General features: G+C 44.5%; 2 protein-coding genes and 1 long non-coding RNA gene across 9 annotated transcripts; 2 read left to right on the top strand and 1 right to left on the bottom strand.

Moving 5' to 3' along the window:
* Window positions 1-45,854: 45,854 nt before the first annotated feature.
* LOC138789471 (uncharacterized) lies at window positions 45,855-104,013 on the bottom strand. The gene is made up of 3 exons (XR_011362724.1): window positions 103,966-104,013; window positions 78,950-78,975; window positions 45,855-46,086 (listed from the first exon to the last, which is right to left on the bottom strand). It is a non-coding gene; the product is annotated as an uncharacterized lncRNA (long non-coding RNA).
* Window positions 104,014-107,897: 3,884 nt separating this feature from the next.
* On the top strand, window positions 107,898-243,413 carry ANO1 (anoctamin 1). Of its 7 annotated transcripts, none has more exons than XM_069965205.1 (27): window positions 107,898-108,000; window positions 167,033-167,199; window positions 184,729-185,061; window positions 198,056-198,154; window positions 202,094-202,245; window positions 202,819-202,873; window positions 203,611-203,662; window positions 206,186-206,241; window positions 207,947-207,985; window positions 210,288-210,352; window positions 210,462-210,596; window positions 213,191-213,351; window positions 219,632-219,714; window positions 221,936-221,947; window positions 222,374-222,445; window positions 225,542-225,619; window positions 231,577-231,651; window positions 231,970-232,171; window positions 232,461-232,572; window positions 233,152-233,209; window positions 233,454-233,554; window positions 233,645-233,790; window positions 234,807-234,959; window positions 237,772-237,824; window positions 240,500-240,684; window positions 240,792-240,897; window positions 242,563-243,413. In XM_069965205.1, the coding sequence occupies exons 1-27, from the start codon at window positions 107,937-107,939 to the stop codon at window positions 242,815-242,817; spliced, it is 3,069 nt and encodes a 1,022-aa protein (XP_069821306.1). In that variant the 5' UTR covers window positions 107,898-107,936; the 3' UTR covers window positions 242,818-243,413. The 7 variants fall into 7 exon arrangements, with proteins under 7 accessions (XP_069821306.1, XP_069821307.1, XP_069821308.1 ...); XM_069965209.1 differs by lacking the exon at window positions 107,898-108,000 and adding an exon at window positions 134,998-135,037; XM_069965206.1 differs by lacking the exon at window positions 221,936-221,947.
* A 13,951-nt stretch (window positions 243,414-257,364) lies between these two features.
* On the top strand, window positions 257,365-262,022 carry FADD (Fas associated via death domain). Its single transcript, XM_069968132.1, has 2 exons — window positions 257,365-257,917; window positions 261,235-262,022. Exons 1-2 carry the CDS (start codon window positions 257,614-257,616, stop codon window positions 261,516-261,518), a joined length of 588 nt encoding a protein of 195 aa, XP_069824233.1. The 5' UTR covers window positions 257,365-257,613; the 3' UTR covers window positions 261,519-262,022.
* The last annotated feature ends 26,336 nt before the right edge of the window (window positions 262,023-288,358 follow it).

Raw genomic sequence — 288,358 nt, 5'->3', positions numbered from 1 at the left:
GCCATCCAGTTCCGCACCCTGGCAGCCGAATTGGACTGGAACGAGGCCGCCCTATTGGCCACCTTCAAGAAGGGCCTGTCTAGTCGTGTGAGAGACGTGCTCGCTGCCCGAGACCTGCCTACCTCCCTGAACGAACTCATTCTACTGGCCACCCGAGTTGATACTCGTTTTTCGGAGAGGGAGGAGGAGGTTCGGCATGAACATGTACTAACCCGTTCCCGTCGCCATCCCCAGCTGGCGCCGGTTTTCCAGAATCCTGACCTTTCGATGTCCCAACCCTCTCCTGAGATTCCTATGCAGGTGGAACGGGCTCACCTGACGCCTGATGAAAGAATCCGGCGCCTGGAGCAGAATCTCTGTCTCTATTGCGGTGGTTCCGATCACTTCCGGCTGGGATGTCCCCTACGTCCCCAAACATCCGGAAAATGCTCGCACCTAGGTCCGGTGGGACAGGTGTCCCTAGGTGTGAATGCCACCATTCCAAGTCTGTCTATGCCAGTTTCCATCCGGACTCTCTCAGGACGAAATCATCAGACTACTGCCTTCCTCGATTCTGGGTCAGCAGGCAGTTTTGTTGCGGCAACATTGGTCCAAAGATGGCGGCTACCCGTGACCCGACTAGCCAGGCCTCTGTCTATCTCCTCGGTCACAGGCGAAATTCTTACCGACCGTGTGTACTACCAGACCGCACCTTTAGTCCTCCAGGTGGGTCCTTTACATCAAGAAGAGATATCCTTCTACGTCCTGCCCCATTCTTCCCCCGCGGTCCTCCTGGGACTCCCGTGGCTGCAAGAACATGCCCCTCAACTGGACTGGAGAACCGGGGAGATTCTCAGTTGGGGTCAGGACTGTTCCAACCAGTGTCTCAGGTCACCTCAGACCAAGTGTACTATGTCGTTTCCTGTCCCAGCCAAGCCTCTACCCGACCTACCGGCAGAAGACCAAGACTCGGCGGATGCCTTCTCTGCCGAGGTGTACCCTCTCCCCGTACCCAAGACTAAGGTCGTGTCCTCTCACCACCGGGAGAACTTACAGAAGGTCCTCGTCCACAGACCCACAGTCCCTTGCCATGTTTTACCGCCTGATCGCCTAGCACCAGTCGTCACCTCCTCGCCTCAGAGAGTACCCCCCGGAAAGACTCATGTTCACCCTGCGCTTCGAAGAGGTATTTTGAAGTGGGGTCATTCCTCGTTGGAGGCCGGGCACCCTGGAGTCCGTAAGACCGGCCAACGGATCTCTCGCCACTACTGGTGGCCTAGTCTGTTTCCTGATGTCAAAGACTTTGTGGCTTCCTGTGCCATCTGCAGGCAAGAAAGAGGGGGAGGCCAAAGGGGGGGGGTACTGTCACGGCCGCGGCGGCGTCCCGCGTTCCGGGCCGCCGCCGCGACCGCTTCCTGCCCCATGCAGCAGCCGGTGTCCATAGTCGGGGACCCGGCGCTGCTATCACCTCGGCCCCGGGGGGCGCCTCACCTCTCCACGCTCCTGTCTCCCGCTGGGCCGGCCGGCGCGCGCGTCCCCGCCTCCTAGGGCGCGCGCGCGCCGGCTGTCTCAGATTTAAAGGGGCAGTGCGCTCCTAATTGGTAGTTGCACCTAATCACTCCCCTATAAATCCCAGCATGCCCTGTCCCCTGTGTTGGAGCCTCTACATGCTTCCCATAGCGTTTGGCCCAGCTCCCTGTTGTTCCTGTGTCCTGTCCGTTACCTGGTCCCTAGTCCCTGTTCCTGAGTCCTGTCCGTTACCTGGTCCCTAGTCCCTGTTCCTGGTTCCTGTTCCCCTGTCACTCCACCTGTTCCTGTGTCCAGCTTGTCACGTGCTCTCTCATCTGCAGACTATTGCCTGTGCCATCTCCAGCCACGCCTCGCCTGCCGACACCAGCAACCAAGCCAGGGGTAGCGACCTGGGGGTCGCCTGCCGCAGCAAGTCCATCCCGCCTTGCGGCGGGCTCTGGTGAAAACCAGCGGCCCCTTAGACTCCGCTCCCTGGTGAGGTTTGTGCCATCGCTGGTGCCGGACCAGTGGATCCACTACTCCGGGCGTTACACTGGGCTGTGTGTGTGGAGAGCAGGGATAGGCAAAAGAAGAAAGAGCATCTCCTATAGGTCAGCACTGAACACATGGTACAACAATACCATTAACCCATCACTAACTTCAGCTATGCAGCCAAGAACAGAGGTGTAAAAAAAACACTGACATCTAGTGGTGAAACTATAGAATACTACCTTCATCACCACGTAACCTGGAGTGAGAAGTTTGCAACAAGTGCCTAAGGCACTTGATAGTGGGACACCACAATTGCTCTTTTTGATTTCCCTGCTCAGCAAGTGAGCAGCTTTGTTAGCTTACAGGGGAACTCCAGCTATTTTTGTAATCAACTGGTACCAGAGGGTTATATAGATTTGTAAATTACTAATTTAAAAATCTCAAGTCTCCAGTACTTAGCAGCTGCTGTATGTCCTGCAGGAAGTGGTGTAGTTTTACCAGTCTGACACAGTGCTCTCTGCTGCCACCTCTGTCCATGTCAGGAACTGTCCAGAGCAGGAGAGGTTTTCTATGGGGATTTGATACTGCTCTGGACAGTTCCTATATGTTCGAAATGGACAGAGGTGGCAGCAGAGAGCACTGTTTCATTTAACCAAAAGTAATGGATCATTGATGACTAAGGCTTCATTCATATAAGTTTAGTATGGCATGTGTCTTCTCCACTTCAACTAGCCTTGGTTGGTAGATCTCTCGCTGTTTGGGTATAGGGACAGATGTCTCAATCAAGGCAAGTGGAAGTTACAGATTTGTAATTTATTTCTATTTAAAAATCTCCAGTCTTCTCATACTTATCAGTTGCTGTATGTCCTGCAGGAAGTGTTGTATTCTTTTTAGTCTGACACAGTGCTCTCTGCTGCCACCTCTGTCCATGTCAGGTACTGCCCAGAGCAGTAGCAAATCCCCACAGAAAACCTATCCTGCTCTGGACAGTTCCTGACATGGACAGAGGTGGCAGCAGAGAGCACTGTGTCAGACTGGAAAGAATACACCACTTCCTTTAGGACATACAGCAGCTGATAAGTACTGGAAGATTTGCGCTTTTTAAATAGAAGTAATTTACAAATCAATATAACTTTCTGATACCAGTTGATTTGGAGTACCCCTTTAAGATGCAGGGCTATTCCCCATTAAGACAAATGGCAGCATGGTAGATGCCCAATGTGGTCTATCAGGCACCACTGGTATCAGTCATATGACAAGTTTTTTTTTTTTGAGTTTTAGTCCTATCCCACAAGGCGTTTTTCCCGCTTAGGAGTTAAGGTATCAGTAAAGTTTTGCTTTGGCTGGGAACAGTTCTTGGAGGAATGTCTGCCATAGAGATGAATGTTATTTTTCTTCCACCTGTCACAGAAGCAAGTGCCGCCACCCTTGTAGCTATGGTTCACATGCAGTGTGTGTATACAGGAAACAGCAGTTGTCACATGCATCAATGACCCTCATGACAGCTGCATTTTTGGACTCCTTCAAAGCAATTTACCTTTCTTGTATCTTGGAGACGTTTTAGTTCTGTCTGTCTGGTTGAATCGATGTCTGGGTTATAAAACAGATCTTTAAATAATCTATTGAGGAATTTATAGTTAATAAAGGGGGGGTTCCCTGTATAAAAGCCTTTATCTGCTAGCCAGAGCAGAGAGCAGCTACCCAGCACTTGTCTCATACTGGAGGACCCATTATCTGTAATACTTCATTTGTCCTGTGGGGGTGCTGCAGGGGAACTGAATGCTTATTTTACAGATTCTGATTGATTGATTGATTGATTGATTGAGAAGCATGGTTTAACATATATCATACTCATAGTTAATTAAAAAGAATGGGGAAAAAAGCATACCGATTAAAGGATTCCAGAGGTAATTTTTTCTTAAGGGGGAACTCCAGTGATTTTTTTTTCCCTTTTAAATCAATTGGTGTCACAAAGTTATATAGATTTGTAATTTACTTCTATTTAGAAATCTCCAGTTCTCCAGTTCTTATCAGCTGCTGTATGTGGTGTATCCTTTCCAGTCTGACACAGTGCTGACATGGACAGAGGTGGCAGCAGAGAGCACTGTGTCAGACTAGTAAGAATACACCCCCTTCCCGCAGGAATACAGCAGCTAATAAGTACTGGAAGATTTGAGATTTGAAAATAGAAGTAAATTACAAATCTATATAAGTTTCTGAAACAAGTTGATTTGAATAAAATAAATAAATTATTTTGTCGGAGTACCCCTTTAAAAAACTAAACAATACTTAGAGTCCCATCCAGAGTCCCCACAGGTGCCATACCAGTGCCCCGATCTCTGCTTGCTGCCATGGTGTCCTATCTCAGTCAGTGGTTGGCTAAGCAGGAAGTTCTTAAAAAAAAATTTAACCCCCCCCCATTTAACCTACAGCAGGCCACTTGTGGTGGGACTGGCTAATGGGTTTAGGGGTGTCCCTACTCTTCCCTCATGGCAGATAGATGAAGAGAAGGTTCAGGCAGTGGGATTTTAACATGGCTGAATCTTTTGTTCTCAGGGGAGACAAGCCGCTGCCAGAGGGGGCTGGGAGGCCATTACTAGCATTGATGACCAATAAAAAGCGTAAATGATGTAACTGATAGCGAGAAGGAGAAGAGCCTACCATTGATGTGTGTGTGTCTTGAGACCTTGGATGGAGGTCACCATGACGGGAAGTCAAGGTGAAGTTATGTGACCTTCGGGCCAGAAGATACGTGTGGTTGAGACCAAGAACAGAAGTGCCATCTGCATAACGTGGTTCGCCATCTATTACATTGGGAGCTTGTCTGAAGACTATCATTAAGTCCTCTTGAATTCCATAGTTTACTAGGCGAGAGGAATGTAAAGTGTCAAGCAGTGGGAGCTAAACCGATATGTAATCTAGCTCATCAATAACAAGATATAACACCATGAGGAACCTCGGCTATAAGTCCAGAACATGACAGATATCAATGATGCCCAAAGCAGCTTCGATGCCAGTCATTTAACCAGTCAAGGGGGTCCAATTCTATAACAATGAAAACAGGAACAGCGCCGCACTTGTGGTTGTGTCTGGAATTGCAGCTAAGCTCCACTGATGTGAATGGGGCTGAGATGCAATTCTAGACACTGCCTATGGAAAAGGGTGGCACATTTTCTAGAAAATTTTTATGGAAAACGTTAAGTAAGGTTTGGCCTATGCATCTATCTAGGTATCTCAAGATGGATACTCTATGGCAGAGGTCCTGAACTGGCGGACTGCGGTTCAAGTCCGGCCCCTGCTGCAGCTCAGCATACCTATACACTGAGCTGCGCTGCTTCCCTCTGCACAGTAACTATGAGTGCTCATAACGAGCGCTCATAGTTACCGTGCAGGTTCAGCACTGACAGAGAGGAAGCTATCGGCTCCCTCCCTGTCAGTCACTCTTGTGGCCGCAGCGGTCACAAGAGGCCACTCTGTCCTGTCTCTGCTTTCGGCACTCGAGTGCGGTCACTGAAGCGCCAACACCAGGACAAGGGGAGAGCGGCCTCTTGTGACTGCTGCAGAGCGGCCACAAGAGGGGAGCACAGGGGGGCTATATAACTGGTGGAGCACACAGCAGGGGTGCTATATACTACTGGGGGAGCGCACAGGGGGACTATATACTACTAGGGGAGCAACAGGGGGGCTATATACTACTGGGGAGCACAAAGAGTGGGTCTTTATACTACTGGGGGAGCACACAGGGGGCTATATACTACTGAGGAGTGCACAGGGGGGCTTTATACTACGGGGGAGCGCACAGGAGTCTATATACTACTGGGGGAGTGCACAGGGGGATATATACTACTGAGGGAGCACACAGGGGTCTATAAACTACCGGGGGAGCACACAGGGGGGCTATATACTACTGGGGGAGCACACAGGGGGGCTATATACTACTGGGGAGGTGCACAGGGGGGCTATATACTACTGGGGGAGCGCACAGGGGGACTATATACTACTAGGAGAGCAACAGGGGGGCTATATACTACTGGGGGAGCGCACAGGGGGCTAATACTACTGGGGGAGCGCACAGGGGGGCTATATACTACTGGGGGAGTGCACAGGGGTCTATATATTACTGGGGGAGCAACAGGGGGGGCTATATGCTACTCGGGGAGCGCAACACGTTTACTAATGATGTTCAGCTCGGACCTTCACCTGACAAAAGACCCCGGTAAGTGGACCTGCACTAAAAGTTGTTGAGTACTCCCGCTCTATGGTCTTGTACATCATTATCCATCCCAGTCATATAGTATAATGGGTTCAGCCCCATGAGACCGGCCAGCCTCATTCACTCTCATCTACCTTCAATGAGGACACATTCTCCACTAGGAATAGTCAGCATCTGGCTTCAGAAGCAGCAGGATTCCAGGCATACATGGCGATGGCAAAGGGCATAAACAGCATCACAATACAACAACACCTATTTTCAGTACATTGTTAGGAATCCTGGGAACTACAGGGCCCGAGTCTGATGCCATCGACCTCCATGATGACTAGATCCAGCAGCTGTGAGTGACAGATCACCACACACTATTATTACAATCACTTCCTATTTTGTCATATATAACTTTGTGTAAACAGGAATAAATACGGCACTTAAAGGGAATGTGTCACTATAAAAATGCTCTCCAATCTATCAGCGTCAGGTTATAGAGCAGGAGGAGCTTAGCAGGTTGATATATAGTTTTGTAGGAAAAGATTAATTAGAAATAGTAATTTATTGATTGAAATCCCTACTCAGGAGTTCAGTGGTCGGAGTCACTCATTAGCATGAATACAGAAAGCTGTTAGGACCGCCCACTGGACTCCTATAAATAGTTTTTACAAAATTTTATATTAGTAGCCTTTTAGTTTGTGATCATTGGGTTTCTCCAGTGACACCCCCCCCCCCCTAATCTGATCAATAGAATGAAATAAAAAGTGATGATTACTGGCCTCCTCAGTGCAGTACCCTCCCCAATGATGGCCATGCTCATGTGCCCTGAGAACTATGAGGAAACAAGCCACTATCCCTTGTCCAGAATTTTAGAGGTAGTTTCAGATAATGACTTGAAGCTTTGCCCCGGGTGAAGGAAATCCTAATTACAACTTCCTACTGGAGTTTATTTACTCACAGATAACCTGCACATCCAGTTCTATAGCCCCAGGGTGGCCACTGCTATGGTGCTTCTACAGATCCTCATCATAATACACACCTCAGCTGCTGCAGAACCTCATCATAATGTACACCTCAGCTTCTGCAGAACCTCATCATATACCTCAGCTGCTACAGAACATCATCATAATACACCTCAGCTGCTGCAGAACATCATAATACACCTCAGCTGCTGCAGAACATCATAATACACCTCAGCGGCTGCAGAACCTCATCATACACACCTCAGCTGCTGCAGACCCTCATCATAATGTACACCTCAGCTTCTGCAGAACCTCATCATATACCTCAGCTGCTACAGAACATCATCATAATACACCTCAGCTGCTGCAGAACATCATAATACACCTCAGCTGCTGCAGAACATCATAATACACCTCAGCGGCTGCAGAACCTCATCATACATACCTCAGCTGCTGCAGACCCTCATCATAATGCACACCTCAACCGCTGCAGAACATCATAATACACCTCAGCGGCTGCAGACCCTCATCATAATGCACACCTCAACCGCTGCAGAACATCATAATACACCTCAGCGGCTGCAGAACCTCATCATACACACCTCAGCTGCTGCAGACCCTCATCATAATGTACACCTCAGCTTCTGCAGAACCTCATCATATACCTCAGCTGCTACAGAACATCATCATAATACACCTCAGCTGCTGCAGAACATCATAATACACCTCAGCTGCTGCAGAACATCATAATACACCTCAGCGGCTGCAGAACCTCATCATACACACCTCAGCTGCTGCAGACCCTCATCATAATGCACACCTCAACCGCTGCAGAACATCATCATAATACACACCTCAACTGCTTCAGAACATCATAATACACCTCAGCTGCTGTAGAACCTCATACTACACCTCAGCTGCTGCAGAACATCATAATACACCTCAGCTGCTGCTGCAGAACATTATTATACACACCTCAGCTGCTGCAGAACCTCATCATAATACCTAATCTGCTGCAGAACCTCTTTATAATACACACCTCAGCTGCTGCAGAACATCATAATACACACCACAGCTGCAGAACCTCATGGTATACACCTCAGCTGCTGCACACCTTCATAATACACTCCTTAGCTGCTGCAGAACCTCCTAATACACACCTCAGCTGCTGCAGACCTTTACAAAAAGGTGAAATTGTGTATAAAACAGAAAGTTTTCCTTTATACTTTCCAAAGAGGTTCTGCAGAAGCTGAGGTGGGTATTATAAAGAGTCATTTAGCCTGCGCCAGTTATAGATGAGGCAGCCCTCTATGTCTATGGCACCCCAGCAGTAGTCGGCAGCCATTGCATTCTCCATGTAATCTAATAGACATTAGGAAGCAGCGTTTCCATTGGGAGTGGGCCCTTTTACATAGTGGGACACAAATCAGGTTCCACATATGGTATGTGCACCCCTGTCTCTCTCCACCACCACAGTCCTGCCAATAACCACCTCATCCCTATGTACAGTATATATACTATTTCCTCTATCTGCCCCCTAGTATGGTTCAGCCGGGCCCCAATCTCAATGGGTCTGGTATTATTGGCATCTCCAGGGCAGGTAGTCTTATGACCCAGCATGGGGGGGGGCACCGCCGGACCCTGTAATGTGATATAACTCTGACTGGACGCCAGGAGCTGCGCTCACAGCTGCTGCTTGGCAAATCACTAACTTCTAGGAAAACTTTTACAGGTCCTAGAACGAGAAAGAGAATGTGTTCAGGCTCCGAGGGGTCTCCAGCAAGACTTTACAGACCGGGAGACCCCTGTATGATGGTCCTGGGGGGGGGGGGGGGGGGCATAGGGATACAGAACATAGGCTTGGATACTGATTGCTGTGTGACCCTAGAAGCGGCTGGATACAGTGCAGTCCTCCATAGGGAAATACTACTTCTGTATATTAAAGGGGTTATCCAGCACTACAAAAACATGGCCACTTTTCCCCCTACTGTTGTCTCCAGTTCAGGTGTGGTTTGCAGTTAAGCTCCATTTACTTCAATGGAACTGAGTTTCAAAACCCCACCCAAACTGGAGACAACAGTAGGGGGAAAGTGGCCATGTTTTGTAGCGCTGGATAACCCCTTTAAAGGGTTGTATGAGACTAGAAAAACATGTCTACTTTCTTCCAGAAACAGCACCACTGTTAGCAATGGGTTGTGTCTTGTATTGCAGTCCGCCTCGTTCATGTTTAGACTATGTACTCACCTGTTTTTTTGGTCTGTATTTTTAATCTTAAAAAAAAGAGTCTATTTTTGCCCAGCTGTGGATAAAACTACAACTCCCAACATGCCATGGTCACTATGGTACTTAAAGGGGTACTCCGGCAAGAAAACTCAAATCAACTGGTGTCAGAAAGTGATACAGATTTGTAAGTTACTTGAAAAAGTCTTATCAGCTGCTGTATGTCCTGCAGGAAGTGGTGTATTCTTTCGAGCCTGACACAGTGCTCACTGCTGCCACCTCTGTCCATGTCAGGAACTGTCCAGAGCAGGAGCAAATCCTCTCCTGCTCTGGACAGTTCCTTACATTGACAGAGTTGGCAGCAGAGAGCACTGTGTCCGACTGGAGAGAATACACCACTTCTTGCAGAGCATACAGCAGCTGATAAGTACTGGGAGGCTTGAGATTTCCAAATAGTAGAAAGTAGAATAGTAGAGATCATTTACAAATCCCTTTAAGTGATATATACTCTATTAGGCTATGTTCACACTACGTAAAAAACTGCGCAAACAATGTTATTTGTAAAATACGACCATGTTTTTTACGTAGTGTGAACCCAGCCTTACAGTGTTTCTCTGTGACTCTCTGGTAGTCACAAAACGACAACTTTCATCATGCCCTGAGTGCTAGAGTCATTTGTTCACCAACCTCTAGCTCTCCAGCTGTGGCAAAACTACAACCCTCATCAGGCTTTGGCTGATACAGTACTCTAATGTAGTGATCCCCAATCTAATGCTGCAAAACTACAACTCCCATCATGGACTGATCACTACAGCACTAGAGTAATTTATACTTTAGTACAGTGTTCCCTACCCTGTGCCCCCCCCAGCTGTGGTAGAACTACAACTCCCATCATGCCCTGACAGCATGTCCTTTTGACTCTCTGCCAATGTCTTCTTTGGTATTAGGAGAGATAATACCAATAATCTAGCTGTATAGATCTTTAGTTACCGCCTTAAAGGCACAGTTCGTGTTTTTTTTTCCTGACTTCCCGAACTGCGCCGTCCTGGCTCTGCATAAACAGTGACAGTGATGAAGAGATATACCTGCCACATCAGTCTGATAGTTTGTACACATTGCAGAGTGATGGGAGCGGCCACAGTCAGAGATCGCACGTGATTGATCACCTATCTGCCCCATACTGATGTGGCATTGTGCGCTCCCTGACATGTCCACCGCCACCGCTGCCTCCTCTTGTCTCCCTGATCATCAATACATATTGAAGAAATATCTCCCTCTAAGGCCCCATTCACATAGACTAAGCCGGCCAGGGGCTTTGTTATGTGCAGGGATTAAGCCAGTAGAGCCATCAATCTGAATAATGTCAAGGAAGACAGATGAGGAGGGTCTCAGGACATCGGGAGGGGAAGATGCGAATTGTAAATGTCTTAACTCTTCCAGTGCCATAGGACCAGAGTTGATCTGATGTGCACGGTGGATCAGGTGCAATACAATACAATTCCTTTAATAGGTGGTGGATAGAGATGAGCGAATCGTGAGCATATTTGGGTTTGTCTGATCCCGAAATCTCGGCATTTGATAACCGGTGCCTGGCAAACATGGATACAGCCATAGGCCCTTTAGCTTTGGCTGTCCAGGCATGATGGGAATTTTCTGAAGTTTTTTTGAAGTCTCAGGGTGGGTTCACATTGAAGAAGTTCCGGTGGATTCCGCCGCTCATTCCTGCTCGTGTCCGCGCGCATCTTCGTCTGTGCCATAGACTCAATTCTATGGGCAGGCGAATTCCGCCATCCGCTAAAAGAATTGACATGTGTATTTTTTTGGCAGGCGGCAGAATCCACCTGTGCATAGAATTGAGTCTATGGCACAGGCGGAGATGCGCGCGGAATCCACCTGACTTTCTGCGCACTGATTACTCAATGTGAACCCACCCTTATTAGAAAAAAGGCTAATAATTCCTATTCAGTATAAATTTAAGGCTATAATCTCATGGCTGTAAAGTTATGGTCAGTTTTTCGGCCATTTGCTGTTCAAAAACATCTGTGAGGTGATATAGTCACCAATAAGGTTTAATCAGGGGCAGATTAACTTTACTATGGGCCCCGGGCTGGTCACCAAGCTTGGGCCCCTCCCCCTAACCCACTGTTACTATGGCGGCACTAACTTAAGTCTTTTTCCTCCATAATGCAACCTGTAAAGGACCTGTGGTGACATCATTGTCACATGATAAGGTCCTTCAATATATTCTGTAATGTTACTGCATTGTCTCCTGAATGCAGTTTTGCCCTAATTTGCGCAAAATTGTGGTAAAAAGCAGCGATTTTTATGCAAATCATGACTGAACATAAGTCTGTTTGGGGGGCCATGGGCCCCTCAGGAGCTCAGGGCCCTGGGCTACCGCCCGAAACGGACCTATTATAATCCACTACTGAAGGTTATAATACTTAAGCAATACTGTCACAACGTTTTGATTGTTTGGGGTCTCAGACCCCCACTGATCAAGAACGGGGAGAAGCGGACTGTAGCACCCTTCACTCCCCGGCTCACAATGATGTCTTCCTTCATGGCTTCATAAGACTATTAGGAAGCTGGACTGAGCGGGTAGGTGAAGTGCGCTACCACATGTTTTTCCCCATCTCGTCCTCCTGATTGGTGAAGGTCTCAGAGACCCCAACCAATCACTTTACAATATATCCCACTTGACCGATTAGAGTTGAGGACAGAGACGAATGATGTGAACACCATCAAAATGGCGGATTGTATTAGCCTTCACTAGAATGTCATCCTTGGCACTATTCCCAGTCCTCCCTGGAAAGTGTCCGACCCTTATCTCTACAGTCAGCTATCCCTAACACTAGGCCCAGAGATAACCTGTCGCCTTTGAATGGTTCTTGTGATGCAGTCCTATCAATAATGTAGGTTGTCATTCAGTGCCGTCCTTATCTCTTCACTCAGCGTAAGGACGGGTAAAGAACACCAAGTGCCGGAGCCATTAGCCTTGTGTTTCCCCATAAACATACGCAGGGGTCATGTTTTCACCATTGTATTAGTTATTGATCATCACTCGTGGGACTGAAGTGAACTATCAAGCCGTCCTCTCAAACCGTGGGAGAAAAGTAGTGAAGGGTTTGTCAAGAGTTTTGTGTCATGGCAGATTTTCACAGGGACCAGTCATACAACGAGCGCTATACACCAATTATTGGCGGCCTCCCGACTTAACGTGTATATACACTTAATACTATAGTTGGGGAAACCTGGTCAAATCCGCCACATAAGGGAACACATGAAAGTTCGGCTGAGTATACATTTATGATTCATGTGTATGGGAAGGATGGGAGCAATATAATTCGGCTGAACAGTTATTAAAGGTGTTTAGACGCCTTTAACCATGACAAACTGGCGGAGAGAAGGGTTAGAGAAGGGCCGATCAATATTGTAAACAAGCACCGATCTGCTAGATCTGAACTCTGGTACATGGCCCGATAATCGTTTAGCAAGGGCTGCATGGACATTGTTAGCCATGTCCGTGCTGCCCTTGCCCAAACAGTTATTACTTCACATGTCCACATTCTCACTCTTCTCCTGTAATCACCGGGCACTGCAGCATCAGAGCGGCCTGTCTAAGCTGACAGGCCGCTTAGCCAATCATTGGCTGAGCGACCTGTCAGCTCAGACAGGCCGCTCTGAAGCTGCAGCGCACAGTGCCGGGACGATCACAGAGCACAGAAGACCAGGAAAATAGACAGGTCAAGTATTAACTTTTTGGGCAATCGCCAGCCATCGGCCACGCATCGCTATTATACGTAGCGATGCATGGTTGGCAGGTGATGATTTTAGGTCAGGGCCGTTTCATCGGCTGATCATTGTCTTTATTTCAAGGAGAGATAATCGGCAAAATTGGGCCAATTCGGCTGATTACGCTCTGTGTAATAGGGCCTTTAGACATGTCGAATATCTGATCCTTTTCTTCTAAGAAGGTCCCAGTATCAATGGGCAGATTGGTTGTGAACATCGCTTAGACACAATAAATAGGAATCAATGTCTATTGCTCCTAAGTATGAAGAACGTCTTGTAGTACAAAGTGACATGATTGATCACCATTACACTTCAATGGCCGTTTGATGTCACCATCTTCACAACTTCTCCCTTTAAGAAGCTACGTGATAAGCGTCTACATCAAATGAGTTGGGACATCTTACTAAAAGCCTCTAATGTAGTGAGGGATGAGGGCTCGGGGAGACCAAGCATGAAAGATCAGGTTTCTGTAAGTAGGACCAGTTATAGCCACCCAGGACATCCATGGGCTCCTTCTCTCGGGTGACATTCTTTCAAAAAATAAAAAATATTCTTTACCCAAGTAAATAGGGAACTTATAGATGGGACTAGGATCCAGATGGGTCTAATAGAAAAAAATCTGAAATATTTCGAGATTGGCCAGACTCATAGTTTTTCACCTTGTGATTGACATTCAGAACTAGGAATTATACTGTGATAAACAGGTGTATACAGTGTTAGGATCAGTAATGTAATGTATGTACACAGTGACCCCACCAGCAGAATAGTGAGTGCAGCTCTGGAGTATAATGCAGGGTGTAACTCAGGATCAGTACAGGATAAGTAATGTAATGTATGTACACAGTGACCCCACCAGCAGAATAGTGAGTGCAGCTCTGGAGTATAATACAGGATGTAACTCAGGATCAGTACAGGATCACTAATGTAATGTATGTACATAGTGACCCCACCAGCAGAATAGTGAGTGCAGCTCTGGAGTATAATGCAGGGTGTAACTCAGGTTCAGTACAGGATAAGTAATGTAATGTATGTACACAGTGACCCCACCAGCAGAATAGTGAGTGCAGCTCTGGAGTATAACAGAGGATAAGTGCTGAATACGTAATGTAAAGTATGTACTAAGCACCTTTAACTACATTGCAGCTATCTATGAATAAGTGTCCCTGTAATATCCAGGGCTCCTGACATCCAGTCCAGTAGTAACAGTGTCGAAAAAGAATCCATGACCACTCCGCTCCCAGTATCTGTAATTTTATATCATGGGAGGCGTCGCTGGGCTGATCATTAACCAGTTACAAAATGGCTTAATATTTCAACAGTGTAAATTCTTCTTACAAGCCGCCAGATGGGGGAAGGGGGACGGCAAATAATCAGATTGAGTTGCAGCCTTAAATAAATTGGGAAGAGGGACAGGACGCATGTATGTGATGTGCTAATGGACATGCCGCCCCTTCTGTTCTACATAATAAGTTGCTACATAATGATTTTCCTCAGCTGCTGCCCGGCTATAAGGAGACAGGTGTTTGGCTAGTCCCTCTGAAGTGTTGGCCGCAGTCATTCTCGGCAACCAAACCTGACATCCGATGCCGGGAGCAGTTATGTGGCGGCGCAGGCATGTAAGCTATCCCCCTGGAGTTGTGTCTTTATTAATTTAGTTAGTCAGCAGCTATTGTTTGGTAAGAGTCGTAGCTTAGGGTACAAACACACACACCGTATCGCTGCGTATTTTCTGCTGCGATACGCAGCAGATTAGATCTAAATAACTGAACACAGCATCAAATCTGCTGCGTATACGGTGTGTGTGTGTTTGTACCCTAAAGGCTGAACTTCTGTGCTACAGAATAATCCTATACCACCTATATGAATGGCTGTCCTTGGATACAGTCTAAAAATCCTATTGGTGAATGGACAGAGAACGACAGATCCCAGCAGGGACCCGTACCTGTAAAGGGGTCATCCAGGATGAGAAAAATAACGCCACCGCTGTCCTTAGTTTGTGTTTGCTATTGCAGCTCAGTTCCATTGAAGTAAATGAAGGTGAGTTGTAATACCGCACACATGAGGATTTAATGGGATTATCCCAAGATCCTAAGGGCCCTATTCCACCGTTAAATCATTCGAATCTAAACGATAATCGTTCGGTTGATATACAGTTAACGATTAACGACCGAACGAGAAATCGTTGATCGCTTTATAAGACCTGGACCTATTTTTATCGTTGCTCGTCGCAAAACGTTTGCATTGAATAAGACGTCGTTCGCAGTAGATACGAACGCAATAGCAAAAAAATAGCGAAGAAAAAACTATCGCAATTACGATCATAAGTAACGATTATCGTTCCATGGAAATGAGTGAACGTTTTCAGATCTTTCGTAATAGCGGTCGTTTGAGATCGTTAATCGTTAACGATTATGCGAACGATAATCGTCCGGTGGAATAGGGCCCTAAGTTATATACTGTACTATCCACATGATGGAGGATAACTGTCTCATTAAAGGGGTCTGGCCAAAAGGACCCCCTCGGAGGTCATATGTGTAAGGGCTCAGGAATAGAGAATAAATTAAAGAGGAACTATCAGCAGATTCGGGACATCCCCCGTTGCTGTGTACCTGATGTTTGCAGCATCTGTCTTCTTTGTGCCGCCAGTCCCCCTGTTTTTGAGCAATTTGGTTGAGATCAAACATGCTAATCAGCTCCTTAGGAGAACTGGGGGGGTTCCTTGGCCCCGCAGTGCACCCCCTCAGCCCACCCACAACCTCTTTCAGCTTATTTTACATATTCATCAGGGGCGCCTGGGGAAGTCCCGCTGGGCAGGTTCCAGATTGGGTGAGCTGGGGTAGAACGGCCGTGATGTCCCCCATGGCAGCTGTTTAAACTTGGCGCCAGCTGCTATGCACAGTAGGTGTCGCAAAAAGATGCGGGGGGCGGGTTTACGGGGGGGGGGGGGTACTCTGTGGGGCAGAGGAATGCCCCCAGTGCTCCTAAGAAGCTGGTTATCACAATGCTCAAAAACAGCGGGATTAACAGCAAAAAGACAGGTGCTGCAAATATCAGGTACACAGCAGCAGGGGGATATCAGCAGGTTCGTTTGCACAAACTGATAGTTTCCCTTTAAGCAATCTGTGTTCTCCTATGGCATCTAGGGGTACCGCCCAAGACAAGCCAACTTCCATATCCGTGACGGACTTGCCTCTTGGTGACAGCCTGCTCAGCCAACCACTGGCCATGGAGGGACAGCACCATGGGCAGTGATTAGCTGAGCGAGCTGTCACTGGCAAGATGAGGCCGTCTCGGAAGTGGAGGTCGGATCGATCAGCCAAGGATCTAAAGATGACGGAAGAAAACACAGGGAGAGCGTCAAAAATAAGAATACGCTGTTTCTTATGGTATCCCCATGGCCAGCAACATAGAAAGTTATTTTGAGTGGAATACCTCTTTAGGCAATGTTCACACAGTGTAATGAGTTCGGAAACCTATGGCTATAGTGGTCATCGATCACAACAGCCATAAGTTTCCGAATTCATTTATTTCTATTAATTTCAATAGAACAACGGCCGTTGTTGTGCACACAGTGCATCATAGACTTGTTCATTATTTTACACAGCTGCAGTAAACATTGACCGTATAAAATAATGAATGTCTATTTTTTACGCCTGCAGTTTGTGAACAACGGCCTTAGAAAATAGACTGTGTGTGGCCGTCCTGACGGTTGTAATGTGAAGGAAAGTCAATGGTTAATTATTTTTCATTCACACCCATATGACCAGCAGACCTCTATGGCTGTATAATAATGTTCCTATGGCTGATAAAGCATTAACGGCCGGAGGAACACATAATACAGAAGCCGTTGTTTGACACTCAAACAACGGCCTAAGCTTTCTGAGGCCCGATGAACAGTCATAAATATGTATAATGCACGAACAGCCCATCAGTCACACGCAATCAAGCAATTTAAGACGACAAAATTCTATAAAGCCGGCCCGCAAATACTGTCCATATGTACCATCATGTGCATTAGCCCATAGACTTTAATGGGTCTGACACTGTTCACAATTGCAGACAGTATGCAGCCCATATTCTACAGTAGTGTGCAAGGGGCCTTATAGTTAGTGTCTCGTTGTTGCCCATGGCAACCAATCACAGCTCAGCTTTCATTTTACCAGAGTAATGTGAGAAATGAAAGCTGAGCTGTGACTGGTTGCTATGGGCTTACTTGCTCTCTGTTTACAAGAGCTTACGCTTAAATATATACTCGATATATAGGTGATATGGGGGAGATTTATCAAACATGGTGTAAAGTGAAACTGGCTGTTGCCCCTAGCAACCAATCAGATTCCACCTTTCATTTTGCAAAGAGTCTGTGAGGAATGAAAGGTGGAATCTGATTGGTTGCTAGGGGCAACTGAGCCAGGTTCACTTCACACCATGTTTAATAAATCTCCCCCTATGTGTATTAATATAGTGACTATGGGTACAGCTTTGTACAGTGAATTATTAGGCTGGGTTCACACTGCGTTTTTGCAATCCATTTTTTGAAGAAAAAAAACACAAAAAAAAAAACGGATGAAAAACGGATGCATTTGTGTGCATCCATTTTGATCCGTTTTCCCATTGACTTCCATTATAAAAAAAATGGATCAAAACGGATCCATTTTTTTTTTGACGGACACAAAAACGTTGCTGACACTATCTTTTTTGTCCGTTAAAAAAAAAAGGGATCCGTTAAACGTATGCTAAAAACGCAGTGTGAACCCAGCCTTACAAACATATGTTTTATTTCTTCCCGCTGCTCATATATCGCCAACATATTCTGGTACGGCATCTCATGCTCAGCCAAATTGTGCTCTGCTCCACATCTTCATGCAATATGATGCTGCTTAACCCGACCTGTCACTTTCTAGCTGTTGCAAAATGACAACTCTCATCATGCCCGGACAATTAATGGCCATTCTGGAAGCGTTACTGTGGCTTTGAACAAATAAAATGTCAAAATTTCATAGGTCACACAGACATATTAAAAGTTTTGATCAGGGGGTTTCTTTGCTGTGACCACCATCGACTGTTAGGTATAGCTGGGAGAAGGGCCTGGCTGTACGCTTCACTGTATCTTAAATAGCATTTTCACTTTAAGGGTGGGTTCACATTGAGGAATGTGAACCCACCCTAATGGTGCTGCAATGAAAATCATAATCTGTGGACAGGTGTGGTGCTGTTTTGGAAGAAAGCAGCCACATTATTCTAATCTTGTACAACCCCTTTAAGGCCAATAACAGATATGGCTATCCCATTCCCCCTACTCACATAATAACCTATCTGTAAGTATCCACAAGGCTAAACACTATGAGGACAGTGTGAGCACCCCCTAGAGCTGCTGCTGTCAAACTACAAGCTCTTCAGCTTTCGTTGCATGATGGGAGTTGTAGCTGGTTTCAAAAAGTTATATAGATTTGTAATTTACTTCTTTTGAAAAATCTGAAGTTTTCCCATACATACCAGCTGCTGTATGTCCTGCAGGAAGTGTTGTTTTATTTTAAGTTTGACACAGTGCTCTCTGCTGCCGCCCCTGTTCGAGACAGGAGCCATCCAGAGCAAGAAAGTTTTTCTATGGGGCTTTGATACTGCTGTGGACAGTTCCTGACATGGACAGAGGTGGCAGCAGAGAGCACTGTGTCAGTCTGAAAAGAAAACACCACTTCCCGCAGGACATACAGCAGCTGATAAGTATGGGAAGACATGAGATTTTTAAATGGAAGTAAATTACAAATCTATATAACGTTCTGAAACCAGTTGATTTGAAAGAAAAATATTTTTACTGGAGTACCCCTTTAAGCCTAATTTTTGCTGGATCCAGATGAAAACCTTTTAAAAAAAAATCAGGTGTGTGTGTGTGTGTGAAAGTAAAGTAAACTTATAAAAATGTGCAACTTTTAGCCGGTCTGCGCTAGGTGCCCCATAGTGTATTTATACTTTCAGGGCATGATGGGAGTTGTAGTTTTGCAACAGATTGGAAGCCCCAGGTTGGGGAACACTACTCTAGCAACTTGCTGTGTACGTTGCCAGGGCATGGTGGGGCTAACTGTAGTTTTGCATCAGCTAAGGGGTCACAGGTTGGGACCACTACCCTAGGTACTCCCTGGAGTATACATACCAGAGCTTGACATACATGTAGCATATATATACACATGTGTGTCTCATGGGGGTCACTGGCTACTCTGATGCCTTGGGTGGTAGTGGTTATGGTATGTATGAGGGTGGTGGTATGTATATAGTGGTAGTGGTCGGGGGCTAGTATTAGGGTCTTCTCTTGTAGGGTGTATCCAACATCAGGGGTCCCATTTTGACTTTTGCATTAGGGACCATTATCTTCTATAAATGATGGAAGTTGCTGGAGCTCATGTCGCCGGTGCCCTGTGGGTGGGCTTGTGTATGAAGTCATCTATTTTTGGGATCCCTGTATCATCGCAGCCACCACTTTACCATCTAAATTTAGCCCCATTGTGTTTTTTAGCTCCTTTGTTGTTCTCAGCATTCGATGTTTTGCCAGAATTTGCTATTAATCAGCCTGGCATCATTTATAGATCTGGTGTCACGTAGACATGATTAAAGGGCCTTGTCCTCCCACGTAAGTACATGGCGCGGCTCTCTGCGAGATTGGCCAAAGGCAATGAGTAGGAGGGAGCGCAAACGCTTTATAGAGAACATGTGTGAGCCAGGAGCGAACTGTGTGCAACCACAGAGACTGGTCAGTCATCTTACATGAGGGGGTCCTAATATACTCTATTATTATGGATGGTCACAGCTTTGATGGTAGCTGACATGTTCTGTAAATTATCAGTAGTTAGTTGAGGAAGTTGATGGGAGTTTATTTCCTCAAGATGGCAGCAAGATGATGTCAGGGGCCATGGGTGATTGATGTGTCGTGTCTCCAGGCCTTGTGGGTCATCTGTCCCTTCTCATAGCACTGGGTACACAATGTAGGAGAATTTACTCTACAGTGCCACCTACTGGAGATAACTTCTCTTCAAATAAGGGTCCTATTAGACCAAAGCCCCTTTTACACGTAATAATTATCGTTTAAAGATTCACTATAACGATCGATTGCTAGTAATAACTAGTGATTCTGTAGTAAATGATTCTGAGGCTATTACATTCCCAGATTACTGTTATGAACGATTGTTTTTACGTCGTTTAGCGGTCGCTAAATTTTCCTCAGGACAACTCACACAACATGTTTTATTGGAGAACGACTTATTACACGAACGATAATTTTTCAACATGTTGAAAAACCGAACTGAACCATTTTTAGTTCATCGTTTGATCGTTGGGTGTTATTACACGGACAGATTATCGCCCTTATTCGATCGTTATATGGAATTTTTAAACGATAATCGCTCCGTGTAATGGGGCCTTAAGCCATTTCTAACAATTAACAATAAACGATCACACACAAGATTGTATATTGTTAACGTGAAATCGTTCACCATATTACACAGAACGGTAGTTGGTAGTTACGATCGTTACTATGATCGTTACTCCATCTGATCCCAGCAAAGGAAGGAACTATTTGGAATTACACTGAACAAATGCGGAATTACAGCGAACAATTATTGAACGATTAACTATGATTTTAGGGAGGTATTACATGAGACGATCGAAAAAACGTTTGATCGTTTGATAGAATCTGGACCTATTTTCATTATTGATCGTTCACAAATCGTCCGAGCATCGTTTGGTGTAATAACAAATTGTTCGCTCGTCAGTCGGGAACAGACGAGCTCAAGAACAATCGTAAGTAATAATCATCGCCCTGTGTAAAAGGCTGAACGATTAAGATCGTTCGTCATAGCGGTCCTCTGAGACCGTTTATCGTTAATTGCCGAAAAATCGACTACTGTAATGCCACCCGTAGGGTCAGATCTAAATGAACGATAAACGACACACAAACGATTTTTCGATCGTTGCCTGAAATTACATAGGACGATTATCGTTTCAATTCGAACGATATAACAATTTTCTGCATGATAATTGTCCTAAGTAATAGGGCCCTATGTTTTCCACCCTTAAAGCGACTCTGTACCCACAATCTGACCCCCCCAAACCACTTGTACCTTCAGATAGCTGCTTTTAATCCAAGATCTGTCCTGGGGTCCGTTTGGCAGGTGATGCAGTTATTGTCCTAAAAAACAACTTTTAAACTTGCAGCCCTGTGCCCTATGGGCATGGCTTAGAATATCTGTGCCCTAACTTTGCACCACCCCTCCGTCCCTCCTCCCCACCCTCTTCATCATTAGGAATGCCACTGGAACATTTTCTCCATACTGAACATTTGCACAGGTGTCTTAACGATCCAGCCCATGTGTCGAGCTAACACAGCTGACGAATAGTAGGCAATCTGCCTGGAGCATTCCTAATGATGAGGAGGGACAGAGAGATTGTGGCAGCCTAATGCATACACAATCTAGGCCACGCCCATAGGGCACAGGGCTGCCAGTTTAAAAGTTGTTTTTTAGCACAAAAACTGCATCACCTGCCGAACGGACCCCAGGACAGATCTTGGATTAAAAGCAGCTATCTTAAGGTACAAGTGGTTTGGGGGGGACAGATTGTGGGTACAGAGTCGCTTTTAAGGACATTGAGACATGACAAGGGATTACCCTTCAATCCCTTTCATTTTTGCGTTTTTGTTTCCCTATTATTGTCTTACAGCTTCCATTTTACCATAATATTTTTTTTTTACTCAATTCAGGTAAAAAAAATAATAACAAAGCAATAAAAAAAGCAACTTTTTGTTTATATGCAGTGCACTTTATTTTGTAAGCCAGTACGATTACAATAGCGACCAACTTATTAGTTTTCTTTTAAACATTTTAAACTTTTTAACTTTTTCTTTAAAAAAATTATTAAAAGGGTACTCTGTAATGCTGCGTTTACACGAAACGATAATTGGCCCGATCGTACGATTAACGATGTCGGAGTAACGATTTTTTTTCATAACGGTCAGCATTTAGACGGTACGATATATCGTACGGAAATTACATCTTCATGTACTAGTATGTTAATGAGGTAGCTGACTGGGCAGCACGGTGGCTCAGTGGTTAGCACTTTAGCCTTGCAGCGCTGGGGTCCTGGTTTTAAATCCCACCAAGGGCAACATCTGCAAAGAGTTTGTATGTTCTCTCTGTGTTTGTGTGGGTTTCCTCCCACACCCAAAAACATACAGATAGGTGAATTTAGATTGTGAGCCCTATTGGGGACAGGGAGCAATAATTGGCAAAAACTATGTAAAGTGCTGCGGAATCTGTGTGCGCTATACAAATAAAAGCATTATTAGCTGCATCCACACATTCATCATGAGGGGATGTGACTGTAATAGACAGAAATATTGACATTTAGAGGATACCCACAGGATATAACCTAAATGTCTGATACATGTTAGACCCCCACCTACCTTTACATCTTGGACCCCCAGTTCCTTATGGCCCACAGCGGTCAGGAAGACGAAAACATCTGAGCTGCCTTTTTTACACATTTTGCATAACTCCCATTGACTTTAATGGGAATTGCGTACAACAACAGAGCACCACAAGACACAATGTTTCCACTAAACCATGGGTCTCCAAACTGCGGCCCTCCAGCTGTTGCAAAACTACAACTCCCATCATGCCTGGACAGCTAAATGTTTGGATTTGGCTGTCCAGGCATGATGGGAAATGTAGTTTTGCAACAGCTGGAGGGCCGCAGTTTGGAGACCCATGCACTAAACCTTTCAGTGGAAGAATAGGGAATCACACATTGGCACCAAAACTGTCTTTGAAAGGCCCCTTTTCTGAACTTCAGTACCACAATGGTATACATGTGGTGGTGTACATGTCCATGACCACTAGGGGTGCTATTGCTTTGGACACAGCTCAGGACCACAATCGTCAACAGTCCTTATTTTGACAGGACAGTCTCTTGCACTGGACTGCAAAACGGTCTGAATTAATGGAAACTCTCAAACATTAACATTTTGGAGGTTCTTCTGGTTGGCTATGGGGTTTCAGCTCATTTATCCCCATTCAAACCTTCACTGATTTGTGTCAGTTTTTATTTAATTTGATGCATTGATGCAATAAATAAGCAAAGATTGTCTACATCCCCCTCCTGATATGTTACAGCTAAAGTCTGTGATCTTCCACAACCACTGACCAGACTGAAGTCAATCCCCTCCGGCACTTTTCAGGGATTGTTTGGGTGTTATACGTTCTTCTCCTTAATGCGTCGCGTCTCTTGATCTTCTGGTTTTTTGCAACTTTGTAATTTTTTACAATTATCATTAGAGGGGGATTTACTAGTGTCCAATTTTATACAAAACCAAGCTTTTTACATACCATGTTATTTTACTCATTATATCCCATCAGAAAGGCAATCTTCGTGGACTTCTGTATAGCTAAATGGGTGTAATACCATTGCAATAACCGTTATATAGATGAGTATGGAGACCTCCTGACTCCAGGATTGGACTTAATGAATTTCAATGGGTCGATCCTTTTGTTATCACGGTGATGAGTCTGGCAGTGGCTTACCCACCGCTTCAATTCATTGGCCAAGCCAAGCGCTCGTGTGTGTGAAGAGATCAGGAGAGACAGCTGAGCATTTGTTGACTATCTTTATAATATGGGAGTCAGAAATTGTGAGGGGGTTCATGTTTCACCCTAACCATGTTGTACTTAAAACATAGTGTAAAGGCTGGAAAACTCCCATGTTGCATGGTAGGACTGGCCCATCTACATTGTGCATAATTTGTTTTTTAGAACAACCCATAGAAGACCACTTTTTAATGAAATTGGTGGTCTTTTTCTGAAAGACATTTTAAGGGACTTCCTCATGGCATCTCCCGAGGTGATATAAGAATCGGGTAGTTGGAGTTCATCAGCTTGATAGTTGTGTTCTTGGGAAGGAACAAGAAGCGTCTAACTGGCTTAAAGTCCGAATAAGAGGGCCTGACCAGTACTGTAAGCGAGTGCCAATCTGCTAGGTCGGCACTCGTTTAAGGCCTTATTCTACCAACAGATCTGACGAGAGATTATCTGCCAAAGATTTGAAGCCAAACCCAGGAGTGGATTTAAAAAGAGGAGAAATCCAGTCTTTCCTTTATGACCTGTTCTCTCATTATAGTCTGTTCCTGGGTTTGGCTTCAAATCTTTGACAGATAATCTGTCGTCAGATCTGTTGGTGGAATAGGGTTACAGAGTCTATAAGATGGCTCGATAATCATGCGGCCAGGGCTACCCTTTCATTTAATCGGTTGCACATCTCCTATTACACAGAGAGATATGTGGTCATTGGTGGATTCTTTTTTGACATGTTGGAAGACTGCGATCAGCTGACAAGCCACCATTTGCTCGCCTTGCTCATTGCTGGCTCTTTGAAGCAGAGAGATATCTGCTTGACTTGGCAGATAATCTCTCCGTGTAATACAGCCTTAACTCTTATTGGCAACAGATGCATGCTCCACCAATCTGGGCTAGCTGTCAGCCAAGCAGTCATCTAAAGTTTATGGCCAGCTTAAAGGGAACCTGCAAAGTAGAACTCTTGCCTGTTCTACAAATTGGCATGGAGAGACACATTTCATGTTGGGTGGTATAGAGTGAGTGGCAACCGTTAATCATTAGGATGAGTGCATTTGATTATCGGTGGTTGAAGAAGTTGGATGTATCCCTATGGAGTCCAGGGAAAACATGGATACAGCTTATAGCTCTATTCGACACCCATTGAGTTCATGGAAAAGAACGTTTCTTTATTAATAGGACTGAAGCAAGAAACCCGCTAGGCGTTGCGCGTAGTACGTTGTACTGTCCAAGGATAGAGTGCATGTCTTCGTGCCAATCGGAAGAACAGAAACAGTTCATGGATTTCTTCCGATTCTGGTTTATATTTCCATGCTTATAACCATAGGTACATGAGGTTCTGGTACCCACTTTTCCTCAAGCCTCATACCCGTATTCACAACTAAGACAATCATGAAGAACAGAGGAGTCAGGCATTGAGCGTTGAGAGCCATGCTTAGGTCCTCTCCACCCAATAAGGACTAGAATATGGTCACCTCTCCATAGTACCCATGGCAATGACAGAGGCTGCCTATATGCCATTCACAGTCTTGGTTTTACACTTCAGTGCCCCCTTGTTGTAACAGATGATAAGTACACTTATCTCCTAACACATACATGGTGGATGGGCCTTCATTACTCAATCAGGTCACTGGGCCAACACATCGTAAGGCTTCTGTGCCACATAGGATGAAAGGACATTTAACAAGCCCTCCCCATGGTCCATAGTCTGGAATCTGCAGATAACCATCCATATATCGCCTCACCTTTGTCTAGGTGTGAGACCTAATGCCACCTCGCACCTCGGTGATGGTCCACCTTACAATGAGTTTTTATGGGCCAAATTTCATGAACATTTATCCAAGGTATTAAAGAGGAGCAATGAAGTGTTCACAAGTAAGCTGCTATCTTTGAAGCCATTCTGTGTTCCCAAAGGTGTCAGGGGTAATGGAGTGATGAGAATTTTTTCTTCACAACCAAGTGCAGATACCTGTCCAGCAATGGATGATCCATCTCATTTAATGGCCCAGCTATAATGGATGTGGCTTAGGGTATAATGGGACTTGCTGGTTCCTTAACTAATTCGTTCTCATTGACATTCAGTAAACATGAGAAGTGTCAGGCCGGGGTCCCAAGGGGCTATTAGGTGGCCGTAAATACAGAGTCTTTGATCATGCCAAATAGCTTGACAGTGCAATGCCATGAAGCTTTCACGAGGACAAAGAAGAGGCGAAGCAGTGGAGGAACATCACCTCTTCGTCTCTATGTCCATGGGAAAACACTTACCTGTTACTTATCCCAAACCCATTCATGGGCAAAGACCATAACCGTCTCTATCACGCCCCTATCTCTGATCCTGCAAACCGTACAAATGTTTACATCAACTACAAAGAAACTTTGTACTTGTGCAAAATTAAAACCTCTGAGAGCTTGAGAATTCCTTATTCTTGGACTTTTCTTTTTTTTTTTTTTACAGATCTTTGTAGCCGACTCGTTCTCAAAGAGACCACAAAATAAACATGAAACGCTCAAAAAGAAAGACCAAAGAGTGACGTTCCCGAAGGATCTAAGCCACCAGTGCATGTCTGTACACCCGGCCCCGCTCAGCTATCGAGCTGGTATTATAGCATCGAGTGGAAATTATTAGACCTGGTAATAAAGGGTTAAGGTTTGGTAAGCAACAAAAAGCCATTATCCCCTCAAAGTAATTTTAGAAGAACTTTTTATTACGCAACAGCTTGTACTATGAAGACTCCTCCTGTTTACATGTGGTTTGCAGTTAAGCTCCACTCACTTCAATGGAACTGAGTTACAGAACTCTCCCAAACTAGAGACAAGAGTGGTGTTGTCTCTGGAAGAAAGTGGCCATTTTTTTGTAGAGCTGGATAATCCCTTTAAGGACCATTTCTTCGGCTGCCCTACTATTGGCCAGAGCAGAAAGGATCTTGAGTAGCCGTGAGCGAATTGGCCAAATGTTTTTGTTCTGCAACGTTTATCCGAACCTTAATGCTCGACATTTGACTCCTGGTGTCTGGAGAAGTTGGTTGCACTCCCTGGAATACAGCCTATGGGTGGGTTCACACTCTGGAATCTGTGCTGAGAAGTTCCAGAGGATTCCATGGCTCGTACCTGCCCACCCTAGGAATTCGCTCCTAGGGTGGGCGAATTCTGCCATCTGCCAAGTCAATTCTTTCGGTGGATGGCAGAATAGGCCTGGCCCTAGAATGGTGTCTATGGCATGGGTGGAGATGCGTGCCGCCGCGAGCGGGTATGAGCAACAAAATCCGCCAGAGCTTCTCCGCGCACATTCCGTACTGTGAACCCACCCTATGGCTGCATCCAAACACTCCAGATGTCAGGAGTCAAATGCCGAGTATTCGGGTTTGGACGAACGTTGCAGAACCCGAACTTTCGGCCACTTTAACACTAATCTTGAGGCTTTTAGATGTCATTATGGTAAATGGGGAATTGAGGTTACTTAATCCCTGCAGAGACTACATGACTTGGATGACTTAGTATGATCTATTTTGCACAGTCACCCATAGATTTCAATAGGCACTGTGTAAGGCTGGGGCTGCACAGTGATTTTGGCCGTGAATGGCTGACCATGGAATAGGTGGCTGGACAGAGGCGGCCAGAACAAAAACTACTCTTTACAGTGGACATTTGCTTTGGCCTATAGACACGATCCTCCATTCTATGATGTATATAAGACCTATAAGGTTATATGAATAGGTTGTCTTATTCCCAACCTATGTGAGTGCAGCAAGGTACGGAATCATTCCGATGGCATCAATTTATATAACGAATAAAAACCAATGGAATTTATTTGTGATATATGATGGCAGGTGGATAGGACAGGGCCTCTATACCTCTGTGGTGCCCTCTAGTGGACAATACTAACATTACAAAGACCTCAGACTGCACTGGTAATTAGATTTCTATGTTCCTGCATAAGGTTTGGGCTACATAGTGAGTGACCAATACACAAACAGTCTTTTAAATGGGAACTCTGGCTGGTGTTATAAATTATACAGATTTGTAATTTAGTTCTATTAAAAATATCCAGTCTTCCACTACTTACTACTGCTTTATGCCCTGCAGGAAGTGGTGTATTCTTTTCAGTCTGACACAGTGCTCTCTGCTGCCACCTCTGTCCATGTCAGGAACTGTCCAGAGCAGGAGCAAATCCCCATAGAAAACTTCTCCTTCTCTCCAGACTGGAAGGAATACACCACTTCCTGCAGGACATACGACAGCTGATAAGTACTGGAAGACTTCAGATTTTTTAATAGAAGTAAATTACAAATCTCTGGTACTTTCTAGCACCAGTTGATTTAAAAGAAGGAGATTGTGATGCATGTTATAGTTCTGCAACAGCTGAAGAGCCGAGCTTTGGAAAACACTTCTTTAAAGGGGTACTCCAGCGAAAATCTTTTTTCTTTCAAATCAACTGGTTTCAGAAAGTTATATAAATTTGTAATTTACTTCAATTTTAAAATCTCAAGTCTACTTATCAGCTGCTGTATGTCCTGCAGGAAGTGGTGTATCCTTTCCAGTCTAATACAGTGCTCTCGGCTGCCACCTCTGTCCATGTCAGGAACTGGCCAGAGCAGCAGCAAATCCCCATAGAAAACCTCTCCTTCTCTGGACAGTTCCTGACATGGACAGAGGTGGCAGCAGAGAGCACCGTGTCAGACTGGAAAGAATACATCACTTCCTGCAGGACATAAAGCAGCTGATACGGAGTAGAAGAATTGAAATTTTTAAATAGAAGTAAATTAGGAATCTATATAACTTTCTAAAACCAGTTGATTTGAAAGAAAAAGCATTTCGCTGGACAACCCCTTTAATTCACCATCCAATAATTCAGAATATCTGATAATCCGGTACATGACTACAATGTAAATATGAGAATCTGTCATGTTTGATCATCTGGCACCTACCAGGTCCTACTGATGCTGTAAAATTAAGGTTTACACATCCGGATTGGGAAGGTACCTGCAGACCCTGGTGAAGTCTCCGTACTAAAAACCTGATATGTGAAAAGTGACAACTACTGCTGACTTACTGCTGGGAAATGTAGTGAGAAATCCCCCTCTCCTGCTGCCATATAAGACGCCTCCATTACGGCCGTGCCATAAACAGCTGCCTGATAATTGCAGATAATTTGCACTTACTATTTCTAGGGCATTTTACAGACCGGTATACAGAGGGTGAAAACAGCGGGTAAAGATCACACTCTGGAACAGATACTGAACTGCACGGCTTTGGATGCAGATGTATGTGATGTATAGAGACTATATAGTAGGATATCTAAGGGGGTAATCCAGCATTAGAAATAATATAGATACTTTCTTGCAAAAACAGCACCACCCCTGTCCTCAGGTTATGTGTGGTATTACAATTCAGCTTCATGCACTTCAATGGAGGACAAGAATGACGCTGTTTCTGGAAGAAAGCAGCAACTCTTTTAAATGGGTTATCCAGTGCTACAAAAACATGTCCACTTTCTTCTAGAGACAGCACCGCTCTTGTCTCCAGTTCAGGTGCGGTTTGCAATTAAGCTCGATTCACGTCAATGGAACTCAGTAGCAAAACCCTCATCCAAACTGGAGACAAGGGTGGTGGTGTCTCGAAAATGGCCATGTTTTTGTAGCGCTGGATAACCCCTTTAAGTGTAGCTGACATGCCCCCAGCACTGTGAATCTTTTGCCCCAGATTCTGCCAGCAATCACCACATCCACTTGTATCCATCTTATTGGCTTGGTGCCCAGTATCTAATCCCATGGTTGACAGCTATCTAAGGGCCCTGTTACATTGAAAGATTGTATCATTTGTACAGCCATAGAAACTGACAGCACATATACACATATATCCGTACTGTCAGTATCCAGATCACACAGCAGCAGGGGCGGACACAGACTTCATAGGGCCCCTGTGCAAAAATTCCCCTCCCCCCCCCTTCAGGCACCCCTACCAAATGTTCTACAAAAAACGGCAAATAGTGACTCACAGGTGACGTCTTCTTTGATCTGAGGGGTCACTTTCCTTTTTCTCTCTATCTTCTATGACCTCCCATACAGTAATAACATCCCCTTCTATGACCCCCCATATAGTAATAATGCCGCCAGCTGTGCCCTCTATAGTAGTAATGCCCTCTGTTGTTACCCCCTATAGTAACAATGCCCCCTGCTGTATACAGCCCTTACGGTGAAAGGAGGAGAAAGCATCATCATACTACTCCCCCCTTCATCCTCCTGCCCCTCCATCATCATTCTACTACCCACCTCTTCCTCCTGCCCCTCCATCATCATACTACTCCCCCCTTCATCCTCCTGCCCCTCCATCATCATACTACTTCCCACTTCACCATCCTCCTGCCCCTCCATCATCATACTACTTCCCACTGCACCATCCTCCTGCCCCTCCATCATCATACTACTTCCCACTTCACCATCCTCCTGCCCTTCCATCATCATACTACTACCCCTCTCATCCTCCTGCTCTTCCATCATCATACTACTACCCCCTTCATCCTCCTGCCCCTCCATCATCATACTACTACCCCTCTCATCCTCCTTCCCCCTCTATCATCATACTACTAGCCCCTTTATGCTCCCACCCCTCCATCATCATACTACTACCTTCTTCATCATCCTCCTGCCCTTCCATCATCATACTACTACCCCCTTTGCAGTGTCCCAGAACAGGCTGTCTGTTTCTCACTTTAAGTTACTTTTATTACTATAGCCATGCCTGTCCTGGAAACTATATGCACTGCAACTGTTTACTGTGTCGTCCCTATTACTCTCAGGTTCATGTGTATATCTTGTGTGCATAACTATGTGCAGTGGTATGCAATGGCTGGTGATCACGTGACCGTGCCCCGTAACCATGGTTCCTCCAATGGCCGTCTAGCTTTGGCCAGGGGTACCATGTGACCTCCCCTTCTTGCGCAGTTCCGGCCCCTGCTCCCAAGCAAGGAGGTCGTGTGTGTGTGTCCCTCTTCACGTTCAGAAGAGTGGACTTGGTGCTCTGCTGTAGCAGTTCCTGGCTGTCCACCTGCTCAAGTGCCTGGAGTATCCTCTCATCTGGGTGTCGTTCCTGCTCTCTATCTCCTCATCAACTCAAGATATTCACCGCAAGTATTATAATCCACCCAGCCTCACTATTCCTCTATCACTACTACTCCCATCATCCGGCAAGTTTCACCTCAGCCTATGCAGCACCACCTTTGCTCTGTCTATATAAGTCTGCTATATACCCGGTTGCATCCGGAAGAGACTGTTGCTACCAGTTACCTCAGTTACAATAAACCTGTAACCACCGCTGTTACTGAACCCTGGCATTGGTGTCCCTTATCTGGTGCCCCGACTAGGTACAGCGAAGAATCGCAGGCCCAGTATCCTGCATAGTACCGCAGACCGGTCCCCAGCTGTGCCACCCTCGTGCCAGTACCGTGACAACTCTATACCCTGCAGCTGCCCCGGTTCCTGCCTGCTAATAACACCTGCACTGCGGAGTGGCCCCCACTGGTCAGGGCATCGCACCTTCATCATCCTCCTGCCCTTCCATCATCATACTACTACTCCTCTCATCCTCCTTCCCCCTCCATCATCATACTACTAGCCCCTTTATGCTCCCACCCCTCCATCATCATATACTACCCCCTTCATCATCCTCCTGCCCTTCCATCATCATACTACTAGCCCCTTCATCATCCTCCTGCCCCTCCATCATCATAGTACTACCCCTCTTATTCTCCTGCCCCTCCATCATCATACTACTCCCCCGTTCATCCTCCTGCCCCTCCATCATCATACTACTACCCCTCTTATTCTCCTGTCCCTCCATCATCATACTACTCCTCCGTTCATCCTCCTGCCCCTCCATCATCATACCACTACCTCCTTCATCTGTATTTAAAACAAAAAAAAGCCATACTCACCTCACCAGTATTGTTCCTCTTGTCGCGCAGGGACTCCTCTCCCTGCTCGGCATGAGTGACATCACTGGCAGGGGCGGGGCTTCCCGTGGCGGGGGGCGGAGCTTCCCGGGATATGGTTTTGCCCTTCTATCCACTGTCCTGACTGTCCCAGGCCCTCTGCTACTGAGAGCCCCCACCTGCTCCCCTCCTCATCATCGGACGCCTCACACTGTAATGGGCTGCTCCTCTCCCCTGAACTGTACGGCATCCGTGGGGTGCACAGGCCCCTCCCCCAGACAAAGTCACAGCACCGTACACGCTGTCTGTTTTGCGGCATTGTGACCTGGCCTGGGGAGGGGCCTGTCACCCTGCAAATGGCGTACAGTACAGGGGAGAGGAGCAGTCCATTACAGTGTGAGTGGAGATGCTGAAAGGGGGACAACTGAGCGGGCGGCGGGCCCCTGTCCCCCTCTGTGCCCCTGTGCAGCCGAACCAGCTGCACAAGGGGTAAGTCCGCCAGTGCACAGCAGTGCATACTTACCACTGCTGCTGTCATCCGGCATCCTGTTCTTGGGCTCTTCTGTCCAGCCACTGTGTTCAGACCCTGCATCCTCCTGCTTTCAATCATTCTGGAGAAGGTGGTGGTCTGAGGACACAGTGGGTGGAAGAGAGAGAGACAGTGAACAGGATGCCGGATCACAGCAGCAGTGCACTAGGTAAGTATTTACTGCTGTGTGATCTGGAAACTATAGCACAGATATATGTATAATATCCATGACATCACCCACTCCATCATTTATTGCACTAATAGTAACCCTATAACACCTCACACAGGAGGCAGCACGTCCACTGCTGATAGCGGTTTATTACTATTGCTGATAATTATCTGTATGTATTGTTCTATGCTTGTCCTATATTTCACGTTTTATCAGCATTTCCGCAACTAGTTTCCTGTCTGGAGGACTGAGATGCCCTTTTTGATGGAAATAGTACAAATTACTAATCTGTGCAAATAAATAAAAATTCCTTTCAACTGGGGAACCTGTATACACTATAAAAGGGTACTCCCATCCAAGATATTTGCAGCATATCTATAGGATATGACATATATATCTGACATATGCATGCCCACCTCTAGGACCTATACCTATCTATACCTTATAAGATTGAGGGTCCCCTATAACCCTCAGGTCTGGTTGAGGTTGCTGACAAATGCAGTTTGTGTATCTCCCATTGATGTTAATTAGAGTTGGTGCCATGTGGTGTAGGCCCAAGAGGTGGGTTCTGCATTTATGGCATATCCTGTAGACATACAATAAATGGCCAAAATGTGAATACCATATTAAAACATAGGTCATTCCTACCCCAAAGGTGCCACCTACCTGGTCCTGGGACTGGTCTGGGATTCACAAAACACAATTCCTTCCATTGAGGGTAGGGTGAGCACCTCAACTACAAAGTATCCTCTATCATCAGGACCGAAACTATACAAGATCCCATCACCATTACACACACCAAGTAGTCCAACCATGGTTCCAGTTCCTGAGAAAGTTACCATTTTCTAAATATGCAAATGAGATAGCTTGGTGCACTGGAGGCAGGCCCAGCACCCACAGTTCCCTATCTGATATTCCTACCCCTGGGTGACGTGTGTCTTCTAAATCAAGTCCTGCCCTGGTCTGGCTCTGGCTAAGTGCATCACCCAGGGGATATCAGTGCACTGGGACTGGGCCCACCTCCAGTGCACCAAATAACCTAATTTGCATATTTAGAAAAGGGCAAATATCTCGGTAACCTGACGGCTGAATGTAAGCCAAGCCAGACACAGTATCCAGAAGAAGTTTACCCACCTGTAGGGATATTGCCCCCTATCAGTACAAAGAAGGGTGCTGTCTGTGTGGTGTCCCACCACTGGTGTTTTTCTCTTCTTTTGGGCACCTGTCAAAAAGCTTTTCTCTCAGGTTAGGTGGTGGAAGAGTTATATTAAGTTTCCCCACTAGGTGCCAGTGTTTTGTATCTTTATATGTATTTATATGTATTGCACAGCTGAAGAAGGTCATGGGTTAATGTTTATGTGTGTACCATGTGCTCTGTGCTGATCACTAGGAGGGGTCCTTTTCTTCTTTACCTATCTTTTTTTTTCTTTCTCATGCGCACACTCGTTCTCACCACTCACAGGCAGGCACACAAAAGGCCCATGTAGGAAGAGTTTCACTGGTGGAGGAAGGGCAGTCAGTCACATGGGGAGAGGAAGTGCAGAAGTTGTCACATGGGGACAGGAAGTGTAGCCACACCTTTGGTAGTCTTACTTTAGATTCTGTAGAGGATGGACCCGAACAAGAACGCTCCCTACAGCGGTCAAGCTGGGCCCTGGCCTATGCCAGGTCCCCTGTTACAGGACTCACACAACTAGTCCAGTGTAGTGTAGAGGTGTGGTAGTGGACGCACGCACATGGGACCAGAGAGCACTTCTTTCTTGAAAGCAGCACTTCTACACACTATGCAGTGCTGAACGCTCACTTAGAGAGGACAAGTCAGGGATCATCCCAGCCCACGCCGAGAACAAGTCTAAAAGTGCAGGACTGTATCCTGAAGAAATAGGAACTGATCTGGATAGAGCAAAGTTGCTAGAAACCTACGTACTCTATCTCGCAGCGCAGGTGTAACCAAAAAATTCTGACCACTCTGCTCATCCCAGGTAAAAAGGTCTCTAGGACGGGTCGCCCAACACTGGCAGGCAATAGGTGGTGCAAAGACCAAAAGAGTCACAACACGGGCACAAGTATTCTCTCTACTTTCAAATATTCTACTCATTCTACTTCTTAAGTTCCGTCAGAGCACAGTACTACTTTGGGTTGGGACTCTCTTGACATTCTCCTCTCTACTTCTCTGAACCTCTTCTACCTCTCAGCACGCAATGCAGTCAGCACGACTATACTCCTCTCAGCTCTCAGCACCGATCCGGTCACTAAGGACTAAAGTACCTTATCAAGCTGAACTCATTGTGTATCCCTGTTCCTTGGGTCATCTCCGCTTTCTGTAGGGGGCGGTACCAATAGTCCAGGTGGGTCACAACTCTACTCTGGACCACCGTCATAAGTACCCAAGGGACCCCCAAACAGCGTGGCAGGTTACTGACCGCAGGGGAAAGGGTATAGCCAGCCGCACTAAAATAAAAAAAGGTGTGCCCACCTGTGTGCTCAACCGGCACTGGCGTCACAACAGCATAACACCTGACTGGGCTATATCTTGACCACCCACTACTCTAGTGGAGTCACACAGCACCATCTGGCAAGCGACCGGTCGCGCCTCCCATCGGGCCAACACTACATATACACACCACCACAAACCTTGGGTTATTTTTCCCCTTCTGTGGGTGGTGGTACCGACAGTCCGGGTGGGTTAGTTGCCACTCAGGACGTCCATGACAAGAGCCCAAGGTTACCGACCATCAACATCACACCTGTGTGCTGGACTAGCACTGGCGTCACAACAACTAACACCGACGGGTGAGCTGACCGACAACAGTACCTAACCTAAACCCATAGCACATCTGGCTGTAGAGAGGCCTTCCATCAATAACCCTAAGACAACTGTCTAAAGATGGGTAAAACCTCTAGGTGACCATGTGACAAAGAGAGAATGAATATGATAGAGATGTATAGCTTAGTGAGCCCGTGCTATAACAGGATGTGTTACCCGGGGGTGGCTCGGATGTGCCATGATGACACATTGCCAGTAGTAGGAACATTCTGTCCTGTTCAAGAATTTACAATCCAAATACTAAAGACATTAAAATAATTGTCCCCATCCCGATGATCATCTTAGTCATGTAGCCTTTGATCTGATTATAAGGAAATAAAGTTGCTCAATAATTGAAATGATCTTAGTGATGTTATGATAAAATTTCCATGAAGGATCTGGAGACGTGATGTACTATCTCATATATGATATATGGGCTACTGGTGCTGGTCTAAGTACAGATGACTAAGTATGGACCTAGCCCATCAGGACTCTATTAGTGATCAAGTAAGTGATCCTACTGCTTTAGTTTAAGGGAACCCCCCCAAGATAATCCTGATAGTCCTGAATGGGGTGTGCCTAAACCGGCCTCCATGTGACCCGTTTCCTTGGATTATCCTAAGACTGTTGGCTTGTATTGAAAAAGTCCATGAAAAAAAGGATAACAAAGATGCCCTCCATACCCAGCTGCACCCTCTGTAATGGGATATCCCAGCTGCCATGGGCCATTGATCATATTGGTCTATGGGCCACTAGTGCCACCTTTTTATTCTCTGTTGCCATGGTAACTCTAGCCCAATGATAAAATGATCTGACACCCTGCGCTGTGATGGTTGCCATGATGACATGCTAAAGTGGGGACAGTCAGCTATTCCCTTAAAAATCAGTAGCATAGCTATAGGGGGTCCAAGGGGTGCATCTGCAACCGAGTCTATAAATCGGGAGGGCTCAGAAACCCCCCTGCCTATGCCTGACCTGCTAAAAATGTATCTGTAATGCTCAGAAGTATCAGGAGGTCTGTGCAGCAGCACTGACAGGAGTTATAAAACAAGAGGTTGCACTGACAGGAGCAGAGAAGAACTGCTTGGTAACCCCTTCCTCTCTATTTAGTATCTGTCTATGCTGTCCACCAACAAGGGATAACAATGAATCATTTTACCTCTTTAATATATAGACTGGTTATACTAGTTAGGACCTGTTCACTGCAGAGAATAGACGAAAATTCCAAGCAGAATCCCTGCGGTGGACTCCACTCGGAATTCCGCCTGCCTCACTGTTAAAGGGGTTATCCAGCGCTACAAAAACATGGCCACTTTCTCCTCTCTCTTGTCTCCAGATTGGGTGGGCTTTCAAACTCAGTTCCATTGAAGTAAATGGAGCTTAACTGCAAACCACACCTGAACTGGAGACAAGAGTCGGGAAAAGTGGCCATGTTTTTGTAGCGCTGGATAACCCCTTTAAGTATAGAGCACTTCTGCTCTCCGCTACCAACTCTTTCAGTGGAGAGCTACGGAGAGTGGAAGCACCCTAAACTTAACATTGAGGCAGTGACGCGTGCAGAATTCCGATCAGAGTCTGTGGCGGGGATTCTGCTTGGAATTTCCACCTGTTTTCCAAAGTGTGACCAGGCTCTTATAGCTATGACCAGGGCATCCCAGCTCATGGACCTTGAGCTCCAGGCCTGGACAGGTACAGAAGTCTACAGATGCCTGCAGTTATCTCTTTACAGATTCTGCCCGAGCCTCCCCTTTTGCTGCAGCTTATTTCCCCAGGAACAAAATAATATGTGAGTGTATTTACTAGAGACAGCATATCTATAAGACCATAGATAGAGGGAAGGCCTAAGCCAAGCATTTTGATCAGTGCTCGTTAGGAGCGGATTAAATGTACCCTTGGTCCCGGGCTGTCCACCCATCCTGCCGCCAAAGTGCACAGATGCACCGACACGGGACCCTAAGGTGACAAACTCGCTTGTGTCCCCTTATAGTCAACGCCCCCCGTGTAGGTTCCCCTATATTAGATTGCCCCCTGTGTAGCCCCCCTTTAGAGGATGGCCTCCATATGTAGTCCCCCCTTTAGTAGGTGTCCCCCTGTGTATTCCCCCTTTAGCACATGGCCCCCAGGGTAGTCCCCCTTTAGTAGATGGCCTTCAGTGTAGTCCTCCTTTAGTAGATGGCCCCCAGTGTAGTCCTCCCTTAGTAGATGGCCACCAGTGTAGTCCCCCCTTTAGTAGATGGCCCACTGTGTAGTCCCCCGTTAGAAGATGGCCCCTCTGTGTACTCCCCCTTTCATAGATGGTCCCCAGTGTAGTGCCCCTTAAGTACATGGCCCCCAGTGTAGTCCCCCCTTTAGTAGATGTCCCCCTTTAGTAGATGGCCACCAGTGTAGTCCTCCTTTAGTGGACATCCCTCAGTGTAGTCCACCTTTAGTAGATGGATACCAGTGTAGTCCCTCCTTTAGTAGATGGCCACCAGTGTAGCCCCCCTTTAGTAGATGGCCACCAGAGTAGTCCCCCTTTAGTATATGGCCCCCAGTGTAGTCTAGTCCCCCTTTAGTAGATGGCCCCCAGTGTAGTCCCCCTTTAGTAAATGGCCACCAGTCCATCAGTGTTCAACGGAAGGTTTTGCAGCTGCACATCCCTGGGGGGTCCACCGGAGCTTCAGAGGAGTGATGTGCAGCCTTAGGACAAGATCATAAACCATACCTGTTGATAATAGAGCAACTGCGAGGAATGTGACCTCCTTGTAGCCGCCCTAATCTCTTTCCTATATATTAGAAAATCACTAATATAAAGGCACAACCATTGCAGTCTATGGGCCTCAGGCGGCCGTTTTTCCCCCCAATGGTTCCCGTTCATTGACTCCTTTCTTCTCCTGGGTACACCGGGGAGGTCTGAACCCCCCATGAATGCCGCAATGAAGTTATTTTCTTAGATTTAGTTACTTTTATCATTGCGAGAGCGGCGTCTGCTTCCAACCTCTCATAACAACTCCTTTAAAGCTTCTGATGTGAAGAATTTCAAACAGGCCCCGCTCTCGCATAGATGACCTCCCTGAAGATTTTTTTTTGGAGAATTTTAAGAAAGCCCTTGGCGGGATATGCATTGTGATAGAGAGCCATGTTGATCCTAGAGAATGCTACATTTGTGTCATACCTTTTGTGGGACTATAATACATGCTCTGCAAAGCCTGAATACCCAAACATCAGACTAACAAGGTTTCTGCACAGTGTCTGATTCATCTGGACTTTGTTGGATATTTTCCCACCAGCACCGAATACCAGCGGCAAAGACTGAGAGTGGAGAAACGCCAATGCCCATTACTCACGGCCCGGCACCGAAGTGCGTGGAGAAAGTCAGCCGAATCCTGACAAAGGGGATGCAATTATATTCACTTCCTTGATGGATTTGTACACGACACAGCGCCTCCTGTGGTTGTGGTAGGAACTGCAGTGATTTCCAGTGGAGGTGTTCAATCAGTATTTATAAGCTACAGGACAAAGTTTTATTATTATAGTCCTTGCATTGATCATTACTGTATGCCATCAGTGCGATTCAGGCTGTTTAATAGAACCTTAAAGGGGAACTCCGGCAGAGTGTTTTTTTTTTTGTTGTTTTTTTCAAATCACTGATGTCAAAAAGTTATACAGATTTGTCATTTACTTCCATTTAAAAATCTCCAGTCTTCCAGTACTTATCAGCTGTTTTATGTCCTGCAGGAAGTGGTGTATTCCTTCCAGTCTGACACAGTGCTCTCTGCTGCCACCCCTGTCCGTGTCAGGAACTTTCCAGATCAGTAGCAAATCCCCATAGAAAATGTTTCCTGCTTTGGACAGTTCCTGACACGGACAGAGGTGGCAGCAGAGAGCAGGGTAAAATACACCACTTCCTGCAGGACATACACTAGCTCATAAGTACTGGAAGACTTGAGATTTTTAAATAGAAGTAAATTACAAATCTATATGACTTTCTGACACCAAGTGATTTCAAAGAAAATATTCTTAATTGAAGTTCCCCTTTAAAGGGGGGGGGGATTTGCTGTGCATTTTCCACATGAAGCAGTAGTAGCAAAGTAACTGTATTGCTTGCTTTATTGGTTGTCACCCAGCTTTCCAAGTAACGGATGAACTCGACAATGAAGAGGTGTAAAATTCATTGTCTATGGCTGATAGGCACAAGAGGAAGGCAGTCACTGACTGAGCTGATTCGTATCTACTGAGTTATGGATTTGAGGTTTGGTCCCGCGCCATGTGCCTGGAGCCAAAGCGGCTGCATACAAACTCCCCATGGGTCCCGTAGATATGCTATGGTGCCTCCTCAAAGCAACGAACGTGCATGTTAGACTGGGTTTACATTACATTCAGGCAGACATAGCTCCAGAGATATATATATATATATATATATATATATATATATATATATATATATATATATATATATATATCTGTACTTCCTTGAATCTCACTTTCATTGACAAACACTTGTGAGGTATACTGTGTATGTTGTTTGCGTAAATGTGAGTAGTTTACTATACTATTACAATATCAGACGTGTGGCCGCTAATTCAGTTGGAAGAACTCTGCACACAGCACCATCTAGTGGCGCAATGTGTAATTGTAGGATGCTGATGGATGATTCATACACATATGATATAAATATACAGTGGTGCCTTGGATTACGAGTATAATTTGTTCTGGGACCGCACTTGTAATCCAAATCCACTCTTAAATCTGAGCAAATTGTCCCGTAAGAAATCACTGATATGCAGACAATTGGTTCCACCCCCCCCCCCCCCCAAAAAAATTATTTTTTTATTCTGAATAACATGTAAAACAAATGAAACAAAGATTTAAAAAGCTAGATATGTGATATTATAAGTTACTGTAGAGTAAAGCCAAGTAGCACATGTAGTATAATGTATAGTAACTGCATAAAGCTGAAAAAACAGCAGCAGTTTGTAGATACAGGATGGAGCTGCAGATCCCCATAATGCAGTAGCGTAGTACAACAGGCTAGAATAGAGAAGCAGGGCTGCTGTCAGAGCTCTGTGTGGTCACATGACAGCAATGGGAAAGGGTGTGTGTTCAGCATGGATGAGTGTAAGTTATTATAGCATTATAGCAGCAGTGTGTATAGCTGAGTGTGAGTGCAGGCACATTATAGCAGCAGTGTGTATAGCTGAGTGTGAGTGGAGGTACATAATAGCAGGAATAGAGAGGATGGGAAACACATGGGCTGACAGAGACTGCAGGAAGGAATAAGCAGGGCATATCTGGGCACAGTATAGCAACATTCTCTGTCCTGGATAGAGAGGGGTTACAGCTATGGAGAGATTACCTCCACAGTCCTGTCCCCTAATGTAAGCCCCAGCCCAAGTGGATCTGCTATGATTTGGAAGGTGAGGGAGACTTCCTGGGTCAGAGTACAGGGCTGTAGACCACCTATGCAGACCATGCCCCTCCTCCACTCCCCCTCCTACCCAGTACAGGGGGCTCTTAAACCAAAGCAATGCTCTTAAACCAAGTTACAATTTAAAAAAAACTGTGAGCTCTTCTTACAAAACGCTCTTAAATCCAGTTACTCTTAAACCAAGGTACCACTGTATATATTTTTTGTTTGTTTTAGTTTTTTTTTGTCCTTTTCTATTGTTATTTATGTCAAGGCTATATAATCCCCATAATTCCCACATGATATATATAATATAATGTGTATTTCAGGGGTAGCACAGGCACAATAGTATTGGGATTGCTGAGGATGATGGGAAGGACCATGGATAGTTTTGGGCCAAAACATGTACCAGTATAACTACCCGGTCCTAAGAAGTCCGGTTCACATTTTGACAACAGATTCCCTTACTTTAGGGCAACCCTTCCAAAGGCTGATATATGTCATATAAATAGTCGTTTTCCCCTTAAAGACCAGTGAATGGGGCTGAGCTGCAATACCGCAAACAGCCTGTGGACAATGGTGGAGCTATGTGTACAAGAAAGCAGCCACGTCTTTCTAAACTCTTAAACAGAGATAGCAACCTGAAGAGATACACTACCGTTCAAAAGTTTGGGGTCACCCAAACAATTTAGTGTTTTCCATGAAAAGTCACACTTCTTCACCACCATACGTCGTGAAATGAATAGAAAATAGAGACAAGACAAGGTTAGAAATAATGATTTGTATGTGAAATAACATTGTTCTTACATCACACTTTGCTTTGCTCCCAGAATCCTCCTTTTGCAGCAATTCCAGCATTGCACACCTTTGGCATTCTAGCTATTAATCTGTTGGGGTAAGCTGGAGAAATTGCACCCCACGCTTCTAGAAGCAGCTCCCACAAGTTGGATTGGTTGGATGGGCACTTCTGGTGTACCATACGGTCCAGCTGCTCCCACTACAGCTCAATGGGGTGGTGATCTGGTGACTGCGCTGGCCACTCCATTACCTATGATAGAATACCAGCTGCTGCTTCTGCTGTAAATAGTTCTTGCACAATTTGGAGGTGTTTAGGGTCATTGTCCTGTTGTAGGATGAAATTGGCTCCAACCAAGCGCTGTCCACTGGGTATGGCATGGCGGTGCAGAGTGATGGCCTTCCTTATTCAGAATCCCTTATACCCTGTACAAATCTCCCACCTTACCAGCACCAAAGCAACCCCAGACCATCACATTACCTCCACCATGCTTAACAGATGGCGTCAGGCATTCTTCCAGCATCTTTTCATTTCTTCTGCGTCTCACAAACGTTCTTCTTTGTGATCCAAACACCTCAAACTTGGATTCATCCGTCCACAACACTTTTTTCCAGTCTTCCTCTGACCAATGTCTGTGTTCTTTTGCCCATCTTAATCTTTTTCTTTTATTGGCCAGTCTCAGATATGGCTTTTTTTTTGTCACTCTGCCCTGAAGCCCAAAATCCTGCAGCCGCCTCTTCACTGTAGATGGTGACACTGGTGTTGCGGGTACTATTTAATGAAGATGCCAGTTGGGGACCTGTGAGGCGTCTGTTTCTCAAACTAGAGACTCCAATGTGCTTATCTTCTTGCTTAGTTGTACAACGCGGCCTCCCACTTCTTTTTCTACTCTGGTTAGAGCCTGTTTGTGCTGTCCTCTGAAGGGAGTAGTACACACCGTTGTAGGAAATCTTCAATTTCTTAGCAATTTCTCGCATGGAATAGCCTTCATTTCTAAGAACAAGAATAGACTGCCGAGTTTCAGATAAAAGTTCTATTTTTCTGGCCATTTTGAGCGTTTAATTGACCCCACAAATGTGATGCTCCACAAACACAATCTGCTCAAAGGAAGGTCAGTTTTGTAGCTTCTGTAACAAGCTAGACTGTTCTCAGATGTGTGAACCTGATTGCACAAGGGTTTTCTAATCATCAATTAGCCTTCTGAGCCAATGAGCAAACACATTGTACCATTAGAAGACTGGAGTGATAGTTGCTGGAAATGGGCCTCTATACACCTATGTAGATATTGCACCAAAAACCAGACATTTGCAGCTAGAATAGTCATTTACCACATTAGCAATGTATAGAGTGTATTTCTTTAAAGTTAGGACTAGTTTAAAGTTATTTTCATTGAAAAGTACAATGTTTTTCCTTCATAGATAAGGACATTTCAATGTGACCCCAAACTTTTGAACGGTAGTGTACTTAAGAATGGGGTCGCTTACAAATTGGAGAGATCTTTAGAAAACAGTGTGGCTAAACATATACAGATCAATGGCCGGTCCCCGACTAAGTATAATCAGACCTCCTATATCAGATCAAAAATGTATATGAATATCAGACCCCAGGGAGGCTTCCTAAATATACAGTATAGCAACCAAAGGGGTGGACTTACCAAACTGTGTTATACATGCTTGTCTTTTAATGGAACCTGTCGCTTAAAGGGGTACTGTCTTTCAAATGAGCTGGTGTCAGAAAGTTTATATATATATATATATATATATATATATATATATATATATATATTTAAAAATATCCAGTCTTCCAGAACTTATCAGCTGCTGTATGTCCTGCAGGAGGTGGTGTATTCTTTTCAGTCTGACACAGTGCTCTCTGCTTCCACCGCTGTCCATGTCAGGAACTGTCCAGAGCAGTAGAAATCCCTGTAGAAAACCTCTACTCCTCTTGGCAGTTCCTGACATGGACAGAGGTGGCAGCAGAGAGCATTATGTCAGACTGGAAAAAAATACACCACTTCCTGCAGGACATGCAGCAGCTGATAAGTACTGAAAGACTGGAGATTTTATTTTATGACAAATCTATATAACTTTCTGACACCAGTTGATTTAAGAGAAAACTTTTTTTTTGCTGGAGTATACCTCTATCTTAATATGAGATACCAGACCCTTATATCAATATCAGACTTGCTCTGTTACACTGTGCTGCGGCTGCAACGCTACTGACGCAGGCAGCTTCCTTAAGTATAATGTGTATTCTAATGGTAACGTATATTATATAGATATCAGAGGAGGCTCAGTATCACTAGTGATATGTAACTGTGCCATGACCAGGGCTTGTGCTACCCTGCAGTTCCCAACACAACCACTGGTGGCAGCAGAGAGGCAGGTTATAAATAGGGTGTCTCCTGGTAAACCCTTTAGAGGTGACATATCTGCATACAGCCCCTTGAAGCCAATAGTCTTGGAGACAGAGACCTCTAACACTGATATCAGCACTGCTGCGCCGGCCCGCTATGTCCTTCTGTTGTCGGGATTGATTACCAAGGTCTATTGCCAGAGCTGTTAATTGATGACGGTTCACATGACTCCTGTGCCGGATGTTCAGGAAGGCTCCGACCTGTGAATTATAGATGGGAAGATGCCGCGTATCCCTGGAAACCTTGTTTTTTATTATAACCCTGTATTAATAATTAATGGCTGTATCTAGGATGATGGGGGTGGGGAAGGGCTATGGCTGCCAGATCAATCAGATACTCCCTATGAGTTAGAATACCACTGTAGCTTTCCTTGCTGTCCTATATAAAGCCACAGATTGGAGTATAAGATATATGGTGCTGAATTAGAATGGCAAATTAAAAGAATGTTGAATTTTCCCTTTGTTCTCGGAAGATAAGCTGCTGCCGGAGATGTCTGGCAGCGGCATACCTAATTCTGCAGACGTGAGTGCTCTGCTGGGAGAGACGAGCTACTGTTTACTGCTTACCATATAGCATATACCATATACCATATAGCAGCACCTGCCTACAAGTAGTATATCTGATCAATAAAGAGTAAGGTTCCCCATAAGGATTCCTCCAGGGTAGAGAGTAGCTATAAAGATCATCTATTGGCCTTGAGAACCCAACATTTCTATGGGTTTCCACAAGGGTAGCACATGATTTTGATAGAAAAAATGTAATACTTAGTTTCACCAGTTGAGGTGCTGCAGGGAAACTGAACCCTTCCTGCTAAATTCCCTCACAGATTACAGGTGTAGGACCCCTTTAAGTGGATAGATTTTGCTAGGAAACTTGAAAACATGCGTCCAGGAAGCGAGATATGCTGCAGCTCCGGGGAATTGATCAGTTATCAGCTTTTAGTGTAGCAATAATAATAATCTTATTATAGTGGTGATAATGGTGATGCCTGGTTGTTGTGGTTTATGAGCACGTCTGCTGGGTCGCATCCAGATGATGTTTTTATACTTTGGTCCTAAGAGGATCGGTGCGGCGTTGGTGACTGTATTCACACACACCAATTTATGGGGGAAACAAGCACAATTTCATAGAATGGGGTTATTGCACTATGTATATGATTGTATGCAAGCCCCATTCAAATGAATGGGATGGTAAATATAGCCAGGTTGGTATGCATCGAAACTCTTCATAGTCACCAGAGTGACCAGAGCTCTTTGCCAGTAGTACTCACACCTGGACTTCCTTTCCCTTACTTCTCTGGCCAATCACATCACATGCTCCTCCCTGCTATGCCATGACTACAGTTACCGTCATGTCTGGACAGCAAAATCTTTGACGGGAACTGTTTTGCAACAGCTGGAGGACCAAAAGTTTGACACCTCTGGCCTAGATCATCTTCAACATACATAGACTAGGCTTTCTCAGGCTCCCTCCCTGTTCTTTTCTGCACATAGGTCATGTGTTCTGTCCTGATCTAGCCGTTACTAGAGACAGATTTCCTCTAACAATAGGCAGTGGGCAGCAGATAGCAAGAAAGGGAGAGACCTAGTGGCCAAGATGTTAGAGCTGTTTTTCTAAAGAGTTGAGTTAGACATCATTCATGCTAATAAATGGGAATAAGTTGTTTAAAGTGATGGTGACCATTCTCGAAGAAATCGGCCATGTTTTCTTAACAAACGTTGGCTTTCTGTTTGCCTTTGATGTCATATGGTGGCCTGTCCTTGTGCCATAATTCATTGCTGTACATCAGAGCTATATTCTTAAATCTGTGGCAAAACTACAACTCCCAGCATGCCGCAACAATGACAGGTCGAGGAACCTTCTCTTCATTTCTATGTAAGCTAGTCATACAGTTCATTGTTATCAGACATACTTGTGTATGTGGGTGTAAGGAAAATGATTCTGGAAAGAAATTGGGCTGCCATAATAACGCAGATAACAGACTTTTATTTCTCCAAATGGGATCAGGTTGTTCATGGGAAGGAACGTGTTATCTGACGATGTCATTCACCCTCCAGTGACGGGCTGTAAACCGGGCCCGGCCATAAATGTCAGGCGCATACAGGTGCCGCCAGGGCTCCGCGGTCACATGGACCCTAATGTTTGCTTTATTTATTTACTACGACTCCCTCGGCTTTGGCCATGGATTCTTCCATCAGGGAGACTTTATATTTCCAGCACAGGTTACTGTCGGGCAGAACTCGATGACGAACTCAGGTAACCCGATGACGAATTCATTTCACCTGCGGACTGAAGGAAGCCAAGGAGAATAAAGCATGGATTTACTGCTTACTAGGAATGTGAGTGCAGTCACTCCATGGTATAGCCGTATAATGCAGCTGCCATGGGGTTGTTAGGTGGTAACAGCAGTTGGTGTTTCGAATGGGCACTTGCCGTGGTGGCCAAGAGTGGTGATGCCCACCCTTGGGTATCCTAGCACTGGGCTATTTTATGCATATGGGCATATCGGAAGCGGAATCCGTTTTTCTTTGAGCTTGGAATTCCTCCTGTAAATATGAGCAGAGCAATGTTCCGTTATGTTCAATGGGATTTCCGATCTTTTGTTCACACTGCAGAATTTTCAAGCAGAATTTTATACCGCAAATCCACTTTCCGCCCAAAGAATTGATAAATCAATTCTTTGGGCGGATTCTGCTAAAAGAATTCTATAGAAGTCAAAGGGGCTTGAATTCCGTTTACATTCTGCTTGCATTCCGCTCGAAATCTGCTCCTATTCTGCCTGAGCTGAATAGGCAAGGAATTTCAAGCAGAAAACTTTAATTCCTCGCTTATTCCTCAGTGTGAACATACCCTACAGGTATGTTCACACTACGGAATCCAGGCAGATTACCCACCGCGGATACTGCAGCTCGCCCCTGCTCACAGCCGCGCGCATCTCCATTCTATGGTTGGGCGAATTCCGACGTCTGTCCAAAGAATGTACCTGTTTGTTCTTTGGATGGATGGCGGAAACAATAACACCACTGTATAAAGAGCAAATATTATCACCATACATATTACCGCTATATTGTTACTGACCAAATCCTGTATACTGAGACCGATACTACCAATAATAACAGTATACAAAGGGAACATATTACCTCAACAACATAAAAACTATTAACTCCATGCTGTTACTCACCAACTTCAGTTTACTTAAACAGTACCAGCTTAAAAGGGACAAATACAGACTAATACCATCAATGCTGCTGAATAAAATCCACTGTACAAAGAGCAATATCACATCATACAGTGACCATGTAAAGGTAGATCCTGGTTCTACACAGGTTCTGCAGACCATATAAGTGATTACAGTGCAGGTACATCCAGTGACTCACAGGGGTCCTCTTCTCTGAGTGAATCACACTCTCTGATTCGCTCATGCTTCCTTTTCTTCTCCATCTGCCTGGGCCATCATGAGGACTTCGCCCTGGCATGACTTGTCGCCACAGGATCTGCCAGACAAACGTTTTAGGATGCTCACTCTCGCATTACCCTCATCTCTATACAACTTCCTCATAAGTATTGGCCGTCTATTAAATCCGCTTTATGTACCATACACTATTAGGCCCCTTTGTGCATCTCCAATATAGAATTAGGCCCCTCTGTGCAGCCCCTATACAGTAGATAGCCCCTTATCTGCAGCCCCCACACAACAGATGTATGGTGGACTTCTTTTACGTTTACCCTCGGCCATGTAGGTGGTAATTTGTGATGCCATCACTGTAGTAGTGCACAGGTGTGATGGTGATAACTGCTTTGTATGGTTTGTTGTCCCCAAATGGTCGGTAACCTCCGGACTTGTTGCGGGTCCCTTGGGCACTTGTCACAGCAACCAGGAGTGGTAGTAGACCCAACGGGATGTCGGTACCGCCACCCACAAAGAAGGGGAAAGATAACCCAAGGTGGAGAGTGGTGCGTTTGGGGTTGCAGGTGCAGTAATACAAGACAGAGTCCAGTGCGTTTCATCCAAAAATAGAACAGTTTACTGGATAACGTTGCAAATAGACAGTACACCCTATGCAGATCTTGATGCAAACTTGGGTGCTGACAATGAAGTAGACTTAGTGCTTTTAGGACTAGGTGCTTGAAGAGAGTAAGAGATTTGCTAGAGGTAATAGTGCTTTGTAGAGGTAGAAATAAGAGGAGAGGGGTTACCAGAGGAGCCCTTGCCTAATGTAGATTCTGCACTCTGCCGGAACTGTAGTGTAGATATGAGTAGATAAGTGATACTCGTACTCACGTTTAGACAATGTCTGATCGCCTTCTACCCCCTGGTGTCATAGAACCCGTCCTTGGTGGGTAGCAAAAGCACCATTTGTCAGTTAACTGGTTGTAGCAGGTGCCCAAGTCTTCCCAGTCGACCTGCGCTGCGCAGTAGGATACATAGGATACGTAGACCTGGTAGCTTTGTCCTACTTGTTTTAGGTGTCTGCCCTCCATTTTTAGAGAGGTTCTTGGCGTGGGCAAGATTTTTCCTAAGTGGCTACTCTCCCCTATTTGGACTTAGAACTTCATATTAGGAATAGTGGTTGTGTGGTGGACTGCAGGTGTTTGCTTTTGTCAGCTCAGCTGGTGATGTTAGTGTCGTCCAGCACACAGGTGTGATGTTGGTACCTGCTTGTTGTATGGATGGCTGTGTTCCCCAAATGGTCAGTAACCCGCCTTGTTGTTGTGGGTCCCTTGGGCTCTTGTCAAGGCAGTCCTAAGTGGCAACTGACCCACCCGGACTGTCGGTACTACCATCCACAGAGAGGGGAAAAATAACCCAAGGTGTGCGGTTGTGTGTATAGGTGCCAGTGCGGATAGAAGATGACAGAGTCCCGGTAATCTAAAAATATAACAGTTTTACTGTCAGGCTTTTCAATATAACAGTACATGTTTCTTAAGTGGATCAATCTTTACACACTGAAGTGCTTGACCTTTGTGCTGAAGGAGATAAATGAGAGCAGTAAGAAAAAGAGGTAGTTGTAGCGGTGCTTGTAGAGTAGAGTGGAGTAGAGAAGAGAAAAGAAGAGGAGTTGGCCAGAGGAGCCCTAACCCAGTGTAGCAATGTACTCTGCTGGAAGCTGAAGATATCTTTGTAGTGAAGTGTTACTTGTACTTGTGTATAGACTTTGGTCTGGCCACCTTCTGCCCCCTGGTATCGTCAAACCCATCCCAGTAGGGTAATACAAGCCCCAGCCATGGGTTTCTAGGTGTAGCTAGGTGTCCGAGGTGTCCCAGTTACCTGCACTGCGCGTGCAGTGTCCCAGAACAGAGTATTTTTCTGTGACTTTATGTCTGCACCTTTATTGTGGTCAGTTCTTTTCTGGAAATATGGGCCCACTGCAAACTGTGTATATTATGTCACCCCTCTCAGTATTCAGGTCTGCTATTTCATTTATTTCTCATGCATATTCAGTTATCAGTGCCTAATGGTGTGATGATGCAATGGCTTGGTGAGTCACGTGACTGTTCTCCGGCTGCCATAGTAACCTCAATAGCCATCGAACTTTGGCTGGGGAATGCTATGTCACTTCCTGTCTACCTCAGTCCTTTCCTCCACCTTCAAGAGGGAAGGCTGTGTGTGTCTTCTCTCCACCTTCAGGGGAGAAGGGTGTGTGTTGCTGCTGCTCCTGTGTCACAAGGCCGCAACCCTGCGGTAGCTTCTCCTGTACTGACCAGAAGTGCTCCGGTCCAGTCGGGACCTGTTTCTCCTTCTCAAGATTCTCAAGATTCTTCAAGATTCTCATCTCTAACAAAGATCTGGGTGTTGCTTTTCAGTCACTATTCCCATCATCATCTATTATCATAAACAGCAAGTATTCATTTCAACTCCATTCCGCCCAGTATCATATCTCCGGCACTACTACTCCCATCATTCAGTCTCCTTACTACAAGTAACGCTATCATCACAGCCTATTGCAGCATCACCCATTACTCCGTTATACTCAAGTTATATCCAAGTCTGCCTTATTCCTGGTTGCATCCAGAGAGACTGTTGTTATTGATTACCACGTTGCAATAAACGCACAACTACCGTTGTTTCTGAACCCTGGCATTGGTCTAGTTATTGGTGCCTTGACTAGGGACAACGAAGAATTGCCTGGGCCCCGCATGGTCAGGTTCCCGTGGGTCAGTCAGCTCCCCTCGTGCCTATACCGTGACATAACATCTGGCAACTGGCTGCCCGGGTCCTACCCAGTACTACCACCTACTACTTCCCTCATCGGGTTAGCCCCAACGCAATAGGATACGTAAGCCTTCTGTACTGGCTGTTTTATCCTATCAATGCTAGTTCCTTCTGTGGTCAGGATACTGCCCTGCTCCTTGTAGATGTGTTCATGGCGTAGATCAGGGTGTTCCTTGGTGGCCTCTCCCTTTAGTGGGCTTAGCACTGCATAATAAGTATAGTAGTCGTACTAAAAGAACTATTGGTTTTTATCTGCATCTGTACACTAAGGGAACCAGACTTAGCTCCGGCTAACTTACTCCTCCTACAGGGGGGTGAGTGTGTGTAGAGAGCAGGGATAGGTAGAGAGAGAGAAAGCACCTCCTATTGGTCAGCACAAAACACATGGTACAACAACATTAACCATAGCTTTCCTCAGCTGTGCATATAAGAAAATACACTTAAAAGAAACACTGTCACCTAGTGGTGAAATTTTAGAATACCTCATCACCACTTAACCTGAAGTGAGACCTGTGTGACAGGTGCTTAGGACATTAACAGTGGGATACCACAGTTGCTTGTATAGAGAAATCTCTGAGTAGCATCTGTCTTTGGTCCCTATCAGGGGTCCTGGCCAAAGCCAGGCCCTGCTTAACTTCTGCAGGAACTTGGTTCTGTTGTGCCCTCTCTCACTAAAACCAAACTCATTTCCTTCACCAGTTTACCTCCTCTACAGGGGCTATCCTCAGGGGCGTAGCTAATGTCTCCTGGGCCCTGGTGCGAGAGGCCAACTTGGGCCCCCCCCCCCCCCCTCCTTTCACGACCAAGTGATGCTACTGTTGTGTGTGTGTATATTATATATATATATATATATATATATATATATATATATACACACACAGTGGTGCCTTGGATTATGAGCATAATTCGTTCCAGGACCGTGCTTGTAATCCAAATCCACTCTTAAACCAAAGCAAATTTTCCTATAAGAAATCATGTAAATGCAGACAATTGGTTCCGCACCCCAAATATATTTATTATTCTGTACTGTACAGTAATGGAGAGGATGTGAAACACAAGGGCGGAGAGACTGCAGGGAGCATGAAGGAATGAGCAGGGCAGATGTGGGCACATACATGCAGCACTCTCTGTCCGGGGAGAGAGGGGTTACAGCTATGGAGAGATTACCTCCACAGTCCTGTCCCCTGATGTAAGCCCCAGCCTGAAGGGGATCTGCTATGATTTGGAAGGTGTTTAGAGTACAGTGCTGTAGACCCCGCTATGCAGGCCATGCCCCTTCTCCACTCGCTCTCCCACCCAATACAGGAAGTTCTTAAACCAAAGCAATGTTCTTAAACCAAGTCACAATTTTGAAAAACTGTGAGCTCTTAAACCAAAACGCTCTTAAACGAAGTTACTCTTAAACCAAGGTACCACTGTATGTATATATATATATATATATATATATATATATATATATATACACACACACACACACACACCAAGACAGATATTACCTATTACCGCCATACTGTTACCGACCAAATCCTGTATACTGAGACCAATATTACCAGTATATAGGGAGGAAACATTACCGCCACACCACAACCACTACCATCACCACCATATTGTTACTGACCAAATCCAGTATACTAAATCACCTCATCCAGTCATATAGAGGTGGCCCCAGCTCTACACAGGCTCTATACACCATATACATTACAGTGCAGTTATATCAGGTGACTCACAGGAGACGTCTTTTCTGATCGGAGTTCTTTCCTTTTCATCATCTTCTCCATCTGTCCTGGGCCGTTATGAGAACTTCTCCGAGCCACGAATCCACAGAATCTGCCAGACAGACATATTAGGCTCCACACTCTGGCACCATCCTCATCTCTCTACACACTGCACATCTGTACTGTCCCCTTTACACCCTCATTTAGTGGGTAGCCCTGACTCTGTGACCTCCTAATAATATATGCCCCCCTCTGTGTATTCCCTCTCCCCCTATGTTGCCCCCCCAAATAGATGGCCCCCTCCCTTATAGATGGCCCCCTCTACCCCCTCCCTTATAGATGGCCCCCTCTACCCCCTCCCTTATAGATGGCCCCCTATACCCCCTCCCTTATAGATGGCCCCCTCTCTCCTCACCCTCCCTTATGGATGGTCCCCTCTCCCCCCACCCTCCCTTATAGATGGTCCCCTCTCCCCCCACCCTCCCTTATAGATGGTCCCCTTCCCCCCCCCCCACCCTCATAGATGGCCCCCTCCTTCCCCCCACCCTCATAGATGGCCCCCTCCTTCCCCCCACCCTCATAGATGGCCCCCTCCTTCCCCCCACCCTCATAGATGGCCCCCTCCTTCCCCCCCACCCTCATAGATGGCCCCCTCTTTCCCCCCACCCTCATAAATGGCCCCCTCTTCCCCCCCACCCTCAGATGCCCCCCTCCTTCCCCCCCACCCTCATAGATGCCCCCCTCCTTCCCCCCACCCTCATAGATGCCCCCCTCCTTCCCCCCCACCCTCATAGATGCCCCCCTCCTTCCCCCCCACCCTCATAGATGCCCCCCTCCTTCCCCCCCACCCTCATAGATGCCCCCCTCCTTCCCCCCCACCCTCATAGATGGCCCCCTCCTTTCCCCCCACCCTCATAGATGGCCCCCTCTTTCCCCCCACCCTCATAGATGGCCCCCTCCTTTCCCCCCACCCTCATAGATGCCCCCCTCCTTCCCCCCCACCCTCATAGATGCCCCCCTCCTTCCCCCCCACCCTCATAGATGGCCCCCTCCTTTCCCCCCACCCTCATAGATGGCCCCCTCTTTCCCCCCACCCTCATAGATGGCCCCCTCTTTCCCCCCACCCTCATAGATGCCCCCCTCCTTCCCCCCCCACCCTCATAGATGCCCCCCTCCTTCCCCCCCACCCTCATAGATGCCCCCCTCCTTCCCCCCCACCCTCATAGATGGCCACCTCCTTTCCCCCCACCCTCATAGATGGCCCCCTCTTTCCCCCCACCCTCATAGATGGCCCCCTCTTTCCCCCCACCCTCATAGATGGCCCCCTCTTTCCCCCCACCCTCATAGATGGCCCCCTCTTTCCCCCCACCCTCATAGATGGCCCCCTCTTTCCCCCCACCCTCATAGATGGCCCCCTCTTTCCCCCCACCCTCATAGATGGCCCCCTCTTTCCCCCCACCCTCATAGATGGCCCCCTCTTTCCCCCCACCCTCATAGATGGCCCCCTCTTTCCCCCCACCCTCATAGATGGCCCCCTCTTTCCCCCCACCCTCATAGATGGCCCCCTCTTTCCCCCCACCCTCATAGATGGCCCCCTCTTTCCCCCCACCCTCATAGATGGCCCCCTCTTTCCCCCCACCCTCATAGATGCCCCCCTCCTTTCCCCCCACCCTGCAGGCTGATAAAAAACAAAACTTAACTCACCTGACATCGCGCTCCCACGTTGATCCTCACTCCTCCTGGTCTGTCCCCGGCTGCTGCGCGGCTGCCGGGGGTGTCGCGTCTTATCCCCGGCAGCGCGCGCATCCCAGAACTCCCTGCGCGCCGGAAACCGGAAGTCAGGGCCCAAGGCGCGCAGGGAGTTCTGGGATGCGCGCGCTGCCGGGGGTAAGACGCGACACCCCCGGCAGCCGCGCAGCAGCCGGGGGAAGACGGAGCCCGACTCTTGTGACCGCAAGCAAAACAATGCTTGCGGTCACAAGAGTGATTGATCGGGGGGCCCCGCGGGCCCCCCTTGTGGCGGGCCCGGTCGCGGCGGCGACCCCCGCGACCACGGTGGCTACGCCACTGGCTATCCTAAACCCTCCTGTGAGTGGTGGGGAGGAGTGTGGATAAGAGAGAGGGAGAAGAAGATAGGATAGATAGAAGAAGCACACGTGAGTGGTCAGCATAGAAACACATGACACAATATAGTTAACCCATTTTGCTCCTTCAGCTGTGTATAGGAAATACATATAAATAGTAGTGACACCTAGTGGGGAAAATAAAGCACCACATCTACCACTTTTACCTAAGTGCACGACTGGAGTGCATAAACAACAACAGCCACATGCTGCTCCCATTGAGTAGATGGCCCCCATATGCAGGCCCTTTATACAGTTGATACCCTCCTCTGTGGTACTCCCATATAGTAGATGGCCTCCATACAGTAGACCCCCCCATGCTGCTCCAATACAGTAGATATCACAGTTATCCCTTAGATACACCCCTGCACATGCTCAGCAGAATTCCCTTAGATACACCCCTGCACATGCTCAGCAGCATCCCCTTAGATACACCCCTGCACATGCTTAGCAGCATCCCCTTAGATACACCCCTGCACATGCTCAGCAGCATCCCCTTAGATACACCCCTGCACATGCTCAGCAGCATCCCCTTAGATACACCCCTGCACATGCTCAGCAGCATCCCCTTAGATACACCCCTGCACATGCTCAGCAGCATCCCCTTAGATACACCCCTGCACATGCTCAGCAGCATCCCCTTAGATACACCCCTGCACATGCTCAGCAGCATCCCCTTAGATACACCCCTGCATATGCTCAGCAGCATCCCCTTAGACACACCCCTGCACAGCCATTACTCACCATGGCCACACAATGGCTTTAGCTTGTTGATACATATAATACACATACATACCTCCCAACTTTTGCAAAGAGCAAAGAGGGACATGTGCGCCGCAGTCCCCATAGCCACGCCCCGATAGTGACCCTCCATAGCCACGCCCCTATAGTGACCCTCCATAGCCACGCCCCTATAGCAACCCTCCATAGCCACTCCCCTACAGTCACCACATGCTGCTGACTGAATAGTGCCCTATACAGTATCCAATACCCCCAAGAATGCCCTATATAGTATCCAATCCCCCATATAGCGCCCCACATAGTATCCAATCCCCCCATTATAGTGCCCCACATAGTATCCAATCCCCCATATAGTGCCCTATACAGTATCCAATCCCCCCAAGAATGCCCTATATAGTATCCAATCCCCCATATAGCGCCCCACATAGTATCCAATCCCCCCATTATAGTGCCCCACATAGTATCCAATCCCCCATATAGTGCCCCACATAGTATCCAATCCCCCACATAGTGCCCCACATAGTATCCAATACCCCATATAGTGCCCCACATAGTAGCCAATGCCCCCATATAGTGCCCCACATAGTAGCCAATGCCCCCATATAGTGCCCCACATAGTAGCCAATCCCCCCATATAGTGCCCCACATAGTAGCCATTCCCCATATAGTGCCCCACATAGTAGCCAATCCCCCCATATAGTGCCCCACATAGTAGCCAATCCCCCCATATAGTGCCCCACATAGTAGCCAATCCCCATATAGTGCCCCACATAGTAGCCAATCCCCATATAGTGCCCCACATAGTAGCCAATCCCCCCATATAGTGCCCCACATAGTAGCCAATCCCCCCATATAGTGCCCCACATAGTAGCCAATCCCCCATATAGTGCCCCACATAGTAGCCAATCCTCCCCTTTGTGTGGCCCGACCAGAAAAACAATAAACCAGTAACTCACCTATCCGCCAGTCCCAGCAGCTCCTCTCCCGGCAGAGCGCGCACTCCCGTCATCCTCCGGGGCGGGCAGCGGGGTATACAGACACTGACTGCCGGAAGTAATTCATGATAGAGGCTGCAGGTCACTTCCGGCACAGTCAGTGTCTGTATACCACATATAATGCGGGACACTGGGTGCCGTTCCGGGACCGCGGGACAGCACCCCGAAAACGGGACTGTCCCGCGGAATCCGGGACAGTTGGGAGGTATGCACATATTACAATACCATTCTTACCCTGCTTCATACAGACTCTTCATAGAGTTTCATGTGGGTTCGGGAGCATATGATGGATGACAGGTGCAATCCCCAGCACAGATAAATATTAATGGATCACCTAAAGTTTCCAGTTACCCTCTGAGCTGGGACATTGCAGGAGGGCGCACCGGGACATCTGGCAGGAGGCAGAGAATATCTGACCTCAGGCTCGGGGTGTGCGGCTGCACTGCCTGTTAAAGAGACATTTAGAGGAGATCCTCGCCCTCGTTGCTTGCATATCTCCAGGCTCTCTGGTAATGCAGATTATGTTGCTGCTAATATCACATTACAATGCTGTTGACTCCTCAAATGAAAAGTTATTGTTGAGTAGAAACACTTTCCCTCTCTGTCTGTGTCCATACTGCCTGGTTATCCTATATATAATACTGGTGACTTCCTATGGGGCCCCTCACCTATCATGTGCCACATATTATACTGGTGTCTTCCTATGGGGCCCCTCACCTATCATGTGCCACATATAATACTGGTGTCTTCCTATGGGGCCCCTCACCTATCATGTGCCACATATAATACTGGTGCCTTCCTATGGGGCCTCAAGGCACACAAACTAAGAGCAAGAGTGGTGCTGTTTCTAGAATAAAGTAGCTATGTTTTTTTTTAATCCCAGGTAACCCTTTAATTAAAAATCGCAAGTCAGTACTCAAGTCGGTACTTATCAGGTTGTGTATTCTTTTCAGTCTGACACAGTGCTCTCTGCTGCCACCTCTGTCTATGTCAGGAACTGTCCAGACCAGGAGAGGTTTTCTATGGGGATTTGCTGCTGCTCTGGACAGTTCCTGACATGGACAGAGGTGGCAGCAGAGAGCACTGTGTCAGACTGGAAAGAATACACCACTTCCTGCAGTACATACAGCAGCTGATGAGTACTGGAAGACTTGAGATTTTTAACTAGAAGTAAATTACAAATCGATATATATCTCTGACACCAGTTGATTTGAGATAAAGAAAATCCCTGGCATACCCCTTTAATTATCAGTGATGATGATGATTAACAACTACATGCCAGCCAGAAAGCCTCCACTCTCACCTGGGTCCCTGTACTGTTCTGAAAAGTTCTGGAAAAAAAAGTTATTGCATGTCCAAGTCAAGAGCTGGATCTTTCCAATTTTTCTTTAAAAGAAAACAAAAGTAAAATTAATCCATTATATATATATACATATATATATATATATATATATATTGGGTTTATCCTTATAAAGGTGAGGGAGTCCTGTCCCTGTCACTCCCATACCACCAGTCCTCCCAGTGCTCTGTCCCAGCGGGTGCACAGAGTTCAGGAAACACAGAAATCCCGGCAATCCAGGTAAATAAAGAACCAATTAGTGTTTGAGTAAAGTCTAAAGAATGTTATGGGTCAGTGACACGGTGTTGCACAAGGTAAAAGTGAGGTCCCCGCTGCAGGATGATTCAGGAGAAGAACATTTAAAGTAGTAGGAAACCCACCCTTCTCTGTATGCAATCGTGTTGCCATCACATACTGATCCTATTAAATTCCTCTAAATCCAGTGTTACTCATTGCTGTCTAAATACATAGCCTACTTCCTACTGATTCACTCACAAGTCTAACTATAATTAATGCCGTCATATAATGAACATACATATGGTTCTGTTCACCTCTGCATTGGGGGTTTATTTGAAAGCTTATTGACAGAATCTCTTACATTTAGGCTATGTTCACACTGCGTATGATTCCTGCCGTAGTGCGAACAGCGAATATACGCACGTAGTTTTGAGGTTGATGCGTTCGCTTGAAAGTATACAATATACGCCCGCACAATGCACACCACGTTTGAGCTTATGGCCGGATCGTATGCGGCGCCGTGAAAAATGAACAAGACCATTGTTTGAGGACGGAGCTGTTGAAACTCACGGCCGTGGATTTCCATGCGGTCCCGTACGGAGTACTTATTTCAGCCAAATTGAACTTGATTTTTTGATCCAAAAGGTTCTGTGTGGTTTACGGGGCTGGGCGAAGATTTCCAAGTAAATGACCTGCCTCAGATCGCTTCGAAACAAGCTAGGGAAGCATAACTGTACTACGAGCGTATGTTCGCGGTTCGTACGCATCCGGCCGCATGTTGATTTTTCCCACACCCATAGTTTCAGCCGCACATGTACAGAGCGGGGGCGGACATGTAAAAAGTCTTTTTTTAAGACCAACAGTGACACTTTAATAGAAAAATAGCAGAGCCTGCGGTACTATTTATTTTACTAAAATAATGGACACCATGACGGAATCCACCAGTCTTCGTTATAAGTCATTAGAGTCCCTCGTGTGATGTCCAACATGTGATGGATCCATTTACAGCTTGACATGACGGACCCAAAAAACTGAATTTATGATGGAAACACAGCCTTACTGTAATACACAAAATTAATGCCACCATTTAGTGCATATTAACAACACTAATATACTCTACACATAACTATCGCAACCATGTCATGCACATAAATAATGGCACCATCTAATGCACAGAAAAAGGACTCTTGTACTGTACACATGCATTATGCTACCATGTAGTACACATAAATAACACTGCCATGCTGTACACACAACTACTGCAACAACACAATGCACATAGGGTACACACTGTCATACTGTAATGCCACCATATAGTGCCTATTAATAACTGCCACACTGACTGTTCACATAACTACTGTAACCATATAGTGCGCATAACCCATGGTACACCATACTAATGCCACATGAATAAAACTGCCATACTGTACACATATCTACAGCATCCATATAGTGCACATAAATACCACTCCCTTACTGTACACATAACTAATGCTACAATGCAGTATATATAAATAATATTCCCATACTGAACACATAATTACTTCAACTATAAAGTGCACATACTGTAAGTAATCCTGACATACTGTACACATAACTAATGCCACCAGTAAATAACAGTGACAAACTGTACATATGAGAACTGCAGCTAAAGAGTACAGATACATAACATCAACATAATGTTAACTTAACTAATGGCCCTATATAGGATCCATAAACAACACTACCATAATGTGCACATAAATAATGACACCATATAGCACCCATAAATAATATTGCCATGCTGTGCACATAACTATTGCAACTATATAGTGCCCTAACTATCACTGTCATGCCTTATGCATAACTACTTCAACCATACAGTGCACTGCCATATTGTACGCATAACACATACCACCATATATTGTCCATAAATAACACTGCAGTACTGTAAACATAACACCATATAGTGCCCTTAAAACACTTCAGTACTGTAAAAAAACTAATGCCACCATATATTGCCCAAAAATAACATTGCCATACTGTACACATAACTAATGCCAATATAGAGTGCCATAAATAACACCACAGTACTTTATACATAACTAACACCTTTATATAGTGCCACTGCAGTACTATAAACGTAACCATGCAACTATATAGTGCCATAACTAATGATGCAATACCATACATATAACTAAAGCCACCATATAGCACCCATAAATAATATTGCCATGCTGTGCACATAACTATTGCAACTATATAGTGCCCTAACTATCACTGTCATGCCTTATGCATAACTACTTCAACCATACAGTGCACTGCCATATTGTACGCATAACACATACCTCCATATATTGTCCATAAATAACACTGCAGTACTGTAAACATAACACCATATAGTGCCCTTAAAAACACTTCAGTACTGTTAAAAAATCTAATGCCACCATATATTGCCCACAAATAACATTGCCATACTGTACACATAACTAATGCAACTATATATTGCTGTAACTAACACTCCAGTACTATACACATAACTAATGCCACCATATCGTGCCATAAATAACACCACAGTACTTTATACATAACTAACACCATTATATAGTGCCACTGCAGTACTATACACGTAACCATGCAACCATATAGTGCCATAACTAATGATGCAATACCATACATATAACTAAAGCCACCATATAGTGCCCATAAATAACATTGCCATGCTATACAAAGAACTAATGCTACCATATAGTGTCATTAATAACATTGCCATGCTATACAAATAACTAATGCCACATATAGTGCCCAAAAATAACATTGCCATACTATACAAATAACTAATGCCAGCATATAGTGCCATAAATAACATTGCCATACTATACACATAATTAATACTGTCATATAGTGCCCATAAATAACACTGCAGTACCATACAGATAGCTAATACCGCCATAATGCCCATAAATAACACTGCAGTACCATACACATAACAAATGCTACCATATAGTGCCCATAAATAACATTGCCATACTATACACATAATTAATACCACCATATAGTGCCCATAAATAAGACTGCAGTACTATACACATAACGAATGCTACCATATAGTGCCCATAAATAACACTGCAGTACCATACAGATAACTAATACCGCCATAATGCCCATAAATAACACTGCAGTACCATACAGATAACTAATGCTACCATATAGTGCCCATAAATATCATTGCCATATTATACACATAATTAATACCGCCATATTGTGCCCATAAATAACACTGCAGTACCATACAGATAACTAATGCTACCATATAGTGCCCATAAATAACATTGCCATATTATACACATAATTAATACCGCCATATTGTGCCCATAAATAACACTGCAGTACCATACAGATAACTAATACGCCACAATGCCCATAAATAACACTGCAGTACTATACAGATAACTAATGCTACCATATAGTGCCCATAAATATCATTGCCATATTATACACATAATTAATACCGCCATATTGTGCCCATAAATAACACTGCAGTACCATACAGATAACTAATGCTACCATATAGTGCCCATAAATAACATTGCCATATTATACACATAATTAATACCGCCATATTGTCCCCATAAATAACACTGCAGTACCATACAGATAACTAATACCACCATAATGCCCATAAATAACACTGCAGTACCATACAGATAACTAATGCTACCATATAGTGCCCATAAATAACATTGCCATACTATACACATAATTAATACCGCCATATTGTGCCCATTAATAACACTCCAGTACTATACACATAACTAATGTCTCCATAGAGTGCCATAAATAACACTGCAGTACCATACAGATAACTAATGCTACCATATAGTGCCCATAAATAACATTGCCATACTATACACATAAATAATACTGCCATATAGTGCCCATAAATGACACTCCAGTACTATACACATAACTAATGCCACCATATAGTGCCCATAAATGACACTCCAGTACTATACACATAACTAATGCCACCATATAGCGCTACTGTAGAAATACATCTGCAGTACAGTACACTACATAACTACCATGTTAGAACACCCTAAACAGGTACAGAACGGGAACAGTGAATGGTACAATGAGAGCGTGAGCTCATCCGTGAGTCATGGCCGCCCCCTGCTGGTCACTGATCCCTTCTCCTCCAGTCGCCTGGCACGGCGCAGATTGCTTGTTGTAATTTCACAGCCAATGGCCGACATGTTAGAGGACCCGGATTCCTTTATTATGAAAGATAAGGAGAAGTGTGAGGAGACTATCAGCGCTCACCTGCTCGTGGCCTTTCACTACCAGTTACAGTCTTATGCCTTTATGGCTCTTATCATGTTGGTGCTGGATAAGAGCAGTGAGTAACAGGAGGCAGTGTCAGGAGCCGCAGTCCTCCTCGCACAATCATCAGCTCCTGATTGTTCGCCAACAACTTCAATAGTAGTTTTATGAGGCCCCATAAAATGGCATGGAGTGCCAGGACGGTGCAGAGCCACCACCGGGCAGATACCAGCCAGCACAGTGATGACTATACGGCTCTGCCGAGCCACATAAACATGTCGCCTGCCAAGGGAAGACTTATCAGTGTGATAGTGAAATCAGAGCTGATATTAAGACAGTAGCTGAACATGCAATGCACCCGGCGGCGACATCCTCCCGTCATAGGATGACCTTGTGAGAAATGCTATGAGCCCACCGCCGTTCACCTCTGCTACATCTGCACGTAATACCAGCTCTTCTTATGATGCAAATACCGCTATATCCACCTGGATGTACTTATTCTTGCTTTCTAGTAACCCGCAATTTTTTATAAGCATTGAAGAGGTTGAAAAAACAGCGCCACACATGTCCTCAGTTTATGTGTGGTATTACAACTCGGTTCCATTGAAGTTGTAATACAATTCACAACCTTACGCCCAGTATTTCTGCTAAAGGGGTTATCCAGGATTATAAAAACATAGCTGAATTTTTCCCAAAACAGTGCCACCTCCATCCTCAGGTTGTGTGTTGTATTACAACTCAGCTCCATTCACTTCAATGAAACACAGCTGCAATGTAGTGACGCGGTACATACAGCTTTCTCTATTGCACCTGAGTAAGGTAACTCCCTCGGGTTCACACAACTGATATGAAGTATCCACTGCAGTTTGTTTTTTCCCCACTAGGTGTCACTAAAGTGTCTATTGTTTCTTATGCAGGGCTGAAGGAGACCAAGGGTTAACTGTTTATATTTCACATGCTATGTCTTGTCCATTCACAGGTGCAGATGCTTTCCCTCCAGTTTCTATCCTATCCTCTGTTCTTTCTCTATACACACAGCCCCACCAATCACAGGCAGGTAAAGTCAGACCCCTGTGGGAAGGAGTTAATTTCTGGTGAAAGGAGTGTAGGGAGTTGTTGGTTCACTCTAGACCTCGGCAGTCATAGGAATTGACCCCAATGGAACAAAGTTACGGAAAGTCTAGGTATTCCACTGCGCAGTGCAGAACGACTGGGAGGTCTCAGGAGTCTGCTTAACCCAGATAACTAGGTCTGGGGCTCGTATTACCCACTTAGGACGGGTAGCTTGCAACTGTAGGGCAGAAGGCGGTCAGACACAAGTCTAAACGGGAGTACAAGCCATAGAAGGTGTATGGAAAAAAGGATTCAAAAACTGAAGGTGTTTCTGCTGACCTTGTGTTTACCACAATAAGCCCTCCTGCCGAGACCCCCAGTCATCACATGTGATCTGTGGGAACTCATTAAGCATAAATTTTCCATGCAGCACTACCATAAGGGAGATTAAAGGGGGACTCCAGAAAGTCATTTTCTTTCAAATCAACTGGTTTCAGAAAGTTATATAGATTTGTAATTTACTTCTATTTACAAAATTTCCAATCTTCCAGTACTTATCAGCTGCTGTATGTCCTGCAGGAAGTGGAGTATTCTCTCCAGTCTGACACAGCGCTCTTTGCTGCCACCTCTGTCCATGCCAGGAACTGTACAGAGCAAAAGAGGTTTTCTATGGAGATTTGCTACTGCTCTGGACATTTCCTGACATGGACAGAGGTGGCAACAGAGATCAGTGATTCAGACTGGAAATAATACACCACTTCCTGCAGGACATACAGCAGCTGATAAGTATTGGAAAACATGAGATTTTTAAATAAAGGAACATTACAAATCTGTATAACATTAAGCATTACACAGCTCCCACTCACATCCATATTCACATTCTGTATAATGCAGGACAGGATGGGTCCTCCAAAGAGGAAGACGCTCTTTGTAACTATTCTGGATCTTTAATAAGTGTGTACAGAAATGGGTTTTCCAGACTGTAAACATAGTACAAAGTAACTAACTCCACGCATTACATAAACTACCCGACCTTTACCTCCATTCGATGAACTCAGGGGACAGTAACCGATGATATAAAGTCCTTTATAAACTATTATTAATCAATTACCTAATATGAACTGGTATCTACTGGGGGAAGGAGATTCACGAAGGACTGCAGGCTTAAAGCATACCTGCAAATGAATACTAACTCTACAACAAAGTTTGCATACTCAATAATCAATAGTACAAGTGAATATACAAAACTTTATAATATATCTTATAAGAGAAAAATGCCTCTTTTTACATTTATCAGTTACACCCTTTTTTTTCTTCAAATCAACTGGTGCTAGAAAATGCCAGAAATTTGTAAATTGCTTCTACTAAAAAATCTCCAGTTTTCCAGTACTTATCAGCTGCTGGATGTCCTGCAGGAAGTGGTGTATTCTCTTCTGTCTGACACAGTGCTCTCTGCTGCCACCTCTGTCCAGAGCAGAAAAGAAAAAGAAAATCACCAGAGTATCCCTTTAAGAATTTTAAGGATTTTCTTGTTTACTGGGATCAGGTTGGATTGAAGGTAATATAGCGCCATTAAACATCCCCAGACATTTTGTCCTTTGGAGATCCTGATAGCAGCGTGAGATAAGTAAGGGTTGCGGTGGTACCAGGCCGCTGCTATCCACCTACAATCTACCCTTTGATACATACATAGAATATAAACCGAGATCAGGATATCAGATAAAACGTTTTGTCTCACCTGTCTGTGACCTGCTTACCTGCTGTAAAACATCTGACCTGCTGTCATCTGTGATCTTCATGTCAGATATCAGAAACCATGGACCATCTGAGTGACCCTGACCGCTATGACAATCCCACATATTATACAGCAGGGGGCGCCTTATTCATAGTAAAGTGACCAGAGCTGTCGACAGTGCCACATATAGTGTACTGTTATATAATGTAGACCAAAACATACTAAACGGGTACCCAAATCTGAGAGTATTATCACATGCATTGGCCATATAAAATGTCTATATAGCTGCTTATCCAGTGGGGGGCGCTGATATGGTGGCCCTTTTAAGATGACACATCGGAGGTCCAAACATGAAAGAGTCCGGGACATCAAAGGCGCTGATCGGCAATAGCAGCTCACCGCATCAATGATGATCGGAGATGTAGTTCAGAAGACATACTTTTATTTGGGATGACGGGTTTCGAGGCCAAACCTCTTCATCAGACCCATCATACGAACCTGTTCATCATGTATCTGATGAAGAGGTTTGCCTTCATCTCAAATATGATGAGGGTACTGTTGGAGGTTAGCTCTATTATGAGGGTACTGTTGGAGGCTAGCTCTATTATGAGGGTGCTGTTGGAGGCTAGCTCTATTATGAGGGTACTTTTGGAGGCTAGCTCTATTATGAGGGTGCTGTTGGAGGCTAGCTCTATTATGAGGGTACTGTTGGAGGCTAGCTCTATTATGAGGGTGCTGTTGGAGGCTAGCTCTATTATGAGGGTGCTGTTGGAGGCTAGCTCTATTATGAGGGTGCTGTTGGAGGCTAGCTCTATTATGAGGGTACTTTTGGAGGCTAGCTCTATTATGAGGGTGCTGTTGGAGGCTAGCTCTATTATGAGGATACTGTTGGAGGCTAGCTCTATCATGAGGGTGCTGTTGGAGGCTAGCTCTATTATGAGGATACTGTTGGAGGCTAGCTCTATTATGAGGGTACTTTTGGAGACTATGGGGGAGATTTATCAAACATGGTGTAAAGTGAAACTGGCTCAGTTGCCCCTAGAAGAGTCTGTGAGGAATGAAAGGTGGAATCTGATTGGTTGCTAGGGGCAACTGAGCCAGTTTCACTTTACACCATGTTTGATAAATCTAACCCTGGGTCTCTTATGAGGGTACTGTTGGAGGCTAGTTGTATTATGAGGGTACTGTTGGAGGCTAGCTCTATTATGAGGGTACTGTTGGAGGCTAGTTGTATTATGAGGGCACTGTTGGAGGCTAGTTGTATTAAGAGGGTGCTGTTGGAGGCTAGTTGTATTATGAGGGTACTGTTGGAGGCTTGGTCTCTTATGAGGGCATTGTTGGAGGCTAGTTGTATTAAGAGGGTACTGTTGGAGGCTAGCTCGATTATGAGGGTACTGTTGGAGGCTAGTTGTATTATGAGGGTACTGTTGGAAGTTAGCTCTATTATGAGGGTACTGTTGGAGGCTTGGTCTCTTATGAGGGTACTATTGGAGGCTACCTCTATAATGAGGGCACTGTTAGAGAGTATCTTATATGACTTTCTTATATGTGGATACTATTACAGGCTACATTGTGAGAGTCTCTGTTAGGGTACTGAGGCAAAAGCGCTATGGCGCCTAAAACTTGCCATGGTGTGCATGCCATATTAGTTGGAGTTCTGCATTTCCTGTCCGCTGTACTTTTTTTTTATAGCTTATATAACTTAGTGAGTGTAAAAGGTGCGATTGATGGACTTTATTTAGTCAGTAAATTGTATGTTCACAGCTACTGAAATACACAAAAGTACTAATACTGACCGCACTAAGTAAATAATAGGAAGTACTCCTGTATTGATCTGTATTGTACCCTGCATTGACCTTACAGAAATACTCAGCATCAGGATATAGACTGTGAGCAAGACCTTCTAAATGACTCAGTTCCTGCTGCTCAGGGACAATTAGATTAAAAAAATGCTTAATTTTTAAAAATTAATTCAAGTTTATATGCGGCCACCTGATGAAGGGTCCTTTTTGGTCCTGAAACGCTTTGCAAAAGTTTACTTTATGTGTGATCAGCACTGGATTCAGGGTCCAGAATTTCATGTGGTGTGTGTCTGTACTATATACAGGTATGTATGCAGGTACAGTAACTATATACAGGTAGACACCAGCTCTCTGCAGACCATATAAATGATTACAGTGCAGTTACATCCAGTGACTTACAGTTGCTGTCTTCTCTGATCGGAGACATTTTCTTCCTTTCTTTTATCCTCCAGCCCAGACCGCCATTATATCTAACACACTTTTCCACTCATCCTTGGCTTTCCCTCCTCCTATAGTGCCTCAAATATTATTAGTGCCCCTCTTGCTAGATAGATGCTCACAATAGTCAGTTATCCTCAATAGGTAGATAGTTGCCCCCACTGCACATAACATAGAAAACCCCAAGGATGTTGATCACTGCCCCCCCCCCCCCACACACACACACTACAGATTGGTAGCCCCTAGGAGGTAGTTACCCCCCAGTAGGTAGATACGTCCCGCTTGGCAGTAAAAGTTGCCCATCAGTAGGTAGATAGATGCTCCTCAGTATGTATATAGCTGCCCCCCAGAAGAGATAGGCGCTCCCTAGGAGGTAGATAGTTGCCCACCAATTAAGATAGGTGGTCACTAATATAAGTAGGTGCCCCACCACCACCACCACCTCCCTCCCTCAGCATTGCCACTAATTGTCCACAAAACATAGTCTTTGTTAAGGTAAGACCAAGTGTGAACAGGGCCCTCAACCACCAAGTGATTTTTTTTATTTTTTATTTTATACCTACAGAGTACCATCAACATTGCCATAGAGCACCCCAATAACACCGCCAGTCAATAAACTGGGGGAAGTAGCTGCATCCTGTACAGCTGTGAATCCAGAATTTCCAACACCAAGTGTCGGTTTAGGGGTACAGTAAGGGTCACCACAGTCTAAAAGGGAATGCTATTTAGAAATTACATCCATAGAACATCTCAGACGTCAATCGTTCTACTGTCGAAATCGTGTAAAGCTAAGCTGCAATATGTGGTTATAGAGCTTTACTGCCATCTGCTGGTGACTGTTAGGTATTGCCACATTAGGGAAACCTCAATGTACAATATAGAGTAGCGAGAGATCGATCTAATCATCTGTGTAGGTAAATCTTTTTGAAAATATTATTGTTCTCTGTACTTTCTCTGGCCAATTCAAGGACACAACTTACTTCTCTCTGCTATGCCATGACAAAGTGCTTAAGAAAGAGCACAGGGGAGAACAGGCTGGCACTCTGCTGGGGGATGATTTACACAGTACATTACTACAGAGGGCATGAAGAGAAGGGGGTTATTGATACACCGATTTTACAAGGTGCTATGATGCCAGAAAGGAAAAGAATAACAACATAACAGCAAGAAAGGGGTTACACTAAACACTGAACCGGCAGGAGGATTACAGCATGGCAGATGTTACATCACAAAAGAAGCCCTGGTCTGGCGAGTTGCTGATAATGATGACAAGCTACACAAGGGACAGCTACCCAGAATTGAATGGGAGGTCAGAGATAAAAAGGAAGCCTTGATTTACCTATTAGATACATTATAGACCCTCTGGAGCAGGCAGACAGACTCTGCACAAAGCACTAGCTAAGCCTGTTTTCTGTCTTGGTCTCTCTACTGTTAGAGACAGAATTCCCCTAACAACAAGCAGTGGACAGTAGACGGCAGAGAAGTAAAACACCAATTGGATAAGACTTTAGGGCTAAACAGTGAACACATAACACTGTGTTCACTGCTGGAGAAATATGGTTCACAATTGTATCAGTGGGGGTCCAGGTGCTGAGACTTCCGGCTAATCGCTAGATTGAAGGGACAGATGCACTCCGGTATCAAGCGACTTTGATACCGGCTCTTTAACAGTGACATCCACAGCGGCCTCAGTTACCATGTAAATCTTGTGAAAATCTGTATTTATGTCAGTACGGCACAATTGTAAAGACCTGCCATATTCTATTGTCCAATAGTGGACATGTGACTGCGTGTCCAGCAGGGGGCACAGTATATGGAGAAATTACATTGTAATTTTGGCACGGGTTGCAGTCATTCATAGAAGCTTGTGCACTCCCCGGGTGGCAGGAAGAGGCTCCATGGCACCTATCCATCCCGCGCCAGCTCCCCTAGCCCAAGGACCCCCCACAACCGTCAATCCCACCGGCCGCCCTCCCCTAGCCCCCGCACACCCTCCATCCCGCAGGCCGCCCTCCCCGCTCTCTCTCCCGCTGCAGTCAAAGACTGTGCGGCTCTAGAGAGACAGTGGGAACCATGGTATAGCAGCACTCTCCCTGCTGCTTACAGGACAGTGGTCCCCGTTGTCTCTCTCCAGACACAGAGTCACTGACTGCAGCAGGAGAGAGAGAGGGGAGGGCAGCCGTCGGGATGGACAGATGCGGGGGGGCGCTAGGGGAGGGCGGCCGGCGGGGTGGACGGGTGTGGGGGGGTCCTTGGGGGTCTAGGGGAGCTGGCGCGGGATGTATTGGTGCCGGGGAGCTTCTTCCTGCCACCCAGGGAATGCACAAGCTGCTATGGATGACTGCAACCCGTGCTGAAATTACAATGTAATTTCTCCATATACTGCTGGACGCTTCATAGGAATTACACCCAGCCCTGCTCTGATTCGTGATGTCGGTTTTTTAGAGAAATTTAAATCTGCCTGATCTACTAAATTGAGGTAAATAGCAGTATAAGCGCATTTCCCATAATAAGTGTATATTAGGAATTTGTCTAACTTTCCTTATGTACTAATAACTTATTAAAAAATACATTTTGGCCTGAGTTGTCCTTTAAGTAAAGGACCTGCGAGTTTTTATTGGCTGCTACATTTCAGCTATTTGCATATGTGCTGTGATTGGCTGGTTAGGGTTGTGCTGGCTATCCGGATCAGTCCTTCTGTTATAGGATACCGTCCTGCACCTTTAGACTTGTTCACGGCGTGAGCTGGGATGATCCCTGACTTGTCCTTTCTGAGGATGTTTAACACTGCATAGTGTGTAGAAGAGTTGATTTCAAGAAACAAGTGTCTGTGCTTCCCATGTGTGTCTGTTCTGCTTAACAGCTAGACTAAGACTCCTCCGGACTGGTTCTTCTGTCCCTGACAGGGGACCTGGCATAAGCCAGGCCACCAACTTGACTACAGCAGGGACTGTCTTGTCCTGCTTACTCTCTGCACAGGAATCTGACTAGGACTGAGCTACTTCCCCTTCCTCCCACCAGTGTACTTTCCTGGGGTTGGTGGGGAGGTGTGTGTGTGTGCAAGAATAAGAGGATAGGGATAGGTTAAGAGAAAGAACAGCTCTTATTGGTGCACGGATCCATGTGGTACAAGAAAAAAAACAGTAACCCATTAGTAACTGCAGCTGTGCAATACTCAGACATATACAATACTGACATCTAGTGGTGGACAATAAAACAACGTCTAAACATTCCAGCATCACACAAGCTGACGAAAGAACTTTTTGGACAGGTGCATAAAACACAAAAAAAGAAAAAGAACCTTAGTGGTAGGACACCACACATCCAGTTTGTAATATGCTTCTATTTTTGTTTTTCTACTGTTCCTCAGCTTGCCACGTTAATGAAGAAATCTTCTTCTATCCAGGTCCTTTCCGACACACTCTTCTTCTTTTCCGCTATCCGTCAGAGACAGGGTCACGTGCTCCTTGGGCTTTACTGGCTAACCAATGAAGCTAAGTCACAGTGGTCACGTGGGCTGCTGGCTGTAGTGGATGCAAGGAGATTACTACTGTCGGGGGGGGGCAAAAGTGGGTGACGTGGGTGACACTGCTGGCTGTAGTGGGTGACTGCAGGGAGATGGCTGTGGAGGATGAAGGAGGATTAGTAGTGTCGGGGAGGGGGGAGCGTGGTACAATACAAAACTCTGTGGACTGTAAAGCTGCCCGTGCACATAGTGTGTTACACAGCCGAGTACCATGCTGTAATACTGCATGCAGATGTACAGGGATTTGCTTTTGCTATAAGAACTCTCATTGAGTTGTTTCCAGAAAAGCCAGTAGGTGGCACTTTAACATCACAAGCGAATGATTATAACTCCATTATTATATGTTATACTATATATAGCAAATAGTAGCTCGCATAGATGTGTGTCTATGAGAATTCCCCATATATGCTGTATATTTAGTGGACAAAAGCATTGGGTGTCTCATATATAATCCCGTTCTTACCAGTGCAGTCGCCAAACATATGTATAGAGCTCCCTGATACCAGTGCGGTACTGTAACAGGACATCACTGCTGCTATCCGTCAGGTCCTGAAAGGTCTTCCCTCCTAGATCTTCCCCATCTTCTGGGAGCGGTATCACTGAGAAGCGGAAGCATTGGGAAGCAGAGAGCAGAAAAGTTATCACCACTCTGCTGACTCCATAACTGCAGAGACCAAGCACCAGCAAACAAAGACTGTGCCTGCCAGGAGCTTCATGGGTTTCTATGGCTGAGCAGCTGCATGCAAGACCTTACATCACCTAACACAATGCCGATCGTGGACTCTGGAGTAGAGGAGATGCACCATGACTGTGTGGATGTGGGAGTGTGGTCACCGCACAGAGCGCTGGAGATGGAGATTGTGACCCTGTCAATTCCAAAAGACACCTCTAAAAGAAGAGGCTGCTATATCTGCAAAGGGTGAACAATTCCATATTAATGTCTATGGGTTTAGAATGGGACGTCCTAAAAAGATAGAGAGATAGATAGATAGATAGATAGATAGATAGATAGGAGATAGATAGATAGATAGATAGATAGATAGATAGATAGTAGCGAATGTAGCAGCACTGCAGTAAGATTCTCGCGATGCCAGCTGTTTAACCCGGTCGATATGTCTATATGTCAGATAGTCCACGGCACTCCAATAATTATCAAGTGAATAGTGGTATTTATTATATCATAGTGCAATGCCACTATTCACTTGATAACTATTGGAGTGACGTGGACTATCTGAAAGATAGATAGATAGATAGATAGATAGATAGATAGATAGATAGAACATAAAAAGGATATAGATACGTGGTGTCCCACCACTGGTGCTGTCTAGGGGACCTGAGCAAGTCACTCTCTCAGGTTCACAAGTGGGAGATGTAGTACTGTGTTTTCCCCACTAGGTTCCACTGTTTGCTCTCACCTGATGCACAGCTGAAGTCACCAAAGGTTAATTGTTTATCTCATGTGTTGTCTTGCTGATAAATCAAAGGTGCTTATTTTCTCCTATCCTATCTCTTCTCTCTCCCACACACACACACACACACACACACACACACACACACACACACACACAGCCCCACCACTCACAGGAGGGTTTAGTATTAGGCCCCTGTAGGAGGAGTTAGATCCTGATGGGAGGAAGAGGGAATTAATAGTTGGAGGTCCAAGTGGACGGGTGTGTGAGAGACTACCTCTTTACAAAGTTTCCCTTCTAGACACTAAAGCAACTATGCAGTGTAAAGTTCATGTTAAGGTAGAGAAGCCACTTAGAAATAATCCTTGCCCACGCCAGGAACGTCTCTAAAAAGTGCAAGGCAGTATCCTGAAGCAATAGGAACCTACCCCAGTAAGACAAAGCTACCGTACAAGGTCTACGTATCCTACTGTGCAGTGCAAGATGACTGGGAAACCTGGGAAGTCTGCTACACACAAATAACCAATGACTAGGGCTCGTATTACCCACTTAGGACGTTTATCTCGCAACTAGGAGGCATAAGGCAGTTCAGAGCCACTACTGGCATCCGTGAGTTCGAGTATCTTCTTACCTCTCTACCTATACACCTGTTCCGGCACAGCGCACTTACTAAATTGGACAGGGCTCCTCTGGCAACTCCTCTCTTCTCCTTCTATCTCCACAAAACACCTTCTACTTCCACAAGCACTGGTTACTTCTATGTCAGCACCAATGTTTCAGTATGAAGATTTGCAAGTCTCAAGTCTTACTTCAGTAAAGTGTTATATTTTTGACTAAACACATGAGACTCTGGTCAAATCTGTCAGCACCTGCACCCACACACACTACTGTATACTTGGGTTATTTCCCCTTTCTGTGAGTGGCAATACCACCAACTTGTTGGTCTGCTACCACTACAGGCTACGGTGACAAGTGCCCAAGTGACCCTAAACACTCCCGGCTGTTACTGACCATTTGGAATAACAAACTGGCCAAATCACGCTGCCGCATCACAACACTGCTACAGCGCATCACAGATAGATAGATAGATAGATAGATTAGATAGATAGATACACAGCACTGTACTGTCAACTAAACTTTGACTATATATACAGATCCTAAAGCAGACCTCAGACACTCTAAGGGCTCATTCAAACTGAGCAAAATAATTTCAAGCGGAGCCTTGCTGGGGATGCTGTTTGACATTCCACCTGTCCCATTGCTTCAATGGGATTTCTCGTGCGCCTTTGCTCTAAGAATTGACTTATCAATTCTTTGAGTGGAGAGGGGAGGAGTGCGTGTAACCCATCAAATCAATGGGACAAGCAAAATTTCAAGCGGCGTCCACGGCACGGGCTCCGCTTTAAATTCCACCTCTTTTGCTCCGTGTGAACAGGCCCTAAGAGGGCATTTGCACGTTCCCTAATTTCCGGTCCATGCAGGGACGATGTGCTAACGGAATTCAGAACTCCTTGAGTCATCATTCATTATGATGCTGGTTTCTCCAAAACTGTTTAAATCTTGACGCTACTGTACTGACACTACATATCAGTACAGTTTTGGAGCTCCCGGCATCATAATGAATGATGGTACCGGGAGTTCTCTACTCCGTTCCGTAGCACATTATCCTTATTAACTGACCGTGAAACTGTAGTGAGCAGACAGATGCCCCTCTCTCAGTCTCATGCACCACTGCAATCACAGTCCTGTCACTGGTCCCTGGCACCAGGACATTTTCTATGGTAGCACCTGAGACTGAGGACGACTGTGGGAACGGGAAAGATGGACACCTGGTAGACCTTCCTAACTGTCTGAGGTCAATACAGGTGACTTTAAATAGTCGAAAATTAGGAAATTTCCCCAAATGGCCCACTAAAAACAAGCTCTATTTGGCCCCAGATGGCACCCAGTGACTAACAGGACTCAGAGGACCATGGTACAGAATCTGCATCAGGACCCAGGAGCTTCACGTTACATAAGTCCCTTCGTTTCCTGAGGAGCGTACGTCTCGCTATTTGGCAGCCATACATGAGAAAGCTGTTCAGTGAGGATATGACAGAGATTGTGCAGGCAAACAATATGATTGAACTGGATCGGAAAAGACGTCTCAGGTATAATCCAGACCCGAATAATTCCTTTATTTATCATTTCCTAAATGAAGCTCATGAAACGTTCCTCCTCGGAGTGGACAAGGGCTCATTTCCCTCCGCTCGCATAAACATCACTGGTTCCAGACCCTCCTGTGTCATGAAAAATGACTTCCCATGTGTCAACAAAAAGGAAGTTGTTCTTCATAACTCGTCTAAATCTGTAACGAATGACACATCCTGTAAATGCCGCGGCCGCGCTGCTCTTCCCAGCCCTTAATTCATACGTTCTCATCGGGTCCTGTGGGACAAGGTTTTCTTCTTGCATCGAGGCTTTCTCAGAACACACAAGGTTACGTATCGGATCGGGGATGAGACATCCTGCCCTAATATAAGCAATATACAGATACATCTGCCAGCTTCGGAACCGCTCACTTGAATGGAAGATAGAACAGATCTCAATGTAACCCTACCCAATGTTCTAAAAGTCATGACCTACAAAATAATAGTCTAGGAAAGGACTTACCAACCACCAACACAATTGGAAGAAGTAGTGTAACAAGAATACATTACCAAGCAGGGAATTACATTACAACCTCAGGGTCTCAGATGCCCCCACTATCTCCACAGCTGCCCAGTTTTGAGATGTTCTTGGATCATCATAGTTACCATTCGGTGTGGTTGTGTTGGGTCAAGAAAAGTTGACCAAGCTTCAGTGCAGCCTACCACCACCATGTCCCATTTCAGCCTGTGGGGCACTGGATGGGATGCCAACAGCAATGCATTATGGTCTTGCAATGGCATTTCCATCCAAGGTGACACGAAACGCCGGAGATGTCCTAACAAGTCTTAAATGGTCACTGTCGTATTAAACATCGATACTCATCTATAGTAGTAGTGAACTCTGCACATCATCTCCCAGCACAGTTCTAAGCACTATGGCATGGCATAGCAGAAATGAGTATGCGCTGTGCTGTGATTAGCCAGAGAAGTAAGGAAAAGAAAGCCCTGTGCATGTCCTACTGATGAACAACCCAGCTGTGGGCTCTTAAAGTGCAGAAATCAATAGTCCAGGCGAGTTTAAGAAACTTTGTAATTGGGTTTATTAGCCAAAAAATGTATTTTTATCATAAAAAAGCAGTTTGAAGTTCTCCCCCCTGTCTTCATTGTTCTCCTATAGAGAGAGCTAAATAAAACACCTAAACATGACAACAAAGAGTTAATCTACAAATACCTCACCCTTATCTCCTCTGACAGTCAGCACTGACCTCTCTGAGCTCTGATTACAGCTGTCACCCAGCTCTGTGCCTGTAATCCTCTGTTATCTGCTTTCTCCTGTTGGCTAACTCCCTCCTTCCTCCTCCCCCCTCCCCTCTCCCTAGAACAGACTGAGTACGTCTGATGCAACAAGTCACAATTTCCTGATCTTTTGCAGTAAATGGAAAAGAGGAGGGAGGGGGGGACCTGGGAAAATGCTATTTAAATGCAGATAATGGCATATATGGCTAATAAACCTAATTACAAAGTTTCTTAAAATCGCCTGTACTATTGATTTCTGCAAAAAAAAACAAAAAAAAAACCCCGACAGTGACTCTTTAAGGGCTCAACAGTTGGGGTGGTGTCAGTCAACACACAAGTCAACAGTAGATAAAGATTAACTATTTCAGACTTGTCTCATTCATATACCATCACCCTTAATCACACACATACGGAGAATATGTCCCAACAAGAGAATTCAAGACCCAAGACGATTGGTACAAATGGTCAAGCTTTAGGAAAATACTTGTCTGCCCCTTGGGTTTGGCCCCCTAATCTTACAATGTGCCAGACAATTTCGTGTGGTTCCTTCTTTTTTTTGTCAGAAATCCAGTGTTCAGATGTTACCTTGTGCACATAAATTTTCAAATAAAAAAATCCTGGCTGGCCTTCTATGAACTCTGACCTCAACCTCGTTGAACATCTTTAGGATAGAACTTTGTGAGCAAATTCTAAAATAAACATAAACAATATAACGTTCCCCTTCAGTTTCCTATACGTTGCTTTATTGCTTGTTTTTTGCCGTGCTTGCCTTTAGCCGGCTCCCTAGCTGTCCATATTCTCATAGCTGTGTACAGCTGACCCCGACGCTCGCGGAGCCCACTGAATTGTTCCCAGGACTCAGCAAAATAAAGACAGCCATAAAAACAAACAAGCATCTGTGTCTTGTGTTACAGATACCCTCCAATGAGTCACCTTATCGGGAGCCCGGCTCCTTCTTCTCAGTGGGCTGAGTTGTGCATGAAGGCAATCCATCAAAAACAGGAGCCAAAGTAGTAAGTCTGACCTTTATACAGATTTTATTGTGCTAAATTTACTTAGTTCCCAGCACTAATAATATATATGAATGAAAAAACAAACAAGAACATCTGTCTCCCATCTTTCCGATCTGCTCTGGGGGAGTTACGTCCCAATCTACTGAATTTCCAAACAGAATAAATTCCCAAACGCAAGTTAAAGAGGACGGTAAAGAGTCGAATCCTCCTGAATATCTTGGGTCCTCCTGATGGTAATGATACAAAGTCACCAAGTGCAATTCTTATAAGATTCCTTCTTTTCTACCCTACGCGGGGAAAGGTCACAACAATCCCATCACTCCGAAAGCCCCTTCTAATTTCCTTCAAAATACCGGAACACTGGACTCCAAAGACATAGGAGACCTTACAAAAACATTGGGATGGATGGATCGGAACTTTTTTACGGGAAGTGACTGTGCGTAGAAGAGACTTTGTAAATCCATTGGTCATCATGACCAAAGATGTCCATACACATTTTGTGAATGTCATCAGATGTTGGCATGGCTGGCAGACTGTCTAATGTGTATAGTGGTGTCCAGATGGCAGATGTTGGAGAAAATAAGGTTATATTGGACTTGCATTTCCCGATCCTTTGTTACCATGGAAGAATATGTAACAGACAGTGTGGACCCGCTGTACTACTCAACCGGTTTGGCTATGGGCCACACTAGAGAGTGGAGTCTAAGTGCTGTCTGGGTCTTCACCCTTTATCCCGCTCCAGGATGCGGAAGCTTGTGGCCAGAGGGCACCAGGTTCCTCTACAAGTGTGATCCTGAAGTGAGCAGCAACTGGTTACTAAGACTTGGCACAAGGCAACGGGGAACAGGGCAAGTAATTGTAGTCAGTAGGAGAGTCAGGGCAGTACGGGGGACAAGAGGGGTATCGTAGTCAGACAGGCGGCTTCAGGGGTAGGTCAGACCATCTGAGTCAGCAACGGGCTAGGAACACTGTAGAGACAAGGGTCAGGCAACCTGAACTAGAGACAATGATAAGAATTAAGCAGAATAGCAGAAACCTTTGCTTGGAATTCAAGATTCCAATAACACTCAGGCAGGGGAAGGGCTGTTGGAGCTGGTTTAAATAAGTACAGGTGGCTCTGGATTGACAGACGGCAGTAGCAGGTGGAGACAAGCTGCCTCTATAAATCCAGACATGTTGGCTGCCTTTGCACCCTAGTGGCCAGAGGTGTCACTGCAGCAGAAGGAGGAAGGAGATGTCCGAAGACACGAGCAGCCCCTCGCTGAGCATGGAGCTAATCAGAGTAGAGAATAGGACATCACCGCTGCCTCAGTCTAATCAGGAAGCATTACAGAAAAGCTACTGACAGAGGCTTATACCCTTCCTTATGCACACTGGGCCAACCCAATACATGTGTAGCATGGGGTCAGTAGACATGGCCATTGGAAGAACAAGTGGCCGACAGATATCTAACGTAGATGACCTCTTTAAAGTAGACCATACACTTGAGAGATGCAGCTATATTTAGTAGGATCTGCTGGTATATGTCGTACTCATACACTTTTAGTTATTGGTGGTTGAAGACCTGATCTCAGCAGGACCGGACAGTCATCTAATGTGAATGGTTGTCTCCAACTCTTCCATGACAGCAGGAAAAGAATTGTTTAACATGTCTAGATCAAGACCTTCCCTGGAGTAGTTTAGTTCCACACCAACCGGACTCACAACTAGAGTGTCAAGTGGTTTCTTAGAAGAAAATGTGTAGGGTAGAATAGGGGCACCGGACCACCAGCGATATCATTCCCATTCCACGGAATCCAATGCCACACTAGCAAATCTTATTCTATAGCGTATCTACTTATCTTCCTCAAGGCAAGGGACCAGGCAAAGTTGGGGGAACACCATCACCACAATTGTTATCTATGAGTAAAAGTTGCTTGTTCAGATAGTGCCTGGATATGGTGCCCAGGATCTACCCCATCAGGTGGGACAGAGGTTGGAGGACCCCCATCCTCGAAAAATATATCATATAACATCATATATCTATTACCTCCTGTAACTCTGATTCCTGACTACGGTGGTGTAATTTGGGCACTGATATATTGGAGTGAGTCCAAGGTATACAGAGCTACATCCAAAACCTATGTTCTGCTCACTAAACCCGAACCGCACTGAACGCAGGATAATCTTTGGTATTTGTGATTGGGGTGGGTTGATAGGGACATGAGATAAGTGCTGTGGGTGATTTGTAGGAAGTCGCCTTAGTGAGTAAACCTGCATATAAAGAGGGTATATAGACGACATAATTCTATAGCAGACGTTCCAACTAAAGCCTGTGCAGATGAAATAAAATTAATCCCTTTTGCAAATATCAAGCCTGAACAAGGACATTGTGATTGACTTATCTGTATGGCTCTCCCGCTGGATATTGAGTTGCAAGTACTGTAAGGAGGCTGGCATTCAAAGAGCGGTGACATTGACCCGATTGCCTACTGAAAATACCATGATATGGACATCTTTGCACTGATTTTTTTTTTCTTTCCTTTTTTCCTGAACACAAAATGAAGAACTGTTCAAATAAGTCTTAATTAAAAATTTTCTACCATTTAGCTGCTACTCGGAGGAAAATAAGATATCACATAGGCTGGAGAGAGAGAGGAGAACAGATACAAGACAGTCTGAATGGGAGAATTATATAGGCTGTATAGAAGGAAGACGGAAACGAAACGAAATACAGAAAACTACAAAGGCTATATAAGCAAAAGTAAGCAACATTTTTAATAGAGACCTATGAAGAAAATACTTTTGCTTTATGTGGCTTTTCATATGTGTCCATAGCCTTTAAAAGGTGTTGTCTGGCATTTGATTGATGTTTTAAAAATAAAGCTATCCGATCCCTACCCTATGCGCCTGATCCCTACTGTTCACTACTTCCTCATCTCTGTCTCAAAATATGGAAGCACCTGCTCAGCCAATCATTGTCTAAAGTAGGTCACCACAGTATGTTACCTTTATTCTGAGCGTCCAGGATTAGAAAAACACAGCTGCTTCCTTCCAAACACAGCACCACCCCTTTGCTCAGGTTGTCTGTGGTATTACAACTCACCTTCATTCACAGCTTTTTCTGTAGCCCTGTGAAAACAGTCGAAAAACAAGTCAAAACAAACAAACAAAAAAATTGCTTAAAATTTTAACCTTTTTATGCCGCAAAATGATGCGTGAACACGGCCATAAAGTGCATACCTTTGGATACATGAGTTTGCGGCCATGTTAGTGACAGTATTGGTCATCTACTGAGCTTTCCCTAAACCCTTCTCTGAAATTCTTTCAGTTCTTCCCACAGAAAAGATTTAAGTCCAGTTTTTGGTTAATCCCAATTAAACACTCTTGCGGCTATAACTAGAACATTGTCATGGTCCGGAAATAACTTGGTCAAACTCCAGCTCCATTTTTGCTTTGTTTGTGAGATATTGTTAACATGGATCTTTGTAATTTACTTCTATTTAAAAAATCTCAACTCTTCCCATACTTATCAGCTGCTGTATGTCCTGCAGGAAGTGATGTATTCTTTACAGTCTGACACAGTGCTCTTTGCTGCCACCTCTCTCCATATCAGGAATTGTCCAGAGCAGGAGAGGTTTTCTATGGGGATTTGCTGCTGCTCTGGACAGTTCCTGACATGGGCAGAGGTGGCAGCAGAGAGCACTGTGTCAGACTGAAAAAAAAATACACCACTTCCGGCAGGACATATAGCAGCTGAAAAGTACTGGAAGACTGGAGATTTTTAAATAGAAGTAAATTACAAATCTATATAGCTTTCTGATGCCAGTTGATAATAAAAAAAAGTCTTTCTCTAGAGTACCCCTTTAAGCCATTGTGTCGTCATGTATCAGCTGTGACTCTGACATCGATATACTTAGAGGAGGACGTCATCCGCTACAAAAGACTCCGGCTAAAATAGTCTGCTCCACGTCCAGATGAGAAATGGCAGCTAAAACAAATAATCTGGGCTGGATTTTACACGACAGCGTTTCCCTTTGATTTTTTTTAGCTCTTCATGGTAGGAAGATTACACAGACACATATTGTAACATCACGTCCATTAACTATTGGAGGCCGTCAGTGCTTCCTTTGTTCTCCGTCACACAAACATTATGTTCTGTGACACGGTTCCATTAGGACTCCATCCAAGCTGAGGTTATGAACTGTACCTTAAACAAAACTTCCCAGCTATTTGGCTGTACAAATCTGTAGCACCCCAGCCGGCTGCCAGGCGCAGGGCCGTTATGTAATCCGCACAGTCCCAGCGAGAACGGCAGGAGGTTGGAATCTGCTGATAGATTCCCGGTGGGAAGGGGCATTGGATTTCACCATAAAAGGCAATTGTAACATTTTAGGTAGGAAAGTGTTTATAATGGTGGCGTGATTTACGAAGTCTCAGGACACGGATCGGGATTGTACATTCACCCCAGGATCCGGGGGACGGAGGCTTTAATCGTCTTTAAACAAATGGAATGAAGTGATATTATAGCAGATTAGTGGACACATTGTTTACTCCACAGCAGGTCCGGATGGTTAATATCCTACCGTGGAGGCGATGACACTTTCATAGCGCAGTACAAGTCGAGATCCAGACCGGGAGACACAAAGCCATCTGTCTGTAAATTTAGAGGGTATCTTCATTTGTAAGCATCATAACTACGTAAAAGGATGAGACATTGTACATACATTACATTACTGATCTTGAGATACATCCTGTATTATACTCCAGAGCGGCACTCACTATTCTGCTGGTGGGGTCACTGTGTACATACATTACTGATCCTGAGTTACATCCTGTATTATACTCCAGAGCTGCACTCACTATTCTGCTGGTGAGGTCACTGTGTACATACATTACATTACTGACCCTACACTGATCCGGAGTTACATCCTGTATTATGCTCCAGAGCTGCACTCACTATTCTGCTGGTGGGGTCACTGTGTACATACATTACATTACTGATCCTGTACTGATCCTGAGTTACATCCTGTATTATACTGCAGAGCTGCACTCACTATTCTGCTGGTGAGGTCACTGTGTACATACATTACAGTACTGATCCTACACTGATCCGGAGTTACATCCTGTATACTGCAGAGCTGCACTTACTATTCTCTCCAATTCCTTCACCACCCCATCTGTCTGTGTACTATAATATGTACTGTTGTTTCAATAATTTTTGCACAGATCAACAGTACAAACAAGAAGACATTTTAATATATCTTATCCGACAAAAATGCTTCTTCTGTTATCAAGCATCTTCCCAACCTTGAACTGCTAAATTATTGTTTACTTAAAAAAAATATAAAAATAAAAACAACTTAGCAACAACTTTTCTTTACAGGTTATTACTTGTGGCTAACCCCAGGATCAGATTACAAGCAATGGAGGGAGGAGGCAGCTGGGAGGTTGAGTGCCTGGGAATACATACAAACTGCAGAGAGACAGAGAAAGATAGCCAAAAGCAGAAAACTGCTAAACAATGGTATATACAAGATAAATAATGGCCAGATATAGTGCTGCTCCTCATGTACACATAGGACAGCTAGTCCTAAAATGTCACATGAAATGACAGGTACACGTTAAAGAGCGTCTGTCAGTAGGTTCAGGCCGTCCTATCTCAGGGTAGCATAAACTAGTGACAGAGAAGCTGAACAGAATGATGTATCACTTACATTGTTCTGTGCAGCTGATCCAGAGATATCCTCCTGAATAACATGGACAATAAGTAGTCCTCTCCATTATGTGCATGAGCCCAGCAGTCCTGGATATTCATGAGGAGCAGAAAACTCCACCCACCAGCTGCTGATTGGCAGTTATCTATCCATGCTGTGTATAGTTAGCAACTGTCATCAGCAGCTGGGGGAGGGGTGTGGCAAGAATCCTATTCTCCTGCATATTAGGAGAACGGCTAAACAGAATGATGACAGTAATACACCGATCTGTTCAGCATTTCTGTCACTACTTTATGCTGCCCTTATTTAAGGCGGCATAAACCTAATGACAGATCCCCCTTAACCGCACTGTCCGGTCACTAGCTTGTTCATAGATGTGGTATTCACACTCATTGGTGAACAGTTTGCAGCAATTCCACACAACGTTCCTTTCTGGCATGTTTCCGTCCCCTATGTAGACAAAGGAATAAGGCGAAGTCCTCGCAGAATATTACGGTACAGTATAATCCTCAGTGCGCCGTCTGTAAATCCTTCTCATTCAAGGATATTGCGGTTTAATCTTATCACTGAGCTGATTGAAGTTACAATTTTGCTTCATGTTTTTCCAATGATACCATCTACACTGCGGCCTATTGGGGTCACAGACATATTCCCTGGATTTCCTAACCTAACGGGTGACAGCGATAGCCGAGGAACCCATCAAACAGCTCCCAATATCTCTGCTTCCTAGACTCCTTTGTGAGTATTATCATGATCAAACATTATCCACAGATTAGGGAATAACCATGGTGGATAAAGCAGCAGCATGCATGTGCAGCCAGCCTACTTCATTCTCTATGGGGCGTCCAACCACGGCCAAGTTTAGTTCTAGACAATGTTTGGAAGTGCCATAGAGAATAAATGGAGCACTAGCCAGGCAAGGGGTAGAGAAGTTGCTTGATAACAGGGGAAGGAAACATTTTGTCTGATAAGATATATTACACAGTTTATTCTCGATTGTACTATTGATCTGTGCACAGTGTGTTGAAAGAACATTGCATATTTAAGAAATAGCTGGTGTGGTGAAGAAACTGGAGGGAATATTAAGTGCAGGATTACAGGACTATAATACAGGATTTAACTCAGTACAAGATAAGTAATGTAATGTATATACATGGTGACTCTGTCAGCGGAATAGTGAGTGCAGCTCTGGAGTATAATACAGGATGTAACTCAGGATCAGTACAGGATAAGTAATATATGTACGCAGTGACCCCACCAGCAGAATAGTGAGTGCAGCTCTGGGGTATAATACAGGATGTAACTCAGGATCAGTACAGGATAAGTAATGTAATGTATGTACAGTGACCCCACCAGCAGAATAGTGAGTGCAGCTCTGGGTTATAATACGGGATGTGACTCAGGATCAGTACAGGATCAGTAATGTAATGTATGTACACAGTGACCCCACCAGCAGAATAGTGAGTACAGCTCTGGGGTATAATACAGGATGTAACTCAGGATCAGTACAGGATAAGTAATATAATGTATGTACACAGTGACCCCACAGTAATCCACACTGAAATTCTAGTCACGTTGAAGTTCTAGTTTTCACACTGTCTTCTAGAGCAGTCACTAGAGCCAGCTTTGCCATATAGATTAAGGCAGAATCAGCAGAGACACCTCATTATAATGACAGCTCCTATACTGTGGAGAGCTAGACAAGGCAGGATAGTGACACTATCTGTGCACCACACACACACATAAGGCTCTGTACGCAACTCATCTGCCAATCCCTGTTCTCTTAGGCTAGGTTCACACTACGTAAGTTTCCGGCCGTAGCGCGCTCCGTGAATAAGCGGCCAGAGATTTACGTAGTTTGCACACAATGGAAAGTATACGATCTACGGCTGCACAGTTCACACAATACGTACGAACTTATGCCCGGATCATATGCGGCGATGTAAAAAATGAACCAGACCATTGTTTCGGGAGGGAAATGCTGTAACTTACGCCCGTAGCGTAACATGCGGTCCCGTACGTAGTGGTGATTTCTTCTTTTTTCCACTTTGATTTGCCAATCCAAAAGGTTCTGTAGGGTGTCCGGGGCTAGGCGAAGATATCCCAGTAAAATACCGCTGTCAGATCGCTACGTACGCCGCTCGGGAAGTGTACGTAGCTTACGGGTGTAAGTTCGCGGACCGTACGTATCCGGCCGCAACTTGCGTAAATCCCGGCCGGAGTTTTACACGTATATGTCCGGCCCCAAAAAATATGCGGCCGGACATATACGTAGTGTGAACATAGCCTCAGGGAGCGGGTTATAAATCCAATAAATCAAACAAATTAAATCCATAAGACGTTCCCTATAAGACATTGGCTATGAATGATACAGTGATGTGTGCAATGACCCTATACAGTAATGGTATGCACGCGGCTTACTTCCCCGACTGCAGTCAGTACATAGCTCTACTTATCAACCGAGATAAAACTACTGAAAATAGACGGCAGAAAATGTGCGGAATTGTTAGTTTCTTTCTGTAGAATATTTTAACGTGAAAACCGTCTGGATAAAAAGAGCAATACATTATTCTATCAGTCTCCTCAATATACAGACAAGAGTCTCAGTACTCCCCTCAGGACATAGCTGATACCCCAGCAAGTAATGGGTAAGGGGGGCCTATCTTTCAGGCTATATCTGGGGAATGGCTGCCATCTAGAACACCCCCATATTGGATAAAGGCCAACGTTTTCAAATGGGAAGGTGGTCAGTATTGTCACAGAGATAGTTTCCTGCATTCAGATTTGCAATATCTTGTAGGGTTCAAAATTGGTAAGTTTCCTGTAATGCACAGCTATTTGACATGTTAAATGTGTTGTCCATGGTGCTGAACACAAAGGTGAAGATGCTGGATCCAATTGTTATTACACAAATAAATAGATAGATAGATAGATAGATAGATAGATAGATAGATAGATAGAGGATAGATAGATAGATAGATAGATAGATAGATAGATAGATAGATAGAAGATAGATAGATAGATAGATAGATAGATAGGAGATAGATAGATAGATAGATAGATAGATAGATAGATAGGAGATAGATAGATAGATAGATAGATAGATAGATAGATAGGAGATAGATAGATAGATAGATAGATAGATAGATAGATAGATAGACAGATAGATAGATAGAAGATAGATAGATAGATAGATAGATAGAAGATAGATAGATAGATAGATAGATAGGAGATAGATAGATAGATAGATAGATAATAGATAGAGAGATAGATAGATAGATAGATAGATAGATAGATAGATAGATAGATAGATAGGAGATAGATAGGAGATAGATAGATAGATAGATAGATAGATAGGAGATAGATAGATAGATAGAAGATAGATAGATAGATAGATAGATAGATAGATAGGAGATAGATAGATAGATAGATAGATAGATAGATAATAGATAGATAGATAGAAGATAGATAGATAGATAGATAGATAGATAGGAGATAGATAGGAGATAGATAGATAGGAGATAGATAGATAGATAGAAGATAGATAGATAGATAGATAGATAGATAGATAGATAGATAGAAGATAGATAGATAGATAGATAGATAGATAGATAGGTAGATAGATAGATAATAGATAGATAGATAGATAGATAGGAGATAGATAGGAGATAGATAGATAGATAGGAGATAGATAGATAGATAGATAGATAGATAGATAGATAGGAGATAGATAGATAGATAGATAGATAGATAGATAGGAGATAGATAGATAGATAGATAGATAGATAGATAGATAGATAGAAAGATAGATAGGAGATAGATAGATAGATAGATAGATAGATAGATAGATAGATAGATAGATATTGTTAGGAGATAGAGCAGATATTGTTCTACTCTGCTGTTTTTCTCGATTTTTCATTATGTGGTCTCTCATATTTCAGTATATTTTTATTTGTGTAGTTGCGTCATTGTGAACATATCTGAGCAGCGGGGGGGCTATATCTAGATAAAACTGCCAAGTAATCAACAGAGAGAGAAAAGCACTACATACTAATGCATAAATATGGGATAGCGATAGATAGATAGATAGATAGATAGATAGATAGGAGATAGATAGATAGATAGATAGGAGATAGATAGATAGATAGATAGATAGATAGATAGATAGATAGGAGATAGATAGATAGATAGATAGATAGGAGATAGATAGATAGATAGATAGATAGATAGGAGATAGATAGATAGAAGATAGATAGATAGATAGATAGATAGATAGATAGATAGATAGATAGATAGGGAAACACCAAGATCAGGTATCCATACATATACAGCTGTTTCAGGGTTTTGCCCCTCATCAGTGTGGAGCAGGATTCTGGCTAGGTGGGAGCAATGCCTAGTTGAGCCATAAGAGAAACAGATCGCTGAACTCAGGAATATCTACTAGGCATTGCTCCCAGCTAGCCAGAATCCTGCTCCACACTGATTAGGGGCAACACCCCGAAACAGCTGTATGTGGATGGATACCTGACCTTGGTGTTTCCCTTGTCATTACACTGACTTATAGGGCCACTTAATATGGTGGATTTGGTGGTTTCCTAACAGTAGCCGCCCCTTGGATGGGTCCTTCCCAGAGGGATATCTGGCTAGTCCTGTGTTTTGAGACTCTTCAATGAGGCTCCACAGGCTCTTCTTTTCCATATTCATGTTTCCCAGGGGGCAATGCACCTAAGATTTCACTGCATTGAGCGCTATCACTAGCAGCCGGCAGTGTTATCATTTGGATGGTCTCTCTGAGATCAGTGATCTATTTCTCTTATTAAGTCTCTTCTGAAGAAAGTCAGTCTCAGTCTCTGTCAAACTACCCAGAACAGTAAACTACCTCAGCCTTTATAGTTCTGTGTCACAGGAAGAGAGGTGAGTAGAGAAGGTGCGGAGTGTAAAGTGTCTTGCACCTGTGATTGGCAAAACACACACATAGCTAAACCTTACACACTGCAGCTGTGCACAGAGGAGAGTGAGACACCTAGTGGCTGCAGCGGAAAATGACAGCTCCCAGCTCTTGGTGTGACACCTGACAGAGTTACTGTCTGACGGGCGGTAAACAAGTTAGTGACCCCTGTACAGGGACACTACATCTCGCCAGCACTTGTCGTTTATTGCAGTTTATAGCTGCTGCTGTTCCCGCTCTAAATGGTCCCATTGGATTCTTGTTCTTTTTAAAGACTTTATGATGGTTTTATATAGAAGCGGCAGTGCTGAACTTTTCCCCTGGTCTCCCTGCCTGTGTGCGACTACTTATAGTACCTCGTACAGTGAGACATCTTTATTCAGTAGCTAAATATCTGCCGTTCATTCCATTTTATATGGCAGCATATCTCCTGGCGTGCAGTCATACACTCATGGACCAAGACAAATATAGTCAAGGGGTATTCCTGCCCCTAAAACTTTAAGAGACACAAAAGAGACATGTCAAAAGTTTTGATTGAACCGCAGATTCCCTAACCTAATATGTATGTAAAACTTCTTACTTTTACCCTGCTTAGGCATTGTGTCCGCTATAATAAAGTAGTAAATTCATAGAAAATAAATAATTTACAAGGGTTCTTCTGCCAAAGGTTCATTTTTTTTTACTCCTGCCTAAGGAGTCTATTAGATTCTGTATATATAAAGATCAAGTGGGCAAAAACAGTAAAAAGCCTTGAGACATCAATGACCACCAGCTATGGCTGCAGGAATAGTCAGATTAACCCGCCAGATCAGGCCTCTACTGATGTAATAACAGTATATGACATATATACCATAGGCATAGCTTGTGGCTCCTGGGTCCTAGCAACCCCCTAGTCTAGGAAACCCCAATTGTCACATGCTATTGCAATGACCTTTCTTTGTTAGTAATAGTAAAACGCCATTACATCTCTGTCCTGCCTCTATAGAGCAATGGTGGCTGCACTCCTCGCACACCTTATAGCTACAACACTAACACTTTAAAGGGGTACTCCAGCGTGGGGGCACTTTTGGTGCCCGGTTCCCGGCCGCTTCCGGGTGTCTGACGCGGGCTCGAGACGTAACGTCTCAGGTCCGCTCAGCCATGCAGTGAATGAGTCTGGATCCCGGAGGCGGCCGGGAACCGGGCACCGGAGCGCCGCGATGCGGGACCCGCCACTGGAACCGGGGAGGTGAGTGGACGTCTTTTCCCTGCACAAAAGTGCCCCCACGCTGGAGTACCCCTTTAAGGGATGAAACCACACAACAGTTTGGGAGGACCGCCCCTGAGGATCATGTGTAGCACAGACTTTGTGCAGTGCTTCTGAGCCTTAAAGGGGACAGGGACCAAAATATATAAAATTATTTCAAATGCTGCGGGATCAGTTGGCGCCACCTTTAATTTTAATTTTTTTTGTTAATGAGGCACTGTGCTGACTATGGCGCCATTCTTTGTGGCAATGTAGCTTGTCCTCCCACCAGTGCCCCAGGATGCATGCTGGCTGGACACCATAAGATGGTGTCCTATGGAGGAGCATGTGAGGTATAGGTCACTTTGTCTGCCTCCTCCATGTTGTTATACTGTGTTCATGCAAGGAGCACAGCTGTAGTTAACGAGGCAGAGTGACGTATACCTTACATGCTCCTCCATATTACACCATCTTGTGCAGGGGGAAGCTATCCAGCTACCTCATGGCTCAGGGGACCATGGGGGGTGGGTGCCAGAACTACATTGGTACAGAACAAGACCCAAGTCAGCACTACCACTTTAAGGGGACATCTCTAACCTGAGAAAGGACCACTGTAGCCTTACACCCTACAAACACCCTCAACCACCGTAGTATAACACATATTGGCTGCCATATAGCAAATACGATAGAACCAGGAGTTTGTTCTCTTTTCCTGTGGGCTCATACAGCTGTATGAGTCAAACTATAGACTAACATGTACATCTGTGACTATACATATAGTACATGATGTGTTTATTTACACGTACGCTCATGTGGGACATGTATAAATCCCATCTCTAGACCCTAGTTTCACACATCATTGATTCTTAAAGACAAAGGAGGCTAAAGTGTCGGTCAATAAACTTATAAAGTTCAAAGGAAAGACAATAACACGGCTTCCTCTCTTTTGATCCCAAAGCAATTAAAAGAGTTCCCAAACTTTTCTGCCAGATTAAACTAATTTTCGACATACCAGAAGGACTGGGAGATTGTCAAAGGGAAAAGGGAATACTTAGCAATACTTCATGTATCAGTTCAGGAGTTTTTCTGTAATGGGCTTCTGTGGCAGCAGGAATCCCACTAATCTCTGTGCGGTGCAGAGCTGACAATGCCCTGGTGCCTATGGGGGTCCACTTACACTTTCATGATATAGGTCTTTGACTAGGTAACAGACAGGCTTGGCTGAGGCAGGTTTCCCACCATTTTTTGTCTGTCGTATCCTATTGGTAGTACAGTTCCCTGTGGTAAGGTGCACAAACGTCTGTACTGCAGTTCCAAGCTACAGGGCGCAGTTTAGAAACACGTGATGTGAAAGGTCTGGTTGGAAGCTGTCGGCTTATTCCAGGGCTGTGAGGTCCTTGTACAACTTCTCCCCACAAAATAAACTTGTCTCCTTGCTCTTCTCCTTTCAATTAACTTCCACTCTACACACTAACTTTCTTCTGAGCTAGCATTACAGTCTGCCTTAATTCCAGGCGGTTTCTACAGTTTTAAAGAAGAATAACTCTTGCCTGGATACAGATTAAAGGAAAAGTGTGAAAGGTCTGGCTAGAAGCTGTTGGCTTATTTCAGGGCTGTGAAGTCCTTGTACAACTTCTCCCCACAAGATAAACTTGTCTTCTTCCACTTCTCCCTTCAATCAACTTCCACTCTACACACTAACTTTCCTCTGTGCTAGCATTACACTTTGCCTTCATTCCAGGCAGTTCCTACAGTTTTAACAAAGAGTAACCCTTGCCTGGTTACAGATTAAAGGAAAAGGTCAGGTTAGAAGCTGCTGGGGTATTCCAGGGCTGTGAGGTCATAGTACAATTTCCCCAGAGTAATCTCTTGCCCCTCTTCCTTCTGCCATCAACTTCAAGGGACTTTTCACACTCACTCCGATTTCTTTCTGTGCTAGCTTTAAAGGGAACCTATCACCTCCCTGAGGTGTTCTTTAACTGTATTTCCTAGAACCTGGTAACTAGACATGAGGGTGGAGCCACAGTGGCACATAGTCATGCTGCCTCTGCCCTTTCCCCCAGCTTCTGACACTTGATTGGCAGTCAGAGTGCTGGAAACATAAAGCAAAGCCTAATGCATAATGCAAGAGTGGCTGGGAAGAGGGCGGAGGCAGGCTGACTACATGCCGCTGCCCCCTTATGCCTACTTACCGGTGCTAGGATGGACAATTAAAGGAGAAGTCCGACATTTTTTTTATTTTTTATTTTAACAGCCGGCAGCCGGTTGAGGACCACTGGCTTCAAGAGGGAGACATGGAAGGAGTTCAAGATTCGCATAGTAGGGGGTAGACGGAGTTTGTAGGTGACTGGGTTAATGCGTTTTAGCACTGAGAAAGGGCCAAGAAATCGAGGACCCAACTTGTAGCTGGGAATCTTGAGACGGACATACTTGGCCGAGAGCCAGACTTTGTCACCTGGGAGAAAATTTGTGGCAGGTCTCCTCTTCTTATCAGCATGGTTCTTCATGCGTTCAGAGGCTTTGAGTAAGGACTGTCGAGTCTGTTCCCAGATCGACTGAAGGTCAGAGATCAATTCCTCCACGGCAGGAACCTCAGATGATGGAGAGAGAGGCAGAGGAGGACGAGGGTGATGCCCGTAGACCACATAGAAAGGAGACTTGCCTGTGGAACTCGAGTCCAGATGGTTATAAGAAAACTCTGCCCATGGAAGTAGATCGGACCAGTTGTCTCGGCGGCTGGAAACAAAATGACGTAGGTAGTTACCCAAGATCTGATTGACTCTCTCCACTTGTCCGTTGGTCTGGGGATGATAGGCAGATGAGAAGTCCAGCTTCACTTGGAGCTGCGAGCAGAGGGCACGCCAAAACTTGGAGACAAATTGAGAGCCTCGGTCAGACACAATGTGAAGAGGAAGTCCATGCAGGCGGAAGATATGTCGGAAGAACAACTGAGCCAGACGAGGAGCAGAGGGTAGTCCAGGAAGGGCCACGAAGTGAGCCATTTTAGAGAAGCGGTCAGTCACCACCCAAATGACTGTATTGCCCGCGGATGGAGGTAGGTCCGTGATGAAATCCATCCCTATGTGGTGCCAGGGACGGTCCGGGACTGGCAAGGGCAAAAGTAGGCCGGCAGGTCTTTGACGGGGTGACTTATTCCTGGCACAGACTGCGCAGGAAGCCACAAAGTCCTTGACATCCTGAAGGAGATTGGGCCACCAGTAGTGACGGGAGATCAATAGCCCGGTCTTTTGAGCTCCTGGATGCCCGGCCACCAAAGAGGAATGACCCCACTTCAAAATGCGTTTTCGAAGTGCAGGGCGCACATAAGTCTTACCGGGAGGCAGTCTCTGCAGAGTAGAAGTGGCAACTGGTACTAGGCGATCGGGAGGTATTATGTGACGAGGGGATTCCTCTTGCCCCATGACATCGGATGCTCGGGATAATGCATCGGCCTTTATATTCTTCTCGGCTGGACGGAAATGAATGGTAAAGTTGAACCGAGAGAAGAAGAGGGACCACCTGGCCTGCCGGGGATTGAGGCGTTGAGCCGATTGGAGGTAGAGGAGGTTCTTGTGGTCCGTGTAGATGTTAACGGGATGTCTAGCCCCCTCTAGGAGATGACGCCACTCCTCCAGTGCCAACTTAATAGCCTGGAGTTCACGGTCTCCAATCGTATAGTTCCTCTCGGCAGGGGAGAAAGTCTTAGAAAAGAACCCGCAGGTTCTGGTCTTGCCTGATGTGTCCCTTTGCGAGAGGATGGCTCCTGCGCCCACAGAAGATGCATCGACTTAAAGAGAAAACGGCTTGGAGACATCTGGACGGACTAGAGCAGGAGCAGAGGCAAAGGCAGACTTTAGGCTATTGAAGGCTTGTTCGGCCTCTGGAGGCCAACGTCTGGGATCCGCCTTCTTCTTGGTGAGAGCCACTATGGGTGCGACCAGGGTAGAGAAGTGAGGGATGAACTGCCGATAGTAGTTGGCAAATCCAAGGAAACGTTGGATAGCTCTAAGTCCCACAGGACGTGGCCACTGGAGAACAGCTGAGAGCTTGGCTGGATCCATCTGTAGGCCCTGGTCGGAGACAATGTATCCAAGAAACGGCAGGCTGCGCTGATGGAAAACGCACTTCTCCAGCTTGGAATACAAATGGTTGGCCCGTAGTCTTCGTAAAACCTGCCGTACATGGGACACGTGGGTCTGCTGGTCGTGGGAGAAGACCAGGATGTCGTCAAGATAGACAATGACGCAGACATAGAGGAGATCGCGGAATATATCATTTACGAATGCCTGGAAGACCGCTGGGGCGTTGCATAGGCTGAATGGCATGACCAGATATTCGTAGTGTCCATCTCTGGTGTTGAAAGCGGTCTTCCATTCATCTCCTTCACGAATACGGATCAAGTTATACGCTCCCCTGAGATCCAGCTTGGAGAAGATCCTAGCTCCACGGAGACGGTCAAATAGTTCGGGGATTAGCGGAAGAGGATAGCGGTTCTTAACAGTCACCTTATTCAAGCCCCGGTAGTCTATGCATGGGCGGAGGGAACCGTCCTTCTTCTGCACAAAGAAAAATCCAGCGCCAGCAGGAGACGTGGATTTACGGATGAAGCCCTTCTGTAAGTTCTCCCGGATGTAGGAGGACATGGCTTCAGTTTCGGGCACAGAGAGAGGGTATACTCGACCACGTGGAGGAGAAGTTCCTGGAAGAAGGTCTATAGGGCAATCATAGGGCCGATGAGGTGGTAGAGAGTCCGCCTCCTTGGCCGAGAAGACATCAACGAAGTCTTGGTATTCCTCCGGTAGTCCGGATAGAGGCTTGGCGCAAGCAGGTGACCTCGTAGAGCTCTTGGGTTGAGGAGACCTCAGACACCGATTTGGACAGTCCTGACCCCAGCTGAGAACCTCCCCAGTTCTCCAGTCCAGCTTAGGGGTATGTAATTGCAGCCAAGGAAGACCCAGCAGGATGTTGGAAGAGGAATGGCGCAAGACGTAGAAGGAGATCCTCTCCTGATGTAAGGCGCCCACCTGGAGGACTAGGGGTGCAGTCTGGCAGTGCACAGCTTCGGTAAGAATCTCGCCCGTGACCAAAGAGATAGACCGGGGTTGGGCTAGCTGGATCACGGGTAGCCGCCATCTTTGGACCAATGAAGCAGAAATGAAACTGCCAGCAGCGCCAGAGTCGATGAGGGCAGTAGTCTGGAGAACTTGCCCTGAGGGTGTCTGGATGGAGACTGGCATAGTCAACCTTGGAGAGGTGTCATTCACACCTAGGGAGGCCTCTCCCACCGGACCTAGGTGCGAGCGTTTCCTGGACGCTGAGGACGTTGGGGACATCTCTGCCGATAGTGATCAGCGCCACCGCAATAGAGGCAGAGATTCAGCTCCAGTCGACGGGCCCTCTCATCAGTCGTCAGGCGAGCTCGTTCCACCTGCATAGGAACTTCTGGAGACGACTGGGGCATAGGAGCAACGGGATTCTGGAACACCGGTGCCAGCCGGGGATGGCGACGGGGCAGACTCAGACGCCGTTCTTGCCGGACCTCCTCCTCTCTCTCGGAAAACCTGGTGTAGACTCTGGTAGCCAGTAGAATGAGTTCGTTCAAGGAGGTAGGAAGGTCTCAGGCAGCGAGCACATCTTTCACCCGACTGGACAGGCCCTTTTTAAAGGTGGCAATTAGGGCGGCCTCATTCCAGTCTAGTTCTGCGGCCAGGGTGCGGAACTGGATGGCGTAATCACCAACGGAGGTTGTTCCTTGAGATAGATTGAGGAGAGCAGTCTCAGCCGAAGACGCACGGGCAGGTTCCTCAAAGACAGAGCGGAACTCAGCCTGGAAGATTCGGAGATTAGCAGCATCAGGGTCATCACGGTCCCACAGCGGTGTGGCCCTAACAGCAACAACTACTTACCTCTCCCCGTGCTGGTGAAACGCTGTGTCAGAAGGTCCAAAACACCCACTGGAAGGCATTTTCCCCGGAATTAAGGGGAAAAAGGCCTGACCCAACTGATGGATACCCCATCAGCCAATCAGTGACAGCAGCGGCGTCCCGTCCCAGTCACTGACTAGCTGAGGTGGGCATGTGGAAGATGTGGAAAATGGGTGCCCCTGGAGTGTGACGCACAGGAGAGAAGACCGGTAGCGGGGAGAGGTAAGGTATCAGGTGTTCAGGCAATGGCTGCATGGACATAGCTTAAGATGCCCATGCAGCCCTTACTGCCCGATTAATGGGCCGTCTAATAGGTCCAGTAAACGAGCGCCAATCTAGCATATCGGCACGCATTAACTAAAATGATCGGGCCATAGTTGGCCCATGTTATAGGCCCCTTAGTTCCAGAAGGTTCCAACAGTTTTATATTAGGTTGACCCACTTACGGCCATAGCCTTGCCTGGATACAGATTAAAGTAAACGTGTAAAAAATCATGGAGTAAGTGACATTACTGTTTTTTGCTTATGTTTTGAAGTAGTACTTGTATTCTATACCACTCCTTCTTTTTCCACTTTCCATAAAGGTCAGGTTGGCATTCACCGATGCAAAATACTATGTAAAATTTTTCAAACTGATGTTTCAAATTACACTCTTGCCATTGGCTCCAATGCAAAATACTCGTCTCCAGCTATCAGGTGTAATGTAAAAACACTAGTGTCCATTTTTATGGTGAGACTTGGCTACATGTGCATATACTTGTGGTCGCCCAGCTAAAGGCTGTTGAATGGTCATAAAGTTCTCATAGTCAAAGCCAGGATTTGGCAACCCAATGTAGAAAAAGCAAGACGATAAGAAGATGAGGCCACTAATAGCTTCCCATAAGGGATGAGTCCACTCTAAGCAGAACTAACACAGACCCCATATAGAGGACTCCATCTGGTTGTTTGCTTATGTGACACTTGTGTTCCACCCAATCTGAGTTGTGCAAATGATGTTAGCAGATATTCTCTTTTTTTTACATGTACGAAGCTTCTCCTTTTTTCACAATTTCCATGAAAGTCTTCTTGAAATTCACCAATGCAAAATACTATGTAAAATTCTAGAAGGTGACATCGCAGCAGACAGGTGTGAGAAATGCTGACATGCTAGGAGCCTAACGTCAACCCTCACATAGCAGATACTAACTACATGTATTATGCAAGAGAACCGATCTGATGGGGGTATAACAGTAACTTTATGGGGGGAGGTGCTGGATGGGAGGGGAGTATGCACAGTGTTGCTAATGGGTCCGTCCATTAAGCTGGATCATAAAGTTGCACTTAACCTTTGATGGGGGTCTAGGGAGTAATCTCTATGGAGAGACTACCAACCCTCTAACCATTGTCAACACATGGGTCTTCTACCTTTTGGAGGGGATTCAGGTATGGCTAATAATCCTTCCACGTTTCAAGAAGCTACCTCCAATAGGTGCCAAACAGCTGTCTACAGTGGGGTCCCTCTTCCTTTTGGAGGAGATTCTAGTTTGGCTAAAAATCACCAGTCATGTTTCAAGGCATGGGGTTGAGCACTGGGTAAAGCCCCATGAACACATTAAGGAAATCTATATTTCTTATTACCCATAGGGTTCTAGTGGACACAGACACTCTTCAGGATTTTTTCTAAAGGGTGCCCATGCCAGAAAATAGGCAAGTCCTATAATTGTCCGGAATTCTATTACAGATGCCCCATAGAACCCTATGGGGACATCTGGAATTCCAGACAGCTTCAGATGTGCATCCGGAAACTGTCTGGAATTCCGGATGTACTCCTAGCTAAACCAGGCCAGAATAAGCACCAGGGCAAGTGGCACCAAGTACTGACGCTGGCCCTTTAACTGCCCTAATCAGGAGCATATACAGTTAAATGTGATGCTGTGTTTGACAGGGCTAGGAGCCATTGGCTCCCGATCCTGTCACCTATTTTACTGGCAGGAGACAGCATTATGCCTCTGGCCCAAAAGGCTGCTTTGTCCCCCTCGGCATTGTGGTGCAGGAGTGATGTCACTTGTGTTCTCGCAGAGCCAGAAGAGAGAAGGAGAAGCTGGAGGGGAGCCATGCAGCAGGTGAGTATGGCATTTTTTTTCCTGTTGTGTTTTTCAGCACTTCGGTTTTCTGAAGCCTCCTGAAAGTCTTCCTCATAAGTATTTCCTGATTGTAAAACGGCCACTGACATGTGCAGGAGGCCTAAGGTGGCGAAAATAGTGTTCCTTGTATTCAATGGTTAGGACCTACTAAAAGGGTTCAGGGTCATGGGCTCCCAATGCTCATTGATGTGTGTCTGACCTATGAAGGCCTTCCTTGCAACTTATGGAACCCATATCTAATACCTTCCCAGCAACCCCTCCCCCCGTCCCCGCAACCGGCATCACTTTTGCAGCTAGAATAGACCAGAATCCAAGCACCCTAAATGTCAGCCACAGAGGATGTTGGGGATTAATCAGGTGAATTACTGAGATTCCGATCACTAGGTGCAGTCACATGTCTATAGAAAAGCCACCGCCACAAATGTTTATTCTGGAATCAGTCCCTATACAGCCAGATGAATGAGCAAATATTCATAGAAGTCATCTGTCGTCTCCTCTATATCTACAAGGCCTCAGGCTGAGGATATATATAGGACACAGAGCTAACATGTGGCTAGTAATATCCATACCCTAGCTGCTGCAGAACCTCCTTTTGAGGAGTAAAGAATAAATTCATGTCCATCATATTGTTCTGCAGAGATTGAGGTGTGTCATTTTATTACATTTTCTGGGCAGAATGATACATGTTATATACAGTAAATAGAGCTGATTAAAGGGGTTATCCAGCGCTACAAAAACATGGCCACTTACCCCCTACTGTTGTCTCCAGTTTGGGTGGGGTTTTGAAACTCAGTTCCATTGAAGTAAATGGAGCTTAATTGCAAACCGCACCTGACCTGGAGACAACAGTAGGGGGAAAAGTGGCCATGTTTTTGTAGCGCTGGATAACCCCTTTAAGGATCTTTGGTGACCCAGGTGGTATGAGCAAGGGCTGGAGTTGCAATACCGCTGCTGCACTTGTTAGTGGGCTCGGAGTGGTATAAGCCCAGTGGCGGTCTTTGGCACCAAGCACCCCAAGCGATCGCTTGGGGCCCCCAACATCCAGGGGGGCCCGCACGCCCCGCTTTTGTGCTCAAGACCGCTGGACAGGGCTGCTGCCATCTGAACTGTAACTATGAGCACTCATAATGAGCGCTCATAGTTACATGCAGGAGCACTGACAGGGCGGGAGACATTGGCCCACTTCCTGTCAGTCAATCTTGTGGCCGCAGGAAGGGTTTTCCCTGCGGTCACAAGTGGCAGCTTTGTCCTTGTGGTGCCGGCGCTCCAGTGACATCACTGGAGCATCGGCGCCAAGACAAGGAGAGTGCGGTCTCTTGTGATCGCAGGGAAAACCCTTCCTGCGGCCACAAGAGTGAAGAGAAGAGGAGACGCCCGGACCCAGGTGAGTATAAGTGTTTGTTTTATTGTGTTATATACTATATGGGAGGGGGAGCACACAGGGGTCTGTTTAACTGGGGGAGCGCACATCGGGGGTCTATATAAATGGGGGGAGCACACAGGGGGGCTATATAACAGGAGGAGCACACAGGGGGGCTATAGACTACTGGGGCTTCACAGAGGGGTCTATATACTACTGGGGCAGCACACAGGGGGTCTATATACTACTTGGGGCAGCAGAATGGGGTCTATATACAACTTGGAGAGCACACAGGAGGTCTATATCCAAGTGGGGGAGCACACAGGGGGGCTATATACTAGTGGGGGAGCACACAGGGGCCTATATACTAGTGGGGGAGCACACAGGGGGTCTATATACAACTGTGGCAGCACACAGGAGGTCTATATCCTTCTGGGGGAGCACACGGGGGGCTATATATAACTGGGAGAACACACAGGGGTCTATATACTACTGGGGGAAGCAAACAAGGGGTATATACTACTGGGGGCAGGACACAAGGGGTATATACTACTGGGGGCAACACACAACGGTCTATTGTTTTGGAACGCGTGTCGAGGGGGGGGGCTCAGACATAGTTTCGCTTGGGGCCCCAGAAATGCCAAGACCGCCCCTGTATAAGCCCTCCCTGGATCCCAACACATGCCTGTTAATAGGTAGTCCTTGTTGTGCCAATGCCCAATGCTAGAAGAGTGCCAGGTCAAGTAGTACAGGCCTTGAGGTTGTACAACCAGGTGAAGATAATCCATCGAGATTACCCAAGTAGATTGAGCAGAAGCAGCGGGATACATCGACAGAATAAGCAACTTCTCCAAGCGCTGTAGGATAATTCTTGGTGAAAGTTGAAGGGACTTTTGTAGACTTAAAGGGAACCTGTCACCCCCGGTGCTGGGGTGACAGGCTCCCGACCCCCCGCTAGAGAACCTTATATGTACCTGATCACGCCGGGCCCCGCTTCCTGAGACGGTCGGGTGACGGAGATTTCAGCACCAGAAGCGGGACCCGGCGCGATCAGGTACGTATAAGATGCTCTAGCGGGGGTGTCGGGAGCCTGTCACCCCCCGTGCCGTCCTCTTTAAGACTTGAAAACAATCCTCCTGGATGTAGACAGATTAAGTCTGCTCTTTAGGCTTAGCAGGCCATAGGTTAGGTTAGATACTTGTAGAAGAAAAGAGCATGCAGTCTTTTAGGCACACAGGTTCCTGGCCACAGGGCCCAGCCCTAGGAAGAAACACTTCTCTGGAACTGCAGTAGTCAGTGTCTACACATGAAAACACTAGTCTAGACTCCCACATGGCTGACTCCACCTGCTACTTATCGGCTAAGGCTGAGCTAGTTTACTATTGTTGGAGAACAGTCTGAGGTACTTTGGTACCTGATAGGTTGGAACCTTCTGGAAAGAGCCTCTAATAGGCTGAGGGACTAGGAGGTAGCTGGCAATCATTCTCTTGCACATATGTGGTATGGAGGCGATACGGCCGGTCACTTGCCAGATGGTGAAGTGTGACACCAGTTCTATGGTGGTTGGCCGAGATATAGCCGGGCCCAGTGATGGTAAATTGTTGTGAAGCCAGTGCTGGTTGGGCACACAGGTATGGTGGCAAACCTGCTTTTATTTTAAAGGGCCGGCTATACCTTGTTCCCCTGTGGACAGTGTCCTGCAGGGTTGTTGAGGGGTCCCTTGGGTACTTATTATTGTGGTCATAAATAAAATCTGGTTTACTATGAAGATACTTGAATGCAGCAGATCATACAGCTTTGCATTGATATAATACTTTACACTTGCTAAGACACTTGATACTTTAGGATCCAGATCTGTAGTGAGAGTATAGAGAGTGGTACATTAGTGCTGTCTTAGCTGCGTGCTGAGAAGTATGAAAGAGGATCATAAGAGAAGAGGGGAGGATGTCGTGAGAGTCCCAGCTCAAGTAGTACTGTGTTCTGCCGGAACTTCAGAGGTAGAAATAGAAGAATACTTAAGAAGAGAGAGAATATGTGTGCCTGTGTTTTGACTCTTTGGTCTTTACACGACCTATTGCCCTACCAGTGTCGGGGGACCCGTCCTAGTGGCTGACACAAGCCCCAGACTTTGTTACCTGGGATGAGCGGAATGCTGAGGGTTCCCTGCTTCCCTGCTGTGAGATCATAGGCTTCTAGCAGCTTTATCAGGATCAGTTCCTGACTTGTCCTCTCTAGTGGAAGCTTAACACTGCATAGTGTAGTATATGCAGGGCCGTATTTACCACTAGGCACCCGTGGTCCGGTGCCTTGGGCAGCACCTTGCAGGGGGGCAGCACAAGGAAGCAGGGGGACAGAAAAAACATTTATTTTGTTTTTATTTTTTTAGTTTCCCTCCTCCCGTTGAAACTTGCCAGTAAATCTGGTGTCTTTTCCAGGGGGTGGGGGGATATGGTGGTATTGGTCAGGTCCGGTGCCAATAGGTGCGTGAAGATGGGGCGTCTTCAGGTTTAGTGCCTAGGGCAGCAGCAGCTGTTAATACAGCCCTGAGTATATAGTAACTTTCGAGAAAACTGTGTATAGGTAAATGGGTTCTGCATCTAGACCACAACTTAGACTGGGGACCTGCCAGGGCCAGGGCCCAACTGGACCGCTGTAGAGAGCGTTCTGGCTTGTGTCCTTCCTTTACAGAGTATAGCAGCAAAAGACACTACACTTCCTCTACCCATGTGACTTCCTTCCTACAGCCCTTGTAAGGTGTGCTGTGAGTGGGTGAGGAGAGTGTATGTGAGGAGTAAAGAGAGAGATGATAGGATTGGCGTACAGATCCATGTGACATACAAATAAACAATAACCCCTTAAGTACTACAGCTGTGCAATAACTGAACGTGAACACTTGCAATAACGACACCTTGTGGCGAAACTCTGGTATTACTACATCACCACTTACACTCAAAAAGTACAGGCTTTTACAAAGGGTGTAACCAATAGCAACACCCGTGGTGGGACACCACGCATACTGTGTAACAAAATATACATGACAAATCCTGAGGCCTTCCGTCTGCTGGCTGTTATAGGAGAAGAATAACTCAAAAAATCTTGTGGTCAAAAACTTATACTACACTTTACATAGAATAACCCAGAAATGGTGCTCCAGAACTACAAATTCTTGAAGAATGTAGAAGATCTGTCACTTGGCTTATATTCTATCTCACTGTTCTCTGTTACTTAAGAGGTCACTGGGCTCAAGTTCATGCACCTGCTGGAGCGACTATGCCTGGCCATGGCAGGGCTTTAGGCCAGGTCTAGGTCATCACGGCTCCCAGGTCACAGGGTGACCACAACCTTGACCAGCATGTATGGCACAGTTTAGCCTCATACACTATAATGACAGTGTCTCTTTAAATCAGGGATGGGGAACCTTTGGCTCTCCAGCTGTTGCAAACCTACAACTCCCATCATGCCTGGACAGCCAACGTTGTCCAGGTATGATGGTGATTGTAGTTTTGCAACAGCTAGAGAGCCAAAAGCTCCCCATCCCTGCTTTAAATAGAAGGTATCCCTAATTGTTTTCCAGGAATATCGCCATATATTTAGTTGTGGTCATGTCTGGTATTGCAGCTTACTCCCTATGGGACTATGGGACTGAGCTCCCATACCCGGCATAGCTGCAATGGTAGTATTGATGAATAGGCTATGATCAGTGGTGGTCCAACGTCCACATGACCTCTTCAGTTCTCCAAGCACAGCGCCATACATACAAGTGTGGCTGTCCCTGGTATTGCAACTTATGTAATTCAAGTCAATGTGGTTAAGTAAGGCAAAGCTATGTGCAGATATGGGCATGTTAGTGCAAGTTTGCCTGTAAACAGATATGCTTTTCTGTGTATTATACGTGCGTATATGCAGGCGTATATATATATATTTGACAAATGTATGTGTATCAGATAGAATGATAAACATCCTGAAGTGACCTTTAAATCTTAGATCTGTGCCTGGCTCGGCCCCCTCAGCTGCTCCTGTCCCTCACAGTTCACCACGCTCAACAAGGTCATGATTTGGGGAAACGCTTAGGGAAGCAGGCCAGCAGGATTTATTGTGCTTACCCTATGGACATGGCAGCATCAGGGACTGTATTCAATGGTATACACACAGGCGCCTGCCGCGCTAGGTTTATAAGAGACAGGCTGCCTTCTCTGCAGACAACAGAGTCGGGGATTCTGTCTGACGGACGTATGAGAAACACTAAGGCCTGAAAAGTAAAAGAACTATTATACATATACAAATACATCTGATACAATGATGTATTTACTCATGTTATGACGTACAAGTATTCCAGACCGGGACCTTGTTGTCACGCTCCATGTACACAGCTTTTATTCTTCCATATATCCACCTGCTTTGCACAATAGACAATATTCTCCGGTGTGTGCGTAAGATCACAGTGCATATATATATATATATATATATATATATATATATATATATATATATATGAGATAGAGAGACTTCATAATAAATAATGCCGCCACACTGTACAATGTTCCCGATAAGAGAGGAAAGCTGGTGAAAGTGAGTGCCGGTAAAGATCTAACATTACAGGGTGAAACGACTATATAAAATGTGCAATGTACATATATATATATCTTAGGTAGACAGATTTCATAATAAATAATGCCGCCACACTGTACAATGTTCCGGATAACAGAGGAAAGCTGGTAAAAGTGGGCGCCCTTAAAGAGCCAACATTACAGGGTGAAACTACTATATAAAATGTGCATATATATATATATATATATATATATATATATATATATATATATATCAGATGAACAAAGTGTTGGTGACTTCATTATAAAAAATGCGGCCACACAGTACATTACTCCAGATAAGAGAGGAAAGCTGGTGGAAGTAAGCGCCCTTAAAGATCCAACATTACAGGATGAAACTACTATATAAAATGTGCAATGTACATATATATATCTTAGGTAGACAGATTTCATAATAAATAATGCCGCCACACTGTATAATGTTTCGGATAACAGAGAAAAGCTGGTAAAAAATGAATGCCCTTTAAAAAGCCAACATTACAGGATAAAACTACTATATAGAATGTGCAATATATATATATATATATATAGAGAGAGAGAGAGAGAGAGAGAGAGAGAGAGAGAGAGAGAGAGAGAGAGAGAGAGAGAGACAACGTGTTAGTGATTTCATAAAAAATAATGCCGCCACACTGTACAATGTTCCAGATAACAGAGGACAGCTGGTAAAAGTGAGGGCCCTTAAAGAGCCCCGCTCTGAACACACGTACAGGTACGCCCAGGGTCGCCTAGGGGTTAAAGGGGTACTTCAACAAAAAAAAAAATTCTTTCAAATCAACCGATGTCAGAAAGTGCCTTCTATTTAAAAATCTCCATTCTCCCAGTACTTATTATCTGCTGTATGTCCTGCAGGAAGAGGTGTATTCATTCTAGTCTGACACAGTGCTCTCTGCTGCCACCTCTGTCCATGTCAGAAACTGTCCAGAGCAGTAGCAAATCCCCGTATTAAACCTCTCCTGCTCTCCAGACTCGAAAGAATACACCACTTCCTGCAGGACATACAGCCAGGGCTGTATTAACAGCTGCTGCTGCCCCAGGCACTAAACCTGAAGACGCCCCATCGTCATGCACCTATTGGCGATACCAGACCTGACCAATACGACCATACCCCCCACCCCCCTGGAAAAGACACCAGATTTACTGGCAAGTCTGAACGGGAGGAGGAAGACTAAAAAAATAAAAACTAAAAAAATAGTTTTTTCTGTCCCCCTGCTCCCGGGTGCTGCCCCCCTGCAAGGTGCTGCCCTAGGCACCGGACCACGGGTGCCTAGTGGTAAATACGGCCCTGCATACAGCAGCTGATAAGTACTGGAAGACTGGAGATTTTAAATAGAAGTAACTTACAAATCTATATAACTTTCTGGCACCAGTTGATCTGAAAGAACATTTTAACCCCTTTAATACAGACGTTCCATTACAGAACCTTGGCTTTGCCCCCCACCACTAGAATTAAAGGTGGAGGAGAGTGTAAATCTGCTTCGGCAGGAAGGCGATTCCTACTTTTCCAGAAAAATGTCAGCCGAATTAAAAAAAGTACGTTTTTCACTGTGGTAAAAAAAAGCTAGAGTAACGCCATGAATAAATTACCTCTATTGTGTAAATTGGGGCGTATTTAGTGTCAGGGCCCAGAGACGTGTCCGCTCACATGCAGCATGTCCATGGATGAGCACTCTGTACATAGATCCCTACGTATGTATTATTCATCCCTGTAATGATGTATATAAGCAAACACCAACACACCGTAGAACAAGGTGATGGCCATAACACGTGTTCAATAGTAGAAACTCCTACACTATTATTTATTATATCAACTGGGCCAGTGAGCTCACAATCTAATGGGCTAATATCTATTAAAAACATGTGCCTGCTCGGCCGGGCTCAGCATACATACAAGGTGTTTAATAGTTATTCTATGTTATTATACATAACTATTCAGTATTATAAAGAAAAGTTTGTACCCAACGTCCTAATGCGTAGGACCGCCCACCTGACCACTAAGCCCAGAATGAGTAGAAATTTACATAAATAAATGGATTGCACTGTACGCACTAATAGTCTTTTAGGTTCCTTGACTAAAAGCTATTGGGACCCCTAGTGGTCATTTGTAATCGATGGCGGAGCTCATTAGTAAGCATTCAATTTTCCTTCAGCACCTCCACAGGTAGTATGAGGTACTACACTTTTTCTATTAAAATCAATGGGCAGCCTGTGTAATACATACACAAAGTGAGTCCTCCTGTCATGGTCCAGGCTCTCGGTCATCCGTGTATAGGCCCAGCTACTTATAGAAGGCCAGTTGCCATGGAAACGTCCTAAGCATCTTTGAATTCTGTCATTCTTAATAGGGCTCGTGCACGGAACTCGCTTACAACGCTTAGGACATTTTCACGTCAACCCAAACTTTTGTCGACAGCCATACACGGACGTTCAGAAGCCTGAACCATGACAGGAACACTTTATAGCTGCTGATAGATGAGGGTAACTCAGTAATAAGACCCCAGACACTGTGGCTCACGTTGATCTTGGTATGACTAAAAGACACAGAGTAGTCACCTGGATGGGGGTTTGGGGGATCACTAAACTGCATATGTGAAGAAACAGGAATTACCTCTATATCCTCAGTATACTGGTAGGCCGGCCGGCAGCCATCTTGTCTGCTCTCTGACACAGGAACATCCTGGCCAGCCCGGGGGCATGTACAACATGATGATGTGACTACAGGACAAATCTCTATCTCCTCAGGAGAATCCATCAGCTAGCTGCTTACCAAACAGAAGGACCGGATTATTACTCCCTAGAGAACATGGAGGCCGCCAGTTGTTTATGGACGTTCCTGTATCTTCCCCGTATTCTTGGTCCTGATGCTGATGTGGTGTCTGCAGATAGTAAAATTTAATGAAAAATCTTTATAGCTACAGAAATAGAGATGGAAATGATCATGTGTTCAGGGGTCTGCTGATACATAGGACATTTCCCTCCGGTCCCTGCGGCCATTGAGGAATCAATAAAATATGACACACAAGCTCAATATAGAGAAGGAACCTATGTCCATTAAAGTATATGGTGGCCCCTTTAGATGCCCCCCCCCCCCAACAGCAGGTATTAGGTATCAGAAGGATTGGGCACGTTGGATCTCATCTCATCCTATCCTTGTTCTCAGGGAGATAAGCCGTCTCCAACAGTATCTATCCTCTCCCCATTGAGTATAGGTGTATGGACACTTGCATGGACTCCTTATCTATATAGTCCCTATAGTGCCTCCTAAAAGTTGTAATTCCGCTAGTACCCCTGCTTGCTGCCCCCGCCTCTCTGGTACCTCTATAATTCCCATGAGTATTTGTAATTTGCACAAATTCTGTCTTCTTTTCCAGACTTTGTGACTTCACTCCACTTTCACTAGCCCTCTGCCACTTTTGACATGTCCTACAGACCCCCACCAATGCTTAGGTAGAGACAAGATCCCAAGTAGGACATAAGTTCTATAGACTTACAATGGAGACCATCTCTTGCAGAGAGTCAGAAAATACAGCATTTAGCCACACACTCCTCCCAGACCCCAACTGATCAAAATTTTTGCCCTATTAATACCCAAGCCCTGGTTTGCCAGCCTCCCCTAAAGCTGGGTGCCCAGTAAGTCTTTGTGGATTTAAGCAAATTGTGCAATCTCTTCACTTAGTCATTATATCACCATAGCCCTGTATTGGGATACTCCCGAATATCCATCTCCAAAGGCCCATGCCCATTTACCGCCCTCTGCACAGGGTAAAGTAAGCACTGATTTACTAGATTGGCGCTCACTTACTGAGCCTCTTACACGGCTCCATATTCGCTCACACCTTGGCTGATTGTTATCTTGATTACACAGAACAATATCTGTCCAATTCGGCCTGATTCGGCAGAAAATTGCTCCGTTGTCCCACTAGATGGTCCCACTTGGGACTGGCACCAATGTGCGAGCATTCTTGGTACAGAAACAATTGTTGGTTGCACACATATCTCCCTGTGTGACGAATGATGGACAAGTCGAAAGTTTTGATCAGTTGGGGTCACACTGCTGGGACCCCCATTGATGAGAAGAATGAGTACGCTTCACTTCCCCAGTGTCAATCCTATCTATCCACCAGCCCCGTTGGCTTGTAATGGGTCTGCCTAGGCGGAGATCACTGGGCACCAGGGAGTATAAAATCTGCTTCTCCCCACTTGTTCCTCAGATTTCTCAAAAAGTTTTCTTTAATGACCTGTCGTTTCAAAAAACATTGACATGTCAAAAGTTTTGATTGGTGCGGCTCTGAGTGTTCAGACCAGTAGTGATTGGGAGAACGAGTGGGGAGAGAACACGCTGCAGCACGTCCACTCTCCGCTCTGTGTAAGAAAAAAAGAGTCGGGCTCCATAGACTCATCTAAGTCAGACTCATTTTTTCTAACACAGAGCGAGGAGAGTAGGCGCTGCAGCTGCAGTCCTCTCCCCACTCGTTCTACCAATTGGTACTGGTGTGAACACGCAGACCTGGACCAATCAAAACTTTTAATTATGCCCCCTAGTTGTGAGATACCCATCCTAGGGGGCTAGTACAAGCCCCAGTTGTCAGTTATCTGGGTGTAGCAGGCTTCCGAGACTTCCCAGTCATCCTGCGCTGCGCAGTAACATACATAGACCTTTTCTGTGGTAGCTTTGTCCTACTGGAGTCAGTTCCTCTTGTTTCAGGAGGTGGCCTCTCTCCCCTAAGGAAAACTTAGCACTGCATACTGGTTTTAGTGTCTAGTAGGAAGACTTTGTAAGCAGCTAGTTCCACACACATCTGTCCGCTTGGACCTCCAACTACTAACTCCCTTCACTTCCTCCACCAAGACTAACTCCTCCTACAGGAGCCAAACTGAACCCTCCTGTGAGTGGTGGGGCTGAGTGTGTGTGTGTGTGTGTGTGTGTGTGTGTGTGTGTGTGTGTGTGTGTGTGTGTGAAAAAGAAGAGATAGGATAGGACAAGAGAGAAACAAGCACCGCTGTCTGGTCAGAAAAATAATACATGACATAACATGATTAACCCTTGTGACTTTAGCTGTGCAACAGGTGTAACTTAACAGTGGTGACACCTAGTGGGGAAATAATAAACAATACTACATCTCCCACTTGTGAACCTGAAAGAGTGACTTACTCAGGGGCTCTAGACAGTACCAGTGGTGGGACACCACACATGTCACTATGACGTCTCTGTGACATGTCAAAAGATTTCTGAAATAACAGGTACACTTTAAGTATATGGTAGCCTTTTGATGTCACCACTGAAAGATCAGGCATGTGAGATTTCAATTGTTCTATCCTTTTGTTCTCTGTTCTCCGGGAGATAAGCCATCACCCAAGATTTCTATCTGCGTCATCTTCCAATTGAGGAGTATAGGTGTATGGTGTATGTGCACGCTACAGTAGGTTGCTTTGGACGCCTAGATACACTGTACCAAATGACCAACTCATCTCTGCTTAACCTGAATTACCACGCAACTGTAATTCTTGAAACAAAATAAAAAGATATACGAGACCCCCTCTAAATGCGAAGAAGTTTCTACAGAGAAGTATAGGACGAGACGCTTGTAATAGGCGATAGAGATAAATGTTTAGAAGAGATCCTCTCGCTGGGGTCCTGTCTAAATATTTATCAGACTAGTGGCAGTAAAGGCAGCGTATCTCATTGCCACTGACACATCGCGGCTCCCTCTCCCCCCCCTCCCAACCATAAGGATTCTGCTGAGTACTTTGAAAAGTGCATAGAGTAGAGGAGGCAGTCAGAGAAGCCTGGCAAGGAAGGGTATGGGGGGCAAGCTGTGGTGGGTGCAATAGGATGCAATAGACTATCTGAGGACTTGTAAAGTCAGGGATTGATCTGGGTCCATTGCTTTCTATTTATTAGACTAAACAAGGTGTCACCCCTGGTGTTGTGGGACTGAATTGTATAAGAGGACACTTGCTGAGCACTGCCCTACCATCGCTTAGTTACATGAGTCTCTGTCTGTCCAAGGACGCTGCTCCACCAAGCCTCATCGCCTGCTCCTTGTGATTTGTAGTAGGTGCACAAGAGGGTGGGGACTCCACTCGAAATGAAGACACGTGAATTGTGACAAATGTTTACTTTCCCCTAAAAGCCCTAAAAAAGGAAACTCGCTGATCTCTAGCTGTGACTCAATCCGACCAAGTCTCAGGATGGATGACAAGGAGCCTGCTGGCCAGAAGGACCCTCCTACCATGGACGTGTGGTCAGCTACAGGTCAGTGCATAGGACGTTCAGGGTCAGGGCTTAGATTCCCAGAAAAAGTTGGGTCCTCCCATCTCTCCCTCCTTTTGAACTCATTATATGACTACAATATATCTTTTTCTTTTTTATTAGTTTGAGGGCTCAAAAAATTGTTCATGTGATTTGTACATTTATCACCCTAATGTATACAATTACTTTGAGAGATATTGTGTAGTGCGCAAGGAAGGTGCTTACGTCCTAAGGGGCTGGTCAAGTAATAATAACAATAAAAATACATATAATAATAATTTTAATAAAAATAAACAAACATACAAATTAACAGATATCGACAACATAATATCAATAATAATAATAATAATAATAATAATAATAATAATAATAATAATAATAATAATAATAATATAGTAATAATAACAAATATACAAATTAACAGACAACAACAATATTATAATAATAATAATAATAATAATAATAATAATAATAATGGTAATAATAATAATAATAATAATAATGTTCCCACACAGTAAAATAATAACAAAATACGGTCATAATTTTTAGGTCAAATTATGTCGGTATTCTGCCATTATTTTATTGTTTGTGAACATAACCTAATAATAATATAATGTATAATAATAATAAAAATACATATAATAATAATTTTAATAATAATAAACAAATTTACAAATTAATAGATATCGACAACATAATATCAATAATAAAAATAATAATAATAATAATAATATAGTAATAATAACAAATATACAAATTAACAGACAACAACAATATAATAATAATAATAATAATAATAATAATAATAATAATAATAATAATAATAATAATGTTCCCACACAGTAAAATAATAACAAAATACGGTCATAATTTTTAGGTCAAATTATGTCGGTATTCTGCCATTATTTTATTGTTTGTGAACATAATCTAATAATAATATAATGTATAATAATAATATTAATGATAATAATAATATATTAAAAAATAATACAATACAATCCCGAACGTCTCAGTTTGAATCCCACCGCCTGGAGAAGGTGGAGGCAGCCTGAGGACTGACTGGAAAAATCCATGAGTACTGCCATGTATACAGCCATAGGTATTCATACAAACCCGAACTTTCGTCAAGTTTGCTCATCTCTACTTTTAGCTCATTTTATGGAGAAAAATTAATCTAACGAGGAAAAAAAGTACCCAAAATTTGTCAAAAAATATTTTTGTGAAGTTTTGTATAAATGTGTTCCAGTCCTAAGGGGAAAAATCAGGATGCTAAAAAAACAACAACATACCAAGCAGAAATTGTCCACTCAACCAGTCATTGGCGGGTTATCACTGTGGTCAGAGTATGGCTGAGCAGGCAGTTCCAGTGGGGTTGACTTGTACAGTGAGCAGTAGGGATTGGGAGCGCTGAAATTGCAATGGCAGGGAATCAGGGCAGGTGAGTATGCTTCCTATATTAGTGCCCTGACTCACGATAAAAAATTTTCTGAGGCAGGAATACTCCTTTAGGGTGCCTTCACACCTACCGTATCACAGTAGAAAATCCGCTGCGGATCCGCAGCGGATTTGACTGTGCGTATTTAATGCTGTGTTCATTCATTTAGTTAAATCCGCTGCAGATCTGCTGCGGATCCGCAGCGGATTTTCTACTGCGATACGGTAGGTGTGAAGGCACCCTTAAGGGAGAACTCTGGTGAAAAAAAAAACAGTGTGGGCAGGGGGTGTAGTAACATAATAGAAATAGAAATAAAGAAGTTAAAGAAGATATACTTACCCATCCCCAGTGCTGCATCACTGCTCATGGACCTTCATCTCTCTCCTGAAGCTCCCGTTTCTGCAACAACACAACGTGGCTAAGGAATGCCCGCACCGCTACAGTCACTGACTGGCTGAGCAGGCACTTCCAGGGCGTTACAATACAGGAACCTGGGAGTAACTGGAGACCCAGTCATTATAATTTCTTTATCATATTCCCGCACTGAATTTTTCATTTTTTCATCTAATAAGTCTTTGGAGTTGTGTAGAATTTATTATGCTACATGTGTTATTTGCTTCATGGCAGGGGCGTAGCTAGGGGTTCTGCCTAGGGGGGGCGAGTGAGTCTCAGTGGGCCCCCAACTGATTATGTTACCCATAGGGAACCTTAGTAGATGACAATGCTTTCTAAATAATAAAGGGTATTTTCTACCACATTATTCATAGTGAACAGGGACTGGGAACAGTGAAAAAGACTTTCTACATTTCACACATATATAATCATGTAAAAATAAACGGGTTATCCAGCATTGCAAAAACATAGCTGCCTTTTTCCAGAAACAGCGCCACTCTTCTCCAAAGCTTGGATGTGGTAGTGCAGCTCAGTTCCACTAAAAGAGAATGGAACCAAGTTGCAATACCACAAACAACATAGAGGAAGCTATGGCGCTGTTTCTGTTTTCTAATTAGCCATCCATCCATTCTTCTATGTCTTTATCTCATATCTAACTGTCTAATATCTATCGAGCAGCATGAGGACTACACCATAGCTGAGGGTCAATGACCAAATTAGCACCGATAATCATGGTGTACAGGGTATATAAAAGCAGCCAATTTATGCCTCCATGTAGTATTAAGACTCAATTTTAGCCCTCACATAGTTCGTAGGGTCCTTCTATGCTCTCATATAGTAAAAAGGCCACCATCTATACCCTATCATAATATATTATTTGTATCCTCCATGCAGGCATTAGTGATGAGCGAATAGTGAGATATTCGAATATTCGATATTCGTACGAATATCCCGCGAATATTCAAATATTCGATTGAATATTCTATCCCATTAAAGTCTATGGGAACAAGTATTCGATTAGTGAAAAACATCTATTTGACCATTTGGAGGGTAAAACCGGAAGCTGAGGGATTTGAACGCATATCGAATATATATCGAATATTCGCGGGATATGTGTACGAATATCGAATATTCGAATTCAAAGGGGCCAGTACACATTTTGTCAGGGTATACGAGGAAGAACTAATAGGGTGACAGCACCCCACATGTCTTACATCTTACATGCTGAGATCTCAATAAACAGAGATGACTCTGATCCCAGCTGTGGCTAATAGCTGTATAGGACTATGTTCACATACCATCTTTTTTCGTCAGTTTGATGGCCGTCTTTCAGGACGGTTGTTATTTTATATTGACAGGCCTGATTGTATATATAACAGCTGTTGTTCTGACTCAACGTTGTCCTTTTTATGTATTTTTTATGTATTTTTTTTTTCCCTCTCTAATTTTAGTCCTTTTTTATTCTTTTCTGTATTCCTATTCCTTTTTTATTCTTTTCTGTATTCCTATTCCTCTTTTTTCTTCTTCTACATTAAAGGCTATAGTCACACAACGTATGTGTTGTAGAAATAATGGCAGTTGCAACAACGGCTGTCATTAATACAGCACACATGTATGTGAAAGCATAGAATACCCGCCAGAGTCTATACACATAGTATATACTCCGGCTGGGATCCCTAGCGGTGCCGCAAGGAACTGACATGTCAGTTTTCTGCGGCCGCTATTCAATGAATAGCGGCCGCAGAAAAACCTGTCAGTTCACACAATGGAGCATGTGGCTCCGGCCGCACGCTCCATTGTGTACAGCGGGGGATTCAGATGCGGGCGCACACGGATGCACCCGCATCCGAATTTAGCGAGAGTAAAAATAATCCGGCCAAGTCATGGAACGGCTGGTGTCTTACAACGTGTGAACATAGCCTAATACTGGTAAACAGGCTTAAAATGTTTGTTTCTTCCATTAAATTTTTGCGTATTTTTAACACTTATTTTTTTCCCTTATTTATTTTTCCACTTATTTTTTATTTTTACGCATTTTTAGCACTTTTAATTCTATTGGTATATTTCGTTCCTCTGTATTTTTTTTTCCTCTCTAATTTTGTTCCTTTTTATTCTTCTTCTACATTATTACCAGTTAACATGCTTAGTATGTTTGTGTCTTCCATTGAATTATTCATTCTTTGTCATTTTCCTAAATTAACCCCAATCACGTGAGTCAGCAGTTCTAGCCGTGAGTCCCAGGAAATGCTGGTAATGTACATGTTTAATATATGAACGCTGCTCTGACCAGGAAACTACTATGTTTTCAGCTCCTGTTACAGGGTAGCTATGGCTTATCTCTAGGAAACCCGATGAGTCAAATAGAGTATCTAATAGCTGGTGGCAATCCGCATGCTTGGCATATGAATTTTTACTAGCTGAACACACTGAGCTTTAATTATCACATGTATGAAGAGATGATCCGCCTCCATCCACCGCTGCTACATGAAGTAATAAGACACCGGGGTGACACATTTGGTTGTCATTGCGGTATCAGTCATAATTCTCTTTGTCATCTATGCAGAGCAACTCTAATCCAACTTTCATTGGGACAAGAGGTCAAGGAAAGGATCCATTTGACTCGCCATGTGTATTATCAAAAATGTTCCAGGCGTGGTGAGGGTTGTCGACAGTTCTTTCATCAATCTGATTCCTAAAGCGGCACTCCGGTGTAATTCCACCCCCGCCCCCCTGCTAAGGCCAAGCTGGTAATTCTCTTTCCGGCAACTTTCTTTAGTTTTGGTTCCGTTCCGACACTAAGTGAATCCCACAATGTGTGCTGTGTTACATCGGGTGTCAATGGCTCTATATACTTCTACAAGACCGATATTAGAAACCATTGGAGAAATGTGATTTTTAGTCCCAACAGCAGATTTCAAGGGATCAAGGGGGGGGACACATGGTGTCGGAGTGGGACCTGGATAGGGGTTGTATATTGAAAATGCAGTGGACAATAAGAGAATTACCACCACGGCTATTTACATCATGCACAGTATTATATATTCTCTCTTTTTACATAGATATGTTCAAGCTACATATTAAAAGGGAACCCGTCACCATGAAAATGCTACCTAATCTATCGCCATCATGTTATAGAGCAGGAGGAGCTGAGCAGATTGATATATATCATTATGGGAAAAGATTCAGTATAAATTGTAATTTAGTTATTGAAATCTCTGATGTTTCCATGCTTAAAGGGGTGCTCCAGCGTGGGGGACTTTTTTGGGGGGACCGGGGAGGAGGTGGCTGAAATAAAAGACGTCCACTTACCTCCCCAGTTCCAGCGGCGGGTCCCGCATCACGGCGCTCCGGTGCCCGGCCGCTTCCCGGTGTCTGACGCCGCCCGAGACGCTACGTCTCAGGGCCGCTCAGCCACTCATTGAAGGAGGCGGGATCCGAGCGGACTTCAAACGGATCCCGCCTCCTTCACTGAGTGGCTGAGCGGCCCTGAGACGTAGCGTCTCGGCCGGCGTCAGACACCAGAAAGCGGCCGGGAACTGGGCACCGGAGCGCCGTGATGCGGGACCTGCCGCTGGAACCGGGGAGGAAAGAGCCCCCACGCTGGTGCACCCCTTTAAGAGTCCAGTCTATAAAGTGACACCGCCCACTGGACTCCTTATCAAAGACAGGTCAGTTTTCGGCAGATGCTATTCATTGAATAGCGGCTGCACAGACATCAGTTCAGTGGTGAATTGGGATGCGCCCGCCGAATTCACCAGAAACGCCCACATCCGAATTCACCAGAAACGAAGATCATCAGGACGGGCGGTGTTACTCAAGATCATCCAGGCCAGTACTGCAGTATCGGTCTGGATGATCTTCAGTAACACCGGCCGTTCTGTGACCCGGCCGGGTCACAGAACAGACGGTGTTATGCGCCATGTGAACGTGGCCTCAGCTTGTTTGTTTTTTTATATGACCCATAGCTGGTGGGGACCCAGTTCTAGATTTTTCATTGAGGCTCCTGAACTTCACGTTTCCTTTTTTGCATATATTCCCATAGACTCAAAAATAAACAAATGGGAATATCAGAAGGGAAATATTAAAGCTTGATAAAACTACTAAAATTGTCATCCGTGCATTGTTCAGCCCCAATGCATACACAAACAAACCTATAAGTGTGAGTCCTGACCTGACGGAGCTTAGATGAGTTCTCAAAATAGGAACTCAGAACTTTCCACTGGCACCGAATGTTCCTCTGGTGACCCCGGGTCATCCACGTAGATAAAACTATTGGGCAGGTTCTGAAATTCCTGAGAGGGACCACCTCTCCATTAAATTCTATATGGATAACAGAACCAGCAAAAGAGGGTCATGGGACCCCTACTTTCCCAATAGGTGAGGGTCCCAGATGGTACACCCTGTTGATATGCCAAAACTATTCAAAAGGGCAATACCGCCATAATACTTTCAACCTTTTTACCCTCGCAACCGGAGATACCATCTCGTTGGTGCAGTCATCTGGGGTGGCTACAGTAGGTGGTGATATTTTGATTGGACACTTGTCACGGTGGCCAGGAGTGTTGATGCCCAGCCCCGGGTATACTAGCACTAGACTTTGTAAAGGTAGCACTAGGTGTGTGGGTGCAGGTGCAGATGAGAACAGAATTTTCAGTGCAATACAGTAGAAGGTAAAAAAGTACGCAAAAGATATTGACAAAAATGGACGTACAACAATACCTTTTCTCCTGATGGACAACACGAAGTGCTTGGCTTAGATGCTTGGAGTGTAGGTAGTAGGTGAGACTTAGGTGTAGTAAGGTTCAGGGACCTTGCCTCGTAGTGCAAAACTCTGCTAGGACAACTTCAAGTGTGAATTGTGGTGAAGAATCGCATACTCACAGTTAGGACTAAAAAGAAAGTAGAAGAAGAAAAAGACCGCCTTTTGCCAGAAGAGCCCACAGAGTGTCAGATCCGGTAGTCCCAGGATTAAACAACTGGGTGTAGCTAACCCCTCAAGGTTCCCTGAGTAAGTCGAGCAGATTTCAATGGAGTTCATCGGCTTAGGCACTATGCTCCACTGTGGATCAATCCTTGATAGGTGGATTGTCCTGAGTATCTTTAGGGTACGTTCACACGTACCGGAACCGCAGCGGATTTTCTGCTGCGGATCTGCAGCAGATCCGCAGCAGATTTAATCTAAGTAACTGAACACAGCATCAAATCTGCACCATCAAATCTGCTGCAGATCTGCTGCGGATTCTGTACGGGTGAACGCACCCTAAGGATGGTTTTCCCAGGTGGCAATTACCCATCCTCTGGGTTTAGCACTGCATAGCTTCTATCTCACACAACTCAAACAGAATATCTTCTCCCTCCAACTAACAGAAGACTAGAAGACCGCTTAGGAGGGCCTTGGGCCAGGCCAGGCCTAGGTAGAGACTATAGAAGACCCTCTCACCAGGAACTAACTATCCTATATAGGGTGACCAGGACTAACCTCCTATTGGTGGGGAAAGTGCTAGAAGGGGTGAAGTGTGAGAGTGTGATAGGTGGGAAAGTGTGAGGCACCTAAGCCACTGATTGGGCAACAGATAAACAGTATTACAAACAATGTTGTTAACCCTTTAGATCTTCAGCTGTGCTCAGAAATAGGGGAGAGTGAGACACCAAGTGAAAAGGCACTAATCATCTCAGAGTGTGACACCTATCACAAATACCTTTTGACAGGTGGATAAAGGAGTAGTGACACACCTGTACTATGACACTACGTTTGTCCTTTTTAGCGCTTATTATGTAAAAAACTATGTAAGTGAGGTTTCACAACTAACATTACCATCACTAGTACAATGCTGTATTTGTGCATAGATTGTGACCATGGTTAGGCATACCTAACACGTGTTGGCTCTCTAATGTGGACACTTCTTTCTAAAGAAATATTAGATACATATAGTATACACTACATGGGGGACTTTTTTATGCATTATTAAAGGGGTATTCAGTCAGTCAGGTTAAATACATAATGAATCATCCCCCTACCTGGAAACTAACAATTCCTTCCATACTTGTTATTATCTTTTCTGTCTTCTTCCCCCAGTTCTGAGCTGCTGCTTTCTGCTAAAGCCACAGAAAACTGTGTGTGAGCTGTTCACTCCCCCCTCTCTTCATGACATGGCTTATGGAAACAGTGTCCCGGCAGTCTCTGCACTCTGTAATGCTGGAGGGTTAATCTGAGGTCAAGTTGCTGATGACCTCACTGTGATTAACCCTCCTGGCATTACAAAGAGCAGAGACAGCCGGCCAGGGACACTGATTACATGAGCAGTTTCATGAAGAGAGGGGAAAGGAGGGAGTGAACAGCTCACACACAGTTTTCTATGTCTTCAGCAGAAAGCAGCAACTCAGAAATGAGGGAAGGAGACAGAAATAAAATTATCAAGTATGGAACGAACTGTTAGTGCCCTATTGCATGGGACAATTATCGTTTAGATTATCGTTTAATTGTTTGAATCTAAACGATAATTGTTCGTTTGAAGAGCAGTTATCGATTAACGACCGAACGAGAAATCATTGATCGTTTAATAAGACCTATTTTTATCGCTGCTCATTCGCAAATCGTTTGCATGGAATAAGATGTCTTTCGGTCGTTCGCAGTAGTGACAAACGCAATAGCGATGACTGTCCAGTCATGATGGGAATTGTAGTTTTTCAACAGCACATGGTGTAAAGTGAAACAGGCCCAGTTGCCCCTAGCAACCAATCAGATTCCACCTTTCATTCCTCACAGACTTTTTGGAAAATGAAAGATGGAATCTGATTGGTTGCTAGGGGCGACTGAGCCAGTTTCACTTTACACCATGTTTGATAAATCTCCCCCAATTTCTGTCTATTGATACGACCTGCTGATGGGTATCTATATATCACATATCAATATATTATTTTGTTAAGGTTTCCCCTTGACCCAGATGACGGACACAAGCATAGGGTAATAGCCTGGCAGTAAGGACACTAAACCATTACTATCAGAGGTATATAAGCCGGGCTGCCTTCAGGATATGTTCACATACGGGATAAATTACATCGATCTCCGAGATGAAAAGATTAGAACTGGTGGGATTAAATCCGCAGTCGGTGTAGGTGAAATTAAAGCTTGGGATGTAATACGCCCAGTATGTGTGTTGTGGGATTCATACAGAGGACTTGCAACCTGATAGCAGTAAATCACCCATCTGTCTTCATGTTAGGCGGATACTGAGAGATGTAATGACGGCCGGGAAGACATCTGTGGTGCAAACTTCTGAGTACTGAACACTTAAAGTGGTTGTGGCAGATTAGAAAGACGTGGCTGCTTTTTGTCTTCATGCTATGACTGCGTGCGGATCTGGATGAAGTCGGTTGAATGAATCCTCAAGTTGTTAAAGGGGTACTCCGGCGAAAATGTTTTTCTTTCCAATCAACTGATGACAGAAAGTTCTGCTGCGTTTACACGGAACGATTATCGTGCGAATTATCACGTTAACGATCGAATTCTAACAATAATCGTACGTGTAAACGCAGCGAACGATCGAGCGACGAGCGAGAGATCGTTCATTTTGATCTTTCAACAACTTCTCAAATCGTCGTTGATCGTTCGCAAAAAATTCACAGATCGTTCCGTGTGAACAGTCGTTCGCCAATTTAACCAATGTGTGAAATAGGCTTAAGCGATCGCAAAACGAATTTTCCGTACGATATAGCATACCGTCTAAACGCTGATCGTTATGAAAAAAAAAATCGTTACTCCAACATCCTTAATCGTACGATCGTGCAAATTATTGTTTCGTGTAAACGTAGCATTATACAGATTTGTATATTACTTTAATTAAAAAATCTCCAGACTTCCTGTACTTATCAGCTGCTGTATGTCCTGCAGGAAGTGGTGTATTCTTTCAAGTCTGACACAGTGCTCTCTGCTGCCACCTCTGTCCATGTCAGGAACTGTCCAGAGCAGAAGCGTATAGAAAACCTCTACTGCTCTGGACAGTTCCTGACATGGACAGAGGTGGCAGCAGAGAGCACTGTGTCAGACTGGAGAGAATACAACACTTACTGCAGGACATACAGCAACTGATAAGTACTGGAAGACTGGAAATTTTTATATAGAAGCAATCTCTTTTCTTTTCACCAGAGTACCCCTTTAAGGTAGGTTGATTTTAAAACTATTCTAAAACTATAGATTTCAGGTGAAGTAACAACCCTCTGTAGTACACAGCTGCAACTTTCAAAGTTGATTTGAAAGAAAAAAAAAATCATTACAGTACCCCTTTAATATCTATTGCCATAGTCAGTTATGTTGGGGTCGTCCATCCCTCCAGCCCTGCCGGGTTGCAGCTCTTTACCCCATCACAAGTAGATTGTAAACTGGAGTAATATAGCTGGAGATACTCTACTGACATAACAGGAGCACGCTAATGCTGTCAGAAAGTTAGACAGATTTGTAATATACTTCAATTTAAAATTCACAAGTCTTACAGTACTTATCAGCTGCTGTATGTCCTGCAGGAAGTGGTGTGTGCTTTCCAGTCTGAATCAGTTCTCTCTGCTGCCACCTCTGTCCATGTCAGGAACTGTCCAGAGTGGTAGCAAATCCCCATAGAAAACCTGACATGGACAGAGGTGGCAGCAGAGAGCACTGTGTCAGACTGGAAAGAATACCCACTTCCTGCAGGACATACAGCAGCTGATAAGTACTAGAAGACTTGAGATTTTTAAATTGAAGTAAATTACAACTTTCTGGCGCATATGCTATTAAAAATAAATAAAAAATCTCGGGAGTGCCCCCTTATTTGGTTTATACTACAAAGGTCAGATCAGTGGCACCATGAGGGGAGTAGGGTGGGAAATCATCATATTGCCATAACAAATATGTTATGAGTTGCAACAGTATCAAGACCCATACTGATGGTATGTGACCAAGGTCACAGGTGCTGATCACATGACTAGATGACAGGTGATGAGTGACGGCGTCTCGGTCTTACTCTGTTCGTATGTTACACATAGCAGGCTGTTGGGTTTTTTAGCCTTTACCAGTTTACACATCACACTATGCTATACATTCTTAAGGTATTCTATTGTAAAAGGAAGATGTAATCAGGGTATTATTATGGGGTAACTAAAGGTTATTGTTACAGAGGTCAGTACATTACTATTTGTATATTACTAAATAGTCAGATGGGTGTGACCTTTAAAGGGGAACTTTCAGCAAGCAAGACCAATCTAACCTGCTGATCTGTCCCTATTGCACAGGAGATGCCGTGGAGGAAGGTATGTTAAAGGGTTGTTTTTCTGGTTTCAGAAAGTTATATAGATTATCAGCTGCTGTATGTCCTGCAGAAAATGTTGTTTTCTTTCCAGTCTGACACAGTGCTCTCTGCTGCCACCTCTGTCCATGTCAGGAACTGTCCAGAGTAGTAGCTCCATTCATTCTCTATTCACTCTCTATCCGGCAGCTCCATAGAAAATGAATACAGCGTCTAAGTGGTTAATGGCAGATGGCAGCGCAATTGCCGCAGCTCATCATGCATGGTGAGGACCCGGCTGCTAATAGCTCTCATAGAGCTCTTACACATTATGACATCATAATGCAGGAACTATGACGTCCCGGGACGTCATTTTGCATCAAGGGGTTAAAGGGTTATCCCGACAAATAAAACATTTTTTTTTTATTATTATTTCTTTAATAAAGTTATAGAACGTTGTAACACAACTTTATTAAAGGAAATGTAATTTCCAAGGTGTGACAAGGCCCCTCTGCTGCCACTAGTGGTTGCCTCAGGAACTGCAGGGCTGCAGAAGCCAGTTACACAGTTACCACTGTGTTTCATAGTAAATGAGGGTTTTGGCCTTGCTCTGGATCAACACAGGAGAGTTATAGGTTGATCTTGATGAATTTTTGTCTGTTTTCAACCCTATTATTTAACTATGTAAATCCCAGTTTATTATTCTGCAGGAGCCTATTAGGTGGATGGGTATAAATCTGATATAGGTTCCCTGGACTTATTATTAAAGGGCGGATCTACCTATAACAGTACTGGACAGATATATAGATATAGTGATCCTTTAGGCAGGGTTTGGTAGTTCATACATGTGAATACACGTCATTGTGTCTGCAGCATGTCAGTGACAGATCCAGCTCCAATACAAACCTATGCATCAACATGATGGTTTCCACAAAAAAAACCAAAGCTGTTTCGCGCTATACAGCACTTCTCCAGACCCTGGAGAAGCGCTGTATAGCGTGAAACAGCTGTCACCTGATATCATCATGGCCGATTGGTGTCTTACCTGCTGAGTTTTATGTAACTATGGACATACATAAATAAATTTAGCACGATGTTCTGCACGGAATGCCGCCCCTTCTTTATACTGATATTAATGTGGTGATATATTTAGAAGACTTCACAGAAGGCTGGATGTGTTACGATTCCCTATTGCAGGGTGTAAGGTGAGGTTGTAACTTGTAAGCCACACAGCATGGACTCTGGATGGAAACCCATGACGGGTCCAGTGTTGGTAGAAGAGCCCTTCTTGTACAACTACTTTCTAACTACTAGTTAAATGATTCTCTCCATTCGGGTAAGAAGAGGATTGTAGAGATGCATATCCTCTCAGAGTTGGCCAGGGCCAACAGCAGATTGGATAACCCCTTCAAACTTTTCCACACAAGGCCTAGCACAGAAAAAACTTGTCTGTTCACTAGTCTAAGCTTCTTAGCTAGACTGAACTGGGGAGAGAGGGTTGGACATGAACACTCCTCTCTCAGATCCTCTCTGGTGGAAGGTAATGTGACCAAAATCTCATACATCCTTACATATTACTGGTGGAAGTGCAGATTATTATTAATCCTTGTACATCCCAAAATCTTAGTGTAGGTAATTCAGCCCCAGTCCATATACCACTGTACCCTGGCACCACCGCTACAAAGGCAAAGGAACCAAAAGCTTCCATCTCCATTCTCAGTGTAGTGCACAAACACCTCCTGGGAATAAGAGTTTTTCCTCGAAATCCTCTTCAAATGTCATCAGTACAATCGCCATTCTACATGCAGTCTGGACTTCAGTAATAAATTTCCCTCCATATATTTATGGAAACAATCATCCTATTTTTAAGTTCCTGTGCAGCTCTGTCTATTGCCATGATGTGATATCATCCCCACTATCAGATGGATCCTTCATTGCTATTTACGGCGGGCGAGGTCCTTGGAGACCGAGAAGAAATCTAGACTTTGGAATAATTGAGAAATTTGGATTTCATTCATTGAAGTCAATGGAGGACACAGCAGTTATGTCAGAGGTGCAGGAAGGAGCTCTCATGTGGAAATTCAAAAGGGGGGGGTCTGGTTTAGAAAAAAATAAAAAATTAGGACCAATAAGGACCCTTGTCTACAGTAGGGACAATTTTCTAATCAAAATGGAGGTTGGACGTTTTGTGGAGGTCTTGACCAGGTTTGCAGACACTGCAGCAGGGATTGTGGCCCCCTCCTCCATACACATCTTTTCCAGATCTTTCAGGTTTCAGGGCTGTCGCGGGGGGAGGGGGGCAACACTAAGTTTTTGCACCAAAAATGTTCTTTTGGGTTCAGGTGTGGAGACTGGCTAGGCCAATCCAGGATCTTGAAATCCTACTTAGGCGCCTATTCCACGGGAGCTATAATTGGCCGAATCGGTCACATTCGGCCGATTATCGCTCGGTGGAATAGAGAAAACAATCAGCCGATGATCGTGTCATCGGCTGATCGTTTATTTAGGGCCAGATCTAAAATCATCGGTCCCCCACCGCGCATTACTATGGTGGAATAGCGGTGCGCGGCGGGCAACCGACGATTTGAGAAGCACCATACATTACCTAGCAGGACTTCTCCTCCGCTCCGTCTTTCTCCCCGGGTCCCGCGGAGCAGCATCAACTCCGGAGCGGCCTGACTGAGCTGTCAGACCGCTCAGCCAATCACTGTCCGGGACCACCGCGGCCAGTGATTGGCTGAGCGGTCTGACAGCTCAGTCAGGCCGCTCCGGAGCTGCTGATGCTGTGCCGCGGGACCCGGGGAGGAAGACGGAGCGGAGGAGAAGTCCTGCCAGGTAATGTATGGTGTAAGGGCTGCAAGGACATCGGTAACGATGTCCCTGCAGCCCTCGCTCAACGATCATCGGGCCGTGGAATAGGCCCAGTAAACGAGCGCCAATCTAGCAAATCGGCGCTTGTTTACATCATTGATCGGGCCCCCATCGGCCCTTGAAATAGGACCCTTACTAAGCTGATCCTTAGTTGCCCTGGCTGTGTGTTTCGGGTCATTGTCATTGGCCAAAATCTTGCGATACATGGCCCCATCCATCCTCCTTTCAATACGATGCAGTCGTGCCCCCAAAAGTCGTGCGGAAAAGCAACCCCCAAAGTATGATGTTTCCACCACCACGCTTCATGGTTGGGACTGTGTTCTTAAAGTTGTACTCATCCTTCTTCTTTCTCCAAACATGGAGAGTGGAGTTTATCTTGTGTTCTCAGCGAACACATGACCTTCTCTCCTGCCTTTCTTTAGATCATCCAGATGGTCATTGGCAAACTTCAAGCTGGCCTGGGCATGTGCTGGGATGAGCAGGGGGACGTTGTGTGCCCTGTAGGATTTTAATCCATGATGGTTTAGAGGTAATCTTTAAGACTGTGGTGCCAGCTCTCTTCAGGCTGACCAGGACCATTGACCAAGTTCTCCTGTGTAGTTCTGGGCTGATTCCTCATCTTTTTCAGAATCATCTTTACCCCATGAGGTGAGATCTTGCATGGAACCCCAGACTGAGGAAGATTAAAAGTCACCTGTTTCTTCTTTTTTCAAATAATTGGGCCAACAGTTGTTGCCTTCTCACCAGGCTGATTGCCTATTGTCCATCCCAGCCTTGTGCAGGTCTACAATTGTGTCCCTGGTGTCCCTAGGCAGCTCTTTGGTCTTGGCCATAGTGTGATTGATAAAGTTTGTGGATAGGTGTTTTATACAGATGCAATTCATACAGGTAATAAGAGCAGGAGGAGCTTCTTATAGAGAAACTAACAGGTCTGTGAGAGACAGAATTCCTGATGGCTGGTAGGCGATCAAATATTTATTTCAATAAATAAAATGCAGATTCATTTTTAAAAAATCATAGTGTGTGATTTTCTGGATTTACATTTATAGATTGTGTCTCTCACAGGTAAAGTGTACCTATGATATAATGACACACCTCTCCATTCTTTGTAGGTGGGAACATTGGCAGTGGAGTGGCTATAAAGTGAACCCACCATCCCCTGCTGTACATTGCTAGCCCACTGAGCTGTGTAATGCTTCATTTAACCTGTGGGGGCGCTGTAGGGAGATTGAACACTTGGTAGCAGGTCTTCACTCAGTTTACAGATGATGTCTGGGGGTCCCAACGCTTGGACAAATTGTGCTTAGGAAAACCTTCAAACTAAAGGAGTACGTCCAAGGTAAAATGCATAAGTGGGCAAGCCAATTAAAGGGATCCTGTCACTATGAAAATGTTATTAATCTTTTCCCATAAATATATATATATATATATCAATCTGCTCAGCTCCTTCTGCTCTATAACATGATGCCGATAGCTTAGGTAGCAGTTCATGGTGACGGGTTCCCTTTAAATAAATAACAGGGTCCATTTAAGTATCCAGCTTCACATTGCCTGTATGGAAAGGGTTAGCACTTTACTTCCATATGGTCCTGTACTCTCTCCTCATTTCTCAAAATACAAGTCTCTGTATACATTCAGATGGCTATTTTTGTCTACAGCTCTTTCTCATGGGGTACATATGAGGGAGCAGGATGTTGTAGCTCCTGGGCTTCCCAACCTACCATGTGACCTTCATAATAATCCCTGTTTTTATATGTGGTATTTAGGACCCCTCACATACTAGGGATTGGGGACATAACCAGCATGTGGCTCCCCAGCTATTGCAAACTACAATTCCCAGCATGCCCTGACAGCCGGAGATCAGTGTGATATTGTATAGTAATATTAGGCACTGTGACAAAGACATAAGAACTGTGCCCCAGGTGATGACCAAGCATTTAGCGGCAGCCCCGCATGGCATCGAGATGACTGCTAGATCCCATGGATGATACAGAGCTCTATAAATAGATGATATCTGTGTCATTCCCATGTTTTCCAGTTAAAAGCTGCCACGGCTAATAATAGACATGGGGAGCCCTTTAAGCTGCTAATTTCCCATCTAATTCCCACGGAGGCCTCAGTTCCGATGAGCGCTTGTTTAAACACTCCAGAGCGCTGGACCCCGGCCTGTGTGCACAACATCAGGCAGTCACCACCAAAGGCACGGCAGCCCGAACGTCTCAGAGAAGAAAAAAAGACATTCTTAAGACATGGGCCAGACATAAGGCAGCTGGTCTCCCAAGTAAAATATTCATTCTTTAGCTGTATATCTCCATCGGGTCTAAGATAACATATTCATAGAGCATAAACAAACCCAAAATAATATTGGCTGCACCCTCCGGACCTTCAAAGGACAAATTCCATTATGCGATGGCTATCTTCACGAGGAACAAAAAGTGTGAGCCGAGAACAAATTGCCAGATAAGACAAGTGCGGTGATGCTATCGAGCCCGCCAAGACGTAGAAACTAAGGACGTGGTTAAATATTTACCCGGAGAATGTAGAACACTGGGTGGGTAAGGTACACAAAAGATAACATGGTGGAGGCAAGATGGGGCATAGCTGCAGGGGGGGCAGAGGTGGCGGACACACCCAAAGGCCTTCTGCTAGGAGACGCCAGCTCTGTCCCACTTTTGGTATGGTCCAAAGAAACATTGTCCAGGCATGATAAGAATTGTAGTTTTGCAACAGCTGGGGGGCAAAGATTCCCTATCCCTGCCCTAGTTAAACATCGTAGGATAGCCTAGAAAAAGGTAAAGCTAGCCTAATTAGTGTTAATTAGAGTTCCAAATCTCTGAAGAGTCTTTGAGTAGAGTTGCAGTCGAAAGTCAAGTTAGTTGACGGAACAATTCATAGAATAGAAACCTATTACAAACATACTTCGATTATGAGTAGGGATTAAACATGGAGCGGGGGGAAAGTGATGACAAGTACTATCTTACCTCCCCCCATGGCCTCGAATGGCAGCCAATGGACCCCCGCTGGGCTCTCCGGCGTGGAAACGTCAGGACCCGGCTGATAGGCTGGCTGATCAGCTAGTCAGTGACTGGGGCGGGCCAACAATCCAGTCACTGATTGGCTGAGCGGCCAGTCCATCAGCCGGGACAGGCTTTTCCCCCAAGTCATGACATCATCACAACTTGAGAGGAAATGCCTTCTGGCGGGGGTCCCACGGCCAAGCCCGCCGCTCACCGCAGGCATGGGGAGAGGTAAGTTAGTACTCATAATCAATTTCCCCCCTGATTTTTTAATCCAACGGACTTCTCCTTTAAATCTTTCTTTACGGGGGTTCGCCTTTAAGGGTCCTATTAGACGAAGCCATTTTTAACTATTAACAATAAAAAATACCAAACAAGATTGTTTATCGTTAACCTGAAATTGTTCATCATATTACACACAACGATAGTCGTTAGTTACGGTCCCAGCAAAAGAATGAACAATGTGAAATTACACTGAACCATTAGCGATGATCAATGACCCACAAACGATTTTTCCATTGTTGCCTGCAATTACATGGAACGATTATCGTTTAAATTGGAACGATATAACGGTTTCCCACACGATAATCGTCCAGTGTAATATGATTCACTAGTATAAGTTGAATGTAGGGGTTCACCTATGCACCTTAAAACTCCTATAGTCCCAATATCTTGGTTTTCGTCTGTACATATACCATAAAGGGCATCCCATTTTCCATTGACAATGGCATTGCTAACCAGGAATTACCCCAGGGGATCAAACATAGAGATCTGAAAAGGAGCTCCTCTGCCTACATTGTTATGACCAGGGGTCAGAGAAAACAACCCCTCTAGCCATTGTGGGATCTCAAATTGCAGTCAGCATGTCCTTTAAATTTACTACACCTGTTCTGCCTCCAGTGGTCCCAACACAACAGTATTATAAAAGGCTGGTAGTAGATGGAGACCCCTGTTATAGGTACAGCATAGGGGCCCAGGGACTTCATGTTACTCCTCTGATAGCCAATAAAGACAGGGACCTTGTCTGTTCATCTTTGCTAACCAAGGAGGGATTAATAAAGATCATTAAGAGTAATGTTTACCACTGCCGGTAACATGATCAGGGCTACAAGCTTCGGTAATGAGTTGACCACATACGGGAAAGGATCTAGTAACAAGGTTCACAGTAATTACATTATGAAATTCGACCAGTCCTGGTTGTACGGTGAGAAAATAGTTGTCTTACGTCTCCATGTGAGCTGTAGAAGGTTGTTTCCTACTACACTGTCTACCTTGGTCATCCATGGTCATTGGTTTGGTCATTTTGAGCCACTACATCCTACAAAGTTCTCCATAATATTTTCGACTTTAGTTAGGGGAGAGTCACACATACACATCAGAGCTGAGAACCTTTGGTCGTCAAGTTGTTGCAAAACTACAATTTCCATCATGCCAAAGCTTTAGCTGTCCAGGCATAAGGGGAATTGTAGTTTTGCAACAGCTAAAGGGCCATAAGTCCCCATCCCTGCATTAGACAAGTCCACCAAAATCAAAAAGTTTGGGCAATACTTATCTAATGTTTATGGTTTGTGACCCCCTTGTACCTTGATGCTTACATTGCTTACTTACTCCATTTCCTGACCTCAGCTAGTTTGAGTACTTCTGTGTAGAGAGACCTTAGCTGGTCCTAAAAAAGGGAAAATTACTATAGGTAAAACATTTAACTTGGTTTACCAATCATAGAACCAGGATTTTTGCAAGGAGTAGCCAATGATCCTACCAAGTTGTAATGCTATATGACCTGAGTAGAAGAGTACAAGCCCAAAACTAAAAAGGTTTGGTTCACATTATGATTTGACGTACATAGCAAAGATATGTCGTCAACGCGTCGAAATGGACATGTACTTATAGGAGATCCATAGGTTTCAATAACCTGAATGTAGTCAATTAGCAAGTAACATATACTTGTATTTCCAGGTTTCCGGGACTCAAAAGTGTGTTGAGTTCCAGAAAATACATGCATGACAGAACTAAGTCACTGGTTGACTACGTTTGAGCCATTAAGTTGGCACTATAATTTATTATTATGCCCTGATTGATCTCTTGGTATTGCTAGGAGAAGCTCAAGGTAGCACTTTGCCCGTCCCGGTTGTTCACAGTCTCCATCCACAGGCACCATTCAGAGTCCATGGTGTCCATCCAATGACTATTGGATGACTATTGGCACCAGCTAGGAAGTGAAGCTCGCTTCTCTAGAGATCACTCAAGGCCTAAACACTCAAACCTCGAGCAATCAAAACTTTCGACAGGTTTACAATGTATAAGTATAACGTACAGCAGAATGTTGTCTGCCTTATTTATAGGAGTTGAACCAAATCTTGCACTTAAACAAATCTGAAGGAGGCAAGTATTTAGAAGACATCTCCTAACCAACACCCCAAGCAACCATGCTACTTATGCTCCACTTATGCTCCTAAGTGTCATAAGTAAATGGCCATACCACCGCTCCCTCCCGTGAAGATGTTGGCTGGCCGCAAACCATGAATAAGCCCAGTTGACTGAGTCTCCGCAGAGAATGTGGAAGTGGTTTTGCTAATCACAATATTTCTTTCCCATTCTACGCATCTCGCTTTTTTATATGTCATCTCGTGGTGTTTATTTTTTTTTTTCTTGTTCGCTCAGACTGTAAACATTTTTACTGAAGCAAATCTGGTAATACAAGGCTTAAAATAAACCTGTCTCCAGCTTTGATAAGATTTATTGTCGAGAAAATATTTGGCGCATTCCTAAATGCGTGTTTGGTTTAACCTGCATTCTGCGAGAGGGAGGGAGAAGGGAGCCTGGGTGAGAACCTAAGGTAGACCATTCGTAAGCTGTAAGAAATAGAATGTACAAGGTTTGTTCACCTCATTGACCTAAAAAAGGTCCAGGCCAAACCGCCAAAGAGAAGTTTCTTTGAAAATTCATTATAAAGACATCCTGACACTTATTCCACTTCCCGAGGACTGGGAATGATCTATCTCTTAGTGTTGTTTACATATTGTTACTCTAATAAAGGGGTACACCAGTAAAAAAAATTATGAGGTGTCAGAAACTGCAAGAAATTTGTAATTTACATCTTTAAAAAAAATATCCAGTCTTCGAGTACTTATCAGCTGCTGTATGTCCTGCAGGAAGTGGTATATGTATTGCAGTCTGACACAGTGCTCTCTGCTGCCACCTCTGTCCATGTCAGGAACTGTCCAGAGCAGTAACAACTCTCCATAAAAAATCTCTCCTGCTCTCCAGACTGGAAAGAATACACCACTTCCTGCAGAAGATATGTAGTGAGTGTCCCACTACGTGTTTTCTTATTTTATTACACCTAGGCAGTGTTTCTATTCAGTGACACAGGTAGGACAGTGAGCTGCTGTACCTTACTCCAACCATTAGGTGTCACACTCTCCCACAGCACAGCTGCATTCAAAACTAGGTTCAGCTACACACACCTCTCTCTTTCACTCACTACTTCCTGGAGGTATAGCAGACCTGTTCCACTGCACTGGTGACTATACCTCCATGGAGTTGCACCCCCAGGGACAAGGGAATCTCACCCCTTGCCTATACCGTGGATTTTTCTAAACTCGGGACAGTCAACCACCTAAAGAAAGGAGAGGAACACTAAAACTGTACCGCAGTAGAGTACAGTGCAAGTTAGCCACTCTTTACTGACTTACGCTTAGCTGAGTATGAGGGATACTACTTGCCAGCTCCACCCAGTAACAGAGATCTGGGACTCGTACTGCACAAGTAGGGCGGAAGCCCAACACTGAGGGGCAAAATGAGGTATAGTTAGTCTAGTTCCAGACAGAGAGGAGAGCAGACCTGTTCCACTGCACTAGTGAATCAACCTTCATGGAGTTGGTAGACTTCACCCCCAGGGACAAGGGAATCTCACCCCATGCCTATACTATGGATTTTTCTAAACTCGTGACAGTCAACCACCTTAAGAGAGGAGAGGAACACTAAAACTGTACCGCAGTAGAGTACAGTGCAAATTAGCCACTCTTTACTGACTTACGCTCAGCTGAGGAGGAGGACAATACTAGCCAGCTCCACCCAGTGACAGAGACCTGGGACTTGTACTGCACCAGTAGGGCGGAAGCCCAACACTGAGGGGCAAAAGGCGATCAAATGAAGCGGTTGAAATTGATCTATACATGAGTATGAGATACTATATAGACACTTCACCACATCCCGGGAGAGTACTCACTACATTAGGCAAGGGGCCCTCCTATCTGCTGTTATATTCTATCAACTCATCTTCTATCAGTTTCTATTTGCTGTTCCTCCTCAGAGTCCCCGGCGCTATAGGGGGCTATCGAGAGGTTAGATTTGTCTAACCTGCTGATAGTTCCCCTTTAAATACTCAAGTCTCCCATTGATTTCAATGGGGCTCATTACTCGAGTCGAGCACTTGAGCATTGAAGAATAGTCGCCTCCAGTATAGAGCACTCAAGCATTGTAGTTTTTATTATTCGCTGAACACTATTCGCTATAAGGTCACTCAATAGCTTAGACTATCCACAGATTGTAGGCCATTGGCATTGTGAAATTCAGATCTTCTCGTCACATCAGGATATCCCATCTCGGCGATTTCCCAGTCTGTTTGATATCTCATCATGGCCTGAAAAAAGTTGAAAGATGAGTCATTGGGAGAAATCCATATAAGAAAGGGTGGGAAAGAATAAGGACATGTTCCTAACCTTGGGCAAATACTTCTAAATAAGTAACTTTTTGCATGATAAATAGTTGAAAACATATGTGCTCAAGTGTCCCTCTTCAGCTGATGAGCAATATCTTATAAGAATACATCTCATTGATATACACTAAGCTTTCTCATAGCCTGGACAATGAGACATCTTATGTTGTTTCTTGTATGTTCAGTTGCGGGAAAGTTTCATATAATATCCTTATTTAGAATTCGACCCTATAAAAAAAATAGAACTCAAGTTCCCAACCCTAAAGTGTGGTGCGCACCGGTTCTTGTGGTGCCGAAGCGCCGGGATGATGTTATGTCGGTGGTTGGAATATAGCTCAGCCAATGGTGGTAAAATCGTGACGCCAGTGCTAACTCAGCACACAGGTGTGAAGTTGTACCTGCTTTGTGTAGTGGCTGGCTATGTTGATCCCCAATGGTCCCTTGGTCTCTTATCATGGTGGTCTAGAGTGGAGAGATGACCCACCCGGACTGTCGGTACCTCCACCCACGGAAAGGGGGAAATGACCCAAGGATGGTGAAACCTGTGTGTATCGGTGCTAGTGCAATGATCACTGAGTCCCAGTAGAATAAATAATGTGATTGTTACTGAAAATCACTAGCAATATAGGATAGTAGGGTAACGAGTGACTTCTGAGATACAGACATGAGTTCACTGAATCTGTGCTGAGAGATTCTGAAGTGCTGAGGTAGAGTAGCAGTACTGGTTCAGTTGAGTGTTGAGTAGAGTAGAAGAGTTCAGAAGAGTTGGGAGGAGTTTGTCGGAAGAGCCCCAACCCAGTGTAGTAATGTGCTCTGCTGAAACTTGTAAGAAAGGATACCTGAAGAATACTTAAGAAGTGAATACATGTGCCCATGTTTCGACCTGAATGTCGCTAAAAACCACCTTCTGCCATGCAGTGTCGGGTTACCCGTCTTACGAGGGTGACACAAGCCCCAGTCTCTGTTACCTGAGTGTAGCTAAGTGTCCAAACGTATCCCAGTTTCACCTGCTTTGCGAGATAGAGTACATAGACCTTGGTTACAGTTGCTTTGCTCTATCCGGGTCAGTTTCTCTGTCTAGAATACCTCCCTGCTCTAAGAGAGGTTCTCGGCTTGGGCTGGGGTGATATTGTCCTCCATTAGCTGCTTAGCACTGCATAGTGTCTGTTGGTATAGCTTGGCAAAAGAAAGTCTTTGCCTTCTGCATACGTGTGTGTCTGTCCACTATCACAGCAAGACTACACTGGACTGTCCTCTAAGGGTTGTGTTGTGGATGTATAAAGTGCAGGGATGGGTAGAAAAAGAAGAGCATCTCTCATTGGCTGGCACAGACCATGTGGTACAAAAACAGTAACCCTATAGTGACTACAGCTGTGCAACATATAATAGAATCCGAACATAACACTGGCACCTTGTGGTAAAACTAGAGAATACACCTTCATTACCACTGAAGGGATAACTTTCTAACCGATGCCTAAAGCACTTAACTGTGGGACACAACTAAAGAACCTCTACTTCACGTTTAAAAGTCTGCATTATCTAAGGGTCCTTACCATAGTACATAGCTATTACTCATTCTTTCTTTTTAAGGGGGTGGGACTGGTGCTAGGTTGTTTTCCAGCAGTACTCACACATGCACTTCCTTTCCCTTACTTTTCTGGCCAATCACAGGACAGCCCCTACTCCTCCCCGTGATTCCATTAAAAGATGCTAAGAAAAGTGCACTAGACTGAACAGTCTGGCACTGAGCTGTATGAAGAGAGGGTTTTTAATGCACTTGGTTTTCAAGGTGCTATGTGTCCAGCAACAGGGTCACAGCAAGGAGAGAGTTACATTACTAAAGCAGCCCTGGTCTAAGCAGTGGACTGATGATAATGATAATAACTAAAGAGGGGGGAGATTACATTCAGGAGCCAGCAAAGAGTACACAGTAATACCACAAGTATTAACACAAGGGACAGCTTCTCAGAAAATAGAAATAACAAAGAAGCCCTTAAATTTACCTTTCAGGCACAACATGGACCCACTATAGAAGGAAACAGCTTGCATGCACACAATCCAGGCGTTCTCTCCTGTACAATACTGTCTAAGACCTGTCCCCACTCTCTATGATCTGTCCTGATCTCTCTGCTGCTATAGATGAAGTCCTCTAACAAGAGGGAGAAGAAGATAGCTGCAGGGACAGGAGACACAAAATGGCAAATGACTGTGGGTTATTTTCCTCAGTACAGAGTCATTTTTGGTAAATTAAGCGATTTCCAAATATATTAAGAATCATCAAGGCTATCATGTTGTTGGAGATGACAGAGACCATTTAATATGGTATACAGCCCCTAGTCAAAGTTTTTTTTTATAACTGCAGGGAGTTCTTGTTGCCAGCTTTTCTTCACATGATCCTTGTAACAAAAAACACTTTAAGGTTACGTTCACACTTACCGGATCCGCAGCGTATTTTCTGCTGTCGATCCGCAGCAGATCTCATTTAAATAACCGAAGACAGCATCAAATCTGCACCATCAACTCTGCTGCGGATACTGTAGGTGTAAACGCACCCTAAAGGGGTTGGTCATCCCAAAAAGTTTTCATTCAAATTAACTGAAAGTGCCAGAGATTTGTAATGTACTTCTATTTAAATATCTCCAGTCTTCCAGTACTTATCAGCTGCTGCATGTCCTGCATGAAGTGGTGTATTCTTTCCAGTCTGACACAGTGCTCTCTGCTGCCACCTCTGTCCATGTCCGGAACTGTCCAGAGCAGTAGCAAATCCCGATAGAAAATTTCTCCTTCTCTTCAGACAGGAAAGAATGCAACACTTCCTGCAGGGCATACAGCAAATAATAAGTACTGGAAGACTTGAGATTTATTAATAGACGTAAATGACAAATCTCTGCATTTTCTAGCACCAGTTTATTTGAAAGAAAATGCAGTGGTGAACAACCCCTTTAAACTATCCCTTTAAATAGACATTTTAAACATTGACAATGTTATGAAGAGCCCTGGCAACAATTAGGGGATAACGTCTATTTGTCTTCTATACAGCTCCAGCTGTACGACTGTAGCTATGACCCAGTGGCGTCTTACTGTGGGAGCCTACCGGATGTTGCTCTACTTTCCTTCTACTCTTGTTGTGTTTTGCTTGGCTGTTTATCTTAGAAGTTTTGTTGTTTCTATTGAGATTTATAAGATTTATTACTTGTTGGAAAAATATTTGTGTAAACAGTTCCTCGAGGAAAAAAAAAACAATATAACACTGTGGATAATATTGAGAGTGTTGGTTGGTGGGTTATTTCTAAAACTATATCCAGGCTTACAGAATGGAAGTGATACTGGGCCATGGCGATATATCCCGTTTTATCAGATATCAGACAGCCTGGTAACTTGAAGCTCCTGGGCTCCAGTGTAAAATCCAGAGTCGGACTGGCCCACCAGAGGAACGGAGAATCCTCCGGTGGGCCCCCAGCTTTGGAACCTTCACAAACACTGACCGACCTGTTGTTTCTCACTGGTTCTTCATTGGTGGTCCCCCAGGATCATTTCCTCTGGTGGGCCCCGGATACCACAGTCCGACACTGGTAAAATCTATAACAGAGTCCCACCTACCATGTGCCATTTATAATACTGGTGTCCTCCTATATGCTAGTGAACTTGAGCTGGATTTCCTTTCCCTTCTCTGGCCAATAAAACAGGACAGCCTAGACTGAGGTAGTTAGCCCTCTTCTCCCAATAAATTGTATACCTCATGTAGTAACCCTCATGTAGGTAATCCCCTTGTAGCAAGCCCCCTTCTCTGTAGGGTATCTCCCCAGTAGGCAAACTTCCTGTAGGTAATCCCCCCACCCCAGTAGGCAATCCCTACCCCACCTGTAAATAACCCCTGTATGAATAACCCCTGTCAGGTAGACATCCCCTTGTAAGTAATCTCACCCCCAATAGTAAGTCTCCTCCACCCCTATAAGCATTCACCCTTGTTAAAACACTAAAAAAAAAAACAAAAAAAAAAACACACTCACCTGGCTCCCAAGCCAGCTCACTGCTTCCATCTCCTCCTCTAAGTTCTGCAAGCACGCCTCTTGTGGCCAGACGCCTAATCATGCCTGCAGCCACAATAGTGACTGACATCGCAGGGAGCCAATGCCTCCTCGCTCTGTCAGTGCACCACATTTAACTATATTTGCTCATTATTAGTGCGTACAGTTAAAAGCACAGGCTCCTGCATATGTCCAGCATCACCACGTGCAGTCGCTGGCGGCCCTAGGCATCTACTTGGGGACCAGTTGGAGGCAAGTGCCCAACATGTGCAGGGAAACAGCATAATTCCAGAAGGCAGACCAGACTGGCCCCCAAAGGGGACTGACCCATCTGGCATTTGCCCCAAATGCCAGATGGCCAGTCTGGTCCTGTTTACATTATAGTTCTATGTATAGTGTTAAACACATTGTAACACAGAAAGTATCACAGCATTTACAACACAAAAGCAGCCCTGGTCTAAGCAGTGAATGGCTAATAATTATAATAAATAGTTAAGAGAGAGGGAATTACATTCAGGAGACAGCACAGTGTACATAGTAAGAACAAAAATGTTCAAGGTTACAATGTTACCTCTCTTGCACAGTGAGGACCCTCTGGAGGGGACAGCCATGCTTGGTATTCATGCACATAGTCCAGGCTATCTAATTTTTCCCCTAAAACCACTGTTATGTTCTATGTGTATATAGCATTCTGTTTTAGAGAAAGTATGGATCCAGACTACAAAAACAGTCCAGATAAATTCAGCCCGGATAATCCATCTATATAATGCAAATAATACTGACATAGGGTACACTACTAACATACTTAGTCTTGTGGGCCCTTGACCATTGCCCATGTTATAAGCCCTGGTTGTAAATATCAATCTCCTGTTGTGTTCTTATGTATCCTGTTTGAAGGATAGGAACCTTAACACATCGGATCAATGAGAAACTTACATTAGGCAAGTACATGTCTGTGTGGCTATTATGGATATGGATGCTTTACAATTCTGCATGTCCGCTAGTTATCAGCTCTGCATTGTCATCAGTGGGGAAACAGAAATCTCATCCATTTAGCCGGCGTGCATTCATAGATTGGGTAGCACAGATTAAAGTAACATGAAGTAGTTCGGAGCGCTCTGAAAATTACAGCCAGATGGTAGGAAAAAGCTGGTGCGTGTTTCTAGGTATTCGCCATCCTGCCGGCAAGGTCTCAACATAAGAAGGGGATTATGAAACTTGTCAGATTTGGATATTTTGCACATTTTTGTCATCCATGCAGTAAATCAAGAGAATATCCTGACGTTACGGAGAAGAGGCACAGACAGGTGCTGCCAAAGGTAGGATCAGAGCTGTAGCTAGACTATGTTTTATCCAAAATCATAGCTATTATGGCTCTACTAGGCATTGCTCCCACCTAGCCAGAATCCTGCTCCACACTGTTGAGGGGCAACACCCCCGAAACAGCTGTATGTGGATGGCTACCTGGCCTTGGTTTTTCCCTTGTCATTACATTGACTTATAGGGCCACTTAATATGGTGGTTTTGGTGGTTTCCTTACAGGAGCCACCCCTTGACTGGGTCCTTCCCGGAGGGATATCTGGCTATTCCCGTGTTTCATGACTCTTTGATGAGGCTCCACAGGCTCTTTTTTTAGATATTCATGTTTCTCCAGAGATATACCAAGGTTCATCAGGGAACAAAACTTAGCACAGGCCATCCGCAGTCATTGAAATTGAAATATTTATGCTTATGGACTGTTTGGTTCCCTGATGAACCTGGGTTTATCTGTGGAGGAAACACGTCAGAACTTGCTGGTATCGTTTCGGATGTGGACCATGAGGAAATTACACTCATAACTATCCCCCCTTAGTGAGTGCACACAGTCTCACTGTATATAGGAATGACTATATGCACCAACTTCTTACAGTTGGAGCTGTTGTTTTTTCTCCCTGATTTATTCTGCAATCTATACTATATAAGTGAAGAAAAGTTTTTGTGGTTGGGGTCAACCTTATCAGCCAGGGTAAAAGGCTGGGAATACAGCAGCATTCCCACGTCTCTTTCTATTTAACTTCACCTATAGTATTTTATCTTTTAAGTCACATGTACTATGATAATGTACAGTGTACTTACCTACTTTTATGCTTCAGTCTATCCATTATACAAGAGAAAGCTCCAGTCTTTTGAGCTGGCCATGGTAAAGTACTGGGGATCCCCAAGTCACTCAAAAAAATGTAAGTTTTTTTACTTTTTTGTTCAGAATTTTCATCAATTCTATCCTTTCTTTTATGATTTTATGGTACCTGCATAATTGCACTTGGTACTATGTATTGTGTACAGTTTCCATGTTGCTATGAATAAGAATATTTGGTAATGGAGATTTTTTCAGAAAACCGAGAGGAACACAGTGGCCACTTCCGCCCAGATCATTGCATTAGGGAGTTTTTATTCGAGGGTGTGAAGATTAGATAGGTCGGTGATAGACTTGCAGGGGCAGGTGCAGGGCACGTTGAGTCGGTGCCACCTTGGGAGGTCAATAATTGGATTGGTTAGACTTTGGGTCGGGTTTCTTGATCTGGGTCTCAGCTGTCAGAAATGTAAAATGATCCAAGCATGGAATCTATGGGATGGAGAGAATTAAGACAGCAAGTTCAATATTTCATAGCAATAAGACTTTATATACAAGTAGCAACAAAACAACATAGTATAAAGGAATACTTAAAGGGGTTATAGAGGGCATTGTCTTCCATAGTGGCATTGTGCACCTTCTCATTCGGCAGTGACCAGTTCTGTGTACTTACCTCAACCCCCAATACCCCTTCCAATTAGAGTTGGGCGCAACTCGAACATGCTTAATCATCCAATCATTCGACATTTGAGTCCGGGATAAAGCCATAGGCAAATGCAGGCTCGGACTGGCCCACAGGGGAGCAGGGGAATCCCTAGGTGGGCCCTACCTATTAGTGGGCCCCTGAGCAAAAGGTGGGCTTTCCTGTTTAGCAGCTCCAAGATGACATATAATCCCCCAGCACTGCTGTACATGCCTGTGAGTTATGTGCACTCTTTTTACTCCCCTTCTTATACGTAAACCTGCTGACACGTTATGAACAGTAAGCTTGCATTGCTGGTCACATACATAGCTCTGTGCAAAGTCTATATTTCTGTGCAAAGTCACATTTCCTAGCTAACAATGGCTCACAGTACTAAGATACCCCCAGGACTTACATTAGGACTGAATTGTAACAACCAGATAAATACATGTATGCACTTATCAATGCAAGCAAGTAACAAATAATAAGAACTGGAACTTACCAATAGTCGAGGTTTTGTAACAATAGAGGATTTTTAGAAACCTCTACCCCTAATAGGCACTGAACTGATCGGTATGATCAACCAATCCAGAGTAATCAATTAACTGGTTGTCCTGCCCCCAAACTACCACTTTTCTCCAAAACTAAGAAATAGTGCCAGGTTTTTAAGATAGGCTAGAAATATAACCCCTAGTCCAAAAATAAGCCCTAGTTTAAGTCAGCTGAACAGATCCCTGACACTGGGCCTAGATTTGTTATACCCCACGTGCTCTACACAAGCTGAAGGGGAGGCAGGAGGGGTAAGAAGATGCACAATAGGGAACATTAAATATGGAAGGAAGGATGGTACAGGGGGCAAATACAGAGGGGGGAAGGTAAACAGTATGGAGACTATCTACAGAGGAGGTAGATATACAGTATCAGGGGGCTTACTGCAGAGGGGGATGTATACAGTATGGGGAAGAACTACAGAGGGGGAGGGAGGTATGGAGTCCTAACTACAGAGGAGCTTACAGTGTAGGAGCCTTACAACAGTAAGACATACAGTATGGCGGCTAACTACCATGTAGAGTAGGGCTACAGTGCAGGGGCATATTGTGTTTCTCCACAAATTAGACCTACCCCGAAAATAAGGCCTAGCCCCTTTTTTTAGGGAAAAAAAATAGTCTAGGACCCTGTCTTATTTTCTGAGAAACAATGAGAAGATAGAATACCAGGATGATACCTCCCATTCCTAACACCTGGATTTTCCGAGACTGGACCTTAAATGAGGTTTATGCAAATTTACCCAAAACAGACTTTTTTGGGGGGTAGATTAGGGGTGGGGACTTGAAATTGTCCAACAATATTGGGGTAGAATAGTAGATTGGGGGGGGCGGGGCGAGCCGCGGATGGGAGCAGTCGCAGAGTGAGGGAGCTCCGGAGCCGCACAGCTACTTTAACAGACCCAGACCTGCTAAAACTTACCCCACTGTACCTAACCGACCAGGGGACGGTGAGCGGAGCCTCCGGTCTTCTCGGGCCGACGACGAACCCGGTTCCTGCTGTTCCAGCAGACACCCGGGGGGACACGTGGGACGCCGCCGCCTGAGTGCTCCAGCCACGGTCATCTTCCTCTGGCGCCCCGGTCCTCACAGCTCCAGCGATCCCTCAAAGTAACGGGTGAGCAGCCTGACCCGAACCTCAGCCTCTGGGACACCCGCTCCTGGGAATAACGGGCTCGGGACCCGGCGGAAGGACGGCAGCCCTGATCCCCACGTGCTGCGGCGCCATCTTGCCTCCTCGCACGCTGCTGCCACAGGCCTGGTGAGTCACCCTCCCCCCTCGGCTCCAACACCATAGCCGGCCTCCCCTGGCACTGCGGACTTGACAGCAAGGGGGACAAGTACCATACCCACCCCCCATCCCCTCCTGCTGGGCGGAATATCCACCGGATTGCCCCGGATACTATAAGCCCCCAGGGGAAAGGGCTCTGCAGGCAGGCAACAGGCCGCAGCCCAGGTTCTCTGCACTGAGGCGCCATCTTGCCTTCCGGACCTTCTCCCCAGCAGCGGCCCCACATTACCCCTTCTTCACCTCCTGCTGCAAGAGGTACTGCTTCCCCTCTGGCTTTCGATCCGGCACTTCCACACACCGGTGCCCTGGACTCTCCATCCCCTCCTATACCCCCTGGTGCTGCCTCCATACGGCCCCCCAGACTCTTAAAGGGCCAGCAGCTCATTTCTACATTCATGATGGCCTCTTTGAAGCCACCTAAAAAGGACAAAAATAAACCCAATGATGACAATGTGGCTGCCCATGTCAGATCCTCACAAACAGCCACCAGGTCAGCTGCCCAGCGCTCTTATGGGGGCAGACACTCAGACTCAGACTCTGAAGCATCCCTTATGGGACCCTCTTCCCCACAGGAGGTACGTGACCTGCTCTCACAACTCCCCACTAAAAGGGACCTGCAATCCCTCATAACTGAAGTAAAAGATGCTTTTAAAGTGGAGATTGCGGCAGTGAGAAAGGACATTCAGCATATTGCACTACGGGTAGAAACCCTGGAAGAAGACCACGATTCTACGCGTGCCTATATCTCCACTTTACAGTCCACTGTGTCAGTGCAAGCTTCTGCCTTAGATGACATGCAACGCCATATTGAGGACTTGGACAATAGAGGCAGACGCAATAACATCAGGGTACGGGGTCTACCAGAGGCAACGCAGGACAATGACTTGACATCTACTTTGGAAGGCCTCTTTAATATGTTGCTGGGAGAGCCTCCCACCCACAAAATTAAGTTTGATAGAGCCCACAGAGCCCTGAAGCCCAAGCCTACAACCGGTGCTCCGAGGGATGTAATTTGCTGCCTGCATGACTACACGCTGAAGGAGAGTATTATGGCCAAAGCCCGCTCGCTTCGGGACCTGGACTTTTATGGGGCCCAAATACAACTCTTTCCGGACCTGTCTTGGATCACCCTACAGAAGCGCCGACTTCTAAGGCCACTGCTGTCTATTCTCCGAGATCACGACACACCGTACAGATGGAACTTTCCTTTTGGCCTCACGGCTAGAAAAGATGGGCGTTCAGTGATGCTCCGCAACTTAGCTGATTTACCTGCGTTTTGTGATGCTCTAGACCTGCCCATCCCGAAGATCTCCGATTGGACTGTAGCTCCCCCACCTCCCTCCCCACCCCCAGTATGGCAGTCCTCTGGTCAGAAGAGGCGCCGCCCCCGCTCTGAGGGCTCTCGCTCCCCTCCCGATCCCGTGACTTGAGAGGACCACCCTAGTGGCTCCGGATCCGTCTCCCCTTCCTGTTCCCTACCTTCTAAATTTGGGGCTCTATTTGTTTATGTTCTGGGTCTCAACTTACTGCTTTGCTTTTCTTTTTGCATTGCTGTGCGGTAGTGTACTGCTCATCTCACATGTATGTTCCAATGTTCACTGTTCTTTTTTGGTGGCTCCTTCGCTCCTCATGGGGCTGCCAGCTGACAACCTCTGAGTTGTTTTGGCAAAGTTCTTGCCTCATTGCGGGTCTCTTGGGCCTGTATTTTGGGCCTTGTGCCCTTTTTCCTGTTAGATTCTGTATCTGTTATATGTTATGTGATGTTTCCTGTACGTCTCCCTTCTGTTCCTCCCTTCCCTCCCTCTCCCTTTCTAGGATTTTACGTCAGCAGGAGATGTTCCGGAGACTGTTCCCATCGAGAAACCGGAACTGGGTAAGTCGCTACATTAGCATGGTTCCTACCCCTTACTATAACAATGGTTAAATGTGTGTCCCTTAATGTAAAAGGCCTCAATTCCAATGTTAAGAGACGATTACTTCTGAGGGAACTTCGCAATCTTCACGCTGACATTGCCTTTCTTCAGGAGACACATTTCGACCAGGAGGCCACTTTTAGATTCACCCGTCACTCCTTCCCCACTGTCATCTCTGCCTCTAGAGGCAATAAGACGGCTGGAGTGGCTATTCTATTTTCTCAAACATGCCCCATTCAGGTTTCCTCCTCATTTGTGGACCCTGGGGGGAGATTTGTCATTGTAGATGGGACTCTCCAAGGCCGACAATTTATCTTCTGTAACGTTTATGCCCCTAATCGATCTCAAATACCCTTTCTCCGTAGGGTTTTAAATAGACTGTCTAAGTATCCCCCGGCTCCTAGAATCTTGGGTGGGGACTTTAACTTGCCCTTCTCGGAGCAGATGGACAGACATTCAGTACAAGGCCGACCTGCCCCGGTAGATCAAGCCAGACTCTCAACCGAATTCCGCAAGCTCATACGTGCTCATAAGCTGTATGACCTATGGCGACTCGATCACCCTACGGAGAGGGGGTACACCTTCTTTTCTCACCCCCATAATTTACACTCCCGCATAGACTACTTCTTTGGTAACATACCTACGGTCCGACTTCTACAGAGTGCAGCCCTTGACCCTATTTCTTGGTCAGACCACGGCCCTGTAATAGTGCAATTGAAGGCTCCTCTGTCCCCTACTAGGCAGTGTCATTGGCGCTTAAATGACACATTACTGAAAAACCAAACCTCCCGCGACTCCATTAAGTCGAGTATTTCTAACTACTTCTTAGAAAATGGGGGTTCGGTTTCCTCAGAGGGGATCTTGTGGGAAGCCCATAAAGCTGTAGTTAGGGGTCATTGTATAGCGGTCAGCTCCCGTCAGAAGAGGGATTCTTTGCTAGCGATTCAGAATGCTAGATCCACCATTGCCTCCCTGGAGTGCCTTTTGGCCCGGCGGCCCTCCCTGGGGGTTCTGCGGAGGCTTGTGGCGGCGCGCGCTAAACTTAAAGAGCTTTCGCTACATAAAGTGGAGAAGCTCCTCATGTACTCTAAACAGCGCTTCTATGAGAAGGGAAATAAAGCCCACACCCTCCTAGCACGGATGCTTAATGACCGCGCGGCTGCCCGGTCTCCGCAGGTCCTCAGGGACTCTGCGGGGACCCTGAGATACCACCCTTCTGACATCTCCTCTATATTCCTCCAGTATTACTCTAAACTCTACTCTCTCCCGTCTTCCTTACCCTCGGGTCCCGGGGCCCGTGCCCGTTGCCTCTCGGAGTTCCTTGTTGATTGTGGCCTCCCGTCTTTGACCGCTGAGGCGCTTGAGGAACTAAATACTCCGATCACTGCGGAAGAGCTTACAGAAGTTCTCAAATCCCTCCCAGCGGGACGGGCCCCTGGACCAGATGGGTTCTCTTACCTCTACTACAAAACTTTTTCCTCAGAACTCTCCCCCAAACTACTGTCACTCTTTAATTCCTTCCTACAGGGCTCTCCTATCCCTACTTCCATGTCTCATTCTTTCATCACTCTTATCCCCAAACCTGGCAAAGACCCCATGGACTGCGCAAACTATAGGCCCATAGCCCTCCTGAATTCGGATTATAAAATTTTCACTAAAATACTGGCTACCAGGCTAGGCTACTGGCTGCCCTCCCTTATCAACGCGGACCAGGTGGGCTTTGTACCGGGGAGACAGGGTGGAGATAACACAAGGAGAGCCATTGACCTTATAGATGTGATTAATCAGCAGGAGGACAGTGCTCTTATGTTGAGCCTCGACGCTGAAAAGGCGTTTGACCGCCTTGGGTGGTCCTTTATGTTCGAGACCTTGAAGTGCTTTGGCTTCACTGGCTCTTTCTTGACAGCGATACAAGCATTGTACTCAAGCCCCACGGCAGCACTTAAATTCCCCCATATGATGTCTGAGACCTTTCCTCTTTCGAATGGCACCCGCCAGGGGTGCCCTCTGTCCCCCTTGCTTTTTGTTTTATGCATAGAGCCCCTGGCGGCGGCGATCCGAAACTGTCCTGACATTAAGGGGGTCTCGGTAAGAGGGAAAGAATTTAAAATTATGTTATTTGCAGATGATGTTCTCCTCACCCTGACTCACCCGCTCACTTCCTTACCAAATCTCCAAGCGTTATTAAATAACTATGGCCGCTTATCGGGATACAAGGTTAATACCTCTAAGTCGGAGGCAATGCCCTTAAATCTGACTGGGTCTCAGGTTACCCAGCTTAGCTCCAACTTCAAATTTAAGTGGACTCTGTCCTCCATTAAATACTTAGGTGTCCGTCTCACCCCCAAATATTCCACATTATATTCTGCTAACTTCCCCGCACTCTTTCGGGAAGTACGGGCTCTTATGTCCAAATGGACCACACACTATATTTCTTTGGTCGGCAGGGTGGCGGCTGTGAAAATGACTATCTTGCCTAAACTTCTATATCATTTTGAAACGCTTCCAGTACGTATCCCCCTTTCTGAACTTAGAAGCCTCCAAAGAGCCATATTTAAGTTTATTTGGGCCTCTAGGAGACACCGTATACCCAGCTCGGTCATGATGAGTAGCAAATCCCAAGGGGGTCTGGCGGTCCCAAATCTCCTCCATTATTACTGGGCCTCCCACCTACGTCAAATCCCAGCATGGTCCAGATACTTGGCTTACAAGAAATGGACGGAAATAGAAAAAATATGGCTTGCTCCATATCACCCTAACTCCTTTTTATGGCACACCACGCCCCCTAGTTTCACGCATCTTTCCCTGCTGGGCCCTATACGGTTCTCTCTCCATATATGGTCTACGTGCAATGCCAGGTTTGGGTTGACCTCCCCAGCCTCCCCCCTAAACTCCTTTTTACTTTTCCCTGACTTTCTTCCGGGACTCCAATCTCCAACGGTCAAAATATGGGGTTCAAAGAACCTCTTCCAATTTGCTGACATTGTTGACCCCCTAACTCGCACTCTCTTTCCATATGCCAAGCTAACGGATAAATACGCCCTCCCATCATCAGAGAGTTTCACATATCTCCAGCTTCGTCATTTCATGATGTCTCGCCTGGGGTCCCTTACGGTCTCTAAGCCGTCTGCTTTCGAGCAACTAGTCAGAAGGGGGACTTCGACCTCTGGTCTTATCTCCGATATCTACCGCATACTGGGTTCGCCCGCCGGGGACACCCAGGTGAGACATTCATATATGGATAAGTGGGAATCCTGGCTGGGACGGACACTGCCCCCGGAATGTTGGACTGTCATCTGGGACCGCGCTGCCACTTCCTCGATATGTACCACATATAAAGAATCCCATTACAAGGTGATGATGTTTTGGTACCACACCCCAGAGCTGCTCCATAAGCTTAATGCCTCAATCTCCCCACTATGCTGGAGATGTACCAGAGAGCGGGGCTCCCAATTTCATATTTTCTGGGAGTGTGAGCTTGTGCGGCCCTTCTGGACTGAGGTTTGTGCTATATCGTCGGTGGTCCTCGGTATGAGTATCCCCTGTGAGCCAAGCCTTTGTTTGCTCAATTTATTCCCTAAGACCCTCCGTAAAAAAAGGGCCAAGTTATTACTGGTCCTACTAACGGCTGCAAAATCTCTGATTGCCAAATGCTGGAAACAGTCCTCCCCCCCCTCTATCCAGCACTTCAGGGCAAGGATTGGGGAGCTGCGCTCCCTAGAGCGTCTTACGGCATCTTTGAACAATAAAATGGAAGCCTTTGACCAGATTTGGGCTCCTTGGGACTCCTATAGCTCTCCTCCAACATCCTCCAGCGGCATATCCTAGATTCCCCTCCCTCCCCCCTACCTGCCTTGCCCACTATTTCCCCCTTCCCCTTTCAATGTTATGTCTTTGTATGTCCTATGTTCGTGTAAAAGACTAGATTGCTAAGTAGTTCCTTTTGCATTGGATCTTCCCTAGGCAACATTTAGCAATCTGTGTACTAGTTGAGCCCTAGGAGACAGGTGCTTCAGTTAGAAAATGTCTATTTCTCCTCTGCTCAGGTATTCTAGTTGGACTCTGTTAAGTGCCTTTTAAGTCCGGTCCTACTACAATTGTTCCATGGAAATTTATATGACCTGTCTAGTCTGTTTGACTGTATGTATATATATTGTTGGAAAAATCAATAAAAATTTACAATTTAAAAAAAAAGAATAGTAGATTGGTGGTTTTCAGTGCCTGGATGGTGTTGCTTAACCGACCTATAAATCCACATAGTAGACCGGAGATGTAGCTTCCGTTGGACCATCTCCCGGGTCCACTGTCATGATATTTTGGGACAATTATTGCTCTGCATGTACAAGGGTCAGAGAACGTTTCTCCTCTTTATACCGTCACCCAGCTGTTAGTAGTGTCACCAAACAACCGCTGCTGTGTGCAGAATCCTTTTGCACAACAGGAAGTGTCCACGTGCAGCAAAGCCAATCTTTCAATCTGTTGCTATTTATACCGTTATCTTCTATGGGAAAATGGCTATGAATCAAATACATAAATCAATCTTGAATGGACATCCTATTGGGGCCTCTTTGTGGCCAGGCTGGAATGTATTTGTCCCTTTACTAACAAGCGGGCTCTTTTGTGGCTTTTCAATGGAACAATATTGCAAAATACAGCAGTAACATAGCTGTATAGGGAGGATGCAATGAGAAAGGAAAAAACACTATATAACCTTAGGGCTCTATTACGAGAAGTGATAATAGTGATTAGTGATAGTGATTGAGCCTTGGTTTTGGTTCTGAGTGCTGATTAGGAGATAGTTGTGTTGGTAGATTTGTGTTGAGGTAGAGTAGCAGAGAGGAGGATGCCGTGAGAGTCTCAACCCATGTAGTAATGTGCTCTGCTGGGATGTTGGAGGATATAGTAGAATACTTGTAGAAGAAGAAGAACAACTGTGCCTGTGTATTGACCTTTACTTTAGTCTTCACACCACCTTATGCCCACTAGCATTGGCCGAACTGTACCAATGGGTGACATAGGTCCCAGACCCTGTTACCTGGGCTGAGCGGAATGCTGATGGTTCCCTGCTGACACCTGCGCTGCGAGATGGAGTTAAAGGGGTAGTGCGGTGCTAAGAAATTATTCACAAAATAACACACATTACAAAGTTATACAACTTTGTAATGTATGTTATGTATGTGAATGTCCTTCTTCCCCGTGTTCCCCAACCCCCGCCTGTGGACCCGGAAGTGTAGTGCATTATACATACCTGATTCGTGTCGACCCCCGTCCGCATTACTTCTGACAGTTATGTTATCTTTGGAAAGCTGGCCGACCCGCTCCTGCCGTCCCTCATGCTGGCCCACCCTCTGCCGCGTCATAACTGTGCTCAGCCGCAATTGACTAAGCATAACTGTGCTCAGCCAATCGGGGCTGAGCAGCTGATGACGTGTGCCGCGTCATCAGCTGCTCAGCCGCGATTGGCTTAGCATAACTGTGCTGGTTTGTGTATAATTTCTTAGCACCGCACTACCCCTTTAATAGGCTTACTGCAACTTTGCTCTACCTGGATCAGTTCCTAGCTCTTTTGCTCTATAGTGGATACTGTCCTGCACTGTGACTTCTCCTTGTCCACGGCATGGGCTGAGGTTATCTTTTGGCAGGTCCTCTCCTAAGAGGTTTAACACTGCATAGTGCTTTGTGTGGGGAGTTGTAAGAAGGTTGGTAACAGTGTGCTGTCTTGCGTCCTACCCATGTGAGGTACAGGCTAAGGGCCCTATTCCACAGTAACGATAATCGGCCGGATTGGCCCCATTTGGCCCGATTCGGCCGATTATCGTTTGGTGAAATAGAGAGAACGATCAGCCGATGATCGCGTCATCGGCTGATCGTCCATTTCGGGCCAGACCTAAAATCATCGTTCCCCCACCGCGCTTCGCTACGGTTGAATAGCGGTGCGCGGCTGGCGAACGACGATTTGACAAGCAGCATACATTACCTTTCCGGGCTTCTTCTCCGCGCTGTCTATCTTCAGAATGGCCGGTCAGCTGACGGAGCGCTCAGCCAATCAAAGGCCGGGACCGCCGCGGCTTGTGAGTGTGGCCTGTCAGCTGACCGGCCATTCTGAAGATAGAGAGCGCGGGACCCGGGGATGAAGACAGCGCGGAGAAGAAGCCTGGACAGGTAATGTATAATGCTGCAAGGACATCGGTAACAATGCCCTTGCAGCCCTCGCTCAACAATCATCGGGCCGTGGAATAGGCCCAGTAAACGAGCGGCGATCTAGCGGCGAGATCTAACGGGCGATCTCGGCCCGTGGAATAGGACCCTAAGACTGAACTACCGGGCAGAGGGCCTAGGCCCGGACAAGACTGCTGTGGAGAGCTATGTAGCATGCGTCCTTCCTCCACACCGTCCTGAACGGAGAACTCTTGCTCCTCCCCCACCCAAGGGACTAACTTCCTCTACAGCGTGTAGAGTGCGCTGTGATTGGGTGAACAGAGTGCAATAGAAGAACAGAGATGAGAGGTGATAGGAAAGAAGAAAGCAGAAATCCTACCGGTCCACAGATTCTGGTACACATAAACACAATAACCCTTCTACATTGTCAGACCCCAGGCCAGACCTCTACATTATCAGACTCCAGACAAGACCTCTACATTATTAAACCCCAGACCAGACCTCTACATATTCAGACACCAGACCAGACCGCTACATAATCACACCCCAGACCAGACCTCTACATCATCAGACCACAAACCTCAAAAATTATTCATACCCCATACCAGACCTCTACATTATCAGACCCCAGACCTCTATATTATAAGACTCCAGACCAGACTACTACGTTAGCAGACCACATACCAGATAGGAAAAATTATTTAGACTCTAGATTCTAATTCATCAGACACCAGACCAAAACTCTAAATTATAAGACCCCAGGACAGATCTCTAAATTTATTCAAATTTTAGGCCAGATACCTAGATGATGAAACCTCACACTAGACCCCAGACCAAACCTCTTAAAGTGACATTGCAAAATAACTATTATATACTGACTCTCACATACAGACTACTGCTCAGACCTCTCCTTCCCTCACGTCACTTGGTTCCCCCACAGTAGCCATATCCCAGTGTGATCCACATTGCACAGATACCACAATAACAATGGCAAACACTACATGGAATCTGTGGAAAAGCTTACATTTCCGGATATTATTTACCACACCCTGTCTGTGATTCATATTCCATGACATTAATTCTTTACCTCCAGGATACATAAGAAATCAACCAAAGAACAGATAAAATCATTCCGCAATAAAGTAAAGTTTGCGTAGCAGGGGGATTTATAGCAAGAATAGACTTCTCCAGGATATCTGTCAATTAAAAGCCTCTGATTACTGTCAGGGTGTGGTCTAGGCTGGTGTTTGGTTTAGATCCAGTCTGACTGGTCATTTGGCAGCCTAACCATGTAGAACATTGTTCACTGCAGGAGGCCATGAACAGCTGATAACAGAGTCTGTCATGTGGATTATCACAACGCATCCTCGGTATGGTTGAGTGGAAAATGATCAAAAGAAAAGCAAATGACAATCAGATTGTTGCTTGAAGGGGGTGTCCATGATCTGGAAAAGCACCACCCGTGTCTATAGGCAGTATCTGATATTGCCACTTAGCTTATTCACCCACTTACACTTTTAACAGACTCTTCTCAGAACAGATGGATTTATGCTGTAAAGTTGGAGGGGTTCAATGCATGCCAGAGCAAGGGGCAATTAAAGAATTCTGCATAGAGCCCAAATATCCAGATGTGTGCTCACGATGCAGCCATTTCGCGGGCATGCGCGCTTCATCAGATCATCTGATGAAGTGCACATGCATGCAAAATGGCCATCATGTTTGTACTGCTAAGTGTTTGGCGTTCCTGCCAGAGATAATGTGCCCTGCTGAATTTTAACTGCATTTGGAATAAAGAATACTGCACGATATCGGTGAGTGCCCTCAGCTTCTTATCCTCACTTTGTTGAATGTCAATAAAGAACACTGTATCAGGAAGGAAGGGGTTAATCGGTTAACTCCATGCACAACTCCCCAGGTGGCTGCAAACCTGGGGGTGCTGGTACCTGTAAAGTTGGCAGGAGCAGCTATTGCTGAAGGAGTTAATTCAGGGGTCAGCAAGAAGCAGCGGTAATGCTGACAGGCACAATAGGAGAGCCGGATGGAGTCCAATCATTGGTAGAGTTGATTAGGTAGCAATGGGTTAAAATGAGAGGGATTTTTACCTAGTACAGTACCAGTATGAGGACACAGGTGGGCTTGTATTACCAATTTTTACAATTTTTTAAAAAGTGTAGTTGCATTTTACTTGTAATTTAAGATTTCAATATACTGTACATATATATATATATATATATATATATATATATATATATATATATATATATATATAGAGATAGATAGATTGATAGATAGATTTCCGATGACGGTGACCACAGGCAAACCTCAGTGTCTCCCTATGCAAAAGTAGGTACCCAGCAAACAAAATGTGGGCGATTGCCGCCAATTCCTCTCTCCTTTGTTATGAAAGAACCCATGACAGTTTATCGCCTACGACTCCATCATGACAGATCTCGCTTTTGTCATCCCTGGGAAGCATTGTACTAAGGCGTTGTTTTATTGACTTGCACTAAAGTAACCGTACCCTCACTCTTCTTAGAAATATCAGGACTAAGCTATTTAGTTAAGTATAACTGAGAAAATGATGAAGTAGTGCAAAAGAAAGGTAAACAAGTCATCAGACAATCAGATGCTTAAAGAGATATTCCAATTAAAAAAAAAAGTATTTTTTTAAAATAAAGTTACACTTTTAAAATAAATTTACTGTAAATAACTTTAATAATTAACGAAAATGTCGTTTTTTTGTTTTTTTTTGTTTTTTTTTTTCAATTTTTAAATTGAGTGGTAGCTGTAAGGGGTGATACGGTCTCCCTGCTGACATCAGTGGCCATGCTTCGAACTACAGTTAAACTGTTAGCGCTGCTGCATGTAGATACTGAGCCCCCCCCCCCCAATGTCTATATAATACTTGTTAGTATTAAAATAGATTACACTTGGGGAAGCTGTCTGTGTTAGTAGTGCTGCAGCCTCCTCTAGTGTCTATATAATACATGCTACCATTAGAATAGGCATTACACTTGGAGAAGCTGTCTGTGTCACTAGTGCTGCGGCCTCCCCTGATGTCTATATAATACATGCTACCATTAGAATAGACATAACACTTGGAGAAGCTGTCTGTGTCAATCACTGCAGCCTCCCCTGATCTCTATATAATACATGTTAGTATTGGAATAGGCATTACACTGGGGGAAGCTGTCCGTGTCAGTAGTGCTGCAGCCTCCCCTGATGTCTATATAATACATGTTACCATTAGAATAGACATTACACTTGGGGAAGCTGTCTGTGTCAGTAGTGCTGCAGCCTCCTCTGGTGTCTATATAATACATGCTACCATTAGAATAGGCATTACACTTGGAGAAGCTGTCTGTGTCACTAGTGCTGCGGCCTCCCCTGATGTCTATATAATACATGCTACCATTAGAATAGACATAACACTTGGAGAAGCTGTCTGTGTCAATCACTGCAGCCTCCCCTGATCTCTATATAATACATGTTAGTATTGGAATAGGCATTACACTGGGGGAAGCTGTCTGTGTCAGTAGTGCTGCAGCCTCCCCTGATGTCTATATAATACATGTTACCATTAGAATAGACATTACACTTGGGGAAGCTGTCTGTGTCAGTAGCTGCAGCCTCCCCTGATGCCTATATAATACATGTTAGTATTGGAATAGGCATTACACTGGGGGAAGCTGTCTGTGTCAGTAGCATTGCAGCCACAACACAGTGTATCAGAGCAAGTAGAGAAAACTGTCAGTTATGTCTCACTCAGCTACACTGTGCCAGGCTGCAGCACTACTGACATAGACAGCTTCCAAAAGTGTAATATCTATTCTAATACTAACATTTATTATATAAATATCAGGGGAGGCAGCAGCACTAGTGACACAGAAAGCTTTCCCCAGTGAAATGTCTATTCTAATACTAGCATGTTTTATATACATATCAGGGGAGGCAGCAGCACTAGTGACACAGACAGCTTCCCCTAGTTTCATATCTAGTCTAATGCTAACATGTATTATATAGACATCAGGGGAGGCTCAGTCAATATCTGCATTTAGCAGTGCTAGCAATATGTAACTGGTGCAGGGCCATTGGTGGCAGCAATGGGGCCTAAAATAAAAGTGACAGCTCTCGCTTTTGTCATCCCTGGGAACCATACTTAGGCGTTGTTTTATTGACTTGCACTACAGTGTGTAACCGTACCCTCACCCTTTTTTCTTAGAAATATTTGATTACTGTTAAATTCCTAATGACATTTCCAATCCGTCCGGACATGTTTACCTTGGTATGATATATCGTGTATGAATTTCTATGTAAAAAGCTAAATTCTAAGTGTGGGAACAAGCCGGCCTTTGTAGTATCTGCGATTTCACGAATAGCAGGGTCTATAATGCCAATCCTGTTGTTGAAAAAAACAGGGAAACCCATACAGATTGTATTAAAGGCAATGGGATCATCAGAAATAGGGGTACTAACCTCTATTTCCAAAAAAACAGCGCCACACCTGTCCCATGTTATGTCTGGAATTGCAGCTCAGCTCCACTGCAGTTAATAGGGCTGAGATGCAATACCATACATAACTTGTAGAGCGAAGAAAGAGGCCATGTGTTTCTGATCCTGAAGACCTTTGTGGTGGAAGGCTCAGATCCCAGGGGTTCACCACTAAAGGTGCTCATACACCTTAGACTCCCATCAAGCTAAGGTGTATGGGGCTGTCCCAAACAACCAATGATGGTGAACCCCTTTGTTCACAGAGAGATAAGCCACAGTGAGTTCACTCTCGTTGCAGCTTACCCCTCCCCATTGAGACAGCCAAACACATCAATCTAAGCTGTATGGGGCCATCCCAAACAACCACCGATAAATGATGGTGGTGGAGAACCCCGGTGTTCACAAAGAGATAAGCCGCAGCGAGAGCACTGTTGCTGCAGCAAACCCCTCCTCATTGAGAACAAAGTGCCTAGCGTTCCTGTGTGTGGGAAGGTCGGGCATCGGGCGCCAGACATAACTGACGGTCAGACAATTGCTCGACCATCAGTTATTGAAGGTGTATGACCGCCTTAACTCCCCGCCTTAACTCCCCTATTACACGGGGCAATCCCCGGGAGACCTGTCAGGTCAGCGCTTGCTTGGTCATTGTTCCCTGCTCACTGCCAGCGCTATTACACGCGCTAACAGTAAACGGGCAAGTGCGGGGGGGGGGGGGGCACGGGGAGCTGTGCTATTGGACGGACCAACAGCAGCTGATCATTGCTATCTAACATGCTAACATATTGAAAGACAACGACAGATAACGACCAGCCGACATCAATGGCCGATAATCGTCCAAGTACGGCCGATAATGGCTTTGTGCAATAGGGCCTTAACTGTTTTGTCCATCCTGTTGAAAAGCAATATAGAGGTGGAAGTCCCCTTTAAGCAGGTGTACATCTGATAATACCAATGTCGATGAGTCATCACCTCTACATACATGGCGCCGTACCACGCCAATCTGATCAAAATCAAAAGCAGTCATTAACACAGTTATATAATAAAGGCGTCTCCGGCTTCACAACGTCCTTTCTTCCCAGATGTCAGGCTAGGGTATTCAGATAGAAGGGATTTCTTCAGGCATTGTTTTATCGGGCTGCACCTGCTTCACTGCGTGACTTGTAGAACAAGTAAGATGGGCGTGAACTCCGGGCCCATGACAGGTGAAGTCCTGACTGTCATCTTACGGACTGGAGGCTGTCTAATGTGTCAATGACATGCTTAGCGGTAGAAAACATACTCCTGGCATGTTATAGCGCCCTGTCAGAAGTTCTGACAGTGATTTTCCTGTGTTTTGTGGCTCAGAACTGAGGTCCCATGAACCCTTTTTTTGCGTATTCAAATTTTTTAGGGGGCAATGTGTCAATAGAAATACTCCATTGACTTTTTTTGCTGATCTCCCTGAGCTCAGTGATTGTTGTGTTCTAGAGATTACTATATGTGGGGGTGACGTTGCCCATAGCAACCAGAGGCCCTTTCAAAAATTAAAGCTCATTGGTTGCTATGGGCACTAGCTATTGTTTTTTTTTATCACAGGGCGAATGTCCATCTATGTTTCATCATCATTTGTTGCCCATAGCAACATAGCTTTCAACCAATCACAGCATTTGATTTGTTACTATGTGTGCTGTGACTGGTTGCTATGTGCGCTGCGATCGGTTGCTATGTGTGACAGAAATTCACTCCTCCAACGTGCTTAGTTATTATACAAGTATAATCTAATAAGTTTCAGTGCTCCAACCGATAATATTACGTTTTTTTTCTTATTAAATCGCAATTCTTGATAACTTTCAGTTTTGTCTGCTTTCATATCTGTGATATTCTCCTTATAACCTTATTGTTCTTTAAAAGTAAATGGACACTGTAAGGCTGGGTTCACACAGCATTTTTTCTGTCCGTTTTTTTTTTATCCATCAAAACACATGAAAAAACAGATGCATTTGTGTGCATCCATTTTGATCCGTTTTTACATTGACTTCCATTATAAAAAACTGATCAAAACGCATTTTTTTTTTTTTTTTTTTCAGTGTCCTCACATGACATTATCTATCCTGTACAATGAGCATAGGCCATAGTTACAGTAGAGTTGGGGGGGCCCAGGCCTGGTGAAAAGCTTGGGGCCTAGGGTAAAGTTAATCCGCCCCTGACATTAATTATTGTAAATGTGTCTGGCCACTGTACCCCCACCCTCTTTACAATAAAGCCCCGTCAACTTTTTGACCACGTCCAAAGTGGTGGACATGGTCAAAAAATTCCAATGTATTTATGCCAAATATATTAACTTTTATAAACGCTCCTCGGCTTTTTGCCTTTTGGGCTGTGGGAGAGGTGATAAATATATGATTACGAGGGGTGCAATTGCTGGGACCCCTTTTCATTTCATGAAATATGGTTCCAAGTCTTTTATACTAAGCGATTATCGTTTAAATTTTCCCAATACCGGTCGCATTTGAGCGATTATCTGCTTGAGTAAACACAGCTAACGATTAATCGATTGCCGTGGCTGTTCCGTGTAATAGGAGCGACGACAGATGACCGCCACTCTCCTATGGACTACCTGGACGTTCTAAACATCATTCAGGGAGCCCCACCCTTAGCTCCCCCGCGGCCAGGGGCGGATTAACTTTACTTTACTGTTTAACAAGCCTGGGCCCCCACCCCACCGTAACTATGGCCGCACTAGCATGGCCCAAAATGGACCTATTATAATCCGCTACTGCCCGCGGCCCACCTGCTCTTACCTGCTCACTAAAGGTGCCTGTAATAGCAGTGGGTGTCAGCGAGCCCTGACCTAACCTCGCTTGTTCATCAGCATCAAAATAGGTTCTTAAACAATCGTAGTAACAATCACAACTCATGACTGTTGTTCCGTGTAATATGGTGAGCGATTCCAGGTTAACGACAAACGATCTTGTTTGCCATTCTTTATGATTAATCGTTAAAAACCGCTAATGGTCCTTTTACACGGAGCGATTATCATTCGAATTTTCACAATAGCAATCGCATTAGAGCGATAATCGGCTCATGTAAACACAGCGAACGATCAAGCGATGAGCGAAAGATCGTTCATTTTGATCTTTCAACAAGTTCTCAATTCAACGTTGGTCGTTCACTGAAAATTCGCAGATCGCTTATGTGGGAGTTGGGCTTAAGCGATCTTAAAATGATCGCAATAACGATTTTTCTAACGATATATCGGTCCGTCTAAACGCTGATCGTTATAAAAAAACACATCGTTACTTCGAAAACGTTAATCGTTCGATTGGGCGAATTTTCGCTCCGTGTAATGGTGGTTTTACACGGAGCGATAATTCGCCCGATCGCACGATTAACGATTGAAAGAATGTTTACACGGAACGGTCTGCGAATTTTTTGCGAATGATCAGCGACGATTTGAGAACATGTTGAAAGATCAAAATGAACGATTTCTCGCTCGATGCTTGATCGTTCGCTGCGTTTACACGTACGATTATAGTTTGAATTTGATCGTTATCGCGCAAATTCGATAAATCGAATAAATTGTTCCGTGTAAAACCACCATAAAAGGACCATTAGTCTGAAGTTGTTGCAACATTCAATGACTATAGGGCTGCACACACCTGACACTCATCCCCTGGATAGCTGATTAATGATGATATTAAGCCCACTTTCTATGTAAGGGTGGGTTCATACTGAGGAATTCTCTCGGATAATGTCTGTGGAATTCCGCAGTATGTCCGCGCGCCTTTCCGCCGGCTCCATAGACATCATTCTATGGGCCGGCGTATTCCGCTATCCACCGAAAGAAGTGACATGTCACTTCTTTCGGCGGATAGCGGAATACCCCGGCCCATAGAATGGTGTCTATGGAGCCGGTGGAAAGGCGCGCGGCCGTGCGCACGGACATACTGCGTAATTCCGCGGACATTATCTGCGAGAATTCCTCAGTATGAACCCACCCTAATGCTACGTTTACATGGAGCGATAAGCCATCTGGCAAGTGAGCGTCCCTCCCTCCGCCGTAGCATTGTGGGAGCTCACCACACATAGGAAGTACTGAGCACTCAGGCTCCCAGCACCATATGTGTATGGCCGAGGATTCATTATAGACTTACATAACTGCAATCCAAGACTGGAGATTCCATAGAAATGATCAGAACAGTATTCATTACCGCTGGATTCTTGGCTTCCATCGTGGACTGTGTAAACTCATGTTAGGTAGCACTTCGGTCATTCTGCCAGAGACATAAAGGACACCGCATACATACTAACACAAATACACTCGGCGCTCACATTACCGGAAACGTCAGATGATCAAAATGTCTGAAATGCTCTCTGCCAAAGCGGAGACATGCAGATTGTCTCAGGATGGCATGGTATGCAGCCTTAAAAATACACGACTGAGTGCACCGAGAGAGTCCACCCTCGCTATCCTACTGTGATGTCAAGTCTTAGAGCGGTGCTTTCAAACCTGCGGCACCCCAGCTGGTAAAGAACTCTCGGATGCTCTGACATCTAGGAGCATTCGCCTTACCATACAGTGCCTGGATAATACCACCATATTGTCACTGGATAACATCACCATACAGTGACTATACACACCACCATACAATCACTGGATAACACCACCATACAGTGACTGGATAACACCACCATACAGTGACTGGATAACACCACCATACAGTCACTGGATAATAACACCATACTGTGACTGGATAACACCACCATACAGTGACTGGATAACACCACCATACAGTGACTGGATAACACCACCATACAGTGACTGGATAACACCACCATACAGTCACTGGATAATACCACCATACTGTGACTGGATAACACCACCATACAGTGACTGGATAACACCACCATACAGTGACTGGATAACACCACCATACAGTGACTGGATAACACCACCATACAGTCACTGGATAATAACACCATACTGTGACTGGATAACACCACCATACAGTGACTGGATAACACCACCATACAGTGACTGGATAACACCACCATACAGTGACTGGATAACACCACCATACAGTCACTGGATAATACCACCATACTGTGACTGGATAACACCACCATACAGTGACTGGATAACAGCACCATACAGTGACTGGATAACACCACCATACAGTCAATCGATAATACCGCCATGCTGTGACTGGATAACACCACCATACAGTGCCTGGATAACACCACCATACAGTGACTATACACAACACCATACAGTGACTGGATAACACCACCATACAGTGACTGGATAACACCACCATACAATGACTATACACACCACCATACAATCACTGGATAATACCACCATACTGTGACTGGATAATACCACCATACAGTGCCTGGATAACACCACCATACAGTGACTGGATAATACCACCATACAGTGACTGGATAACACCACCACACAGTGACTATATACACTACCATACAGTGACTGGATAACACCACCATACAGTCACTGGATAATACCACCATACAGTGACTGGATAACACCACTATACAGTGGCAGGATAATACCACCATACAGTGACTGAATAACACCGCCGTACAGTGACTGGATAATACAACCATACAGTCACTGGATAACACCACCATACAGTGACTATACACACCACCATACAGTGACTGGATAGCACCACCATACAGTGACTGTATACACCACCATACAGTGACTGGATAACACCACCATACAGTGACTATATACACTACCATAGAGTGACTGGATAACACCACCATAGAGTGACTGGATAACACCACCATACAGTGACTGAATAACAACACCATACAGTGACTGGATAATACCACCATACAGTGCCTAAATAACACCACCATACAGTGACTGGAAAACACCACCATACAGTGACTGGATAACACCACCATACAGTGACTGGATAACACCACCATACAGTGACTGGATAGCACCACCATACAGTGACTGGATAACACCACCATACAGTGACTAGATAACACCACAATACAGTGACTGGATAACACCACCATACAGTGACTGGATAACACCACCATACAGTGACTGGATAACACCACCATACAGTGACTGGATAATACCACCATACAGTGACTGGATAACACCACCATACAGTGACTGGATAACATCACCGTACAGTGCCTGGATAACAGTACCATACAGTGACTGGATAACACCATCATACAGTGACTGGATAACACCACCATACAGTGACTGGATAATACCACCATACAGTGACTGGATAACACCACCATACAGTGACTGGATAACATCACCGTACAGTGCCTGGATAACACCACCATACAGTGACTGGATAACACCACCATACAGTGACTGGATAATACCACCATACAGTGACTGGATAACATCACCGTACAGTGCCTGGATAACACCACCATACAGTGACTGGATAACACCACCATACAGTGACTATATAACACCACCATACAGTGACTGGATAATACCACCATACAGTGACTGGATAACACCACCATAGAGTGCCTGGATAACACCGCCATACAGTGACTGGATAACACCCCCATACAGTGACTGGATAACACCACCATACAGTGACTGGATAACACCACCATACAGTGACTGGATAACACCACCATACAGTCACTGGATAACACCACCATACAGTCACTGGATAACACCGCCATACTGAGACTGGATAACACCACCATACAGTGACTGGATAACACCACCATACAGTGACTTGATAACACCACTATACAGTGACTGGATAACACCACCATACAGTGACTATACACACCACCATACAGTCACTGGATAATATCACCATACAGTGCCTGGATAACACCACCATACAGTGACTGGATAAAACCACCATACAGTGACTGGATAACACCACCATACAGTGACTATATACACCACCATACAGTGACTGGATAACACCACCATACAGTGACTGGATAACACCGCCATACTGTGACTGGATAACACCACCATACAGTGACTGGATAACACCACCATACAGTGACTGGATAACACCACCATACAGTGACTGGATAACACCACCATACAGTGACTGGATAACACCACCATACAGTGACTATACACTCCACCATACAGTCACTGGATAATACCACCATACTGTGACTGGATAATACCACCATACAGTGCCTGGATAACACCACCATACAGTGACTGGATAACACCACCATACAGTGACTGGATAACACCACCATACAGTGACTGGATAACACCACCATACAGTGACAGGATAACACCACCATACAGTGACTGGATAACACCACCATACAGTGACTGGATAACACCACCATACAGTGACTGGATAATACCACCATACTGTGACTGGATAACACCACCATACAGTGACTGGATAACAGCACCATACAGTGACTGGATAACACCACCATACAGTCAATCGATAATACCGCCATGCTGTGACTGGATAACACCACCATACAGTGCCTGGATAACACCACCATACAGTGACTATACACAACACCATACAGTGACTGGATAACACCACCATACAGTGACTGGATAACACCACCATACAATGACTATACACACCACCATACAATCACTGGATAATACCACCATACTGTGACTGGATAATACCACCATACAGTGCCTGGATAACACCACCATACAGTGACTGGATAATACCACCATACAGTGACTGGATAACACCACCACACAGTGACTATATACACTACCATACAGTGACTGGATAACACCACCATACAGTCACTGGATAATACCACCATACAGTGACTGGATAACACCACTATACAGTGGCAGGATAATACCACCATACAGTGACTGAATAACACCGCCGTACAGTGACTGGATAATACAACCATACAGTCACTGGATAACACCACCATACAGTGACTATACACACCACCATACAGTGACTGGATAGCACCACCATACAGTGACTGTATACACCACCATACAGTGACTGGATAACACCACCATACAGTGACTATATACACTACCATAGAGTGACTGGATAACACCACCATAGAGTGACTGGATAACACCACCATACAGTGACTGAATAACAACACCATACAGTGACTGGATAATACCACCATACAGTGCCTAAATAACACCACCATACAGTGACTGGAAAACACCACCATACAGTGACTGGATAACACCACCATACAGTGACTGGATAACACCACCATACAGTGACTGGATAGCACCACCATACAGTGACTGGATAACACCACCATACAGTGACTAGATAACACCACAATACAGTGACTGGATAACACCACCATACAGTGACTGGATAACACCACCATACAGTGACTGGATAACACCACCATACAGTGACTGGATAATACCACCATACAGTGACTGGATAACACCACCATACAGTGACTGGATAACATCACCGTACAGTGCCTGGATAACAGTACCATACAGTGACTGGATAACACCATCATACAGTGACTGGATAACACCACCATACAGTGACTGGATAATACCACCATACAGTGACTGGATAACACCACCATACAGTGACTGGATAACATCACCGTACAGTGCCTGGATAACACCACCATACAGTGACTGGATAACACCACCATACAGTGACTGGATAATACCACCATACAGTGACTGGATAACATCACCGTACAGTGCCTGGATAACACCACCATACAGTGACTGGATAACACCACCATACAGTGACTATATAACACCACCATACAGTGACTGGATAATACCACCATACAGTGACTGGATAACACCACCATAGAGTGCCTGGATAACACCGCCATACAGTGACTGGATAACACCCCCATACAGTGACTGGATAACACCACCATACAGTGACTGGATAACACCACCATACAGTGACTGGATAACACCACCATACAGTCACTGGATAACACCACCATACAGTCACTGGATAACACCGCCATACTGAGACTGGATAACACCACCATACAGTGACTGGATAACACCACCATACAGTGACTTGATAACACCACTATACAGTGACTGGATAACACCACCATACAGTGACTATACACACCACCATACAGTCACTGGATAATATCACCATACAGTGCCTGGATAACACCACCATACAGTGACTGGATAAAACCACCATACAGTGACTGGATAACACCACCATACAGTGACTATATACACCACCATACAGTGACTGGATAACACCACCATACAGTGACTGGATAACACCGCCATACTGTGACTGGATAACACCACCATACAGTGACTGGATAACACCACCATACAGTGACTGGATAACACCACCATACAGTGACTGGATAACACCACCATACAGTGACTGGATAACACCACCATACAGTGACTATACACTCCACCATACAGTCACTGGATAATACCACCATACTGTGACTGGATAATACCACCATACAGTGCCTGGATAACACCACCATACAGTGACTGGATAACACCACCATACAGTGACTGGATAACACCACCATACAGTGACAGGATAACACCACCATACAGTGACTGGATAACACCACCATACAGTGACTGGATAATACTATGATATAGTGAATATATAACACCATCATATCATGACTAGATATTACCACCATACTGTGACTGTATACTACCACTGCCACCCTAGGCAAGTAATCGAAGTGTGCAGGCACGCACCCAATCGACAAGGGTAGTGGTAACGTCCAGTTGTGCATACTTTACCCCGAGGAATAACAGAGGTTTGACATGATGCAGATACAGAGTATTACAAAAATAAATGGACCAGAACTGTTATTTTGGGGGGAAATATAAATATTTAGTAAAACCAACCTGTCCGCTGAGAGGTGGTGTCACCCCCTTTGGTTTGGTTTCTGGCAGTCAATCACATTGTCTCAGTTTATGAGTCACACCTGCTCGGTGACATTGTTCTCTAATCTCATACACGTTGTTGATAGTGGTGGGCAGTGTATGTGTACATTAGCTATATATAACATGTATAATAACACAAGTGGATTTTCTAGTTTTTAAGATGAATTTCCAATTTACTTATTGGGTTCTGAGTAAATAAAGGGGTCGTCCATCAGTTAGGACCCCCTTCAGCTTGCAGATACAAAGCCCATGTTTTCTCAGACTCCCCCTCCCCCCTCTCTCTTTAACAGAACACGTACTAAACACAGCCCCTACTTCCTGTAATTTGTCCTGATCAAGTTTTAACTAAAGACAGAATTCCCCTAACAACAGGCATTGGACAGCAGATTGCAGAGAAGTGAGACACCTAGTGGCCAGGACTTAAGAACAGTTCAAATCATTTTCAGTTAATGAATTTAAAGATCTCATACAGATGGATAGCATAGCACTTCAAAAATGATGATAGTTTCGATGCATTGTAGCATAGGTGCGCCCCTAAGTTCAAACACAGCAAAAAGTTGCATGGGAGGGAGATGGCAAGGTGTAAAGGGTACACTGTACTCCTGTGCTGAATTTAGTACAATATACACCAGTCATTTATTGTAGCTTAAAGCTTGAGCTGGCTTATACTTCAGTAAGGACCAACATGCAGGATTAATGTAGAAGGGGGCACCTCTACATAAATCCATTGTGTCTGTGTGCTGGTGGGATATTACTTTAATAGACTCTGTCAGTAAATTTATGGCGTCCTATCCCAGAGTAGCATAAACTAGTGACAGAGAAGCTGAACAGAATGATGTATTACTTACATTGTTCTGTGCAGCTGATCCAGAGATATCCTCCTGAATAACATGGACAATAAGTAGTCCTCTCTGTTATGTGCATGAGCTCAGTAGTCCTGGATATTCATGAGAAGCAGAAAACTCTGCCCAAAATCTGATGATTCCCAGTTATCTAAACATGCTGCGTATAGATAGTCAACTGTCAATCAGCAGCTGGAGGGTGGGGGGAGGGGTGTGGCAATAATCCTATTCTCCTGCATATTAGGAGAAAGGCTGAACAGAATGATGGAAGTAATACACCGATCTGTTCATCATTTCTGTCACTAGTTTATGCTGCCCTCATTTAAGGTGGCATAAACCTAGTGACAGATTCCCATAAAGAAAATCACGAGACATCGGTCTTAATAGATCCCCGCCTGTCGCCTTTCCACGGAACTGGGTTGACCAGTGAAGCAGTAAAAAAAAAAAAGTTTCACAAGTAGAGGTGCACACATACAGGATAGCTGGGAAACAATCATGTGCTGATCAGCACTGGGTCACAACATCGCTCCAAGGATGATGTAAGTCGTAGTTACACATAAGAAAGGTTTTATTTGGACAACACAATTCGAGGGTTTTATTATAAATATTCTCTAGCCTTTGTTTGTATATGGACCTGATGAAATGCATTGTTCCGAACCTGTCTTAGGGTCCTATTAGACAAAGCAGATTTCTAACAATTAACGATTACAAGCGCGATCGTTTATCGTTGACCTGAAATCGTTGACCATATTACCCAGAACGATGGTCGTTAGTTATGATTGTTCACTCCATCTGATCCCAGCAAATGAATTAACCAGAATAATAAGCGAACGATTTACAATGAGATTGGTGTCAGCACCAAACAATGAACAATTTCTTGTTGCCTGCAGTCACATGAAACGATTATCGTTTAAATTCAAACAATATAACGATAATTTGCATTATAATCGTCCCGTGAAAGGCTACGTTCACACTACGTAAAGAGACCGGCCGTTCCGTGTTCCGTCTCTGCCCAGATCATCCCAGATGATCTTTCCGGCCGCAGTGTTCTGATGCGCACGCCTGCATCAGAACTTGACACAGCGCACAATGAAGCAAGCGGCCGGAGCCATTCGCTTCATTGTGTGAACTGACAGGTCTTTCTGCAGCCGCAATTCACTGAATTGCGGCCGCAGAAAACTGACATGTCAGTTATTTGCGGGTCCGCATGGGATCCCGGCTGGAGCGTATATGCGCACTATGCGTATACGCTCCGGCCGGGATCCCATAGCAGATAAGGCAATGTTCCACTCTGCATAATGGCCGATGGCAACAACGGCCGTACTTTTACATAGTGTGAACATAGCCTAATAGGGCCCTTATTTGTAACTACAATGCATAATCCTTGGAGCGATATCGTGACCCAGTGCCGATCAGCACCTGTTTGTTCCCTGACTATCCTGTACCTGTGAACCTCCACTGGAGAAACCTGTCTTTTATGTCCTTGGTCCAATCCTGCGTACTGTTTTACCTATAATTCTCTATGGTCCCTGGTGGTCCAGTGTAGGACCAAGACAGTATCCACATAGGTAAGCTGGGCAGTACAGACTGTTAAAAAGAGTTGGAGGTCGTTGAAGGCAGCAAAGATGACAAAGAAGAAAATGTTACCTATATAGGAAGTAAGTAATGGAGAGAGACTAGAAATATTGCAGACCCACTGTCGAGTCCCATGGTCCAACCGCGTAGCCGCCTGCCCGTGTTATCTTTAGACACGTCTATATGGTGTGCCGGAAGATAGATGTAGCCTTAATATCCTTGAATGGAGACCTAAGGCAGCTGGATAATTTGGAGGAAGGTCCGAAGGGAAACATTAGGGCGCAAAAATAGCTCGATGTGCACCAATTATTCCATCAAATACTGAAGACTTTTGGAAAACTTTCTCTTCTTGCTAATTTTAGATAGAACTGAGCATAAGGATATTTAGGTTAAATAGGCAATGTCATGCAAAAAAAATATTTTTTTTTTAAAGTTTTGTTTAGACCCCAATTAAATGCTAGAGAGACTACTCTTCCAAAGGGGTCATCTAAAGGATATATACCTGTTTCTATTGGGACAAATATGCTCTATTGGGGTCTATGAACATGATAAATAGAAGTACCCTGCTTGGAATTGCCCCTGCAGAGGGCAAATCCCACCATGGAAATCTCAGCATTGTAATAGGATCGCATGTAATACCCAATGTATCCACTAGTGGCCGCTGGAAGAGAACAGCTCAGCCGCCTGCAGCTTCTCCCTTACTAAAAGGGTCTCTCCTAACTTTTATGAGAATGATATAATTGTGATCAAATTTCAAAGTAAAGTACATGAACAGATGTGTCAAAATTATTAAAAAGATTATAGAGTACTTATAAAAATGTCATATCCCCCCCATTAGCTCTTCCTACAAGGTTTTCTAGTTAAAGGAGTACTCTGGGGAACCGGTGGTAGAAAGTTATACAGATTGGTAATTTACTCAAGTCTTCCAGTACTTTTGTATTTTTAGTGCATTTAAAGTGTATACAGGGCATACAAATTTAATAGAAAACATTTAAAGGGGTAGTTCACAATAAAAAAAATATATATATTTCAAATCAACTGGTGCCAGAAAGTGCCAGATATTTGTAATTTACTTCTATTAAAAAAAATCTCCATTCTTCTAGTACTTATCAGCTGCTGTATGTCCTGCAGGAAGTGTTGTATTCTTTCCAGTCTGACACAGTGCTCTCTGCTGCTACCTCTGTCCATGTGAGAAACTGTCCAGGGCAGTTGAGGTTTTCTATGAGAGATTTGCTTCTGCTCTAGACAGTTCCTGACATGGACAGAGGTGGAAGCAGAGAGCACTGTGTCAGACTGGAGAGAATACACCACTTCCTGCAGGATGTACAGCAGCTGATAAGTACTGGAAGACTGCAGATTTTTAAATAGAAGTAAATGACAAATGTATATAACTTTCTAAATCAGTAGATTTTAAAAACCATTTATCGATCATCTGATCACCATGATCACCATCTACTTTAGAAACTATAGATTTCCGTATAGTGGCCACTAGTGGAGAGATATTGTATTACATGCATTCATGCCTGTTTATGTAATACATGGATAGGACAGGTCAGCCATAGTTGTTCCTTTGTCATAATGGTGTCATTCATGATGTAAGAACACTGTTAGCTGTCATGAAATAGTAGATGTGACCATTACAAAACTACAACTCCCATTACACCCTGCTATGAGTAGTAGTCTCCCTGTAGCAGGAGAGTCCCACATCACATCACTATACTATACAACTCTTTCCTTCTTGCAGCTTTCATCATCTCATTCATGGACATTTTAGCTTCTTTGCTATTTTTATACTTGTTTTGCTGCCGTTTTGTAGGTTTTTTTTTCACTCATCCTATAACTTTGAAGCTTTAGCTACAGCATTATTTATGCCTAAAATTCCCCAAGTATCCTGGGACTCAGAAGAGGATGTGAACTGCATAAATGTACCATTAACCCTTTAATAGCAATGGGGCTCTACAGCATTTCCTTTGGTCTGTACTCAGGAGATTCTTAAATGATACAACACACAAGGGACACCCCAGACCGCAGTATACATTGAATTTAAAGGGGTACTCCAGCAAAAAATCTTTTTCTTTCAGATCAATTGGTTTCAGAAAGTTATATAAATTTGTAATTTACTTCTATTTAAAAATCTCAAGTCTTCCAGTACTTATCAGCTGCTATATGTCCTGCAGGAAGTGGTGTATTCTTTTCAGCCTCACACAGTGCTCTCTGCTGCCACCTCCGTCCATGTCAGGAACTGTCCAGAGCAGTAGCAAATCCCTATAGAAAACCTTTCCTGCTCTGGACAGTTCCTGACATGGACAGAGGTGGCACTATGTGAGGCTGAAAAGAATACACCACTTCCTGTAGAACATACAGCAGCTGATAAGTACACAGTGGATATCATTAGCGCTATTCCCTAGGAGTATGGTGAATCATCCAGTTGCCCAACAAATCACAAGAGAATGAACCCCGAAGCTTTCCAGAGTGATGAGTCCTCTATTAGACAAAGGCAATGGGTTTCAGGGACCTTGCCGTCCCCTTTATCTGGTGGTCATTCTTTTATAATTTTTGGGGCAACTGGTTGATTGACCTCACTTTTCTTCATATCCTTCTTGGTTTTTATGACCAGTGTTGAGACCAGTAGCCCTAACCTTCTGACTACGACTACCGCTCTTTCGGGTATTTGCATATGGAAAAAGACTTCCACTGTAAATCTAATCTGTCTATTTCCGTTTCCGGTTTTTACTGAGGATTAAAGGGGTTATCCAGGATTAGAGGAAGTGTAGCTACTCTCTTGCAAAAACAGCACCACACCTGACCTCAAGTTGTGTGTGGTATTACAATTCAGCTCCATTCACTTCAATGGAACTGAGCTGCAAACCCCACACCCAAACTGAGGAGAAGAGTGGTACTTGTTTCCTTTAACCTTAAAGTGGTACTTCAAAACAGTTTTCCGACCAACTGGTGTCAGAAAGTTCTACAGATTTGTAAATGACTTCTGTTTAAAAATGTCAAGTCTTCCGATACTTAGCAGCTGCTGTATGTCCTGCAGGGAGTGGTGTATTCTCTCCAGTCTGAGACAGTGCTCTCTGCTGCCACCTCTGTCCAGAGCAGGAGAGGTTTTCTATGGGCATTTTCTCCTGCTCTGGACAGAGGAGGCAGCAGAGAGCACTGTGTCAGACTGGGAAGAATATACCACTTCCTGCAGGACATACAGCAGCTGATAAGTACTGTAAGACCGCAGATTTTTAAACAGATATAGTTTACAAATTTGTATAACTTTCTGACACCCGTTGATTTTTTTTTTTCCTCCGGACTTCCCCTTTAATGCAAATCCTTCTCAGCTATTTCACCACATTGCAACTATAATAAAGTTTTACGGCAGTAAATTGCGAATATTATGGCTGCATAATATTCCATAATGTTCCACGTTTATCCATTGCCTTAATATGCCAGGGGTGAAATCCATGATAATTCCGCCCGTGATATATAAGAATTTCACTCAATCCCCTACAGCCTGGTGTATTCCGTCTGGATTCCGATCATCACCTGACACCACAAGGTGTCCCGATCGCAAAGTTTTCCACCCACTAGAATAACTTCTTAGGGAAGGAGGGCGTCCCCTTAGTAAACAAATGTGTGATTTAATTATCCCCGAGCTGAGTAATTCACTCTGACAATGAATTTCCCAGGGGGACTCCACTTGACACAAGCTTCTGGGCAGAGCGAGGAAGAAGAGGAGAGAGAGGCTGAGCTTGGGAGAGCAGGTTTAGCTAGAGGCGTGGGAGAGCCGGGCTCACATCACTGCCTCACTCAGATGGTGCGCTCTTGTGTCTTGCAGCCCAGCGCGTCGCATGTGGAGGCTTCAAGGTTCCGGCTGAAGAAAGTTTACATGACACAATGAAGGAGAATGAGAAGTACCATGTCACCTCGGACGAAGAGAAAGGCATCCACATCATCAACATCAAAGCCATCGAAGACATCGGCTACATCCAGCCGGACACCTTGGTAAGCGTCTTTACATAACATATGTCACCGTCTTACCAGACCGCTATCTGACGCCCCTTAGGGAAATTCTTTTAACCCTTTCGCTCTTTGATTTGTACGCCAAAGTTGGGAGAGTAACGTACGGTTATATTGTATGTAAATGTAGCAGATCAGAGTTTCAGAGTAATATTGTATACTATATGGGGGAGGTATTATTTCAAGTGGCCAAATTTTTTTATGATTTTGTGCAATTTTTTTTTTTTTTTTTTACAAGCTCCAATTTTGCACAAAAAATTTTTTGCACAAATAAATTTAACATTTTTTTTAAAATATAGAAATACGTGTTCTGCTATGCTTTATAATTGATGGGAAGGTATATCAACCTACAGCAGTATAGCCTAGAGCTGTGTTCTCCATCTGTTGAAAAACTACAACTCCCATCATGCCAAAGGCTGGGATATAGCGGACACACATCGTGTAAGCTCCAACAATCTCAGCTCTGCTGCACCTACCTAATCCAGGTTTTTTTTTTTCCTATATTCAAGTTCATACACATGGCCGTAGTGCAGATCCCTTATTGGAGGTGTAAGAGGTGTAAGGATTTACTCCAATTAGATCTCCATACACATAGCACATGACTGCAGAACTTAAAGGTGCCGCAGATCCGTGCAGTTTGTTGCTGGAAGGGTTAATAATATTTTTCTGATCCCTCCTGTGTAGACTCCCTTCCCCCCCAGAAATAGATTGTCTCTTGCTTGCGGAATATAATAATCTGGTTATCGTGCGCCCAGCAGTTGTCCTTTCCACTGCCAAAAAGTTTGCTCTGGCGATAGGACAGTAGATGATTTTTGTACAAGGTCAATAGGGGGCGATATTAAGTCCTAATCCTGATTATTAGTAATATTGTCTTAGATGTAGACTGGGTTAATAGATAGAAAAGGTTATAGGGATCCTATAAAATGTCCTGTTTTTGTGTTACTGAGTGACCGTATTACATGCCATGCCTGGGCTTCCTTAGTGGAGTTAACCAACATGCTCACCATAGGGACAGATCATGTGGTTTTATGATGCCTACACCTAGACTCATCCAGTAAAGTAAGGGTCCTATTACACAAAGTGATTTTAACCGATTAACGACTAACAATAAACAATGGCAAACGAGATTGTTTATCGTTAATGTGAAATCGTTTACCATATTACTCAGAACGACGGTCGATAGTTACGATCGTTTGCTCCATCTGATCCTGGCAAATGAATGAACGATGTGGAATTATGGTGCTTTTACACGGAACAATTATCGTTCGCAATTTGAACGATAATCGGCTCGTGTAAACACAGCGAACGATCAAATGAGAAATCGTTCATCGTGATCTTTCAACACGTTCTCAAATCGTCGTTGGTCGTTCTCTAAAAATTCACAGATCGCTTCGTGTAAACAGTCTTTCACAGATTCATCCTATGCGTGACATGGGCTTAACGATTTTTCTAACAATTTATCTCGTTATAAAAACCAAATCGTTGCTTCAAAAACTTTAAACGATTGAGTGGGCGAATTATCGCTCCGTGTAAACGTAGCATTACACTGAACGATTAGTGAACAAATAACGATGATTTTAGGGTCAGATCGAAATGAACGATTAACGACACACAAACCATTTTTCTATTGTTGCCTGCAATTACACAGGACGATTATCGTGCGGTAAATCATTATATTGTTCGAATATAAACGATAATCGTCCTGCGTAATTGCAGACAACGATCGAAAAATCGTTTGCGTGTTGTTGATAGTTTATTTCGATCAGATACTAAAATCATCGCTAATCGTTCGCTGTCATTTCGTGTTCGTTCACTAATCGTTCCCTGTAAATCCACATCGTTTCTTCTTTTCCTGGGATCAGATGAAGTAAACAATCGTAACTAACTACCATCGCTCTGTGTAATATGGTGAACGATTTCAGGTTAATGATAAACAATCTCGTTTGCGATTGTTTATCGTTACTCGCTAAAAATCGCTTTGTCTAATAGGCTTTCACAGCTTCCTAGCCCTAGTCCTGTCCCCTAAAGGTGAGCTAGCCATACATTTCACAGACTAGCCAATAGCACTCTCCTAAAACACATGTCCACTCAGCTAAGATGAGCGCATATATCTTGAATGGAAGACAGCCTCCTGTCAGACTCCTCTGTGAGTGGATTACCTTTCAAGATCAAAAGGATCAGACAGGTTGGATTTTCCCTTCTTTTACTCCACATCTGGCCACTATACATATTAGTTGATCAGGCAATCCCACCAAAAATAATAGGTTCAGGTCAAGTGTATGGTCATATTATAGTAGGTGTCCACAGATTAAAAAAAAAAAAAATATATATATATATATATATATATATATATATATATATATATATATATATATATATATATATTTTTTTTATATATATGATATATGAGGGTGGTGTAAAAATAAAAGGGGATACTCCCCCACCCTAATCATGTGGTGCACACTAAACCTTTTTGGTGCTCCCAGTCCCAGACCAACTGGTTACTGACATTAGCCATGCTGCATCCAGTCATTGGTTGAATGGGGTAGTTTCTTTGAGGACGACAGTGTATCACAACTAGTAGAAAGCAGTGACCTGCAGGGGATCAGAGTAGGTGAGTATGACAATTTTTACACCAGTGATAGATAGATAGATAGATAGATAGATAGATAGATAGATAGATAGATAGATAGATGAAAATTTCGACTACTGGTGACCACCTGTTACAACTAAAGAGCACATGGGGAGCTGGACTTTTTGTATATGGTCCTGCAAAGTGGATGATGGATAAAAGGAACCATCAGGCCCTGTACACTACTAAAGTTCACAATCCACAATTGTAAAGGCAATAAGGGGCTATAAGAGAAAACCGCTGCTGTGTACTAGAGTGGTAAAGGGACCTATTCCACATAGAGGGGCTATGGGGCCTATTCCACAGAGGGATAATCCGTGGAATAGAGATTATCGCTCCATCGTGTCATCGGCTGATCGTTTATTTAGGTGCAAACCTAAAGTCATTGGGCACCCACCGCGCATCACTACCCAGAATAGCGATGCGCGCCCAGCGACCGACAATCTCACTAGCACCATACTTTACCTAAGCATGTTGCAGTTCTTCACCTGCGTGCCTTCTTCCTCCCGCTTCGGTGCGGCCTGCCTTAGCTGACAGACCGCTCAGCCAATCACTGGCCACGACCGCCGCGGCCAGTGATTGGCTGAGCGGTCTGTCGCTCAAACAGGCCGCACCGAAGCTGCTGCTGCGCGCAGGACTGGGTGAAGGAGCGCAGAAGCCCTGCAACATGTGTAGGTAATGTAGGTGTTTAAACAAGGGCTGCTAGGACATCGGTAACAATGTCTCTGCAGCCCTCGCTAAACGATTATCAACCGTGTAATAGACCCAGAAAACGAGCGCTGATCTAGCAGATTGGCGCTCGTTTACATTATTGATCGGGCCCCCAACGGCCCATGGAATAGGACCCTATAAGTTAAGCATATACAGACTGCCTGTTCAGTGGAGTACATGGAGTCTGCAGGTGTTTCTTAGACTCTGGCATTCACATCGTGCCTCTTCCTCTTGTGTCAATATGTACATGTGTGTTTTATATCCTGGCACCTGTAAAGCCTTTATAACATCCCGGCCAATCCACCATCCACACAAGAGCCGCTCCGCAAGGATTTATTGCCATTGACTGGCAGAATTTAATCAATTGCGGTGATAAATCATTTCTCATCATGGCGCATGCTATATTGTAGTCTGTTACCATGGAGACTCATAGGCCTACATAGGAACTGTGGACCATACCTCCCAACCGTCCCGGATTTCGCGGGACAGTCCCGTTTTCGGGGTTCTGTCCCGCAGTCCCGGAACGGCCCCCCGTGTCCCGCAATATATGTGGCCCCAGCGAAAAAAAACAATAAACCAGTAACTCACCTGTCCTCCGGTCCCAGCATCTCCTCTCCCGGCAAAGCGCGCACTCCCGTCATCCTCCGGGGCGGGCAGCGGAGTACAGAGTCACTGACTGTACCGGAAGTAATTCATATAGAGGCTGCAGGTCACTTCCGGCACAGTCAGTGTCTCTGTACCCCGCTGTCCGCCCCGGAGGATGACGGGAGTGCGCGCTCTGCCGGGAGAGGAGCTGCTGGGACCGGAGGACAGGTGAGTTACTGTTTTTTTCCGCTGGGGCCACACTAATGGGGGGATTGGCTACTATGTGGGCACTATATGGGGGATTGGCTACTATGTGGGGCATATTTGGGGGCATTGGCTACTATGTGGGGCACTATATGGGGGATTGGCTACTCTGTGGGGCGCTATATGGGGGATTGGCTACTATGTGGGGCACTATATGGGGGATTGGACACTATGTGGGGCACTATATGGGGGCATTGGCTACTATGTGGGGCATATATGGGGGATTGGCTACTATGTGGGGCATATATGGGGGATTGGCTACTATTTGGGGCATATATGGGGGCATTGGCTACTATGTGGGGCATATATGGGGGCATTGGCTACTATGTGGGGCATATTTGGGGGCATTGGCTACTATGTGGGCACTCTATGGGGGTTTGGCTACTATGTGGGGCACTCTATGGGGGATTGGCTACTATGTGGGGCACTATATGGAGGGATTGGCTACTATGTGGGGCACTATATGGGGATTGGCTACTATGTGGGGCACTATATGGGGGGATTGGCTACTATGTGGGCACTATATGGGGGATTGGCTACTATGTAAGGCACTATATGGGGGCATTGGCTACTATGTGGGGCACTATATGGGGGATTGGATAATATGTGGGGCACTATATGGGGGCATTAGCTACTATGTGGGGCACTATGTGGGGATTGGCTACTATGTGGGGCACTGTATGGGGGGATTGGCTACTATGTGGGGCACTATATGGGGGGATTGGCTACTATGTGGGGCACTATATGGGGGGATTGGCTACTATGTGGGGTACTATATGGGGATTGGCTACTATGTGGGGCACTATATGGGGCATTGGCTACTATGTGGGGCACTATATGGGGGATTGGATAATATGTGGGGCACTATATGGGGGCATTAGCTACTATGTGGGGCACTATGTGGGGATTGGCTACTATGTGGGGCACTGTATGGGGGGATTGGCTACTATGTGGGGCACTATATGGGGGGATTGGCTACTATGTGGGGCACTATATGGGGGGATTGGCTACTATGTGGGGTACTATATGGGGATTGGCTACTATGTGGGGCACTATATGGGGGCATTGGCTACTATGTGGGGCACTATATGGGGGATTGGCTACTATGTGGGGCACTATATGGGGGCATTGGATACTATGTGGGGCACTATGTGGGGGATTGGATTCTATGTGGGGCACTATGTGGGGGATTGGATACTATGTGGGGCATATATGGGGGCATTGGATACTATGTGGGGCACTATAATGGGGGATTGGATACTATATAGGGCATTTTTGGGGGGATTGGATACTATATAGGGCACTATTCAGTCAGCAGCATGTGGTGACTGTAGGGGAGTGGCTATGGAGGGTTGCTATGGGGGCGTGGCTATGGAGGGTCGCTATGGGGGCGTGGCTATGGAGGGTCGCTATGAGGGCGTGGCTATGGGGACCGCGGCGCACATGTCCCTCTTTGCTCTTTGCAAAAGTTGGGAGGTATGCTGTGGACACATAGGCCTACATAGGAACTGTGGACACATAGGCCTACATAGGAACTGTAGACACAAATGTATATTTAAAAAGTCACTTTTTTATTTTAAAGGCGTTTAGGGTGTTTTCACACCCTCAATGGACAATGTAGAGAGGAGGTAGGAAACCTTGGCTCTCCAGCTGTGGCAAAACTACAACTCCCATCATGCCTGGACAGCCAAAGCTAAAGCTTTGGCTGTCCAGGCATGATGGGAGTTGTAGTTTGCTACAGCTGGAGAGCCAAGGTTCGCTACCCCTGAAATAGAGTAAATCAGCTCTGGCAGCAGCTTATATCTTCAAAAACAAAAGGCTCAGGTGGTTGAAACGCAACATAGCAGCATCTTCTCTTCTGACATCTGTAAGGGAATAGTTCCAAGTCTTCGTACAGTGGACCGGTCCTGCTAATATCACCAGGGTCGGCAGATTTGTCACTAAATTTTATGGGGTTTACCCCGAAGCTAAGCACGTCCTGTGAGATGTGCAGTCAGATACACAGCCATGGAATCTCACAATCTGAGAAACGTGACTTACAATTCAGCCGTGAAAAAGAACTACATTCCATTCATTGTCAAAAAGACAATAAGGGAGGTATGCCCTCTAAGGGTGTGTTTACACAGAGAGATTTATCTGACAGATTTTTAAAGCCAAAGCCAGGAATGGATTTGAAAAGGGGATAGATCCCTCTTTCCTTTATGACCTGGTCCCTGTTTATAGTCTGTGCCTGGCTTTGGCTTCAAAGATCTGTCAGATAAATCTCTCTATGTAAATGCACCATTAGAGAGAGGGAAGGGGAACCCATCCCTGCTCTAAAAGAAAAGGGTAAAATTGTCAAAAAGCTACTCACTTAAAGGGGTACTCCAGTTAAAATATTTTTCTTTCAAATCAACTGGTTTCAGAAAGTTATATAGATTGTAATTAACTTCTGTTAACAAAATCTCAAATCTTCCAGTACCTATCAGCTGCTGTATGTCCTGCAGGAAGTGGTGTTTTCTTTTCAGTCTGACACAGTGCTCTCTGCTAACACCTCTGTCCATGTCAGGAATTGTCTAGAGCAGTTGAGGTTTTTGGGGATTTGCTACTGCTCTGGACAGTTCCTGACTTGAACAGAGGTGGCAGCAGAGAGATTGGAGAGAATACACCACTTCCTGCAGAACAAACAGCAGCTGATAAGTATGGGAAGACTTGAGAATTTTAAATAGAAGTGAATTACAGATCTATATCCCTTTTTGAAACCAGTTGATTTGAAAGAAAAAGATTTTTGCTGGATAACCCCTATAAGCTGTATCTGTCCCTAGGAGAGTTGGGTGACACCCTGTATGACCTTCATTACATCTAGTACAGAGGTTGACAACCAACTTTTCTAAACTCCTCTATAGAGTTACTGGAGAGGTAACCAAGCATGTGTACTGCTGCTTCATTCACCCAGGTAACAATTGACCACTGCTTCTAAAGGGGTACTCTAAGGGGAAAAAATGTAATTGTTTGGTGTAAGAAAGTTATTCAGATTTGTAAATTACTTTCATTTAAACATATTCCAGTACTTATCAGCTGCTGTATGTCCTGCACAAAGTGGTGTATTCTTTCCAGTCTGGCACGGTGCTCTCCGTTGTCACCTCTGTCCTTTTCAAAAACTGTCCAGAACAGGGGGAAATCCCCATAGAAAACCTCTTCTGCAGTTCCTGTCTTGGACAGAGGTGACAGCAGAGAGCACTGTATTAGACTAGAAAGAATACACCATCTCCTGCAGGACATACAGCGGCCGATAAGTACAGGAAAACTTGAGATTTTTCAATAGAAATAATTTACCAATCTGTTCAACTTTCTGACACCAGTTGATTTTAAAAGATTTTTTTTCCCGGAGCACCCCTTTAAAATTAATGGAGCAGTAGGGCCCCCACTGATCCTTTAGATAGGTGATAACTTTTGAATAATCCTTCCACATAGCATCTGGCGACTGAGCATCATGTTTATAGAGCTGCAATTCCCCAGCTCGCCTGCAGAGGGATGACAGGCCGGAATAGGAGAAAACTCTGATCCTGGTCCTCAAACCCCTGAGATGCCGCAAACAATGCTTTAACCCTTTTTTATATTTTTAATGCATTTAAAGTGTATACAGTCTGACAGGTCATACAAATGCAACAGAAAACTTTTAAAGGGGTAGTTCACAATAAAAAAAAAAAATCTTTCAAATCAACTGGTGCCAGAAAGTGCCAGAGATTTGTAATTTACTTCTATTTACAAATCTCCAGTCTTCCAGTACTTATCAACTGCTGTATGTCCTGCAGGAAGTGGTGTATTCTTTCCAGTCTGACACAGTGCTCTCTGCTGCCACCTCTGTCCATGTCAGGAACTGTCCAGATCAGTAGAAAATCTGCCTAGAAAACCTCTCCCACTCTCCAAACTGGAAATAATACACCACTTCCTGCAGGACATACAACAGCTGATAAGTACTGGAAGACTTGAGATTTCTTTATTAGAAGCAAATTACAAATCTCTGGCACTTTCTGACACCAGTTTAAGAAAAAACTTTTTGGCCAAACACTATACTTAGCTATGTCCCTAGCGGTCAGACCCCCATATTCAGCTGGTTATCCCTCTTTAAATGCCATTGGAGTAGGTTTGTGCCAATGTATTAAAGGGGTTATTAAGGGTTAGGAAAAACATGGCCACTATCTTCCAAAAACAACGCCACACCTGTCCTCAGCTTGTGTATGATATTACAACTCACCTCCATTTACTTCTATGGAGCTAGGCTGCAGTACTGGACACAAACTGAGGACAAAAGTGGCGCCATTCCTGGAAGAAAGTGGCTATGTTTTTTTCTAATCCTGGATAACCTCTGAAAAAGTGCATCCTTTTCAATAAACCATCATTGGATGACTCCATTGGGGCAGTGTACAGTTACTCAAAGGGGTACTCCAGCGAAAAATGTATTTCAGAGTGTTATATAGATGTGTAATTTACTTCTATTTAGAAATTTCAAGTCTTCCCCCATACTTACCAGCTGCTGTACGTCCTGCAGGAAGTGGTCAGACTGGAAAGAATATAAAACTTCCTGCAGGACATACAGCAGCTGATAAGTACTGGAAGACTGAAGATTTTTTACATTGAAGTAATTTAGAAATCTATATAACTTTCGGACACTAGTTAATTTGAAAGACAACAAATTCGCTGGAGTACCCTTTTAAGAGGACTGAATAGCATAGAAGGCTACACATGATTGGGCCATTGAAATGAATGGGGATTTCTGCTGTATGTCACAGTATACATCTGTTCTAGGCAGGGAGCCAACAGATACCTGTGACGGACATTAGGAATATGTAGGCCCAGAGGAGACCACAATCCCACTAAGGCCTGACAACGTTTGAGGGGTTACCATGGCAACCAACCAACACCAAGACAGTATCAAGCACAGGGCCTATTCTATATAATGGCACTCACTGGTTGCAATGGTAGTTGCTTTTCTCCATGCCTGATATCAGATAGTCTGCCTGGACATCCCCTTTAAGTGACTGGGGGAGGATCCGCAGCCCATAGGATCTGCTTGTGGCTGCGCTGGGTGGGGTCGCATGGTTACTTGCAGGTGAAGTTTCATTACCTGGGTGAGATCAGGACTCCACTAATCTATTACTAGTCCACGGAGCTGAGGATCATGGTCTCTATAGAGGCCGACCTGTCCGTTATTGAGTCTCCACTTCCTCTGACTCCAAAAACCATAAATCTGCCCAAACAGATTGGACTGATACAAGTAAGTGATGGCCGTTGTGCCTTATATGTGTGGGTATAATATATCTGATGGAAGAAGGCCGCCGAGATGCCTCCGACTGGTCAGATGGAACCACTTTAACCCCTCGTGACTTGACGTGAAAATGGTCAAAAACCATGTGGTGTCACCCATTGACTTCAATGAGAGATGGGAGGACCACGTGGAAAATAAGGGACATGTTGCTTCTTTTCTGCCTACGCTTCCATTGAAATTAGTAGGAGTTTTAGGCTAATCTGTATGTTGTACCGTTAACGGGACGGTAAACATATTTTTTGTGGACGTTATAAATGTTTCTTTAGTTAAAAAAAAAAATACGGATCCGCCAAAATTTTTGACATTCCCATCGACTTCTATGGGAGAATCTGAATTTTTGCTGCACGGATTGGGGATCCATAAAACTACGGATAGTGTGAATAGACTTCCAAGCGCTCCATTAATCCCTGAAATTAAGTGGATGGCCGTCATTTAATAGCAAATAACGGCCGTTATTTTAAAACAACAGCGGTTGTTTTGAAATAACGACCATATTTTGCCATTAATAGGGAGCTGTTCACTCAATTTCAGCGGTGTGTGAACATTTGTGAGCGGTGTGTGAGCCTTTCTGTGTTTATAATCCACTCCTGGTTTTGGTTGCAAAATACTGAGAGTAAATTCACACAATGCAGTCATATTGTGTTTTTTTGCAGTATTGCAGCGAAGCTGCGATTAATCGGTACTGTGTGAATACAGCCTAATATCAATCACACAGAGACTGTGACATGTGACATACCACATCCAGGTTATCCCCCACCAGGGGTGTAGTTATAGGGAGCACAGAGGCTGCATTTACCCTGCTTACCTGAGGGGGGCGCCAAAGGCCCCTCTGCCACATAAGAAGACCCCAGTATTATATAATTTTATATATATATATATATATATATATATATATATATATATATATATATATATATATTGTATATGGTAGGTTGAGGTCCTAGTCCAGACTTTGTTGTTGTCACTTTATACTTTTTATAGCACATAAGGGGTAATGACTCAAGTTTGTCCGCCAGTTTTCTGTCTGTGAATTTGTGCAAAAATTGTGTTTCTACCGTTACACCAGAAATGAGAGTAATTTAAAAAAAATTCTTTCAAATCAACTGGAGCCAGAAAATGCCAGAGATCTGTAATTTACTTCTATTTACAAATCTCAAGTCTTCCAGTACTTATCAGCTGCAGTATGCCCTACAGGAAGTGGTGTATTCTTTCCAGTCTGACACAGTGCTCTCTGCTGCCACCTCTGGCCATGTCAGGAACTGTCCAGAGCAGGAGATTTTTTCTATGGGGATTTGGTACTTCTCTGGACAGTTCCTGACATGGACAAGAGGTGGCAGCAGAGAGCAATGTGTTAGACTGGAAAGAATACATCACTTCCTGCAGGACATACAGCAGCTAATAAGTACTGGAATACTTCAGATTTTTAAATAGAAGTAAATTACCAATCTCTGGCACCAGTTTATTTGAAAGACCTAGTTTACCCCCTTTAATTCCCCCATAATATATGTATATACTATGTCCTCCTCTGCAGCACTGTTAATAGTACATCTCCTGACGTGAATAGAATGCAAGAACTACAGTGTAGACTGACACGGGGAAAGCTGTGCACATAATGTGGTTTATTGGGGGGGGGGGGGAGTAAGCTGAATATATTTAACCCCTTGTCATACAATGTATACATGTTTAGAGAAGCTCCTCAGGTGGGATATCTATGGCACTGAGCAGACCCTGCGGGACCACTGACCAGTGAGTGCAGTGATGGCAGTGCCCGCCCTGGAGGGTGTTCTGATCTGGCTGTAAATGTGACTTTTTTTCCGTCTGAGAAGTTCATGTCCAGCAGTGTTGGGGAGGCGGCTGGGTGTGTGTACAGTGCACACGGTGTGGTGTGGCCATGTAGGATGACTCGCCTGTAGTAAGCGTAAACGGTTTGGGTTAAGGAGAGGTGTTGGGTGACACCGGAGCCCACCCACCTCTGACTGAGCTCGCCCTGGTTAGGTTTCCTAGACTCATTTCTCAGAGTCCCAGAGTCATAAGGAGGAGAACAAGCAGCCGCCCTACATCTCAATGGTATCACTAAATGTAAGTACTCTCCTCTGGGAAGAACTTTTTTTCCTTTTTCATATTTTCCTTTTTACCTGTTTGTAGATTTACGGAAGATAAAATATTTGAGAATTCTTTTCTTGTGGAATCTTCTCACCTGTGGGGACTTGTCGTGTAAAGACTCTAGTGACGGCAGTATATTGACAGATATATAGTACCACTTGAATATATATGTATTTGGATCTATAGCCATGCTGAGACTTGCGGTTCCTCAGAGTTGGGCTGTCATCCAGTATAGAAATTGAAATAAGGACCATGTAGTAATTCCTTATACTTGTGCATATTGCTAGTGTAATGTACATTTTTGCACCTAGTGTGACTATAGTTTTGTGTATAGGCATCCTTTTTTTTTTTTTTTTTTTCAGTAGAATATTATTTTTATTTTTTTTTATATACTTCAATGGGATCAGCTGTCTAACGTGTATGATAGCGGATGAGGATTGGGCTTGTTTTTTTCCAGCAGGTCTAATTCTTGTCCTTAGAGAAGAGTAAGGCAGCAGCGTATCCCTCTCTCCCTACTAAAACTAATGCACACTTTAGTGCTATGGGGGTGTCTATATTACATAGGGATATCTATACTATATAGGGGTGCAGCAGACGAAGGTGGAGTAGCACCCTCAGTGCAGTGTTGTAGCATATTGGTGCATTTGAGTAGGGGGCAACCATTGGGTTTTTCCAACCCTGAAAGCTCCCCTAGCATGGCCATGACTATAGAAAGTGCAGAGGTATAAGATATCACTATTATAAATGGTACATAGTAGGTAGGGGTGTAGGCTATTACAGATGTGGTCCATAGGCTACACGTTACACCTTGGTTGTTGTATAAGCTCACTAGTCTTTGGGAACACCTGGGTAAATGCGTAAATGTTGTCTGAACCTGCCCTTGAGGAGACCACCATGTACATTAGATGATCAGCTGGACCCAATATCTGGGGGAAGAAGGATCAGGCAGCTGCATGTCAACACATTTCATCCTTTTGTTCTTGGGGAGCTAAGACGATGAGGTGAAAACACATGTACACTCCACGTGCATGGAACAATTGGCTGCGGGTTGGACAAGCGTCTGACAGTAATCTAATATACATGGCCATCACTATAGGATAGACATCACCATTCACACGCAGATATCCTATACACCTGTATTCTATAGACCCAAAATCTTAACGTGTTTCTTGATAATTTTTTGTTCTTCTCTCCTGTAACTTTGAGAAGAACACTTACTGCTCTACAAACATCTCCCCGCTCATCTAAACGCATTGTCATCCCCCTTGAGACTTCTTAAAAAAAAAAAAAAAAACCTGCTCGGATTCTTTTCTGACTTTTGTTATGAAATCTTCCGCTTCTTGTGTCTTTATCAGGAGACAGAAACAAGTCTTGAGCGGCTAAGATGCTGAGTAGGGACCTTGCTCAATGCTTCGAGGAAGACAGAATGTAACCACTGATAAGAAACACGTGGCCACCCACTATTACCGAGGGGCCCAGACGTAATAGCTCATCTTGTGTATACGGCTCCTTATATTATGTCTTCCCTCCATGGATTCCACAATCGTCTCGATCCCATAGGAATGCCACCTTATACGAGGCGTCTTTAACGTAACACATTTACTTCTTGAGTTGTAAGCGGATATAGGAATATGAGCGAGATACAAGAGGGGTCAGACCTTTAGAGAGGGTTATACGAGTTCAGTGTCTTTGTACCTTCATCTTGTCTGGATTGTATATCACACTTGTATAAACTATGGGGGGGTTGTGTTCTCTAGATGAGAGAGGTCGCTATCCCGTCCTGCCTTGTATACAGCTTTCACACAGTGTTTAAACATTAACCTGCGGGAAATTGATGAGTTTATTCATAATGTCATATTGAACAATCGAGCCAGGATCTGTGGCTGTATTCTGTTTTATGGTGTCTACTACTCAAAGTATCCTTAACCCATGCACCGAACCGTAATATAGATCCACGCTGTACTGTTCTGTAATATGGCGCTCATAGCTTTTTATGCCTCTTGAGTATTGGAAAATACAGTGTTTCACAGAGTGCCTAGAGATCTGCACACTAGTGTAGAACACGTATGGCTGATTTCAGTGGGCACCATGTAATTCCCTGTTACTCCTGCGGGAGTGCTGTAGGGAAAATAAACACTTTCTGTTGGGTTTTAATTAGTGTTGAGCAGATCTGTCAAACTGTTCGGCAATGTTCTCCGAACCCAAGCGTCCAGCATTTAATTCCCCACTGATGGTTGTATCCTCGTTCTCCAAGACTTCCTCGGGTGGCATCCAACTTTTTGCAGCCATGGGGAATCAAATATCTACAGTTCCGCTTCGGAGAAGCCGAACAGTTTGACAGGTCCGCTCAACACTTCTTATAATCCATTTTGGATCAACCTCTTCATCCCAAGATGGTGTCCATCAATAGAAGCTTGTAAATAGATGACTGAGCCCAACACAGATGTCATCTCTTGCATACCGAGGGTTAGAATATCTAGCCTCATAAGGATCAGCTTTGCTTACCACCATTTAGAGGGATCAGGTTGCAGTCTCTCGTATAACCCACCTCTCCATGAAGTTCACAATTCTGAACTGTGGTAGAAAAAAAACTAGCCTTTGACGGCTTCTGGTAGATGTTATGTGTTATAAGTAATTCATGATCCTGGGTGATTAGCAAACATGGCCTAGGAATGGATCTTGCAGCCAAATTCTCACTGCATGGAGAGCGTATTACAAGTTGTCCTCATCTGTGTAATGGTCACAGGGAAAAGGTGTAAGGTTCCGGGCCCTGGGGCAAGAGTGTAGCTTGAAAAACCATGTTTAACAAAGCCAGAACCCTCACATTAGACTTAAACACTGACGCCGTATACTGTAAATATAAAAATCCTGCTATACAAACTATACAGAAAATTCCACTGAATTGTATTTACAAATTTTACCGCCATTTACTATACATACAGATAAAGCTTTCTCATATCGTATGATAAAATTTACCGAATTGGATTGGATGAATGCTGAGCTCAGCTCGGTCATGTGTTGTCTACAAGTGGTTTATTTCCCCAAGAACCAAAAAAAAAAAAGAAGATGGCATAGTTGAAATCCAACATTTCTCAACCCTTCTGTTCCTCAACATCAGTTTGGAGGCTCCTATACACATTAGACCAGGGATGGGGAACCTTCGACCCTCCAGCTATTGCAAAACTACAGTTCCCATGAGGCCTGGACAGCCATAGCTTTAGCTTTGGCTGTCCAAGCCTGATGTGAATTGTAGTTTTGCAACAGCTGGAGGGTTGAAGGTTCCCCATCCCTGCATTAGACAAATGGCCGGTCCAGATGAAATTGTATGTATAGACGTCTTTAGTAATACAATACAACCAGCTCTGTAGACCTAAATGGTGGGCAGACTTTTCAGCAGGGAGCTGCTACTTGTTCGGCATCTTCTAATAAGTCCCCTTATGTATTTATGGGGAGGCCCAAGGTTTTGTACCTAGTTAGGTTGCAGCCAATATCAGTGAGGCCTCTGGAACCATTGGACCAAGGTGTGGTCCTTCTTGCGTTGTTGTACGATATAGCCCATCCCTTTCGAAATCCTGTTTTGCAGGGTAAGACATCGACTTATAGGACAGCCAGCTAAAGTTTCCCTCCTTGTGAAGGAGAGCTATATTATACTGTATACTCCTCCCCATAGATCACTGTGCATAGATCACTGCAAAAGGCACCAGCTGGATCTCCGCCTAGAGAACCACTACCGCCTTAGCATTTTCATGTCATATTCTTGGACCTCCGTCTTTCATGATGTCTTCCTTGACCTGAGCGGAGATAATTGGGGGTCGTCTTATTAGTGCATTTTTATCACCAGTAAAACTTTGGCTTTGTCTGTCCTGGCATGATGGGAATTGTAGTTTTGCAATAGCTGGAAGGCCAGAGGTCCTGCATTCCTGGTCTAGATGCTTACTGTGTGACATACTGAGTAATGTGCCTGTATACTAATGCTTCCTAATGCGGTAATGGAGATGACCAATTAAGCAAAGTGCTAATTCTTGAATAATTTTAGCCATACGTGTGTAGACAAGACTAACTATATGTCCAATTAATAGCTGCAAGACCCAGCACCAGGGGCTCTATTCATGTAAAGTTGGTAAAGGAGAAGTTCGGCCTCGAGGGGGGGGGGTGGAAATGGCAGAGGGAGGGGGGGAGGACAACAAACGTCCCTCTTCAGCGATCCACCATTTGATCGGCCCCAGGACCCCCGAGGGGCTCCAGGATCTCCTCTGCTGCCGACGTCACGAAACGGCTAATTGACAGCCCGCTCAGCCAGTGAGCAGGCTGTCTATGAGCCGGGTCGAGCATTTTCCCCCCAAGTTGTGACGTCATCACAACTCGGGGGAAAATGGCTTCCAGCGGGGGTCTCTGACCTTCTAGCATGGTGATTCACGGGCACGGGGAAAGGTAAGTACTTGTTCCCTAGCATTTTCCCCCCTGCCAGATTAAAAAAAATCCTATTTAGGCATACCTATGAATATTCAGGATTTGCAACTAAATTGTAGCTATATAGGCAAGCCATATTCTAGGATGATTTAGCTGAATAGTCCATATCTAGGATCAGTGTTAGACTGCTACACAAGAGGACCGGAGGATCCTCCGATGGGCCCCCAGCTTCAGAACCTGAACTAACAATGACTGATATGTCATTTCTCACTGGTTCTTCATCGGTGGCCCCCAGGATCATTTCCTCTGGTGAGCCCCAAATACCCCAGTCCGACACTGTCTAGGATCTGCTGTCTCCCGCTAAACCAAAGTTGCACCTAAAAGTCATGATGCTAGGTCAACATGGGTTGTCAAGTAAACAATAGCAGATATAGGTCAATAAACTACATGGCTTGAGTTGATCGTGATGGTGCAGATGGTTCACTTGTGGGAACTCGTAACAATTTTTCCTATTCATGCAAAAACCACCCTAGGCAGCCGAATGCTTGTATCTGGAAGGTGATCTGCCAGACGTAAAACACTGATAAGAACTGATAAGAACAGTTATGCCAACGTTAGGGTGAAAGGTGCGGACTGCTAGGCAAGCCGAGTGTGTCAATATTGGTGTACTGGAATGACCCTTCACCATCTAGATTCCCTTGAGGTTGGATCAAACATACAGTAAATAGACCTCTGATTGTTACCATGCAGACCATCCATGGAAACTAGTGTGTATTTACAAGTATTCAGAAGCCTATTAATAAGGTGCTCACCGATAGAGAAAAGCACACTAATCTCTACACCACGGTAAAACGATCACTGACCTCAGGGGGCCAGGAGACCACCAAAACCACTATATTAGGTGGCCACAACATCCAACTCAACTACGAGTCTAAGGACATGACAAAGGAAATATCAAAGCCAGGTATCCATCCATAGGCAGCTATTTTGGGGTGTTGCCCCTCATCATTGTGGAGTAGGATTCTGGCTAGGCAGGAGCAATGTCTAGTAGACCACCACGGAAATATAGTCACTGACCTCATGGAGACCAGTTATCTCAACACCAACATAATGCACCAATAGAAGTTAGCTTGTAACCGATACATGAATACATTGATGGGGGTTTCCCTTGTTCGGGAAGGTGGTGCACCATTTTAGTTTCTCCTACCTTGATTCCATCTCCCTCATCTTAAAGTTTCCATGGAAGACCTCACTGTAGATGTAGAAGAGTACTTCCTAGATGGTACAAGAGATGGGACACCTAAAATGTGGTTTTCTACAGTTCTAACACAAATTATACCCTGATACACCCTGCAAGCCCATCGCAATGTCACCTAGGCTCTGTGCCATCCACTTCATTACCAATTTCATTAATATTCTACCTAGTTGGTAATTTTTAATTGCCTAATATCTAGCGTTTTAATATATTAATTATTGCTTCTCCTCTTTTCCTCTTTCACAGTTGTTGAACTCTCTGGGCGCCGATCAGGACTCTGCCGGGAAACATGGTCTGTGCTTCAGAGATGGCCAGAGGAAAGTGGACTATATTTTGGCCTACACCTACAAGAAGGCTTCAAGCAGCAGAACGCCAAGTAAAAAGTCCCTCCATAACAACTCTTTGCACACCCATCGGAGTAGTAAGGACAGTCACCAGCTTCCTGGGGGAACTGGCGACGTAGAATATGCAGAAACCGAACCCAAGTTAGATTATCACGAAGATGACAAGAGGTTTCGCAGAGAGGAGTATGAAGGCAACCTGATGGAGACCGGTCTGGAACTGGAGAAGGATGAAGAGGTAATACTTAATATTGAGTCAATGGAGGAATTATTGCTATATCTGGCCACTGTGCACGTTGGCACCGATCAGGAGGTTCGACCAGTTGAGACAGCTTTAATGCTTAGTGATTATCAAACAAAGACAACACAGAAGGTGTGAATCAGTCGGCTCATTGTTGTGTAATGTCGGGCTGGTTATTAATCATATTTCTGATGGAATTTAGAAAGGTCACAATCCACCCACCTGATAGGAAGGCTCCACTCCCTGCTTCCCAAATATACAGATAAACAGCAACGTAGAGGAGATAAGCTTCCTTTGACCAGGCGTGTCTCCAAGTCTTGGTGCCAAGTTTCTGGGTATTTTCTTTTGGTGACCCACATGCAGCATCATCTGGCTGACTGGTCACTTTGATAGAATTGATTATTGATTGGTTGATGGAAAAAAAATTAGGATGGCCAATCCTAATCTTCTGTCATGATTATCCCAGAGAAAGTCAGAAGGCCCTTATACACTTCAGACGGTCATGCGAAAATTGTCTGGTTTGTCCAACTTTTTCTGTATGTAAGGCCTTGGTCCTAATCTGCGGGCCGATGGGGGCCCGATCAATAATGTAAACGAGCGCTGATCTGCTGTAATGTAAATGGCCCAATAATCGTTTAGCGAAGGCTGCAGGGACATCGTTACCAATGTCCTTGCAGCCCTTGTTTAAACACCATACATTACCTACACATGTTGCAGGGCTCGTCCTGTGCTGCTTCTGCCTCCCGGTCCCTCGCGCATCAGCAGCTTCGGTGCGGTCTGTCAGCTAAGACAGGCCGCACCAAAGCTGCTGCTGTACGCGGGATCGGGAGGAAGAAGGAGCGCAGGAGAGGCCCTGCAACATGTTTAGGTAAATCATGCTGCTTGTGAAATCGTCGGTCGGCCGCCGCGCATTGCTATTCCACGTAGGTCGGTGCCGGATTATTTTAGATTTGAACCTAAATAAATGATCAGCCGATTAGGCTAGGTTCACACTGCGTTTTCAGCATCTGTTTAACGGATCCGGTTTTTTTAACGTCCAGAAAAATAGGGTCAGCAACGTTTTTTTGGTCTGTTTTGGTCCGCCAAAAAAAACGGATCCGTTTTTTTTTATAATGGAAGTCAATGGAAAAACGGATGCACACAAATTAATCCGTTTTTTGCAATCCGTTTTTCATGCGTTTTTTGCAAAAAACGGATGCGTTAAACGGATGCTGAAAACGCAGTGTGAACCTAGCCTTACTCAATCATCGGCTGATCGTTGTCTCTATTCCACGGAGCGATAATCAGCCGAATCGGGCCAATTCGCCAAAATATTACTCTGTGGAATAGGACCCTTAAGCTGGCACTGTCATAGTGACACCTCAATTGGTCGAGGTCTGAGTGTTTAGAGTCTGATTGATCAACCAAGAGAAATGCGCACTAAGAATGCTCTCTCCTAGTTCTGTACCCCATGACTGGGCTGGCCCCATAATGCAAGTCTATGGGTCTGAGACCTTGGTTGATCCCATCTTCTTGCCACCGAGTGGTGACAATCTGTGCCAGGGCTATAGAGTAACTACACTGTTGACAGAAAGGAGGGCATTGGCCCAAGAGAAATGGAAAGGTCATGGAGGGGGAAACAAATGCGAATCCTTTCTGTCCCATGTGACAAAGCATGACCACATAAACAGGCCACAGTTATGATCTTTGCCCACCTGTTCCAAGTAGGGCACAAGGAATTTTCCATAGTGATTCAAAAATGTTGGAATATCTTTAGTCTTTTCACAAATAACACCCAATGTAATGTGACCAAATTTTAGGATTCTGTATGCTCTTAGTTCCCCGCTCGCTGCTGGTGCTATTACACAGGGCGAGAAGAGGGAGCAAACAAGCGCCAAGCTGTCAGGTCATCGATCGCTTGCTCCTCGTTCCCCGATAGCTGCTGGTGCTATTACTGCGGGGGGAGGGGGGCTGCCCGGGCAGTCCCCAGGTTGTCCGGGCAGCCCTTAGAAGATAGCGGCGGTCTGCTGCCAGCTCTCCTATTCCCCGTAGCAATGGCAGCAGATCGCTGCTATCTACATCTCTGTTCTTTCAACATGTTGATAGACACTGAAAGACAACGATCAGCCGACATTGTGCATCTTGCAATGGTCGGTATCGGCCAATAGGTTCACCAATAGCATTGTATACAATATACCAATCTCTGGTCAATGGTTGGATGAACCATTGGCAATTATAAAACAGCATGGGCACCCACAGATCATATATATAGGCCCTACGGAGTGGTAGTAATGGACCCTTTCATCCCTAAATGCTAATATAATCTATAATCTATTGTTTTGCATACACCAATACAGAAGTAATAGTGAGCTATAGAAACCTTTAGCGGGAGTGGGCCCCATAGCGTACGGGGGCCCCCATCAGCTGCACAGGTTGTATACTTTAAATAGTAAAGACAATGAATATCCTGGAATATTACCCAATGCGGCAGGTGAGGTGTTTACCTTGGATAAACCCGAGTCAGTGCAATGTTTTCTTACACTTTTTGACTTGTTCTGTCAAAGATCACGGCTACGGAAAGTGGCGTCCGGATGTATAATCTCTGTGACACTGTGCAGACCTATGTACGCTATACCAAATATAAAGATGTGTGCTGAGATATGGTACATTAGATACACACCGTACAGTGTTCTGCAGGAGACAATGAGTGACTTACAGTATATAGGTATCCGCTCTTCATAATACCCATAAGCCGGTCACCCCACATTTTCCATTGTTTGCACCCAGTCCATTATGTATTGTTGTATTTAGTCAATGGGATGAATTGCCTTTCATTTACAGCACTGTGCGGTCGTCTGTCCCTATTCTGCTTATATTACAGAACGCTATGTTATGAGAAAGAATGCTCCATTAAAACAGAACAGAAACAGGAAGTGTTGTCATAGGGACAGCTAGAGAGCGTCTCTTCTGTAATGGGAACCTCTAATAATTTGAATCAAAACTCATATATATTTTTTTATGATACTAGATGTGGCCTCTTCTGCTGAAGTTTCCTCCCTGTAATTTAGCTAACGCCTATATATCACGGCAGATGTGAAGTCACGGCAGGGCTCCTCTTACTTTCTGGCAGGTCGGCAGACAGCAGGCACGCTTGCAAATGTTTGCGCTTTTCCAAGTCATGTGGCGTTTTTACAGCTTGCTAACTTTAGAAGTAATATACGGTGTCATGGACGCTGCAGTCGTGGCGGCTGGATCTGCCTTGGGCTTGCAGGCCTTATGCATCTATTAGAAGACATGGCTCTCTCATCATCCTCCATTGGTTCAGCCTATAGATAATGCAGAAAAGTGCCCCGTAGTAATGGCAGTAGAGTTTATTGAAAACAAACAAAGTCATCGCTGGCTGTGATCTGATCTAAGCTTATTGGGACGCAACTCATTGCTTATTGAGCAATGATAAAACCATTCCAAATAAGGCAATTTTGTTTTCCTTAAAGGTGAACTCCGATGATATATATACTTTTTTCTTTCAAAGCCACTGGTGTCAGAAAGTTGTGTTGATTTGTAATTTACTTCTGTATAAAAATCAAGTCTTCAAGTACTTATCAGCTGCTGTTTGTCCTGCAGGAAGTGGTGTATTCTTTCCAGTCTGACAGTGCTCTCTGCTGCCACCTCTGTCCATGTCAAGAACTGTCCAGAGCAGAAAAGGTTTTTAATGGGGATTTGTTACTCTGGACAGTTTCTGACATGGACAGAGGTGGCAGCTGAGAGTCAGACTGGAAGGAATACACCACTTCCTGCAGGGCATACAGCAGCTGATAAGTACTGGAAAACTTGAGATTTTTCAATAGAAGTAAATTACAAATCTATATGACTTTGTGACACCAATTGATTTAAATTTTTTTCCACCTGAGAGGAAGCGCGTTGCATACAGAGCGCGAAACGGTCCGTCGCCTATTTGTATATTTCTGTCACATTTATATGACCCTGCTTATGCTGGAATAAAGACTTTTTTACTGCAACTTTATTGGTGAGTGCCACACGTCTATTTTCAAGTACCATTTGGATTATCTAAATTTGTAATTTACTTTTATCAAAAAATCTCAAGTCTTCCTATACTTATCAGCTGCTGGAAAGAATACACCACTTCCTGCAGGACATACAGTAGCTGATAAGTACTGAAAAACTTGAGATTTTAAAATAGAAGTAAATTACAAATCTATAAAATGTTCTAAAACCAGTTGATTTGAAAGAAAAAGATTTTGGCTGGAGTACACCTTTTAACTGGGCTCCAGCTGTTGGCTCTGTGCCCTGTAGGGGAGTGTTTGGGGGCGCACTGGCCTGATACCATGGCTTAGCACAGTGGGTGACGCAGTCTTCATGAAGGGGGCGTCTTGTTGATGGAGGGCTGTGGACTGTTGGGTAAAGTCTCCGGGATGACTGGGAGGATTGTTCCTCCACTCGCTGAACCCTCGCAGATAAATATATCCTCCCTTGTTTAGCTCCCTATTTAGATATTACAGCAGTTTTGAGTGAAATAAAGTGTTTCTGTATTTGTTGACGGCCTAAGAGGTTGTGATTGTTTGCACCGGTCTCGTGGGTCAAATTTGTCTCTGTGAAAGAACGTCCACAGAACAGTTTCGAGAATGGAACCTGAAATATGCCTATGATCAACAAGATAGTATATAGGGCCTATACAGCAGGACAGAGTCTCTATGGTATTATATTATAGAGCTGTATACACTCCGTATTATATGGGGCCTATACAGCAGGACGGAGTCTCTATGGTATTATATTATAGAGCTGTATACACTCCGTATTATATGGGGCCTATACAGCAGGACAGAGGGGGAGATTTATCAGACATGGTGTAAAGCTGTATACAGCTGTATACACTCCGTATGCTGTGGGCCATGATATGACGAAGCTTTCTGTATGCCCCTATATGATCTCCTCATTCCCAGTCCTCACGCCTCACCAACAGGTCCCATTTTAAGGATTTCCTTAGTATTTTACAGGTGATATAATTATACTCAGTGCATCCGGTACTATCACGGTTCGCATGGATTATCCAAAACATGACATGTTGTTGGCAATGAGGACTGGAATTGGGAAGCACTGCTATAGATCCTATAGGGGCATAGTAAGCTCCGTCATATTATAAAGGCCCTAAAGCAAATACTGTATAGGCCCAAAGATAAAATCAAGAATTACAGTGGTTATCCAGCGAAAGTCTTTTTTTTTTTTTTTTTTTTTTTTTTTTCAAATCAACTGGTTTCAGAAAGTTATATAGATCTGTAAATTACCAGACTCAAGTCTTCCTGTATGGCCTGCAGGAAGTGGTGTATTCTTTTCAGTCTGACACAGTGCTCTCTGCTGCCGCCTCTGTCCATGTCAGGAACTGTCCAGAGCAGTAGAAAATCCCCATAGAAAACCTCTCCTGCTCTGGACAGTTCCTGACATGGACAGAGGTGGCAGCATAGAGCACTGTGCAGACTGAAAAGAATACACCACTTCCTGCAGGACATACAACAGCTGATAAGTACTGGAAGACAGGAGATTTTTTATTATTATTATTACCAATCTATATAACTTTCTGAAACCAGTTGATTTAAAAGGAAAAGATTTTCGCTGGATAACCCCTTTAAGGCCTTAATACACGGGCCGATGGTGAGTAGCCAACGACATAACATACATACCACATGCACATGGGAAGGGGCAACGGGGAGCAGAGGGAGGGGCTGCCCAAACAATCTCTAGATTGTTCGGGGAGCCCATAAGAGATAGCTGTGGTCTGCTGCTGCCGCCGCTCCTGTTGCAGGGATGTGCGGCCAATGAATATTCACATATACAGTCCAGCAATGGTCTAACCTTGGAATGGTTTTATTAAAGTGTCGAGCCATCTAATAGGGCCGTACGGATTCTCACTGAGCATTTAGTACGCGTCTATGTAGTTTACAAGGGATAAAACCCCCAAAACAGCTGTCTATAGATGGGCAGCGCCTAATTTTGCAGGAGGCTATAGTTTGCCTAATATAAGGCTGTTTTATCCATCCTAAATAGAACTAATTTGCATACATTTTCCCCATGGACCTTATTGTCTAAATAACCAACCACATCTCTGCTCTAGGCTGGGTTTACACTACATTTTTTCAATCTGTTTTTTTTTTCCATCCGTTTTTTCCAAAAAACTGATGTATTTGTGTGCATCCGTTTTTCCATTGACTTCTATTATTAAAAAAAAAGGATCAAAACGGATCATTTTTTCTTTTTAACGGACACAAAAGTATAGTCAGCTACGTCTTTGTGTACGTTAAATTATTATATTTTATTATAATGAAAGTCAATAGAAAAACAGATCAGAACAGATGCACTCAAATGCATCTGTTTTTTGCAATCTAGGTCTCCAGAAATGTAATTGTAGCCACAGATGGTAACTTAAAGGGATTTTACAGTGTACAAAAGTTGACTTCCTTTGAACATGTGTGAACTAAAGTAATTTACCAAATAATCCCTTTATAGGGTTACAACCTATAGATCTCCAGCTTGCTGGTCTCGCATGTGCTGTGTCCATCAGACGTCGTATACATATCAACATGTACGTCTAATGTATACCAAGAACGACAGCCCCTTGGTGGCGTCCATCATGCTAGGGCCCCATGTTAAAAAGAAAGATCACAGGAATTTTTTTTTTTTGCAGAATTCAGCTCAGTAGAACAGCATGAAAGTGCGCACTGTTCCATCCAGCAAACCTAGAAAGAGATTACCCAAAAGAAAGCAAGTACAACACACTTATGGCCTACATTGGGTGATTGAGTCTATCGCACAACTACAACTCCCATCATCAGTTTTAGCTTTGGCTGTCCATGCATGATGGGAGTTGTAGTTTTGCAACAGTTTGATAGCCAAGGTTCCCCATCCCTGGTCTTAAAGGGGTTATCCAGCGCTACAAAAACATTGCCACTTTTCCACCTACTGTTGTCTCCAGTTTAGGTGCAGTTTGCAATTAAGCTCCATTTACTTCAATGGAATTAAGTTTCAAAACTCCACCCAAACTGGAGACAACAGTAGGGGGAAAGTGGCCATGTTTTTGTAGCGCTGGATAACCCCTTTAAGTGTATGGGGGCCTTGGCTTCAGTTTGGTTCGTCAGATGAGGACTTGAATCTGTTATACGCTAATGTGTGGTCCCCGTTAGTGATATACCTTGTCCCTGTAGTAGCCTCACAAGTTTTTGGGCCAAACTCTACAATATCACTTTAAAGTTCTTCAAACCAATGTCAAACACTCTATAAAGGATGCTGAATAAAGGGGAATCCTGTTAGTTTTTTCTCATAAGGAGCTACCCAGAATGATCACACCCTCTACCCCTTCTGTAGTTTCTAACTCTTAAAGGGATTATCCAGCGCTACAAAAACATGGCCACTTTTGCCCCACTTTTGTCTCCAGTTCAGGTGTGGTTTGCAATTAAGCTCCATTTACGTCAATGGAACTGAGTTTTAAACCCCTCCTAATCTAGAGACAAGAGCGGCCATGTTTTTGTAGCACTGGATAATCCATTTAAGGCCCTATTACACAAAGCGATTGTCAGCTGTATTTGGATGGTTATAGGCCAATACGGCCAATAATTGCTTTGTGTAATAACAGGCAACGATCAGTCAACATGAACCATATTGGCTGATCGTTGTGTTTGATTGTCTTCCAAAATGTTGGAAGACAAACGATGTGAAGGGCAACAATCTGCTGCCGTCACTCTGTGTAATAGGAGCAGCAGCAGCAAACCACCGTTATCTCCTATGGGCTACCAGCAGCAAGCGGAGATTGAGGAGCAAGCGAGAGCTGACCTGATAGGTCCCGGAGATCGCCCCGTTTAATAGGGGCTTTAGAGGACTGTACTAGGACATCTAGAAGAAACGTAACACATCAGGTGCCCGGTCTGGTTGCCCCAAAATGCGTACAGTAAACCCTCTGCCAGATAGACGCTCAATCGTTCATAAAGTAAGGGCCCTATTACACAGAACGATAATCGTCGAATCGGCCCTATCCGGCCGATTATCGCTCCGTGTAATAAACACAACGATCAGCCGATGACAACTATCATTGTCTGATCCTTGATATAGGTTTGGATCTATAATTGTCAGCGCTGACCGCACATCGCTACGTGTAATAGTGATGTGCAGCCGGCGACTGACTATTTCCAAACTCTATACATTACCTATCCATGCTGCAGGGCTTATCTTGCACTCTGCTTCTCCCCAGGTCCCAGGCGCTTCAGCTTCAGAGCAATAACGATTTTTTTAACAATTTTTCTAAGATCGCTTAAGCCCATCTCACACCTAGGGTGAAAGTTTGAATACTGTTTACACGAAGCGATCTGTGAATTTTTAGCGAACGACCAACGACGATTTGAGAACATGTTGAAAGATCTAAAGGAATGATTTCTCGCTCGTCGTTTGATCATTGGCTGCGTTTACATGAGGCGATTATCCCTCAAATGCGAACATTATAGCGAAAATTTGAACGACAATCATTCCATGTACATGCACCATCCGTTTTTTTTGTTTGTTTACGGACACAAAAATGTGGTGTTTTTTTTTTTTTTATATATATATATATATATATATATATATATATATATATATATGATGGAAGTCAAAGGAAAAACGGATGCACACAGTTGCATCCATTTTTTCCATCTGTTTTTCATTGCAAAAACGCAGTGTGAACCCAGCCTAAGGCTACCTACTATATATAGGAGAACTAAATCCGCCACTGTGGTTTGTAAGAGTGGAGTCTGAAGTTTACCCTGTGTAATCACCACAAAGCCCAGGGGTGACGTTTCGGACATGTTACTGGAGACGGGCCCAGCTTTTGTGCCGGTGTTTACAGAAAGGGTATTACTAGCCGCATAATTTACAAAAGGACCTTTTGAAGTTCTCCTGGGATCCAATAAAAGGCAATTAAAGATGGGTTTCTGTCTAGGGGGTCCTGGCCCGGTGTCATCCTGGTAAGCCCATAGCATGTTCTGTAGATGCGGCACTGTGTCTAGTGATCTCAGGGTAAACCTCACTATGCGAGTGCCAGGAAGAACAATGAGGGTTTTATGAGAAGATTCTACAACTGTATGTAAATCTGTTTACATAAGTAATGCCATTTTGATCTCTCTTATTTGCTTAAAGGGAATCTGTCTCTAGGTTTATGCTGCCTTAAATGAGGGCAGCATAAGCGAGCGACATAAATGCTGAACATTGCTAAGTATTACTTACATCATTCTGTTCAGCCGTTCTCCTAATATGCATAAGAATTGGCTTTGTGCCGCACCACTCCCTCCGCCCTCCAGCTACTGACTGACAGCTGTCTGCCTATATACAGTATATATACACAGTATAGATAGACAACTGCCAGACAGTGGCCGGTGGGCTAAGAGAGCTTGGTGCTCATGAATATCGAGGACCACTGAGCACACGCACATAGTAGAGAGAGCTAGTGAGTCCTCGCTATTCAAAAGGATGTCTCTGAATCAGTGATACATCATTCTGTTCAACTTCTCCTTAGATTGGGCAGCATAACAGAGTCTACTGACAGAGTCTCTTTAAATCAGGGGTGGGGAAGCTTCGGCCTTAAAGCTGTTTCAAAACTACAATTCCCATCATGTCTGCACAGCCAAAGCTAAAAGATGTCCGGGATTTGGCTATTCAGGCATGATGGGCCTGAACTGGAGGGCCAAGGTTCCCTACCCCTGCTTTAGGGTGAGTTCACACCTACCGGATCCGCAGCGGATTTTCATGCCGCATGTTTGCAGTGAAATCGGCTGTGGATCCTGTACTGTGAAGCTCAATGGGTCCAATACACGCAGCAGATCCACTGCCAGCATGGGACCCGGCCCCTTTAACCCCTGCGCCGCCGCCAGCCGCCCGCAGCTTACAGCCCCGGCCCCCTTAAAGCACCGCCCGCATGCCAGATCGCCACCCTGGCCCCCCGCACACCCGATCGCCGCCCCACCCCCCGCACGCCCGAACGCAGCCCCGGCCCCGAGCATACATCACCTGCTCGGGCCATGGCTGTGTGAAGCCGGGAGCATCACACAGCCAGGGCCCGAGCAGGTGATGTCTGCTCGGGGCCGGCGCTGCGCTCGGGGGGGCCGGGGCGGCGATCGGGCGTGCGGGCGGTGCAGGGGTTTAAGGGGGCCGGGGCTGTAAGCTGCCGGCGGCAGTGCAGGGATTAAAGGGGCCAGGTCCCATGCAGGCAGCAGATCCGCTGCGTGTATGGGACCCATTGAGTTTCACAGTACAGGATCCGCAGCTGATTTCGCTGCAAACTCGCAGCATGAAAATCCGCTGCGGATCCGGTAGGTGTGAACGCACCCTTAAAGAGAGTCTGCCATGTAAAAATTGCCATCTAATCTTCAGGCATCATGTTATAAAGCAGAAGGGGCCGAGTAGATTGCAATAGTCTATTGGGAAAAGTTCCAGGATAATGTCATGTAGATCTCTGATCATTCTGACAAATTAGTCAAGTGGGTGGTCCTACTCAGTGACTGACACTGAAGGCTCTAAGGGTCCTGGAGGCCTTCCCTAGTGTCTGCAGCTCTGCCTCTTCTGCACTGACAGGCCGCCGGCCGCTCAGCCAGTCACAGGCCGAGTCAGGCCGCTCAAACAGGCCGCTCAGCCACTCACAGGCCAAGACAGGCCGCCGGCCGCTCAGCTAGTCCCGGGACAAGACTGGGCCGCTGGGGAGTAAATACTTTATATGTAAGACAGGCCGACCATTGGACAGCAAGGGTTGTGTATATATATCGTTAGCGATGTCCGTGCAGTCCTTGTTTAATTGCTCAGTAAACAAGCGCCGATCTGCTATTTTCTAGTTTATGATCTAATAGAACCCTTAGACACTAACAAGGACCACCCACTACATAGACCAGAATGACCAGAGAAGTTATCTTAGAACTTTTCCCAATAAACTATATATAATTCTGTTCTATAACATGATGCTGACTGACTGGAATACAAGACGGGTTTCTTTTACAGGTCTAAGGGATTGGAAAAACATATCTGTTTTAGAATTAGCGCCACAGACGTCCATAGGTTGTCTATGGTATTGCAGCTCAGCCATATTCAACACAGCCCTACAATACCATATCCAACCTGTGAAGAGGTGTGGCGCTGTTTTTCTAATCTTATTTAACCCCTTTTAAGGGAATATTCAGATCGAAAATGAGAAGTGTTGTTGTTAGATTTGTTGGGACCAATCAACCACCTAATGTCAATGGTAGCCTCCTATCTCTTCCCTGATGTTTGGGTAGAGAAGGACTGGGCATGTTGGATGTTAGCTACCCCATCATGTGTGTGTATATATATATATATATATATATATATATATATATATATATATATAGATGTAAATTGAACTTGGAGATCTTAATCTGTTGCAAAACTACAACTCCCAGCATGCTCTGACAGCCAAAGGCTGTCAGAGCATGCTGGGAATTGTAGTTTTTGCAACAGCAGGGGAACCCCAGATTGAGGATCACCGCCCTTAATATGGGATTATGTTCTGTAACAATGCAGATGATATCCGTCTGATACATGCTGGGGATCTGCATCACGTAACTCTGCCCTAGCTGGTTTGCCGCCTGTGCTTTCCATGCTTGCATAATACAGGCTTGTATAATGTCCATAGAGCGGCGCTTTGCTTGCAGCATCTTGTAGTGGCATTTACATATCCTGTTCCTTGTCACGTAATAGGAATTAGTCACTAGACCTATATATTTATTTATTGGGATGAAGTCATGTGTTATAAACTAATACTGGCAGCAAAGTAAATATAAGATTTTTTTTTTTTTTTACTAGCATTTACTTTTACTCCGCTAATCATCAAGGTGATGGTAATTCAGAAAGACGACCTGGAAGACACTCCTCCCTTATGATTGGTAGAAGTCCTCCTCCAATCGGGAGAATAAAGGTTTCATGTCCACCTATTTGAATATAGAAGTGGTCAGGCATGTGCGTCCAGTGTCGGACTGGCCCACCAGAGGACCGGAGAATCCTCCAGTGGGCCCCCCAACTTTAGAACCTGCGCTAACACTGACTGACATGTTGTTTCTCACTGGTTCTTCATTCGTGGGTCCCCAGGATCATTTCCTCTGGTGGGCCCCAGATATGCCAGTCTGATACTGTGTGCGTTGCACCTCCATTCAACTCTATGGATAAGTAGTCCTATAGCAAGTGAATAGAATGATAACATGCATGCCTGACTGCTGCTTCATTCAAATAGGGGGGGCATGGGGACCCCATTGTTGTGATTAGTAGGGTCCACACTGATCACATACTTATGAGTCATTGATTGATACCAGGCATTGATTGATTGATGTAATTAATATGCCATCAATGCTTATTCTAGGAAAACCCCTTTAAAGGGAACTTTAAATATACAGTGCCATCTGATCTGCCAGCGCCATGTTATAGAGCAGAAAGAGCCGAGCAGATTGATATATAGTTTTATATAAAAATATTCCACAGAACATCTAATATATTGATTATAATCTCTGAGCTAAGGAGTCCAGTGGGAAGTTCTAATTAGAAAGTGACAGTTATTTCTGCAAAAATATTTATACAGAGGAATGTGAGTCATTGATTAGGACCGCCCATTGGACTCCAGAGTATGGGTTATACTCCGTATATTACTAGTTCTACTCAATGTTTTTATAGAAAAGTATATATCAATCTGTTCAGCTCTTCCAGCTCTATAACATGATGCTGGTAGATCGGACTGCTTTTTCAGTGCGACAAATTCCTTTAAATGTGGACTGGACATAAGTTGGGAAATAGAGGAAAATGTTCACTTGTATGGTCATGGTTTTATAGATAAAAGTTGTTCCCCTGGTATATAGTTGTTTTGGCTATGGCTACCGTACAGATAGCCCCAAGTATTGTGGAAAAGTTTTATAGCCTGCAGTGACCTTTTATAAACTTTTGCAATGGATTTTCACTGCTTTGTATTTCTTTTTTCCCGGTATAGACTAAAATGCACGGAGTGGGATTTGTGAAGATTCATGCTCCCTGGAATGTTCTCTGCAGAGAAGCTGAGTTTATGAAACTTAAGATGCCAACTAAGAAGGTATGTGCTCACATTGTGGCGTGTTACTCATAAATAACCCCCGGACACATTTATATATAGTGACTCTTGCCTATAGGCCGCCGCTGCTTCGTTGAAGGCAATGATTTATAAGAAATACTCCGACGTTATAACATTGTATGTTTCTCCCATTAAAGGGATTAAGTGTTCCCACTACCTGTGGATATATCATTTGCGGATAGGTTTCGGCATATGCTGCTGATGTATGTAGTACTGTAGGAACTGGTGATGTCACTGTGACCTAAGCGCGTCATATAGATTGCTTTCCCTTATTTATGCTGATGTCAGCAATAGGCAAGCCTGGACAGATGCCAGGACTCGCTGACGGTTGTATCCAGTTTAGGGTATAATCTGTAAACTATACACATCAAAGCCAGGGCCGGATTAAATGGAGGGCACCAGGGGAACGTGCCCCGGGGCCTCCACCACTAGGGGGCCTCCACCAGCCGGAACCCCGGAAGTGGTGACTGGGAGCCAGTCCTGTGCTAAAAGTTTTTGAAAATCCCACCTGGACACAGCACTACATGCTGTCCAGGGAAGAAGGGAGGGAGGTGTAGGGTTAATCCTTTGTATACCTCTCCTGCAGACGACCTCACTCCCCCCACCCCCCTCCCCTGTTGGGGGTTGTAATTGATTTGTCATGTGAGCCCGAATGTGTGATCAGGCCAACTCCCTTGCGCTTGTGGTCCAGTATTACTTGTGACTAGTGTAGGTACAACTGCAACTGCATATGTTAGCTGTGGTGGCTAACATGGTGGGCAAGAGAGCACAGAGAGTTCTAAAAGACAGTATTCTCGCATTGCATTAAGTGGGAACACACCGCAATACTCACCCCTCCCCCATCCTGTCTCTAGGGCCTGGCATCCTCCTCTGGATTGCAGCCTTCAGTGACCATCACATGCAGAACAGAGGAGGATGCTGAGCCATACAGCCAGAAGTGAAGAAGGGTAGTTGCTAAGTCCCCTACAGTAAGTAGCCACCTGTATAGATCACTGTATAGTTTATCTTTAGGGGGAAAAAAATAGGGGGCCCCCCAACAAAATTGTCGCCTGGGGCCTCCACCAACCTTAATTCCGGCCCTGATAACAGCACAAACCTCTGCCCTATTCCGAGGGTTTGTTACAATGTTTTACTCTAGCTAAGAGCTATCAGCTTAGAGTTGTATCTATTGCATAGACTGGATACAATTGTACTAGTCAGCCCTGGCTGTTCACTGGTTGTAGCCGCAAGCAGAAATTTTAAAAATGTAAATCTGAGGCCTGAATAATTATATAAAAGATGTTCATGCCTTATCTGATACCCTGGGGACCTCTACCCAGGGCTGTATCTGCCATGAGGCGAGATGACTATCTTGCCTCAGACAGCAGATTGCAAAGTCCCTTAGGGATGGCATGTTCCATATGGTGGCTGTAAATCATACTGTCTAGCATTTTCTTGCTGTCTCCTTGTCTACTCTGTATACTTGCATCCTATATTTGCTTCCAGCCATTAATGGAACCAACGCGGTCAAGACTAGGAATGCAGTAAATTATTTGGTAATTGTATGCCAATTATATAGTGGTATACAGTACACTTTGCTGGTACTCTTATACACTGGACACAAACTTATTTCTTTTTTTTTTAAATGAAGACAATCCAGTTACAGGACATATGTACAAAAAAAATGTGAGCGATCGTACTCACACAAACTTTCTGATTCTATAATTTTTAAAGGGGACAATAATGGGTGCTACACTCACCCCTACCCATGAGAACTATAGGGGTTCCCCTGAAAAAAAAAAAGTAGTAAACGCATGGAAAAGCTATGCTACTTCCGTTCTTAAACTTCATGGGCGTTACAAGCATATTTGGATATGTCTAACTCCCATAAATTGTGGCTCCCTCAATGGCCTCTATGGCATCTGCTACGGGCCAGCTGTACTGCAAAGGACCCTGAAGGGTTAGATATGTTACCTATGCCTCTCAACTGCGTGGAATTCCGTAACCATTTTTCATACATCCTATGAACTGTCTTCGGGGTAGCTTCCTGATCTATAAGCAATGCATTCTGTGCATCGTGGAGGGTCTCCGGGGCAGCTTTGTGGTCTGTAAGCAATGCATTCTATGCACTGTAGAGGGTCTCCGGGGTAGCTTCCTGATCTAAAAGCAATGCGTTCTATGCATTGTGAAGGGTCTCCGGGGCAGCTTTGTGGTCTATAAGCAATGTGTTCTATGTACTGTGGAGGGTCTCCGGATAAGCAGGATAACCGCACCTGTGGAACTTCCAGTTCTTCGCATGTAATTTCTATTTCACAATGCTAGAAAACTTTCATATTCAAGGCTCAAAGTCTTGGCTGAAGTCCCCGAAGGTCCTAATTATTATTAGAGTGTTGGAGCGCTGTACATCTTAGAGGCACAAGGGTGCATTGGAGATGAATGTGAAGGGGACAATTACTAAACTTTACTTACATTTACTATTAGAAACCTATAAAGACTCTTGTTTAGTCTCTGTTAAGTGGCAATCTGGCAAAGTATGAAAGGTCTTGTCCCTGCTGTACGTTTCCTCTAATGGAGTGTCGGCTACATCCAGAGTTAAGCACACTTGGCTTATTATTGTATTGTTGGGCAAGAGCTGGAGGTATTGTTTTTGTGACAGCTTTGAAGTACCAAGATTTTAGAAGGACTTACATTCAGACTTCCGATACGTAGGGTGGACCGCCACCCTATTGGGGTATGCGTGCAAGGCGCTCTGACCACAAAATAGTAGAAGCCCAGGGTGTTACTCAGGGTAATATCCAGCACGTTACTCACACTGTATGCAAAATGAGTGGGTCACCATGAGTCACCGCATTTGTTGACTACATCATTGCACAGATCTTACGTCAACTTATAAAGTTAGAGATGATGTCAAGTCGGATCATTTGGCATTGGAATACCGGTGGCTGAAGAAATTTGCAGCCCTAGGGAGTCATGGAAATCATGGATACAGCCAATGTATCCATGTTTTCCAGGTAGCCTTAGGGCTGCCTTCAACTTCTTCAGTCACCAGTAATCAAATGCCAAATGAATGGACTTGGGCATGCTTGAGTTGCGCTCATATCGCTTATCATAGTCATATCAAATTGTGCTGATACATTGGGAGATAAGTAGACATGAGCAACCTTCGAGAATGTTCGGGTTCATCTGAATCTGAACTCTCAACATTTGATTACTGGTGGCTGAAGAAGTTAGATGCAGCCCTAAAGGCCCTATTTCACGAAGCGTTTATCATCAGCCCTTACGGCCGATAATAGTGTATTAGAAAACAATGATCAACCGACATGCACAATGTCGGCTGATCGTTGTCTTTCAACAGGCAACGATCAGCCTTGCAAGGATCTGCTGCCGTCTCTCTGTGTAATAGGAGCGGCTGCAGCAGACCGCTGTTGTCTCCTATGGTCTGCCTGAACTATCTGACAATTGCCCGGGACTCCCGTACCCCCAAGCGGCTCTTACTGGCTCCTCCTCGGACAGGGGAACGAGGAGCAAGCGAGCGCTGACCTGACAGGTCGGCCCTTGCTTGCTCTCCACATTGCCCAGTGTAATAGGGGCTTTAGGCTACCTGGTAAACATGGATATAGCCATAGGCTGTATGCTAGTTTTCCCAGACCCCTTAGGACTGCATCCAACTTCTGCAGCCTCGAGGAGTCAACACTACTTATAATCATCAGCCACTGGTAATCAAATGCTGAGAGGTCCGGTTTGGACGAACCTGAGTGTGCTTGAGGTTCGCTCCTCTCTTGAGATAAGCAAAAAGTTTGTTACTTTTGTCTGTAGCCCAGAATAATGGCTATCCCAGGATTTCCCAGAAATCCTTTCGCAGTATCCTGTTATTTTAATTGCCGCTGTTTTGGATGTCTCCACCTTCCACAAACTGATCATACGTTGCACTGTTCTTTCCAGGTCTATCACATAAATCAGAGACAGGGCCTAATGCAAAAAATCAGCTCCGTCTTCCAGAAAATAACCGAACCGATTCAGCCCAAGGTTGCTGGTTACCGACCGCAGACAGTCAAGCATCTCTCATACCCCTTCTCCAGGGAAAAACAGCATTTGTGAGTATAAGGAATCAAGGCTGTTGCGCTGTCTAACAAGGTCTTCTCCAAGGACTTTATAATGTATAATAAACCTATGCTCGGCAGGATAAAAAACTTGGTATAAATTGCCACCTGTTTATATGGAACAAGCAGCATGTTGCATTCAGTCGCTCCAACATCTAATCATGGAGGAACCCTGCAAACAGATAAAGTAATGGGGGTTCCAATCCAGATATCCCCTTTTAAAAACGTTGTGCCTCTGGGGCAGGAGTATACGTAGAATTTACAGGGTCCATAGCAAAATAAACAAAAATAACAGTAACTAAAGGTATGGATAATAGCACCACATAGCAGACAGCCCAAATAGTAATGCTGGATGGCCAAAACCCATCACAACTATATGTGTGTGTGTGTGTGTGTGTGTGTGTGTATATAATATATATATATATATATATATATATATATATATATATATATATATATATATATATAATGTGTACAATGTCTCCCTGATCCCATATTGCAGCTGACTTTAGAGCTCCCATCCTCCTGCGTCCACCGCTAACTATCAAATACTTTATTTTTCAACAGGTTCGACATGTCAGACAAAGAGTCGTTCTTTGACAGCAAAACAAGAAGCTCGATTGTAAGTGTTAAACACGCCGCCGGTCCCTGGGCGATCCAGTGTGAATTGCTTCCCAATTAGATTTTCACACCTACTATAAGCCATTAGGATCTTCACTCACATGTAAAGCTGAGCTGGCCCTGACCTATGTGCACATCGCCTATAAGAGTTTCTGCTGCCATTGACGGCTGAAATCTCCTTAATATTGATTCATAGGAGTTAATACAAGGACATTGACCAAGTCATCTGATCTGCCAGCATAATGCCATAGAGAAGATTGATATATATTATGTGTGTGTGTGTGTGTGTGTATGTGTGGGGACATATTCAGTATAACTTCATTGAAATCTTTGTTTATTTTAAGCTTAGGAGTCCAGCGGGTGGTCTTAACAAAGGAGTCAGACCACACCCTCTGGACTACTAAGCCCAGATTTTTTTTTTTTTTTTTTTTTTTACTGCTGTAGTTTTGGATACGAAATACTGACCTCTTATGTGACTATGGTTAGCTAGCTGTGGTTAGTTCTGCCTAAACATTTTATGAGATTTCAACAGACAGATCATTGGAAGATTTAGGTGTCTTTTTCTTATAGACCCTTGTAGAGGGAAGTAGAAAATACTAATGAAGTCCAGTAAAAAATAAAATATAATAATAATAATAATTATAATAATAATAACAATTATAATTATTATTATTATTATTATTATTATTTTTAATCACTTTTTGGGTGATTTATAATTTTTTGTTCTTGTCCGTACAGGTGTATGAAATCTTGAAAAGGACTACCTGTAACAAAGCCAAATATCGCATGGGTGAGTGCAGTATTACTAAACCATGTATTCAATAAATTATACAGCCTGTTTAATGATGCAAAGATGATCGCCGTCGTGTGAAATAATGTAGGCATGGAGTCATTCTATTGTGAATAGGCATCGACATGGATTCAGTTCAAATTCAATAAACCCACACAAGCATGGGAACTCTTTGTCCAGTATTAGAAAAATACAGCTACTTTCTTGGAAGAACAGCGCCACCCCTGTCCTGAGGTTGTGTGTTGTATTACAGTTCAGTTTACTTATTCCCTTTAATGGAACTGAGCTGCAGAACATACACCCAAACTGAGCTGTTTCTTGAAGAAATCGGCCCTGTTTTTCTAAGTAAATTTATCACTGCAGCTTTGGGGTCGGATACAATGAGAATCTTCCATTTTATTCTGAGAATGAAAACTGCAAGATATCAGGATTATTTTATAATATAGATTTTAAAAAATGGAAAATTTAGAAACAATGTCACCAAACATTCTTAAAAATATGTGTTTAACATAAAAATATTATTTAAGCAATAGGTAATTTTTTTATGACACCTTCCCTTAAAGGGATTAGATCAGATCCCTACTGATCAGCTAATTCTTACCTATCCTGTAGGCTCTGTAGGGGTGACAGGTTCCCTTTAAAAGTTATTTGTACTGACAGGTCCGTTTAAAGCATTAGCCGCCTTCCAAAAAACAGTGCCACCCCTGCCCTCTGGTTGAGTGTGGTATTGCAGCTCACCCTCATTCACTTCAGTTGAGTATCCAGTTGTAATATCAGACACAACCTATAAACCTTAGCAAGACCCCCTGCCACTATAGGCTACATTTCTAGAAGATTACATTATGGAATTGTTATTTGAGCAGTTTCCTGGCGTCTTTATACACGCTTACCTCATGTTTTTTCTTCTTTTGTGTTTTTGGAGTGTTTTCCTGGTGCACATTCTAACTTGCCCATACTTTCATGTCTCTGGTCTATTCTCTGAAGGCGTTGGCTCCTCCACCCTCACACCAGATGTGTCACTTGACATTCCTCAATGTCTCTTCTTCTTTTTTTGTTCACGCATTCTACCAAAAGTGACGGCTGTGTAGATGTCCCGAGGAGATGTTTACTCTGGGCACACCTCTCCCGTTCCAGCCACTAATCCGTGCATTGTAGCATCCCTGCCGCCGTGTATTAGTCACAGCAATACCATACAATAATCTTTTCATCTCCTCTATGATCGGCTGGGCAGGGATTAGTCGTCTACTGCCAGTCAGTTTTTCCAGCTTTCGAAGAACCCGGCGTCTGCTCGGTCTCCTGTACGCTGGCGGTGTTACATCATGCTATTCAGGCTGCTTACAGAGACGCTCTCATAGCTCCCACATTGAGGGCCCATTCATCACCTGTATTTGTACGGTTGGGTTCAGCCAAGGAGCCAGGAATGTGGCAATCGTAAAAAAAAAGTAACTGGATTCAATCATGATGCATAAAGGAGAAGTTACAGGATTCTACACTTTGATCTGAGGATCAGTCCTGGATCTGAATCATCCTTGGAGGGGAGATCAGGGATAACCATTCTTCTATGTAAATGATACAAGAATCAAAAGTTATCATGTCTTAGAAGATAATTAGAAAATTGGTGGGTGATCACCCTCTGGGACCCCTAGAAATTCTAGAAATTGATGTCAACAGTGTCAGACTGGCCCATCGGAGGATCCTCCAGTAGGCCCCAGCTCAGATCTCTGTTTGCTGTTAGTAAACTGGAACATGCTTTCTTCATATCCACAGATTGTTTAGTAAGCCTGGATAAGCCCTTTAGCCGCTTTCTCCCAGAAACAGCACCTCTCCTGTCCACAGTTTGGATTCTGTTTTGCAGCTCTGTTCCATCAAAGCGAATGAGACAAAGGGCCCTATTCCACGGGACGATTATCGTTTGCATAATCTTTAACGATAAACGATCCAAACGACCGCTATTGCGAACGACCTGGAATCGTTCACCCATTTACATGAAAAGATAATCGTTACTTATGGATCGTTCTTGCGGTCGTCTTGTCGTCTCTATTGCGTTCGGCACTACTGCGAACGACGTCCTATTCAATGCGAACGATTTGCGAACGAGCAACGATAAAAATAGGTCATATCCGCCACAACCTGAAGTAACTACCAGTTTTGATGCAGCTCAAAATGCGTTGGGCCTCACATTCTGGGGTCATACAATGTAATAGCTGAATGTGCAGGCCTCAATGCCAAAGTGGCGCGTAGCTTCTATAAATGGCCTGTTTGGCGCTCTTCCCGGATCTGTATCGTCGCGGACACGCATGCCTGACCAAGTGAGTAATAGCTCGTCGGCGTTGTGGAGCGCGGTGACCCGTTTTATACACCGTTATACTGAGACTGCTTAAAAGAATAGAATAGCAGCTAAACATAGTATAATTATACAGGCTGCCGCATACAACAAGGCAGTGACAGAGAGGACTCGCTAATGGTGTGAACAGCGCTGCCTGTCCGCTACATCCGCTTCATAGCTTTCTTTTTATTCCATAGGAATTACCAGCCTACTTGCTAATGGTGTGTACAGCGCTGCCTATCCGCTACACGATGTAAGTATTGATGTCTAAGGGGTCTCGTGGCTGTTAAAGGGGTTTTCTAGGAGTAGAAAAACCTGGTTGCTTTGTTCTTAAAACAGCGCCACACCTGTCAAAACTCTTAATTCTTGACAAATATTGATTGGGAAGCTGTGCTTTTATATACCTATCACTTAAAGGGAGCCTTTGATATTGAAAATGGTGTCCAGTCTGCGGGCACGATTTTATAGAGCAGAAGAACACATAGGGTTCCTATGCTGGCAATGGCTCATAGATGGCCTACTCTAATAATAGAGGGCCCTCGGTCAGTCCAGGCTTTAGCACAATATGGCGCCCCAAAAAACACAACCCCTTTTGGAACTATGGGGCATAGATCTAATACTACTTCAAGTTGTTTAGCATCGTATTGCTGTTTGCTATTTACCGTGTAGCATTCTAGCTGTACAAATATTCAACAGTTTTTTGCCTTTATATATTGTGATTTTTGTCCCGCTCCCTCTGTTCACCTTATGTGCTCTGCAGCTGATACAGCGACATAGCGGAGAAGAGCGGTCGTCTCTCCCAGGCCTCTCAGCAGGAATGCTGTAAAATATTAAGGCTAGGAATCCGACCAAGAAGCCCGTGTTATACACAAGGGAACGTTCCCTCTTAAATCATTTATGAGTTATTCTCCGGGGTATGGCGCACAAGGTGTTGTGTAATGTAGTTGAGAAGTTCATGCAGATCCAGACAACGTCCTCCCTATAATGCTGACTGACAGAAAACTATGGTGCACCAATTCTAGTAGAGACCTCCCCTCTCCTCTATCAGCCAGAATGTGGAGCAAATAGCGTCTCACTATTAGACTCTGCACGTATGGAAAGCTCATTTATTATAATGGGAAATGTGTAATACTTTATCTTACCTGTGGAGGCACTGCAGAAAAATTTAACTCTTGCTTCTGGATTCCCTCTTGGATTACAATAGGACAGCATATGGGATCATCAAATTTTTTTTATTTTTTTTCTAAAAAAATTTCGTGTGACGGATGAATTTCTCTAGACAATGACTGTAACCACAGAGTGACTTTTTTTTAGCCCATGTTTGATAGAAAGTAAATGTATCACTCATCACTCAGTATTATACAGAAGCTGTTATATAGGTATTCGAAACTTATACAAATAGAGTGGTGAGTCTAATTGTGGTGGTTTCTGCTGTGGTCGTGTGGGTTTCTTATTTGTAATGGCGGAGAGCCAACTTGTTTGGCAAACCCTGTCTTGTGATGTAAAGACAGGAGCTATTTGTGTGCAATTCAGGTTTTCATCACTCTGACTGTAGAAGTCCTTGTGTCCGGAGTCTTCTGGTTTCTGTTGGAAGGAATAATCTTAATGGGATCCCAATATAAGTAGTGTTTAGCAGAGAGGGCAATCTGTTTAGGTTTGCCACTGTTCTACGAACCCAAATGCTCCACATTTGACTCCGCGAGGCTGCAGAAGTTGGATGTCACCCTAGGCAGTCCCGGAAAACATGAATACAGCCTATGGCTATATCCATGGTTTCCAGGCAGACTTAGGGCTCCATCCAACTTCTGCAGCCACCGGTAATCTAATGCAGAGCGTTCGGCCTTATAAAAGTCAACTGGACTCATAGATCCACCATACTGGTGATGGTTCCATCAACTTATGACTGTATGACTATTCCTGGTGTATAAATCGCATGAGTTTCTATTCTTTTTTTTTAGGGAGACTACGATAATGATGCTGAACCCAATGACCGGAAGGTGAGCACTTTGCCTAAGACAGTAGGGGTAATCAGGGGAAGGCCTCATATGGTCTTAGGGTTTTTGTTCCTGATCCCTATGCTCCCATCTATCTTCTGTGTACAATATGGTGGTTTTGGCAGAGAAGTGGTCACATGTGAGTGTGGTCCTCCTTCACTATAGGGACCATGAACTATGCAGATCATATCCTCTATAGATTATAATTGAGGGTGACCATGAATATGTAGACACCTTTCCGCTACAAACCACAGACGTGAGATATTGAATGTATTGCATGGTCCTCGGATGGAGTCAAGAACCACATCGGAGACCCCCCTCTTGTGTGGGAGTTTGACCACCAAAGTAACATGTCATCATTTTTTGTATATCGAGCTTTTCTTATTTCTTCCTGCTACTTGAGCTCTTACAAACCTCCCATTTTCTAAGTAAAGCCAACGGAGCAGGGGGTGCTGGGTAAAAGGATGCGTACAGTAATATAGGGGGCGCTCACTCAACGTCTGGGGCATCATCTCTAAGTATGGTCCTGTCGAGGATAACGATCTCCATCCAGTGTGAAGTTCCTGCCTCTAAACCACAGTTTACGCTCTTTCCCATCGGGGCAGATACACAATGCATGCTACACTCTCTTTATTCTCTGCACAAGCCACTTGTTCGAGCCCTTACCATGGGGCTGGTGTGGGTGTTAGAAGATTGATGGGAAAATTAAACATTGATGCTTTGTGCTCATTAAAGGGGAGTTCCTTGGCTGATCCCGCTGGAGAACCAACAGGAGACTTCTTAGCAGATGTGTTTCATTGTTGCACACTGGCCAAAATCCACAAAGCTGTGGCGTATAACATATTTGCAACCTGAACTTGCATGACAAGGACCTCATTCATGTAGTTTTCCTCAATGTCCACTTATGCGTGCAAAAGTAATATGGCTGCATTTTGTACAGAGACCCACTATGAGGTTCAATGTTCCTCAACACCTACACTCCGGCTGTTTCAAAAGTGGAACACCCATCATGCCCTGATGGCCATATGTTGGAAAAGAGTCGAAAGGCCACCATACACATTAGATGGTCGGCTGGTGCCACCAAAATCGACAATTTTGGCCAACAACAATTTAACGCATATGGTCAGCTTAAAGGTGTAGTCCGTCGCCCAACTTTTTTTTTTCTAAGAGAAAGGGAGGAGGTGGTTGAAGCTAACTACATGCACCTACCTTCCAAGCCTCTGAGTAACTGAGCGTGACGCGTCAGCCGTGCTCAGCCAGTCAGCGGCCGAGGCAAGACCCTGGTGTGGTTGCTGACTGGCTGAACGGGACTGACACATCACCACCCAAGCCCTGACTCAGACCAGTTGGGCCAGAGGGACTGGGAACCAGAGGGGCCGACATTGGACCCCAGTGCTGGAGCCAGGGAGGTAGGTGCAAATAGTTTGGTTCAGAAGAAAAAAAATAGTTCTAGTGCGGAATAAATAACAGCACGGATTAGCCAATAATGTCTATGGGATCCGCTTTTTTTGCAACCTCTGTGAAAAACACGGATCAAATTTAAATATGGACTGTTCTCCATGGATCACGGAGAAAAAATAACAGAGGTATGTGAGGACCATAAAAATCACTAAACGTGTGAATGAAGCCTTAGTCTCGAATAGTTCTCATTTTTATTGAGGGCATCCAGTTGTGGAGTCTTAATTGCAATGCTTTATGGGAAAAATATGCATTAGCTCTACCCCACAAGAAAATTGTCAATCGAATACCACCTGTGGGCAGCTACCCTGTCAGTCTATATCTGACCTGTATATTAGCTTTTTAAACACGACTAGGGATTTTAGCCCATACAGTGTCTCCACTAAAAGAAAAAGACGCAGACCTGTAGATTTTGGGATTTTGTTCCTGATATTTCTGTGCTGTTATATAGGTTGAGCAATGACAAGGTAGCTACCTATAGGTGGCACTAGTGACAGTGTTTTTCCTTCTGGAGGAGAGCTCATTTGCATACCTTTTTCCCAGGGAGCATTGCCTTTAAAACTCTCCATAAGGAGAAATGGAGTCTTTTAAGAGATGCATCAGATGTCTCACCGAGGTCAACCAGCTCCCAATCTGTCCCAACAAGGGGAAAGAAGCCCAAATCCGCTTCTCTGGTTAAGCGGATATTCATAGTCACACTTTAGGACTCTTTAAAAACTCTGACATTGACCTACTAGGTTGATACCTACAGGTGGCAGTAGAGAGATAGTATAGCATTGATGACATCTACCTTGGTAACATCTAGGAGACCCTTACTATGTTGTAACCATTGTCCTTTATATTTCAGATCTTATGTGATGAGTGGGCCAGTTATGGTGTTTTCTACAAATATCAGCCTATTGACCTGGTCCGGTAAGTTATATTTCTGCTATTGTGAGACTATAACTCTCATTATTGTATTATCGAGGTACTACATCTGTCTTCCACTTTATTCCATTCTTGTGCTCTTCTCTCTTCCCAGGAAATATTTTGGTGAGAAGATTGCCCTGTACTTTGGTTGGCTTGGAGTGTATACTCAGATGCTTATTCCCGCATCCATTGTGGGGATCATTGTGTTCCTTTATGGATGTGCAACTGTAGATGAAGACATCCCAAGGTAATTCCTGTGACTAATTGCTGTTGTCTGTACTTTTAGGTTCTTCTTCTAAATTAGAGCATAGAAAAGGAGAGAGGCACAATTGAAGGGGCGATTGCACAGGCTGTGTATTGGTGCATGGGGGGGAATTGCACAGACTATCTTTAGGTGCACAGAGAGAGAGGGAAATTGCACAGGCTGTGTATTGGTGCATGGAGGGGGTTGCACACAATGTGTATTGGTGCATGGGGGAATTGCACAGAGGGAGGGGAAATTGCACAGGCTGTGTATTGGTGCATGGGGGAATTGCACAGGTTGTGTACTGGTGCACAGAGGGAGGGAAAATTGCACCGGCTGTGTATTGGTGCACAGAGGGAGGGGGGATTGCACAAGACAAGGTGTGTATTGGTGAACAAGGGGGATTGCACAGACTGTGTATTGGTGCATGGGGGGAATTGCCCAGGTTGTGTATTGGTGTATGGGGGGGATTGCACAGGCTGTGTATTGGTGCATGGGGGGAATTGCACAGGTTGTGTATTGGTGCATGGGGGGAATTGCACAGGTTGTGTATTGGTGTATGGGGGGGATTGCACAGGTTGTGTATTGGTGTATGGGGGGAATTGCACAGGCTGTGTATTGGTGTATGGGGGGGGATTGCACAGGCTGTGTATTGGTTTATGGGGGGAATTGCACAGGCTGTTTATTGGTGCATGGGGGGTAGGAAGTGCATAGACTGTGTATTAGTGTATGGGGGGTAGGAAGTGCATAGACTGTGTATTAGTGTATGGGGGGTAGGAAGTGCATAGACTGTGTATTGGTGCACATATGGAGGGGGGTGCACAGGCTGTGTATTGGTGCACAGGGTCAGGCTGTATATTTGGTGCACATAGAGAGGGGGGGTGCACAGGCTGTATATTTGTGCACATATGGAGGGGGGTGCACAGGCTGTGTATTGGTGCACAGGCTGTATATTGGTGCACATAGGGAGGGGGGGTGCACAGGCTGTATATTGGTGCACATATGGAGGGGGGGGTGCACAGGCTGTGTATTGGTGCACAGGCTGTATATTGGTGCACATAGGGAGGGGGGGTGCACAGGCTGTATATTGGTGCACAGGCTGTATATTGGTGCACATAGGGAGGGGGGGTGCACAGGCTGTATATTGGTGCACATATGGAGGGGGGGGTGCACAGGCTGTGTATTGGTGCACATAGGGAGGGGGGGTGCACAGGCTGTGTATTGGTGCATGGGGGGGAATTGTCCAAGCTGTGTATTGGTGCACTGAAGGAGGAGAAAACCTCTGTGTGGGTAGTTGCACACAAGCGCTTCCTTGGGATATAGAAGAAGGGGCCATTGCACATGCTTTTCTCTTGCCCATGTGAGAAGTGTGACCCTAGGAGCAAATTGCAATGTGTATACCAGGCGTTCTTGGGGGGGGGGGGAAGTAATAGGTATCCATAACCTTAAACTATCATACTACACAAAGCTCCTTGTGCATTATATCATGTCTCTACTGCTCCTCAACTTACTATCCCTGACTTAGTGTATTATTCTATTGGATTATTGTGTGCTTGTGTATTGCATGATCTGTCCCAGCACTATTAATATTGCCTGAGCTCCTTATGTAGCCAGGGGCCGCTCCACCACTGCAATCCCTAATGCACTGCATTACTTGAGAGCGCTCAACAAAACTTACTATAACCCATCCTCTAATGCTAACAAGACAATGTGAAAACAGAATGGAAGACATAAACTTGACACAGGCGCCAAGAGAAATTAAAGCAGCATTGTTAGTACTATAACCTAGGAGCACTCCGCACTGACAAGGCGAGGACACAAACCTCCATCCTGGCATTACACATCATACAGACAGGGATAGGAGCCGGAGCAGGAGATGGTTATGGTAAACTAATAAAATGAGGATGACAGGACATGGAGTATGCTTTATGGGGGTCATAGGGTGAAGAATATACAAACCATTCACAGTCGGGAGAACTAATATGGAGGAAGTTTGCAAGGGGTACTTCATCAATTTTTTTTTCTTTCAGATCAGCTTGTGTCAGAAAGTTATATAGATTTCTAATTTACTTCTATTTAAAAATCTCTAGTCTTCCAGTACTTATCAGCTGCTGTATGTCCTGCAGGAAGTGGTGTATTCTTTCCAGTCTGACACAGTGCTCTCTGCTGCCAGTAGCAAATCCCCATAGAAAACCTCTCCTGCTCTGGACAGTTTCTGACACGGAAAGAGGTGGCAGCAGAGAGCACTGTGTCAGACTGGAAATAATACAACACTTCCTGCAGCACATGCAGCAGCTAATAAGTACTGGAAAACTTAAGATTTTTAAATAGAAGTAAGTTACAAGACTATATATGTTTCTGACACCAAAGAAAAACAATTTTGTTGGAATTCCCCTTTAAGACGCGTGGTCAAGTATGTGTTAAAAGGAGACCCTGCTCATAAAGCAAAGTGCATATCCCTAATATTGAAGTCATGGAGTTATAATAACGTGAAGATCCATCTGTTTATAATCATGGTGCTCTATAGATGGAGCCTCTAATCCTCTTATATACACAATGTATGTTCTAAGTTTCCATCCTCCTCCATCTTTTCTCAGCATGGAGATGTGTGACCAGCGGAACAATATCACCATGTGCCCATTATGTGACAAGACCTGTAACTACTGGAAGATCAGCTCTGCCTGTGCCACAGCCCGTGCCAGTCATCTCTTCGACAACCCAGCCACAGTCTTCTTCTCTGTCTTCATGGCTCTATGGGGTGAGAACATTGTTTATTATACTGGGAATACACATCCTGCTCGCACAGCTGCAGGGTTCTTTAAATGGGTACTGTCACTTTAAGAAAAATTTTTGACATGTCAAAAGTTTTAATTGGCCAGTATCTGGGCGTTCAGATGATAGACAGAAGTGCACAACTAAACGCTTCTCTCCGCAGCTCGCTGAAGGAGAAGGGCTCTATTGTTAGTCTATAGGGCTTGTCTCCTGCAATGAAATAGAGATTGCAGCGAGCCAAGCACAGAAGCGTTCAGCCACATGCTTCTCCCAATTCTATCAAATGATTGGTGGAGGTCTAAACGCTCAGACCCCAACCCTTTAAAACTAATGTTGTGTTAAAAGTTTTTAAAGTGACAGGAACATTTTAAAATGGAGAACATAGATAACATGTGACAGGTCCTGCACTTGCTGTGAGCGGCACATTGTCAGGACAGGTTTGAACCTCCAAATTGCGGTTTTTCTTAACACGACTCTGTACCCACAATCTTTGGTTATTAGGATTTCTCCTAATAATCACTTGTCTAAACACTGCACAGGTGCCTTAACAATCCAGCACATGTGCAGTGTTCAGACAAGTGATGAATAGGAAAAATACTGCCCAGGGCATTCCTAATGATGGGGAGGAGGGACGGAGAGGCAGTGCAGGCCTAGGGCACAGACACTCTAGGCCACGCCAATTTGACAAAGTGCTGCACGTTTATGATGGGAACTGTAGTTTTGCAACAGCAAAGATTCAGCAGTGCATGATGGGAACTGTAGTCTCCTATACACACAGGCTGCAGCCTGACATATTGTTAAATGACACAACAGACTGATAGTGCCGCATTGTCCATATACAGCCCCGGCAGCAGCAGTGCCTCCATCCCCATGGTGGGGCGTTACATCATTTTGGCTGGAGGCCATCTATTAAATAAGTAGCGGAGGTTAAAGTTTTGTTTTCATCTGAGAAAGCGTCCCAGCTGCCGGAAGATATCCCATCTCTTTGCGATTCTCATGTTCTGAAATCTACGTCCTCTTCCAGGACAGCGTCGAGGGAATCTTCTCCCCCGGTCCCCACTCCCCGGCCTCCCTTATCCCTACAGGACTTCTTATTTTGGCGTCAAAAAATGTATTTTTATTCTGTATATTAAAGTTTTTTTTAAAGCTGAATATGTAATATGTGGAAGAAAAGGCACATCTGTTAGTATTTAGTTCCCAGTGTATCCCCCCGGAGATTATAGGTTCCCTATGGAGTTGCCTCTATAACAATTACTGTGTTTGCCATATGCTAAAGAGCTGTTCCCAGCCAGATCTGAGTCACATTTCCTTTGAGAACCACTAGTGCATGGCACACAAGGATAGCTGGAGTCTGTGTGCGTATATATATATATATATATATATATATATATATATATATATATATATAATCTCTATCATCTTAAGGGTGCGCTTTGACGTTTGGTAGGTACATAGCAGATTTGTGACGGAAAGCCAACCACATATAGATAAATCTGCAGGTGCTTCTTTAAAGGGGTTGGCCACTTTATAGTAAAATAGCTCAGTGTACAGTATTAGTAATAGTACTCACTATAGAGGCAAAATCAAACTCCCCTCCCCCAGGCTGTGCTGTCCTGCTCTGTGGTGGTTCTGTCCATAATATGGCTGACATGGAGGAGCATGTGACCATGCCCCACCCCCCAGTGTCCTCCATAGACATTTACAGGCTCAGTGGTGCACTCTGGGGGGCGTGGTATGCTCCATATGTCAGCCATATTATGGACAGAACCACCACAGAGCAGGACAGCACAGCCTGGAGGAGGGGAGTTTGATTTTGCCTCTAAGAGGTACACAGGCAGCTGCTGTCAGTATATATAGTGAGTACCTATAGTATTACTGTACACTGAACTATTTTACTATCTTTACCAACCCCTTTAAAGGGGTACTCTGGTACTTGGTTTTAGAAAGCTATATAGATTTGTAATTTACTCCTATTAAAAAAAAATCTCAAGCCTTCCAGTACATATCAGCTGCTGTATGTCCTGCAGGAAGGGGTGTATTCTTTCCAGTCTAACGCAGTGTTCTCTGCTGCCACCTCTGTCCATGTCAGGAACTGTCCAGAGCAGGAAAGGATTTCTATGGGGGATTTCTTACTGATCTGGACAGTTCCTGACATGGACAGAGGTGGCAGCAGAGAGCACCGTGTCAGACTGGAAAGAATACACCACTTCCTGCAGGACATACAGCAGCTGATAAGTACTGGAAATCTGGAGATTTTGACCGTAAAGTTTTTTTTTTTGTTTTTTTTTCAATACTTTATAATAAACCAGGAATGAAATGCAGTCTGAATGGTATTTAAAGGGTTAAAGTACATGAAAAATTTTAAATCTCAACAAAGCCAGAAGCAGAGGCGGTAACAAAGCATTTATTATGTTTGGATTAGTTACATTTAGAACACGTCATGTTTTCTTCAAAGTTAAATAAATCGGTCTCTGTGTAAATACATTGGTGTCACCGCGGTGAAGGATGGAGCTGGGAAGTCGGACGTTTCCTGAATTAATTTAGCAACTTGTAAGCGGTGCGACTTTAGACAAGCGTATCTGGATCTCCAGGTCATAGAGAGTAAGGTTGTTCCTGCCAAGTGCAAATCCCCCGGCCGTGATACGCTCCCCTCTAAATAATGTCAGATAAACATTTACACTGGGTTCCTGGTTGGCTGCTAACACCTCCTGTACACTGACTATACAACAGTACAGATCCCTGTATTAGAAGTCAATGAGAGCAGCATTAAAGGGGTACTCCATCAAAATTCTTTTTCTTTCAAATCAACTGGTTTCAGAAAGTTATATAGATTTGTAATTTACTTCTATTTCAAAATCTTCCAGCTGCTGTATGTCCTGCAAGAAGTGGTGTGTTTTATACAGTGCTCTCTGCTGCCACCTCTGTCCAGGTCAGGAACTGTCCAGAGCAGGAGACGTTTTCTATGGGGATTTGCTCCTGCTCTGGACAGTTCCTGATATGGACAGAGGTGGCAGCAGAGAGCACTGTGTCAGACTGGAAGGAATACACCACTTCCTGCAGGACATACAGTAGCTGATAAGTACTGGAAGACTGGAGATTTTTAAATAGAAAAATAATACAAATCTATACAACTTTCTGAAACCAGTTAATTTGAAAGAAAAACATGTTTGCTGAATAACCCCTTTAAGGGTATTGGGGGCCAATCCCAATTTTAGAGTGTACCAAAAGACTGTGACAATCAGGATGCCCTCAACAGTTCCCACAAAACTAAGTCTGGCCGCCATAGTGCCAACACTGTTTCTCCCCCAGAGTGCCACCATTAGTAATAGTTCCCCCCAATGGGGTCAACCATTGTGACATTGCTTCCCAAGGTAGCTCCATTAGTTTTAGTACCAGCCATAGTGGTCCTGAATTAATAATGCTCCCATTAGTGTCCCAGTAGTACTATTACTCCACCGGGGTGTCCCCACCAGTGTTAGATAGATTATATCTATCCATCTATCTATTATCTATCTATCTATCTATCTATCTATCTATCTATCTATCTATCTATCTCTATCCATATCTATCTATCTATCTATTATCTCCTATCTATCTATCTATCTATCTATCTATCTATTATCTCCTATCTATCTATCTATCTATCTATCTATCTATCTATTATCTCCTATCTATCTATCTATCTATCTATCTATCTATCATATATAGTCAATTATAATAAAACTCCTCTAGATTGTCTTAACAGTGCCTGAATAGTAGTAATACTCTCCCTGAGTTCATCCATTAGCTATAGTGCCCCACTAGTAGTAATGTTCCCCTTGAGTGCCCTTTTTGGTAATAGGTCCCCTATAGAAGTAATACTCCTGCATAGTAGTAAAATTCACCTTGAGTGCCCGCTAGGGATGAGTGAACCTCTAGTATATGTTTACCTTTGTCCAAACCTGAACTCTTTACATCATATCGGCCATAGGCTGTATCTATGTTTTCCAGGACTACTTCAGCCTCCAATAATCCAATGCTGAGAGTTTAGGTTCAGATGAACCTGAAAGTGCTTGAGGTTTGCTCATCTCTAGTGCTCGCATTAGTAATAGTGCCCTTATAGTGGCAGTAGTCCCCCCAAAGTCGTAATATTGTCCTTTAGTGCCTGCCATAGTGCCATAATGCTCCCCCATAAGGCTTCCATAGAGTCATAATGCTCCCCCATAGTGCCCACCATAGTGTCATAAAGCTCCCCCATAGTGCCCACCATAGTGTCATAATGCTCCCCCATAGTGCCCACCATAGTGTCATAATGCTCCCCCATAAGGCCTCCATAGTGTCATAATGCTCCCCCATAGTGCCCACCATAGTGTCATAATGCTCCCCCATAGTGCCCACCATAGTGTCATAATGTTCCCCCATAGTGCCCAACATAGTGTCATAATGCTCCCCCATAGTGCCCACCATAGTGTCATAATGCTCCCCCATAGTGCCCACCATAGTGTCATAATGCTCCCCCATAGTGCCCACCATAGTGCCATAATGCTCCCCCATAGTGCCCACCATAGTGTCATAATGCTCCCCCATAGTGCCCACCAGTGTCATAATGCTCCCCCATAGTGCTCACCATAGTGTCATAATGCTCCCCCATAGAGCCCACCATAGTGTCATAATGCCCACCATAGTGTCATAATGCTCCCCCATAGTGCCCACCATAGTGTCATAATGCTCCCCCATAGGGCCTCCATAGTGTCATAATGCTTCCCCATAGTGCCCACCATAGTGTCATAATGCTCCCCCATAGAACCCACCATAGTGTCATAATGCTCCCCCATAGTGCCCACCATAGTGTCATAATGCTCCCCCATAGTGCTCACCATAGTGTCATAATGCTCCCCTATAGAGCCCACCATAGTGTCATAATGCTCCCCCATAGTGCCCACCATAGTGTCATAATGCTCTACCATAGTGCCCACCATAGTGTCATAGTAGTGCCCTAAAAGTAATTACTCCCCCAGAGTGCTCCATCAGTAATAGTGCTTTAATACTCCTACAGACTGCCCTCACTAGTAATAGTGCCCCGACTATATCATTAGTCCCCGTTTAGTAATAGGCCTCCCTCATAGTGCCCTCAAAAGAAAATTCAATGGAGAGAAGAAGAAAAGAATAAAGTGAATGACTCCACACATTCCCATTCCCTATTGCCTCCAGATGGTGGAAGCCCTGGGGCCTCCCTATAGTCGGGCTCTGTGGACAATGCAATGAAATTATTATCCGGTCACCTATGTATGACTCTCTATGGTGGTGGGTGACTGTAGAACTATCACTGCATAGACCTGGGTTCTGTATGGTCAGTAGCGTCACACAATGAGGATCCTATAATGTGGCTGGTTATTATAATAATGAAGCCATGCGTGTTACAGATCAGTCCCTGGGGCTTCCACATAACATGAGATGCTCCCCGCGGGGACGTTCTGATGTAATCTCCTCGCTGTGTGTTACATACGGACAGTCATTGCCTCATAGGATATAATATCTGTGTGGGTGTACTTACAGTATGTTTATGTACTGTAGTTTCTATAGGATGTTTGCCTGTGCCTTTTATATAGTGGAAGTATAGATATATAGATATATTAGTCTATAGTCTATTAGTAAGGGCTAATGTCTATTAGCAATACGCTATGTAATATATGATAGAAAGTCCATATTTCCGTCATCTATTTTACTCAATACAGAACATAAGTGATTGGCTTAAAGGGGTTTTCTGGGCAGAATTAATTGATGACCTGGATAGGCTGACACCTGGCAGTCAGAGCTGCAACACGTTATACACAGTAAAACAGAGCAGACAGCTCTGTACAGTGTGTAGTGGCCGTGCTAGGTTACTGCAACTCAAGTAAATAAGTGCTGAGCTGCAGTAACTCAGAATGACCACTATACAATGTACAGCGCTGTCTGCTTCCTGCTGTTTCACAGTGTATTGCGCGCTATTAGTGGTGATATTGCGCTGATCTGCTATAAATACCAGTCCCCAGGCTAGGTTATCAATAAATATTGTGCAGAAAGCCCCTTTAAGGACTAGTGAGCATGCTCTGAGATGAGGAGGAGAAGCTGCATTTTCCATATGACATGTAGTGATCCTGTGTTACCAGCTTTATAAGACTTAATATTGTCATCATACACAATAAAAATAAGGCCTGTAGCAAAACCTGGAAAGTGATTGAGGGTCAGCCTATTGTGGGGGGTCTGATAACTGAATAACATGCGGGGTTCTCCTTGTGTTACAGCTGCCACATTCATGGAGCACTGGAAAAGGCGACAGATGAGACTCAACTATAGATGGGACCTGACCGGTTTTGAAGAAGAAGAGGTGAGTAAGAACATCCTAATCCTTGTAAAATGGCAGGAAGGAGCTGAGTTTTTCTAGTTCTTCCATAAAGGGGTATCCAGAATTAGAATACATTTTTGCAAAAAAACAGCACCACCCCTGTCCTCAGGTTGTGTGTGGTATTACAATTTAGCTCTATTCACTTCACAACTGGTCCGCAATACCACAACCAGAATGAGGACCAGAGCGGCGCTGTTTCTGGAAGAAAGCAGCCATGTTTTTTTAATTCTAGACAATTACTTTAATTTTTGGGATTGGTGGAAAAAAAACGGACTGCAAAAAATTAGTGTGAACCCAGCCTAAGTCATAAAGAAGTGATAAGAAATTCATTTAAAGGGTTTGGAGGAGGTCCATTGTGACCAAGATGTAATCCTTCTTCCTTTTTTTTTTTTTTTTGTCAGGGTGGATAAAGTCTAATTATGAATAATTATATATTATATATAATATTATATGATATATACATATATGATCCAAATATCTGCTGGATTGTATTCTATGTAATCCAGCGGATATTTGGCTGCGGCTCCCTATCTTTCCTCCCAGTAATAGTCTCATACATTACCATCTGCAGCTCTTAGATGTATTATTTATCCCATTGATGTTAATGACGCAGCAGAGTTCTACAATAGGAAGGATCCATCATCCACCATGTGCAAAGCTGAAACGGAGGAAACATTGTAGTTACTGGTAATAGTCACTATAGCAATGGTATATTATACTGGTGAAGATATCGGTAAATTACATGATGTCTTATGATAACACAGCGGTCAGGTCTGTTATGGAGGTTGGCTGGTGGACAAATCCCGTAGATCACAGATGCCAAAGCTGTAAACCCGCAAACTGTTGCAAAACTACAATACCCATCATGCCTGGACAGCCAAAGTTTTGCAACATCTGGAGGGCTGCAGGTTTGACATGAATGTCCTAGGCTCCTTTTAGACAAAGCAATCTTCAGCCGTCCGGGGCTTGCAGTACCTTTACATGACACAATTGATCAGCTGGGCCACACAAAGGACCTCTGTATCATTCGTGCAGCCATTTAAATATATTGCTAATGGCCGCACATCCACTGTTTAGATAGGGTTATGTGTGGCCCTTAACAGTGATTTTATTAAGCTGCAAAAATGTGATCAGTCGATGAGCGAGCGTTTTCCTGCTCCTCAGCTGATCACACTGGCTGTTATCCGCCAAATAAGCGTTTCCAGTAACTCTCATTGCCATGTAAAATGGCCCATAACTGCAGGGCACCACCAAGCCATTAACCTTCACCATGCAAAGGTTCTCAATTATCACCTATCCACAGGATGATAAAGGGTATGCTGATAATCAGGGGTCCAACTGCTGGGACCGCTTACCATGTCCCCAATGAACAGGCTCCATTTATTCGCTATGGCACTTCCGAAGATGGTCAAGTGCTATACTCTGCTATCTTAAACATTCCCATAGTATATAAATGGAACTCCACTGACCCTACCCAGCCACTGACCCTACCCAGCCACTGACCCTACCCAGCCACTGACCCTACCCAACCACTGACCCTACCCAACCACTGACCATACTCACTCAGGGGACAAGGAACTCCCAGCAGTAAGAACTCTACTTCTCAGAACTTGGAAAAAACCCTTAAAGAAATTTCTGTTGTCAAGTAATGCCAGGAGTTGTAGTTATGAAGCAGCTGGAGACCTCTGCCCTTACCTATCCTAGTACAAAGTTAAAGGGATTATCCAGGGTTAGAAAAGCACCGTTTTTTTTTTTTTTTCAAAACCAGCGCCACCCCTGTCCTAAGGTTGTGTGTAGTATTACATTTCAGCTCCATTCACTTCAATGGAACTGAGCTGCAAACCAACACCCCAACTAAGGACAAGAGTGGCGCAGACTTGTTTTTGTAAGCCTGGATAATCCCTTTAAATCTATTATGCATTGCATGTACAGTATGTGTAGATTTCTGTATATATGTTGGTATTGTAGATGTATACACCTGTGTCTTCATATTGGTTTCCCTGTTGTCAATCATACGTGACTCGGTAATGGACCTCCCAGTCCATGTTCCTCATGTGTTGTAGTATTAGGTGTGCTTATCGTATCCCATTGGGGCCTACCATCTGCCGTACCCCAAGCACTAACCATGACCTCTCCTGGAAGCCATATTAATCCGAATCTTTTGTTTTTTCCCCTCTGTGTGTTGTGTTCTTGTATCCTGAAGGGCACAGTCAAGGTTTGAACTCTCATTTATTAATCTATTTTCGATCTTCTTTCTTTAGCAAGTTTCCTTTTGCACTTCCCCTTTAAATCACTCAAATTCCTGCGCTGTCCAGCCAAGGCCTCAATGTATGTGTGTCATGCGTTTCCGTCACTGTCCTGTTGCTGATCGCACCAAATCCAATGACCATGTTGCACCCTGTCTTGTCTCCGCCCTATGGCTGGCCGTTTTTTTTCCGTTGCACCCGTCACAAATCACAATCCGCGTTTCGCAGCACTGTATGTCAGCAGATGGCAATACACTACACCATTGTATGTATTGATCGGCTTCCTTCACAGCCTGCCTGTGCCTTGAGATCTCCGCTGAAATCCTGATGAGGAGCCTCATCTGGTGGAGGGGTGCAGCTCCACCAATGTCTTATATTCTCTTTATTTCCTACAGGACCACCCCAGAGCCGAGTATGAGGCTAAAGTCCTCCAGAAATCGCTGAAGAAGGATCAACGGCGCAAAGAGGTATGGAGGGCGCTCAGTGTGTTATGGATATTACTGGGTCATTACAATTATATAGAGTTCTAGCCTAGGTGATGTCTGATCAGTGGGGGTCCCAGCCGTTGTACGTCCTCTGATCAGATTACAAGAAAGGGGGTCCCATGCCCATTTTGAATACAGAGGTGCACGCTTTGTTATAATCTATGGGCATGTCTGGCCCCCCTTTAGTCAGAGGGGGAATTGGGACCCTCGTTCTTGTAATCGATGAGGGTCCTAACAGCATCACCTATACTATGGATAGCAAATGAGTTGTATTGGTGTAATCACTTTTATTACAGCAGATCTTTTTTTGAATCTGGAGGCTCCATACATACTTAAAGGGATTTTATCATTTAAAGCGAATCTCTATATTGTGTTTTAGAGTTGAAGATATGAGCCGATAAAACAAATGATACCCGTCTCTTAGCTGGTGACTGTTTGCAAGGTTATAAAATCATGTTTTCCTTCTAAGCTTAAAGTGTCACTGTCGTTTAAATTATTTTTGCAGAAATCAATAGCACAGGCGATTTTAAGAAACTTTGTAAGTGGGTTTATTAGCTGAGATGAGAAAGCAGTTTGAAGCTCTCCCCTCTGTCTTCATGGTTCTCTTATGAAGGGGCTGAGGGAGATGAGGCACCAAAACAGGACAACAAAGAGTTAATTTACAGCTACATCACCTGCTATCTCCTCTGACAGTCAGCACTGACCTCTGAATACCGGCTTTTACACAGCTCCCACTGTGTAATCCTTTGTTCTCTGCTCTATGCTGGCGACTAATCTCCTCCCTCCCCTCTCCATAGGTTACACAGGGCTCGACTGATGTAAAAGAGTTGAGATTTCCTGATAATGAGCAGTGAATGAGAGAGAGGAGGGAGGGGGGGCTGGGGAAAGTCTTTTTGAATGCAGATAATGGCATATTTGCCTAATAAACCCAATTACAAAGTTTCTTAAAATCGCCTGTACTATTGATTTCTGCAAAAAAAAAAAAAAAGTGTCCTAGAGTCTGTGCTGAGCAACAGCATGCATCCCTCCTCCCTAAATGTCTAACATCGAGCCCTACATCAGTCATGCACAGCAGGGGGAGAGGAGGCCTACATGCCACAGCTCAGCACGGCCTCTAGGACACTTAAGCTTGGGAGGAAAACATGATTTTATAACCTTGCAAGCAGTCTTCAGCTAAGAGACAGGTATTTTTATTTATCTCCCTATGAGTTATCAGCCCATGTCTGCAGCTCTGAGCATGATACACGGATATACGGATATTTGACTGCAATCTTTTAGACTTGATAAGGTGATGATCGTTCATTGCCTGGCCATAAATAAATCATGTAATTTGCAGTCACACGGTGTTGGCCCTTTAGTTGTTCTCAGCCGTACGTCCTGTAACACGATCCGTAGCCAGTCACGTTCCTGCTCTGTATGACAGTGTTTGTGCAGCATCCATCTGTATACAATGGCTGTTCAATCTGATCCACACAGCGGGGTCAGGTTACCTGTAAGTGAAGGAAATGGTCCCATTGTCCTCTTGCATCTCTTATTACCATGCTGTGTACCTGGCCTGCTCCATGTTCTTCATATGTAGATTAGTGGCATGTTACTAACCTTCACTCGTACGCAGGAACCTATAACAATACGGTAATTTGTCGCTGTCCCATCTGTGTGAATGAGGTTTGCAGAAATCCATAGGGAACCTGCAGAAATATCCTATTCAGACAAATGGGATGGATTATAGACATTTCTGCACCAGATCTCCTGCGTTCTCCCTTATAGTCTGATGATGACTTTTTCTCTGTGAAGTGTAAGTGGTTAATAATTCTCTTCCATCTTCGGCTTCCTTACTGCTATATCTAAATGACATGGAATGAGCGTGTGCAACTGCCCCGACCATCACTGGCCTCTGGGATATAAATGATAGGTGAGGGGGTCCCGTCTTATGGCTCTCCAACCATATGATCCAGCACTGGATTAGGAGGTATATGCAGTGACCATGCTGGCAGTCAACTATACCAGATCATACATAGGTGTGCTGCCATGTCTTATGTCAGCCTATGATATAGGAGGCCAAAAAAAAAATAACAATAAAAGTTGGTTGCCTCCAGCACTCCCATCAGGGTTGGATCCATATATCCACACCTATTTGACCCCAAAGTTGGCCACATGTGGCTAGACCTCAAAGGGCAAAGCTTTCCACCTATGTAACTCTTGTATGCCATACATCTTTGGAATTGGGTATCTCTATATTTTTGAGGCCTCAGACTATATGATAACCTTTTATCCACCCAAATTTGCACTTTAAAGTGTTCCTATAGAGGGGTGGCATTCACTATGCATAATGTGGTAGGGTGAACAGTTTAGTTAAAGGGTGGTCTTCTTAAATGGTCATTCACTGTATTAGGTTCCAGTGGAAGAAACATTCTGGTCAATCCCATGTCATTGCCTAGGGCTGCTCCGTGGAGGCGGATAAAAAAAAACTGTATGGTATCTGTCTCATGCCCCGCCCCCGAAGAGCCTGAATCTGCAATAACATGGTGAATACATTCTGCACAGTGTGTTCCTTTAGGAAGTATATTTTCAGATTTTGATTGAACGTAGATTTAATTCTATGTAGGCCAGTCAGGTATTTCTACATTATCTTTCTTTTACTTAGTAGTTCCATACTGGTGTTCGGTAGAGATGAGCGTGACTCGAGCATCTGTATTTACCAGGAAAGATGGGATTTGAGCATACTTGAGTCACACTCCTCTCTAGTGTTGAAGCATCTCATGGGCTTCTGTCGCTGCTAAAAGGTTATGTTGAGCTGATCTAGCAAGTTGGGTTCTTGGAAAACGTGTAGGCCATCTCACAAGACCTGGCACTTAAGTTGTGACTTCTGTAGACTTGACCAGAGATGGGGTCGGCAAGAGTAGAGTAATGTCAGATTGACCTTTGGGCTGTAGTGTATAGAGTTCCTAGCTTTGCCTGTGATGCGTAGGGGCAGTGCACACATACATAGTATCTCATCCGTTGCCGCTGATTGATCGATGCTTTATAACACTATCGCATGGTCCTCTTGTCCTTTTTGTTTCCTTCAAATGCCTTCAGAAGCACCCGCCTGTTCCCGAGGAGAACACAAACAAGTGGAGGCAGAGAGTTATGACAGCCATGGCTGGGGTGAAATTGGTACATGTTATACCCAATTTCCAGGGTTAAGAAATGGTTTTCTGAGAAGACACCATGGTTTACTGTGTTCGGCATACTGAGGGGATGATTGCGAGAGCAGGAACCTTCCCAATGCCAGGCTAAGGCAAACGAGTCCTGAGGCCTACGGCTCATAGCTAATGATCCCCTCAGGCTGCTTTTTTTTGTTTGTTTGTTTTTATTTTATTTTATCATCACCTCATCTTCCATTTTCAGTCATCACCATCGTCCAGTTAATGCATGGCTGCTCGTCGTTCTGTGTTTTTTATGTTTGTGAGCATGCAGCACCATGTATGAGGGGACCAGTCTAGTGTTGACTTGTCATGTGCATGATTATAACCCCATTAATATGGCTCATTTCTGACTCCCATTGCTAACGGAGACCTATTGACATAACTGAGGTCCAATATAGTGATGTCACGATACCAGAATTTTGAGTTCGATACCGATACTAACTTTTTTATTTCGATACTCAATACCAGTTCGATACTTAGTAAAGTATAAAAGAAAAAAAAAAAAATGGTAGAAATATAATACCCCTGCACTATTACAGTGATACCAATATTTGGCCTATTTTTATTTTATTGTGTTAAAAATAAAGTTAGTGATATCTGTCTAAGACAGCTCTGCTACATCCGATATCACTAAGACAGCTCTGCTGCATCAGCTATCACTAAGACAGCTCTGCTGCATCAGCTATCACTAAGACAGCTCTGCTGCATCAGCTATCACTAAGACAGCTCTGCTGCATCAGCTATCACTAAGACAGCTCTGCTGCATCAGCTATCACTAAGACAGCTCTGCTGCATCAGCTATCACTAAGACAGCTCTGCTGCATCAGCTATCACTAAGACAGCTCTGCTGCATCAGCTATCACTAAGACAGCTCTGCTACATCAGCTATCACTAAGACAGCTCTGCTACATCCGATATCACTAAGACAGCTCTGCTACATCAGCTATCACTAAGACAGCTCTGCTACATCAGCTATCACTAAGACAGCTCTGCTACATCAGCTATCACTAAGACAGCTCTGCTACATCAGCTATCACTAAGACAGCTCTGCTACATCAGCTATCACTAAGACAGCTCTGCTACATCAGCTATCACTAAGACAGCTCTGCTACATCAGCTATCACTAAGACAGCTCTGCTACATCAGCTATCACTAAGACAGCTCTGCTACATCAGCTATCACTAAGACAGCTCTGCTACATCAGCTATCACTAAGACAGCTCTGCTACATCAGCTATCACTAAGACAGCTCTGCTGCATCAGCTATCACTAAGACAGCTCTGCTACATCAGCTATCACTAAGACAGCTCTGCTGCATCAGCTATCACTAAGACAGCTCTGCTGCATCAGCTATCACTAAGACAGCTCTGCTGCATCAGCTATCACTAAGACAGCTCTGCTGCATCAGCTATCACTAAGACAGCTCTGCTGCATCAGCTATCACTAAGACAGCTCTGCTGCATCAGCTATCACTAAGACAGCTCTGCTGCATCAGCTATCACTAAGACAGCTCTGCTGCATCAGCTATCACTAAGACAGCTCTGCTGCATCAGCTATCACTAAGACAGCTCTGCTGCATCAGCTATCACTAAGACAGCTCTGCTGCATCAGCTATCACTAAGACAGCTCTGCTGCATCAGCTATCACTAAGACAGCTCTGCTGCATCAGCTATCACTAAGACAGCTCTGCTGCATCAGCTATCACTAAGACAGCTCTGCTGCATCAGCTATCACTAAGACAGCTCTGCTGCATCAGCTATCACTAAGACAGCTCTGCTGCATCAGCTATCACTAAGACAGCTCTGCTGCATCAGCTATCACTAAGACAGCTCTGCTGCATCAGCTATCACTAAGACAGCTCTGCTGCATCAGCTATCACTAAGACAGCTCTGCTGCATCAGCTATCACTAAGACAGCTCTGCTGCATCAGCTATCACTAAGACAGCTCTGCTGCATCAGCTATCACTAAGACAGCTCTGCTGCATCAGCTATCACTAAGACAGCTCTGCTGCATCAGCTATCACTAAGACAGCTCTGCTGCATCAGCTATCACTAAGACAGCTCTGCTGCATCAGCTATCACTAAGACAGCTCTGCTGCATCAGCTATCACTAAGACAGCTCTGCTGCATCAGCTATCACTAAGACAGCTCTGCTGCATCAGCTATCACTAAGACAGCTCTGCTGCATCAGCTATCACTAAGACAGCTCTGCTGCATCAGCTATCACTAAGACAGCTCTGCTGCATCAGCTATCACTAAGACAGCTCTGCTGCATCAGCTATCACTAAGACAGCTCTGCTGCATCAGCTATCACTAAGACAGCTCTGCTGCATCAGCTATCACTAAGACAGCTCTGCTGCATCAGCTATCACTAAGACAGCTCTGCTGCATCAGCTATCACTAAGACAGCTCTGCTGCATCAGCTATCACTAAGACAGCTCTGCTGCATCAGCTATCACTAAGACAGCTCTGCTGCATCAGCTATCACTAAGACAGCTCTGCTGCATCAGCTATCACTAAGACAGCTCTGCTGCATCAGCTATCACTAAGACAGCTCTGCTGCATCAGCTATCACTAAGACAGCTCTGCTGCATCAGCTATCACTAAGACAGCTCTGCTGCATCAGCTATCACTAAGACAGCTCTGCTGCATCAGCTATCACTAAGACAGCTCTGCTGCATCAGCTATCACTAAGACAGCTCTGCTGCATCAGCTATCACTAAGACAGCTCTGCTGCATCAGCTATCACTAAGACAGCTCTGCTGCATCAGCTATCACTAAGACAGCTCTGCTGCATCAGCTATCACTAAGACAGCTCTGCTGCATCAGCTATCACTAAGACAGCTCTGCTGCATCAGCTATCACTAAGACAGCTCTGCTGCATCAGCTATCACTAAGACAGCTCTGCTGCATCAGCTATCACTAAGACAGCTCTGCTGCATCAGCTATCACTAAGACAGCTCTGCTGCATCAGCTATCACTAAGACAGCTCTGCTGCATCAGCTATCACTAAGACAGCTCTGCTGCATCAGCTATCACTAAGACAGCTCTGCTGCATCAGCTATCACTAAGACAGCTCTGCTGCATCAGCTATCACTAAGACAGCTCTGCTGCATCAGCTATCACTAAGACAGCTCTGCTGCATCAGCTATCACTAAGACAGCTCTGCTGCATCAGCTATCACTAAGACAGCTCTGCTGCATCAGCTATCACTAAGACAGCTCTGCTGCATCAGCTATCACTAAGACAGCTCTGCTGCATCAGCTATCACTAAGACAGCTCTGCTGCATCAGCTATCACTAAGACAGCTCTGCTGCATCAGCTATCACTAAGACAGCTCTGCTGCATCAGCTATCACTAAGACAGCTCTGCTGCATCAGCTATCACTAAGACAGCTCTGCTGCATCAGCTATCACTAAGACAGCTCTGCTGCATCAGCTATCACTAAGACAGCTCTGCTGCATCAGCTATCACTAAGACAGCTCTGCTGCATCAGCTATCACTAAGACAGCTCTGCTGCATCAGCTATCGCTAAGACAGCTCTGCTGCATCAGCTATCACTAAGACAGCTCTGCTGCATCAGCTATCACTAAGACAGCTCTGCTGCATCAGCTATCACTAAGACAGCTCTGCTACATCAGCTATCACTAAGACAGCTCTGCTACATCAGCTATCACTAAGACAGCTCTGCTACATCAGCTATCACTAAGACAGCTCTGCTACATCAGCTATCACTAAGACAGCTCTGCTACATCAGCTATCACTAAGACAGCTCTGCTACATCAGCTATCACTAAGACAGCTCTCCTGCACCACCCACCACTAAGACAGCTCTCCTGCACCACCCACCACTAAGACAGCTCTCCTGCACCACCCACCACTAAGACAGCTCTGCTGCACCAGTTACCAAGATTGCGGAGGAAGAGAAGAGGAGGTTACACAGGATCCCACACACTACAGCCGATCTTATCTGCTCCTCTCAGTCCCGGCCACCTCCCCCACCTGCCAGCCGGCTGGATCCTCACAGGTGCTGCACTTCCCCCGGATCTCACAGACCCCCGCTCTCCCTCTTCATCCTCCCCACCTCCAGCCTTCTCCGTCCTCCTCTCTCCGTGACCTCCCGCTCTCTTCTGTGCAGCTCCGGCTCCTCTCCCGGACCTCCCGCTCTCCCTCCAGCCTTCTGCTCCGTCCTCTCTCCCGGACCTCCCGCTCTCCCTCCAGCCTTCTGCTCCGTCCTCTCTCCCGGACCTCCCGCTCTCCCTCCAGCCTTCTCCTCCGTCCTCTCTCCCGGACATCCCGCTCTCCCTCCAGCCTTCTCCTCCGTCCTCTCTCCCGGACATCCCGCTCTCCCTCCAGCCTTCTCCTCCGTCCTCCTCTCCCGCTCTCCCTCTTCATCCTCCCCACCTCCAGCCTTCTCCGTCCTCCTCTCTCCGTGACCTCCCGCTCTCTTCTGTGGAGCTCCGGCTCCTCTCCCGGACATCCCGCTCTCCCTCCAGCCTTCTCCTCCATCCTCTCTCCCGGACATCCCGCTCTCCCTCCAGCCTTCTCCTCCGTCCTCCTCTCCCGCTCTCCCTCTCCAGCCGCTCTCCTCCGTGCAGCTCCGGCTCCTCGGCATAAATCATCTCTCTGATAACAGAGTCTGGCGGAGCCGGACTCTGTTATCAGAGAGACACCAGCAGCGGGGGTCTGTTACACACAGTAGCCGACCCCCGCTGTATATGGAGCGGGCTCAGGAGGGGTCAGATGCCGCTGTCAGTGTGACAGCGGCATCTATACACTTAAATAGCCGCCACTAGCAATAGCTAAGTGCCGGCTATTTGAAATTGGCGCCAATGGGAGCGGAGGGAGGGAGAGCAGAGGAGGAGACTGCAGGGGGCAGGGGGAGGCACATAGAGAACACGGCCGGCGCTCAGCTAGCCGCCCACCGTGTTCTCAGCTTAACTTAAAGTTTCGATACCAGGAAATCCTGGTATCGAACGGTTTTTTTGCCCGAAATATCGATAGTAGTATCGATATTTCGGTGCATCGTGCATCCCTAGTCCAATACAATAATGGTGATGTGCCATGCCTGCTCATTTATGTGTAAGTGCATAGACAGAACAGATCTGATCGACACTTATTTTTTTCCGCCATCTTTGGGAATGAGGAATGACTGTAAGATACGTTGTATATCCTATAGCACCCCCACAGGGGAAGTAAAGCATTAACCAGTTACAACTTTAATCGCTGGGCTTTTTTCAGGAGGCCAGGTCCTCCAGAATGTGAGACCTACATTTCTTTTTATTTAGAATGACCTAAGGGTGAAGGGATGGGTTTTCTAAACCATAAGCCCTTTAAATGTAGAATTAAATTTTAAGAACTTTTGAGGACATTTTCAATATTTTTGAACAATTTTGAAGTGGCCTATGGCCAGCTATAGGTAGAATGCTCCCAGCTATGTCAATAAAACATCTCCTAACAAATCAAATTTACTAGCATCACAAATTGTCAACTCAATGCAACTGATGGCCCTTTAGTTGGTGTAGAACCAGACCCTCAACCATAAGCTGCCCGTAACGAATCTTTAGCACCTTGGTTTCCAACCTGTTGGAAAAACCCAACAAGCAGTATGCTTAGAGTTGTAATCTCGACTGGGGAGCCACTGTTAGATCGTTTTGTCACTCTGGAGAATCCAAGTTCTACCAAATCTGATAAAGAGAACTTGTAGAAGTAGTAATAGTATCTTTAGGTTCCACCAAGCAACACTGGGTTCCCTTGTACATCACAAAACAGATGTGTGACCTCCAGACACTGACACCTGTGTGACTGTGGTTTCATCAAAGCTTTATCCGTCTTGTGTGTGTGTTCTCACATTAAGACGTCTTCCACCCCTTGCACTTTCTACCCGATGCTGTAGTGATTTTTCTTTTTTCTCCAACCCATTTTAGACTGAAAAGGAAAAGCTGACATGGAGGGACAGAGTTCCTGCCTATGTTACCAACTTGGTCGGCATCATCTTCATGGTAAGTGGCTACATCCCCGATAGGTCATGTGATGAGGATATCCCTTAATATTGGTTAGTGTTGGGTGTCCAAGGCTTTCCAATAGGCTTGTTTGAAGATCAAGGACGTGGTCTTTGATTGATACATGGGACCATATAAATGAGGCTCTACCAGCAATTCTTGCACGTATCACTATTCTTACCGTCAAAGCAATGATGAATCAATGGGGTTCATTGGGCACCACTGGGATCGGTCATGTGATTGATCTGACACACTCTTGTGGATCTTGGAAGCTAAAATGTGTACTTTTCTAATGTTTGCCTGGTTCCCTTTTACCAGATTGGTTTGACGTTTGCCATCGTCTTTGGCGTCATCGTATATCGAGTCTCCACCGCGGCTGCGTTAGCCATGAGTTCCAATCCCTCAGCCCGCGCTAATGTCAGGGTAACTGTGACCGCTACTGCTGTGATCATTAACTTGGTGGTGATTCTGATTTTGGATGAGGTTTATGGCTGCATAGCAAGATGGCTGACCCAGATTGGTAAGTTTTTGTGTGAAGTCACTTTCTTTAACTTTTCTTCACCTTCAAAGAACTTGAACAGAAATGTAAAAATTTTTTCTATCGTATGCAAGACGCTACTAGATTTCTCCAACTGTTGTAGAGCTATTCCCAACGAGCTTTGAAAGCCTGTAGCTGTCAGAGCATGCTGGGAAATGTAGTTTGCAAGGTTGGAGGCTTCTACATTATTAGACCATGTGAGTACTATTTATAAATATTGGCTTCAGGTTCCCCAACACTTCATCCGACCCATTCATTTTGTTCTTGACAGAGGTTCCAAAAACTGACAAGACTTTTGAAGAACGCTTGATATTCAAGGCTTTCCTTCTGAAGTTTGTCAATGCTTACACACCCATCTTTTACGTGGCTTTCTTCAAGGGTCGGTAAGTTAAGTATTACTGTTGCACTCTTGGTATAAAATGATGTACGTTGGGATTACCAGAGGGAAGTCCAGAAACATGTCTGCTGCCTTGAATGGCAGGGATTAGTATTTGTCTGGTAGAGAAAACAAACTTTCAGATATACTATTAGGGAATTCTGGGTTAAAGAGGTTGTCAAAAAGACGTGTTCTAATATGATCACCATAAAGGGGTGGTCCACCACTCGGGACCACTCTAAGAACCATAGTGAAGAACTGTTATCAAAGAGCAGCTCCCATTCTGTTGAACTCACCACGACAATTATTCACATTAATGTTCACCGTGCAAATCTACATTATTGACCAGATAAGATGCCTCGGGTGACCTTTAATGATCAGAACATTGGAATACCAATATCAATTAGCGTGTCATCAATTAGCTGTAAAAAATTAAAAAATTAAAAAGCCACAACTCCCATGATACCCCAACAGCCTTCGATGGGAGTTGTAATTTTGCAAGAGGTTGGAGAACACATGTCCATTGACATTTTGTACAAATGGAGGTAAGAGAACTAAAGGAACCTGTTTTTTCTCCTATTGCCAGGTTCGTTGGACGTCCAGGGGACTACCTATACATTTTTGGCTCTTTCAGAATGGAAGAGGTACGTATCCCTAGAGACCTAAGGCGTACAGAGGCATCAGCTGCTGGGCTGATAGGATCAGGAATGCCCAAGAACTGGAGTGGAATGGAATTACATGGGCAGCTGGTCTAGTCCAGCGGCATCAGCTGAATAGTGTGATGCTTTCTGGAAGCCAGAAGATGTTCAGCCTTGGCATTGAGAGCAGCAAGTGCTGTACAGGCTGAATTATGTATTTCCTACCTATAAATATGCATGTTCTTCACAGTGCGCCCCCGGTGGCTGTCTAATGGAGCTTTGCATCCAACTGAGCATCATCATGTTGGGAAAACAGCTGATCCAGAACAATCTCTTCGAGATAGGAATCCCGTGAGTGTTCTGATACCTGGTGTTATCCATACAGGTGTTCTTGGGCTCCTCCCAGACAGCGTTCTGAACATCTCTCTCTGTTCTTTCTAGGAAGATGAAAAAGCTGATCAGATACTTAAAGTCAAGGAGACAGACCTACATGGATCACGAGGAGCACATGAAGAGGAAGCAACGTTACGAACTAGATTATGACCTGGAACCTTTTGCCGGACTTACACCAGAGTATATGGAAATGAGTATGTGAGATGTTCTAAGATTCTAAGATTAAAAGTTATTTTCACAGGAAGCTGATTTATGGGGGTCCGACCACTGGGACCTCCACCAATCACAAAACTTGAGGTCAAATGTTCCCTGAGTAAATGGAGCAACAGTGTACTTGGGGGGGGGGGGCGTTTAGCCGCCATTCTTAAAAGCAGTGGTCCAAGAGCTCACCCCCTCGTCAATCAGCTAGTTATCCAGATCCGAACATTCGGTATTTGACTTGCGTCACCTAAAGCTGTTGGATGCCGCTTTAGGGCTGTCAGGAAAACATGGATACAGCCTTGGGCTCCAGGGCTCCCTTGGATGGCATCCAACTTCTGCAGCCATGGGGAATTAAATGCCGAGTGTTCGGAGAACGTTTTCAAAGGCGAACAGTTTGACAGGTCCGCTGAACAATATAGACAACCTTTTTAGCCTCTTGGTAATAGATAAAATATAGGGGCAGTGGGTCATTGGTAGAGATGACTGAACCTTGAGTGAAGCATTTCATTACCCGTGCCGTAGGCTGTAACCATGTTTTCCAGGACTCCCTATGACTGCATCCAACTTCTTCAGCCACCAGTAATCAAATGCAGCACTCTTAGGGTGCGTGCACACTACGGAATAGCCGCGTATTCCGTCGCTCGTCCCCGCACGCGGCGGCGCGCATATACGCCCGTGCCATAGACACTATTCTGTGCACGGGCGGATTCCGCGTTCCGTCGAAAGAATTGACATGTCACTTCTTTCGACGGCACGCGGAATCCGCCCGTACATAGAATAGTGTCTATGGCTCCCACAATGCAACACTCCGCGGAACACTTCATGTTTTGAAAATCAACAATGGCATTTTGTAAGTTGAGGCTCATAAGGAGTAATTCTCCTTAAAGGAGGATGACTTGATATGATTTTAACCTGTTGTCGCTAACACCTAATACCCAAAGTCTCAGTTGTCTAGTTCCTCCAGATCATCTCCACCCACATCACCATCTCTATTTGTCCCTCTCTGTAGTTATCCAGTTTGGATTTGTCACCTTGTTTGTGGCCTCCTTCCCTCTGGCTCCTCTCTTCGCTTTGCTGAACAACATCATTGAAATAAGACTGGACGCCAAGAAATTCATCACTGAGCTCAGAAGACCCGTGGCCGTCAGAGCTAAAGACATTGGTAAGTCCTAGAAATATGGCAAGCTTAGGGACGTTTCTTACCTGGTCCATCTGACGGGATGATGGGATGTGCCAATGGCAACTGATCACGCTTCAGATGTCCTATTATATCCAAGTTCATAGAAAATGGCACCAATGAGATATTTGGGCAAAGAGTAGTGGACAGAAGATGGATACCAGACAGATCTCTGTATCTGTGTTTTGCAGATAAGTGAGAAGTTGAGTTTGGTGTCCAATGATGATGACGACACTAGTGTACTAATAACAATACTATGGTTTATCCATGTCTTCCCAGACCCCCTTGGGATACATCCAATTTCTTCGGCCACCGGTATTCAAATGTCAAATAATCTGACTGATGCATGCTCGAGTTGTGCTCCTATCTACTATGGGTGACTCTTAAACACTTTGTACCAGTCCAACTTTTTAGTTTTCCTACAGTTGGATGAATACTCTACCTATTGCAGCAAGAAGTAGTCACCCACACAGTGTCGTAGCTAGGCAAAGATCCAGTTTGTTTCTTCACCCCTGTCTCTCATTATCCTCGCATAGGCCAATCGGTTTTGGTCTTTCACCCAGACCTCATGCCCACCAAAGCCACTCTCTCTCTCTGGGGTGAACCTTCGAACAAAGGCAACAGTGTTACTTTATAGTCCGTCAGCTGAGCAATGTACGTCCTTGCAACTGCCCGAAACATTATGGGTTGTAATTTCTTCAACTAGAAGATACTCATCTTAGAGGTGAGGAACATCCAGCTGGAACCTGTAAAGAGCATTTTGCAGGGGAATGTTCCCAGTCACTGTCTCCCTTGGCTAGGCCTCTGACATGGAGTAAACTACATGCAGCACTTACGTAACTTACACTCCTGGCTATTAATAAAGTGTAACGTTATCAGACAGCATCTCATTCTGCAAAGTTAAACTTTGGTTCTCCAGGATCTGCACTACTTGAACAAATGTAGCGTTAACTCCTATGTCCCGGGCAAATAATTCTTGTTGATAAATCCAGATGAAATTCTGGATCACTAATGTTTGACATATGACGGCTGGGAAGTGATAAGTATTTCCCAAACTCAACTTTTGTATCTGATTTATCAGACATTTTCCGGAATAGTTGTCTGTCTTGACTCCTCTGGGGCACTGGCTGACAGGGTTCTAAGTGGGAATTCCGGAGGGGCAGGGGTGTAGCTACGATTCATTGGGCCCCATAGCAAGAAGCTTTACGGGGCCCCTATGAATCCTGTACTGCAAGCCACCACCCACATAGCCCACCCACCACACTGCCGATGCACATACATACTTACATGGCCAGGTCATGTGAGTATGTGCATCGGGGAGGTGGGGTTCTTGTGGCTGGAGGTGTCAGGGCCCCCCTGCCGCACGAGCCCCATAGCAGTCGTGTGGTCTGCCTTCATGGTAGCTACGCCACTGCACAGGGGTGTCTTAGGATTTCTCATGCAAGAGCTGCCCCAGTGTCCTAGCTGGTTCTCCCGCAGGGTGGCAAAAACCACATCCCACCTTGCATGTCATCATGTCCCAGAACTGCTGCCCAGATCTAGCTGTCAGATCTTTTCTTATACTGGTTCTCTGCATACATTGCCATTGGGTCAACTTGACCTTTGCACCCACCCACACCTATTGTCATGCTTGGAATGTTACTCAACCTGAAATGGTCTCTGTAGATGCCCATGTGCTCAGCGTGTGAGCTCGGAGTAGGGGTTTTGGTTGGGATCCACAGAGGGATCTTAAAAGGGTTATCCAGGGCTTCAAAAACAGGGCCACTTCCAGAGACAGCCCCTCTCTTGTCACCAGTTTGGATGCAGGCTTTGTGACTCCATTGTAGTGAATTGAACTTTATTGCAAACCGCACCTCAACTGGAGAAAAGAGTGGATCCTGTCTCTGGAAGAAAGTGGCCATGGTTTTTGTAGTGCTGGATAACCCCTTTTAAGGGCCTTTTACTTGGGCCGATTATGGGCGAGGAGTGTTGCAAAAAAAAAAAAAAAACTCTTTTGGACGATAATCATCGCTTGTAAAAGTCTCAGTGATCAGCCGAGAAGCGGGGAAAGATTGGATCCTCAGCTGATCACATCTTTTGTGCCGCACTAAACTGGAGACGTGCGTCCGACAGTAATATATTTTAAGTGAATGTAAAATTTTAATGCACTTAATAATTTTTTCATACAACCTTATTGGCGCCATCGCCCTGAGTTTGATGGTGAGGTCCCCTTTTTAAACCGTCACCTGGTTCACGACATCTGTTCTCATAATATGCAAATTAGGTATTTTGGCGCACTGGAGGCGGGCCCAGCTCCCCCAGTGCACTGATGTCTCTGCCCCAGTTTGATGCAAGCCTTCTCTGTTCCCTCAGTCCCGCCTTCTGTGTCAGTCTGTTTATCGGTGCATACAGTGGGGTATGAGCCTGCGCCGTATGACCCGATCTAAAGATAGAGCTCAAAGACCGCGCATCATGGGCAGAGCCAGGCCAGGGCTGGACTTGACACAGAAGGCAGGTCCGAGGGAACAGAGAAGGCTTGTGCCACCCAAGGGTGGAGATACTGGTGCACTGGGGGGCACTGGGCCTGCACCAAAAGACCTAATTTGCATCACTGCAAAGATATCTGTTTTCCGTTACTCACGCCACTTCCTAAAAACAATTGGGCAGGCTGAGCAGCAGATCCGCCATGGCCCGACTGACCTCCTATAATTTGTGTCAGAAATTGCCAATAAATGATATAGTAAAGACTATAATTTCTAGGTCCTTGGGGAAGGCCGATAGAGCTCTGATAAGTAACCGCGCCTCTGTTTCTTTGCAGGTATTTGGTATAATATTCTGCGAGGTATTGGGAAGCTTGCAGTGATAATAAACGTAAGTGAAGTCACGTTGTGGTCCGTTGTCCGTCCATGTCAACATTTCTCATGCAGGTGCAGCAGAATTGTGGGGGTACGTTCACACGGGCAAAAGAGTGTCAGAGGAGTGTGGGGAGGAGGGGACTTCAATGGGAACTTCAGGACTGAGCAGAGAGGAGGTGATGTTAGTTCCTTTTTGCGCATTTCCCCGTTTAAGTCAATGGGGGCAGGGTTTTGGACATTGGCAACGGTTTTTGACCTGGAAACTTCTTTTGCCCATGTGAACATACTCTAAGGCATTGGTTATACGGAGCTGCAATACGAACTTGAAGATAAAGGGAGAATAGGTTGCTACATATTTTGTTCCCCCCCAAAACCCACCATAACCAGGCCCTTCTTGTGTGTGTGTGGGGGGGGGGGAGGTATCCAGAATTAGAAAAAATGGCTGATTTCTTCAATAAACATTGTATTGAGTCCCATTTACATCAATGGAGTTGAGCAACTGTTTTACTTACTATATACTGTATAACCCTTTTAAAGGGGTACTCTGAGGAAAACAAATATATAGAAACTATGAAACTTATATAGATTTGTAAATTCCTTCTATTAAAAACTCAAGTCTTCCAGTAATTATCAGCTGCTGTATGTGCTGCAGGAAGTAATGTAATCTTTCCAGTCTGATACAGTGCTCTCTGCTGCAACCTCTGTCCAAAACAGGAACTGAGAGGTTTTCTATGGGGATTTGCTGCTACTCTAGACAGTTCCTGACATGGACAGAGGTGGCAACAGAGAGCACTGTGTCAGTCTGGAAAGAATACACCACTTCCTGCATGACATACAGCAGTTGATAAGTACTGATCTGGCCCTGACTGTGTCACTGGCTCTTGAACATAATGCATTTTTACCTAATAACGGCTATACCTGCTTCAGTCCTCTTCCATGTAGCATCTCTATTATTTCCTGATCACAGGACTCGGTCTATGCGGGTTTTCATACACCATCTTTGTGTGGAGTCAGGTTTTCAGCATGTTGTAAATGTCCGTATTAGGCCGTCATCCAGTGGTGTTTTCAGTCAGAAATAGTCGGCCCTGACTTTCTCCATGAAGTGCATCCTCTTAAGGTCTCCTCTGTCTCTAGACGTTCATAAATATCCCAATATCGCTTTCATGTGTCTCCATATAACAGATACGTTTTCATAGCCGAGGCACCATCTGTGCTGTTACATTCCTCCTCCTGATATACTGCTCTCCATAGTCTCCTCTGACTGCGGGTAGTACTGGAGTAAAAGCTGGAGGGAAGTCTCTATCTTACTGCACACAGTGGGGAGGGTTTCCTGAATGAAATAACCTCCATGTTACATCAATTCACGTTATTGAGCTTTGGACAAGTCCTTATTGGTAGAGCGATCCCCTGACAATATGCTGATGATCAGGGTTTCCTTCCTGGACCTTCTGCAATCAGCTATGAACTAGTGAATGGTTGATTCCCCTATAGCACCAAAACTGAATTATGTGGAAACGCCAAGGAGTGAAACTATTGAAGGAGTAGAACCGTGACACCTTAGGCCCGTGATATCTTTGTGTCACCACCCAGAAGGAAAGCCGGTTAGGGGGACCCGAATCGATATGCTGCCTGGGCCTTGTAGCACCACAGCAAGTCACGGTCAGGTAGGCCCAATGGATCCCACAGACTAGTGCGGGCCCTTATCAACTGTACCTGATAGTCTTGGCTTCCCCAGGGCACGCCCCAGTGTATGCGTCAAGTTAGGGTGCCCTTGGTGTTAAGGTGCAGAAGGAAACTCTGGATACGCAGGTTTTATCGGAAAATGTACAGTTCTCGGTCACAAAGTGCAAAACACCTTAATGGTTTGGTAGCCATTGACCAGAGCAGGGGAGCAGCCCAAGATCTGTAGTGAGATGTGGGGGTACCTCTTGTCCTTTTCTGTCTCCAGGAAAGAGTGGAAAGAATTGTATGGACTGACTGTTTGACTAAGGGGGTTTTCTCACACTGGTTAGCTCTTCATGGGGTGTCTAACACTTATCGAAGCTCTGCAATGTCCAAAACTGCAGGAGACAACCAATATAAGGTGTAACGTTCAGATAACTAGGCCTGGCCTGAAGCCCAACAGGTCCTAGAATGCAATGTGGCACGTGTGATGCTTATCCTCACTGGCTTGGAGTTGTAGCTGTCTCAGCTACTGGCACTCTTACGAGGAAGACCTAGCACTGGCTCACTTTCTCCTCCTGTCTCTTGATCTTCTCTCCGTATTGGACTGGTTCACCTGGGCAGTTCTGTATCCTTCACAGGGGCTGTAGCTCCAAGCATATCCAGGAGTCTTCAGGCCTAGAGAATAGAAAGCCTGGCTGCTCCTAACCTCTTCACTCCTTGCTAGCTTGAGCTACACTCCTCGCACCACTACAAAACAGGATATCCTCTCAGGCTTGAAAGGGATTGGGCCACTAGGTGGCAGGAACACCCTCAAAGAGTGAAGACCTTAAAGGTCCCATGCACTAAAACAACACATAAGGGATACTATATCTGACAACACAGGAAGCAACACGCAGTAGGACACTGCATTTGCCCAGAAGAAAATCCGGTCTACTGAATCACTTATAAAAGAGTCCAAATGTGTGCAGAACGTTCAGTAATTCTTTGCCATTTGATTAACACATTTCATTTGTCATTACCACTCAGGCCTTTGTGATCTCATTCACCTCTGACTTCATTCCACGCCTCGTCTACCTGTACATGTACAGTCCAGATGGCACCATGCATGGCTTTCTCAACAACACACTTGCCTACTTTAATGTCAGTGACTTTAAACCTGGTACCGGGCCAAACATTGAACAGGACCTAGGATACCCAGTGGAGATCTGCAGGTAGCCATGCCGCGGCCATTCCTGTGTTTTGCATCTCTGCAGTCCCAGTATTCTAAATGTATCTTACTAAGTGGAAATCTTTTCGTCTTTTTTTTTTTTTTCTCCAGATACAAAGATTACAGGGAACCTCCTTGGTCTGAGACTAAATATGATATTACGAAGGAATTCTGGGCCGTTCTGGCTGCAAGATTGGCTTTTGTCATAGTCTTTCAGGTAAGGTTGGCTCATGGTTGGCCTTGCTGTCCACAACAAGCAGAGAGTACAGCATTTGTGTTCCTGGTATCGACCCATGACTCTTATGGGTATGGCAATGGGCCCTGGTGCAGAGGGTGCCCAAGGACGGATCACTAGAGGCTGGAGAAGTCCATGCAAGCACATTCTCATTTGGCTCTGTACCACATGACCAAGAAATGTAATGAAAGTCTATGGGATAGTCCAATAGACAGGGGAGAGAAGCTCCAGCCACGTGCTTATTCTAGTGATCATTTTGACTGTAAACACTTATGATTCGGATCCAAAAATTTGTGGCATGTTATTAGGCCATTGATTTTTTTAGTACTTGGTTAAATTTACCGTCAGTCAGGTTAGGATTAGAGATGAGCGAACCGGGTTCGGGTTCAAGTCCATCCGAACCTGAACGTTCGGCATTTGATTAGCGGGGGCTGCTAAACTTGGATAAAGCTCTAAGGTTGTCTGGAAAACATGGATACAGCCAATGACTATATCCATGATTTCCACATAGCCTTAGGGCTTTATCCAAGTTCAGCAGCCACCGCTAATCAAATGCCGAAGGTTCGGATCGACTCGAACCCAAACCCGGTTCGCTCATTTCTAGTTAGGATGCAAACAATCCCAAAATGTTTAACCGCACACCCCGCCATCTGACGGCTTGATTCTCATGTCTACTATGCTACGTATATCTCATAGACACGCATGAGGAAAGTAATTTTTTAGCAGTATGGTGGCCCAGTGGTCATCAATAGAGATGAGCACAACTCGAGTATTTGAATACTAGTGGCTGAAGAAGTTGGATGCAGCTCTAGGGAGTCTGGGAAAACATTCAGTGCCCAATGGTGGTGACGGCACTAGTGTACTGATAAAAATACTATGGGTTATCCATGTTTACCCGGACTCCCTTGGTCTGCATTCAACTTTTCAGCCACCGGTATTCAAATACTGAACGATCAGACTGGAGCATGCGTGAGTTGCGCTCATCTCTGGTTAGCAAAACTTTTGATTAGTCAGGGTGTGAGTATTCAGAATTGAAGATCCCCATTGATCTAAAATGAGCCAGGGGAAGTGCATGATGAGCTCCATTATAAGTCTATGTTGTGCTGCGAAGTGGAGATTGCAGAGAGCCTGGGAGTGGGGCACATGACCCCCCACTTCTCTTGTCCTATTTTAGAAATTGTGGGGATGCTCTGACTCCAACCGACCTGACTTTTGACATGTCAAAAGTTTGTTTTTTTCTCTATTGACAGCACACCTAAAAGGAAAAAAAGAACAACCTGACCTCCTTTTTTCCTGAAGATGCTTATATAGAATAATAAATCATTTACCACCAGCTCTTGTCTACAAAGCATTTTTAGCTTCTCACGTAATGTCTTCCTTCTAGAGATGAGCAAACCTGAGTGAGTGGCATTTGATTACCGGTGGCTAAAGAAGTTGGATGCTGCCAGGAAAACATGGATACAGCCTATAGTTTTCCAGGACTCTTTGGGCCTGAATCCAACTTCTTCATCCACCAGTAATCAAATGCTGCAAGGTCTGGTTCAGACGAACCCAAGCATGGGCTCATCTCTAGTTCCTTCCACTTTGGATCCTGTGCCAATATCCGCGCTTTGCCGTCTCTTCTCACTGACTATTCTTCCCTTGCAGAACCTGGTCATGTTCATGAGCGACTTTGTAGACTGGATAATCCCAGACATTCCCAAAGACATCAGTGAACAGATCCACAGAGAGAAAGTCTTAATGGTCGAGGTGTTCTTAAAGGAGGAGCAGGGAAAATTACAAATGCTGGAAACCTGGAAGGAACAGAAAAGAGGCGAAAACTGCAACAACCAAAGCCCCAGACTATCCCGCAGTAACACCGGGAGCACAACCTCTGCCTACTCACATCGTGTGGATGTGTAGCGCAAGTCACCTGGAGGACACATTGGTTTTGGGCATTCATTCCACTGACAGAAAGGTCATTCAAGATGTGACTCTTGAGCATTTGGCCAGCTATTGTCTGTGCAGCCTATCTTGGCTCCCACCTTGTATGGCCAGAGGACCATGCTCTTGGGGATGAGCAGTGTCGGCAGAGGATTTCTTGACGGTGTCACCGCTGGCATCTGCATGTTATACATTAGTAGTAGAATGTATTTCCTCTGTCATGGGTATATTGTGTCTTCCGCTGGGTCACTTGTGGAAAATTTTAGCTTTTTCTTGGGAGTCCTGCAGACTTACAATAAACTGCACATATTTCTCTACTTTTACGTAAGGCTTGGACGGGACAAGGGCACCACTTCATGGATCTACGAACAATGATGGCCATTCCTCTTGAGTGATCTGTTAATATGCCCGGAGTTCTCCTCGCCAAATCGGACGTTGTCCTTGATGAGACCCTCCAGCTTCCTAGTAATGCTGCACTATTTTTAAGGACACTGAGAAGCATTTCCTTTATTCTGTCGGACTGGAGCATCTCCTCCAGCACTACAAGGGTTAAGCTTGCAGAGAAGATATTTTTTTAGACACTACCTATGCAATGTAAAGCCGCCCTTTTTTTCTTTATATGAATCTTTTATAATCTATTTATTGATGGAAAATTTATTGTCAAACTGATCAATTCCTTTTTTTGACAACTAGCATTTACTACAAGACTAATACCCCTGGTTTAACCTATGAAGTGCTATGGATTGTGGGGCGCCCCTTGTGTTCAGTGCTTCCCCGGTAGCTCCTGAGGTTGATTTTTTTTTTTTTTTTTTTTTTTTTTAGTTAATGGGGGTAAAGTTAAATTTTACAATGAGTTTATTATAAGTTTTGTAAGTGTCCATCCCAGCTGTGATCCACCAATGTCATGGAAGAACCATTGATAAACCCAACAAGGGGGCAAGTACTGGTCAGCTCAAATAATTTATTCACTACCAAGTCGTTTCTCACGTATCAGGCCACATAACCTTGCCATACTCTAGATCAGTGACGGCGAACCTGTGGCTCTCCAGCTGTTGCAAAACTACAATTCCCATCATGCCTGGACAACCAAAGATAAGGCTTTGGTTGCCCCGCCATGATGGGAATTGAAGTTTTGCAAGAGCTGGAGGGCTATAGGTTTGCCACCACAGTTTTAGATGATGGCCCTAATCTTCATGACCATTGGTTTTATTCACTCACGTCACCTGGTATACGTCATATGTATTCAATGTGCCCAAAAATTTACTATATCGAAGTAGCAGTTATAATGGTTCCCTCCATGGAATGTCATACTAGGAAGTGAGGATATCTACTGAAGCCCGACTTTATAGCTGGCTATATAGGGCCTTATCGTACATTTCTAGGCACTCGCCTACTTAGTGGGGAATTTGTTGGCCATTGGCACCAGCCGACTTTCATTGCACTTGTCATATTGTTCTCACTAGTTTTCGACTTGCTTACGTTGGAAAAGTTTTTAGCTCCTGGGGGAAGGGGGGATATGTAGAGTATGGAAACATTCAATGTTATTAAAATGCAGAATACAGTGTAAATTGTTTAAAAAAAAAAGTTAATATATGACTGTTACCAAGCCATTGAGTCACTGTTACAGTAAAGGTTATACAAGGTTAAAAGAACATGGCTGCCACCTTCCAAAAAACGCCCCAACCCTGTCTGTAGGGTTATGTCTGCTATTCTCTATAATGAAGCTGAGGAGCAATACCAGACAATGCTATAAAAATTTCTGTATCAAAGCAGCCATATTTTTAATATAAACCTGGAAATGTAGAAGGACGGAGTTAAAGGTATGAACTGACCGGGCAATTGCCCTTGTAGAATGAATGTAACCAGTAGCTTCACGGTTCACTGTGTCCCATAGGTTCAGTACCATAACGCAATGGTGGAACCCCAAAGCCAGAAGAACAATCCTACCACACTGAGGTCATACGTTTGGGACGCGCTTCATAGTCTTTGCCTTTGGGAACTTAACCCTTGGTGCTCACACCGTCCATTGTCTTCTTAACAATGACATTCCGGTATATTTGTGTAACCACAGGCCATGCACACCGATGACGGCTGTACAAGGATGAGCATGGGATACGCATGGATGATTGCTGACGTTCTGTATAGGTGGCACATTGTCATTGGACAAGGTTCTTACATGTTCTGTTGAGGTGTTTTTTCTTTTTTTTTTTTTTTTTTTTTTTAAAGAAAAGTTGTAAATCTATATAAATCTATTCTAGAAAATGATTTAAATCCTATTCATAATAAAGCAAATATGCAATTCTACTAGAATGTGTTGGTTGTTTCCATTCTGAACATGTAGGACGGGCAGGGAACCAAGAATAGGCTCACAAATCTGTTGGGTTTCTTGTGTAGCCGTGAGTCAGACCATGCAGTTCCTAAGGGGCCTAGGAGTAGAGACAAATGGCGATGAGCTGTATGTGGAAAGGGCTTTAGGGTCATGGCTAGCGTTAAGCGAACTTGCCGAAAGTTTGGCAGCTTCAACTTTTGTCTAAACCCAAAAGCTCTGCAGTTGATTGTCGGCATCTGAAGAAGTTTGATGCCTCCCTAAGGAGTAGTCCTGGAAGACATGAATACAGCCATATCTATGTATTCTAGGACTCTGCAGGGCGACATCCAACTTCTTCAGAAGCCGGGGATCAACTGCCGAGCATTCGGGTTTTAACAAATATTTTTGTACCCGAACTTTCAGCAAGTTTTTAACTTTCAACACTAGCCATGACTCTAAGTCCATCATGGAGAAATGATGTGGCCCTATATAGAAAGTCAAAGGTTGATACCTACTCTAGGCAGCACTGTGGCCTGGAGAAGGCCCACCCTCCCAATTTATAGAGGGGTTTTTCTTTTGACTACATTGCTCACATTAAAGATACAGGGGGCTTTCACTGGGATTGAGAGGGGTCACCTTAATAAATATAACACCTCACCAATAACTCTTGGGCGGGCATAAGAGAAAATTTTATTTGGTTCCATTCAGGATCATTGAGTTAATGCCCCACACTCCTGTTGGCTAACATTGTAGGATCCCATGGATGAATAAATCACACCTAGATTGGGCCCTCTTTGGGATCCCCATACCATAACTTAAAGGGTATTTGGGAACTTGTCCCTAAAACAGTGAATATACTTGGTAGTTTACTTTATGATGTTGGGGCCTGGCACGACAAACAAGGTTACCATTTGTTAAATGGTGCCGGCCTAGTTATAGCATTTTTCCCCTGGGCTGAGAGCTTTAGTCTACTCTTCAACTAACAAATTACACTACTAAATATGCACAGCATAATATATCACTACTGTCCTCCTCTGTGGCTCCCAATGACACACATTACAGCCAAGGATGACTGGGTGCTCTGTGCTGGATTCTACAATAGTTTACACAATGGGATCCAGCGACGCAAACAAATTCTTGGCAGAGCGGCCCATCCCATTAATGTCTCCGCCATGACAGGACACAGATTTACCATTAACAAAGACAAGTAGTGTAAGGGAACCTTACGTGTGTTAACTGCCTGAGTGTTACATGAGGTAGTGCCATGGTAAGGCCCCGAGGCCTGATGTCAGGTGGATGCACATGGCTCTAGTATGTGGCCAGACATGGCCGCAACCCTCAACACAAGCTCTTAGGGGCCTATTCCACAGGATCGATGATCGGCTGATTCGGCCGATTATCGCTCAGTGGAATAGAGAGAACGATCAGCCAATGATTGGAATAGCGTTGCGCGGCAGGCGACCGACGATCCAAGCACTATACATTACCTAGCAGGGCTTCTCCTGCGCTCCGTCTTTCTCCCCGAGTCCCGCGCGCAGAATCAACTCCAGAGCGGCCTGATTGAGCTGTCAGACCGCTCAGCCAATCACTGGCTGGGACCATCGCGACCAGTGATTGGCTGAGCGGTCTGACAGCTCAGTCAGACCGCACTGAAGCTGATGCTGTGCCGCGGGACCCAAGGAGGAAGACGGAGTGCAGGAGAAGCCCTGCTAGGTAATGTATGCTGCAAGGACATCTGTAACGATGTCCCTGCAGCCCTCACTAAACGATCATCGGGGCCATGGAATAGGCCCAGTAAACGAGCGCTCGGCGCTCGTTTACATCGTTGCACGGCCCGTGGAATAGGCCCCTTAGTCTTCCAAGGTGATTGTGCTTCCATGTGTGGTAACTAGAGATGAGTGAACCTCAAACATGCCTGAGTTCATCCAAACCAGAGCAGCATTTTTTGATTACCGGTGGCTGAATAAATTGGATGCAGCCCAAACGCTGCCTGGAAAATATGGATACAGCCATATACCATTGGCTGTATCCATGTTTTCCAAAAATCCCTAGGGCTGCACCCACCTTCTTTAGCCACCGGTAATAGGATGCCACCGCTCTGGTTCGGATAAACCCGAGCACACCCAAGGTTTGCGCATATCTAGTAGCGAACCCAGCGGAGATCAGAGCCTGTAGGAAGGTTGGGCACTATTTTTCATGGTGAGGATGGTACAAGGGCATCCACAGGATTCTCCCATACAACATAGGTTGACACTGTAATAGAGGGAAGGCAGAAAACTAATAGTAATGGTTTAAATCCCACTGTGAAGTGTCTAGTCAGATGGATAGCAGAGATAGACACATGAGTAGATAAGGGCATACTCCTTAATGCTGCGTTTACACGGAACGCGCGAATTTGCACGATAACTATCAAATTTGAACGAAAATCGTGCTTGTAAACGCAACGAACGATCGAACGACGAGCGAGAAATCGTTCATTTTGATCTTTGAACATGTTCTTAAATCGTCGTTCGCAAAAAATTCGCAGATCGTTCCGTGTGAACAGTCGTTCACCTATTTTACCTTTGCGTGAGATAGGATTAAGCGATCGCAAAACGAATTTTCCGTACGATATATCGTTCCGTCTAGACGCTGATCGTTCTAAAAGAAAAATTGTTACTTCAAAGTCGTTAATCGTACGATCGGGCGAATTAACGTAGCATAAAGGGGAACTATCAGCAGGGAAGACAAATCTAACCCACTGATCGCTCCCTATTGTGCAGGAGACGAGGATGAAGGTAAGCCCCTTACCTTCTTCCTCGGCACTGTTCCTGTTCACTTTGTCGTTTACTCCTCAGTCCGGTAAGAGACAGCCCAACTCTTGTCTCCAGTTTGGGTGCAGGTTTTGCGACTCTGTTCCATTGAAGTGAATGTGGCTTAATTTCAAACCGCACCTGAACTGGAGACAAGAGTGGTGCTGTCTCTGGAAGAAAGTGGCCATGTTTTTCTAATGTTTGGATAACCCCTTTAAGAAAAAGTTGATCTTAGACAATAAGCCTGCAGACCCGTTTTATTGGTCAGGTGGCTATTTTGAGGACCACAAGATGCGACATATTTTTCCGGCTTGTCCTGTACAGTTGTATATATGGCATCTAGGAGTGACTGGTGACATGAAGCAGGATGGAAAGGTATTTCCTGTGTCAGGAACAGAACTACACCCTGACCTATTCTTCAATGTGGAATGAATCGGTAACCTGAAATTATGACTCATTAGAAGGACTAGAGGAAAATGAAGCTGCACCATGGACCATTGTGTCTTGTGGATACGTTATAATGTTTATAATAATATAATTGTTTCGGTGCACGTTACAGGCTCCAACAGCCGAGGACTTCTTGTTTCGAGGACTGATAAGAGCATCTCCACAGAGCCCAGGACCTTGGAGGAACTGGTAGTCCCTTCTAATCTTCAGATTGAGCGTAAAGCAAGGCAGCGTCGCCATGACAACTGTCTGACATCCAACAACTGTGTACAAGGCTCATGTGGACTGCTTTGTACCACGCCCACTCTGAAGACTGAGTGGGAATTTAACTTTAGATGCGCACTTTAAAGTAGACCTGCCAAAAATTTTTTGCTGAATTACGTATGGGCAGTGTACAATAGGGCCTCTTACCCTGAATCAGGAGATATAACTCTTATTTCAGTCCATCCCTCCAGCGCTGAGATAGAAGCTATAGAAATCTCCCAATTTGTATAAAACTTCTAAAGCTTATATCTGAGTGCTGGAGCGACTGAGTGACATAAGAGGTAGGGTCCATTTACACAGAAAGATTATCTGACAGATTATCCGCCAAAGATTTAAAGCCAAAGCCAGAAACAGATTATAAACAGAGATCAGGTCATAAAGGAAAGCCTGAAATTTCTCCTCTTTTCAAATCCATTCCTGGCTTTGGCTTGAAATCTTTGACAGATAATCTGTCAGATAATCTTACTATGTAAATGGACCGTACCACTTATGACACTCAGTCGCTCCAGCACTCAGATATAAGTTTTCAAAGTTTTATACAAATTGGGAGCTTTCAATAGCTTCTATCTCAGCGCTGGAGTGATGGACTGAAATAAGAGTTATATCTCCTGATCTAGGGTAACAAGCCTTATTATGCACTGCCTTTACTTTAGTCAGCAAAAAAACTCCTGTCAGGTCCACTTCTAACAAGTAAGATCAGTCATAGACCATTGCTGTGTAATTAAACAACAGTTAACCCCCCCCCCAAAGTTACTACTAGATGGATTACTCCAGGCCCATGTACATATACCAAAAGGACGCTGGTTGACCTCAGGGGGATCAACCAAAACACCGCAGAGACACCATCACGTGTCTCAACGCCAGTGTATTCTAGAACATTGCCCCCTGGGAAATCAAATATGCAAAAGAACACTGCAGAGACACCATCACATGTCTCGACGTCGGTGAACTAGCCAGACCTTCCCTCCGGGAAGGAACAACCAAGCCAGAGGCATTCTCCAATTAAGGAAACCACCTCAGCAAGGTATCCATCCACAGACAGCTGTTTCGGGGTATCCATCCGAATATTTAGTGTTACCAGGGGCGTAACTAGAAATGTCTGGGCCCCATAGCAAACTTTTGATTGGGCCCCCCCCCGACTGACCACTAAACGGTCAAGTGAAGTCATAACTACATAACTGCTAGCTCCTCTGGTCAGGAGTGCTTGCAGTTAAAGGGACATTTGCAAAACCCAGGAGACCAGCTGGGCCACCCGGTGCTGCAAATGATGACGGCTCAGGGGGCCCAGTGTATTGCAGGAGCAGGCCATGGGGCCCCCTGATGCGGCGGGCCCCATAGCAGCAGCTATGGCTGCTATAGTGGTAGTTACGCCCCTGAGTGTTACCATCACATATAACATAACATCCCTTGTACGGAGGGACTGATACACCAGTTGGGGCACAGGATCAGATCTGCTCCAGGCACTTGTAAACCCATGGGAGGAATATTTCCATTATGACTGGGGGAGGGCCAACAAGGGGCACAGAGGGTAAATGCCCCCCAGGCCGCATTATATTTATTTTTTTACCAGCCTTAAAGAAGCTGTCACAGCTCATAGATACAAACAGTCCTCTGATCAGGTTATACCATAGGATTATTGTAATGGAAAATGTCTAGGTACGATGGACAGAAGATTCCCCATCCCTGCTCTATGACCTCCATATGTCATACATAAGGACACACATTAATCCCTTTAAAGGGTTAAATCTTTTTTTTATTGAAATTAACTGGTGTCAGAAAGTTATAGAGATTTGTTATTTACTTCTATAAAAAAAAAATCTCAAGTCTTCCAGTACTTATCAGCTGCTGCATGTGCTGCAGGAAGTGGTGTATTCTTTCCAGTCCGACACAGTGCACTCTGCTGCCACCTCTGTCCATGTTAGTAATTGTCCAGAGCAGTAGAGGTTTTCTATGGGGATTTGCTGTCTTGGACAGTAGAGAGCACCGTGTCAAACACACCACTTCCTGCAGGACATACAGCAGCTGATAAGTACTGGAATACTGGAGATTTTTAAATAGAAGTAAATTACAAATCAATATAACTTTCTGAAACCATTTGATTTTAAAGAAAAGGATTTTCACCGGAGTACCCCTTTAAGGAAAACACCACGCAAATATGACTCTTCATTCTGGCATCATGTACGATGCTTCTATTTCTATGCCCTTAATTGTTTGCATCCACCACTTGTCTCGTTCCCTGGTGTTAGTATTACAGGTATGACGGACGACATCTTGGTTACAAATTATATATATACATATATATCTCTTTCCTGCTTACACCAGGTGATTGTTTGTGACAGTAGTTGTAGGTTTGCACCTCACAGGCTCATCTTATTTTCCATGCCTGTGTAATGATACGGCATTATATAATTGTAGCCTTGGCTGGTCGCTCCTCGCCTTCTCCTTCTTGCAGTATCATGGCTCTCAGTCAATAGCGGATTATAATTGGTCCATTTTGGGCGGCAGCCCAGGGCCCTGAGCTCCTGGGGGGCCCATGGCCACCCAAACAGACTTGTACTTTAGGGGTGTATTGTCTCCTGGCTACAATTCAGCAAAAAAAAAAAAAAAATCGCAGCTTTTTTACTGTGATTTTGCACAAATTAGCGTATTATGACATTATCTATCCTGTACTATGAACACCACGCTAGTGTTACCATAGTTACAGTGGTGTGGGGGGGCCCAGGCCTGGTGAACAGCCCGGAGCCTATGGTAAAGTTAATCCGGCCCTGCTCTCGGTGTGTTCCTGGAAATGCGGGAGGCTGCAGATGATCGCGGCTTTGGGATAACGGATGTATGTGTATAGTTTTTGCTTGCTGTCTGCTCCTTCTAGGGACTTATTGTGATTCCAGGAGACAATTTAGTTGCTCGGTGTTAACAAATGTAAATGTTTCTCTTTCGGGGACGTTTCTTTGCTTTGGATACAACACAACATTTGGGAAGAAGATCGTCATGCGTGATAAAAAAAAAAAAAAAAAGGTGTCGGGCTGCACATACTGCGTGTGAAAGAGTCAAGGACCCTTGTCTGTGCCCCTTACATTAGCATGTCATTGTATAAACCAGTCATGGGGAACTTCGGTCCTCCAGCTGTTGCAAAACTACAATTCCCATCATGCCTGGACAGCCAAAGCGAAGCTTTGGCTGTCCAGGCATGATGGGAATTGTAGTTTTGCAACAGCTGGAGGGCCAAAGGTTCCCCATGGCTGGTATAAACTGTACAGTCAGTGGACCTCCACTGTAACTGTGTTCTTACACATAGATAGGGGCCCTCTGATTGTTACAAAACTACAATTCCCATCATGCCTGGATAGCCAGCGCCAAAACATGATGGGGATTGTAGTTCTCCCACCATTGGAGGGCAGCAGGTTCCCCACCACTGGTACAAAGGCCTATGCTAGGGTGAGATTTATCAAACATGGTGTAAAGTGAAACGGGCTCAGTTGCCCCTAGCAACCAATCAGATTCCACCTTTCATTCCTCACAGACTCTTTGGAAAATGAAAGATGGAATCTGATTGGTTGCTAGGGGCGACTGAGCCAGTTTCACTTTCCACCATGTTTGATAAATCGGCTTGTAAGACTTGTAAGGTCGGCTTCACTGTTTAAACAAGGCAGCTGTCCCTGGTACTGCAATCCAGTAGGCTGAGCTGTAATACCAGGCACGGCCACAACCAAATATATGGCACTGTAAACAATGAAAGGGATACAGCACTGATTAACCCGGCACAGATCAAATATTCCTGGATTATTCTAAAGATAATACAATAATTCTTAAAGGGGGACTCCACTTCTACTTAAAGGGGTATTTCAGTAAAAAAAAAAAAAAATCTTTCAAATCAACTGGTGCCAGAAAGTGCCAGAGAATTGTAATTTACTCCTATTTAAAAATCTTAAATCTTCCCATATTTATCAGCTGCTGTATGTCCTGTAGGAAGTGGTGTATTCTTTCCAGTCTGATACAGTGTTCTCTGCTGCCATCTCTGTCCATGTCAGGAACTGTTCAGAGCAGGAGAGGTTTTCTATGGAGGATTTGCTCCTGCTCTGGACAGTTCCTGCCATGGACAGAGGTGGCAGCAGAGAGCACTGTGTCAGCCTGGAAAGAATACACCACTTCCTGCAGGACATACAGCAGCTGATAAGTACTGGAAGGCTGGAGATTTTTTTTTTTTTTTTTTTAAATAAAAGTAAAGTACAAATCTCTGGCACTTTCTGGGACTAGTTGATGTAAAATAATGATTTCTTTTCAGCTGAACTACCCCTTTAAGAGATGGACTCATCTCAGCAGTAAAACAACTGGGCACAACAGTGTCCTGTAAGGAGAACTTATTCTTGGAAGTAAGAAGCACAGTGACAAGTGGGGGGACTGGATTACATCACACTAGGAGCTGCAGGGGAACCAGGTAGGTGATTAAGACAGGAACATTTAGGGACACCTGTAATAGGGAAAAACATTTATCTTGGAATAACCCCTTTAAGGATTTTCTCTCTGAATATTCCTAGTTCTCTCTTCACCAGTGCTGTACAGATTTTTTTTTTGTAGCCTCTGCAGATTTATCTTCTTAACTTGATCACCCCCTAGAGGACATCTGTATTATAGCATTGGCTTCAAACATTTTACTTGTTACTGGACAACTGCCAGAAAGCGAAGACACGCTGAAAAGAGACAGAAAGCGATCATTGGTAGCCGGGACGATTCTTACAAATAATCATGAATTGTTTAATGAAATCCTATTATACCTATATATAAGCAGACACCAAAACAAGCATTTTATACTTACAGTCGCCTTCGTGCAACTTTGCATTCAACATTTGAAAATCCATAAATGTTCAGGTTTGTGGTTAAAAATCTGAGTCGGGGTCATAGGTCGGGGGTTGGCCTCTAAAGATAAGGAACTGGAGGGGGAAGGACACCTTTCCTAGGCCTGAACAGGCAGGCGCTGGGACTTGGATCCTTCCTTATGGTCTATTACCCAGAGCGATAATCTACCAAAGCAAGCCGATTCAGCAGATTAGCACTCCGTGTAGTAAAGACAACAATCTGCTGATAAAACGATCATCTTCTGATCATTGTAGTTTATTCCAGCTTTAAGGGGTTATCCAGCGCTAAAAAAAACATGGTCACTTTTCCCCCTCTTATGTCTCCAGATTGGGTGGGGTTTCAAACTCAGTGCCATTGAAGTACATGGAGCTTAATTGCAAACCACACCTAAACTGGAGACAAGAGAGCGGGGAAAGGGGCCATGTTTTTGTAGCGCTGGATAACCCCTTTAAGGGCCATGTTACGCAGCTCGGTAATCATGCAGCAAGAGCCACACAGACCAGCACTTTGTGATCACAGCAGATGTCCATCTCTCTGCCGTGGGCCGGGTGCTGTATGCAGATGTTGTGGCAGCCAGTGGGCTCTGGTGTGGTCTGGTGGCCAGGAGGGGTAGTACCCACCCCCAGACATACGGACACTGCTCTTGTAAGGTTAGCACTAAGTGTAGGTGCGACGCTTAATAAAAAATTGAACTTCAGTGCAACAGAGGACAACACAGGAACAGAGCCGCTCACAGGTGCAAAAACAGTCAATAGTTGAAGAAGAAGGTTACGACTGAGTGTAGACAGGGTAGTTTAGAGACCGTGTAGGGGCCCTTGTCTAATTAGTACAGTATTGTAGTGTAGATACTTGAAAGAAGAAATCCTCATACTCATGTATATTTATGGACTAGGCATATATAACCGCCTTCTGCCCCACCAGCTCGGAGACCACCAGGTAGGGTAGTACAAGGCCTAGGTTGAGCTCCTACTGAAGATTCCCCAAAGTGGACGTTGTCATTAAGATACTTCAGCACTTAGTATTTAGCATCCTTCCCTTAGGGCCGTTTCACACTGAGCAAACACGGCGCAATTCCGCGGAATCCCGCTGTGCTCACTCTACTGCTTTGAGCAAATGGGAGAGCGCGCGCCTGTCTGCTCCCTCTTCCCTCCACTCAAAGAATGAACATGTTCATTCCTTGAGCGGAGAGTGGCGGCAGCGGACGAGCGCGCGCTCTCCCATTCACTTAACAGCAGGACACTGAGCAGGGCGGGATTGTGCCGTGTTTGCTCAGTGTGAACCGGCCCTTACTGGGGATCAGTCCCTCTTCCTCTCTTCTAGGAGGTCACTGTTCTGACTTAGAAAATCCATGGTGTCTTGGTTGTCTCAGTCCCTGTCAAGGGTACTGGCCTAAGCCAGGCCTGCATAGTAACTGCAGCAGGAACCTGTCTCTTGTCTGTGTCTCTCATACACACTATCTGGAAGGACTACTCAGAACAGGAAGCTACCTCAGCCTATATAGGGCTGTGTCACAGGAAGAGAGGAGAGTAGGGAAGGTGTGGAGTGTAGAGTGTTTTGCACCTGTGATTGACTAAGCTCTCACATAGCTAAACCTAAGACACTGCAGCTGTGCACAGGGAAGAGTGAGACACCTAGAGGCTGGAGCGGAAATCACAGCTTACAGCTCTTGGTGGGGCACCTGACAGAACCACTTTCTGACAGGTGGTGAAAAGCTTAGTGACCCCTGTACTGGGACACTACATGTCTCCAGCAGGATACTCTGAGCAGTCTCTTCTCCTAATCTATCCTCACAATATCCGCTTCCTCTGAAGTTTCACACATGTTATTAGAGGTCTCTGTCTCTCTGTGCACAGTCCCCAGCATTCTCACTGTGCCTTTTGTTCTCTCTTTTTGCAGTCTCCCTGGTGGCAGCTGTCTATGCTTACCTTACCTAAGGTCTGGTGTATGATCAGTAATCATGTTGTACTTTGCTTCAGGGATGTACCGTGAATGATTCAAATGCCAGAAATAAAGGTCCCCGCAAAGTCGCTCGAACCCTCAACTTCGATAAAACTGGCTGACTACCTAAAGCAGGGATGGGGAACCTGTGGCCATCCAATTGTTGCAACTATAATTACTATTTTGCCTGGACGGCCAGCTATAGCTTTGGCATGATGAGAATTATAATGCTGAAGGTTCCCCATCCCTGATATAAAGTATATGGTGGCCTCCTAACTGAACTGGGGTAGAGATTGGTCCCTCATGTTGAATTTTTGCTGCCTGACCCTTTAGTTCTCAGAGAGATAAGCCACTGCCAGAGCAGCTGCTCATGCCTCCTCTCTTCATTGACAACATGATGATCTTCCATGTGTATGAGGATATAGGAAGAGAGATATAATAATCTATATAATATAATTTCCTTTCCATTAATCTAATAAAACTTAAAGAAGAAGTTGTTAAAATCAGCACTACGTGTAAATGGCAAAAAAAAAAATGTTTAAATTAGTTTGGTAGCTCACAAAAAGGGTATTAATGGGTCAAGAAACAGTAAAAAGCTGCTTATACCCTTTCTGACCACTAGATGTCAGCCTATACCTGTGTTTCTTCTAGGATTGCAGCCAGTCTACTATGAAAGAGTCACACAGATCGGTGGCAATGACTCCATGGTTCCACCATGCCGGGCGGAGCAGCTTCACGGGCAGGGAGCTCATTCTCCAGCAGTAAGGGCCCTGTTCCACCGGACGATTATTGTTCACATAATCGTTAACGATTAACAATCTCAAACGACCGCTATTGCGAAAGACCTGAAAATGTTCACTCATTTCCATGGAACGATAATCGTTACTTATGATCGTATTTGCGATCGTTTCTTCGTCGCTATTGCGTTCGTATCTACTGCGAACGACGTCTTATTCAATGCGAACGTTTTGCGAATGAGCAACGATAAAAATAGGTCCAGGTCTTATGAAGCGATCAACGATTTCTCGTTCGGTCGTTAATCATTAGCTGCATTTCAACCGAACGATTATCATTTAGATTCGAACGATTTAACGATAATCTGAACCATAATCGTCCGGTGGAATAGGGCCCTAAGAAGTAAATTACAAATTTGTATAACTTTCTGACACCATTTGATTTACAAAAATGTTTTTTTATTTGGAGTACCCCTTTACTATTCCGTGTACAGAGGTTCCTCAGATCCTGGTGGTTTTATTGTACTTTCTTTCTATTATTTTCTCTGTTTTTTACTGATATGGGAGCAAAAATTATTATAAGACACTGTCTTATTTTCGGGGATAGACAGCATGAGACGGGGATAGAAGCACTCACCCTCAGGCTTCTCCTTGCTGGCTCTAGCAGTTGGTGGGAGTCTCAGCATGTCACTTGGATATGTTAAAAAACATTTTTTTAAACTTTTTTTTTTTTTTTTTTTTTTAAATGACAGAATCACTTTAAGGGTGCGTTCACACCTACAGGATCCGCAGCAGATTTGATGCTGTGCTCAGTTATTTAAATGACATCTGCTGCGGATCCGCAGCAGATCTGGTAAGTGTGAATGTACCCTTAAGGGGTATTCCCAGAATCTATCCACAGAAGAGCTGAGCACAAGGGGTCCAACCACTGGAGCACATTCTTATGGAGATCTCAGTTCCCATTACAATGCACAACCCACTGCTCCATTCATTGTATATGGCACAGGTGTCAAACTGTGGCCCTCCAACTGTTCCAGAACTACAATTCCCATCATGCCTGGACAGCCAAAGCTGTGACGCAACAATCGTGTCACTGAACTGGAGACGTACAGTGGTAGGACTGGGTGTACATGGGCTGCATGCTTTCAGCAGGCGAGGAGGAGTTCAGCTCCGGGGGCTGGGAGGAGAATGACAGGACATGCTCAGAACTAACTTCTCTCTAACTTCCTGCTCTGAGGAGTCTGAAGAACTTCAAAACTGAACATTACCAACCAGGAAACCATAGTTTTTCGAGTCCTCCATATCCGTATGGTGTAGATTCTACATTGTATCTCTTTATGGATCTGCTTTGATCATTACGCTAAAGTCCTAGAACTTATAGGAAGCGCCGAGCACTTCTACAAAGTGAAAGCGAAAACCCTCCAGCAGGGAAGCAAATATGCAGAGGACCCGGGCCGGGGTGGAGACCTTCCCCGCCATGCTGCTAAGAATATCCAATAAATTGTCCGATAAAGAACTGGACGACATGAAGTTTCTTTGCCAGAAAAAAATAGTCAAAAAGAAATTGGAGACGATCACCGTCCCCATCCACCTGTTCAGGCACCTGCAGGAGCTGGTGGAGATCTCCGAAGACGACGTCAGCTTTTTGGTGGAGTTACTGAATACGATAAATCGCCCCGATCTGGCACAAGAAGTGGAAAACTTCCAAGAGCCACAATCCAGGGCGGACGACGGGGAGAGAGGTAAATGTCTATAGGCGGATAATTTTATATATTTATATATAGATTGGTCAGGGTCTGGTTATTCAGACCAGGCCCTTGATGACCACCCTCCCTATCTGTATAGTCCTATAGTGGGGCCATGTCTACCACTCCCCAGTAACTGCCCGGGCTTGCCCTTTGTCCCGGTGGTATATACTGCACACCTGCAGTATATAGTTTTGCTTTCATATACATTGTGGTGTGACATATCACGCTCCATAGCTTCACAGGAGCCTGAGTTATACATAAAAAATACTCCCAATGTGTGAGGCCGTACTCCAGAACTGATTTTCTGGGGTGTTAACTCCTTCAGGTACAAATCTTATGCATCACAAGTATTCTGCCATCCTAGATTGCCACCTATCTATCTATCTATCTATCTATCTATCTATCTATCTATCTCCTATCTATCTCCTATCTATCTATCTCCTATCTATCTATCTATCTATCTATCTATCTATCTATCTATCTCCTATCTATCTATCTATCTATCTATCTATCTATCTCCTATCTATCTATCTATCTATCTATCTATCTATCTCCTATCTATCTATCTATCTATCTATCTATCTCCTATCTATCTATCTATCTATCTATTATCTATCTATTATCTATCTATCTATTATCTATCTATTATCTATCTATCTATTTATCTATCTATCTATCTCCTATCTATCTATCTATCTCCTATCTATCTATCTATCTATCTATCTCCTATCTATCTATCTATCTATCTATCTATCTATCTATCTATCTTCTATCTATCTATCTATCTATCTATCTATCTATCTATCTATCAATCTCCTATCTATCTATCTATCTATCTATCTATCTATCTATCTATCTGTCTATTATTTATCTATCTATCTATCTATTTCCTATCTATCTATCTATCTATCTCCTATCTATCTATCTATCTATCTATCTATCTATCTATCTATCTATCTATCAATCTCCTATCTATCTATCTATCTATCTGTCTATTATTTATCTATCTATCTATCTATTTCCTATCTATCTATCTATCTATCTATCTATCTCCTATCTATCTATCTATCTATCTCCTATCTATCTATTATGTATCTATCTATCTATCTATCTATCTATCTATCTATCCATCTATTTCCTATCTATCTATCTATCTATCTATCTATCTATCTCCTATCTATCTATCTATCTATCTATCTATCTATCATCTATCTATCTATCTATCTATCTATCTATCTATCTATCTATCTCCTATCTATCCATCTATCTATCTATCTATCTATCTCCTATCTATCTATCTATCTCCTATCTATCTATCTCCTATCTATCTATCTATCTATCTATCTCCTATCTATTTATCTATCTTTTATCTATCTGTCTATTATTTATCTATCTATCTATCTATCTATCTATCTATCTCCTATCTATCCATCTATCTATCTATCTATCTATCTCCTATCTATCTATCTATCTATCTATCTATCTATCTATCTCCTATCTATCTATCTATCTCCTATCTATCTATCTATCTATCTCCTATCTATCTATTATCTATCTATCTATCTATCTATCTATCTATCTATCTATCTCCTATCTATCTATCTATCTATCTATCTATCTATCTATCTATCTCCTATCTATCTATCTATCTCCTATCTATCTATCTATCTATCTCCTATCTATCTATTATCTATCTATCTATCTATCTATCTATCTATCTATCTATCTCCTATCTATTATCTATTATCTATCTATTTATCTATCTATCTATCTCCTATCTATCTATTATCTATCTATCTATCTATCTATCTCCTATCTATTATCTATCTATCTATCTATCTCCTATCTATCTATCTATCTATCTATCTATCTATCTATCTATCTCCTATCTATCTATCTATCTATCTATCTATCTATCTATCTATCTATCTCCTATCTATCTATCTATCTATCTATCTATCTATCTATCTATCTCCTATCTATCTATCTCCTATCTATTATCTATTATCTATCTATCTATCTATTTATCTATCTATCTATCTATCTATCTATCTATCTCCTATCTATCTATCTCCTATATATCTATCTATCTATCTATCTATCTATCTATCTCCTATCTCCTATCTATCTATCTATCTATCTATCTCCTATCTATCTATCTATCTATCTATCTATCTATCTATCTATCTATCTATCTATCTATCTCCTATCTATCTATCTATCTATCTATCTATCTATCTATTATCTATCTGTCTATTATTTATCTATCTATCTATCAATTATCTATCTATCTATCTATCTATCTATCATCTATCTATAAACTATCTATCTACAATTGCAGCCCTCACAAATATGAGGCAATTACAAGACAGACATGGCAGATGGTCAGCAAGTGAGGGTCAAACAACGAGTCAGATACTAAAAGACGCATCCTTTGGCTGTCAAGGCATGCTGGGAATTGTAGTTTTGCAACAGCTGGAGGGCCACAGGTTTCTCATGCCTGGTCTAAAAGGAATCAAGGCCCCAGTCTCAAACAAGATTGTGGCAGACAGACAAGAACTAAGGGCTCATTTACACAGATTATGTGACAGATTATCTAAATAAGATTTGAAGCCAAAGCCAGGAATGGATTTGAAAAGAGGAGAAATCTCAGGCTTTCCTTTATGACCTGATTTCTGTTTATAGTCTGTTTCTAGCTTTGGCTTCAAATCTTTGGCAGATAATCTGTCAGATATCTGTCTTTCTGTGTAAATGGACCATATGGGTAGGTTCACATTACGGAACCTGAGCGGAGAATTTCCGATGGATTCCGCAGCTCGTACCTATTCACGACCGCACGCCTCTCCGCCCGCACCATAGACACCATTCTATGCACGGACAGATTCTGCATTCCGCCAAAAGAATTAACATGTCAATTCTTTAGGTGGATAGCGGAATCGGGACGCCCATAGAATGGTGTCTATGGAGCCGGCGGAGAGGGTATGAGCTACGGAGTCCGTCAGAAATTCTCCACTCGGGTTCCGTAGTGTGAATCTACCCTAAGACAGGAGGATAAGGCTGTCAATCACTGGTCAGGTAAGGAGTTAACTGTTAAGGTGCTGGTAGATTTCACTCCAGAAGTTGCAGGGCCTTAGAATGTGATCAATTAGACCTTACAGAATCCAACCATGTTTACACCAGTGAAATACAAACATGACAACAACTAGCAAGTACATAACGTCTGCCGCAACGGCCATAGTTCTAAACCAAGGGTTTATCAGGTACAGTGATCTATCCTCGCTCCATGTGCTTCTTCCCTTCTCGTTGCACAGATCACCTGGACCAGGCCTTTGACATCATATGTGATAACGTGGGGAAGGACTGGAAGAAGCTGATCCGGACACTTGGGGTTCCGGAGCCAACGGTAGATCGTGTTATTTATGCGAACCCCAACAACCTGCAGGAACAACTCCGGCAGTGCCTGAACGAGTGGCGGAAGAAGAGGAAAGATGGCGCCACTATATCAGCCCTGGTACAGGCCCTAGAAAACTGCCGAATGCGACTGGTGTCAGAGAGACTGACGGAGGCCATCAACCTCAGCCATGGCTCCTCATAGGTGCGGTGACCACTTCTCACCTGACTAGGCTGATGTTCCCCATCCTGTGACTCTCTGACAGTTTCATAACTTGTCAGGACATGATGGGAGTTGTAGTTCTGCAACTGCTGGAGAAACACAGGCTGTGGAACACTGGATTGTGTATTGTTGCATGATTTTTCATTCTGCAGCTGCCATTAGGGGGCGCCCACAGCATATGGGCTGAGATCAATGTTCTCTGTGTAAACCTATGCGGCATAGTCTGATCAATGCGGCCTATGCGGCATCACTGATCAAGTCACAACAATTATGGATCTAAAAGTCTAATGAAGGACATTAACCCTATGGTGCCAATACTATCCCTGACGTGCTGAGAACCATTCTGGGTACATTAGACTTTTTATTACAGGCAATTGGGGAGTGGAGATCAATGTGCTGGATACATAATGTGACGTCTTTTGCAGACACGGCTAATACCAATTATTTTATGTTCAAATAAATTTTTGAAAACAAGAAAAAACTTTATTGACTATTTGTTCTCTTTTTGCCCACTTGAATACCATACACAGTCTCACTAAGGGCTGTATATAAAGTATATACATACCTGTCCATGCTCCCTGGTGTCTTCCTGTCTTCTCTCCCGATCCTCACAGCCGCCGGGGCAACATCAAAGCTACTCTATAAAGTGACAGGCTGCTCAGCCAATCACTGGCCATGGTGGTCCCATTCCAGCCTTTGATTGGCTGAGCGGTCTGTGACTTCATAGAGCGACTCTGGAGTTGCTGCGGGGTGCTGGCAGAAGCGAAGAGAATACCAGGGAGCATGGAGAGGTAATGTATGAACTTTATTATTTTCTTAACTCATTGATCAGCCGCCTGATTTTAGGTCTGGACCTAAAGACGCGATCAGCGGATGATCGTTGTCTTCGGCTGATCGTTGTCTTTATTACACGGAATCGTCCTCACTGCAGATTATCGCTCTATATAATAGGGCCTTTACAGTGCATTGTGCTTTTAATATCATTCTATTACACCCTACACCAGGGGTAGGGAACCTTGGCTCTCCGGCTGTTGCAAAACTACAACCCCCATCATGCCTGGACAGCCAAAGCTAAAGCTTTGGCTGTCCAGGCATGATGGGAGTTGTAGTTTTGCAACAGCCGGAGAGCCAAGGTTCACCAGCCTCTGCTATACACCTACACCTAATGTGAGTAGTAAGGAGGTCCCCGGCTGCCATGAGACGCTCCTCGGCATCTTGTGATTACATTGCAGGATGGCTGCTCAAAGGACAGAGGGAGCCCTGTCCTCATTCTAGATGCCACAGTTGCTTTAAACCGCAGCATCTGAGGGGCAAAATGGCTGTGATCAGAAATATCTCTGCTCCAAGCAGCTGCAGTTAGGAGTCAGCTATATAACGGGGCTGTATCCACCATGTATGCAACAGGCTCAGGTCTCGTACTTGTGCCATATAGATCCAGATGGATGTCACTAAGTGAGTGTTGTCCTGGTCTACTATATAAGTGGACGGCTTGGCTGCAGATGTGGCCTCCTGTGACCCAGCCATGAATTCCTGGATGGACTGGGACTGTGTGGATGACACCCTAAGGGCCCTATTCCACTGGACGATTATCGTTCAGATTATCGTTAAATTGTTCGAAACTAAACGATAATCAATCGTTTGAATAGCAGTTAACGACTAAGCGAGAAATCGTTGATCGTTTAATAAGACCTGGACCTATTTTTATCGTTGCTCGTTCGCATTGAATAAGAAGTCGTTCATTCGTTCACAGTAGTGACGAACGCAATAGCGACAACAAGACGACCGCAAGAACGATCATAAGTAACATTTATCTTTCCATGTAAATGGGTGAACGACTTCAGGCCGTTCGCAATAGCGGTCTTTTGGATCGTTTATCGTTAACGATTATGGGAACGATAATTGTCCCGTGGAATAGGCCCCTAAGGGTCCTATTACACGGAGCGATTTTTAACGACTAACGATAAACGATCGCAAACCAGATTGTTTATCATTAACCTGAAATCGTTCACCATATTATGCTGCGTTTACACGAAGCGATAATTCGTAAAATCGATCGTTTAACGATTTTGAAGCAACAATTTGGTTTTTATAACAATCAGCGAATTCGAACGATAATCGTACTATCAAACAACGAGCGAGAAATCGTTCATTTTGATCTTACAACATGTCCTTAAATCGTCGTTCACAAAAAAATCGCAGATCGTTCCGTGTAAACAGTCGTTCACCGATTTAACCTATGTGCAAGATAGGCTTAAGCGATCGCAAAACGATTTTTCTGTACGATATATCGTTCTGTCTAAACGCTGATCGCTATAGAAAAAAATCGTTACTTCGAAATGGTTAATCGTACGATCGGGCGAATTATCGCTCCGAGTAAACGCAGCATCAGACAAATAAAATATTATAAAAATTCTTAGAAAGTTCGTAAGAAAAATCATTATTGTGATCGTTTTTAAGATCGCTTAAGCCCATCTCACACATAGGGTGAATCTGTAAAAAACTGTTTACACAAAGCGATCTGCGAATTTTTAGCGAACAACGAACGATGATTTGAGAACTTGCTGAAAGACCAAAATCAACGATTTCTCGCTTGTCGCTTGATCGTTTGCTGTGTTTACACGGAACGATTATCGCTGAAATGCGATCGTTATTGTGAAAATTCGAACGATAGTCGTTCCGTGTAAACGCAGCATTACACAGAACAATAATCGTTAGGTACGATTGTTATTACGATCGCTATTGCGATCATTTTTGCGATCGTTTCTTCCTTCTGATCTCAGGAAAACAATGAACAATGTGCAATAACACTGAACGATTAGTGAAAAAATGCGGAACTTGAGCGAACGAACGTGGAATTACAGCGAATGATTAACGATAATTTTAGGTTCAGATCTAATGCTGAGTTTACACGTAACGATTATTGGCCCGATCGTACGATTAGCGATGTCGGATTTACGATTTTTTTTTTTATAACGATCAGCGTTTAGACGGTACGATATATCGTACGAAAATTCGCACTGCGATCGTTTTGCGATCGTTTATGCCTATCTCACACATTGGTTAAATCGGCGAACGACTGTTCACACGGAACGATTTGCGAATTTTTTGCGTACGATGAAAGACGATTTGCTGACCCGATGAAAGATCACGATGTACGATTTATCGTGCGTCGTTCGATCGTTCGCTGCGTTTACACGTACGATTATCGTTCCAATTCGACCGTTATCGCGCAAATTCGCACGATAATCGTTACGTGTAAACGCAGCATAAATCAACGACATACGAACGATTTTCCGATCGTTGCCTGCAATTACACAGAACGATTATCATTTAAATTCGAATGATATAATGATTTTTCACACGATAATCGTCCTGTGTAATAGGGCCCTAAGGCCTAAAAAATAAAGCGCTCCACAAGAGACAGGGACTGGTGTGAGATATAGATTGTTTGTACATTGCTACAGATTATGTTGGTGCTATATAAATAAAGTATTAGATATACACAAATTTTTATTCTCACTTCAGTATAACTAACTTAAAGGGGTTGTTCACAAAAAAAAAATCCTTTCAAAACAACTGGTGCCTGAAAGTGTCAGAGATTTGTAATTTACCTCTATTAAAAAAAAATCTCAAATCTTCAAGTACTTATTAGTTGCTGTATGTCCTGCAGGAAGTGGTGTATTCTTTCCAGTGTGCTCTGCTGCCATCTCTGTCCATGTCAGGAACTGTCCAGAGCAGCAACAAATCCCCAGAGTAAACCTCTTCTGCTCTCTAGACTGGAAAGAATACACTACTTCCTGCAGGACATACAGCAGCTGATAATTACTAGAAGACTTGAGAAATTTTTATAGAAGTAAAATACAAATCTCTGGCACTTTCTGGCAACATTTGATTTGAAAGAAAAACATTTTTTTGGTGAATAAGGAACATCATCTTCCGCATCCAAAAGACCCCACTGAGCTATAATGTGGTCTACTGGGCTCCCTTAAGGTGCCCTTTATTTTAACAGGAAAAATAGTACCAACACTGATGTTATAATGGAGCTATCGTTTTATAATATATATTTTAAAAGAAAAAAATCAGCTGCTGGACATATAGTATAGTCATCAGATTAAGTGGCGTGTAATACCTGGTTTAGCCTCAAGATGTCACTAATGTTACCCATGTCTATATCCTTTTCTGTAATACACAGCAATGACATACAAAGAAAAAAATCATAGTTTAACCCCTTCAGGCTGTCCTTTTATGGTGGTATGGCATAGCTGTTATTGAAAGGTGTTTGTAGATTTCTGGATGCTCCTTCCCTTACAGCTCGGGATCTTGGGCATCCCCCTTAGTATGGACAGAATCGGAGGAACTTGTAATCCCGGTTGTGTAACCCCTTGAGTTCCAGCAGGGCTCTGATTGGGTTACCAGTAGATATGAACACTCTCTGAAGAAGTTGGATGCAGCCCTAGGGAGTCCTGGAAAACATGGATATAGGCTTATGGTTGTATCCATGTTTTCCAGTACTTCCTAAGACTGTATCCAACTTCTTCAGCCACCGGTAATCAAATGCCGTGCCTTCTGGTTCGGACTAACCCAAGCGTGCTCATCTGTAATAGGGAGTTATCCAGGATTAGAAAAAAACATGGCTGCTTTTCTTCTGGAAACAGCGCCACTCAGTTTGGGTGTGGTATTGCAGCTTAGTTCCATTGAAGTGAAGGTGTAATAATACACACTACCTGAGGACAGTGGTGGCGCTGTTTTTGCAACAAAAGAAAAAATATATATATAGCCTAACCTGTAATATTACGCCTGTTTATCACATCAATCCACTAACTGTTCCAGGTGCACAGATCCAACACTGAGAAAAAAAATCTGGAAGTTTTCCATAGAAAATTATAGCAAAGGAACAAATTACAATAGAGAGACGCCAGCCCCCGCGAACTACGGTTCATGCCCCGCTCCAGGACTTGGCCTTGACCCCCATGGACGACATACAAAGCAGTGGAAGGCGTCCGCTCGCATGATGCTGCACATTTGCTGTGATTTATGCTATTTTCAGCCGCCATATCTGATTCATATTTGGCCGAGTGCCTAGAAGTCAAAACTGGCCAAAAATAGCAGTTTTACAGCCAAGCTCACACATTCAGTGAAATCAGCATGTGCAAAGCATTGTGGGAACCTGACCCCTCTCTAATATACGGTAACACAGCTGTTTTCTATTGTTGAGGAGCGCGTGAGCCGTATTACTGCACCAGAGAAACATCACGCTTCTCCGCCAGAATAGCTCAGGCTTCATAGACAAGGGATAGCTAGAGAGGGTGCAGGGTAAGCTAGAGAGGGTGCAGGGATAGAGGGATAGGTAGCTAGAGAGGGTGCAGGGATAGAGGGTTAGCTAGAGAGGGTGCAGGGATAGAGGGATAGCTAGAGAGGGTGCAGGGTAAGCTAGAGAGGGTGCAGGGATAGAGGGATAGCTAGAGAGGGTGCAGGGATAGAGGGATAGCTAGAGAGGGTGCAGGGATAGAGGGATAGCTAGAGAGGGTGCAGGGATAGAGGGATAGCTAGAGAGGGTGCAGGGTAAGCTAGAGAGGGTGCAGGGATAGAGGGATAGCTAGAGAGGGTGCAGGGATAGAGGGATAGCTAGAGAGGGTGCAGGGATAGAGGGATAGCTAGAGAGGGTGCAGGGTAAGCTAGAGAGGGTGCAGGGATAGAGGGATAGCTAGAGAGGGTGCAGGGATAGAGGGATAGCTAGAGAGGGTGCAGGGATAGAGGGATAGCTAGAGAGGGTGCAGGGATAGAGGGATAGCTAGAGAGGGTGCAGGGATAGAGGGATAGCTAGAGAGGGTGCAGGGATAGAGGGATAGCTAGAGAGGGTGCAGGGATAGAGCGATAGGTAGCTAGAGAGGGTGCAGGGATAGAGGGATAGCTAGAGAGGGTGCAGGGATAGAGGGATAGCTAGAGTGGGTGCAGGGATAGAGGGATAGCTAGAGTGGGTGCAGGGATAGAGGGATAGGTAGCTAGAGAGGGTGCAGGGATAGAGGGATAGCTAGAGAGGGTTCAGGGATAGAGGGATAGCTACAGAGGGTGCAGGGATAGCTAGAGAGGGTGCAGGGATAGAGGGATAGCTACAGAGGGTGCAGGGATAGCTAGAGAGGGTGCAGGGATAGAGGGATAGCTACAGAGGGTGCAGGGATAGCTAGAGAGGGTGCAGGGATAGAGGGATAGCTACAGAGGGTGCAGGGATAGCTAGAGAGGGTGCAGGGATAGAGGGATAGCTACAGAGGTTGCAAGGATAGAGGGATAGCTACAGAGGGTGCAGGGATAGAGGGATAGCTACAGAGGGTGCAGGGATAGAGGGATAGCTACAGAGGGTGCAGGGATAGAGGGATAGCTACAGAGGGTGCAGGGATAGAGGGATAGCTACAGAGGGTGCAAGGATAGAGGGATAGCTACAGAGGGTGCAAGGATAGAGGGATAGCTACAGAGGGCGCAGGGATAGAGGGATAGCTACAGAGGGTTCAATGATAGTGGGATAGCTACAAAGGGTGCAAGGATAGTGGGATAGCTACAAAGGGTGCAAGGATAGTGGGATAGCTACAGAGGCTGCAAGGATAGTGGGATAGCTAGAGAGAGTGCAAGGATAGAGGGATAGCTAGAGAGGGTGCAAGGATAGAGGGATAGCTAGAGAGGGTGCAGGGATAGCTAGAGAGAGTGCAGGGATAGAGGGATAGCTACAGAGGGTGCAGGGATAGAGAGATAGCTACAGAGGGTGCAAGGATAGAGGGATAGCTATAGAGCAGGGGTACTCAACAACTTTAAGTGAAGGTCGACTTAGATGTCAGATGAAGGTCCGAGCTGAACATCAGTAATAAACATGTTTTGTAAACTGTTCACAAATGTTGAACTATTTACATACAGAATTAAAGCTCTGAGGTACAAAGGGGGTGACTGCCCCCAGTACTATATAGCACCCTGGGTGCTCCCCCAGTAGTATATAGACCCCTGTGTGCTCCCCCAGTAGTATATAGACCCCTGTGTGCTCCCCCAGTAGTATATAGTCCCCCTGTGCACTCCCTTAGTAGCATTTAGTCCCTGTTCACTCCCCAGTAGTATATAGCCCCCTGTGCGCTTTTCCAGTAGTATATAGCCCCCCTGTGCGCTCCCCAATTAGTATATAGCCCCCCTGTGCACTCCCCAGTAGTATATAGTCCCCCTGTCTGCTCCTCCAGTAGTATATAGCCCCCCTGTGCACTCTCCCAGTAGTATATAGCACCCCTGTGCGCTCCCCAGTAGTATATAGCCCCCTGTGTGCTCCCCAGTAGTATATAGGCCCCCTGTGCACTCCCCCAGAAGTATATAGCCCCCCGTGGGCTCCCCCAGTAGTATATAGACCCCCGCTTTGTGCTCCCCAGTAATATATAGAACCCCTGTGCACTCCCCCAGTAGTATATAGACCCCCGTTTGTGCTCCCAGTAGTATATAGCCCCCTGTGCTCCCCCTCCCATATAGCCCTCTTGTGCACTCCACCAGTAGTATATAGACCCCCGTTTTGTGCTCCCCAGTATTATTTAGCACCCCTGTGCTCCCCCTCCCATATAGCATATAACATAAAAAAAAACCAAACACTTATACTCATCTGGGTCCACGCATCTCCTCTTCTCTTCCCCTCTTCTTCCCCTTGGTGGCTTGTGGCTTGACCGCTGCAGCCACAAGAGTGACTGACAGGGAGGGAGCCAATGGCTCTCTCTCTGTCAGTGCTGCTGCACGGTGACTTTGAGCGCTCGTTACGAGTGGCGGTCCCTATGGTCAGACCCCCACTGATCAGCTTATTATTTCCTATCCTGTGGCTAAAGGAAACCTTCATGTGGGAATACCCCTTTAAGTGATGTATGATTCCTCTATGTAGTCAGTAAGAGTTGTCATTCAGGCTTCAGGGAAAGCTGTGTGACGGGCACTTTAGGAGCTGTATATATAACCTATGATGTAATTGGTAGGAGATTGGTGCGGCTTGTATATAGCTGCTGATATGTAGAAGTCTTCCTCATCTCTGATCATGGGGGAGGAGCGGCAATCACACTGATTCCATAAAAATAGAGGGTAATTAATGGTAATAAGCAGGAGACGGGAGCCGTCAGACGCGTCCTGACATACCCTGTGATTGTACTGACGGTGACATCACCAATGCAACAAACATGTCACTCACTGTCACATCCAGACGTCTCCAAACACAATAACAAACAATGCGATCGCAACCGAGACCTCGTATCAATATTAATACCGTATTATTTATCACTGATTACAGATAGATCTATATATGAAGTAAGAGTGATGCAGATGAGGTCTCTGGTTTTCATTCTATTGCCCTGAAAATTAAAGGGAATGTGTCACCTAAATTTTCTTTTACTGAGTAGAATCAGAGGCTAAAACTTGTTCTTTTATTCTAATCTTTGTATTTTCTTTTTTTATCTCACTATTTGTACATTGTTACAGGGGGCGGCCATCTTGTCTAAGCTGGTTTAACAGCATTAAGTGACATGCTTTACAGCTTTACTCATGGACATAGAAGACAATAGACGGCCTTTATTTGTCAGGTGTCGTTTGCAAAATTCTTTGTCCTTATTTATCTGTACCTTCCAGACTAATGGTTCGTTTACACGGAGCGATAATTCGCCCAATCGATCGCTTAACTATTTTGAAGCAACAATTTGGTTTTTATAACGATCAGCGTTTAGACAAATAAATCGTTGGAAAAATCGTTAGAAAATTGGTTAGAAAAATTGTTTGAAAAATCGTTATTGCGATCGTTTTTAAAATCGCTTAAGCCCATCTCACACATAGGGTGAATCTTTAAGACTGTTTACACAAAGCGATCTGCAATTTTTTAGCAAACGACCAACGACGATTTGAGAACATGCTGAAAGATCAAAATGAACGATTTCTCGCTCATCGCTTGATCGTTCGCTGTGTTTACACGATTATCACTCAAATGGGATCGTTATTGCAAAAATTCGAACAATAATCGTTCCGTGTAAATGCACCATAAGGGTCCTATTACACGGGACGATTATCGTGCAAAACATCGTAAAATCGTTCGAATTTAAACGATAATCGTTCTGTATGTCGTTGATCGTTGATTTAGATCTGAACCTAAAATTATCGTTCATTGTTTGCTAATCGTGCGCTGTAATTCCACATTCGTTCGCTTAAGTTCCGCACTTGTTCACTAATCGTTCAGTGTAATGCTGCGTTTACACAAAACGATTATCGTTCGAATTTTCGCAATAACGATCGCATTTGAGCGATAATCGTTCCTTGTAAACACAGCAAACGATCAAGCGACGAGTGAGAAATCGTTCATTTTGATCTTTCAACATGTTCTCAAATAGTCGTTCGCTAAAAATTCGCAGATCGCTTTGTCTTTCAAAGATTCACCTTATGTGAAACATGGGCTTAAGCCATCTTAAAAACGATCACAATAATGATTTTTCTTACAAATTTTCTAACAATTTATTCGTCTAAACGCTGATTTTAATTAAAAAAAAAATTGTTGCTTCATAATCGTTAAACGATCGATTGGGCGAATTATCGCTCTGTGTAAATTGCACATTGTTCATTGTTTTGCTGGGAACAGATGGAGTAAACGATCATAGTAACGATCGCAATAACAATCGTAGTAACGATCGCAATAACAATCGTAGTAACGATCGCAATAACAATCGTAGTAACGATCGCAATAACAATCATAGTAACGATCGCAATAAGAATCGTAGTAACGATCGCAATAACAATCGTAGTAACGATCGCAATAACAATCGTAGTAACGATCGCAATAACAATCGTAGTAACGATCGCAATAAGAATCGTAGTAACGATCGCAATAACAATCGTAGTAACGATCGCAATAACAATCGTAGTAACGATCGCAATAAGAATCGTAGTAACGATCGCAATAACAATCGTAGTAACGATCGCAATAACAATCGTAGTAACGATCGCAATAAGAATCTTAGTAACGATCGCAATAAGAATCGTAGTAACGATCGCAATAAGAATCGTAGTAACGATCGCAATAAGAATCGTAGTAACGATCGCAATAACAATCGTAGTAACGATCGCAATAACAATCGTAGTAACGATCGCAATAACAATCGTAGTAACGATCTCAATAAGAATCTTAGTAACGATCGCAATAACAATCGTAGTAACGATCGCAATAACAATCATAGTAACAATCGCAATAACAATCGTAGTAACGATCGCAATAACAATCGTAGTAACGATCGCAATAAGAATCATAGTAACGATCGCAATAACAATCGTAGTAACGATCGCAATAACAATCATAGTAACGATCGCAATAACAATCGTAGTAACGATCGCAATAACAATCGTAGTAACGATCGCAATAACAATCGTAGTAACGATCGCAATAACAATCGTAGTAACGATCGCAATAAGAATCGTAGTAACGATCGCAATAAGAATCGTAGTAACGATCGCAATAAGAATCGTAGTAACGATCGCAATAAGAATCGTAGTAACGATCGCAATAACAATCGTAGTAACGATCTCAATAAGAATCTTAGTAACGATCGCAATAACAATCATAGTAACGATCGCAATAAATCGTAGTAACGATCGCAATAAGAATCATAGTAACGATCGCAATAACAATCGTAGTAACGATCGCAATAACAATCATAGTAACGATCGCAATAACAATCATAGTAACTATCGCAATAACAATCGTAGTAACGATCGCAATAACAATCGTAGTAACGATCGCAATAAGAATCGTAGTAATGATCGCAATAAGAATCGTAGTAACGATCGCAATAACAATCGTAGTAACGATCGCAATAACAATTATAGTAACGATCGCAATAACAATCATAGTAACGATCGCAATAACTATCATAGTAACGATCGCAATAACAATCGTAGTAACGATCGCAATAAGAATCGTAGTAACGATCGCAATAACAATCGTAGTAACGATCGCAATAAGAATCGTAGTAACGATCGCAATAACAATCGTAGTAACGATCGCAATAACAATCGTAGTAACGATCGCAATAACAATCGTAGTAACGATCGCAATAACAATCGTAGTAACGATCGCAATAACAATCGTAGTAACGATCGTAACTAACGACCATCGTTCTGTGTAATATGGTGAACGATTTCAGGTTAACGATAAACGATCTCATTTGCGATCGTTTATCGTTAGCCGTTAATCGTTAAAAAATCGCTCCGTGTAATGGGACCCTTAGTGACATTGGGTTTGACGACTCTTGGAAGACTTTAGTGAGAGCGGTCACAGGGACAGCATTGTCTTCCAGGAATCAGACGGCTACAAGTGTATGAGAAGACAGCTGTGCGCTCCCTGGAGAGGCGTTCCTGGAATTCCACATACTGCACATTCCTTCTATCTACCTGCAGTAACAGAGAGATCCCCAGGACTCTCACTAGTGGGTAACCCTATAGATACATGGAGAAGAAGACAGTCCAGCAGCAACCAATCCCAGCTAGGGTGATGAGTTCTTCATAACCATTAGTTCTTATGGATGATGTACGAGGGTAACAACAACAAAGATTACAATGTAAAGAGGATGTGTACATCATGTTCTGTACAGATAGAGGAAGGACCCTCTGCTGAGGTCAAAGTACATTGGTATAAAGGGGTACGCCAGTGAAAATCTTTTTCTTTCAGATCAACTGGTCTCAGAAAATTATATAGATTTGTAATTTAATTCTATTTAAAAATCTCCAGTCATCCAGTACTTATCAGCTGCTGTATGTCTTGCAGGAAGTGGTGTATTATTTCCAGTCTGACACAGTGCTCTCTGCTGCCACTTCTGTCCATGTCAGGAACTGTCCAGAGCATCAGCAAATCCTCATCGAAAACCTCTCTTGCTGCATAATGTATACCTGAAATCTTGTTGACAGGCATATGCATAGCATTGTACTGACTTATGTATCTGCGTTTAAAAAATAAAAAAAATAAAAAAAAAATATATATATATATATACGCATGTTTTATTTTGTCTTTTGAAAAACTTCAATAAAAATATTGAACCAGAAAACCTCTACTGCTCTGGACAGTTCCTGACACGGACAGAGGTGGCAGCAGAGAGCACTGTGTCAGACTGGAGAGAATACACCACTTCCTGCAGGACATACAGCAGCTGATAAGTACTAGAAGACTGGAAATTTTTAAATAGAAGCAAATTACAAATCTATATAACGTTCTGAAACCAGTTGATTTGAAAGAAAAAGATTTTAACTGGACAAACCCTTTAAGGTGATATTTCAGGACCCTTTTATAGTGCTCTGGCCTGTTTTCGGATAAGACTTGGGGTTAGCTGTCAGTTCTCTGCAGGTTTTAGCTTCAGTAAAGCTGAAAGGATCTGGATTTGCCAGGAAAAGTCAGTTTAGCTCCCATGACTACTGCATAACAAAAGCCTGTATGTAATATGAAATCCTTGAACATGTGCCATGAAGATCTATTACTGGAGCTGCCTTTTAGTACACTGCAATACTTGTTCTCATGGCTGATCTCACTGCCCAGTACAGGAGCGCCCCATCCCAAATACATGGCTACCTATAGATGCAATGGGTCAGGATGGAGAGCAACTGCAGGGGGAATGGCTGGTGGCCATACAGATGAATGGCCTTCCATGTAATATATGACCAGGATGGGGAACCCTCAGCATGCCAGTTGTTGCAAAACTACAATTCCCATCATGCCTGGACAGCCAAAGCTAAAGCTTTGGCTGTCCAGGCATGATGGGAATTGTAGTTTTGCAACAGCTGGAGGGTCAAAGGTTTTGGGTATTGGGTTCTGCTGTTGGGTATAGCATCCAGCAAACTGTTATAGATGTTAAAGGGGTTATCCAGCGCTACAAAAACATGGCCACTTTTCCCCCTCTCGTAGCGATATACCCGTAGCGATATAAATATTATGTAGCCAATGAAATAATGCAGTCCTTATGTCTACTTAGTGTATATAGTATGTGTTTTTAATTTTATGTACATTGAATGTTTATTGTTCACCTTATTGCACGTAAAGTTTTCCTTGTCTGAGCACATAAAAGGAAGTGACGTCATGGTCACGTAAGGGTTCGTCAAAGCGGCACACGCCGCGAAACTGCGGTCACCCATTCCTGTCTCCCCCGCAACCCCTGCATACCAAAATAAATTGGATGGTCTGAATAGCAACTAACGGTGAGTGCCCTGCGTTTTTCTTTACCTATTACCTGTTACACGTGTGAATTCAGGCAGGAGCACCGCCGGCATATGGTCCAAGCTACCCCCAAGTGTGATCAGCGCAAGTGGAGCCTAGGTAGTGCCATCTAGCTTTGTTTCTCAGCTATAGTTTATCCATATGACGTTTAGATTGAGCACACCTACTATCGAGGCCCTTGACATGGACACGGGGAGTAACGCCAGTGTGAATATGGGCACACAACCGACTGCTGGACCAGAGACCAGTACTATGGGCAGAGAGGACGCGGGGGAGTTTTTTACACTATGTGAACATAAGGACTGGCTACAAACGCTTAGTACTAGAGCATTGGAATCCAGAGTACTCACCCTAGCCGAAAAAGAAACCAAACTGTTTTGGACAGTAAAATCACTACAATCTTACTGTGATCATGAACGAGCACCGAGAGGGTTGCGGACATTCAAAGATGTGTCACAATTCATGGATGACCAAGCGTTTGTAGAAAAATGGGAACAACTACATAGGACACACGCTTTAAACCTTACCAAATTGGTTCTCCAACGCACCGAACAAGAATACTCAGACATTACGGTGGAACTCCTAAAAAGCAAAACAGAACTAAAAACGCGCTTTACCGAAGCACAATACGCGGCCTTCAATAGTAAATTGGATAAGAAGATTGCGGTTATCCAGGCGGATACAAAAGAGAGAAAAAAGGATAAATTTGTAAGGGACAAGCAAGATTATGAACAAAACAAAATATTTTCCTGGAATATGAATTATGCCAATAAGAGAAGGAATAGACGGGCAAGAAACTACAGAAAAAAACAATCAGATTTCTGGACCACGGATACTGGGTCGGACTCCAGTGAGACCATGGACTGTAACCCATCCGGCCAGGTGGTCAGAGGTGGGGTTCCCCCTTTAGGCGGAGGACCCGCCGCGGCAGAGGGCGCTCAAAATCCAAAATATCCGCAAGGAGGAGTGAAGCGCAAGCAGGTCACCTGGCGGAGGTAGGTGATTATGCTGCTACTCACTCTACAGGTGGGATATGTATGGGAGTAACATCTGAATCAGAAGACATACGTATAATTAATTTGTCAGATATTCATCTAGACGTAGACTGTGTGGCCATACTCTCAAAAGGTTTGAACTTCTGTATCAATAAGGATTTTGACTATGTGGCTTTTGAAGTGGATTTAAGGAAAGCCATCAGAAAACTTAACATACAGAAATTCTTCCTTCAAAAACCCAGTCATAGAGATGACAATATATTTATGGGTCAGATGCAAGCCCAAGTAGGACCCTTGGGATTTATGGTAGGAGGTAATCCTTCCTCAGTAGATGTAGCAGTTATGTCCCTTCTGATGGGACTTGATGACCCTTCATCTGATATACCAAGTGCCCCCTCTTCCCCATCCCCCTCCCCCACCACGGTATTCACAGGCGGTGTACCATCCACTTTTAATCCACCCTTGGCGGCAGGCTCTCACATCTCTCTTTTTATGGATAGGGTCATGCATGATGTAAAGGCTTTAATTTATCCTGCCTCCCGTTCTAACATATCTGAAGGTGAGCGCAGGGCCCTAGCATGGCTTAAGTCCCAACGTGAGATTGTGATACGTCCTGCCGACAAGGGTGGTAATATTGTTATATTATCCAAGCAATATTATTTAGAGGAGGCACAGAGACAGCTAACAGACAATACTACTTACAGTAAAATACCCACAGATCCAACACTTTCTTATCAAAATAAGGTCAGGGACATCCTGCGGAGAGGAGTGGAACAACAGTACCTCTCCAATAGTTTTGCGGAAAAATTGTTTGTCCATATGCCCAAGAAGCCATACTGGTATTGGGTACCCAAAGTACATAAAAACTTGGAACGTCCACCGGGACGCCCTATAGTAGCGGGCAGAGGCTCAGTAATGGAACCTATCTCCAAATACCTGGATTGGTTATTGAGACCCATTTTGAAAAACATCCCCTCTTATGTTAGGGACACGGGTGACCTCCTAGACATACTCAAACCTTTTTGTTGGCAGGAGGATCACGAGCTAGTGAGCATTGATGTAGAAAGCCTGTACACTCGGATCCCGCAGGACCGATGTGTACAGGCAGTTAAGTGGTGTTTACAAACAGTGGGTGGATACGAGGCCAATTATGTACAATATATATGTGATTTGGTACAGTTAGTGATGTCATGTAATGCCTTTGAGTTTAATAACCAGTGGTATGTGCAGAAGTCAGGAGTGGGCATGGGGACTCCAGTGGCACCCACCCTGGCAAACATTTTTCTCGCATATATGGAAAGTATGAAGGTGTTCTCCATGAATAATGAATTTGCGGGGTATATACATCTATATCTGAGGTATATAGACGACATCGTCATGGTGTGGTCGGGGGGCAGGGAAAAATTTGCAGAATTTGTATCATATATGAATGCCAATGATCTGAACATGCAATACACATCAGTATATGGGGGACATGAATTAGATTTCTTGGACGTACACTTGAACTTAAGAGATGGATATCTTGTCACCTCCTGCCATCGTAAAGCAACAGCAGTCAACTCCTTACTGAGTTATAATAGCTTCCATCCATACCATACTAAGAAAGCCCTACCCTATAGCCAATTTGTTAGATTAAGACGTATAAATAATGATGATTCCTTATTTTACAAACAGGCAGAAGAATTAAGCGCACGTTTGAGCAAGAGAGGATATCCCCAACAGTTGATACAAGAGAGTCTGAACAGAGCACGGAATATGGACATATCCCCACAAATTAATAGAGCACGATATAGTGAGAGTATCACAAATAAAAAACCAACAGATAAAGATAAAAAACGGATTGTGTTTACTTTTGATTATTCCCCGCTAGAACGCATAATTAAGAATTCCATTCAAAAAAACTGGCATATAGTGGAACAAGACGAAGTCCTTAGGGACCATATTACAGATCGTCCCATAGTGACATTTAGAAGGACTCAAAATATCAGGGACCTATTAGTCCATGGAAGATTAGCAAAAGATAATACCTATAAAGAAGGATCTTGGCTTACCTCTAATTCAGCCCATGGTAACTTTAAGTGTGGACACTGTAATTATTGCAGGTCGCTACAGAATGGTAGTCAAGTCAAGCTGGGAGGTCACACACATAGAGTAACTGATTTTTTGGCGTGTAAGAGCCAATTTGTGGTTTATGCCCTGATATGTAGTTGTGGGAGATATTACATAGGCAAGACTATTCGCCCGATGTGGAAGAGATTTTCCGAACACGTTAGATCATTACGCACAGGTAAGGGCAGCCCACGCATGATAAAGCACATGCAACAAACACATAATGGGGACCCGTCACAATTACAATTTGTGGGATTGTGTGCAGTACCGGTCCCTAGGGGTGGAGGGGATAGGAGATTAATGCTCTTGAAAAAAGAAACTGAATATATCATTAAATATGAAGCGCTAGGCAATCTGGGATTAAATACCCGTAGCGATATAAATATTATGTAGCCAATGAAATAATGCAGTCCTTATGTCTACTTAGTGTATATAGTATGTGTTTTTAATTTTATGTACATTGAATGTTTATTGTTCACCTTATTGCACGTAAAGTTTTCCTTGTCTGAGCACATAAAAGGAAGTGACGTCATGGTCACGTAAGGGTTCGTCAAAGCGGCACACGCCGCGAAACTGCGGTCACCCATTCCTGTCTCCCCCGCAACCCCTGCATAACAAAATAAATTGGATGGTCTGAATAGCAACTAACGGTGAGTGCCCTGCGTTTTTCTTTACCTATTACCTGTTACACGTGTGAATTCAGGCAGGAGCACCGCCGGCATATGGTCCAAGCTACCCCCAAGTGTGATCAGCGCAAGTGGAGCCTAGGTAGTGCCATCTAGCTTTGTTTCTCAGCTATAGTATAACAATCGTAGTAACGATCGCAATAAGAATCGTAGTAACGATCGCAATAAGCAATAACAATCATAGTAACGATCGCAATAACAATCGTAGTAACGATCGCAATAACAATCGTAGTAACGATCGCAATAAAAATCATAGTAACGATCGCAATAACAATCGTAGTAACGATCGCAATAACAATCGTAGTAACGATCGCAATAACAATCGTAGTAACGATCGCAATAAGAATCGTAGTAACGATCGCAATAACAATCATAGTAACGATCGCAATAACAATCGTAGTAACGATCGCAATAACAATCGTAGTAACGATCGCAATAAAAATCATAGTAACGATCGCAATAACAATCGTAGTAACGATCGCAATAACAATCGTAGTAACGATCGCAATAACAATCGTAGTAACGATCGCAATAACAATCGTAGTAACGATCGCAATAACAATCATAGTAACGATCGCAATAACAATCATAGTAACGATCGCAATAGTAATCGTAGTAACGATCGCAATAAGAATCGTAGTAATGATCGCAATAACAATCCTAGTAACGATCGCAATAACAATCGTAGTAACGATCGCAATAAGAATCGTAGTAACGATCGCAATAACAATCGTAGTAACGATCGCAATACAAATCGTAGTAACGATCGCAATAACAATCGTAGTAACGATCGCAATAAGAATCGTAGTAACGATCGCAATAACAATCGTAGTAACGATCGCAATAAGAATCGTAGTAACGATCGCAATAACAATCGTAGTAACGATCGCAATAACAATCGTAGTAACGATCGCAATAACAATCGTAGTAACGATCGCAGTAAGAATCGTAGTAACGATCGCAATAAGAATCGTAGTAACGATCGCAATAAGAATCGTAGTAACGATCGCAGTAACAATCGTAGTAACGATCGCAGTAACAATCGTAGTAACGATCGCAATAACAATCGTAGTAACGATAGCAATAACAATCGTAGTAACGATCGCAATAACAATCGTAGTAACGATCGCAGTAACAATCGTAGTAACGATCGCAATAACAATCGTAGTAACGATCGCAATAACAATCGTAGTAACGATCGCAATAACAATCGTAGTAACGATCGCAATAACAATCGTAGTAACGATCGCAATAACAATCGTAGTAACGATCGTAACTAACCACCATCGTTCTGTGTAATATGGTGAACGATTTCAGGTTAACAATAAACGATCTCATTTGCGATCGTTTATCGTTAGCCGATACAATCGTAGTAACGATCGCAATAACAATCGTAGTAACGATCGCAATAACAATCGTAGTAACGATCGCAATAACAATCGTAGTAACGATCGCAATAACAATCGTAGTAACGATCGTAACTAACCACCATCGTTCTGTGTAATATGGTGAACGATTTCAGGTAAAAAATCGCTCCGTGTAATGGGACCCTTAGTGACATTGGGTTTGACGACTCTTGGAAGACTTTAGTGAGAGCGGTCACAGGGACAGCATTGTCTTCCAGGAATCAGACGGCTACAAGTGTATGAGAAGACAGCTGTGCGCTCCCTGGAGAGGCGTTCCTGGAATTCCACATACTGCACATTCCTTCTATCTACCTGCAGTAACAGAGAGATCCCCAGGACTCTCACTAGTGGGTAACCCTATAGATACATGGAGAAGAAGACAGTCCAGCAGCAACCAATCCCAGCTAGGGTGACGAGTTCTTCATAACCATTAGTTCTTATGGATGATGTACGAGGGTAACAACAACAAAGATTACAATGTAAAGAGGATGTGTACATCATGTTCTGTACAGATAGAGGAAGGACCCTCTGCTGAGGTCAAAGTACATTGGTATAAAGGGGTACGCCAGTGAAAATCTTTTTCTTTCAGATCAACTGGTCTCAGAAAATTATATAGATTTGTAATTTAATTCTATTTAAAAATCTCCAGTCATCCAGTACTTATCAGCTGCTGTATGTCTTGCAGGAAGTGGTGTATTATTTCCAGTCTGACACAGTGCTCTCTGCTGCCACTTCTGTCCATGTCAGGAACTGTCCAGAGCATCAGCAAATCCTCATCGAAAACCTCTCTTGCTGCATAATGTATACCTGAAATCTTGTTGACAGGCATATGCATAGCATTGTACTGACTTATGTATCTGCGTTTAAAAAAAAAAAAAAAAAAAAATATATATATATATATATATATATATATATATATATATATACACGCATGTTTTATTTTGTCTTTTGAAAAACTTCAATAAAAATATTGAACCAGAAAACCTCTACTGCTCTGGACAGTTCCTGACACGGACAGAGATGGCAGCAGAGAGCACTGTGTCAGACTGGAGAGAATACACCACTTCCTGCAGGACATACAGCAGCTGATAAGTACTAGAAGACTGGAAATTTTTTATTAGAAGCAAATTACAAATCTATATAACGTTCTGAAACCAGTTGATTTGAAAGAAAAAGATTTTAACTGGACAAACCCTTTAAGGTGATATTTCAGGACCCTTTTTTAGGGCTCTGGGCTGTTTTCGGATAAGACTTGGGGTTAGCTGTCAGATCTCTGCAGGTTTTAGCTTCAGTAAAGCTGAAAAGATCTGGATTTGCCAGGAAAAGTCAGTTTAGCTCCCATGACTACTGCATAACAAAAGCCTGTATGTAATATGAAATCCTTGAACATGTGCCATGAAGATCTATTACTGGAGCTGCCTTTTAGTACACTGCAATACTTGTTCTCATGGCTGATCTCATTGCCCAGTACAGGAGCGCCCCATCCCAAATACATGGCTACCTATAGATGCAATGGGTCAGGATGGAGAGCAACTGCAGGGGGAATGGCTGGTGGCCATACAGATGAATGGCCTTCCATGTAATATATGACCAGGATGGGGAACCCTCAGCATGCCAGTTGTTGCAAAACTACAATTCCCATCATGCCTGGACAGCCAAAGCTTTAGCTTTGGCTGTCCAGGCATGATGGGAATTGTAGTTTTGCAACAGCTGGAGGGTCAAAGGTTTTGGGTATTGGGTTCTGCTGTTGGGTATAGCATCCAGCAAACTATTATAGATGTTAAAGGGGTTATCCAGCGCTACAAAAACATGGCCACTTTTCCCCCTCTCTTGTCTCTAGTTCAGGTGTGGTTTGCAATTAAGCTCCATTTACTTCAATGGAACTGAGTTTGAAACCCCACCCAATCTGGAGACAAGAGAGGGTGAAAAAGTGGCCATGTTTTTGTAGCACTGGATAACCCCTTTAAGAACATGGCCAACACAGCTCTGCCTGTGATGCTACATAGCATCTGCCCTGCTCACCGGGCCATTCATGGTGCTCTGTAAATTTACATAGGACTGGGAACAGCTGGGTGAGCAGCACAGGAGCGGCTCTGCTTTCCCTGCTACTGCCCATACTCTTAGTTCTTTGCTCTTCACTGCTCTTCTATAGCGTTCTATCTTTACATATGACGTATGACATAACATCCAGCTATAGAGCTAGAGCAGTGAGGCAGAGCAAGGACCTGGGGAATAGTGCCATACAGCTGAGCACGGACAGCAGCAGCGACACAACATAAAACCCCTTTAGGGTGCCTTCACACCTACCGTATCGCAGCAGAAAATCCGCAGCAGATTTAACTAAATGAATGAACACAGCATCAAATCCGCGCTTACAAATCTGCTGCGGATCCGCAGCGGATTTGGCAGTGCGTATTTAATGCTGTGTTCATTCATTTACTTAAATCTGCTGCGGATTTTCTGCTGCGATACGGTAGGTGTGAAGGCACCCTTAACCACCTTTATGATTTCCTATAATTACAATCCACCTAAGTTATAGTAATACACGTAAAGATGATGGCTTCCCCTTTATATTAGTCCTCAGCTGTGGGTGAGGTGAGGGTAGGAGGAAGTCTCTTATAAGCTGACACTTCACATGAAAGAGGCCTCACCTAGCCGGGGCTTAAAGGGACGCAGCGCTAATATAATTATAGCTTATAAGTAACACAGACACTTCTGCAGGATTTGGTTCCCTCATCCATCATATCTGTGGCCTCTACGCCTGTGTGTACCGTACGGTAGTATATTTGGACTAAAACTTATTATTTTGGCCCAGAAGTGATTTCTGTTTAGTTTATATATTATGGGGAAGATTTATCAACCATGGTGTAAAGTGACACTGGCTCAGTTGCCCCTAGCAACCAATCAGATTCCACCTTTCATTTTCCAAAGAGTCTGTGAGGAATGAAAGGTGGAATCTGATTGGTTGCTAGGGGCAACTGAGCCAGTTTCACTTTACACCATGGTTGATAAATCTTCTCCTATATCTTTTCTATTATTCCTTCTTTAGATCATCTACTATTACCCCGAGTAGCTATGAAAGCATCTGGGAGGACCTGTGTACTGCACAAATAACTACTGCGTTCAGTGGACACCGTGTAATACCTTATTCATCCTGCGGGGGCACTGCAGGGAGATTAAATACCACCAAGTTTCTCCACAGATTACAGCTGATCATAGAAGGTTCCAGGATGGCCTAAAAAAAATAGCTTCCATGTAATAAACACAACAATCAGTCGATGACAACGATTATCGGTTATAGGTTTGGACCTATAATTGTCGGGCACCAACGTGTAATAGCGGTGCGCCGCCGGTGGCTGATGATTTGCAAAGTGCATACATTACCTATCCATGGTCCAGGGCTCCTCCTGCGCTCTGCTTCTCCCTGAGTCCTGCACGCTGCAGCTTCAGAGCGGCCTGTCTTAGCTGACAGGCCGCTCAGCCAATCACTGGCCGGAACCGACGTGGCCAGTGATTGGCTGAGCAGCCTGTCAACTATCGGGCCCCAATCAGGCCGTGTAATAGAACCCTTAGGACGACTGGGTCAGCTTGCAGATTCACATCCCAAGTTTTCTTTTTTTTACAAAGCTAATTCCCACCCACTTCCTGTATTTTGTCCTGATCTGTTACTAGAGACAGATTTCCCCTAACAAAAGGCACTAGACAACAGATTGCAGGAAAGTGAGACATCTAGTGGCCAAGAAAGAGGAGATTTTTTTTTTTTTTTTTTTTTTTTTGGGGGGGGGGAGGAGTTGATTTTGATTAATGGAATGGTTTAGATGGAGGGAATTTTGAAAGGGAAACCTAGTGTACATCCCCTTTAAGAACAGAAGGAGCTGCAGAATGTCACTACTGTAACTAGCGAAGCCATAAACCACCGGTGATATTGCTCTACAGTATGTGAGTGGATGCAGCAGACAGCCAAGGGGCTGGTGGGGGATGGATAACATTTCTATAGACGATTTAATGGAAGCAGGCAGCAATTACATCTCAGATTGCCGCCCTTGGGCTTCTTGCCTTTTATCCTCCCGTGTTCTATACAGATATCTCAATCTGCAGCTTCCTTCCTGATGCCCTGTGCAAAGAAATGAAGCCAGGTCAGGTCCATTTAGTAACAGGGGGGGGGGGGGGGGGGGATCGAGCTTTGTATTTGCTCCAGTGTTATTTTAAGCCTGACAGCCAGCTTTACACTATTAACTCCTGAAAATCTTGTTTGTCAAGGAAAAAATTGTTATATGACGATGGGACAAGGAGGAGCAAAGCGCCAAACTTAAGGTGACTATATACTTTACATAGCTACAACCATTCCTTCCGACTCCCATGCAAGGCAGCCGCTGCCAGACACCTGTATATTTTGTGTCGTGTGGCCGTGTTAAAATCCAACATATCCAGTCCTTCTTGCCTTCGATCTCTAGAAATGGAGACGTTTTTGGACTCCCCCTTTTCCCCTACATATTGTTTTGGTGATTTTTTTTTTTCTATTTTACTGTCTATATCATATAATAATCTTGATAGGTTGCAGTTTCCATTCTGGCCACTAGGTGTAAAACTAAGTGGGGGCTTCCTGTTCTGTCTGTTATGATAAGTAGGGGTCTGAAGTAAAATGCGTCACCAGTAGATATTAAAGACAATAGCAGCTCAGCCTCCCCCTCCCTGTGGAATTACCTTTGCACAGGACCCCTATGTAGAGTTCATGGTGGGCCCCAGCCCTTAGACCCCCTTTGATCTCTTTAAGAGGAAGTGCCACAAAATTGAAAAACAGCAGGCAGCGGTGCGAGAAAATATTATACAAGTAAATGTACCCATCCTTGTGCCTCCGTTGCGCTTTCGAGCCTCCTCACGTACCTGGCTCTTCCAGCTTCAACGTCACGTACGCAGCTGAGAGACTGCCCACTCAGCCAGTCAGTGACTGGGGTGGTCTCCTGACTTTCCCCAGGTCCCCCCCTCCCTCCTCTCTCTCATCCACTGCTCATTATCAGGAAATCTCAACTCTTTTACATCAGTCATGCCCTGTGTAACCTATGGAGAGGGGAGGAGGGAGATTAGTCACCAGCAGAGAGCAGAGAACAAAGGATTACACAGTGGGAGCTGTTTGAAAGCCAGTATGCAGAGGTCAGAGAGATCAGTGCTGATTTCAGAGGAGATAGCCTGGTGCTGTAGCTGTAAATTAACTCTTTGTTGTCCTGTTTTGGGGCCTCATCTCCCTCAACCCCTCCTCTCTCCATAAGAGAACCATGAAGACAGGGGAGAGCTTCAAACTGCTTTTTCATGATAAAAATGCATTTTTCGACTAATAAACCCAATTACAAATTTTCTTAAAATCGCCTGGACTATTGATTTCTGCAAAAAAAAATTTAAACGACAGCGACACTTTAAAGGGATATTCCCATATTAACTAGTATAGTTATACTTGTAGGGTTCGGCAAGTTAACGGAGAAGGCCTCGGGACCTCCACCAGAAGGCATTGTCCCCCCGAGTTGTGATTACGTCATGACTTGGGGGAATATGCCTGCCCTGACTGATGGATTGGTCGCTCTGCCAATCAGTGACTAGAGCAGCGCCCCCCCCCCCCCTCCCCCCCAGTCACCGATTGGATGAGCGGCAAGTCCATCAGCCGGGACAGGCCTTACAGACATTACCATCAGACGTGTCAGGACGGACTTCTCCTTTAAATATTGCAAAAATTTTGCCTCCCATTGCTTAATCTTGTGCATTCCTATAGTTACAAGGTAACTGGGACGATATATGGAGCCCCCCCCCCCCCCCCCCCCCCCGAATCCTAGACTCTGCAGTGTCCGGAATGTAGGGGAAATACTGTTGTGTACACAGATAATAAAGCCCTTTGTCTCCGGCTCCACTCATATGATTTCTTTGTGATCCTGTTTATCTGCTGATGTGCCGGATCTCAGTAAATAGCAGGGGGTGCTGTAACCCAGCTGAGGCTCCTCACAGACCAGGCTGCCATCAGCACCAAGTGAACCCACAATTCCTCCTACATTTTTTTTTTTTTTAGAATATAGCGCCGCTCATGGCCAGTGGCTGACTCTGGTATTGCAACTCCATTGCGTGGTATACTCTCTGCTTGCTATCTATCTATTATGGGCTGGCCGAGCCTTAACATCCCATAATAAATGTACGTTGCATGTAGGGGATAGATGAATGACTGCAGGATCTGACTACACCAAGTTTGTTTGTAGTCTGTAACCATGGTGACAAAAAAATATATTCTCAACCATCTTAATCCTTCTTTTCTTGACAGTGTCAAGACACCCCCAAACAGATGGTCGCCGGTTCCTCCGGAAATCTGCGTATCTAGTCGCCTTTTTAAAAGTGAGAATTTCATCGCCTTGGAAAACAAAGGAGAAACAGCACAAATTCCCAGGAACGTCCCGAAAGGTCTAATTATTGCAGTGACAGGATGCAAATGACTGCGATGAAGCTGAGTCATCCTCCCATCTTAAAGGGTTTTCATCCCCTTACAAATCTAAGTCAGTAGTTTTGCATTGAAATTCACAAAGCGCCATTGTCTGTAGGGAACAACCTCTAAGTGATATTATAACGTCCAGCTTTATCCAGAACATTCGTCCGGATTAGAGAGGACACAGAGAAACGGTTGATTTATGGTCTTAAAGGGTTTGTCCATGTTTGTAAATCTCCTGCCACGGCCCATATCAGGGATGGGGAACCATTTGCACTCTGGCTGTTGCAAAAAAAATTGTAGTTTTGCAGCAGCTGGAGGATCAAAGGTTCTACATTCCTGGTCTATATGGAGACCGATGTGGGGGAGATTTATCAAACATGGTGTAAAGTGACCCTGGCTCAGTTGCCCCTAGCAACCAATCAGATTCCACCTTTCATTCCTCACAGACTCTTTGGAAAATGAAAGGTGGAATCTGATTGGTTGCTAGGGGCAACTGAGCCAGTGTCACTTTAGACCATGTTTGATAAATCTCACCCTAGCATAGGCCATTGTACCAGTGGTGGGGAACCTGCCGCCCCCAGTGTCTCGCTGTGAATATTATTGGCTGGTAGCGATTCCTAGCAGTTTCAGTTAAAGGGGTTGTCCAGCGAAAATCTTTTTCCTTCAAATTGAACTGGTGTCAGAATATTATATAGATTTGTAATTTACTTCTATTTTAAAATCTCCAGTCTTCCAGTACGTATCAGCTGCTTTATGTCCTGCAGGAGTTGGTGTATTCTTTCCAGTCTGATGCAGTGCTCTCTGCTGCCACCTCTGTCCATGTCAGGAACTGTCCAGAGCAGTAGAGGGTTTTCTATGGGGATTTGCTACTGCTCTGGACAGTTCCTGACATGGACAGAGGTGGCAGCAGAGAGCACTGTGTCAGACTGGGAAGAATACACCACTTCCTGCAGGACAAACAGCAGTTGATAAGTACTGGAGATTTTTAAATACAAATCTATATAACTTTCCGAAACCAGTTGTTTTAAAAGAAGAAGATTTTAGCTGTAGTACTTCTTTAAAGGGGTTATCCATCCACTACAAAAACATGGCCGCTTACTTCCAGAGAGAGCACCACGCTTGTCTCCAGTTTGGGTGAAGGTTTTGTAACTCAGTTCTATTGAAGTGAATGGAGCTTTAAGGGGTTATCCAGCACTACAAAAACATGGCCACTTTCTTTCAGAGACAGCATGACTCTTGTCTCCAGCTCAGGTGCGGTTTGCAATTAAGCTCCATTTACTTCAATGGAACTGAGCAGCAAAACCTGCACCGAAGCTGGAGACAAGAGTGGTGCTGTCTCTGGGAGAAAGCGGCCATGTTTTTGTGGCGCTGGAGAATCCCTTTAATAGAACATGATTCACCCTAATCCACCATCCTAACACATCATGGATATGGGGGAGGGATACCACTGATCCTCAGCGATCAGCACGTGTCACCTCCAATGTCCGCAGCATTGTCCGCGTTACTGATCACATCATTAGGACTGTGAATACAAAAGGCTAAAGAACAATATACAATCCCCTCCATAACAATGGGCCTAATGTACTTCAATGGCTCATCTGTAAATAAAGAAGTGATGATACCGACTATCAAGGAGAAACCACATAGAAACTGCAGAGTGCTGACACCTAGAAAATGGGATGTAAACAGGGGCGGGGGTGTCAGGCTGCCAATCAGGATGTGATGTCATCGATTTCATCATCATCGTCACTATTATCATTGGCTTGGTATAACATTACACTGGAATAAACACTTAGGGGGTCATCACACCTATGTTATGTAATGAATCCCTATATCTACATAAGACTATCAGTGCTGCGTCCTCTTCATTGCTCTCCAAGCACAGCGCCGTATAGTTTGCAGTGGCCGTGCCTGGTACTGCAGCTGTCTGTAGCT

The sequence above is a fragment of the Dendropsophus ebraccatus genome, chromosome 4 (assembly GCF_027789765.1).
Source record: "Dendropsophus ebraccatus isolate aDenEbr1 chromosome 4, aDenEbr1.pat, whole genome shotgun sequence".
Taxonomy (NCBI): domain Eukaryota; kingdom Metazoa; phylum Chordata; class Amphibia; order Anura; family Hylidae; genus Dendropsophus; species Dendropsophus ebraccatus.
This window is presented reverse-complemented; position numbering and strand designations above follow the sequence as displayed.

Coding starts and splice junctions, on each gene's coding strand:
- FADD (XM_069968132.1), top strand. CDS start 257,614: ATGCAGAGGACCCGGGCCGGGGTGGAGACCTTCCCCGCCATGCTGCTA. Junction 257,918..261,234: donor GGCGGACGACGGGGAGAGAG/GTAAATGTCTAT, acceptor CTCGTTGCACAG/ATCACCTGGACCAGGCCTTT.
- ANO1 (XM_069965205.1), top strand. CDS start 107,937: ATGGATGACAAGGAGCCTGCTGGCCAGAAGGACCCTCCTACCATGGAC. Junction 202,246..202,818: donor TCCAGGGAAAAACAGCATTT/GTGAGTATAAGG, acceptor ATTTTTCAACAG/GTTCGACATGTCAGACAAAG. Junction 234,960..237,771: donor CGTCAGAGCTAAAGACATTG/GTAAGTCCTAGA, acceptor GTTTCTTTGCAG/GTATTTGGTATAATATTCTG.